Consider the following 241,764-nt stretch of genomic DNA (forward strand, 5'->3'; position numbering starts at 1 on the left):
ATTAAACCCAGTTGAAATAATTTGAAATAATAGTGACTTTTCAGGTCACTGTGGTGCTGCAGGTGGCCTGATGGCACACATTTCTGCAGGGACTTCTTCTGGTTGATGATCTCTGGCAGTCACACAGCTCTGGCAGCATTCAGGCTCTGAATGTGAACACAGCTAGGGAGCAAAACTTGGTCGGCTGCTGTCAGCTCATCAATGTCCCACCTTGGTTGAAGCTGCTTGTCGGATGCCACATTCCTAACACAGCAGCTGTCTTGTAGTGCTGTGTGGAGTGACTCCATACCTAGGAAGTTTGAGAAGCTTATCAGTGTGAAAGGCTGTATCCTCTTCCCAGTTTTATTTTCTGGCTGCTGCTTTTGATTTAGCAGGTGGTGTGTGCTTCTGGGCAGGAGTTCTCAAAGCAATCAGCTCTCCTCTAGACCCAATATCAGCTGGTCCTGTGTGTAAAACACCCAAGGGAGGGCTCTTCACCAGACAAGAGCTGCACCAATCTAAGGGTCTGGTGTCAGTAGAGGCTCCTCTGCCACTCCAGGAGCTGCAAAAGCCTGCAGCTAGTGCTGTGCTCAGAAGCCCAGGGAGCAGGCAGTGCACTGTGCTGACAGAATTGCAGCCAAGCACTTCTGCCAACCATTCCTGCACAGGCAATTCTAACTTTGACATTAGTTACTCTAGTAACTTCCATAACCCCTGCTTTCCAATCAGGGAAGGGGGGACCTAGTGCAATGAGAGAGCTTTGAGAGGCACCAACCTGTTGCTCACTGCTATAGCAACCCAGAAGGCATGGAGCTTTCTGGCTAGAAGTAGACTCTTGCCCATTCAGGTAGCTGTATCTAGTAAGCTGGTCCCCAGGCTCTCTGTGAGCAGCCAAAGAGAGAGCAATAAAAACTGAAAATGTAATAGATGATAAGTTGAATATCATGGCCATCCTGCCAGCAAGATGTATTTTGGTGTATGAAGTTGCTTATGCTTTTTCCAAGATGCAGGAGCAGGTGGAAAGGCAACAAACATGCTTTGTGAAATGGCTTTTAATTCTTTATTAAGTGACCCACATCTCTTGACTAATTTGCTTTAACCTCTCTTCTTGACCTGCTTTCTGTAACTCAGGTAGCTAGAAAGGGCCTGATGCCAGGAAGGGCTGACTGAGAGCAGAAGACCACACACCCACTTCCATGCAGTGATTGCACATAACACCCCAAAATCCATGGAGGACAACAGAAAAATTACCCCATGTGAAGCTGGCAGATAAACAGAATATGGCAGAGATTTAATCCCTTTTGACATGGATTTACAGATATACTGCAAAAGGTATCTTTTGTCAGCTATGAGGTTTGCTGTGGATATATTTCTTAACAAAGAAGTATTTAAGAGAAGTTGTTCCCTCATAAAAACTCCAAAGTTGTGCACCAGAGTTTGTTTTGGCTTGTTTCAGACTATTGAACTGACCATGCTGATTTCTGAAGGGTTACCAGGCATGGAAGTGAGCATAGAAGGGGTATACAGTTCACCTTGTTTCATTAAGTTTTCTGAGCATGTTCTATCACTGCTATCTAGGAAAGACAACTCCTAAGATCAACCACTTTAAAACAGGTAAGAAGATTTATTTCCATTTAAAGACCTGCAGTTTTACTTTTGTCATCTCAATCTGCCCTTAACAGTTCTTAAGATAATGGGAAGACTTCACAGCTCTGTGTAAGGGATGTAATGGAACCTGTGATAAAAGCAAAAAATAGTGGGTAGTGGCCAAGCTTTTCTCTTTTTGCACATGCTAGGGAGGGGGAGGGGGAACAGTGTTGCTTAGCACTGAGATGTGAAAAACTCCAAGCACCTTTGCTGTTGGGTTTTTTGTATATGTGGAGTGGGCCATTGATTCTTAGTTTGCTAGTAACATCCTCTGGGAGGGTAGAAAGTCTCCAGTTTCCATCTTGGCACTGCTGCTTCCAGGATAGATGACTGTCTTACAAGCATGAAAGTCCACACAAACAAACCTAGAGCTGTACCTAAATATCTCTCAGCTCTGCCTATTTTTACTTCAGTGAACATTGCAGCAGATGATCAGTCAGAGAATGAATATATAGTGGTCCTGTTAAGAACATGGATCTCTTAGTGTAGCTGAAAAATGCAGCATGAGAAGTCTCCTGTAAATTATTAAATCAGGTTTAGTGAAAAGCAAAACATTTATTAATTGTTTAAAAAAAAGTGACATGTAGAAGTTATTAAAAACAGATTTTTTTAATAGAAATGTTCCCTGGTAGCTAGGCATTCAAGTCAAATTGATACTTTAAAAAAAATAGTGTGTTTACGTGACACAAAAGTTAAAATAGATGGAAAGTTGTGCATTAATTGTTTCACTTCTCACCTCAGCAGAGCCTCCAAATCCTCTTTCCTTGTACAATTCAAGTTTATGTGCACTAAGTAGTTCACTCTACACCTTATCTCCTTCACTTGATCACTGAACCCTAGCCATCATGTGCCTAATTCCATTACTGAAGTAACATTTTCTCATCACTATGTTTATCCAATGGGTCCCAGTTCTAACTACCTGCACACAAGCCTTTTATACCCAATAGCAGCTTCTGTTGGTTCAGAAGTGTTTACCAGCTCAACCTCCTCTCCCCTTCTCTGAGCAATGGGAGACAGCAGTCTGTGATTCCTCAAGCAGCATCAGCTACAGATGGTTTGCTGCAGCAGCATACCCTGAGCTCTTCCTGTTGACCTGGCTGGTTTTTTTCCTACACTTTCTTTCTAGTGAGATTTTCCCTCCTACTCATACATCATTAATAGTTGTTATTTTATCATACCATTCTGATTATTCCAGCCTTTCCCTTCCCCATCTAAAGCATGTTAAAAGTACCTGTATCTCATGCAGCATCTCTTCTTGCAGTCACATCACCTATCTGATCTGATAAAAATTCTGAAACCAGCACTAGATGTAAAGTTACCTCCCCCAGCACAGCTCCATCAACAAGGTTCTCCTGAGCCTGATGTGCTGCTGCTCACAGGGCTGGCAAAAGCCTTGTTGTTCACCAACCATGAGCCCACTGAACAAGGGCAGCTCTCAGGCATGGCCACACAAATAAGGTGTAATTATAGACTGGTTTGGGTTGGAAGAGACCTTTGAAGGCCATCTATTTCAGTCTCCCTTCAATGAGCAGGGATTGCACAGAGCCCTGTCCAACCTGTCTTTGAATGTTTCCAGGGATGGGGTATCTACCAACCTGGGGAATCTGTTCCAGTGATTCACCACCCTCAGCATAAACATTTTTGTCCCTATGTCTGAATCTACCCTCTAAAACCATTACCATAGAATCATAGAATTAGCCAGGTTGGAAGGGACCTCAGAGATCATCTAGTCCAACCCTTGACCCACCGGAGCAGTTGCTAGACCATGGCACTGAGTGCCACATCCAGTCTTTTTTTAAATGTCTCCAGGGACGGAGAATCTACCACCTCACCGGGCAGTCCATTCCAATGCCTGATCACCCTCTCCGTGAAGAAATTCTTTCTAATATCTAACCTAAACCTCCCCTGGCACAACTTAAGACTGTGTCCTCTTGTCTTGTTGAAGGTCGTCTGTGAAAAGAGTCCAGTTCCCACCTCGCTACAGCCTCCTTTCAGGTAGTTGTAAACAGCAATGAGGTCTCCCCTGAGCCTCCTCTTCTTCAGGCTGAACAGCCCCAGCTCTCTCAGCCTCTCCTCATAGGGCCTGTGCTCGAGTCCCTTCACCAGCCTGGTTGCCCTCCTTTGGACCTGTTCCAGGACCTCTACATCCTTCTTAAACTGAGGGGAAACCCTTTGTCCTGTCACTACATGCCCTATTAAAAAGCCTGTTTTCATCTTTCTTATAATCCCCCTTGAAACATTGAAAGGTGGTCTTGCTTAGGATCAGCAGGAGGATGAAGGGCCTGTTACTCCACCTGTTGCCCAGACAGTCATTACCTGTGTTACTGGAGGCTTCACAAAGCCCCTCTAAGGTAAGTCTCAGTTTCTTCCAGGTGGGAAAGTAGCAACCACAGTTGTTTCATTTAAGAGTCTTTGACTGTCTTTATGTCACATGCATGAGCTATAGTAACAGCACAGTAACATAGTACAGATGAGCCTTTCTATAGTATGGGTATGAGTATGTGATGGGGAGAAAAATTTCATTTAGGAAAACTTCATGCCTCAGTGTTGTACAGCTCATTCCCATAAATTGCTTCTTGTCTGTGCTCCCATATAAATCTCAGCTGGCTCCTTCCCATCAGTTCTAAGGTCATTTTCTCTGAGAGCCACATGTCCCCCTGTGGTCTTTCTCCTCCATGGAACAAGACCGAGTCTGTTGTCATCAATACAGACATATAAACAGAAATGCACAGAATCACAGAATAGGCAAAGGACCTCTGGAGGTCATCTAGTCCAACCACCTGTTCAAGCAGGGAGTCCCACCTACAGCTGTTTGACCAGGACCATGTCCAACCATGTTTTGGATGTCTCCAATAATGGAGATTACACAGCATATGCTCCATCACGATCACAGTAAAAAGATATTTTTGTTTGTTTTGGAGTGGAGTGGATGTGCAAAGGAAAAATGAATGAGCCCAAGGAGCATGATTGCTGTTGCATATGTCATGCCAGCTCCTGAACCACTCCATGCTGGCTAAGATAGAGAAGGCATAAGGCAGGTGTGGTCCTCGTTCTTGGGTTTCTTCAACAGATTAAGCTTTTGGATGAGTGACTGCCAGAAATCTGTGATCTTCCAAGATCAGTACTAGGCACTATACTGGAGAATTCCCTACCAGGTGTGAAGGAGAGAGTGAATTTTAATATTTATGTAATGAGATTTGGGTGGAGCAACTTGAGACTTTCATATGGGAACAAGGTTTAAAAAGGATGCCAAATACTTCAAATGCAAGTTTGCTAAAACTGTGGAGAAACAGAGATGGGCTAAAAGCCAAGGCCCTGTTTTACACAACTTCTGTTTCTGGTACAGGCACTTATCCCTTTTTCATTTCTTGTTCTTCATCAATTTCTCATTTTGCTGGAGGAGCAGAGATGACCTGTGGTCTGATCCCAGGTGTACCCAAACCCCAGAGAACTACATCATTTACTTGGCAAGGTGGGGGCTGATTTAGACACAAATTCCTCGCAATATGTACTGAGCAGAAGACAAATTTGATGTGTTCACATTACTCTACGTTGATGACATGCACTGGCACCTTTTAAATACCTCGGAGTTCTCCCATCTCTGCAGATCTCATGCCTAGAGACCCTGTGCTGCCACATTAATGAAGCCAAGCTGCCTACCTGAATCATAGAATCATCAAGGTTGGAAAGGACCTTCAAGATCATCAGCGACAACGATCAGTACTACACCACCTTAACCACAAAAGCATCTCCCAGAGTCCCATGTCTGCTTTTTAACTCCCCCAGGGATGGTGACTCCACCACCTCCCTGGGCAGCCTGTTCCAACACTTCACCACTCTTGGTGAAGAAATTTTTTCAGATATCCAATCTGAATCTCCCATGGCACAACTTGAGCCCATTTCCTCTTGTCCTATCGCTAGTCACTAAGGGAGAAGGGGCCAACACCCACCTCACTGCAGTCTCCTTTCAGGTAGTTGTAAAGAGCAATAAGGTCTCCCCTCAACCTCCTCTTCTCCAGGCTGAACAGCCCTAGCTCCTTCAGGCTGAACAGCCCCAGTTCCCTCAGCCTCTCCACAGAAGACCTCTTCTCCAGACCCCTAATCAGCCTTCCTATACTGTGGTGCCCAGAACTGCACACAGTACTCAAGGTACTTCATCAACACATTGTACAAGGGTAAAATCACCTCCCTGGTCCTGCAGGTCACACTGTTCCTGATACAGGCCAGGATGCCATTTGCATTTCAAGATGACATTGCAAGAAATTGGCCACCTGGGCACCAGGGTTTTTTTACCCGTTGAGATTTGTGCACATTCAGGACATGAGCAGCCAGATTCTCCAGGAGAATGCTGTGGGAAACTGTGTCAAAGGCCTTGCTGAAATCAAGGTAGACATCATCCACAGCCCTTCCCTTTTCCAATGACATGCTACCCTGTCATAGAAGGAGATCAGGTTTGTCAGACAGGACCTGCCCTTCATGGACCCGTGCTGACTGTGCCTGGTCACCTGTTTTTCTGCTATACCCCATAATGGTACTCAGGATGATCTGCTCCATCAGCTTCCCTGGTACTGAAGTAAAACTAGCAAGCTTGTAATTTCCCAGATCATCCTTCTGTTCCTTCTTATATCTGGGAGTTACGTTGGCTGATTTCCAGCCTTCCAGTCCCTCTCCAGTCAGCCAGGACTGCTGATTAGACAGAGCTCCCGTGGTAGAGGATGTTTCCCCTGTAATGAATTTTTTATTCTTTCCACCTTCTGTCCTAACCCTTTGAAATATCTGCATACTAAGAAGCAGCTAGACTGATTTAGCTATTTAGCTATTGGGTAGTTTTAGGGGTGCATTAAAAGTCATGCAGGTGTCAACCTGTAACATCAGAGGTAAGAAAAGTGCATTTTGCTGCCATACCTGTGGGATGGAAAGCTGTGTCTGCAGCTTGCTACGTGCTTCCCTTTTCCACTGAGCTGTCCTCTGTGAGTTAGTGTGTCTTGCCAGGAGACTGGGAAGGGGAAATGAGCCAAGCATTCCTCCTGAGTCACCCTTCTTCAGCCTGCCCACTGCTTGTTTCATGAGCAAAACTCTTTCCAGAATTGGTGGACAGCAACTGTATTGCAAAACCACATAGTTTTAACAGGACAAAATATCCATCCTTCTCTGAGTTTGATGTGGAACATGAGTGATGCAAATGTTTCTCCCCTGCCCCATCCAGATCTGCAACAGAAGTCTTGAAAAAGCAAATGGTAGTGACAGGTCTGTGCCCATGGGGACCATAAAGGAGAAACTCTGGTCAAGGACCCTCAGAAGGGCTGCATCCTCCTCTCCTTCCCTTCTCTGCAGGACACCAATTGTGTTTTCCTGCCTTTTCTGTCAGATTTTGGATTGTTGCTCTTTCACAACAGCCACACTGTTCTCACTGAAGAACAACCTAACATTGCTATTGATCAGCTGTCAGCAACAAACCCCTTTGGCAACAACCACCTCCTTATCATTCTGCCTTCAGACCAAGTGCCAGTGCTTTTTGGCAGGGAGTGCAGCAAGAAGTCAGAAAAGCTTTTTGTTTTCAGATCTACTCCTATGGACATGTACAGTCCTTTCAGGACACAAATATTAAATGTGTCACTTAGTGCCAATATAAATGGTCCTAGAGAACTTCTCTGTTTTAATTAAGTGGGTGTATTTGGCCCTCAGAGAGCTCAACATTTACTTGAGTGAATAAATGTTTTAATAAATCAACTTTCTTTGTCTCTCCTATTCTTGTAGATGCAATCCACAGAAAAGCTTTCTTTACCTTGACACTGGATACCAAATGAAGAATGCTCCATTTTATTTCTCTATTTGATTTCTGACCTTGGGTACAAGTTTTCAGCCATTCTCTGAGACCACAGGGAACCTGACTGCAGGACCTGCATGAGCAGCAGCCCTGTGCCACTCTGTAGGCATCCTCCTTGGGTCTCCCTCTCAGGGCTGCCCAAGGAAGTGCTGCCACCTCTGAGCAAATCTCAGGGCAATGGCTATGTGGCTTCCAACATCTGTCTGCTTCACTGAATGGTGCCTTTCCCTCAGTAGTGCAAAAACCCTGTCAGCTTTCTTCTGTGAAGCACTCACAACTCCCCTCATAGATAACTTCTGTCAGTAATGCAAATGATTTTCCAGCACTTTGTTTTTGCATTGAGCTTAAAAATCTTAATTTTTTAATTAAATTTGGAAACTTAAAATTCAGCTAAGTAGGTGAAAGCAGGCTCCAGGTGGGCTGTGGGAGAGAAAACAAACTCAGCAGTCTAGTAAGAGTGGTGCATTGCCAGAACTCATCTCTCATGACACCTCTTGGCATGCATTTAACCTCAACATACCTATCAAGCAAGGAAAGACATGCATCAGGCATTTTTCCATCTCATGGTACAATCTACAGCTATTCCTGGTGGCCCTGAGATGTGCATTGGATTCAGGACTACAATTTTGTTATGCTGGTGTCATTCTGTAAGACTGTAATCTGAAACAACATGTCCGCACAAACTGGTTTTATGGGGAAGTAAAGATCACCCACCCCACTCCTTAACACCATACCCAACATCTATGACACCACAAAATGGATGTCTGCATGTTACAAACCTGGGATGCTTTTAAGGACAGGAAGAGGAGAAATCTAGCATGGTGACTGAAGGCTGGGCACTGTTTGCTTACATGAAAGTGTCACCGGTTTATGAGGGAAAGCAGGGTGTCACAAATTGTCCTTCACAGATAAGAAATTGTCCTTTACAGCATGTGGGCAGCATAGTGAGACTCCTTCAACCCAGCACCTATTATTGTTCTTGTAATCTTAACCAAATTGATGGCACAGGCCACCAAGCAGAGGCTCCTCCTTTGCCCCATTACAGGAAGGTGGCTCTGCTCATCCATATGCCCCCAGCAGCCAGGGGGTGCAAAGTGCTGCATGGCAGGGTTTAATTTCAGCTGTGGCCTTCATAACTTTTATTTTAATTGCCTGCATTTAACTTCTATGAGGCTGAGGCACTAACAGCCACAATGGAAATGCTGAGGAGTAAACCCATGAGTAATTCATGTTTTCTCCTCAGTTTGCCTCATTTATGTCATTATGGTACTGCCTGCAGTCTTCAGCTGCTCCTTGCTTACTCAGAGTTAGATTTTTAGAAATTTAAAATGGTGTCTTTTGGAAGGGACCTCCAGTGATCATCTAGTCTTACTCCCCTGACAGGGCAGGTTCACACAGAGCAGGTTGCATAGGATGGCCTCCCAGCAGGTTTTCAATGTCTCCAGAGACACACTCCACCACATCTCTGGGCAGCCTATTCTAGTGCTCTGCTACCCTCAAGTTGAAAGATTTCACATGCCTCTCTGCCCATCCCTCTCGTAGTCAAATTATTGTCTGCATAGGCTCCCTGAATAACTTTCCTGCCATGTTCTGGTGGCTCAGTGTGAAGACAACCCAAGCACTCCATAATGACAGCTGCATGCTGAAAATTTAAGATGCTCAAAGAGAAACTTCTGGCCACAGTGCTTTGCCCATGATACAGCACACACCATGCTTCTTTATCCTGAAGAGGTGATGAAAGTCTGGTGACTGTAACAGCAGAGAACAAGCAATAGTGAGAAAAAGAAGATGGTAATACCTTGGAGGTGATGCCAGTAAAAATAGTTAAGAAAGTCTGAACGTCTTAAGTGCATTCTGTGTAAATTTATCAAATTGCTTTTTAAAAATCAGTGAGTTAAACACATCTCTGAAGAGATTACATAATCCTCACTTAAGAGGAAACACTGATACAGGGAGATGATGGAATTATTATCACCAGCATGGCTTCACCAAGGGCAAACCTTGCCTGCCCAACGTAGTGTCCTTCTATGATTGATTGACTGTATCAGTGAATGAGGGAAGAGCTATTGATGCCATCTAGCTGGCTCTTGACAGAACCCTACAACATCCTTCTTTCTATATGGATTTGATGGATGGCCTTCCCAGTGGATAAGGAATTGGCTGGATGGTCACATCCAGAGAGTAGTGGTCAGAAGGGGACTGGTGATGAGTGGTGCTACAAAACAAGAAAGCTAGACCAAGATTCAGAGGTATTTGGGATGAGGCATACCAACCCCAACCAACCCCAGGTACTGATGGCTTCCATGTAATGGCACGAGTATGAGTGCCTCAGAAAGTTCATCAGCACCCTTCATTGTTTCAGTGAGATTTGCCTCTATAAAGCCTACCTGACATGTAGGCTCTGAGCAAAATTTGTTGAGGGCAATTAGGTGAATTTCCACTCAGCATTTTGGGTCAAGTGTTTTAAAATATTTTTAATATTCCATCTTAAAATTTTAAATCAGCAAGTCTTCATCAGTTTTTTGAAGAAGTCTGGTTTGAGCTGGATAGCTGTTGTGTATGCAAAGTAATTAAAGGAATCTTATGTTCTTGTTTGCACCTACTGTGCCTTGGTCTTTTCAGGTGTTCCACTGCAAGTTTAATGTGGCCTACTGTGTTAAAAACATTAAAAAGTCCTGAAGCTGAGCCTCTGTAGCAAGTTGATTTGAAGCCTAAATTATAAAAATAGGCTTTTAGCAGTCTGCCTGACAAAAGCAGAGAGATTCTGTGGGAAAGCTGTTCCAGAAGAGGTCTGTGGAATGGTTATTAAAAGCTGTTTATTGCATAATAGCAGTGCTGGGCATTTTCCTTAGTAAAGAATGATAAGCAAGTTACAACTTCTTCCTCACTAAGACCTGGAGGCAGCACTCTGTTTAGTAAGCTCTGGTGCCTTAGCCTTTTAAAGCTAAGAAATATGCTTCACTTGAAGAATGAATAATACCTTTCTCTCCCCATTCCTACCCCATGCACAACTCTTCCATTGTTGATTAGTTTCATTATTAATAGATTTCCCCAGCCACTGCTTTAACAATTATTTCCCAGCTTCTGGGCCTTAAGCAAAGATTGCAGCAGGATATTTGGATTAATTTAGGACTGGGTAATTGATTTGAGTTTTATTCCATTTTCTTTAGCCACTTCTTTGACTAAAAATCACAATGACAAGGTCTTCGAGCCCAGGAATGGGCTCAAGTCTTCTGCAGGCAAAGATCTCATAAGTGGGAGCCCCCCCTTGCTAAGTGGGCACCTCTGCCCACTCACCATGCACTACACATCCAGGAAGGGTCCCCACTGGGCTTCACACCCCTTTATTCTGACACTATTTGCAGAGAATATCAGGTGCCAGAGAAATCAGAAACCAACTCACTTCTCAAACATCACCGTGGGGGTAGGGTTTATTGTTGCTTTTAGAGGAGAAAACAAACTGCAGAGGAAGGGGGAGCCCCCTGGCTCGGAGAAAATGAGGCAGGGACATCTCAGGCATTGAGTGCCTGTCTGAGTGCTGTCCTTCACAGCAGTGTCACAGCTTTCTGCAGAGCTCATCAGTTCTCACCCTGAGAGAGGGCTACAAAGCCCAAGGGGTGGGTGGCATCAGTAATGCAAATGGTAGTGTTCTGTATGGCAGGAAGGAACAAAGAGTTGAAAAGAAATGTTATTTTTTTGTCTGCTAATCTGGCTCAATGGAGCCCATATGGAAATCACCCCCATGAAAGGTAAAATCCTGGTTTTTGCAGCATAAATCAAGGTCTTGTTTTATGAAACATAATTCAGTTGCTCCAGTAACTTCTTGGGAAATCATTTATTCCCTCTGTATCTTTTCCTGTTTCAAAACAAGAATGAAAAAATCATTGCAATGCACTATGAGGATGCTGTCAAGAGGAACAAATTATCCCTTTCCCAATTTACCTTTGTATTTTCCTACCTGGTGGGTAAGCAGTTACTCTTTCTTCTCTCTAATTTCTCTAGTGTTTTAGTGGCATTCCCTGCCTATGACATCCCAGCCTTCATATTCCAAAGCAGTGCTCTCCAAGGCTTTCAAGACCTGCGTGCTTGCATGGAGAGTGGGAGTTCTTCTCTTGGTGTTCATACCATAACATGGCTAAGGCAGGAAATTTGACCTCTTCTGGAAATTCTGTACATCTTTTACTGATCTGTAACCTTCTAGAAAGCCTTTGGCTGTGCCAAATTTGTAATATTTACATCAGCAATATATAGAGTTCATTTATATACAACTAGAGCCCAGTTGGGTTTCATTGACTCTCCCTGTTTAGTGGGAGGACTCTATCAGACCTCCAAGACAATCCTTCCATCCTGATACTGAAGGACTTGTGCAAAATCTCTTGCTGTTTGCAGGTCAATCCCTTATTAATATTTTAGTTACTAATATTTTTCTCCCTGCTCACTTAGAAACAGCCTGAAATAGCCCACATATATCACATTAACATAGTTTGTTTATTTAGAGATCACACCTGCATTTTGTGCAAGAAGCATACGTATACCACACCTTCCTTTTGTCCAGTTTTCTTCATTATGGAGGATTTTTCTATCTAGCTACCCGGCACCTCAGCCAATTTCCATTCATCACTAACTTCAGATTCTTCATAGATTGTAAATGGCACTGCAGAATTGCTCACACAAATGCTATAAAAAGATGGTTTAAAGTACATAAAGGTCTCAACTGAACAATTCCTGCCAGTACATATAGCTGTTATTAACTGAACTTCCAGTTAATTAAATGGACTTCTGCTGGGCTAATTTTGTGCTCTTTAAAGATCTACTCAGAGGAGTCCCATGGGCTTAAGACTGGGAGGAAAGGGAGCCTGAGACAGTTGGCCAGTTTTTAAATACCACTTCCTTCAAGCCCAAGATAGGTGCATTCCTTTGAGTGGAAAATCAGGTAGAGATGGTAGGAGACCCACATGGATCAGTGAGGAGCTTCTGAAGAAAACTCTGTGGAAGAAAGAAATTTAGAGCTCAGGGATGAAGGGACTTGTCACTTGAGAGAATCATAGGGACATTGTCAGAGTATGTAGGGAAGGCAACAAGAAAGGCCACAGCCCTCCTAGAACTAAAACTGGCAAAGGAAGTAGGAGGAAACAAGAAGAGCTTCTTCAGATATATAAGTAGTAAAAGGAAGAATAGGGAAAATATGGGCCCACTGCTGAATGAGGCAGCCGCCCTGATACCAGAGGATGCAGAGAAGGCAGAGTTGCTGAATTCCTTCTTTGCTTCAGTCCTTACTCCTCAGACCAACCCTTGTGAACTCCAGACCCTGGGCATAAGAGAGAAAGCCTGGAGGAGGAAAGACTCAGCACTGGTCAGTTAGGAATTGGTTAGAGATCAGTTCTGCAAATTGAATATATACAGGTCCATGGGCCCTGATGGGATGCACCCAGGAGTGTTGAGAGAGCTGGCTGACGTTATCACTATACCACTCTCCATCATTTTTGAAAGATCATGGATAACAGGAGAGGTGCCTGAGGACTGGAGGAAACACAATATCACTCCAGTCTTCAAAAAGGGCAAGAAGGAAGAGCCAGGCAATTACAGAACAGTCAGCTTCACCTCCATCCCTGGAAAAATGATGGAGCAGCTTGTTCTGGAGGTCAAACTTATAGTAAAAAACAGTGTGGGAAGTGCCTTGAATTAATCTAAAATGAACAATGACAATGAAAAAATATTATAGTGACACATAACTGGCAGTATAGAACAAAAGTGGTCCACAGGCAGTGAGTGACTGTCCATGTATACACTTTTTTTTAGTGTGCAATTATATATTATATGAACTAAATGGGCAAAACCCCAAAACCCTATTCTCACTCAGTTCAGTCAGTATTTTCTGCTGAAGGGAGATTACTAAGTGATAGTTTGTAATGCTGCTCGTGGAACTTGGACTTTTTGCTCATTTCCCCCTGGTAACAAGCAAAGCCAGTTAATCCTAAACGTGTGTCAAAGAGTAACTGTTTCTTTCAGGAACAACGATATCATGTGCCAGTACATATGCTGGCACTTTGTATTATACAGAGACCAATGAGAGTTCACTGAATTGGGTTGTCCAGAAAGCTCCATATCCAGTAATTTCAGATGGTTTAAAGTAGACCTTACATAAGAAGATAAGACTAAAAAACAAAACCTGAAGACTACTCCACCAATGAAATCTACAGTTAAATATAATGTTTCTAGAGCACTAGTGCAAAACTGTAAAAGAAAGCTTCATCTGAGCCTGGAAAATGAGCTTTAAATTATCTAAATTAGATTTCTAACACAGAGCTCGTTTCCAAACTATAGGTGGAAAAAAAGTATGTGTTAAAAAATCAAAAGCACCTATGCCTATAATATGTTTTCCTAAGAAGAAATTCTGAGGTTTATTGAAACTTTCTTCTATTTTCCTTACCATAAAACAGAAGCAAAATTTTCATTCTACTAAAGAAGGAGCATCAAGGGATGACATTCCTACTAGGCTGAAAAAACAACTTCAAAAAAACCAAACAGGCCCACACCTTCCCTAGTCTTCTTTTTACCATTAATATACCTATAGAAATTTTTGCTATTCCCCTTGATCTCCCCAGCTAGATTTAATTCTAACTGAGCCTTGGCTTTTCTGAACAGGTCTCGATGCTCTGGCAGCTTCCTTATATGCCCCCCCATTCTAAATGTCCTTTCTTCAACTCCTTGTATTTTTATGTGACAGTGTGTCCAGGAGCTCCTTGCTCATCCAGGCAGGTCTCCTAGCATCCTTTCCTGCCTTCCTGCCAAAATGCTTTTCTACTCCAATCAGTGGGAATGCTGCTCTGAATCCTGGCCAAGCTCTCCCTGAGCTGACAGATGAGTCTTGACCTCAACTCCCAGCTCCCATATGCATTCCTGTAAACCCACTGTGGCTGCTCAAATCCTAATCCCATTGCTCTCTCCACTCCCTGTTTTTGGTGTCAGGATGCTCTTCAGCATCAAAGAGCAGGAGGTGTAGGGCAGCCCTGCATGCCAAGGCCTCCATCTCTGCTGGGTCCTGCTCAGTGAACACACAGCCCAGCACATCATACCCCTGTTTAGATAAAATGTTGCTCAGGGAACAAAATGACACTGTCAGTAGAAGTGCTAGATGGAATACCAGCCCCACTGCACACAGACCTGCCAAAACCTGTGTTGAGCTTTGCTCCCAGCTCCATACAGCTTCATGACTGATTTCATCAGACATCTGTACCCACCTGCCTCTGGGGTGCCATCTCACTCATCTGGAGTCTGCCTTGAGAATGCAACTGCTCTCCTTACACAATTATTTTTTTTTTTTTACTGCTCCCATGCTCTCCTTTTTGGCAGTACAATATTTAAACTAAAAGAAAGAAAAGAAATGGAAACACATTTGTAAACACACTAAACACAATGGAAACACACTAAAACTCCAAACATGCTGTCTGATACTTGGGCAGATAACATTTCTCTGCTTACCTCTGTAGTAACTCTCTGGTAGCATACATACAATGGACTCATTTTTTGTCTTTCAAATATGCAATCCTCTTCTGGATGCAGGGTGCACCTACTGGGTAATATTCACTTGGACGGCAATTTCTGACATATCTGGCTGCCAGGGTCTAGAAACACCAAGTCAGAAACACACACAGGTCCTCAGCTTGCACTTTAAAATACAGTGAATGTGCAATTGCTCTGCTACCCTGGAGACAGGGAAGGCAGAGTAATGATCACAGAAAATAGGGCTTTAATGCAGCCTGTAACTTTGCAATTTCTACACACAGAAATTGCTGGCAGGTCTATCACTCCCCCTAACAATGTTGTGAGCTACTCAGAGGTACGGGCTGCCAGCAGATGCTCTGTCCCAGAGCTCCTCTGCTAACCCTTCAAGACCAGCAGAAAGCAGCTTTGGAAGTTAACAATTTGCAGTATCAGTGGCCCTGGCAGTCCAGTGTGTACAATGGTGAAAATGGAACCAGAGGAGTGTTTCTGAAGAAGGCAGGAAAACTGGCTTTCAGCAGGTTTCTGCCTCCTGTTGTGGAATGCCTTCATCATCCATAAAAGAGCTCTGCAACTGAACAGTGGCCTAATTATTAAATGTTGCTCTCCAAGGCCCTGTCTCTTGTTCTCTGTTTAATGTCTTTTTGGTGAGTTCTTTCCATTTTCTTGAATCACTGCCCTGGCTTTGTGCTGATGGTTTTGTCTATACTGAGCCTGGAAATTTTTCTTTCCCTTCTTCCTGAGCTATCCATGTTCAAGCAGAAAGCTTGTGGAGAGGTGCTAATGTTTTTCCCCAGTCCTCTTCAGGCAGGATTTAAGAGCTGATAGTTAAAACCACAATGTAGGAAAATTCATTTGCAAAAGGATATATTTTTCTGCAACCCTTTTTCTTTTTTAAGCAGAACTATCTCATTTTCTCTTAGAAAATAATCCAGAGATTATTTTATATTGTGCATACTTGGCTATAGCTGAGTTAAAATTTAATTGCAGCTGTAGCTTTTTTGTTTTGTTTTGTTTCCTTTTTTTCAGTTCACCACTGTCTAAGGGTCTGTGGTGGCTCTTCAGACATAACCTGTGTCACCTAATTTCCTCTCTACAGATCAGTAATGTGAGTAATGTGTGATGCACATGAAACTGCAAGTGGTGTATGTTCCATTTGAAAGAGTGGCTTCCAGTGTAGAAATAAAATACTGTCCTGATTTTTCACTGACAGACTAAGTTTTTCTGTAATATCCAGGCCTTTGGATATTTTGTTTGGTTTTTTAACTCTTTCAGACCATACATTCTTCTGTATGTTTATGTCCTTTTTTTTCCCTGTGCTTTATTGTCATAGCTTTTTCTCATAGTAAAAGTTAAGTACTCTGTTTTCTCAGTATTTCTGCTTCAGATTTAGTGGGCACAGAGAAGTTAAAATGCACTTGTTTGCTGTTAAAAATGTGCCCGTAAAAAAAGATAATGGAAGAAAAGAAGATAGATCTCCTTCAGCTACAGCTTGCTTTGATTCCGGATTAAAAGCCCCATGGAAAATAAGATAAGGGTGTCTGACTAGTACCACCCTGAGAAAACATCAGAATTATTGCTTAGTTTATTTGAAATATTACTGTTATCCAGGAAGTGTTAGACTAATGTTTTTTTCCAAAAATGCTAACAAAGAATGCACCCAAGGAGTGATCACAGAAATTACAAGTATTTGGGGAATGGATGAAGGAGGAAAAACAGTCTTTGCTTCACTGTAATGACTTCCCTATTAATGCAGGAATAGTTTCGAGTACTTCAGATGGCTTTGTGTTCTGCACTGGGACAAGACTAATACTTCCTTGAAGTCACCAGGGGCAGGACTGCCATCTCAGTGGAGCCTACAGCCTGCCAGCTGGGCACTGAGCACTCTAGGGCTCTGATCTGACTGATGTGACCATGCAGTTTCATGTATAATGTGGGAGGGAAGCCTGTTTAGGCTTCTGAGGCAGCATCTTTGTAAACAAGAACATCTTTCTCTAGACTCTCCTAGAAGTCTAGAGGGGTAGAGAACATGTCATTAGGAGAAAAAATTTTAGAATAATGCTTCTAGCTTCTGAAGCTACTTGTGCTCAGTCTTCATGAAGGTTTTGGCAATGTACTGGGTGTCTAATCAATTTTAATTTCTATTTGGGCCTTGAAAGGGTGTTTTGCAATATGTGTTGTAAGGAAGCAATAGCACCATTGAACTAAAATGGTAAAATATGATTTAGTGTCAAATTACTCATAATACAGATGAGTCTTACATGTCTGCTGATTCACTCAAAGACCCATTAAACAAAAATAAAAGTGAAAAGGTTGTTGGTGATATTTAATCTGTAATCTTGGTTTTACAGAAGACACATAGCTAGGAGAAGAGAGATGTCCTGCTATAGGATGACCTTCTTCAGCCAAGCAAAATCCCATTTCACAGTGTATCTGGAACTGTCTCAGCTGGAACCCATTTGAATGTTTAAGGCATGCTCTTGGATTCTAAATGAGCTGGCACTTCACCGTTTAAATAAATAAATAAAATTGCTTGGCAAGATCTTTGTGAACAGTTCAGCAAAGATGCCTTCTCAATAAGCACCATCAAACAAAAAACATTTATGGTATTCACATTTCTAAAAAAAAATTTAAAAAAAATGTATTGTTGAGTTCTGTTCATAGAACTGCATCTCCAAAGTAGCTCAAAGCATCTGAAAGAGGTGGAAAAATGACTGAAATCTTTTGCCTACAGTGATTCAGTTCAAGAATGCCCCAGCAAAAAGCAGTTTGATTGGGCTGCTGTGAATTTTGCATTCCCCAGAAGTTTCATCTCCATCATGACCATTATGACAGTAAGCATATCACAAAGAACCAGCCTCATCTTCTCAAGGTAATTACTGGTTGAGAAACTGATTATATTTGAGAAAATGATGTAAAGGCACCCAAGATAGCTGCTGCTCCTTGACAAACTGCCTTCCCCCCTCTTCTTGTCTGTTCTGCTCTGTGACAATTCCCTCACTGTGGAAGCAGAGAAAGTTCTTTCATGACAATGATCAGGGAGAAGGAGCCAAAGGCAAATGTGCTCTTCTGTGACATCTCCCACTGATGCAGCCCCAACCTGTACTTCTGAGCAACACCTCAGTTCTGCAAATTCTGAGTATCAGGAGGCTTGTTAAGTCAGAAATACCACTGGCAAGTCTGGGCATTCATTACATGGTAATAAAATCACACAACTTTCCTGACAATCTGTTTTCTGTTTTCAGCAGCTTCGTTGCTATGAAGTAAATGAGCAGTGTAGATAGGACATCAGTCTTGTTCTCATCAGGACTAAACACTGGGAGAAAAGCCTGTTATCACAGAGATCCATTTAAATAAAATTCTGCAGGTACCATCACTGAAATTACTTATGTTGTTCACTGTGGTGGCTTTGTTCTGCTTCATGTTACCTCAGCCCCTGGCATTTGCAAAAAATAAGTAATTTAAACTCCATTCAACCTAACAACTGCTGTGACATACATCAGACCTTTCTTTACAAGTTTTAGCAGCATCCTATTTTGTCTTTAAAGACACCACTAGCAAGAGCCATTATGAAAACTAATGGGGTAACCACATTCCCTCCACCTCCTCCAAGCCACCTTCTTCTGGATGTCAGCATCTGCACCAATATCCACAGATTCTTACTCTCCCTTTTTAAAAAAATCCACAACTGACATAGCTCATAATTAACATGCTGTGCATCTTGCTGCCCTAACCTTCCCTTTCTTGCAGCCATCCCTACCTCTCTCACATGTTCTTTCCTTGTGCAGGAATAAGCTAATATCCACATTAAAAACCTACAAGCAGCCCACTGGTTGTTCAAAACCTACATGAGTTCCAAAAGGTGACAATGCCTTAAGTGGATATTTGAGGTTTACGTACAGCTACCTGTGGCCTACCTGAGGTCATCTGTTTTCCTCTTAACCTTAATTGCTCTGTAAGGAGCAAAAGCACACTTACCAAAACTCAGTTTTCTCTAACTTATGCTGCAAGCTGCTGAGAACTGTAGGTCTGACCATTTTCTTATGAAAGAGATGCCATAAATACCAGAAACATGACTTTAATTCCAACATGAGCAAATAATTTACCCGATTCTTTTCTGTTTGGTGGAAACTGGATTCATGGCCAGATGACACTTACAACAATCTACATAGCTAAAAAATGCAACACCGAAGTAAAGAAAAATATATTCCTTCCCAAAGCCTGAAATTTGTTTTAAGAGCTCTGCAGTAACTTTAGTTCACACAAAGAAGCTGGAAAAGTATTAATAATGTAAAGTTTTTTAAAAGACTCAGTCCATTTCATTAAGTCCACCTACCTCTTGCTTTAGTAAATTCTGTGGACTGCATGATCTTTACATACGGAAGTCTGGCATTTCCAACGCTATTTATTTATTGTTTTTCGTGGCAGACAGGCTGGGGGAAGAAAAGCTTCAGGGCCAGTTCTAAATGCAGTCTTTATAATGTGGTTTTCATAAAGGAGCTCTCTGCATGTTCTGAATAAAGTCTCTCTTCTGCATCAGGTGCTGTGACAGCCTAAATGGTGCCATAGGCAGGAAAATGAGTGCTTTTCTGCATCCTTTTTCCCATAAACCAGAAAATACCAACCTCTCTGCTAACCCGGGGAGTCCCCCAGCCATTCTCTGGTATAGAATCATAGAATTGGCTGGGTTGGAAGGGACCTCAGAGATCATCGAGTCCAACCCTTGATCCACTACTGCTGCAGTTACCAGCCCATGGCACTGAGTGCCACATCCAGTCTCTTTTTAAATATCTCCAGGGATGGAGAATCCACTACTTCCCTGGGCAGCCCATTCCAATGCCTGATCACCCTCTCCGTAAAGAAATTCTTTCTAATATCTAACCTAAGATAGACGGTAGGTCTCCAGGAAACTTGGTCACCCCAGATTTAAAGTGTAACCAAGACAGCATCAGGCTGTGGGAGCTGTGTTCTGCTTGGCTATGCCTATGCCAGCATTGCAGTTCAGACCAGGACCGTGCTTCTGAAAAAAAATCTGATTGTCCCAATTTACTGCTCTTGGTTTCACATTGACTGACCTGAGTTCCTTCTGAAGGAGCAAAACTGAAAGATGTATTTCAGCTATGAATGGGCATGGGGTCCCTAGGAGCACAGTGCAGCTCCCCTGAAGGGAAAACTGAAACACAGAGTGTAAAATTTGGGCCATCAGCACCATTTTTCTCCTAATGTAGACAGAGCCCCCATTTGCTGTTTTTCCTCTGAGAGGCTTTGTACCCAAAATGCTGCAATGTGTGCAGAGCAAGCTGAATAATACAGAAATTCTACCTGTCTGGATGAAGGTCAATAGAGGAATTTACTGTGAAGTCAGTGACTGGGACTGTAAATTTACGGTACACTAACTTGCTGTAGACCACTCCTAGGGGTAGTTTACTCTTCCCTGAAAATGGCTTATTCAGTAAAAATTTAAAAGCTACTTTACATAACATTAAGTTTCCCATACTCATAAGCCTCCAGATGACAGGAATGCTGGACTATTAAATATTAATCTGAAACAACTTTCAGTATGGTTTTGTTAAAGTTTTTAAAATTTCTATGTATTGACAATCAGAATTAAGGGGACCTCATTTTTTTCCAAAGAGAATTTTAATATACAGAGAATATTTTAATATACAAAGAATATTTTAATACAATGTATAGAAATTTTAATATTTTAATATATAAATCCTCAGTTCTGAATAAGAAAATCAACACAGTAGCCTAGCTTGGTTTAATGATCCATTTTAAAAATCTGAAGCTTGTCAATTCTGGATTAACCTTTTTCTGAGGACCACAGGGTAGATAAACCCCACAGAGATCATCTTCATGTTATTCTTCTGACATTGTCCTTGATCTTCAGCCAAATGGCTTAGACCGTCAGACCACAAACCTCATCATGCAGCAAGTATAATACTTCTACATGTGAATTTACACAATTAATTAAAACTAATTATTTAAGAAGCATTAACCCTTGAGGTTGAAATTTTGCCCAAAGCAGGGCAGGATCAAGCTTAACACTGTTGGAATATTTGCATTTTTCTGGCTGCCTGACTTTATTCAGTAAGTATGATTTCATTTTTGATCCTTGGGTTTGACAGACGAAATTTAATTTCCAAACTGCTTGAAGTTTATGCTCTGTATTTCTTCTCATTTACAGAATGTTTTCTGCCTGGGTATTTTGAGTGGGCAAGTCCTGACACTAGTAAAATATCTTTTCAGCATGAGTATGGCTATCAGAATTTGTTATATCAACACAGAGGTGGACATATGCTGATTTTTTACATATAAACCATTTGTAGATGAGCAATTTCTGAACACATGATGTGGTCTATAATCAGGACAGCATTGCTGCCTGGGTGGGAAGTACCATGCCAGCCACCTCAGTTGGGCACTTTGGCCAGATACCTGCATGGGGACAGTTTACAGCTTAAGTTTGCATCTGCTCTGGAAAAAGTAGTTGAAACCTTACTATACGTGTTTTAATCATAAAGTTCCTGTTTTGATAAATGTTAATATGTGTATTTGGGTCTCATTTTTCAAACTGAAGAGCCAAACAGCCAATCATTTAGCTAAACATTTCTTCCTTGGCAAAGTGACTGTCCCCTCCACCACCCCTGTGACTCTGGAAGTGAACCAATGAGAAGAACATAAACACCTTTAACAAGATTAAAGAAGTTTCTGTTTCAGGGTAGATTTGCATATACTATCTTAAAATCGAGTCTACCTTTAAATGTAAGGTGGCTTGTATGCTGTCTGTTATGACTGTGCTCTTGCAACAGGATACAAGAGATTATAAAGACCCAATATCATTGCTGTGACTTGTAGCAAAACTGATGTAACATAACCCAGTGTCTACTAAAATAGGAAATATCACAGCTGTAACTCACAACAATATTATTTCCACACAAAAAGAGCGTGGAATGTTTACAAGCCATCATCACAGTCACAGTATTATGTCTTCTGTGACTTTCTACTATCCTTTGCTTATCAATTCTTGTGTTTTTCCAACACGGGTAATTTTCCCTGAAACAATTTGAAAAATTTGCTCTAATATAAAAAGTAAATCCTGCTTGCAGCAAGTTACATAATTTCTATTTATTTTGTAGAGAGCTCTAAACTTTCCTTCCTCTTACACAAAACAATATAAATACACAAAAAATGTTATATTTATTTAACATACACACATGGCCACTTTAACGGATCATTAATATTTTGCAGATGACCACTTCAGTCACAAATAACTTGAGGGCAAAACTACAGTATTGTCTCTACCACTGTCATTGATACAATCATATCAGCCTTCCCCACTGCACTTCTATCTGCAGTATAATTTCTTAACACTGAGAAATTTGTTTCCATCAGCTGTCCTGCATGGAAGTGGTTGCAGTCACAAAATAGAAGTTCAATTTAATTATTTTCTCACTTGAAAAATCACTCTTAACTGCAGCAAGTGATGCTTCATTTCCCTTTCTTGTTTTTCTCCCATCCTTTTCCCTCCCTCATTATCTCCATGACAGGTACCAGCATTTTGTTATCTGCCTCTCTCTGCCTGCAAAAAGCATACTCAGCAATACTTTGTGACAATCAATCAAAAATATTATGATAATAGTTTCCAACAGTCTTCACAAGCACATTCACTTCCCCATCTCTGGGAACTCTGTCTGCTATGAGAGCTGAGGAGTGGGATTCAGGCTTCCTTTTGTGCCTGCCACCAATTCTGAGGAGCAAGTTTCTACATCTGTCTCCACAGTCTACACACACACTGGGTGCCCAAAATTCATGGTCACTATCACCTTCCTTTTTTTGTGATTTCTCTTTTTTACAAGGGATTAATACATAAACCTCAACTTCCATTAGACGCCACTGTTCCTAGGCACATCCTCTGCAAAGACGTCCAAGTCATTACTTTGTTCCTTCCAAACAGATGGAGACAACATTTTATACCAGTTTGCAGCTAAAACAACTTGGCTGACTGAGACACCAGGGGAAAACTACAAAATTACAGCTTTAGTACATGTGTTTACTACCTATACCCATCTCATTTTTTCAGTCACCTGTGAAGTAATTTAACCATGGGGGCCCAGATCCTTCATCTGTAAAACACATGTACTGATACATACATAATCCCTAACCCCTAATAATACTTATTCCTAAAGACTCCCAAGAAGCTGAATATATTTCAAGAGAGCTTTTTGACACTCAGCAGAAACACTTAATTGACCTTCAAAATTCTTTCTGGATTAGATGATACAAATCGTAGAAACTTAGAATGGTTTATGTTGGAAGGGACCATAAAGATCACCTAAATACAAACCCCCTGCCATGGGCAGAGACACTTCCCACTAGACCAGATTGCTCCAACCCTTTATAAAGTGACCCTCCCCAGCTTTCCTGTAGGACCTCTTCAGGTACTGTAAGGCTGCTATAAGGTCTCCCTGGAGCCTTCTCCTATCCACGCCGAACAACCCCAACTCTTTCAGACTGTCTTCATAAAAGAGGTGCTCCAGCACTCTGATCATCCTCATGGCCCTCTTCTGGACTCACTCCAACAGCTTCATGTCCTTGTGCTGGGAATTCCAGAACTGGACATAGCACTCCAAGTGTGGTCTCACAAGAACAGAGTAGAGAGGGAGAATCACCTCCCTTGACCTGCTGGCCATGCTTCTTTTGATGCAGTCCAGCATAGGGTTGGCTTTCTGGGCTGCAAGTGCACATTGCCAGCTCATGTTGAGCTTCTCACCAAACAACACCCCCAAGTCCTTCTCCTCAAGGCTCCTCTCAGGCCATCCTCCATACAACCTGTATCTGTGGCTCCGGACTGACCCAAACCTTGACCACAACCTTGCACTTGGCCTTGTCAAACTTTATGAGGTTGGCATGGGCCACCTCCCCAACATGTTAAAGTCACTTTGGATGGTGTTCCTTCCCTCCAGTGTGTTAGCCACACCACACAGCTTGGTGTTGGCAGCAAACAAGCTGAGAACCTAAACCAAGTTCATCATGGCAGTAATAAAAACTGAGAAGATAATCTGAACAAATCAACAAAAAAGCAATGCTAAGAGTCATCCTATTTTGAGTCTAAAGGAAGAGGAATTCTTTTCCTCTTCACAGCCCTGGGTTAACATTCCAGCTTCTTTCAACTTTCAGATAAAAACCTTTAAGTGTTGCACTTCAAGCTGTTTGGGTTTTTTTCTTTATGAAAGTTGCTTGTAGTGAGCAGTGGAAACACATAAAAAGTGTAAGCACTTTTAAGTTTATTACTTTTTAAAAAAATATACACATATTTAAGAAAATTTAAACTAAATGAAAAGTTAAACTAAGCTGTGCTTCTGTGTTTCTTTTGTCACCGCCACTGTAGTTTCTGGATATGGAACAGAAGCAATGGCAACACTAGTGAGAATAAATGGGTAAACATACCTGAAAATTGTTTAATCACACTCCCTTTGACATAATTGGGACTTCAGGCAGTGATTTCATTTGGAGAAAGAACAGGTCAAATTAGAAAATGGAATTTTTGAACTCTAAAACTACAACCACACTCCTGTGCAAAGGGAGATGCTTGAAGAAAATCATATAAATGTTTTCTTAATAACAGTAGGAAGACTTGATTGTAAAACAAACTTGCCTACATTTACTCCAGACAAACCTGGAAACAAGAAAGAAAGAACAGTAGCTATCAGATCCTTCTACAAGCAGAAGCATGAAAAAAGCTGCCATTTTACATTTTGTGGCCCACTGTTTCTGCTGTGGCATTCAGAAGGATTGGATAGGAGCCTAGTGCCTTGCTGCTGCAGCTGGGTATCCTGCATGAGGTGGGGAATGGCACACAGGAGATGGCCTACAAGGAACATCAGCAAAAAGCAGCACAAAAGAAATGTCACTGTCTGAAGAAGGCTGCAGACCGAGACCCCGTTTTCATCACCAGTTTTGCCAAGGCTGTAATAACATGATCCTGTTCCGACTAGTTAACTGCTCCTTGCAAACTTTTCTCCATCTATTAAAAAAAGTGGAACTGGTTTTGACCCTATGAGTGGCATTCTGCTATTGATCTTACCTATGCCTTTTCAGTATCTTTAGAATGTTTGCATCTATTAAGATTTGCAGTTCAGTGCAACTGGGGTAAGGGGAGAATATTGTTTTAAACTTTAAATACACACAAGCAACCACTCTCTGCAGGGTTTGATCCAGTGCAAGCCGAAAGGTAACTTCTGAAGATAATAGTACCCCATCAGTTTGTGAACAGAATTGGGCTCATAGTGTGAATAGCTTTGTCAAATTACAGTTTAGGAATTAGAAATAATAAAGGTAGACCTCAGTGTATTTTAACACAGAACATTTTGAGGAAAGCTGTGCTATACAGAGGTGAAAGTAAATGGATAAATAAAGGGAACAGGCACAAAAAAGTAAGTGCAAGAAAACCTCATGCCAGTGGAATTATGTTCCAGGCTATGTGTGCTGTCAAGCAGCAAACAAGTAAAAATAAAAAGATCTTTCTGTATGAGGAAGGCAAGTGGTTTCGAATAGTTCTTTAGTAGTGGTAAAAACAAGGTCAGATATTGTAGTGCCTGTATACTTCCATAGACTTCAGCAGGAGAGCTGAGGGAATGATTCATGGAGAGCACTTAAGCAGCTGTGCCAAGATGGAGCTGAGAATATAAGCAAGGTTGAATGCATGGTTCTGTTTGTTTGTGTGTGCATAATGCAAGAACCAAGTATGAAATGAAAGTAGAAGGCAATATATTTAAATTGACAATTATTTATTCCGGATTACCTTGAAAATCAAATCATTCAAGGGCAATGAAGTGTTCCCTTGAAATGCAATGGATTTTGTAATGAATGTAAGCAATAACAAAATTAAAAATAATAAATACTAAAGAATGAAGTACATTTGTACTTAAAAAGATAACCTCCCTAATAGCTACAGATGGTATCAACAAAGTGACGTGGGGACAGAGAACATCTTGCAGCAGATGTGCAACCCATAGGCTTCTTTTGCCAGGCTTTTGACCAAAATCTGGAGCCAAAGAGTAGCCACGGAGACATTTTAAAGAAAATTACAAGAGATAAAGGAGGTACCTGAGAAAATCTATTTCAATCCTTGCAAATACGTTGCAACTCGTTGTAGGAGGATGGGGGGAGGGGGGAAGGGGGGATGGAGAGGGGAAAAAACAAAAACAGCAAGACATCCTCGTTAGTAAAAGCATAGAAGTTACGAGTGTGTTTTCTTTCTGCATGGTTGAGCTGCACCCTGGGGAACAGTGTCCGCGCAAAACCCCGATCTCGCAAAGGCAGCGGCTGGGTTGCTGGGCACTGCTGCCGAACGCGCTTCCCAGCCGGGCTCCCAGGATGCGGTCGGGTAACAGCTACACCATAGTTAGTCAGAAACTCGGGAAAACATCTCTCCCCGGCCACGGGAAGCATTGCGTGGGCTCGATGACAGCAGTTTTCTGCAGGAGCCGCGCTGTGTCTGTTGCTCTTAAGTCTGCGAGGGGATTTTGAAGGGGTAAACCGGGCTGGGACCGACTGCGCGGCCGGGACGAGCGCATCGGCGGGGGGAGCGCATCCACTACTCCAAGCGCGTTAAAGTCAGTCTCGGGCTTAGTTTTTGGGTAACTCCCGGCAGCTGCTGGCGGGCGGAAGCTGCAAGCCGCGGAACGCCAGGTGGGTTCAAGGTATCGATAGTAACACCGTTATCACCTTGCCGCCTGGCAGCAGGACGAGGAACACTGCCTCCCCCTGACTCTCCTCGCCCCGCGGGGAAGAGCTGCGGTCAGCGCTGCCGCCACGGACCCCCACGGCTCTCCCAGCCCGGCTGCAGGGCGGGAGCTTACCCCGGGGGAGGGACCGCCTCCCGCGGCACGGCCAGCGCCGCCGACAGGGCCGCCCCCAGCCCTGTGCCCCCGGCGGCAGACGGCGCTCAGCGGCCGGCACCGGCGGTGTCGGAAGCGGCGGGTCCGCACGCAGCCGGGTCGAACTGGAGAGCCGGGAGCGGGAGCAGCCGGCCCCGATCCCGGTCCCGGTGGAGAGGGGGCAGAGCCTGAGGTGAGAGGGGGCGGGCGGGAGGAGCGGGGTCACCCGGTGGGCGAGGGGCTGGGGGCGGGGCTTGTGTCGCCCGCCTTGTGTCGCCCTGCCGGCGCTGGCCGGTGGCAACTTTGCCGCTGGCAGGCGACACCGACCGCTGTCTTGCGGGGTCCCCTCCGCGGCCGGAGCCGTGTGCGGAGCGAGGGTCGCAACGAGACCCGGGGAGCGAAGCGCGGCCTCACCGCCCCGTCCTTCCTGCCGGGGTCCCGCTGGCCACCTCCCTTCGGCCCCGGCGGCGCTGCCCCTGGGGCGGGTGTCAGCTCCGAGCTGCGCCGGGGCCGCCGCCGAGCCGCCCCTCCCCGCGGCCTTCCCGGCCGTCAGCCCCACCATTCCGCAGCCCTCGAACTGCGGCCGAAGGTAACGGGGCTGGCGCTGGGGGCAGGGGTCAGTGGCGCTCGGGTCTGCGGAGTGGGGCGGCCTCTGCTTGTTCCTGAACTGCCCGAGAACACTTTCTGATTTGCTTGCCTGTTGTGTTGTTGTGGGGTGGCCTTTCGTTTTGGTCGCAGAAGCAGCGTGCACCGCTCCGTCACTGAAGTGGCGATGGTGTGCCCTGGGATGTAACTGCACAGGAGCCCCAAATCCTGTAGGTTTTGCTTAGGCTGAGCTCCCGCTGGGTTTATGGGCCTTTTTGAAGGTCTACACAAAATTAGGTCTTTAGTCAGGTGGCTACATCTGCTGAATAACGCATATAGCTAACGTGGTTATGAATTTCAGTTTGGATCATAAGGAGTGTTTGCTCTGAATATGTATGTCAGTCATAGTTAATGTTTGTTAAACATGCTAATAAGAATTTGCGTGCATAGCCTCGGCGAGATCAGACCATAAACTTTGAAGGCAAATCAAGGGTCTGTCTTGATTCAGAACCACCCTAGGGTTTTAATATACTGCCTCAGCCCTGGCCCTCAAAATGGGTTAAGATTAGTCCCAAGGAAGAAGGCGTTTGTCCCGAAGACCCCTGACAACCCTCCTCGCTTTTGGTGAAGTATTTTTGAAGAAGTGAGCTCTCTATCTCTGCAGTGCTTGTCCTGGAGTTACTTTTGAAAAAAAAAAAAAAAAAACAACTTGCCACATCTTTCTCCCTGGAAGAAGATTGAGTTTGTAAAATGTGACAAACTGGAGGACAAATTTTTAGTTCAGCCTGCACTACCCAAACTTATTTCAGATGAAAAGGTGTCTTACGACTCTGCTTATTCCCCCTGGCAATTTGCATGGTTCTGTAATAACCTAAAGATGACATTCAGAGAAAGAAGTCAGCTTCGCTCAGAGGATTTCAAACCTCTTTATTTGCTCTTCTTAAGGCTTCCTTAAAACAAAGTAGAAAGTTTGGAAAGAAACCTATGATTTGAATATTCAGCACTTCCGTTCTCTTGGGTAAAAGCTGACTGATGTTCACACTTGTTTCAGACAGGTTTCTAGGCAAGCAGAAAGATCAGACTTGACACTGCTAAGGTAAACCTGAGGTAAGGCAAGAGGATAGCCTTTTTTTCTTTTTTTTTTTCCTCTCTACATCATTCCTCATGTGGGAAAATGGGTTTTAAACTAGGCAAATTCTCTCCTGTTTTTTTTTGTTTTACATGACACTTTTATTTTGATGGGTTAATCAGTGTAACGATTTCTGTGGAAACTCAAGACTTCTACCTTTTAAAAATATTGGCCATATCATCAGATATTTTCAGGCATTATGTATGTGAGACAGGATTGCACTTGCTAGGAGATTAACAGCACTTGGTCTTGTGCCTAATAATACATCATGGGAGCACTGCAGTAACTGTCAATAAATGTCTGTCATCTCTTTGGGCTTAATTATGGAATGGTTTTAAAACAGCACACAGTTTCAGCTCAGCTTTTAAATGTAATTCACTCTTGTTTATGAATGACTCTTGTGGTGCCTGGATCTATCAGCAGTGTTTCTTTAATAAAGCTGTGCTTTTTTATGTGGCTTTGGTTTTGAAGCTCTAAAATGTATGAGTTGTTTTTTTTTTTAATTTCCCTGTAGTTTTTGTTGAAAAAACAAAAGAAAAGAACAGAAAAAAACCCCAAACAACTGCATTTGTTTGATGAACAGAATGGATAGGCAGAATTGTGATGGCCTTCAGATGATTCATCTTTTTCCCTTTTCTTTGTCATTGTTGTGTTTGATTCTGGGAGAAATCCTTTAAAATGCCTACTATGATTTCAGGACAGTCTAAGAAATCGCTGTTTGTGCCTTACAGTGAGCTCTCTAAGAGCAGACTGCATCAGTGATCGAGCTGATGTTGGATGGATTTTTATACACTGGAAACTCTCATGTTTCTGTAGCATAAGAGCTGCCTGATTTGAGTAACAAGAGCCAGAATACCTGTTGGGAACTGACAATGCTGTAGCAAACCTGTGCCAGCTTTGTCCATGGGTGCTGTTGGTACAGGGTAAGAGTGCTGAGGTGTTGAATTATTCCAGACTTCTGAATTCTCAGCATAGCTTCTAGCTTGTGAAGTTGTGTGGACAGCTATTTGGTAGCTTGTTTTGTGCCACTGGGGGAAAGACTGAACTGGATGGAATCACTGTGTCCTTAGATTCTTTGAATGGCAGATTGAGAGGAAGTGTTTTAAGACTGAACAGGTGATTTTAAAAATGCACAGTTTGAATGGTATTAAGGGAAGAAACAGGAAACTGAAGGTAGTGAAAACTCTTTAAACATTTTCTAAAAGTCTAAGGGATTAAGAAGCCTTTTTCTTCTTTAAAAAATTACACAGGAGTCAAGGCCCAAGGTGTTAAATTTGTGATACAGATTGGTCTCCATAGGGGGGCATAAAATTTTGTCAGATATACGTAAGCAATAAAAGTTAAGATTGTTTCTTTTCAAATTTTTTTGTAGCTCTACTAAAAAAGTGAGGCAGCTGTGTCAGCTCTGGTCTGGTACTTAAGATATTCAGTGTGTCTTGCATTGTACCAAGTAACTTATTTGCTTAATCAGTTTTCAGTTATGTGACCTGCATGTTTCCCTACTCAGATTAGTGTCTTCGTTGGATTGATTATTACACCTTTTTATACTCAATGGATCTTGATGTTTTGTTTGCATCAGTCATTTAAAAGTACCTATTAATTAAACCTGACAGCTTCAAGTTAACTTTGTACTGGTTTCCTACTGTATTCATATTCTGCATCACAGCTGAACCTATATCCCATTTCAAGAGGTAGTTCAGCCATATGGAAAGTCAGACTTTGGTGCTTCTGTTCCATTTGTGTAGTGTCTTGCCTGTGGAGACCCCTTCCTTGTTCCTCACTTTTTTCTTTTTCAATGGGACTGATACCAATTCGAATCTAGATTCTGTGCAGTGTGGTTAAATGATGAGAAGAATAAAAAAATAACACTTTTGAAGACTCTATTGCTGGTCATATGGGCTGATGCAAGATGTGTGGCTTTCAGCTGACTTTCCAGCAGAATGGGCAGGGCCTCCAAGGAAGAGGCCAGAGTCCCTGCTTTGTTAATATGTCCTTCTGCCCTTATGTCTTACTAAAACCTGGTGTGCTTTAGGATGAGTGCTTTGCATTTTAAAGCAGCAAATACGTCCACTTATTCTAGGTGTATGTATTCCACTGAAGATTAATTTCTGGAGCATTCTTTTTCTTCTTAAATACTGAAAATATCTTTATGGTTTTTTCACCCTGGAAAAAAATCTCGTAGCTTCTTAACATGAACTGGCATGTCTGATAATTATTCAGCTTACACCAAGAAATTTGCCATTTCACAACCATTTATTGATAAAATCTAAAACTTTAAAGCAGATCAGAGGTTTGTGGTCTTTTTTTTCCAAATGACAGAAAACCAGAGAAAGTATTTAAATTCTGTAATTGAATCAAGTTACTTTTAATCAGATCCTACTTCTGAATAGAAAAGGTCCCAGATGATCTCTTTGTCACTGTCTTTCAGGATTCTAAATAACTACATTAAAATAAGTATAATAAAGACGATTCATTGTCATGCCAGCTCTTGGTAAAAATAAAATTAAAGCCACTATATTTACTGGATATCTACATAAATAAGGTTCTACATGCTCTGAGCTACTTGGTTAACTAGTGTCTTTTGTTTTCTGAGCTCTCTTAGTAAAATTCATTAAGTTTGTTGAAAACAAGGTATCCAAATAAAATGTTAAATTTGAGTTCTGTACAACTGGCAGGAGGTGAATCAATATTGGACAAATGGGAAAAACATGAGCATTTAGAGGGAAAAGCATTGTACACAAGATTCTAGGAATATTAAAGCAGCTGAGATGAAGCAAAAATAAAGCATTAAACCCATATCCTTTCCCTATTGTTTCAAAAGGTGAAGAAGCCAGAGATCTGTAGTCAAGGGGGTGGAGTCTGGTTGGAAGTCTGTTTCTAGTGGAGTCCCTCAAGGGTTAGTACTAGGACCAGTACTATTCAGTATATTTATTGATGACCTGGGTGAGGGAACAGAGTGCACTATCAGCAAGTTTGCTGATGACACAAAACTGGGTGCAGTGGCTGACACCCCAGAAGGCTGTGCTGCCATTCAGAGGGACCCAGACAGACTGGAGAGTTGGGCAGGGAGAAGTTTAATGAATTACAAAAAGGACAAGTGTTGCATCCGGGAAAAGAACAACCCCAGGTACCAATACAGGCTGGGGGCTGAGCTGCTGGAGAGCAGCACAGGGGACAGGGACCTGGGGGTGCTGGTGGGTGGCAGGATGACCATGAGCCAGCGATGTGTCCTTGTGGCCAAGAAGGCCAATGGCATCCTGGGGTGCATTAGAAGGGGGGTGGTTAGTAGGTCCAGAGAGGTTCTCCTGTCCCTCTGCTCTGCCCTGGTGAGGCCACATCTGGAATATTGTGTCCAGTTCTGGGCCCCTGAATTCCAGAAGGACAGGGAACTGCTTGAGAGAGTCCAGGGCAGAGCGACCAAGATGCTGAAGGGAGTGGAACATCTCCCTTATGAGGAAAGGCTGAGGGAGCTGGGGCTCTGCAGCTTGGAGAAGAGGAGAATGAGGGGTGACCTTGTCAGTGTTTATAAATATGTAAGGGGTGAGTGCCAGGAGGACGGAGTCAAGGTTTCCTTTGGGGTGACTAGTAATAGGGCAAGGGGCAATGGTTATAAACTGGAGCATAGGTGGTTCTGTATAAATATTAGGAAGAACTTTTTTCAATGTGACGTCCCCTGTTCTGGGCACTGGCACAGGCTGCCCAGGGAGGTTGTGGAGTCTCCTTCCCTGGAGACATTCAAAGCCCACCTGGATGTGTTCCTGTGTGACCTCCTGTAGGTGACCCTGCTTTGGCAGGGGCGGTTGGACTAGATGATGTTTACAGGTCCCTTCCAACCCCTAAATTCCTATGATTCTGTGAATTACACATGGTTGTGTTGATGGAGAGTATTCTCATCTTCTTTTTCAGAGGTCTATGTTCCTTGAAGAGACAAGTAGTGTTTAGACTGAAATGGTACTCACAGGAAGCACAGTGTAAGTATTACTGGTATGGTTTTCTGTGATAATTGAGTTAGTCCATAAGGATCCTGACAGTTAGTGGTGACTGCAGCCAACGCTGCCTTTAAGCTTCACGTTGTCCACCAGCCATCCTTGGTAAGAATAAGGTTCAGTATAGCAACTTTCTCATTTGTTCCTTTGTCACTCAGAGCAGGAACTTGTCATCAGTGCAGTCCAGGCCTGATGGTGCTTTTCTGTGTTGTCCCTCCAGCAGATATTGTGGGTGGTTGAAATCCCCCATCAGGACCAGGACCCTTGAGCACAAAGCTGCTCCTGTCCATCTATAGAGGGCATCATCTGCTCAGCCTTCCTGGTGAGGTGGCCTGTATCAGACCCCCACTTTATCACCTGCCCCAATCTTCCCTTTAACCCTGACCCATAAGCTCTCAGTCAGCTCCTCACCCATACCCAGACCAAGCTCCATGGGCACTACCTGGTCAACGATGTAGAGGGCAACACCCCCTCCTCATCTTCCCTGCCTCTTCTTCCTAGAGCTTTTACCCATTTATTTTCACTCTCCAGTCCTAGAAGTCATCTCACCATGTCTCAGTGCTGCCAATAACCTCATAGCCCTGCAGGCACACATACATCTGTAACAGTTCTTGTTTCCCATGTTATGTGCTTTTACATAAGGACATTTAAATTAGGCCCCTGCTGAAGCTCTCTTACTGGCTGGGATTACTTTCTCCTGCATTTCAGGTGTTCTCCTGAAAATACTGGTCTGTTACTTGTTTGACTGAAAACAGGTATCTCTTAGGGCAGATCTGCATACTGTGGTGACTTTGAAGGTGTGAAATTTTGCATCCTATCACTCTCTCTCCCTTTCATCTCCTCTCTCTTGTTCTCTCCCTTACCATGATGCTCAGCAGCACATGGAACATGAGTTCTGATTTCTGTGCCATTTACCAGTACTTTTTCAGGTGGATATGGGGTTACTAGGCTGTTACTGACCTGAGCTGGAATGATTTCATTCACAGCTAAACTGTTTGGTTACAGTTGAAGCAACACTGAACTGGCAGTGTAACAAAGATAAGAACCCTGTAGCATCAACAATGGGAATGTGATGATTTAACCACACAAGTTATGCAGATTAATGAAAGAAACAATACGTGATTACCATTAATGAACTGAGGTAATGTTGCTTGCTGGGTGCTGTGAAGCAATGTCAGCCAGGAGCCTGACCTGCTGTCTGAAGTTGGTTGTCACACTTGTTGATGGATTTTTCAGAGTGTAGAAAAATATTCTGTGGGGTTTTTTTATATTTTTTAAAAAGAGCAGCATCTTGCTTTGGAAATGAAATGGAAACAGTTCCTAGAGAAAGTGTGTTGTCAACACTGTAAGTTGTTGAACTGTGAGACTAATAGGATAAACTGAGTATGGGGATAGGCTGAGCCTGAGGAAGATGAGAGGTTATCAGACTTCTCAGAGTGAAGCCCAAGCATCCTAGGTACTCTGCACTGAATAGGTTGTGGTGGACAACAGAAAAAACAGTTGTTTTCTTTCATATTATCAGTGCAGTTTTTTCAGCTGGTAAAGCCAGGAAGCCAAAGCCTCCGTGGAGGCTGTTCAATCACAATATAAATCAATTCAACAAAACTGAGTGAAACCCAAGTCTCTTTAGTTTAGGGCTTTTCAAATATTATTCTAAGGCTGAAGTCTGTATGGGTTAGGATTCTACTTTATTCTGACCTGTCAGGTTGAAATTTTCATTTGATTCTTAAGAATAAATTCTCTTTCTTCACAAACTGCCTTTGATAACATTATTGAATTAAGGAGGAAATACTTCAAAAAGCAGGTATTTCCCAGGATGTGGAGCACATCCTCAGAGATTTTAATTTACAATTCTGACATCAGAGATGATTGCTTTTGGCGATCACTGTAACAGTCTTCTAATTAATGAAGATTATGATAGACGATCAAGATTTATACCATTTTTCCTTGTTTCATGCTTCCTTTCCTGTTTTTTTTTTTCCTGTAATAGTGAATTTGCAGTTACATTCTGATGGCTATATGTCTCCTCTGACAGGTTAGTGCCACTTTGTGACCATTACTGGACTTTTTGCCATCTTTTGGGACTGCAAGACTTTGTTTTTCAGCTGAACTGTTAAATTTGTTTACAATAACAGATGTTGACCCAGTGTTGAGCTTACCTCTGTGCTCAGAGTAACAACATATGGACCTTACCTGCCAGACTTAAGCAGTCAGTGAAGCCACCAGAGTCTTGTTTTGGTTTCCTCTTGATGTGTATGAGTAGTCTTACTTTGAATTATATCATTTGTATTATGCCTTTCAATATCCAGATGCACACAGTAAAACCTTGACCCTGTTATGCTGGATTGAGACTGTTTCAGTGGCAGTACTCATGGGAACAATTCCATCTTAGTTCCCAGCTACATTTTATTTATCTTCCATTGAATCAAACTTGTGTTTATTGATTAAGGAAAAATCATGGTACCATGTCAGTGCCTTTGGGATGTCTCCACCCTTCAGCCTACAAGAAGGCAGGAACAAGTCATATTGGTTCTAGTTTAGATACAGTTGATTTGCTCTAAGTTCTGTATACAGAATAATTTTCTTGCTGTGCTCATGTCTCATGTTTTTCAAGGTCATTTATTCAAGTTTGCTTTTGAGCTGTAGTATTTCATGTTATTAGATGTTAGTAAAGTCATAAAGATGTTTCAGGAAGGACTTTATGACTTTAAAACCTGTGGAATCTGTGAAAAGATAAATGGATTAGGGGAGCTGATCAGGGTTACATAGGAAAGACATAAAAAAAAGAAATTTAGAAGTCTTGTAATTACAAGTCCAAGTAGTCTTGAAGCAGATATAAGGCTCCATTTTATACCTGCTCATTTAGAAACAAAAGATTGGGTCCTTTGGGGTTTGGAAATGCACAGTGTTCACAACCTTTTCTCTATCCTCCTTTGACAGTTTTGAGAGTCTCAGTCTTTGATAACTAGATTTTGAATCCCCTTTTTTGTGTGTATGTTCTTCAGTGTAAATGTCACTACAATATTTCTTTGTTTAGTGTTAAATTTAGTGGATCCCTAAACCCCTTATTTTTAGTTCAGCCTCTCCTGGTGGTTTTATGAGACTTCATGCTGTAAAGGCTTCTTCTGGCTGCAGAAGTGTTTGAATTTGTTCTGCACACTGTTAGGGGCTCTGCAATGAGAGCAATTCCTGTCTAGATGATAGAGAAATGTTCTTCTTGACTATGCACAGATAAATCAAAGAAGCCTGTCCAGATCTATCTTGGTATAAATGAGAGCACATCTCAGTCCTAGAAGTTTGTTCTTATATTTCTTTGTGTTTGTACTGTGGTCTGGAACTAAGACACTCACAAAAGATTAATAATACATTGTCCTTGTGCTAAGCAAGAGTAAAGCTTCTGATTTTATTTCTTTTATAATTTTAAAATTTAAAAAAGTGAGAAGAGCTTAAATTCAGTGCCTATTCGTGCCAAACTTTACACTTCATGAGTAATTCCTATTCACATAAACAATCCTGATGAATACATTGGTGTCCTGAATTTGATGGACTCATGTAAGTAAGGAGTTTTAAGGGTGAGTCCTTACAGAACACTTAAAAACATTTTTTATCAAATGTCCTAAAGTCTAATTACTAGTTTGTAGTTTGTGTGCTTTACCATATTAGTAAGTGTGATGAATCATTTTTAATAGCTGTTGTGCTTCTCTGCAAGCTCTGATTTAATCTGGTGGACTGTGACATATAAGAGCAATTCAAACACTGTACATGTGTATGTGTATGCGTATGCTTCTCAGAAATACACTTTTGTTGTATACATCAAGCATGGCCTTTCATGTAATGACTGACTACAATTCTAAATGCTGATTTATTTTTTTAATATTGTCATGAAATAATTTCTTCCCCAAATGGTGGGAACCACCTTTAGCTTAAGTGAGAGAAGATCAGGGAATGATCCAAGACTCATGCTTCAATCTGAACTAGGTTAATTGAGCTGCTCACAAAAAAGTGTTATAAGAGGAGCAGATTGCTATATGCATGTATCACTGTAAAAAACAAAGTTAGATGAGGATTTGTCGTGTATAATGACAGCAGCTTGATTTTTTTCTGAAGCCTCTGGAGTCAGCATTTCCCTGGGCTTTTCTTGCCTCCTACTTGGTTGAGAAGATTTTTCAAGGATGATCTAAAGATCAAAGAGAGTGGGTGACATGATTTCTTCCCCTGCTTCTTGCTTCCATGGCATGCTTTGTTCTGATTATTCATGCTTGAATATCCTTGCAAAGTTTGTTCTTCTTTTACCCTTGGAAGTATGAACCAGTAAGCTAAGGGTACTGTTTGTTGCAGGAGGCTTACAAGCTCAAGGAGTGAGATAAACAGTTTGCTCAGTAGTGATGGTTGCAGTTGGTAAGCTGTGAAGATTAATACTTATTTAATTCTGATTGCATCACACTGGAAGAAAGAAAGAAGCCAATTATGACCATCCTGGCCTTCATGATATTAACAGTAGCTTGGACAGGATAGGTTTCATCATTCTTTCCAATGCTTTTCAACACTATCATTTCATAGATCTCTGCAGGGCCCTGGCATGATAAGCTTGCAGACATTGCCTTGAACTTTGTCACAAGATCTAGATGAGGCTCATAATGACCTACTTAACAGGATTTTTATAGTGTTTTCCTTCTCAATAAGTTCTTTTCTGTGTACTATCCTTTGTTCAACCAGCCTCAATTGCAGGCAGAACTGTTGAGGAGACAGAATACAGATCTCAGAGGAATTAACAGAAATAATTTACAATCCTGACAGCACTATTTTCTAATCATCTTTTTTTCATGAATCTCAAGAATCCACTGGAGTATGTCGGTTTATCCCACTCCTGGTATTCTCAAAAGTGGACCATTGTTCAAAAGGAAAAAAAAAATATACCACAGTAAGATCTTACTCCAGAACTTTTAAATTATTCTGTGCATCACTGGAGATTTCAGTAAAAATAATGAAGCAAGAAATGCAGCTGCAGTTATATTAAATAGCATGGAAAGGTATAAAAATACCAGACCCTTTGTATTCAGAATGTAAATGAAAACTCAGTGTTTGGGTTTAGCAGCAAACTACTTCCAAGAGCAGGATCATAGAATCATGGGAACTTAGGGGTTGGAAGGGACCTGGAAAGATGATCTAGTCCAACCCCCCCTGCCAAAGCAGGGTCACCTACAGGAGGTCACACAGGAACATCCAGGTGGGTTTTGAATGTCTCCAGGGAAGGAGACTCCACAACCTCCCTGGGCAGCCTGTGCCAGTGCCCTGTCACCCTCACAGTAAAAAAATTCTTCCTAATATTTATACAGAACCACCTATGCTACAGTTTATAACCATTGCCCCTTGCCCTATTACTAGTCACCCCTGAGAAAACCTTGACTCCGTCCTCCTGGCACTCACCCCTTACATATTTATAAACACTAACGAGGTCAACCCCTCATTCTCCTCATCTCCAAGCTGCAGAGCCTCAGCTCCCTCAGCCTTTCCTCATAAGGGAGATGTTCCATTCCCTTCATCATCTTGGTCGCTCTGCTCTGGACTCTTTCAAGAAGTTCCCTGTCCTTCTGGAACTGAGGAGCCCAGAACTGGACACTATTCCAGATGTGGCCTCACCAGGGCAGAGCAGAGGGACAGGAGAACCTCTCTGGACCTACTAACCACCCCTCTTCTAATGCACCCCAGGATGCCATTGGCCTTCTTGGCCACAAGGGCACATTGCTGGCTCTTGGTCATCCTGCCACCCACCAGCACCCCCAGGTCCCTGTCCCCTATCCTACTCTCCCTCAGCTCAGTCCCCAACCTGTACTGGTACCTGGGGTTGTTCTTTCCCAGATGTAAGACTCTACACTTGCCCTTGTTGTAATTCATTAAATTTCTCCCTGCCCAACTCTCCAGTCTGTCTGGGTCCCTCTGAATGGCAGCACAGCCTTCTGGGGTGTCGCCACTGCACCCAGTTTTGTGTCATCAGCAAACTTGCTGATAGTGCACTCTGTTCCCTCACCCAGGTCATCAATAAATATACTGAATAGTACTGGTCCCAGTACTGACCCTTGAGGTTCTCCACTAGAAACAGACTTCCCACTAGACTCCATCCCATTGACTCCAACTCTCTGGCTTCTGTAAGGATATGTAATAATTGTGCAGGTTCCTTGAACCTTCCAGTGAATTGTATTGTATTAGCTGCGTATTTTTTCCATCCTATTTCCGTTTATGAAAGCCAGTAGAAGGGGTCGGGCTTTGAGCCATTCATTGCTGGAAATTCAACTGGTCATTAAATATATTCTAGCAGTCATAATGTAATTGTAATGATCCGCTTTCACTTGAAATAAATTTGTGTAAAATTGCACAGATTGCTATTTTGACTTAACACGGTACCAGGTAAAATTAGAACAAGTCTTTATGCTGTTCATCTGTACATTTGACATTTTTTCCTGTCCTGTTGTCATGAGCATGAATCGCATCTCCATTCCTTTTGTGCATTCACTTACATGTTCTCAGAGATAGCAGATATTTCAAAGAGTCACAGTGGCATCACAGTCATCAGCTTCATATTGATAGGGCTGAAAATCAGTGTAGGTCCTTACAGGCTGAGCTCACCAGTGTGAGTTTTATTGAGAATTATTATTACTTCAGTTTTCTGAGTGCAGTCCTAAGCCCCAGGTTTGGTTCTTGTGCTGCCTGCACGGCGCGTGTGTGCCACGGCTGCTTCCCACAACAGACCTGTTCTGTAATGTCCTCCTGTCTTGCTCAACACTTACTCAAGATTTATGTAGCATAAACACTGATGAGTTTCCCTTCTCTGGAAATCAGAGTACTAGAAGGTGTGGGAACAGGGAGGAAAATAGATATTTAGATATCTTTAGCATAGACACAGGATACAGCCAGATTTTGTAGCAGCTTGCAGAAGGCAGAAAGAGTTCCACACTAGACACTGTTGTTATAATTCAGGTTTTTTTGTCTCCAGGAGAGTTTCTGAGCCCCTGCCCTGCCAAGGCAGAGTAAAAGCTGTGACCAGTTACCTCCCCAAGTTATATTAAAATGGGATGATCTTCAGGGATAGTTGCCTTAAGTCGTATCAAAAGACAGAGCTGAGCCTGGTGATTCACTTTGGAAGGGTAGTGAGGTGGGAAAAGAGTGCCCTTGAGCTGGAGCCGTGAGTCAGGCAGCTAAGTTGCTGTCTGGAGTAAAAATCTCTGATTCTGAACATCTGAAGCAGTGCTCTGGCTTTTTGGCCAGTGCCCTTCAACCCCCATGCTGCATCTGTGCAACCTGTGTCAAAAACTCAGGTCTGGATTGAGAAGGCAAAGATGAGAGGGAGCATGATACTGTACCCTGTGTTGATGGGGATCTGTAGCTTGCTTTTCATACAGTGAGGATGAGAGATAATAAATGCAATAGTGAAACTGGTATCCCTCTGCCACTTCCATAATTGTATCCAAGCCAACCGGTAAGTGTTGCAGCGCCAGGAGACAACATGTAGGGTTTCTAGGAATCTGAGGATGGATTTAAAAACATTTTTATGTTGCTTACCCACCCACATTACATTTCTGCTTCATCAATGAGTTCTCAACAGCACAGCAGTTAAGTAGGATATTTGTATAGTTATGGTTAGGCTTTTGTAATTATGCAAAGCTGTTCCAGTTATCAGTTTTTATTTCCCACCCACATTTTCTGCTGTGCATCTGAAACAAACAACATGGTAGCAGTATAGGTGGGTAAGTCAGTAGCCCCAAAGGAAACTAGACATTTTTAGCAGAAAATGAGACAAAGCTCACTAATGAAATGTGTGTTTGTGTGTCAGACTGGGTACTTTCTTCCCTGCAGTTGCATTCACTGATTCTGATACATTCTGGCTGCTGCTAGTGCTTGCCTTTTCCTGGACATGCAGCCTCTTGATTTCTTGGGAGAAGAGAGGGAAGGAGTCTGAAACCTGACCCCTGAGTTCATCTTCTTTATTTTTCCTTATTTTTTTCTTGAGTGGAGTGCTAGGCATGGGTGTGAGAAGAAGAGGCAAGTCCCTTGGAGCTTTGTGGAGGTGATATGTGTGGGAAGGGATGCCAGAGTACCTTTGGAGGCAAGGACAAGGCGGGCAGCCAAGGATGTGGTAGTAGGAGTGCCTTCTGTGACCTGTTGTGTAGGACATGGCAGGAGAGAAGGCTTATGTGAGGTTGCAAGAAGGAGGTCATGCCTGGAGCTTCCATTTCGTAGCTCTTTGAGGGGAATAGGTTTATTGCACCATAATGGCTGGGTAGCTGGTGGCTGGGTGGATGCATGGCCAGAGAAGATAGGGACCAAATTGTAAGAGCTTTGAGAATTATTGCACTAAACAGTCCTGATTCCTTATGTTGATGTTGTAGAACACTTTGAGGAGTCAGTCTTTACACAGAAGGAACTGCTCAGGCTTAATGACATGTAGTGAAGTTGTTCTGTTATAACGTGCGCTGCAGGGACAGATTCAGGGTGGGCCTAGCAGAGCTCCATCTGTTTTCCCATTGACTTTCCCCTGCCCCCTTGGTGCAGTGCAAGGGCATTGGAACAACACTGTGACTCCTCTCCAACTTCTCAACCCCGTGTACTACTCACCAGGAATGAGAGGCAAAAAGACAGTGTCACACATGGAGTGAGAACCTGTTACTTCTCCTCAGCAAATGCTTTGTGTCTGTAACTCAGCTTGCCCTGGCCCCTTGGAGGAGCTGGTGTCCTGCTGCATCACCTCATACAACATGTATGGAAAAGATGCATCTGCCCCTTTCAAGCATGCCTGAAGTGCTGAAATATGCACCTTGGGGTTGGGTGAGAAGACATGAGCTTGCAGATAGATAGCAGTTGTAAAGTACACACAATTTGGGGGAAGACTGAACTAGTGGACAAGTGACAGAGGGATAGGCAACAGCATATGGCAGTTCAGATGTGCAAAATGGCATCTCCTTATTTAGCAGATCACCTTCCTCTGTGGGTACCCTAACTTGACTGTGTAGAAGACCTTATTCTGTCCTAGGTAACTGAATGGATTTGGTCTGGAAATAGGAGTTCTTGTTGTTCCTCTGACTGAAGTGTTTTTCAAAGTCAAAAGGCACTACCAACTTTAAGGCAAATTGTATTTATTGGAGGAGAATTTTAGGAGGCAGCATACCCTGACAAAATATTTGAAAGCATTTCAGGAGTCATAACCATAGAAAAAGGAATCATTGAGGAGAGGAGAAAAGAAAAGAAAGAAAAAAAAAAAGGTCCATTTACTTTTATCAGTTCCTGAGCTGGACAAAAGGAAGATTTTTACTTAATCTTCTACACATCTTGGAAACTTTAGCAGGCTGATGCTTCAAATCAGCCTCCTTCCTCCTGTTCTCAAAGATCTGCAGGCTGGAAGAGGAAGCAGAGTTAGGGGGAGACTGAAGCTTAGTAGGAAGAGAGGCTATGCTCGAAAGTTACACATTTTATTGTCACTTGAAGCTTCCTTAAGCTCAGTCTTCTGCTCTGTGAATCATCTTGAATGAAGTCATGGGGCACTGCCATGAGTTAGTGAGTAAGACACTGACATAACTGGAGTGATGTGGTTGGAATAAAGCCAGAAGGCCAGATATGACAAACACAGCTCAGTGTAGCTGGCAGATTTTGTTCAGCCTATGTATGTGGCCCTCTTATGGCTGCACATGATTAATTATGTTTCAAATCAACAAAAGAAATACTAATTCTCATAGCAAAAATTAGAATACGAGGCATACAGGGTATTTGTTTAAATATTGATTGTTCAGTATGTTGGTAATTGATATAAAATTTGCTGACCTCACACCCTGAAAAAAAAAAAAAGAGCAATGTTAGAATAATCTGTATCCATATATACCTTAGGGAAAGCAGTCATATGGTGTGATTTCACTCAGAGTAGTTGGAGCATTGTAGCAGTGATGATTAGAAGGAAAACTTAAGGTATTATATTCACTGACTAGGGAAGAGAAAGAAATACCTATTTTCCTAGGAAAATAAATCACTTCTGGTTTGATGGTTTACATAGTATGCCCCAGTTATACTTCTAGGCATTGAGTGGCAGATGAAATAAGACCAGTGAAGTGTAGCTAGAGATGGGTGCTCAAAAATTGTCATTATCTCGTCGAGGTTATAGCCTGTCCTTGTGTCATCTTGTACTGGTACTGAATTTCAGCAGACCACATTTTGAAAGGTTTTAGAACTTAGATCAATTGATCAAAATCCATGGAGGGAAAAGAAATTGAGGGGAGATTAAAAGTAATGTCAGTTAGTTAGCTTGTTAAACTGTGAGTCTTAGTGTTACACATGTCAGTGAGCAGTAAGAAAGAAGCTTAATAGAAGGGAAATTTTATACCTTTGTCCTAGGAAGTAAACAATTATATGAGAAAGGGGGGCATATGGAAGGCTAAATGTAACTGTTGCAGATATTTACTGGAAGTTTCAAACAATAAAATTTGCAGAATAAAACAAGGAGAAATAGGAGAATTGAAAGCAGCATTTATTAAGAAATGAAATAACTCACAGGAAAAGGTTTTGAGAAGAATAGGAATATAAATCCGAATAATTCTGAAATTGTGAATGCACCAATTATATAGGTTTGATTACTCTGAGGAAGCTTTTGTGCATTCTGAATTTTATAGTAGTCTCTGATGAGATTTATTTTCTATGAATCAGGTAGGATTCTTTTCATACAGAAACTGCAAGTGTATAGAGGGATACCATAACAATAGTTACAGTATTAAAATTTAGAATGTGTTATTTAATACACAACGTCCTCTAGATTAAATAGCCTCTGTTCTTCTGGTTTGTGTGTTTACAGTCATTCAGATATGAAAAATCTACATGTGAACATACACAGCCACACTTGAAATGGCATTTGAATAGCTGCATTGCTAATTAGCTGATAGAATTATGTGGGCATATTTTGTGCCTAAAAATAAGTAGGTGAAAATGTAAGCTTACATACAATTTATTATATAATTATAATTATAGGTAAATATATATATAATAAAATAAACTTTAGAATAAGTAAATATATATAATAAATATCTAATGTAATTTATTTTGTCACTGGTTAGATAATTAAAAAAGCTATCAGTCATTGCTTGTTGGAAGTGCAAGGACAATTTTATTTGTTGCCCACGTGTTCCCTGTGTGATAATAGTAAGTCAGCAACCCTGCTTTGTTAGATTTGCTGTGTACAGCAGTAAGGATGGAGAGCAGATGCCATCAGTGCACAGAGCAGTATGGAAAAAGTTGGGTTGAACCTCAGCTTTGGAACCATGAACCAGAGAAGTGTTTGCCAGATGAAAAAGTGATTTAAGCAAAGTTCAATTTCAAGGCCTGTGGGTATAAGATCACAATAGCTTTGAAAGCAGGATTTTGTAAATAACTGAGAAATTTCTATATCCAAAACCCAGCTTCAGTAATCCATACTCAGTGAACTTCTTACATTATGGGTTAGATTTGATGGGTCGTAGTAATTGGGATGAAGTTCTGCAGTGGACAGCAATCTCACATCAATTTTTTTAAATATATGACCCAATGTTGGGAGATTTATATGTGCTGTGCTGCATAAATGTAATTATCCGTAGCTCTTTGTAAGGGAAAATGGACCTGTTAATGGAGAGCTGGAACTGATGCCTCATGAATTGATACTGTGTATCAGGGGTGAAATACTCCATAAAAGTAGGAAAAGTATTTAAATAGAGAATAACCTGGGGAGAGAGTAAAGTAACTACTTAAAAGGAGATTTGTCAGGTATGAGAAGTAAGAAAAGGTACTACAAGTGGCTCCTTTGCCTTTTCACTATAAGGAAAGTAGCAGTAAAGGGGCTAGGAGATGACTTTTAATCATGCTTTAGTAAAATTGAAGCTCAAGGTTTAGTTGAGCAAAACAAACATGGGACACTGGCAGGGGTGTAAGAGTGCATGCTCATAAGGAGGTGCCCAGCCATGGCTATGACACACCTGGAAGAATTTGGAATTAAAATGACCAACATCCATAAAATTCTTCCTGCTATCTGTCTGGGACTGCTTGACTAGGGGTAGTGGAGCTTCTGTCTTTCTTGGGTGGAAGTAAAAGCACATAGGAGTGTGAAATGGGGTGGAAATGGTGACATAAGTGGTTTTTCTCTCACCTTTTCCCTATCTCAGCCACACAATTTTGTACTCAGTGTTTAGAAACGTGCCTCTGAGTGGTTTCTGATTCTTTTGCTTTCTCTTTTTCCTCTCATTCCATGGAACCACACAGGATCCAGTAGGTCTGCTGGAAGTGCTGGTTCTCTGTGTACAAAATTAGTCTGAAAATCTTAACACCTTTCCATGCAAAAAGAGCGAGGATGTTCTATGCCATTCTGTATCCAGAATTAAACTGAGCCTTCTTAATTTAGCTTGAAGTAGTCTATCCATATTGGAGGACTGCATCTACAGTTTAGGCATCTCTATTAGCTGTGTATTTATAACATTTTATGACAGTGTGACAAACAGAGAATCCAGGCATTCTGAAATAGCTAGCATTTAATGCCAATATGATGACTATACATTATGAAAAGTAGTTTGCTTTACTGTCATGGACTGATGAATTAAATGATCCTCATTTTCTTTTCACTGTAACAAATTCCCATTTGTCTTAAAACACCAGGAATGCAGGGTATGTGTAACACAGGGGCAAGAGGTGAAAAGCATAAAATCTTAGCATATGTATTACATAAGGGGATACCTGGGTGATTAGCTTTACTTAGTTTTTGCAGATGTGCTTTGGTTTTGTAAAAAATAATTAACAGTAGGATTTCATGGGTTTGGAGGAAACTGATCTGTCTGTGCTGAAATTCCTGGAGAATTAAGATTTGTTTTAAATCCTTCAGTCTCACTTTACTAGTCCAGGATCAGGAAGGCTGTTTGCTGTTTTCAGACATCAATATTTATCCACCATTGGGTCATTCATACTCTGACTGATATTGTTTGACTCTCATTGTCTTCTCTTTAGCTATTTGGCTCTCCTCTGTGTGTGTGCGCACCTTGGAAGTAACGTGCAAGTACTCTGAAAGGAAAACCACAGCCCTTTTTTTAGCTGAAGTGTTTCTGTAATGTAATCCCATTGCGTGACCAAGGTATCTCCCCTCCAAAAAAAAAAAAAAAAAAAGGAATTGTGTTCTCTGTTTTCAACTTAGATACACATTCATAGTTATAAAACAGGCACATAGGTATTTCCATCTGATTCCCATCACAAGTACCTTTATATGAGCAGATCAAGCTCATATAGTCAGATCAAGACTTTGGAAATTTGCATGCACAGGCTGGTTACATGCAAGGCAGTATCTGTAGTAATCATGTTATCTTGTAAAGAATTACGCTGTATATTACAAATTGTTGAACATGTTCAGCTTGGAAACCTTTAGTAAATATGGCTGCCTGATGTGAATCTTTTGGAAAGGTTCTTCCAGAATAATGTTTAACTACAGAACATTTCAGGTTTACATGCACCACAACACAGTAAAAATCCATTGATTTTTTTTGCAACAGCACTTCTGATATTTCAGTGACAGAGGTTTTCAAAGGACCTAAAAGACTCTCTCTACCCAGGACAGTTTTGATTGCCCCAAATGGGTGTTCAGAGCTCTTTAAGGTATTCTAGGAGCCTTTGCTTGGCATCCAGCTGTTGGCATTGTGTCACATCTGCCATCCCCGAACAGAGGGTGTCTCAGATTGCACTCCATGCCTCTGTGTGGGCATCAGATTTGAACTCCTTGGTTTCAATGAAATCAGTGGTAGCAGGTGGTTGATTTGACCCTTGATGCTTCTTGGCCCTATGCTCCTGAGGGCTGTGCCTGTTGACCCGCAAGTATTTAATATCTCAGAGCTCACATTTGTCATTCCCCTGCCTGTGCATGGAAATACATGATATATCTGTATTTATATATATGTGTCTATACATATGTATGTTGGTATGGGGTATTTATATGTGGAAAATACAAAATTTTGTAGGGGAGTGTTTGCATGTATTTGCATGTATATCTTTAAGGGGTGGCTTTAGTACCAGTAATGTATTTGCTTGGTGATGTTTTTTCTTAGGTGATATGACAGATTAGGTCCTGATTCTGAGAGAAGGAGAGAGCTTCTTCCAGGCTGCTTGGTACTTGTTAACTTACATAAAAAGTGTACGGATTCAGCATATGCCAAAATAATGATGTATCTGCTTTATATTTGTTTATATTCAAAGCCTTTTATCCTGCTCTCCTCTTCTTCCTTCACAGTGTTTCAGGAAGTTACATATTCTCTTTTGATTTGTTATTAGTTGTAAGCACGAAACCACCTAGAAATCTTAATTAATTTTCATATTTTATCTAAAAACAGAGCAATTTGCATTTCTTAGCTAAACCTCTCATGGTCAACTAAGTGCTTTCTCTCTCCTGTCTCTTTCTGTAAACTCATCTGTGTTTGCTCATGTCCTGCACTAATTTCACACTTTGTTTCCCTTCTAGATCATGAAGCTATCCTTTAGACCAACAAAAACATCCTTATGACTACAGAGACCCAGAAATCTATGTTATGAACTGGACTCACTGTGTGACATTGGTAGGATCTTTCCTGGTCCTCTCTGCTCCAGCCCCTCAAAAGCCTGTGGAAGCCACTTTCCACAGCCCCTTCCATTTCTGACAATGACACAATTTTATTAGGGCTTGTGAAGGATGATTATATGCTTCAGCACAGAGTTTCTGCAGGTTCCTGTCTGGGTATTCAGCAGCCAAATGCTTATTTCATGAAGTTTTATTGGATTGTGTTTGGAGAACAAATTTTCATGAAATTTTATTGGATTGTGTTTGGAGAACAAATTTTCTTGATGAATTAATTGCAGAGTAGTAGCTTGATCAGAGCTTAAGCTGAATCATTCTGTGTCAGAGTAAGTTACTGAGACTGCTGAATGCATTAAATAAAATTAAGTCACTGAAAGTGTAAAATAAATAATACAAAAATAATTATGCAGTACAAATCAGCTTGCATGCTTTCAAGCACCCCCATTAAGTAGCTACTAGCTACTTATCTACTGATCTTTGTGTGGATTTTTAGATGCTGATATTCATGTTTACTCTTCAGTTGATGACCAAGCAAATGGGATATGAATTCATATTTTATGAGATGTTATTGAACATTTTTGGGAGGAGAGAGAATGAAAGTTTTTTTTTTCCTGTTATTTCTTCAATGCCTTTTTTCTGTTAGTGGTAGAGATTGGTTGTTAGCAAGATAACAATAATGAAGTAATAAAGTTTTGGTTGGAAGTTGTGCCTTAGGGTAAGTAAAACTGAGGTAGCTAAATCTGGAGTATTCTGTTGTATTGCATGATAGAAATGCAACAGAGCTGTTGATCACATAAGCTTTATGTCTTCAAAACACTTTTACTCAGTGCTGTCACTATGGTGGGAGGGGAAAGGGTCCTTGTAGAGATCAGGCCCTAGATTGTTTAGTAGATAAGACATACCAAATATTTACCAAAGTAAATACTGAAACTGAGCTGGAGCCTAGTTTGTTGTTAGTACCTATGAAAGTCCCCTATTTCCTTTAGGCCAACACCAAGCTTTTTCTCCCTGACAGTGCTAATAATGCATTACTCCAGCAGCTGTGGCCTGATGAGTTAGACCAGCTTATTCAGCTGCAAAGCACCTTCTAGTGAGCCTCCTTTGGCAGCTGAGGATTGCAGTCTGAAAGAAAAAGAGGTGCAATATCACTCCTACCCTTGGCAGTCTCCAGCTTCTTTGAGAGGCTGTTGGAGTTTCTGGCAACACAAAATTAGAGCTTTTCCTTTCACACTCTCAGCTTTCTGTTGCTGAAAGTGAAATAGTCATGCATATCCTCTTAGCTGGAAAAGGAACTGGCTGGCTACACTGCTGGCCTGTAAGGTGAAGGTGGAATGAAGGAGCAGCAAGCATCCTGAGTTGCAGAGTGGGAAAAGAGAAGTTACAGAAGTTTCTGTAACTTCCTCAACTTTACTGGCCCAAATCACCATCCTGATCACCTTCCTCTTGTCCTTTGGTAATGGAGTTGGCATTGGCCTGTTGCCCTTTGCAGATCTACTTGTGAGCAAAGTCATCAGAGCAGGAACTTGGAGTGATGGTACTGTATGCATGTCTAGTGTAAAACAGATGCAGGGTAGATTGCCTTGTTTAGTTATACTAGTTTTGCTGATGTAAAGCCTGTTTGTGTTTCTATACAGCGTCACATAATGAGCCTGTCTCTACAGAGCTGTGCAAAATAAGTGGGAAGTTGGAACCAAGTGAAAAAGCCACTCCACTGGCAACCCTGAATGAGCCCTGGATGCTGTAGTGAAGTCTTACACACCTCCTGAACAAAACGTCCACATCAATCAGTTACCTCTTAATTTTCCATTTTTCACTCATGAGCACCACAGGCAGTGCAGCTCATGGCAAAGGAAGACTGTGTGGCAGTGATCTGAAGTAGCTTGAAATTCCTGGCCTTCTTTCTGATGGTAGAAAGATTTCAAGCATGACAACACTGGAGAAACACCCAGCAGGCTCAAAGTGTGCCAGAGATACTGGGATCTGGCAGCATGATTATTGTTTGTAGCACTGACAGGATAATGTATGCTTTATGAGGAACAACATCTCCTTTTGCAGCATGAAAATATCTGCTCAGAAACAAAACCCTGTCAATAGGACTGGTGCTATAAAACGAGCTCCGTAACTGTATTTTATCCTGATGTTTATTTGTATCTGCTGGTATTGCAAGTAAAGCAATGGTGAGCAATCTGACAGAAGCTGAACAAGCTCTGAGCAGGAGAATTTTCTCATGGAAGAGTATGACCTGTTCATTTGCTAGCCCAGTTGCAATAACAGTCAGTAAACAATTACCCTGAGTATCACTCCAAAACAATCCAAGTGGATTGTTTTTTCTAATGCTGATATTATTTTCTTACATGCTTCCACTGCCCCAAGAACTCACCTCAGTTCTGTTGTTTGTATAAACCTACTGGGTCAAAAAAAACCTCTGGGCAGGAGGGATGTTCTTAGAACTGAGCTTCTCACCTCTTTGTCAGTGAAGCAGTCTCTGGAAATGTTATGTCAGAGTGTATGATCACGACCTCTAGTCTGCCAGTGTTCTTCAGCAAGACATCAGTGAAATGTTTTCATCTATTGCATACATTATTAATTAGCCTGCCAGCCTGCATTATGCACCTGTTCCACTGTTTTTAGAAGGGAAGGTGATTTTTTTAAGGATTCAGCATGATTGTTGAAGATACTGCACATAACTGGATCAGTCATATTTTCTTTATTTTAAAGCCATCATCTTCACATTGGAATCCATTTATCCCCACAGTATTGCAGAGATAAGTCCACTGAAAGTATAAATTTATAGAGAACAAAGTCTTAAAATGCTAACACCCTTGCTCTGTGAGGTGGCTGAAGTAATTACATTAGAGAAAGAGAAAAATTATCTAATCCTTCTGATTCATTATTAAACATTAAAACTGAATTCTGGTAACATTATCAGATGATCCTTTAAGTGAGCAAATGTGTTTTGAGAATTTAAATGTTTCTTCACTGAAGAAAGCAATGGCAATTCATTGTAGGAAGGAAAGTGGTTTGCTAGTGAGAGAAATTACAGAGATACCTTAGACTATTCTAAGTCATTTTCATCTTCAATAGCAGGGCAAGAATGGAGAAATGCATCTGTAACCCCAAAGTGGGAAAGGCTGTACCATCACTTATTTACGGGGAAAAAAATCCAAACTTTTTTTCTTCCTTTCTAGGAGCATTAATGTTCTCACTCAGAAGCTCTGGCTTTCTCCTTCAGCTTTTGTTGGGAAGGCAAATGTTGTCACCAGAAGCATCTGTCTAGGAGGACTTCAGATTACAAGATGTCATGAAATTAACGTTTCAAAAGGGAATTTTGTGTTAGTATAAATACATGAGGGGTACTCTGCTAGTTTTATTCCTGTTTTCCATATTTAATATAGAAAAAAACAATTTCATTTTTTAAATTTACTTAAAGCTGCCACAGTATTTCCAGATAAGCACACCTGAAAACTGCAAAATATGAGTGTTCCTAGGTCAAGACTGCATGTAGCAGAAATTAAGGGCTCTGGCAGCTCCCCACTCCAGGCAGGGCAGCCTATCTGAGGAAATGCAACTTGTGTAGAGGGTGAGATCTGAAGAGTCTCCTTATTTGAAAACATGAGTGGAGGGCAGGATTCAAGCATCTTGCGCACAGAGAGAAGGTAGGACAATGTGCACTGCATCAAGAAGCTGTTATTAGCCACTTGCAATATTCCCAGTGCTCAGTGTGTGGTATCCTGCCATGGAATTAAGAACCATTCTCTGTTTAAAGGTCACCTTATTCAAGGGCTCTGAAACTGCCGCCTTAATTACTGCATTCCATGGGTGTCGGGTTTGACTTTGCCAGATATTGAGTGATTGGATGGCATTTAACTGCAGTCCTTTATTTTGTTGCTGTTTTTTCTTGAAGGGAGAGGAGGCAGAATCTCCACACAGCAGAAAATGTAGAAAATACTCATTCTCAAATGAGAATGGTTGATGGGAAAGAAGTGTGAGAGGGAGAGGAGGGGGACTGGTACAGTGAAGAAGATAAACAGAGATGGTACGAAGGGGAAGACAGTAGAAAAGCTGAGAAGGTTTCATTCAAGATAAGGACATAAGACAGCATTCACACATGTGGCTGAGTTAGGGCAAGTGGCAGAGCTTACTTGTCAGCTCCAGCTTCTCCTTGTGGACAGGGATCTGGCAGGTCCTGTCCACCTGACACTGTTTGAATTCCCTTGCAGCTGCCCAAACAGCATAGGATTACAGGCATACTTTCTGAAGAGTCTGTCTGCTCCTTTCTCCCCTTTTTTAAAGATGTGTTCTAAGATTCCCTGCTCTTTAAGCCAGGATTTGGAGGAGGGAATGACTTGGCGTGTCATTGTTCTACATAGGCACATTTGGGTCTGGAAACCTTCCAGTCCTGACTTCTTCCCAGCCCTGATCTGAGCCAGTGAAAACCTAGTGCTTCTGGATAGGGAATCAAAACCCAGCATTTTGGAAGCATGCATCCAAATCAAAATGCAGAGACTGAGTGAGTGCCCAGCAAGCTTGCATGATGTCTGTGTCAGACATGTTGGAGTGCTGGCACAGAAGAGTGGATGGAAAGCCTCTAGGGTATGTGTCTGTCAGACAGATGCAGTCATATCAATATCTATTCATCAAAACAGAGCAGTGGGATGAACGCACTGCCTCAGTTGGACCCCAGTGGCAGTTATGTTAAATGTCAGGTGTCTTACAAAGGCTCCTTTTTTCCCTCCTATTTCTGCTTTCTCTTCATAGAATCCTAGAATCAGCTGGGTTGGAAGGGACCTCTGAGATCATCAAGTCCAACCCTTAATCCACTGCAGCTGTGGTTACCAGACCATGGCACTGAGTGCCACATCCAGTCTCTTCTTAAATATCTCCAGAGATGGAGAATCCACTACTTCCCTGGACTCATGACCTTCAGATTATGAGACTTCCCCTCTGACAGAGCCTACCTGTTCAGTTGAACCTATCTACTGTAGCTGGAAGAAGGGAAACTATCTTGGTGCTAGCTTTTGGTCCTCTGAGCCTGAATGATTCCTGCTGCAGAACTAGTTACCTTGTTTTAGCATGATCCTTTTTGTGATGTACATATTATAAGTTGTCTGTGTTTGGGCTTGGATGAAAAGCTGAGGCAATGGGACAAGGTCTCAGTGATATCCTTATGCTGTATAGCTGTAGGCATTTCATTTGGAAGTCAGAATGGAGGCCAAGACACAGAGGCAGTGGTTGGACAGTGACTTCCCAAAATCAAGTTTCTGAGCATGTAAGCTGAGTTTTCTTCTTACTATGTACAAACTGATCACTGATATTATGCTACTGAAATAACATGCCTGAAAACAGAAGGTGTGTACGTGCATGTGACAGTATTTGTGTGCAGTAATGTTTTGACATCAAAATGAAGATTTACATTAATCACCTTTGGTTCTGTTTAACTTTCTTTTCCATCTTGCCTATCATTGAACCATATGTAGTATTCTCTTCCATCCCATTTGTTTTGTTGTCTTTTCTCTAGCCTGTGTTCTGGTTTGTGTCTGCTTTTGTCCTCTGCATTTGTAGTGGTCAGAGAAATGAGAGCAGTGGAACTGCAGACATTTTACCTGATGAATCTCCACTTCCCATCTCTTTGTTGTAGGGTGTGTTGATACAATAGAAAGAATAGACTCTGGTATGGATTAGTATGGGATGGGTTCAGTTTGAAACAGCTGTGTCTCATCCCTATCTTGCCTCTTTTTCCTCTGTGCTGATTTGACACCCTGATCAACTGGCTGAATTTCAGGAGCTCACAATAACTAAAAATTTGGAGTGCTTGTATAGTATATTTCAGTGAAGAGAACTTACTGTATGCTAAACAATAAAAAGCTAGCATAGCCTGCAAAATAAAACAAAAAAGTTTTTCCCCACAAAATTACTATTACTTACAATAATATCCATCACCCTATTCAAATCATGGTTTTTTTTAATGACAGAATCACGGAATGTTAGGGGTTGGAAGGGATCTCAAAAGATCATCAACTGCAGTCATAAAATCATAGAATTTTCAGGGTTGGAAGGGACCTTTAAGATCATGTAGTGCCAAACCCCCTGCCATAGGCAGGGACACCTCCCACCAGATCAGGTTGCTCAGAGCCCTGTCCAGCCTGGCCTTAAAAACTTCCAGGGATGGGGCTTCCACCACCTCTCTGGGCAACCTGTTCCAGTGTCTCAGCACCCTCACGATGAAGATCTTCTTCCTAACTTCCAATCTGAATCTACCCTCCTCTAGTTTGAATTCATTCCCCCCTGTTCCTATCACCACCTGACATCCTAAAAAGTCCCTCACCAGCTTTCCTGTAGCCCCCTTCAGATACTGGAAGGCTACAATAAGGTCTCCTCAGAGCCTTTTCCTCTCCACACTGAATAACCCCAGCTCTCTCAGTCTCTCTTCATAGAAGAGGTGCTCCAGCTCTCTGATCATCCTCCTGGCCCTTCTCTGGACACACTCCAGCACATCCATGTCCCTCCTGTAACAGGGTCTCCAGACCTGGATGCAGTACTCCAGGTGGGGTCTCACAAGAGCAGAGCAGAGGGGGAGAATCACTTCCCTCGAGCTGCTGGCCACGCTTCTCTTGATGCAGCCAAGGATCTGGTTGGCTTTCTGGGCTGCAAGTGGACACTGATGGCTCATGTTGAACTTCTCACCCACCAGCACTCCCAAGTCCTTTTCCTCAGGGCTGCTCTCAAGCCGGTCACTGCCCAGCCTGTATCAGTGCTTGGGATTGACCCGACCCAGATGCAGGACCTTGCACTTGGTCTTTTTGAACTTCATGAGGCTGACATGGTCCCACTTCTCCAGCCTGTGAAGGTCCCTCTGGATGGCATCTCCAGAGAAGGAGACTCCACAGCCTCACTGGGCAGCCTGTTCCAGTGCTCTGTCACCTTCACAGTGACAAAGCTTTTCCTTATGTTTATGCAGAACCTCCTTTACTCCAGCTTGCACCCATTGCCCCTTGTCCTGTCATTGGACATCACTGAGAAGAGCCTGGTTCCAATCTCCTGACACTCACCCTTTACATATTTATAAACACTAACATGGTCACCCCTCTGTCTCCTCCAAGCTGCAGAGACCTAGCTGCCTCAGTCTTTCCTCATCAGGGAGACGTTCCAATCCCTTCATCATCTTCATGGCTCTGATTCAGATATGTTCACTCTGATATATCTGTAGAATGTGCCTTCATTATCAGTTCGTATTTCCTGAATATCTAACCAGAGACAGCAGATGTGCCCAAAGCAAGTGATAAGCTAAAGTGAACAGAATTTAGACCATGAGCTATATATACTTCATCCAGAGTCTGAGGAGAATAGATTGAATGCAGTTTTTTTGGATCCATTTCCTGTTAACTGCAACCATATATTAAGTATATGGTCTTAAGAGTCTAAAATTAAAAGGTATTCTATGTGGTGATGTTAATAATTAACTAAATTAAGGTTCTTTTTAAAGATAGGCTTGTGTTTAAAAAGACATGGGAGTATTTTTGAGGACAAGGCACAATTGACTTATAAAACACAAGAGCAAGAACATCACCTGTAAAAAAACCAATGAAGATGCATAAAATCCACAGTCAACCAATTAGAGCTAACAAAAGGTGCAAGAGGCACCTGTGTACAGTTCATCTTCTCTGCAAAGGATTTCATGTGGAAGTTAAAAAGTCTAGATCTACATATAAAACATATGAGCAGTTGATAGAAGTGTGTAGAATCATGGAATCATTAAGGTTGGAAAAGACCTCTGAGACCAACCAATAACCTAACACTGCCAAGTCTACCACTAAATCACATCCCTGAGCACCACATCTACATGGCTTTTAAACACCTCCAGGAATGATAATTCAGCCCCCTCCTTGGGCAGCCTTTTCCAGTGCCTGACAACATTTTCAGTAAATAAATTTTTCCTAATATCAAATCTAAACCTCTCCTGGCACAACTTGAGGCCGTTTCCTCTCATCTTACCATATTCAAGCATAAATATCCAACAACCATTTGTACAAACCTGTGGATGGCCCCTGAAGGGACATAAGGACAGGTACACCCATCCATTTGTTACGAAAAGTGCCCAGTTCAGTTGTGAACATCTGAATGTGAAACTGGGTCGCAAGTGGCATCACCCAGTCAACCTTTTGATTTCCAGTCAGAAATCTAGTAGCCACATTTTGTGCTTAATCAAGTGTATTAATCATCTGGGTGGGAAGCTTCTAAGTATAGAATTGCAAAAATCAGCATAGATCAGAAATAGAAGATATCAGTGTTAGTGTTGTGCTAAAAACTGTTTTTCCCCCCTGCAGTGATGTACAGATCGCTGGAACACCTGAATGATAATTCTGTGATTTGCAAAGACACCATAACTCATTTGGTTTTTCACACTTCTAGAATTTTGGCAACAGAAATGAGACAATCTGCTTTATTTCCTGAGGGAGAAAAATAAACAATGCTGTTTCAATATACCACACAGTCTGTTGCTTTTACATTTGATAATACCATTCACACTGTACCAGCTTTGGGCATGCAATCATGACTAGAGCAAATGTTTTAAAAGAACAGATTTTGATGATTGGTTGTTCTAAAATACAGCCATCTAAGGACAGGGAAAGAAATGTTTCAGAATGGCAGCTAACAACATCATGAGTAGCAAAGTTTAGTACTGTATCTGAGTCTCAGACTGGCTGATTAAACAGGATACTGAAAGGATTAATCGTTAAGGCTCCTGAAATAAACTTCTGTATGATTCATGGAAGGATAGAAACTTCACTATTGAGTTGCATCCCATCAGGCTGAAAGGTACCCTGTTAGTACTGACCAACACTGACAGAACCATGTTTTAATTTTAGGCTCTTTAGACCATATACTTAATCTGTGATTGCATTTAACAGGATCTGGATCAAACATAACCCCATATGCAATAATGTAATCTTTCCAGACTCTGGGAAGTATAGCTCATGATCTAAAGCCTATTCATTTTAGCCCATTTCTGACTTTGTGCATATCTGAGATCTCTGTTCAGATATTCAGGACATAAGAAAAAGTTTTAGAAAAATACTTTTTTTGAAAGCAAGTTTTAGAAACGTGTTTTTCTTGTAATCAAGTGAAGGTTAATACATCTAAGTAAAGCATGGCTTAAACATGATGCTCTGGTTTTCTAGTAAGTAATAATAATTCTGTGGGGAAAAACTTTTCTGCCTACTCCTTGTGGGATTATGATCTGCCTAGACCTTTCAGGATTTGCTGGGTTTTTTATTGCTTAGGGTATAGATAGTTCTGTTTAGTCAAATACACTGTGGAAACAGTCTGTATTTTAGGACATTTGTGAAATCTTAACGTTTGTTAGCCTAACAGAATTTTGTAATTCTGGAGAGAATGCAAAAGGAAGATAGATTTCCTCTGCCCATCTAGCACAACTACCTTCATCTTCTGTGCCACTGAAGCAAACAAATAGCTGTATAGGAACAGTACTTAGATTCTGCTTAGGGTAAAAGATAAAATGACACTGAAAGCTTGTGAAAATGCAAAAAAAAAAGAGAGGTTTTATTGTGCTATGAAGAAACACATAAGGATCCCATACTATCAAGTAGTTAGTTGGACCAAATCTCCAATTTCTTAAAGATGTCACAGTGTTAATACTTTCACTATACAATTCTAGCAAGTGCAGCAACTCGAGGTAACTGATAATCTCACTAATGGAGACAAGTGGTTATGGATACATGTCAGAATAATTAGTGTTGAGTCAAGTTAATTTGATTTGTTCACTTAACAAATCTAATTGTTTCAGCTATTCACAGCGTGTGGCATAAATGCGATGAGGGATGCTCAGTGAAGAAAACTGTAGTGAAATGAGGCAACCAGGTGCCACTAATTACCAGGCAGTGGGCATGAGCTTGTGTCAAGCCCACCTGTGCCTAACTAGGGTGGGCCCCACTGTGCATGAGCAGGACCAGGGGGCCAATAAAAGGCGCAGTGGGGGCCCACCCTAATCAGGCACAGGTGGGCCTGACACAAGCTCATGCTCACTCCCTGGCAATTAGTGGCACCTGGTTGCCTCATTTCACTACAGAAAACTGTTCCTTTTTTCCACCACTAAAGTAGTGAAACTATTGAGGAAAACGTTCACTTAGAGTATGCATGCAATGTCCAGCTTCACAGGCTGAATTTTGCAACCTTCATTACCGTGTTACTCTTCCTGGGCTTCTTGTTGGACCAAGCTTTGTGATAACCTTCTCACAGCCCCAGACTACTACTCTCTGATGTCTGTCACCTATTCTGCTCCACAACTACACAGGGCAGCTGCTTTTCTCTCTTAGATGGGACATCTCAGCTTGGTGTGTAAGATTGCATCCCTGCCTCCTTTAACTCTGATGCTGTGACAAAACAAAGGACTGTTCAAAATTCTTGTACCTTATCAACTTCTTGATCCTGCCTTCTCTAAGCAGGGATAAGAGTTGTTGAAGATATCAGGGATATTAAAAATTACTGAAATATAAAATAATAAATACAGAATACAGAAATATGTAAAATTTAACTATTTTGTTACATAGAAAATATTCTCTGAAATCAACCCTGACTCCCCTTTGTCCTTTGCAGTGTCTTCATAACATTTTATAGATTATACTATTTTACTTGGTTCTAATTTTCATTTGGTTTTTTTTCTTTAATATTTTGAGAGTGAAACTAGCAACATACATAGCAAACAAGTTGTCTTTACATGTCCTCATGATTTCTAAAATCTAGAATCTTTAAAAAATTGCTTTCAGCAGTCATTTCTTCAGAAAGCTTGCCGAAGGATGTCTTAATGCTTTTGGTTTAACCAGTATTTCTTAGTCTCAACTTAATTCCTTATCAAACGCTTTATTGACATAGAAATAGCAAAGCAACAGGCAGTGTTTAGACAGCTGTTGTGCTTGATGGAGTACAAATATGAAAACTTGAAACAAAATTTTTAAATTTCATAGAATCATAGAATCATAGAATTGGCTGGGTTGGAAGGGACCTCAGAGATCACTGAGTCCAACCCTTGAACCACCATTGCGGTTGCTAGACCATGGCACTGAGTGCCACATCCAGTCTCTTTTTAAATATCTCCAGGGAAAGAGAATCCACTACTTCCCTGGGCAGCCCATTCCAATACTTGATCACCCTTTCCGTAAAGAAATTCTTTCTAATACTCAACCTAAACTTCCCCTGGCACAACTTAAGACCATGCCCTCTTGTCTTGCTGAGAGTTGCCTGGGAAAAGAGACCAACCCCCACCTGGCTACAACCTCCTTTCAGGGAGTTGGAGAGAGCGATGAGGTCTCCCCTGAGCCTCCTCTTCTCCAGGCTGAACAGCCCCAGCTCCCTCAGCCTCACCTCACAGGATCTGTGCTCGAGTCCCTTCACCAGCCTAGTTGCCCTCCTTTGGACCCGCTCCAGGACCTCGATCTCTTTCCTAAACTGAGGGGCCCAGAACTGGACACAGTACTTGAGGTGTGGCCTCACCAGAGCTGAGTACAGGGGCAGAATCACTTCCCTGGACCTGCTGGCCACACTGTTCCTGATACAGGCCAGGATGCCATTGGCCTTCTTGGCCACCTGGGCACACTGCTGGCTCATGTTCAGCTTCCTGGCAATCCAGACTCCCAGGTCCCTTTCTGCCTGGCTGCTCTCAGCCACTCTGTGCCCAGCCTGGAGCTCCCCATGGGGTTGTTGTGGCCAAAGTGCAGGAGCCGGCACTTGGCCTTGTTGAACCTCATCCTGTTGGAATCAGCCCAACTCTCCAGTCTGTCCAGGTCCCTCTGCAGAGCCCTCCTGCCTTCCAGCTGATCCACACTCCCCCCCAGCTTAATGTTGTCTGCGAATTTGCTGATGGTGGACTCAATCCCTTCATCTAGATCATCAATGAAGATATTAAGATAAGATAAATTTTGAACCAAATTGTGAAAGAAAGACTTTTTGTATTTTTCATATAACAAAGCTCTAACTGAAGTAGAGTCTTCAGTGTTCTTAGCTATGGTCAACCTCATCCCAGTTTTGCGTTCAAGCTGTAGACATCTGTTAATGTCACACATTTAATGGTTCCTTTAGCAAGAGAATTTTAATACAGATATGACACAGATGGCAGCAGTAATATAATGCACTCTTTAAAGTTATGAGTACTCTGTCTGCATGGAAAAGCATCAGGCCATCCAATTATGACCATGTCAGATCTAAATTGTGTTTATGAGAGGGAAAGATTTGGATGCATTAGTGTACAGACATTTCAGAGGAACCTTGTAATGATAATTTCCCAGGAAAGGTATGAATGCTCTGCCCATTACACTTTCCTGTAGGCACACCCTCATTTATGTGCATACATTTGATGTGGCCTCTGATCAGGCCTCTGCTGATCACAGGTTCTCTCTTTGTCGTGTCACCCTGCCCTCTGCTCCGTCACTTCCTCTCCATCATCACTGTTATAAAACTCTTCTCACCAGGTTGGAGAGTTTGTTGGCAGGGATGCTTTTCACCAATTTTTCATGCCTATTCAAGGTAACGTGAGACCAGTGGACTGACATGCAAAACTCTACTGCTGCCTGTTGCCACGTGCAACAGTACTGATAAAACAGGATGATGAACAGGGACAAGGTGAAAAGGCAGTAAGCAGGGAAACAGCTTCATCTCCATTGAGAAAATAATTCAATAAGAAGGAGAATATGAAGCAGTTTTATGCTTCTAACTTTTCTCTAATCTTTACAATCTTTGATGAGAAATACCAGTATTTTTAGTATCTGAACTGTCTGGTCTTGACAGAATTTGACTGAACTTGTGTGTATGTGTGTAAAGACATATGCATACATACAGAGATGTTTAAAGAAAGTACATCTTAGTGAATAAACATTGTTTGAGTCTACTTAAAAAAGAAAAATGACCCACCCTGTGTATGATTGTCGAACAGAAACATTTATACAGCATTTCTTCCACAGCATTTTAAAATTATGAGTAAGAAATACCGAGTCAAATTCTGTCCTGAGTCCCTGCAATAGGCACCTTATTATAGGTTGTTTTAATTGGCTTTCTTGCATCCATGTATCAGATTAAGTGGTAGAAGTGCCAACTGGATAATAATGCAATATCATTTCTGGAAGTATTGGCTTTTTAAGTTAATCTTCAATAGGTTATTGTAATTGTATTGATGCTTTATTGTAGGCATGTTCATACATTAGGTAACCTTAGCATACAGAGACTATTTTAAGACCCATATAATTTTGAGACACCTTTAATATTCAGTAAGGGTCATGATGCATGCCATGTGTTTAAGATCAGAAACAGACCTTCCAGGCCTATTTTACTTGTCAGGATAGATGCCAGACTGGGGGCCCACAAGGTGTTTGTGTTTCTGTAGGACAGTTAAAGTTGCACAAGCTTTTCTATGCTGTTCCACTGACTTCTGAGCTCTGGGCTAGGCAACCATCTCACAGAGATGCAAGGATGATAATGCATACAACTTTCTTCATAAATTTTTATTTTTAGCTAAGATTTCCAAAACAAATGCTGCCAAGTAAGAATGCATATTATGGATTCTAGAATCTTGAAGTGTGAGGTCAGAAAATTCACTTTAGTAACTAAATTTCAGCATGTGATGCTACCAGCACTGACCAGAAACAACCTGTTGAACCACAGGCAATACTATCTGTAACTATTCTGTTACCATTTTCTATTTACCTGCTGATGATAGCAAAGAAATTATTAGCTGCTTCCTTAAGCATTATTTTAATTGTCATTTTATATCCACAAAATAAAATCTAACTCTCTGTAATGCAGAGCTGCTTACAGATTTTCACATTGAGTTAGCTGCTTCTTGAAAGAAGTAAAAAGTGCATGTGCTATTAGATTCAAAATAATTCCATGAAATGTATCTGGCTCCTTTATATAACAACCTTCTACATGGGAAAGAGGAGAAAAACAGAACCTGGCCTCAATGTCAAAACAATGTAAACTACTTCTTGTATGCTGACTTTTGTAACAAGTGAGGCATGAAAATAAAAGCTCAGTGCCCTGAGTGGTGGTAGTGAATATTTTATCTTACCAACAAAAAAACACAAGAGACAAAATCTTTAAAGCATATGCTGTGCTGACCAGTGTGCTCTCATTGTGACAGTAATGGTATTTGCAGTCCCAGTTGAACTCAAGCCTGTGCTGTGAAAGCACCTGTTTCTCAGAATGCCTCTTACCCTTTCCTGGCCCTTATGAAGGAGCTTTTCACTCTTGTTCATTTTGCCTTGTCTAAACAGATGCTTAAACAATTTTTTTCCTAAAATTGAAGTGGATTTTTGCATTGTTAGTACTGAAATTTTCACATTGCTGAAATGTATCTTGAGGTGACCTTAGGGATTTTGTATCTTAAAACACCCTTTCTCTGGCTTCTTACAAATATCCAATGTAAAATTCTAAAATCAAGTGTCAGGATCCTCTCAGATATGTTGAAGTAGGAATGCCACTGCTAATACTGTGATTCAATTGAGTGTGGTTGGTAAGAATAACCTGAGGATGACTCAGGGCTGTGAGAAGAAAGTGTTTGCCACTTTCTGGAAGTTATTTTGACTAAGTTTGATGAGTTAGTGAGTTGACTATGGATAAATGAAGCTGCTGCTCTGTGAATGTGTTTACATGTGTATGCTCTCCAGTTTTTCCTAGCTCCAGCTTGCTCTGTGTTCTTTCCTGGCTGAGGAATGAGATGCAAAGGGAACCGGAGAATGTTGCTTATAAATTACAGAGTTACTGCCTCATGGTTACCATCCTGTCATCAGTTATGTCAGACTGTCCTTCACTACTCAGTTTTTGCCCCCATCTTTCATCAGCTGATAAGGTTTCTACATTCCCTGCTTAAGATCATGCCCTGCATCCATTCTCAGTCAAGGTCTTTCATGTGGGGTCTCAACAGTCCTACCCTGTTTCCCACTTCATCTTAGAGCAATTCAGAAAGTTTTGGGTGATTCAGCAATGCAATTACATAGTAGCATGTCAAGATATCCTAGTACTGCTTTGGAGAGACATCTTTGGAGAACCTGGGTGGAGAGCTCTAGAGAAAGTGAGGAACAAATGTGGCAGGTGAAAACATGTGGCCAGGACATCCTTGGGTTGTGGTGTGGTAAAGGAGGGGTGAGCAGAAGGCACAAATTAAATTCTGCAGTTATGCATAATGTGCATAATTCCTGTTAAATATGATCAGATGGGTTCTGCATTATCCAGAAGAACAGCAAGCATTTCAGCTCTGCTTCATCCTTAGGTTCAATCTCTAGTTTCATAGATTCTGCCAGGAATCCTGGGCACCCTGTCCACCTCCCACAGTAAAAATTGCAGCAGAGCATCCAGCAGCCTCAGTCCTGGGCAAACTCTGATCTTTGCTCAGATCCAGGATGTGATGTGCACCTTCCTGCAGGAGATGCCACTAACCTGGACAGCAGGAACCCCAGCAATGGGAACAAAAGTTTTTCTGCCTTTTAAAAATGTGGCTGTTCAAACATATATGCCCAATATATCTCCAGTCCAGTCAGCTGGGATACCAGTGGCATGTGAATCTCAGCAGCACACACTTGGTGCTCAAGCACCCAGGCCTGGGGTTGGGTGGTGGCTGCTGGCTGGATTCTCAGCTCCTATGTACTCTGATACACATATTGGTACCTAAGCTTGCTGAATTTCAACTGGGAATTGCCAGCATTTCTGCAATCAGATTTCTGACTGTACTGTAGGTATTACTTTTATTTTCACACTATAAGCATTTTGTAATAGGATTGTGTAGACCAAACAAAATAATAATTAAAAAAAAAAAGCAACTAAGTTTCTGTATTAAGTTCCTTAAATGTAAATTGTCATTTTCCTAAAAGATCCGTATCTCTTTCCAATACATATTGATGTCCAGGATATAGCCTAAACCTCCAGAAAATAAATTTTTGAAAATGGTAATACACTGCTTTTGTTTCCATTTGTTCACTGACTAAACCCCTCTAGAAGTATCAATGTGGTTTCTGACCTTAATGCAGTTTCAATTTTTTCCTCAAGTTATTATCAAGGAAAGATAGTTCTAAAGTAATGAGAGTAAAAATAGTGCCATGGTTAAATGTTTCTTGGGATTGAGAGGATAGGATTGTTTTTCACCTAGAAATGCCCTAATTTTATTTTAATTTAAAAATTCTGTTGCAGAGTGACTCTCCAGTCAAGTTCCAGATATGTTCATTTGAGTAGGCTCAACCTCCCTATGGACTCAACAAATGTTATCACAAAATGGCATTGCTCACTGGAAATACAGATCCTGAGTTCAGCTCCTACTCCTTCAATAACTTGGAAAACCTGTGTGGAGTGCAAACCAAGAAAGGATTCTTCTACAAAAAGGCCAAACTTCTGCACCCTGGGGAAGACTTGTGCTGCTTAGCCCACGTGGATGACCAGACCAGATTTGTGATCATCAATGTAGGTGGTATTAAATACAAAGTTCCATGGACCACCTTGGAGAACTGCCCCTTGACCAGGCTTGGGAAGCTAAAGTCTTGCAACAATTATGATGAGATCATGAACATCTGTGATGATTATGATGTTAGCTGCAATGAATTTTTTTTTGACCGCAATCCTAGTGCCTTCAGGACGATCATGACTTTCCTGACAGCTGGGAAGCTGAGGCTTCTCAGGGAAATGTGTGCACTTTCTTTTCAGGAGGAACTGGTGTACTGGGGAATAGAAGAAGACCACCTGGAGCAGTGCTGTAAAAAGAGATTGCGACAGAAAGAGGAGGAGGCAGCTGAGACCAGGCTCTATGAAGGGGAGATGGTGTTTAGTGAAACTACACAATGTGCCTTCCAGGACAATAGCCAATGGAGTCTGTGCATGCAAAAGCTCAGGGATATGGTGGAGAACCCCCACTCGGGGATCCCAGGAAAGATTTTTGCTTGTATTTCAGTCTTTTTTGTTGCCATCACTGCAATAAGTCTCTGCATCAGCACCATGCCAGATGTCAGAGAAGAAGAAGATCGGGTGAGTGCAGCTTTTCTCAGAGTAAAGCATGCTTTGCATTGTTGTCCCCTTAGAGAATGTGATGGACAAAGTCACTCCAGCAATCGTGCAGGTATGGCATTCCATATTTATGATATGATGGCTCGCTGGGTTAGAGTACAAAGCATTGTGTCACTTGTGTTAATATTGAGTAAAGTGCTTTGCCAGCACAGCTTTCCCAGTTCATACCAGCAGACAGCTTTACCCAACAGACTTGTTTTCTGTCTTGTCTACCTGATGAAAAACTAGCTAGAGTATAAAAATCAGCCTTGCTTGACACTTAATGTTAGGTGAAGAAGTTAGGTTAAGAGATAACAGATCAGTTTTCCTTAAAAATACTTTAACATACCACTTGAACTCTCAGTGCCCCACTGTAAAAAACCCGTCTAAAATATTTTGATGCTATAGGTGAGGTGGAGGGTGGGGTGAAGCTGAGGCAGAAATTTAACAGCAGAAACAAAGCAAGTGTCCCACTTTTCAGACATGCTTAATATTCTCAAGTATAAGCTGTGGATGCTTCATGCCCTGGGAAGTCAAGTCTCACTTATTTTTTTTTTTCTTTCTTTCTTAATTCTGTAGTTCAACAAATTTCCTAAGGTTTTAGTCCCTTATTTTTGCAAGCAGTTGATTTTCCTAGGATTAGCTGTATATAGGCCAATGAGAATTAATCTGAAGATGGGTGGAGGTGGACATTCCCATTTTCATTAACTATACGCTAAGATGCAACCTTAGGGGTTTGGGTGGTGGGGACTTTACAAAGAGTTCATGGCCTCTTCACTTTTACTCAGATCCAAGCCTTTGGTTGTTCTATTTTATTTATTTTAATGTCTTTGCTTTTAAAGGCTGTTTATGATCTAAAATTTGGGGTTAGTAGTACTGGGAACCGGTTAAAACTATGTTGTCTTAATAGGTTTTTTTAAAGATCATTTCCAAGACATGTCCTTTACTGTAATTAAGCAGCAGTGCCCCACTATGCTGGAATTTTAACCACAGGGGGTTTATTTTGCTACTGAAAAATGAAATGTATTTAGTATTTCTGTGTTACTGGGTTTAAGTGAAAGCTTTCAGCATTATCAGACTTTGGGCAACTTGCATTTTCACTAATGATTTGAACATAAATAAAGATTCTATTGTAATAGTAGGCTATATTATTTTTGTTAGTTGAAGCAATGTAATAATGAGAACAAGTATATGAGAGAAGCTTGTATTTCTTAGTAAGCTGGGGCCATTAAAAGGAACACATCTTCATAATCAAGTGTAAAATTGTACCATAAAAATGAATGCAGGCTTGCTCTTGCAAAAGCAGAAAGTCTGATTCCCAAAACAAGACTCTAAATAGGATTTAGGTTGCAAGCAACTGAATGTAAGGTTGCAGCATAAAGTCAGAAGGGTTAATGTGATCCTTGACTACTTAAACAGGGTAGCAGTACTTAGGAGCTGGGAGATGATTTTGTGCTTGTATGTGCCATTGGTGAGACTGATGTTAGAATCCTGCAGTCAGCTTTCATGTTTGTATATTCAAATAATATTTTGAAAAATTGGAGAGGGTGAAAAAACCTATGAATGTTAGACACAGGGAGAAAATGCTATACAATTAGAAACCTGAACATTGCAATTTATTTAGATTATCAAAAGGAAGGTGAGTGGATTAAGAACATAAGTAGTTTTTTGGGGGAGGAGAACTCTTACCATCTAAAAAGACCTTTAAATTAAGCAGGGAGAGGGTGCATGGTTAAAAGCAAAATCCTGATGAATTCATATGGTAAACTAGGTGCCAATATTTAATGCCATGGTGATTAATTACTGGGGCAGGTTAGGAAGAGAATTAGTGGCTTTTTGTGGTTTTTGATGTTTTCAGTTCAAAGCTCAGTGCCATTCTGGAAGGTAGCTTTCTTCTAAACACTCTGTACTTCAGTCAACAGTAAATTACTGATTTCAGATCAAGCTAGAAAGGTGAAATCCTTGCAATACAGAAGAGATGAAAATGAACAATCTGATGCTTTTTTGTATCCTTAAATTCTAAAAAGCACAGAGCTCCTACAAACAGGCTTTGCTCTGCCCTTTGCAGAGGTGGTCAGAGTGAAAATGGTTATTTTGTTTGAGACAAGGGGACAGGTGAAGGATCACTTCTTACTTATCTTAGTTCATCCCCAATATTCCTCACCTGCTAGTGAATCAGTGCAGGTCAGCACTCTATTTGAGCTGTAATCAGTCATGCCAGTAATCATATATAGCGACTGATTTTGGTGCTGCAATCGGATGTAAGTACCCATGTAGATCTTTCAAGCCTCAGTAAGGCTGGGCAAGGAGTCAGGCACCAGCCCACATAAAATTGCTTGTAGGATCAGAGACCTAGGCTGCAAACTCCTTGTGTGTCATTTGCACATATCTGAGCAAGCCAGTGCAGCTCATCAAATAACAGGTGTGAAGAGAATTGAGCTTATGTTAATTCAAAGTCATGTTAATCATCCTGAGCTGTGTCCCTAGTACCTAGTTTAAATTTCATGTGTACATTTCCCAGGCTCTCTGGTGGGCATTACTGTTTTTAGGGTTCTGTGCCAGAGCTGCTGTAAATACTCTGGCTACCAAGTCTTTTCCTTGAGCTGGCATTTTGCAGACTACAAAAGCTTTTTGTGCCACCTGTGTCCTGTTATTGCTTCAGAGAAAGAGAGAGGAACCAGCCATGAGAAAAAACATGGTAGGGAGCCATTTTTCATACCCAGGTCCTTTAATGTCATCACAGTGGGGCAGGTGTCACACTCTGTGATGTCCTGCAGGTGCAAGGTGTTCTCACACAAATGCAAGCATGGGACCTTAAAAGTTAGAAGTAATTACCAAGTGGATGAGGAAATTACTTTAGGTGCCTGCCTATCTCCTAAAATACAGAAGAATCAACCACACATTTTGTTAACTTCATTAACTGCTCCAGCTATTCTAGATGACAGTGGCAATCCCTAGTGGTTTATCAAGACTGGGAAGGATACCACATTCCATTGCTTTCTTGTTCTAACTAGTGGTTTCCCTGATTCATCTCAAGTGTAACTCGTTTTTCAAAGTAGTGTCCTGTATTTCAGATGCTGCAGAATTGTCAATAAAGTGAACAGAATCAGATTCTAGACTTACTTCTTACTTACCAATCTAGGACATATGTTTTATCTCATCAATTTTCTTTACAATTGAGCTTTTATTTACTCAATTTTTTTTTTATTTATTTATTTTTAAATAAAAACCACCAATCATGTAATAGCTGCTTCTGGAAATTTCAGGAAAGGGACACTGGAAATGTATGAAGAGAACAAACCTGTGAAGAGTCAATTCATAGAATCGTTGAATGCTACATTGAAAGGGATCTCAATGATCATCTGTCTCAGTCTTTCTAGGAAGGAACACAGTTCTCCCATGTAAAGTAACAAAGCAATAATTAATTTTTAATTTCAACGTTCTCAGAATTTGAGGTTTCTGTGCAAGAAATAGATTTAATGGTGAAAAGTCCCCTCTTAAAGCAAAACACTGGTGAGACAAAATCGTAGCAGGAGCCCTCAGGCACCAAGTTCTTTCAATACCACCACAAAAATGTTCTCTAAGACATAAAAATAGCCAGAGGTATAAAATATCCTTAAGGCATTTTAGTCATATGATACCTTTAAGTGGGCTTCTCAACTCTATAAACAAATGACAGGCATCAAGTGTCCCAAGGAAAGCAGCTAATACAGGAGTCTTTTTACCAGTTGGGGATACATTACAGCAATAGCTTTAAGAACACAGTAAGAGCTGAACAACCAGAAGACACTGATAGAGCCTGATGGTCATCATACTAGATTCTTCCTTTTTCTTGATGAAAAGAGAAATGTTGATCATTTCTAGCTGAAGAAGAAATCTGCTTCTTGCAGTGAAGGCTGCGTGCCAACACTGCGAGCATCCCAGCTCCAGCAAGAAAATAATGGTCACAGCAAGCAGAGGCTGAGGTCTCAGGTGCAAGATGACTGACGAGACAGACAGGACCCTATCAGGAGGGCAGCCATGGTAGAAATAAAAACCAGCCCCCAAACATCACAGTACACAGTGAGGGTGGCATTTATGCTTCTGTTGGGCAGCTTGTGTCAGCTGTTCTGGTGGGCTTCACCCCTGCCAGCCCACTGCACCTGCATGGTTCAAAACCTCCACCTTGGTCACTGCAGCAAACCCACATAGCAGAGCATTAATTCTCTTTTGTTCTCACAGAATTGAACTCTGTAGTTTCTCAAAGCTGCAGTTTCTCTGAACAGAAAAATGATCTTACAGTTCTGTCCCAGCAAAACTAGGACATAGGGCTGAGTCACACAGAACTCAGTCATTTGTAGTAAAATAGGAAAAGAAGATCAAGAAGTACTTCTTCCTTCACTGTGCTTATATAGGGGAAAGCTAGTCAAAATAAAGATGCTGTGATAGGAACTTATGTTTCAGTATCCTTCAGCTGAAGAATGTTGTTTCAGAGACAGAGACTCATAAACAATAAAGTTAATAGCAGCTCATAAAGCCTGAAACTACTAAACCTTCTAAGTTTAATTTATACACTGTGCTTCAGCTTTTATATTAGTGAGGAGGGGAATAGATAAATTGTCAGTGGGAAACAGATAAATTGTCCATGTGCATTTTAAACAATCTTGTGACTAAGGATTTAATTTCACAAGGATACCAACAAAAGTAATCCCAGACAAGGTTAAGAGAGTCTTGTGTAATAATTCTCAACAGCATTTCATAGAAAAGCTGTTGCTATACAGGCTGGGTGAGGGGTGAGGTCATTTAAAATCTGGCTGAATGACTGGGCCCAGAGGGTGGTGTTCAGTAACATGAGGTCTAGCTGGAGGTCTGTAACTGGTGATGTGACCCAGGGATCCACACTGGACACAGTCCTGATCAAAGTCTTCCTTAGTGATCTGGAGGATGGAGCAGGGTGTACGTACCCTCATCATAGATTCTGGAGGAGTGAGTAATAGGCCACAAAGTCACACTGCCATCCTGAAGGACCTCAGCAGGTGGGAGGGATGGGATGATAGGAACCTCAGGAATTTCAGCAAGGAGAAATGCAGAGTGCCTGTGCCTGGCAGGGAATAACCCCATTCATCAGCTGTGTGCTGGGGGCTACCCAGCTGGAAAGTAGCTTGCCAGAAAAGGACCTGGGGGTCCTGGTAGACACCAAGTTGACCAGCAACATGTCCTTGAAGTAAAGAAGGCCACTGGTGTCCTTAGCTGTGTCAGGCAAAGTATTGCCAGCAGGTTGAGGGAGCTGAGCTTTCCTCTCAGCTCAGTATTGCTGAGGCCACACCTGGAATCCTGTGTCCAGTTCTGGGCTACAAAAGTGATACTGGAGTACTGGAGAACCTCCAATAAATGGCCAGACAGATGGTCAACTGGACTGTCTTGCCTATGAGGGAAGTCTGAGAGCTGGGACTATTTAATCTGGAGAAGAGAAGGCTTTGGGGGGGGCTCTCATCAGTGTGCATAAGTATCTGAAGGGAAGAACCCACACCACATGCCAGCTCCTTTCAGGGGTAGTTCTTCCCCTTTGCAAGGCTACCTTAAGCTGCTAATTAATGGAAAATGTTTGAAGGAATGATTGATTATTCTTGATATTGGTTGTATGGACAGAGTGCTGAATAACAACTAGTTGTATCTAGTCATGACTTTTGGAGAGCTCTTGCCATGTCATCTTCTTGATTTGGTTGCCTCTCTTGGGGAAAAAAATTAAAAATATTTTCTGCTATCCTCTCTCCCCTGAAAGAAAAAAAAAGCCTTTCTGCTTGATTGAAGCTATTTAAATTTTAACAGACACATCTGGTTGTTCTGTCATGGCAGCTTCTTCAAGAGAAGATAAAGAAAACAGCCCCAGTAGGAAAATCTTTCTCTGTTGTATCGACATGGTTAGGAAGAATGTTGTATTTTCTTTTACTAAGAGTTGCCTTTAGATTGGGAACTGGGGGCACAAGATTGTGGAACAGATCTGCTCCAAGTCCTGTAGTAAGCCTGCAGACCCTTTGCTTAGAATTCCCCATCTCAGCAAAGTTACTGCCTGAGCTGTTCACACTTAGCTCCTACCAACTTCGGGTCTCACTGCAGCATCTTTTCCAGAGGGCCTTTTCCCAAGTAAAGAGAGAAATCCCTATGGAGCAAGGAGCTGCCCTGGAAGATTTTGAGGACAGTCAGTTATTCTATAGGCATTGGGAACCACTTCAGACTCTGCACTGGTTTAGGCTTAGAAGCCAAAAACTGGAGAGTAGTTCTCTGCACTGTTAGCTTGGGGATGAGGCAAGAGCTGAATAAGATGAAATTCCTGTGGACTTGTTAATAATGTTATGCCGTGCTAATGAACTCTTCAGTCCACAGGATATCTTCTCATAAATAAATGGCAGGCTCAAGCCTCTTTTAAATATTGTATAAATATGGTGCAATATGACATTAATGATAAATAATTAAACAGCTAAGACTCTTCCATAAAAGCACCGGTAACTTTGTCACATTGTTAACTAGTTTATGTTTGGTGTAATGTAGCTCACCCAGTAAAACATGCTCCATATTTAATTTCTTTTAATATTTCTTTTGTTCTACCACCATGACTCTCTATACCCACCAGTGGGTTTATTCTAGTAACTTCCAGGTAAATATTCCAGGGATTCTCTGAAGATACCTGATTATAATAACTTCCTGGCGTCCACTCGTGTTTGTAAAATTACTGCAGCTATTCACTATAGCTTGTTCTGCAATATCCCGAGGGTACAACATAGCTACTTTAATGCATAGATTGCTCTACTGCCTTTTGCAAGAGAACTTGTGTTTTCTACTGAGTACTATCCCAGGAAGAGAGAAATCTTTGATTTATTCATAATAAAAATATCATGGGTTTATTTGTTTTTTTATTATTATTTATTTAAATTTAATCTCAAACCTCTGGCAAATGTTGCTATCAGTTCTAGAGGTTTAGAATGGAAGAAGGCAACAGATTTATGTTTGGCTAGGTTCCTTATATAGCTAAGCTGATGTAATGAGCTGATTCATGTGTACTGCCCTTGGAAAAAATGCACTAAGTCATTTAACATTATAAATGCTTGCATTTTCATTGCTTAAAATGTGGCAGTTGTGATGAAATTGGGGACTTTCTTCTGTGTCCATGGAGATGTTTAGATTCACAACAAATTAAATTAGAAGAGTGGTATACACATGGGAAAAAAAAAGGGGTTTTTGCAATAGGTTTTTAACAGAGGTTAAAGGTTTAACAGAAGATTTAAAGGTTAACAACTCCAAGGTTGTTGAATTTGCTAAAGGTGAGCATATTATTTCCAAGTAAAACCATGAAAAAGATGGTGATACGTAAAATAGGCAACACTTGTGAGGACAACAGCATAATTAATTCTAGGCTATGTAAAACACTACTCATTAGTCAAAATTAGTATAAATTTTATAAGGTCATAAAGATTTCTGAAAAAAAACAACTTGTGATGTAGATACTTCTGTAAGATACTTGAATTACTGCCACACAACATCCTACTTTAATAAAATATTTTAATAAATAATAATAGTTTTAATAATAATAATTTTAATAATAATTTTTAATAAAATACACTTTTAGAAAATTTACCTCTCTTATTAAATGTTAAAAAAAAATTCTTTTAGAATTTGGAGTGTAAATCTAATATGAGAAATCATCATCCAGTGATGATGCAGAAAGGTATGCAGGGGCCTCTAGTGTTGGCCCAGAACTACTTTGGTGTTTTGCTGATTTGGGATAAAATATTAAACAGTGCAAATGAAATTTACAGGTAGCACAGAAATGACACACTGTTAGGGGACTAGGAATACCTGGCATAGATAGTTAAACTGATTCGACCATAGGGAGGTAACTGTGTTTTTATCATCAGAGAATGAAACCTGTAAGTGTAGAAAAGAGTCCAGAACATAAGACTGGTTTGGAAAGTGGGGACACAGAAAGGATTCAGAGACCCTGGTGAACTTCTGGCTGTTTGTGATTTCTCACCTGACATGCTAATTAAGAGGCGAAGTATGAGGCTTGAGATACTGTGTGCAGATTGGTATCCATTAAGCAGGTAAGTTAAAAAAAAAAATCTGAAAATTCTGCTTTATAGTGAGACACTAGAAGAGTTTTTAATTAAGTAAACAACATAATAAGAGAATGTCTGTCAGCAACAGTGAACAATACCTGGAACCTGCAGCTAGACAAACACACTCTAACTAAAGTGCATTAGGGTGTGGATAAGTAACAATGGAAACCTTTTATCTACAGGTGCTTGGGTACATCTTATAGTTTTATAGTATAATTTTAAAATTCATTATGTCAGTCCTTCTAAACATGTCTCAGCTCATTTGAAGCCAGGTGTGAGATTAGTGAGCCAGTTGGTGAAATGATCTGCTACACAAGGTGATTGCCATGCTGTCCCCACTCACTCGTGCAGGAGCCCTGTTCCCCTGTGCAGGAGGTGCCACTGAGGATGCTGTACATCTGGGGCTCCCTTGGCCCTTATGTATATTGAGACCTGAAGTCATTGGTGATATGGAATGAGCAGCTGCAATTCGTAATCATGATTAAAGATGAGGGCAGCCAGAAAACCTCAGAAGCTTGGAAGCTTTCTGAAGAGGAGTGACATAGTATGAGATTGGCCTTATGAAGGGAAGATATTCTGCCCAGCACTGACTGTGCTTGCAGGAGGGGTGCTGCAGGATCTGGGACATGCTACTGGTGCGTCTTAGTCCCAGTATTGTCTGCTCATGGGTCACTCATGAGCATGATGCTTCAGCTGGAATGGGCTTTTCACCAGAGTATATGGCAGCCCAGCCTCTATCCCTTCACTGGCAGGGCCAATGTTCCCTCCTCATGCAGGCACACACCTAGACTCCGTTACCCTCTGCTGCAGCTTGCTTTCTGAGCCTGGATGACAAATAGGAAATACAGAGAATAGTGTGAAGGTCCCAGCTATTCAATACCTCCTGAGCCATGTTGAAAACCTGGCACACACTGCACAACAACAGAACAGAAATCACAGCACCATCCTGAAAGGTCCATGTACTTAGTGTGGACAGAAGCTGTGCATATTTTCTCCCAGTCCACAGCCAGTTCTCTTTGTACACAGTAGAAATATTGGCTAATTTAAGAAAAGTCATTGCAGTTTTTATATTTCTACACTGCTGTCACAGAAAAAAACTTACTGTTGCCTTGAACAGAAAGAGAGAATATAAGAGAATGCAGGGTTTCACAGTGGTCAGATCCACCTTGCAGAAATTCATCCACTTTGCCAGTGCAGGAGTACAGGTTCCAGCATCTCAGTGCAAGGGCAGTGTGGTAGCAGACTGCCAGCTGTGACAGGAGAGCACAGGCAGCATAAGCAAAGGCTTCACTTGCTTTCAGATAACAGGATAAAGGGAAAGAGGTGAGGGGAAAAAAACAGGTTTGGAAAAAAATGTCAGAGGAAAATAGTAAGCTTGATTCTGTCCTCCTTCCTTCAGAATAAAAGCAGACACCCCCAACTTTTATAGGAAGTTATAGGGTTGCAGGAACCAGAAAAACTGTGGGTAAGTAAAACAGAGCCAGCAATGAGTATGAGACAAGAGAAGAGCTCCTGAAAAAGGGATTGAAAGAAGGGGGAAACTGGGGGCAAGAAAAGGGTAAATAAGCTTTTAAATGTTGTTTAGAATCAGTTGTTCTTTTTAATACAATTAGGGAGTGAGGGAACAATACGGATTCTTTTTAATGTGAGGCAAGCTTGTGGAGAAGATAGGATGCTATATTTAGGAAAACCACAGTTCTTGACACTGTATATCTTTATGTATCTAAGCACAGCCAGGTGCCACTCCAGCATTATCTTTTCCCAGGTGCTGCATAGGTGTGAAAGCATTGGCAATGCCCCTGCTTTGTAACACAGCCCCGACTTTCTTGAACTGATCCTTTCAGAGGAAAGTGTTGGGTCCTGGTCTTGTCATTCCCTGGGAAAACTGTTCTCTTTGCATGTAAGTGCCCTTGACAAGGACTCTGCATCACTCTAGTTCTGCAGTGTTTTGATTTATGCTGCCACTTACGGGAGATAGCCCCCATCTAGATTTTTGCAATCCTGCCATGCTTTTGAGAAGCTTGTGTGCAGTAAGTGCCAAGTGCCATTGCTTCATTTTTTTCAAGCAAAAACTGAGTCTGTGTTGCTTTCAGATCACTAGAAAATACAAGCTAAGATTATTCTTTAGAAATCAGGAGATAACGGTAACTTGCAAGGTAACTGGGCTTCTTCACATAAAAGCTCAAGATCAATCATTTGTTTTGGTTTACAAAGAGTGAATATTTAAAAAAAAAACATTGTAGTTTCTAAGCCTCAGGGTATATGATGCCTCTGTCAGAGCCTGAGAAGAGAGTGGGCTGAGGAGATTTCTAGTCAATATGAAGTCAGGTAGAGAGGGACATTTGGCATCAAGGAGGCTTCTGGTGCTCAATTATTCTCTTGGGTATTTTTTTACTTTCAATTTCAGAGAAAAAGTGGGACAAAACCAAGAAAAAAAATGTGGAAATCTGCAAAATTCCAAGGTGATCTTTACTCAGAAACACTAAGAACATCAGTGTCTCTAAAGTGAAGCTGTTCTTTGAAAGACACTACTTGTTGGTGAAACCATCATTCTTTTTTCTGCGTTTCTGCCTCTGCTGGTGTCAGTCACTGACAAACAAATCCTCTGTGCTTAGCAGCCCTCTGAGTTTAGCCTGTGCAGGTCGTGCCTGGTCCAAGCCCAGCAGGCTGCCTGAGAGCTGTGGGCACACCTTGATGGCTGTGTCACCCATGGGTGTTTTCTGCAGAGAGGGTCTGCTGAAGGGCAAAGCTGCCAGAAAGCAAGCCATAAGGACAATTACCTGTGAAATCCTGCCTCAGATGCCACGGGAGTTGGTGAGTTTCAAACACTCATTGTAGGGAAGCAGATTACAAACAGGAGAAAACTGAAGAAATAAAAAGTGAAGTGAATAAATAGTGAATACTAGCCCATGAGGAGGTCACTAGGCAGTGAGAATCGATCAGTCTTAAGAAGTGACCTCTAAGAAAATGTTACCCAGTGTGCATAACTCCTCCCTAAATTACAGGATAGACCCTCTTTCCAGCTGTGTAGTACAGTCTGGGAGATAGTGGCTGGCTACTGAAGCATGTAGTCTTCCCTCAAGCTGCTCCCAGCTGCAGTCTCAGAGTCTGAGAAGTTTTAATGTCTTTATATCCCCCTCCACCCTCTCTGGGTCAGGTACTGTACTGTTCCTGATAGGCATCTGAAAATGTTGATGGTAAAATGTTGATGGCAAGTTGATAGTGATCCATTTCAAAGGTATGGTCTGGTTTATTCTCTATGTATTCCTTGCTTCTTGCAAATTATAGGTTTTGGTTGCTTACCATGAAGTAGAGCTAGAAAACATTTTCTTCCCTCTAACAAATCATAGAATGGTTTCAGGTGAAGGGCACCATAAAAATCACCTAGTTCCAAAACAACTGCATAAGCAGGGACACCTCACACTCGACCAGATTACTCTAAGCCTCATCCAGCCTGGCCTTGACCAGGGAGGGGGCATCCACAGCATCCCTAGGCAACCTCTTCCAGTGTCTCACCACCACCCTCACAGAAAAGAATTTCTTCCTAATGGCTGACCTAAATCTACCCTCTTCCAGTTTCAAGTCCTTACTCCTTGTCCTGTCACTACATGCTCTTATAAATAATCCCTCCTCAGCTTTTCTGGAAGGCTGCCATAAGGTCTCCTTGCCGCCTTCTCTTATCCAGACTTAACAACCCCAACTCTTTCAGCCTGTCTTCATAGAAAAAGGTGCTCCAGACCTCTGATCATCTTCATGGCCCTTCTTTGGACTCACTCCAACATCTTCATGTCCAGCTTGTGTTGAAGGCTCCAGAACTGGACACAGGTGGGGTCCAGAACAGAATAGAGTGGGAGAGTCACCTCCCTTAACCTGCTGGCCATGATTATTTTGGTGCAGCCCAGGATATGATTGGCTTCCTGGGTTGAAAGTGCATGTTGCCGGTTCATGCTGAGTTTCTCATCAACAAACACTCCCCCAAGTCCTTTATTCCTCAGGGATGTTCTCAATTCATTCTCTGCCCAACCTATATTTGTGCTTGGGATTGCCCCAGCTCAAGTGCAGGACCTTACACTTGTTGAACTTCATGAGGTTGGCATGGGCCCACCTGTCAAGCCTGTCTCTGAGTGGCATCCCTTCTCTCCAGTGTGTTGATGACACAGCTTGGTGTCATCAGCAATCTTGCTGAGGATGCACTCAATTCCACTGTCCATGTGTCTAACAAAGATGTTAAACTGCATCAGCCCCAGTACTGATCCTTGAGGAACTCCACTCATCACTGGTCTCCATTAGGACATCAAGCCATTGACCGCACCTCTTTTGAGTGTGGCCATCCAGCCAATTCCTTATCCCACCGAGTGGTACATCCATTGATTACATGTATTTCCAGTTTAGAGACCAAGATGTAGGACACTGTCAAAGACTTTGCCTAAGTCCAGGTAGATGACATAATTTGCTCTCCCTTTGTCCACTGATGCTGTCACTCCACCATAAAAAATCACCATATTTGTCAGGCATGATTGGTGAAGCCATGTTGGTTTCCACCAACCACCTCCATGTTTGCCATGTGCCTTAGCAGAGCCTTCAGGAGCCTCTGCTCAATGATCATGCTGGGCACAGAAGTGAGACTGACTGGCCTGTAGTTCCCCAGCTCTTCCTTTTTTCCCTTTTTTGAAAATGGGGGTTGTTTCCTCTTTTCCAGTCAATGGGAACTTGACTTGATTGCCATGACCTTTCAAATATGGTGCACAGTGGTTTTGCAGCTTCATCTGCCAGATCCCTCTGGAGCTTCTAAATCTGGATGGATCTCTTGAGGTTCCATGGAACCTCAAGTTTTGTGTTCTTTAAATGGTCTCAGACCTGCTCTTCTCCAGTGGGTGGATTTTCCTTCTCCTAATCCATGCATTTGCCTTCTGCAACTTGGGTGGTGTGGCCAGAGCTCTTGCTGGTGAAGAGTGAGGCAAAAAAGTCACTGAGTAACTCAGCCTTCTCCATATGCCACAAGACCAGGATTCTTGTTTCCCTTAGGAGAGGGCCCACATTTCCCTGATCTTCCTTTTATCACTGCTATAGCTGCAAAAGGCTTTGGAGAAGTGTGTTGCTTTGAGACAAGTGTGTGCAAAAAGTGGAAGCAGGTGAGAGAAAACCTGGTTGAGAAGAAGATATTAATGAGAGGGCATTTTGTGCATCTGCATTACACCTGCTTTCCATTCTTCCCAACAACTCTTCTGGGACAAAAAGAAGCAGGAGGGTGGACTGAAGCATTTATCTGCCTGTGGCAAGGGAAGTAAGTGAAAAAGGTAGGGAAATGGAGGACAGCCTTGGGATTGCAACAGTCCTACCTGGTAGGTAGGTAGGTGACCAAATCCTGTATTTGTGTACTTCTCCATGACTCAGGTGTATATACCAAATCCTTGCAGTTACAGTTGTTAAGACATCTATGGCATTTGCAGGGGACAGGGTGGCATTTGTTTCTACCCTCTCTTTAGTCTACACATCTCCCATCTATTTAGGCTACCACAGTGCACAGGTAAATTCCTCATGCACGTGGTCTGCTCTTCCCTCCCAGAGCCTTTTCTGAGATTTCTGTAAATATAGCCCTTTGGCTTTATAGTTAGATGTCAGAGGAGCAATTGGAGATAGAAATGAAAGTCATGCAGGTAGTTATATCTCAGTAACCCCTTGCTATGTGACTGCAACTGAACAGCCTTGCATGTAATTGTACAAGCCCAATAGACTCTGGTTGTGGATTTTAGCACACCCTGAAGCTACGTTCCAGCACTTGCCATGGTCTTTTGGCATCTCCCTTCTTTCAGTTGGTGCTCCGTGTTTATTGCAGCTTCACAGGAAGAACAAAAATGAGGTTTTGAAAAGGTGTGGTTTAGGCCTCTGCTGCTTCAGAATCAAAGGAAATCCAGAGAGATAAGTCTCAAATAAATATAGCTCCTTCCCACTTCCTTGCCCCTTTTCTTCAACAAAACAAGTTGTACAGGAATAATCATTGAAGAGCTATCTTGTGTCCATAATGTGACTGCAAACTGCTAGTGACAACCCCCTTCAGTGGGGAGTGAAGGCAAGACTCTGGTTACCTTTTATAGCAGCAGGGCTGGAGATGAAGCAGAAACGAAGCTCTAGTTACAGATCAAACTGTCTACAGCAAGAAGCAGAGGGCTCTTTCATGGCCCCTTGGTGACTTTAAAGACAGAAACCCTTACTTTGAATTCACAGCCAGACAGCTTTGAGGACAGACTGTGCAGTAGCTGAATCATCTTGCTCAGGACTGTAAGAAATACTCAGAGGAGATCAGCCTGACCCTAGATTTAATGGCAAATGTGCTGAATTATGATCACCAAGTCTGTAGGTGGTCAGTGGTGAGAGGAGAGTGCACATGCCTGAGGGCAGGATGTGATGCTGCTATTCCAGCAGTGGGTCACATCACAAGAGTCATGCACTCCTCCTTGCTGTGAAAATTCGCTGGATGCTTTCAGCAGAAAATGACTTTTCTTCAGAAAATTGCTTTTCATCCAAAAGTGCCACTGGGAGCAAAATCTTTGGGTTTTGTTAGGTAGGCATGCTTCTGGGAACATTGCTTTGCTGTAATGTTTTTTAGGGAAGGCTTCTTCACTTCACTGCGATAATTGGGATGAGAGAGGGAAATGACCCAGCACCCAGTGCTTCAGGAAGTCCCTGAAGGGACAGAGCCAGGTGCAGGCATCCATCCCACCAGCATAGGAGCAGAAGCTGGGTCTCACCCAAGACAGTGGGCAAGCACTCCAAGTGTTGAGCAGCTGAATAATTAGAAGTGGGGATCTATCTTCTGAATTTCCCATTAGATGTTCATTGAAACAGGTGGCTCAGCCTCATGCCCAAATCCAAGAGGAACACTGGGCTGGGGACTGTCATTCTCTGCAGCACTGTGCCCAGGCTGTGGGTAGAGCTTCTGTAGCAGCCTCAGAGACTTTGGTGGTCTCTTCATGCTGATCTGTGGAGCCAAGGCCTGAATGGCATCTGAATTTCAAGTTCCACATTGTTAAAAAAGAGTTTGATAGGATGTGCACAGAGAAATGTTTGAAATAATGACCCAAGTAATGGCTCAAGTAACAAGACATAAGTGGAAGAGAACAAAAATACTATTTTAGAAATGTCTTTTTTTTTTTTAAAGCTTACATAAGTGGTTTTGTATGCAGTGCCTCTCATATTTAGGCTAGGTTTTTTCTTTGATATACAGTCTTGGCAGGAAGGGAAATCTTTACTATAGGAGTCAAGTGAACAGCATTAAAATCTTGAAAGAACTGTGGAGTTGCTGACCATACAAAATTCTATGTACAAAGCAACTTAAGAACTGGGGCAGAGTGATCTTTTGACTTTCAACATCTTCTAATGCCAGACAGGGAGATGGCATCAAAGCCTACAGAAATCTAGAGGAGAGTATTTTCTCAGGAGACCAGAGGACAAAGTCAGGGTCAGATAGTCACAAAACACACAGTGGAGGTTTTTTCTGAGACAAGGTACAGAGAAGTACCAGTGAAAGGGACCGTGCAAGCCAAACCAAACTATTTCTGAAAGATATCTGCAATTTTTAGAACAGCCATACAGAGCATTGAGTACAGCTCGATTTGAACCCCAGTCACACCATTTTATTGTTTGGTTTTTTTGTTTGTTTGTTTTTTTAAATTTTCCTTTTCCCAAAAGAACGTCCTACAAAGAATGTTTCTCCAGAAGAAAGATACTGCAGTTGTCTTTCTATAAATACTAGTGAAGGACACTCACTTTAAAGTGACTGCATAGAATTATTCACAGAGACTTTCCTTCTTTCTTTTTCTTGTGCTGAGCTGACATCAATATATGACCCCAAAATTCTGTGCAACTGCAGATATTTCCCCATACTTATTTCTGCACAGGAAAAAATCTACTTGCTTTTTGAAAGAGAATATGTACACATATAAATAAAGATATATATCTTATCTTGTAAGGAACAACTGTTTCCATATATTTTTATGGAAAATAAAAAACACCACTGCCTTTTGTAATCAAAAGCCTAAGATACTGTTTATTTTACTGACATGGCTATATGCAATTAAAAAAAATTAATATTAGGTTTATAATACTAGAAAAGTGCAATGGGAGTGCCCTTTGTGTTTGCCATTCATGCTGTTTTTTGTTCAGACCCCTAAAAGATGAAAACAAGTCAAATTGTTATGAAAACTAATTTTCCAGTTTCATAAAACTAGATCAAAAATGGAATAATAAAAATACATCTATTAGATTAAAAGGTGAAGATCATGATTACTTAGTACGAGAAGTAGCTACTTTGCTTACAGAAAGTAAAGAGCAGTTTGTAATTGCTGAGGGAAGGGGCCAGCTGCCTGCCACAGACTCACAGCCACCGGGCATGTCTGCAGCACCAACTCTCTGCCGGGACAACTGCACACCAGTTAGCATCGTGTTAAAAAACTGGAACTAAAAAAACATCGAAACACAGTTTTTAAAAGTGGTGCTCACACCCGTGATCCGGAACGAGCCGTTCCTAATACATCCGATGAAATAAATTTGATTGAGTTGCCTTTATCTCATTGTTAATTTTTTTCATTTCTCACGTTTGTGTTGCCTGTATCTCATAATTAATTTTTCACGTTTCACTGAGTCGCCACCGCTTTGTCCCCGTGAGTGTCCCGTGTCCCCACCCGTGTCCCCTCCCCCCCGGCCGCTGTCCCTTCCCCTCCCCACACCCGGTGCCCATCAGCAGAGCCGCCCGCTGCTCCCCGGGGCTCTGTCCCTGGTGCTGAAACAGCCCCACTGCCCGACGGCGGCCGCGGAGCCCGGCGCGGAGGCGGCGCGGAACGGGGTGGCGGGCACTTGGCAGCAGCCGGTTACCTGAGACCCCCTGATGATCATAGAATCATAGAATTGGCTGGGTTGGAAGGGACCTCAGAGATCATCAAGTCCAACCCTTGATCCACTACCGCTGCAGTTACCAGACCATGGCACTGAGTGCCACATCCAGTCTCTTTTTAAATATCTCCAGGGATGGAGAATCCACTACTTCCCTGGGCAGCCCATTCCAGTGTCTGATCACCCTCTCCGTAAAGAAATTCTTTCTAATTTCTAACCTAAACTTCCCCTGGCACAACTTAAGACCATGCCCTCTTGTCTTGTTGAAAGTCATCTGGCAAAAGAGACCAACCCCCACCCTGCTCCAACCTCCTTTCAGGGAGTTGTAGAGAGCGATGAGGTCTCCCCTGAGCCTTCTCTTCTCCAGGCTGAACACCCCCAGCTCCCTCAGCCTCTCCTCATAGGGTCTGTGCTCAAGTCCCTTCACCAGCCTGGTTGCCCTCCTTTGGATCTGCTCCAGAACCTCAATATTCTTCCTAAACTGAGGGGCCCAGAACTGGACACAGCACTCGAGGGGTGGCCTCACCAGGGCTGAGTACGGGGGCAGAATTCCTTCCCTGGACCTGCTGGCCACGCTGTTCCTGATACAGGCCAGGATGCCATTGGCCTTCTTGGCCACCTGGGCACACTGCTGGCTCATGTTCAGCTTCCTGGCAATCCAGACTCCCAGGTCCCTTTCTGCCTGGCTGCTCTCAGCCACTCTGTGCCCAGCCTGGAGCTCCCCATGGGGTTGTTGTGGCCAAAGTGCAGGACCCGGCACTTGGCCGTGTTGAACCTCATCCCGTTGGAATCAGCCCAACTCTCCAGTCTGTCCAGGTCCTTCTGCAGAGCCCTCCTGCCTTCCAGCTGACCCACACTCCCCCCCCAGCTTAGTGTCATCTGCAAATTTGCTGATAATGGACTCATTGGTATAGTCAGACCTTATTAGAGAACGTACAAATTAGACACAGGCCTATTGTGCTATCTTAATTCTGTTAGGATTTGTTTTTCTCATGTTCAAACAGCTGGTTAATTCTTGATTGTTGTTCTCCGTCTCTGTGTGTGTTTTATGAACACTTTTGGTTTGTTCTCTTAAATGGAAAAAAACCTAGAACCCTAAGCAGACTTACAGCATCTGGTTGGATTTAATTACATAGTTAAAAGCTTTAAAAAAAGAAACATCGGTTTGGTTCAGTTTGGGGTTTTTACAGTGCTGTAATCAAGGGGTGAAAAATTGGGAGGAAAGTCAGCTGCAGCTGAAGGAAAACACAAAGAGCAAGGAACACATTATTATTGCACCTGTTTTGATTTCATGTGAGGATAATAACAGGTCATACCTAGAGGATATTGAAACATGGTCCAGGGGACAGAAAGACATTTAATTAGTGAAAAAAAAGGCTGCTGGCAGGTTAATTGACACACAGGTCTTTTCTAAAAGCTTGTTCAGAGTCTCTTATTCTGAGATACAGAATCTGAGGCTTCAGGTACAGCCTGGCTTGTTCAGATTGCAACAGGTTAATAGCAATACTGAGAAAAATGAGCACTTTGGTGAAGATAATTATGCATTAGCTAAGAGGGGTTTGTTTCATCCCACTAAAGTGACCTCTGTGTAGCAGAGCACATCACTCCACTGAAAGGAAACATTTCTGCATTCATAACGTTTGCCGTCAGCTGCGGATAATGAGAAGAGCAGAGAAAAGCCAAATATCCCCTGTCAGCTCTGGATGGAGTACATTTCAGCTCTTCACTACAGTGATGGGATAGATGCCAGTTTTGTTCTGCTTTATTGAATGACTCAAGCTTCAGATGCTACCAAGCCCCTTGTGCTCAGCTGAGCAGAAGTTGTCAGGCTGCTCCTGAGATTGTGGTTTTGATCTAGTTCTGCAGGAAGGTTGGAGACATGAATAAGGAAGCTGTAGGTTTGCAAACTGTTCTGGGTTGATACAGTGCCATTTCTGGTAGTGGGGAAGCCCAGAAGTGGCTCCTATGAGAGGCTTAATGATCTGGATGAGGGGATGGAATGCACCTTCAGCAAATTTGCAGATGACACCAAGGGTGGGAAAGATCTAGACAGGTTAAGTCAATGGGCCAAGATTAATTGTATGAAATTCAATAAGGCCAAATGTCAGGTCCTCCACATGCATCATAACAATCCCATGATTAAGCTACAGACTTGAGGAAGTGTGGTTAGAAAGCAGAACTTTGGAAAGGGACCTGGGAGCATTGGTTGACAGTCAACTTAATATGAGCCAGCAGTGTGTGCAGGGGGCCAAGAAGGCAAATGGCATCCTGGCTTGTGTTAGGAACACTGTGGCCAGCAGGAACAGGGAGGTGATCATCCCTCTGTACTCAGCTCTGGTGAGGCTGCATCTTGAGTACTGTGTTCAGTTCTGGGCACCTCACTATAAGAGGGGCAGAGAAGTGCTGGAGAGTGTCCAGAGAAGGGTAATGAAGCTGATGAAGGTCCTGGAGCACAAGTCCTGTGAGGAGCAGCTGAGGGAGCTGGGGGTGTTCAGTCTGGAGAAGAGGAGGCTGAGAGGAGACCTTAGAGCTCTCTTCAGCTGCCTCAAGGGAGGTTGGAGTGAGGAGAGAAACAGCCTCTGCTCCTTGGTGGTGTGTGACAAGAGGAAATGGGTGCAAGCTAAGCCAGGGGAAGTTTAGCCTGGATATTAGGAAAAAATTTTTGTCTGAAAGTGTTGTCAGCCATTTGAATAGTATACCCAGGGAAGTGGTGGAGTCACCAACCCTGGAGATATTTAAACAGCATGTGGCCCTGGTCATTAGAGACATTGTTCAGTGGTGAACTTTCAGTGTTGGTCGAAGGTTGTACAGGATGATCTTGAAAGTCTTCTCCAACCGAAGACATTCTGTGATTCTAAGTAGCTTTTGAAAGCTCTTGGCTCAAAAATATCCAGCCCTGCCACAGGCCATCAGGGACAAAAGGTGTGTGACTCTGTAATTAACGTATCGGAGAAGGGTAAACTCCCAGTGATTAAGAGCAGGACAGGGGAGAGGGAGAGGAGAGAGAGAACACCACCAGAAGAGAGAGCAACACCAGAGAGCAATACCAGAGCAGAGGCACCAAGGCACAAAGAGGGAGAAGGTGCCTTGAACAGAGATTTTTTCCTATATCCCATGGTGAGACTACAGGCTGTCCCCCTGTAAATCATGGGGGAGAACAGTGGAGCAGACCCCAAAGGAGCATGGCGGAGCAGATGTTGTGAACCTGCAGGACATGGAGGATCCTGTTGGAGCATCTGTGGCCCTGAAGCCTGCGGAAGATCATGGAGTAGATGTTGTGGACCTGCAGCAGTGGAGGTGACTGTTCCCAAAGTTGGCTGTGGCTCTGTGGGCTGCCTGCACTGAAGCAGTTTGCTCCTGAGGAGCTGTGCCTTGTGGGAGGGACTCATGTTTGAGAGGTTTGTGAAAGACTTTCTGCCATGGGAGGGACCCCATATTGAAGACTGGGAAGACTGTGAGTCATCCTTCCCCCTGAGGAGGAAAAAGCAGCAGAAAACAACCTGTGATGTCCAGACTGTAAAACCCAATCCCTGCCTCCCCCCATGCTGCTGGGTGGGAGGAGGTAGAGACATCAAGAACAAAATAATTTGGGCTTGGGAAGAAGGGAGGGGTGGAGTAAAGTAACTAAGATCGTTTGTTTTTTTTTCTCTTTGCTCTGTTTTAATTTGATTAATGATAAATTAAATTTTTTTTTTCCCAAAGTTTAATCTGTTTTTCCTGTGACTGTAATTGGTGAGTGGAACTCTCATAGTCCTGTCTTGACCCACGAGGATTTAGGTAGATTTCTCTTTCCATCTCGAAATGGGAGAGAGAGAGTGAGTGGCTGCATGGTCCTTTGTTATTGGCCAGGCTCAAACCATGACATGAACCCATAGAGGATAAACATGTTAAGAGTGTGGGAGGGCAGAAAGAATCTTCTGAACATCCTCTCCCCTGGTAGTCCATTAATGAGGGACAATTTTCCTTCCTATTTGCTCCCACACCAAAACTCATAAATAGAAAGACCTTAGACTTTGGAGAATTTCTTTTCCTTATGAACCAAATCAAAAGCACTAGGGCAGTTAGGTGTGAAATTAGCTATTAAACACCTTAATGTCTTTGTAGCTCTATTACAAGGCTAAATTCTCTACAGGCTGCACTGACATTCCTTAAACATTTAGTGGCACAAAAATGATACACATGCACATCAGACTCCAGAACACTTCCTGCCAGATAGGTCTCTTAAGGCAGCCTGCATCTTAATTGCCATACATGGTGGTCTAAGAAGTCATGCACCTTTCAGAGAAAGTAAATTTGTATATTGGGTTTTTTTCCTTCTTGCCATTGCTGCTGCTTTGCTCAAGCCATAGCTATTATTCTACATGTTGGCTTCATAACGTTGCCTGATCCTTTTGTGGACGTGCAAGGAAAGTATCAGGAACTGCAAATCATCTGCCCTTGGGTGTGAGCTCAAGCATATCCTGATGAGAGGTTCCCAGACAGCAAGGCTCTGGAACAGTACAGTCTGATGGCTGGTTTCTTGGAAAAAACGATAAGTTACAGTGGCACAGGCAGAGTCCTTTCACTGACTTTTTGACCTTTGGCTCTGGCTCACAGAGCCAGATTTCTGTGGTGGTGTGAAAAGCATCTTGGTTCTGTAGCTGATGGTAGAGCCTGACAGCTGTCCTGGTTTCACCGGGATAGAATCATAGGGTCAATTCTCTATTCAGAAAAACCCTATTTCTGAGAAGACTGCAGCACCCAATTGGTTGGGACAAAGCTGGCAAAACATGTTTCAGTCCATGGCCAGTCATAGTATGCAGGTTTCCATAGCAATCAAGGTCTTTAGCAGTTCAGAGTTAGCCAAGTGCTAAAATTAGGAGGAGCAAAGGCCAGAGCATCCAACAGAAGTATTCCATACCATAAACATCAAATGCTCACCATAAATCAGAAATTAGCTGGGGACAGGTCTCTTTCCTCAATGGACACTGTCCCTGGAGGGTCCTGGCCATCCTTCTCCTCCAGAGGCCTGTTCTCCCATTTGCTGTGACTGCCGAGCTTTTGCTGGAGCTGTGGTGCTCACAGTGTTTGACATCCAGCATTTACTGCTGGGAGTGCACATCTGTATGGGCTTAATATAACTTAGTGTGTTTTATGTGTACTAGTGTTAATATTACCTTTTAATTACAATTTTATTAAATCTATTTCCACTTCAACCCACGGGGCTCCTTTCTTTTTCCATATTCTTCTCAGGTGGGGAGAAGTGATTGAACAGCTGACTAAATGACAATACAACTTAATTATGCTGTGATGGGAGCAAAGCCCCTAAAACCAAAATGTTTTGTCCTGTGTGTTATATGTATGACAAAAATACTTATTTATAAGCAAATTAGTTTGGTGAGGCAAAAGTAAATTAAGCTTCTCTAGTCTTCTCACCTATCAGAATTAGGAAATTATAGACAGGCTATCTGAGCTACTACACTAGTAAAACAAGATAATCCTTCTTCTTTGCAATATGCTTAAAATCTTGACAGTGATTGAATGAGACAGGGAATTTTTCTGTCCATATCAGCATAACCCTGCCTATGAGACAGTAGGAAGTACATCATATGCCAGTGAAAAGTGGAATACAGAAATGTTTTTCATCATGTTTAATACAAGGACTGTGAATGCTGTCTCTGAGTATTTCTTTTCACATTTTTTTCCTACTGACAAACCTTTTAGTCATTGCCTCACCGTCTTCTTAAGTGTGAAATGGGAGGATGCCTTGGCATTTTGTTTATTATGGTGAGGTACCACAGGGCTTTGTACTCAATGTGATGACACTGCTCTTTTTGCTGGCAATGCAGCAGCCCTTAAAATGGGTATGCAGTCACTCCCCAACATTCTGTGGAATGCTGTTGTTGTAGAAGAGGGCAAAGGTCTCATCACTCCTTTGCTGGTTTCTTTCACAACGGGGAAAAAAATGTGCATAAACACTTAAAGAGGCATAAAGTTAGGATGTGGAGTTGTGCAGCAAAAATTTCCTCAGCTCTGCCTAGCAAGAGACACTTCTGGTGGGCACGTAGACAAAGCTGTTTATAGATGTGCCAGATTCTCAGCTTCTCCAGTGGTGAGATGGGGGCCTGGTTGACACAGCCTGACTACTCTTGAGTGATATTTTTTGCTATAATTTAGCACAGGCAAGCAAAACAAGGTTTAATATTGGTACCTAACATCTCTTGCATCCAGTTGGAGTCACATACCCCACTAGAATGCTTGGATTCCTACCTGCTTACAAAAGTTTTAATTAACTGCTCAGTCATACTGGCTCACCGATTCAATATACACTTCCCTTAAATAAATACACACTTGCCTTTAGCTCAAAGCCCAAAAAGCATTAAAACTTTAATTTGAGCATTTACAGAGGAAACAGTATTAACCCTATAATTGTCCACATAAAAATCTCTTTATTTAAAGAAGTTGACTATTATTCAACTGGAGTTACTAACAGTGGTGTATTAGAAAATTGCCCTAGTGTTTGTGCTGTTGAATTAAAGAGCATCCATTACTGCTTATTGATGCTCCAATGCATCAAGACTGGCTTGTTTACAGGTATCAAAACTAAAGAAACAGTGTTCTCTTTATTTTTTTTTTTATTTTCATTTGAAGTGAGTCCACAGGTAAAAGCACCTCTTCCACTGCTAATGAGCAGTGGGGCCAATGAGCTTGGGGCCAATGGTGTGGTCATTAGTTACAGGTGAGGTAATTAAAAATGCTTACCTATCCAGACCCACACTCTATTTTTATGGTAGAAAAATAGAAATGCCTACATTTTCTTTTAGAAATGCCTACATTTATCAGTACTTTATAAAAGCTTCTAACTAGTGGGTTAGTGTATTGGTAAATATTCACTGTAATATTAAAAATACTCCATATTCTGTGAATAATACATTATAGATGACTCTGAGCACATAACATGAAATGCCATAGGTGTTTATCAGCCATTTATAAGTAATTTGTTATTGATCTGGAAGGGAAGAATTACCCATTTATTAAACTCTGTGAATCCTATACTAATCCTTTCTGAAGGGCACTAAAGGCTTGGTTAGAAACGAGGTGTGAGCCACTGGCCTTTCAGCAGTGAGGTGTCTGGCTGACAGCTGATACCATCACACAAAATTCTTGACAGCCTCGGGATAATCCTTACCATCATCGACCTGTCCAGGTGTCAAACATACAGCTAGCAGCTCTGGTTTTAGTTGTCCATTGCAGCTGTTTTTAGCAGCAGTGACTTTACTTTGGTACATCACAATTTGTATTGATTTCACACGGTTCTTGTCTTCAAGAACTGCCACTCTCCATTTCCTTGCTTAGCTCCCTGGCTAAATCTTTTCCTTCCCTTTTTTCTGTCTTTCCTGCTCCCCTTCTCCCCAGGGTGAATGCTCACAGAAGTGCTATGACATCTTTGTGCTGGAGACGGTGTGCGTGGCATGGTTTTCATTTGAGTTCCTGCTGCGATCCATCCAGGCAGAGGACAAGTGTGCTTTCCTGAAAACCCCGCTCAACATCATAGACATCCTGGCCATCTTGCCTTTCTACATCTCTCTCGTTGTGGATCTGGTATCCACTAAAACCAGCGGCAAGCCCGGAGGAGGAGCCGGTAACAAATACTTGGAACGAGTGGGCCTGGTGCTGCGCTTCCTGCGGGCTCTGCGCATACTCTATGTGATGCGGTTGGCGCGGCACTCGCTGGGGCTGCAGACGCTGGGGCTCACTGTGCGCCGCTGCACCAGGGAGTTTGGGCTCCTCCTGCTCTTCCTTTGCGTTGCCATGGCCCTATTCTCACCACTGGTGTACCTGGCTGAGAGAGAACTGGGAGCCAAACAAGAATTCACAAGCATCCCCGCCAGTTACTGGTGGGCCGTGATCTCCATGACAACGGTTGGCTACGGGGACATGGTGCCTCGTAGCATCCCTGGACAGGTGGTAGCTCTGAGCAGTATCTTGAGTGGGATTTTGCTGATGGCTTTCCCCGTCACGTCCATTTTTCATACCTTTTCCCGTTCCTACAGTGAGCTGAAGGAGCAGCAGCAACGGGCAGCAAGCAGGCAGATGCGCCAGATGAAAGAGAGCACCAAAATCCCAGGTGGTGACGGTACACAGCAGCCTGGTGTAACATTCCCCCTGGATGCTGCTGGGCAGGAGGGTCAGCCCACTGTGGACCAGGAAGCCAAAATAAGCTGTTGACAGTGAAGTGCAGAAGACATATGTTGGCAGCACAAGAAGCTTGTGCCAGTGGACAAGGGGAGACAATTCTGCAAGAACTTCCTGAGCTGCATAAAAGAAGGACAGAAATACACAAGGTTGTCTCTAAAGACCCATGTTTGATCTTAAGGGCCCTCTAAAATGTGCCCCTAGAAACTTTACCAAGTACAGCTCTGCTCCATCACTTTTCATAGGTTTTTTTTTCTTTTTCTAGTGAACAAGTATTTTTTGCAGTTCCTCAAGAGCAGCCATTGAACATAACCAGCCAGGAGAATGTAATGTGGAGCACAGACTGTGCTGAGTTGCCATTTGGGGGTGCAGCCAGCATGCTGCCTCCTTGGTGACACTGCTCATGGGAGGGCCTGAACAAGGGGGCTCCCCATGTTGTGACGCCCCACGTACAGAGGATTTGTTCTTGCAGCCCCACCAAGGAACAAAATCTCAGACAAGCCACGGTGTGAAGGTGAGAGGACAGCAACATCCTTTCAGCTTTCCCGGGGTCTGGGTTTTCCTGTTTTACAGATCAGGCCATGCAGCCTGGGATGGCAGCTGCCAGCTCTGACTTGTGTGCTAGTGCAATATGCATTATTTACTAAATATGCATAGTTACCACCTTAAGCTTTGTATCTTAGCCCCAGAACATCAGGCAATCCTCCTATGGTACTGAATGTTATCTTTTCTTTTTTTTTTTCCTTTGCTAACAATTGAATATAACAAACAACTTCATAAATTATGCCATTTCTCCACTTTCTGTTAAATCTTTCCGTCTCTTGTGTATCAGAAAATGCGTTTAACAGACAATTAAACCTGAACTACTTGCAACCCAAGAAGGGGAGGATGTCAGACCAGCAACAACTCCCAGCTCTTTGTAATCTTCTCAGTGGTGGTGGCTGCACTGACTGCAGTCATGTACAAACCCAAACAAGGTGAAGTCAGTGACACACATTCAGTGAGCTCTGGCCCACTGCAGTGTTGTTGGGTTTTTTCCCTAAGAAAAATACAACCCTGTAATTTAAAGATTAGAATTATTGTTCTGGCTCATCTTCCGAATTCTCAAAAGACTTTAGTCAAAGTGAAAAGTAATCATCTGGTGCATCTGCATGTTTGCTTACTGATGCTATCATTGTGAGTTCTCCAACCCCCTCCTTGGAGGAGCTGTGTAGGTGGTCTAAGTCAGCACATTGTGTGGGTCTTTCAGTGCTCTTACAGGTGGGATATAATCAGGGGACAGAGGGAGATGGAGCACAACTGCCTCTTGTACCTACATTCCCATTTGTATCACAGCCATGCACTGTTGCCCTCCGTATCCTTGTCCCAGGAAGGGAACAAAAACTGATGTATTGAAGATGGAAATTGTCTGGTTTGGGGTTTTTTTGCCTCAGCGCATGTTGCAATACATTAGCAAACTCCTGTATTAAGCCATTCCTTGTAGGAATGGAGGGAGGGAAAATAAAACGTTACACTTTATTTTAATAAAAACTAGCAGCTTTGTTGCTGAATGACTGCCTCTGATGATTCGGGTGCAGGGGAAGGCAGTGTTTTGCCATGCTGATGTGAAGACATGCATGTCAGTGCCCCAAGCCAGGGTTCCATGCCAGGGTCCCTGGGACTGCTCCTTTGCAGCCATAACTGGGCCAGACAGCCCTGAACAGCACAGTGAGGTCCCTGGGCCAGGCTGCACAACTCACTGCTGAGACCTGCAAGAGATGGAGAGAGCAAAACTGAGCCCCCTATCCTGCAGGCTGCATCTGGCTCTCCCAACCTGCATCTGTATTGAATTACAAGCAAACTGAATGTACTCTAATGCACCAGGGCTCTGCTCACCCGTGGGAGCACATCTGCTCCTTGTGCAGGGTGAAGAGGGTGCTGGTGGGATGACTCAGACTCCTGAGAAAGCAATACCAGCACTGGATTTCTGTGACTCAAGAGAGTTCAATTTTATTGGTTTTTTTTAATCCTGATTTCTTGCAATAAGGATTATGAAGGTTTTGTATCAGGGAAACAGCTTTGCAGCTGTCTGAATGCAAACCAGCAAAGTGAGAGATGGGGGGGAGAGAAAAGTGTGGCATGGTGCTGAGCATTGCATTTTATGGTGGCATTCAGGTCCTCAGTCTTCAGGTGGGACTGAATAGATTCATCAGATGAAGCCACAAGTTCACCTTTTATGGTACTTTAGTTCCTGCACACCAGGTGCAGGTTAGTGCTACAGCTCTGGTGCGAATGCAGTGATCATGGCCAGTGCCATAGAGGGTGTACAGTACATATCCTGAAGGTGATGAGGCCCATGCATGAGCCACAGCATTAGCTTACTCTTAGAAGAGCCATATTGGAGTAGACATCCTTGCAGAACTGAGTTTCATGCTTGCAGTGCCAGCAAGTAGCCCTGAATGAATGCTGCTTGTGGCCCCACAGCATGAAAAAGCCACCAGCAAGACAGCTAGCTGCAGCTCTGCAGCTGTGTAGAAAAAGAATTGCTGTGCTCCATCAAGATGCTACTGGCCTACAATAGTGAGGTCTTTGTATTTCTCAAAAGGCACATGTTAATGCCAGGACACAGATCTTTATAAAGTGACAAAACTCACTCATTATGCCTGTTAGTCAAGGCCTGTCTTTTAATAAAGTTCATGTAATCTACTGAGATGACAGATGAGAAAACAAATATAAACCAGGGACCTTTTAAAAAGATTATTTTTGGAAGCTGGATGAAGTTGTATTGCACACATTGCCAGACATAAAAGATACCCAGAGGAGAGCAAGTTTCAAACAGCATAGTGTTGTTGTGTATAAGTGATATAAGTGATGCTTACTACTTTTGATCAGCCACTGGTGAACTGTTTGTTTTGTTGTGTATGGTTATTGGGGTCTTTATTTGACACAGCACACACGATTTGAGGCCATTTAGCTATAGTAAGTGCTACTCTGCTGTCTGCATGCAGCAGGTAGGTGTCTGTTTCTCTGAAACACAATCATGACTGTAGCACATCGGTTTTACCCCACAGAAAAAAAAAATTACTCTCATTTATTGGACAGAGACTCACAACTCACGTGAGCAAAGCTGACTGTTCTACAAGGCTCAGTGGCAGCACACATGGGCCTGGACATATGAATTCTGGCAGCTGACAACAACAATCTGAAAAGCTTTGAGAGCTAAGGATGTGGAAACTGGCAAAGGGACAAAGTCAAAAGGAATGGCACAAAGTCAAACACAACTCTTCCTGCTCATACAGCACATATGCACAGCCATCTCTTACCATTGCAGCCTCCATTAAGAAAAAGCACTATGGGTAAGAAAAAAGTGTCATTGGCATCATCCTTTCAGCATCAGGCTGGACAGAGGCTGGTGTCACGCAAGGCCAGAGCAGGCATGGTCTGTAGCAGCCTCAGAGCAGATGCTTCATGGGGGACAAAGTACCCTTGGCTCTCACAGAGCCTGGCACCTACAAGCTGCAGCCTTAGAGAGTATGAAAGGGGCTAATGAGGAAAGAGGCTGATAGAGGGTCTAATGGGTAGAGAAATCCAGCATGCTTCTGCTGGCCTGAGGCTGAGCAAAGCCCCTCAGTCTCCCAGCACAGCTAAGCCAGCACCTACAAGAGCTAAATACACATAAACTGGGACACAAATGGGACAAAATGAGGGTATCGAGTCTTAAGGCTGTGATTGCTCTTGGGGCATTTCCAGCCCCTGACATCCACTTGGGACCTGGCTGCTTTGAAAGGCTGTTTAAAGGGAGATTTGCCCCTGCTCCATGGTGTTCCTCACATTTTGTTCTAGCCCATGTCCCTAATTTACTGCTTTTGGCACAGGTATCTAGGCAGTATGTTTATTTAGTGGCATATTGTTGACTTACACATCAATGTCTTTTTTCTGTCAGTTTTCTGTCAGCCAACAAAGCTACATATGTCAGTCAGGTCCTTGAAGCCTTCTTGGCACTCAAGCCTAAGCTGAGGATCACAACCAAATTTCTGAATTTGACAAATAGCACCTGTGGGCCAACTTTCACTGTACTGCTCAGTGCTGAATTTGAGCTTTGCCTTTTGTCTTAAATGAAATGTTTTGAATTTAATATAATTATGTAGATAAATGCACCCAAACATCTAACCATTAAATCTGTCTCTATGTAGCTGTGGCACAGAGCATTGCTTGCCCTGAAGAAATGAAAGTTTTGCCCTGAGACTGGGGCCAACGCTGCACCAACCAGCAGGTCACGGCTGCTGCAGCATCCAGAGGTGATTGGGAAAGCTCCCATTTACTAAAGGGGCTCCTTGTTGTTCATTTAGGGCCAGTCTCTCAATTAGTTTGCCCTCAGTGAGTATCGGAGCAGCAGCAGTAACTCAAGTAGTGCTGGGGATGGATGGTGCAGCCATTACAAGTAATGATCAGGCTCAGCTCTTGTGGGCCATTGCCCTGCTGCGGTCTTCACTGCCTGCAGACAGTAACAGAGCAGGCAGGTTTTGGTCTCCACCCTTGTCTTCCTCCTTCTTTACCCAGACTTCACTGATTTACCTACCTTTGCCCTTCCAGATACTGGTTTTCATTCACTCCCACCCCTCCAGGAATCTCTCCTTTCAGTCCTGGTATCTGAACAACTGAGTCTCTCCCACGTCTCTCCTCCTGCCTTTCCCAACCTTCTCTCCTGTGTCCCCAGCCCTCTCTCTTCACCAGGTCCCCTTTTCAAGCTTCCACAGCCACTGCATGCAGCAACAGCCAAGTTTCCCCATGCTGAACAAGCTGAACAGCCTGCAACAGCAGCCCAGCAGGGCCCAGCAGCCATACATTGGCCACAAGGCTGATCCTGACTATCCTGACTTGCTGTTTTCCCATCCTGAAGGAACAGGGAAGGAAGACTCCTCTTAGCAGAGTGGTTAGCTGTGATAATGCAATCTGCAGAATACAGTGTGGTTTTTTTAAAGCTACATAATAGTGTGTTAGTAATTTGATTTTATTGTGAGCATCACAAGCACGAAAGTGATCATAAGGGTAAGTTTACCCCAGGATGTATGAAAGTGCAGAGGACACAAATTCAGAATCCTTCTAGTGTTTCATGACCTCAGGCAAATTTATGCCTTGTGCTTACCCACCACCAGGAGAAAACTGCATGCTAATTATTCCTACAAACAGTGCTCTAGAGCAGAAGAGCTACAATAAGACTTCAAAAGCACATCTTATATCTGAACGAAACAAAGCAACACCGCAGTTTATATATATTAGGTAAATTTTATTTTAAAAAAAACATTGCAACTGACAGAAAATAAACTCCATGAAATGTGCCATACAATCAAAGAGATGTATATCAAGTAATAGATTTCTTATTCTCTGAGGTGATAAGTGATACAGATACTTCCTGAAAACTAAAGAACAAAATGTTGTTCTGTAACAATTTGTTCCTAAAGTATCTAGCAACATTAAATTAAAGAGTATCCTGGCCAAGAGTCCTACCTTGCTAAATGCCACATACAGAAGATTACTTTAAATACAGTTTCACTGGTTTCTCTTCCAACATTTGCAGCTCTAGTGTGAATGAGATTGATCCACAGAGCTCACTGGTTTGGGTATTGTTGACAGACTCAATAATCTGCCAGGGAAGAGTCCCAAAAGAAAAAAAAAAACTATTGTTTTATCTTCAGTAATCAACTTAGTTCAAAGCCAAAGACATGGCCAAAAGTGTGCACTCCCAGGTGAAGCTATAACATACAGAAGTATATTTCTTAAGAGACATTTCTTAGAATATTTGAAAAAGACCACCATATACAAAAATTTGATCATTACAAATTATTAAAAAAAACAAACAACTTCAGGCCGTTTAAAACACAGAAGAAAACGTTTGGTTGCATACAGTAGAAAATACAATCCTCATTGAAGCAGCATATCAGAGAAGCCAGTTGTTAAGCAGGTTTTCAATTAAAAAAGACAAAAGCCCAGATGTTCCTGTAACACAACCAGAACACTGGAGAAAAGAGGAACAAAATGTTCATAGTGTGCCATGCAGGGTACATCATCTTTGTAAGGTCACTTCCGGCCTAAAAGAACATGGATTCAAACAAAGAGTGTGGAGTTGTGCCCAGGCAGAGCATTCTGTGTCCAGCCCCCAGAAACAGTGGCTGTCCTTGGCTCTGCAGTACTCACACCTGACTGGATCTGCTGGGGAAGGAGTGACTCCTGAGGATGCCCCTTCACCTCCAGCAGTGCCCCCACCAAAAGGCAGGACAACTTGGCCCCAGAGCATGACTTCTGCCTGCAGGTTTGGGCCTCCACCACCAATATGCATGCTCCAAAACCAAATGGAACGTGCAGTGGGAGCTCCCATGTCAGCCTGGGGCTACCTGGAGAGTGAGAGGGGCGTGAGTCTGTAAAGCAGCACAGAACAGCCCACTCTTATGATGGATGTTCCCAACCCAGTGTCACTAAAACACTGCTGCAGCCTCCAGAGATTGCTACTTAGGAAAACAGTCAAGAAGAACCGTGAGGTTCCCAAATAGAACAGGTAGGGGAAGTATCTGATTTATACACTGAAGCTACTAAACCTCAGACTTCCTGCCATTGGTAAGAAAACACAAGCTCTTGGGTTAATCTTGGAGGAAAAAAAGATTGTCAAAAATCTGTCCCAGTTCTGAACACCTTGCCTATGGTCAGATGGGATTCACCCAGCAGGAGGGAAGGAGCGTTCATAAGAGGAGAGCAGCACAAGCATAGCAATTCCTGTGACTAAATGTCCTGCTATGGCTGCCTCATACCAAGCAGAGCAGTCTCATGAACTGGCAGAAGCCCAGAGGTTTGCTCACAGCCCCATATGGGTCCACACCACCTGCAGCTGCTAGACACGTGCAGTTCTCAGACAGGGCACAGTGACCGTCACTGGCAAACAGCCATTATAGACAACATCTGCACTTATAAATAAACTCTCTTTCAGCTTTCTCACTTCCTCTGAGTGGGAATGCTGATTCTTCTAGGAGCCTAGAAGATCTTAAGCAACATAAAAAAGTGGATGCTTTCCTTGTTGGGTCAATGCAAGAAACATCCCAGAACAGAAAAAGGCTCTTGTGTGGCATTAAGCAAAATGAACATGAATCTCAGCCTCAACTAATCAAGCTGACAGATTCTAACTCCACTCCATAAGACAGGGCTTTTCTCTGTCTCACACTTTTTCACTTTCTCTTCTGAGGCAATGGAAGTGGAGTTGCTTCTACTGTGCCTAAATCAGCATCTAAAAATACTTGCCTGGCAATACTGGCAACATGCATCTGCTGGGTCCTTGGTTTCTGCTACAGCCCAGCTCTGGCTTGTGCACAGTGGCAGGAGCAATGCTGCCACCTAAGTGCAAGGTAGGCTGTTCCCAAACCCCATCATTTCAAAGCACCATTGCCTAGGTTACCTGTAGTCTCCTGTCAGCTCCTCCTTTTGGCTGACCACATGACAGGCTGTGCCTGCTCTGATCATGGCTCCAGCATCATTCATACTCACACCTCCATCATCTACTTGATGTCTCTGCCTGCCACACTCACAGCAGGGCTGAACATCTGCCATTTACACTGGTTAGTTTCTGGCTGCTCACCTCTCCTGCCCTGACCTCTCCTCACCAGACACCCTTCTTAAAGAAAAGAGAAAGCTCCTGCATTTGCTCTTCAATACTTCTTCCTACATCGTGAAGACAGTGAATGCTAGGATTCATCACAAACTTCCTGCCAATGTACAGATTTCATATTATATAAATAGGTAGAAGTTTCAGACAAACTATCCTACCATTTCTGTGGTGTAACATTCTTAAATAGCATTAAAACCACAAGCCATCCAGCCCTTGTGATTAAATATACAAACTTTGTGAATTGATAAGGCTCATAGGTACATATGCAAAAAAATAGTGCCCCTCCCACCACCAAGAAACCGTTCTGTACAGTTATGTCTGAAAACAGAGCAAGTTATTTAAAATAAAACCTCCTGAGCTGAAAGTGCTGCCAGATTTTCAATCCTTATTCTCATATCTGCTTTCAACTCGGCAACATGGGACTATTTACAAGGGTAAGAGGCAGGAACTGCCACAGCCAACTCTGCAGCACCATTGACCTACAACCTGTCCAGCTAAGTGCCTCACAGAGCCTTGGTGCTGGCTGGATGTCCAGTGTGAGACACGGGCTTCTGAGGGTAGTACCTGTAAAAGTAAACCTGCAATAGGATAGCAATGTCCACAAAAACCTGCAGGAGTCCACAGATGGAGAACTGGAAAGGGGCCTTATTCAAGATGAAGTAACCAGTCTTGAACGTGTCTCCACTGGTCCACATCAGCACCATGTTGACACTAAAGGACAGAAAAGAAGGAAAAGAATTTGGCTTGAGATTAAACCTGCCCTGACAGAGGATCCCACCTACTTCAGCAACAGTTTATACTCAACAACAGGTTGGGACTCCCTTCAATGAGGGCAGAAAGCATTCCTAATGAAGATGTGCAGCACTGTACTTGGAAAGGAGTATCAAATTCTCTCCCCCACAAACTGCAGCACTCTTCTCTCAGCAATTGCAGTTCCAAAGGTCTGTGGCTATGAAAGTACTCAACATTTTAAAATATCCATCTAAGATATTTGACTCGGCAGTGCTTTGTAAACATGACTGCCACATGCTGATAGCACTGAACAAAAATCAAATTAATACAGTACATGTAAAACTAAGGCATTTCATCTCCACAGTTACTTCTTGTGCATGCAATATTTTCTTCACACAAGGCGAAGTCACACATAGCCTGTTTTCTCATGCATGCACTTTTTTAGCATATGCTGAAAAACTTCTGATAGTAGAAAAAACCCATTACTTATTGCAACAACAAACAAACAAACAAAAAACCAAACAAAACCAAACAAAACACAAAAGCCAGAAGAACATTGTCCAGTAATACAGAAGGAGGGGAAACTACATGCCTGCAGCTCTAACTGGAAGGATGATCACTAGGGATTTTTATCAAGGACACAAATCAATAGCAGTGCTCAGACTTTTAACAGACATCACTTTCATGCTGTACTGCTAAGCCATCCCCTGGCCTGTAGTCCATCTCCTGCTTCCTCCACATCAGGAGAAAATTTGGTGAATAGAAGCAAGTTCTTCAAAAAGACCAAATTTTTTTCAGTGCCCTAAATAAAATGTGAACAACCAGACTGAAGGCTGTTTCCAAGCTTCATGAACATTAAAAGGAGAGGGTTTTAAGCAGCTGAATAAGCAGTAATGGACAAAAGCTTTGTAGTTCACAGTATAAGCATTGTGTATGATTTGACATAATTATGGGAAATTATGTTTTGCCAGCACTGATGCCATCAAAAGCAACCAGACCCATGCAGCTGGGTAGGACTCCATCTTCATTTCTCCAACATTCAGACAGGGAGCTCACACATTTTGTGTTTGGGACACCAGTACACCATGCTATTGCAAGCCAAATGTTGTAGCCCGCTCTCTCCCCATACAGGAAGAGTGGCCAAGAGCATCAACTTCTACTTCCCCATCAGACTATGGAAACACAAGCCTTGCTGTAACACACGTCACGTAACTGAAAGCTTAAAAAGGGTCTACAGTCCTACAGACTTTCCAAAGAAAGTCTCTGTGTGGAAGTGCAAGCAAGGGCATGGGGCTGAGTGAGCAGATTTTCCCCACCTAGGGACATTTTCAAAAAGTAAATACACAAATAATCAGAGAAGGAAAACAAGTGCTGAACCTACACAGTCATTTGTTCTTAGTACCTGCACCATCTGCTCTTCACACTTATGGGACATTTGCAGATGCAGGCAGTGGCAGGGATTGTTTGAGATTTTAAAATCAGGAAGAGTCATCAACTCTGAAGATAATAAAACTGGCAGTAGGGTTGCAGGCAGCCATTTGTTCTCTGATTTTAAGTGTAGCAGTGTTTTCTGGGCAACTGTTCACAATTTAATTGTGAATCTGTCGTGGTGTGGTTGGCGACCCTCACTAGAAGCACATCCTAAATTTGTCAGATCAAACTACCCGCTTGCTGTTGACAAAAAGGTAATTCAGGTATGCCACAAAATATCTGATTAGAAATGTGCAAAGGATATTGGTCACATATTCCCCAGAGAGAAAGTTAGATGGATTTTAGAAGTGACCTGTTGATACAGTGTAGATGCTAAGGAAAAAGCACCTACTGTCTGAGATGTACAGTTTACAAAGACTTTAATCCCACAAAGTAAGAATAATCACCGGGGGAAACCTTATGGACACATGCAGTTCAGCAGTATCCTGGGAGCTGAGCACTAGAAGCACATCTCTAGCTGTGTCACAACCTGTGCTGAGTTTCCCAGAGCAATTCTGGGGTTTGGCAGGAAGCCACCTGTGAACAGAACAGCCTGCAATACCAACTAGGTAACTTGGTGAAAGTTCCAAAAGCTCCTGAGGAACTGCACCCTGTGGAAAGGACCTATGCCGGAGAGGTTAATGGACTGTCTCTTGTGGGAGGGATCCCATGCTGGAGCTGTGAAAGAGCATGAGGAAGCACACAAATTGGGAGTAAAGTTGAGTCTGGGAAGAAAGGAGGAGTGGAGGGAAGATGGTTTAATATTTGGTTTTATTTCTCATTACTACACTCTGATTTTGATAGGAAATAATTAAATTAACTTCCCCAATTTGAGTCTGTTTTGCCCATGACTGTAACTCGTGAGTGATCTCCCTCTCCTTTTCTCAGCCCACAAGCCTTTTCTCCCACTGTCCAGCTAAGAAGGGGAGAGAGAGCAGCTTAGTGGGCACCTGGCATCCAGCCTAAGTCAACCCATCACAAATGCCTATGTGTGCTACATGATATCTTGGTCTCCAAACTGACAAGACATGGATTTAACAGATGGACCAGTCAACGGGTAAGTAATTGGTTGGATGGCTGCACCCAGAGAGCTATGGTCAGTGGTTCAGTGTCCAAGTGGAAGCAAGTGATGAGTGGTGTTCCTAAGGGGTCAGTAATGAAACCAGTGCTGTTTAACATCTTTGTTGGAGACGTGGACAGGGGGATAGAATGTATCCTCAGCAAGTTTGCTGACAGTACTAAACTGTGTGGTGTGGCTGAGGGAACACAGGCCATCCAGAAGGACACTGACAGGCTGGAGAGGTGGGCCCATGCCAACCTAATGAAGTTCAACATGGTCAAGTGCAAGGTCCTGCAGCTGGGTCAGTACAAATCCAGGCATAAATAAAAGCTTGGGAGAGAAAGGAGAGAGAGCAGTCCTGAGGAAAAGGACTTGGAGTTGGTAGTAGATGAGAAGCTCAACATGAGCCACCAGTGTGCCCTTGCAGCCCAGGAGGTCAACTTCATGAAAAGAAGTATGGCCAAGAGGGCAAGGGAAGTGATTCTGCCCTCTACTTTGCTCTTGTGAGACCACACCTGTAATACTTTGGAGTCCCCAGCACAGGAAAGGGACAGATCTGCTGGTGAGGGTCCAGAGAAGGGCCACAAAGATGATCAAAGGGCTGAAGCATGCATGCTTTGAAGACAGGCTGAGAGAGTTGGGGCTATTCAGCCTGAAGAGGACTGGGGAGACCTTATAGTGGCCTTCCAGTATATGAAGGGGGCCTACAAGAAAGCTAGGGTGAGGCTTTTCACCAGAGAGGATAGTTACAGGACAATAAAGAGGATAGATTTAGGTTAGATATTAGGAAAAAATTGTTCACCATGAGGGTAGTAAGGGACTGGAATAGGTTGCTTAGGGAGGTTGTTGCTGCCCCATCCCTGGAAGTGTTTAAGGCCAGGCTGGATAAAGACTTGTGCAACCTTGTCCAGTGAGAGGTGTCCCTGCCCATGGAGGGGAGTTGGACCTTGATGATCTTTAAGGTCCCTTCCAAGCCTAATCATTCTGTTCTGTTCTACTCTGTTCCACTCTACTCTACTCTACTCTGTTGTGTCTTAAGGGTGAAGCTCTGTTATGAGCAGAAGAGCTGTGTGCTGGCCCAGGACCCCCATCTTGTCAGTGTCATGTCTGAAAGCATTCCTGAAGGCCCTCAGTGCCCACTCCAATTAAGTACATCTCACCTCAGTGCCCACCCTAGGAAGAGGAAAAGCTAGAACTGCTGTGAGCTCTCCCCTGTCTCAGCCAGCACCCCTTTGCACACACAGCCTGAAAGTTTCAGTGTGCTGAGAAAACCACCGAGTGTCTGCAAGGCATCTCAGGGGTTTATACAGCTGTCCCAGCCCTCACTACCACACCACAGGCCCGTGCATCAGAAGGCAGGGAGAGAGGCTGAATGAAATTTATAGTATTAACATGGCTTCTGCCACACCCTCGTTTCCTTACACTCAGGTACAAGAGCAATGGTCCTCCCTACCTTTTTTGGGCTGCACAATTGCCTTGTCCTCGCTGCATATGAAGATGCCACTCTCAATGTATGAGAAGATGCCACTCTCAATGGTGCATGTATGGCTATGAGTGCACCATCGCTGCTCCCAGACTTCAAGTTATCATCTCACTTCAGAGTGCCACACAGGGTAGAGGAGCCAGGTTTTGTCCACAGTTTCTCCACTTCACCCACTCTCTTGGGGAAGAAAGGTAACTCATTTATTTATTCTAATTTCTGGGGTAGAAAAGAAAGAAACCAACCTACCTTGGGCAGATAGCTGCCTCTTACCAGCCCCAGAGGAGAAAACAGCAGTGTCTATGCAGAAAGGGAGAGGTTTATTGCCTAAAAGAAATTGAGTATACAGTTGGCTGTGGGAAAGGAAGAGTAAAAAAGGAAGAGCCCACCTGGGCCTGAATGAAAGTTGAGTCTCTTCCTCTAAGATACGTGAAGCTTATTTTTAACAAGCTACTAATAGACCAAGGGAGGCAACCCTCTCTTCTCAGTATTTTTTCCCTGCAAGACTCAGCATGCCTGTGGGATCACTGTGAGTCTCCCAGAGTGCCACATGGTACAGCAGTAACCCCAGTGCAGTCTGACAATGATGGTGAACAAGCCCTCTCCATGGCTCTCCTCCTTTGTAGTGCCAACTGGCAGAGCAAAGCCTGTTGGTGTACACCTGGCCCTTAGCTTCACAGTGCAAAAGAAAATGGTGCACTGTTAACATAGATAAGGCTTTGCTGCAAGAGGTAGTCAGGGCCCATCATCAGCACTGCCTGAGACTGGACAGAACAGCACAAGGAGGCTGCATACAGTGAAAATCTCCCAACCTATCTCACAAAGACCAACTTCACACTGTACCTTCCTGACTTCTGCAAAGCCACACAAGCAAAGCTCTTCTCCATAGCAAACGGCTTCTCCGCTCTACATGGCAAAGCAGAATTTAGGAATAAATAAATGGATAAATTTCCTAAAATAGCCCAAAGCTAAGCCAGGGAGCTGCAGAAGACAAGAAATGTTAACCTTGTTGATATGGAGAATACAGTCTAGTAGGACAGCACAATTTCTCTTAAAAAAATGAGTGAGCATGTTAGAACAATGCCACAGAGAAATTTGGGGAGGCAGAAATAAACAAATGGCATTTGGTTGTGCGACAACTTGAGATGCCAAGTGGCTTCAGGAGGCAGGAGCTGCTCTAAAATAGCTCCTATTGCCAGAGCCTGAGGCAGACTTGAAAAAATAGCACTTCCCAGTAATATAAATTAGTGCTGCAGTATCCAGTGACAATAAAGCTCCTAAAAGCAAGTGCCTTCCTTACAGATGAGCTCGTCACAAGGAGCTGCTAATGTAGTAATAGTCAATGTGAAGTCTGTGTAAATCACAATTCACCACAAAGAGGAAAAGATGGTATTTTCAACTTCTCTTGAAACTTGAAAGAGCACTTACTTATTCTGCTGCTGGAATTAATTCTAAAAAAGACACCATCACTTCTCATCAGACACTACATAGGGGCAGATTTCTAAATGCTGTTTTTTAATATGGTAATCTAAAAATGCCCTACAGCACTGCTGTTCTCTACAACTGATAGCAGATTTCATAAATACATTGTAAAAATCTTCATTTGCTAAATAAATAAATGGCATGCAGGAAAACAGCATTCATGTTTCTCAAGGAACAATTTGCTTCATTCAGGTTCCTTGTATATTGTGTATTAATTCTGAAGGGACAGCAACTAGAGGTAAAAAATATCTATTGGCACACCATATCTGCAGTCAGCCAAGAAGCCACACTTTTTATAGAATACTTCTGAAATTTTTCAGATGTAGAAAAGAGCTTGTAAAGTGAATTCAAAAGAAAAAAAAATAAATAAAATCTTTCTATAGTTTCTCTTTGAGGAACTGTATCAGAGGCTTAGTAATTTCCATAACAGTAAGACTGTCCAGGTACTTAGGCTTAACCATCCTTATCCAGGACTAATGCTACTCAAATCAAAAGTTTTCAGCATCTTCATTACTTTTGCTCAAAACCTGTCTCTGGCAGTCTCAAGTTTCCCAATTTTCCATTGGACTCTGCATGTTCTGTTCAATATTAGTCACTTCTTGGTCATTACACATTTTTCCCTTCATCTGAAAGAGCAAAAACTACCAAAAGAGGGATCTTGTAAAAAAAAATATGAGATGTGGAGCCCCCTCTCCCTATTCAGCCATGAATGCAGTCTGTCTTAAATGAGTTGCAACTATCCACAAAATAAATAACTAACAGTAGCACATTAACGGAGGTGCAGAGCAGCACTGTGCAAAACATGGGCTGGTACTTAGCACAAAACCTACACAAAAAGACAGACATGGCAGTAGTTGCTTCCCTTTTGCAGTATAGATTTTCTCACATCAATGTTATGACTCTGCATGTTTTGTAGCTTAACTCACAAACCCAAAAATACCCTGCAAGCTGAAAGACACTAAGAGAGTCAGACATCAGACAGTGACTTCCACTGAGAAATTCTGTAGTGGTTTGACAGCACAAATAACAACAGCAGGTATTGTGCTAATTGTGCTCAGTCAACTCAAAAATCATAAGTAATTTTCAATAACAGAAAAAATTGTATAATTTACTGACCTTTATCTACTTTAAAAGTTGCCTCTTTTTAAGGTTCTTTCTATACCAGGCAACTGGAACTAAAAAGAGGAGAATTAGTCTGGACTGTTCAAGAATCAGTGGTGGTTGACCACAATTTCTCCACATTATGGCCAAGTGCTAGACCAAGACACAGGTAATGCCAAATTCAAAAATCTGATCTTTTTAGATTGCCACATTTTCAGGCATTTCTTCATGTCACTACTATACACGGTATACACTATATATGTTAAAAAATTGTGACAGTTCATTAAATGACTGAGGAAATAAAAGCAGAATAAAATCATTTAAGAGCTGACAAGCTAGTATTCTCTTCAGGAATAAGGTCCACATTGAAAGAGCCTGTAAGTATTTTGAACACTGCATTTGGTTTTGAGACACATGGAAGAGAGTACAGAAGGTTCTCTCTCCTGCAACCTTTTAAGTCCATTACATCCCACAAGCAATTTGCATGGGAATGGCTGGAAGAGAAAGCAGATTCAGTCACAACATCCTGACTTCAGAAAACTTTTAGCTCCAATTTGCAGCTCCAAGATAAGTCTACTTGCAGAAAACAGCAAGCATCCATAACACAAATGAGAGGCTGGCCCGTCTTCAGCTTTGAAACAGGCCAGAAAACATGAAACCTGAATGCCATATTTTTAACACTGCACAAAACAAACAAAAATTAATGATCACATTTGTTCCCACTAAAAAGCCATATAGCTTAACAAAAAAAAGGAGTTGTCCTATTGCTAATCCAATTGTTTAGCCTATTAAAAATTATCAAAAGGAAGAAAGAGAAGAAGGGTTTCCTTCTAGAAAACTGGGATTGGCACTGGATATCCAAAGTCTGAAGATGGGAAATGTTGAAAGTAAATGTAAATACCCCAAGTCATATCCTTCGGTGTAAGCTTGTTTTTAAATACTGCAAAGGCAGCTGGGAATCCAAACAGGACTTAAACTGTTGTCACCATTTGAACAGGAGGAACTAAAGGAGGGCTTTTCAGAACATAAATGGGGGGATTTATTCCCTCCCATTTCCCATACTCTATAATAAAGATCAGAAAGCCAGCCGCTCCTCCCTCTTTTCCTCTCACCTCCTGCTGCCCGTTTCTTCCCACCAGCTCACCACATGCTGTTGGGTTGAATATATATATTTGTATATATTTGTACTCTTTGTTACCTTACCCTTTATGTTATTACCTTTCCCTTGTGTTAGTAAAATCTGTATCCAATTGTTTTCAGTTTGCAACTTAAGGTCTCCAGTCTTTATTCCCCTGTTATCTTCATTTTGGGGGTGGAGGGTGGGGGTGGGAAATAGAGTAATTCTGTCATTAGGTTTGTGGCCCACCCAAACTGCTAAACTGTGACAACTGTTCAAGAGTTCTACATGCTCTGCCTCGGCAGGCACCTTACCTCACTTCTCAACAATTTCTCTGAGGCTTGGAGCAGCACTGACCAACTCCAGAGGGAGCCATTTGTCCAGCCCCACACTGCTAACAGGAATTAAGAGCATGCAGCAAGAAAGATCAAGCATTTATTTTGGATCTCTGAAAGGCAGCTAAAGCAGTTGTGCTAGGTGCCACAAAGGCTGCAATACAAATGCAAACTATCTGAAAGCTCCTGCAGACTTCAAGGATGTCACTGAGTAAAGATGAAATGGAGGATTTTACTCTAGAATAGCTTCAGGCATATTAACCTAGAAAGACTCAGTCTGAAGTGATTATTTTTGGGAACTTCTTTTTTAATAGATGCATTCTATGCAGACTCACAAATAAAAGCCAAGTTTTATGGAACATTAGAGTAAACAGGTATCTGTCGATTATTTTTCCTCATGAACATTCATTTTCTAAACTCCCAAGAATGGCAGGGTGTAGGGCATTTTCACCCATCTTAGCACACCCACCCAAAAGCCAGCGTTTCTTAGAACGTGTTTGTCAAAGGAGAGTCAAGAAGAAACAACAAGGCATGAAACACGGAGCTGGGGCTGGTGGATAGTCCAGGATTACTGATACAGCCTCTGGCTGTTTCAAGCAGTTGTGCCTGAACTTTAGTCTGTACAGGTCCAGAAGCTGGTTAGCCTTAACACCTACAAAATATTTCTACAGCCTGTGCTACAGAAAGAAGGGCAGCAGATCCTAACAGCATCAGACCCCCTAAATATATGCAGGTGTGAAAACAAAACTCCTCTGTGGATCAGAGGGAAGAGCAGAACCACAGTTCATACCAGTGCCCTTTCTGCCACGAGACACAAATGAATACTGTCCACAGTTAAAAGCTCAGGTCTGCTCAAACACATGGTACAAATATATATGAGACAGGCTCTGCCTCTGCTGCTGGTGGATTTGGAAGCTTCAAGACCTTCTGCCATGACAGGGAGTGGCTTTCTTCAGGTGCCAGGGCAGCAAATCACTCTCTGCACTGCTGTCTGCTTCAGCATCCAACTAATGAAGTTATTCTGGAGTATGTGTATCCATTTCTCTATCTCTCACCTCCTGCTCTGTGCATTACAATCAATGGAGCTGTAGGCACAACTGTTGGCTAATGCTGCTCTAGATGCTTTCATGCTGCCCATCTAGTCTACAGCTGCTTGGCACAGGTAGCTGAACCAGTCACCTTGCCCACTCCTAGGGCCCCATACCATCGAATGGAAGGTGGGTGGTGGAAGGCCTTTTCCCCACAGTCCTGATTCCATGCAGCCAGCTGGCAGCAAATCTCAGGAGGCAGCACTCCTTCCCATGGCTTGCCTTCCTGCAGAACAAACTGGGCCCGAGCATCCCAGCTGCTGCAGTCTGCCAGCAGGGACAGCACTGCTACACCTCACAGGGCCTACACTAAAAGATGGCAAAACCAGGTCCCTATGTAATACCATTCAGTATATTTCCTTCTCTAGTTCTAAATAACTTAGGACTTACTAAATTTTAAAGTTAATAAAAGGATGGGAGGGAAAAGAGCTTTGCTTCAGCACAGCTGTGTATCCCAAAACTCAAATCATAATGCTCTTCAGTTTTCCTTTTTTCCTTACATTGGAAACATCACTCTTTATTGAATTTAATTTTAAGTCATTTAAGCACATCTTCATATGGTAACCAGTACGTGGCCTGATCACGCTTCTAATATTCCAATTCAATAACTGCAATTATCACTTTGGTCAACATACACGAGGTAACAGTCCTAGCTCTAGTGCTTACCTTGATCTAGACGGCCAGCTTTCAGTGGCTGTCTCCAAAGTCAATGCCCCCAAGTGCAAAATGTAATGACATTACAGTCATTACTTTTCATTAATTTATCATCCTTCAGCTAATAAAGTGCTTCTCAAATTCTAAGAAAACACTGAAGAAATTAAAACCTCAAATACATTAGTGTGCAAATTAAGAAAGTGTTATCACCCAGGGAAAATATCTTACCTTCCTGTCAGTTTACAGCCTGAAAATAAGGTAAGATTGCAAAAAGCAAAGCTCACATTCTTCTCAAAAACACTTTCCTGTTATAAGGAAATCACCCTTTGCAAGTTCTGTATGAAGGTATGTCAGCACCCAAGTCTTCATATGAAATGCCAGATTTTTACCTTTCCTTATACATGCATACAACAGCATGACACAAACCTTAACATTTCAGCCTGAATAGGGCCCTTGCAGTTCAAAAAGGATAAACACCACCTAGACTATCTTCATTCCAAAATTCTTGCCATATTCCCCTTTTCACACTACAAATACTGTTTTAGGAAATACCTTAATACAGAATTTAGTATCTGAAGGGACAGGGCTTCCACCAATACCCCAAAAACTTACCTGATGATGTCAGGACATGTTGCTTGGCATACAATTCCATTCCCTCGTGGACATACATCATTCCCACCATCATCCATAGAACAAATTAAAAACCTACCTTTGAGATTTGTAAAACCCTGCTCCATGACACTTTCTTTCTGACATCAAGTTTTGGCTTTTTTGACATCCCACTGTAGAATGCTATAAGGACTTCCTCCCCCATCAGTTTTCGGGCATGTCATCCAACATACCAGTCACTGCACTTTTCTTCTATTTGCTTATTCACTGTGGCTCAGAAGAGGGAACCAAATGCACAGTTGCAGGTCAACTTGTAATAAAAAATCTCTCATCTTTCTGGACTGCCATGCAAAGTCACTTCCAGGCCAAAGTTTCATCAGCCTCTTTTTTTCTGCTGTTCTAGCTCATTTATTAACCACTTAAAATGGCTTACAGATCTCACTTTACAGATCTTCATATCAGTCATTATTACCTTATGGGTATTTGTATCTTTGCATTTCAATCTACTTTTCTCCAAACCCAAATATTTTATTTCCATTCCCTATTTCTAATCCTACTCAGTCCTACTTCAGAGGAAGACAATTCTGCAACCACATAAGTAGTTAACTTATCCCACTAACACAACTGGCAAAACAATGTAGGTGCTGGAATTTCAAGAACCAAGGCACTTCTGTTTCCAAATTTGTTAAGTAATAGAGGAAAAAGATATTTTAAGAAAACTTTCATCTCTCAGATACCTTCATGATAATATCAACTGTTACATTTTGTGATGTGGCAAGGCTTGGCCTTAACTATGCAAAGTACCTTGCAAGACAGTTCCTTACCAGCAGAAAACTGAGTGCCCAAACTTCACAGAATGTTTTTGTAAAAGAAGTACAATAAATTTTCTCTTGTATTTCAGAATTTTGGGGCACAGGTTAGACATGCTAGCAATGCTTTATTTCTATTATTGTAAAGAAGCCTTAACCTGTATGTAAAAGATGAATGCTTTTGGTCTGAAGTAATTTGCGTTGAATTTACTTCTTGAAATGATGAGATGAGGGAAAGAGACATAAGAAAGAGGTTCAATTTGTGCAAGAGCTTTAGCAGTTCACATTGTGCTAGAATCCTGACTATTCTGAAGGGAAGTGAATATTGCTGCTCACACTGTCAGAAGTGCTGGAAGGGCAAGGAAAGGAAGGCCTCCCACTACCTCCTGGGTTTTTCCACCTGCCTCTTCCTTCAGTTGCTTAAAACTTCAGATGTGTTGAGTGCACAGGGCACTAATAATGGTCTTGGAAGCTGCACACTCCCTGACACTGTGCTGCTGCAGGCCTTTGAGAGAATAGCTCTGGAGAGACACAGCAAGCAAGCATGGAGGTGAACACAGTGCTGACCCCAGCAGAGCAACCCGCAGGCCACATGTCTGCAGAGTCAAGCAGAAAGGGGATGTCCTTTGGTGTGCAGCATGAAACAGGGCAGAGAAACCTGCAGGAGCTCCACAATAGCTGCTGTCCCCACAAGGATGTGATCCTCCCAATGAACTAACCAGCAGGTCCTTACCTGCGTGCAGCAATGCTGCTGCTGAAACGGGAGCCAATCCTCCATCTCCACTCTCTCGAATTGAACACCCCACCTTTCTCATGACTGCAGCTTATTAGAAGGGTAAAGCAACTGGGGGGAAGTAGAAGGAGTGGGGACACAAAGATACATGACAGAGGAAGTTCTTGTCTGTATGTTTTTGTAACAAAGCAGTCTCTTTTGCCAAACGACTTTCAACAAGACAAGAGGGCACGGTCTCAAGTTGTGCAGGGGGAGGTTTAGGTTGGACATTAGAATTTCTTTACCGAGAGGGTGATCAAGCATTGGAATGGGCTGCCCAGGGAAGCAGTGGATTCTCCGTCCCTGGATATATTTAAAAAGAGACTGGATGTGGCACTCAGTGCCATGGTCTGGTAACTGCAGCGGTAGTGGATCAAGGGTTGGACTTGGTGATCTCTGAGGTCCCTTCCAACCCAGCCAATTCTATGATTCTATGATTCTATGAAAACCAAGCTAGTAATATGAGAAGTATCAGATCCCAGCTGAGTAGCAGAGTCAGCAACTTGGCCTCCTGGAGGATGGGGGAAGGATGTTTTTTACATCATGTTCTTGAAATATTTAACCACATAATATTAAAAAAAAAAAAAAAAATAGAAGTGACGAGTACTTCCCCATTGTTTTTTTCTATATAACAGGATGTCTCCTATGTTCCAAAGCCCTTAAATTTTGAGGTTGCTTTCCTCCTTTTTCTAGCCAATGTAAACATAATCACTCATGATTCTAATCCTTCTCAGTAATAATGCCATTAAATTATTCTTTTACTAGGTGAAAGGATAGAGCTAGTTTAATTCTTGAATTTCCTTGCTAGGTATTAACTTGTATCACAGTTCGTTTAGGAAGCATTTCTGTCAAGATAAGTGTGCACTTAATAGAGCCATGACCGTACTAGTTAGATTTGCAACTATTCAAAAGTAACTAAAAGCTTGAACAGTGCTCTACGTTTGTATAAAGTACTAATTCCAAAAGTAATCAGGTTAATTGTCAAAGAGAACACAATGAAAAGTTCTCCTACTTCGACTGACTGTAGAACCCAAAAAAAGAATATTTGTCTCAAAACAGCCACCCTGACAAAATGAACATTGCACTCGGGTGGAGGCCTCATTCAAAAGCCACCTGGACTCTCTTCTCTCAAGGAGAGACCCTCATTTGGGGAACCACCCTGATAAACAGGGCCCTGTTCTCACAAGAGCAGCCCCTCCTTTGGTGTCTATCCCGATCAGCTGAACACTGTCCTTGCAAGAGGAGCTCTGTTTGATGGGCACCCTGACAGGCAGGACACTGTCCTTATTCCATAAGGGACAGGGGCAGGCAAGCTGTGCCCTGCAGAGGCAGAGTGACATCTCGTGTGTGCCCCGGGTAAAGCCACTGAAGAGGGTGCAAGCACAGAAATCAGGGTTATTGCTGTGTCATCCCATCTGGAGGGGCCGAAGTGAACACCTGGCTGTGCAAGATGTGCCAAAGCCCCCCACCCCCCTGAAAAAGAGGCATAAAAGAGGCACACTCCAAATGCTGGATGCGAGCCCACCATCCAAGGACCACAACTTCCTACTAAGATCAGCATTGGATCCAAGGGTGGTGATGTCTTTCCTATCTCTTCTTTATCTCTCTGTGTGTCTGTTTCTAACCTTTTCTGGGCACATGAGGGTAACACAGTTTCTAATTTTGTTAAGTTTTACTACCCTTTGCTTTGTTTTGTAAGTTGTCACCTGTTGTTTTGACAGCTTCCTTAAATTTTGCTAAATTGTAATCCATTGCTTTGAAAGTACCATCATTACTAATTCTGCTAGTTGTAATCTGACATGCTTCATAATCTTACTCACTTTTAAGTAAAGTTGTGTTTTTATACAAACCTCCTGGGTAATAACTTAATCCTAGAGTACCACACAGAGAATTTCTTAACTTAATCTCACCAAATGGGTTGTTAAAAGAGATTAATTAGAGGAGAAGAAGGAGGAGTGGGCCCAGCCACACCTGGGCTCTTCTCTGAAGGAGTTTAGAAAGCAAGGGGGTCCAGTCCAAATCTCCCAGGGTTGACCCCCACTCTGGGGAACTCTACCCGTGCCCACTCTGTGGGAGGTGATATCTGGTTTGGCCCCTACATCTGGGGAGCCCTGCTCACTTTGTGAGATGTGACAGTGCTGCACCCACCTTGTGGGGCGTGACACAGGCTTAGTTGTGTTAACCTAATCATGGAAAAATTCCCACCCTTCAATCATCAGCCCACCCGGACATACTACACTGTCTTCCCTCCACAGAAGCTGTTACTCAGCATGCATCTCCTTTCTGCTTTCAGTGTTTCTCTTTCCAACTTCTCCTACGTCTCTGCTCTCTCAGAGAACACTGAAGGAAACTACAGGACCTGGTACTGATGTTGCTACAAAAGGAGGAAAACAAGCCATGCAGAGAGAAATTAAGACATAAATAAAAGTAAGAAGTGAGGAGCTCTATCCAGTAGAATAGAAATATCAGATTCTTTCACTCCAGCTATGCCCTGTTACAATACATCTAACTGACTCAGCTGCAGATGTCCTTCAGATGTTTATCTCAGACACTGAGAACATTTCCAGTAAGGGACTTTTCAAGCAGTCTTTTCAAGCATAATGAAATGGAGAGGTAAGATGATGGGACCCTTTCCACAACAGACTCCCTGAGGTATCTGGCCTGCCACCACTGCCACCTGTCCCATTTACCTCTCTCATGGTCCCTAGTCTCAGGTTTATCGGGAAATTACTGCTACCTTAGCTTGAGATATCCTCAACTTTAAACAAAAAGGTATGATTAGTAGTGGAATGGATGGGGGCTGTAGGATTATTTGCTACCTCTTTTCAGAAACAACAAAATGTTTGAGCAGTCTGGCAGGATGTCCTGATCTCATGAGGCCACCTGATTCTCCATTTATATTTTGTCAGCATACATTTAGGTAAAGTAGAAACAGACTTAACATATCAGCTGCTGTGTCCCATTCTGTCACAATTCAGAGACAGATGAATGTTGCTCCTTTTCTCAGCTAAGCCATAAAGACCTCCAAATAACCCCTTCTGTGGCAAAAGTAAAGCCTGCCATAGGCTCCACCTGTGAACCACACGTGACAAAACTACTGTGATTTAAGTTACTGTCTCCAACCAGGTTGTGGTAATTGTCCAAAAAGTCATTAAATAAAACAGCATAATTATAATTGTTCTTCCCATTAAGCTTAAAGCCACAAAGACACTCATCTATTCTAGACACTTATCTGAAAAACTCACCTATCTTACTTTCCACTGAGGCTTTCTAAGAGCATGTCTTTCAGCCAGCTATTATGGCCCAGCTCATGGGCACAGGATCACCAGTTAAATTGCTTCTGCCAGTGTAAAAATCCACCTGGATGTTATTTCTGCACTGAGCAGTAAACAACTGCATGGAGCCAGTGGGCATCAGCTAGCCTCCCTCTGGTAAACACCTCTGCAAGTTCATTAACTTAGGCCTATGAGTAGCCTAGCCAGACTGTTACATGGTCCCTTCAGTGCTTTCAGGACTGAATTTGCTTCTTTGAGGTGCTTTTCAATGGAGAAGGAGGCACAGGATGAGAAGTTCAGAGGAATTCTTTGCAAAAGCTTCCTCAGCAGAAACTAATATACTAGAGAAGGTCATTCTCACAGGAGGAACAGCCTGGCAATGCTTAGAGACCACTGAGTCCACTCAGAACTGCATAGTGTTAGGCCAGTATACGTGGTACCTGCTACATAACTGCCATATAACCTGTAAAAAGAAAGAGAACTAACACGTGTTTGCATACATGTATTCCAAATGCAGCAGCATAAGCTGTATGTTGCCTCATTAGTCCCCAGACCCATCAATGTCCCATGTCATGCAAAGTACCACTTCAGGATAGAACCAGAGGGGGGAATGCATTTTAGAAAATCTCTTGGCACAGCCAATAAGGAGGGTGGCTATTGATGGACATGGTTCTGTTTGATGGCAAGGGAGCAAAAACTTTTAGACTATATTCTCTTGAGTAAATAGCATTCTCAAGTAGTTCTGCAATTCTGTGCTTATGCTTTACAAAGAAAGTGTTGTGAAGAACAAAAGAGGTTTTTTTGTTCTTTTGCTTTTGTACATCCCTAGAGCATACACATGAAACAGGAAAACTGAAACTCGGGTCCCCATAGAGCAGCTAAGGAAACACAAAACATCTGGCAGCAGCTTTCATAGTGTGGCATTATGACTCAGATAAAAAACATAAAGGGAAAAGTCAGAACATGAAAAAGGTCTAGTAGGTAAATTGCCTTTTTGATATCACAGGGACAGAATTTTCCAAGGCAGCATGTGCATAAAAAATATCCCAGTACTTTGGAAGTAAATTCTGACTCACTCTGTACCAAGGGGACATCCAATCAAAAAATGTCTTTACCATTAAAGCAAATTTCTGAATATCCCCTCAACAACATTTCAAGCTAGAAAAGAACTTGAAGTAGCTAGTAATAGCATTTCCAAGCCAAATTAGTAAAGGGAACAATGCCAACAGAAAGGGCAGAATTGCTTTACTTTGGTTGTGGTGGAGAGTGGTTATTTGTTTTGATAAAAGTAAAAATTACCAGAGCAAGTTTAAAAGCATTGAAACAGAAGTAATTTCAAAACAACAAGACAGCTGAGTCACAAATGATCACAGCGCTCTGTGAACTGAATTTGCTGCTGTAGACATTTCCACAGAACAGCACACTGATGCATGACAGTGAAACCTTGTCTCTCCTAAAAAGCATTACAAGTTGCCTTTCCAATTTAGAAATCTTAAGTGTTTTGATTGACATATCCAGTAAACAGTATGAAAAACCCTAGTTTATTTTATGCCTCAAGAGTAGGCATAAGATTAAAGCTATCTGTCCCACAGTTGTTTATAGGTGGTTTCCCAGCCATGACTGTAAACATCTTGGTTTTGAGATTTTTTTTTAAAATGTCAGGTACAAGCTTTTACACATTAAAAAAAAAAAAAGTCATTTGCTGTATATATAATAATTTGTTATGATAAAGTGGTGAGTAGATATGTAAGAAAAAGTCATGAGCTAATATGTGAGTTAGATTGACAGATATTCACTGCAGGCTCAAAGCATTTTCTTCCTCTTTACTACTTCCAGTCGATTTCTAATTATCAGCATGGCACAGCTTGAGTTGAACTACAGTATGTTGCTAATGGCAACAACAGTAGCTTTCCATGTTGAAATTACATACACATGTTTCACCTGGAACCATCCAGCTGGACTTGGACAATGGGTCAGAGGCGTAACGGAGCTCCTTCCGACAGAGAATCTACTCCATCAGCTGTTGTACTTTCAAGTAAAATTTAGAAAGATGACACTGCCCTGCCTAGAAAAGTACTCCCATGCTACACAGCGAGTTCCCTAGATGCACGCACACTCTTACTTGTTCTACATAAGGCAAACACCATACCTCATTCCTTCTGTGGACTTATTGCGGTAGTTCCGGTAGAGCTGGGGAACACCTAACATAGCCTCAGTGAACACTGCCAGGAAGCCCAGTGTCTCCACAAAGAGAAAGGAGTCAAGCCACAGGTAAGTAATGTAACCAGTCACACCAGTGAAGAGCAGGACACACTGCACGTAGTCTGTAAACTTGCTCCAGTGCCAAAAATAGTTCAAGTCAAAATCTGCAAGAGAATAGGAACAGAAGAAGAATAAAATATATTATACCAACAAAACTCTTGGCTAATCGGAGTGGAATTGAGAGCTGGGACGTGTAAGGGCATCACTGACAGATTTTTGGGGTTGGGGAAGGTGAGAAATGAGGAAAAAAACAAGCAACAAAACCAACAACAACAAAACCAAGAAAAATAAAATATAAGAGTCCTGATTTGGAAAACATTTTTGATGGGGGTGTTTGATGGAGAAAAAAAAAAAAACTAAGACTTGCAAACTACCAAAACATTTACAAAGATTACTTTTAAAGAGAAAGCATTTATCTACAGCTAACACATATTAAGCACTGTGGATATGACTCTAGCAGACTTAGTAGGAAGCACTTCACAAAAAACATCACAATAGTAAGGAAAAGTCCCAAAGTACATCAATGCAAGTGCTGTCTCTCTCAGGTCATTATCTTTACCTTCCAACTGCCTCAACCCAAGCTGCTTAGAAGGTCACCTAAGTCCACAGCTCTGTTCCCTGGTGCAATGCAGCCGCCTGTGGTGAAGGCCAAAGCTTCCATATGCAACAAGTACAGCTTTACTGAGATAAGTGCAAGACTGTCACAAACCCCCCCTGGAACACCACCTCCCACAGACATCACCATTTTTTCATTCCGAGAGTAAAATGCACTTTGCTTTTGCCTTTGCCAGTCCACAGGGTGAATAATAACAACTCTGAAACAACTTTTCAATAGTAGGTGCTATTCCTGTCTTCCTTTCTTAAAAACATTTGAAGTTAGAAATACCCATCTCAGACCAACTGGATTCTGTTAATTATCATGATGCTGAATTGTACTTTTAAAAGCCCAAACACTGGCACCTCACTAGAAGATGTCTGTAGCTGCCTCCTGAGCAGCAGTAAAGAATGCTAGAGAAAGAAGTTCTGCTGCTAACTCAGGCAAGGAAGACAGCAACCTCCACTGACACAAACCCAGTGAAATGGGAACCTGTACAGGTTCTTACCTGCCTAACATGGCAAATAATAGCTTCATTTTCTGCATCTCTTAACACTTTTATATCATTATCACTCTTCATTAACCGGTCTCCCCTTCTTAATATTTGGCAAACCCGTGCCTCGAGACAACTTCTGATTCATTTACTTTGCCACTCGAAGAGGAAGGTAGAGCTGTCCAGGAGCCATACCCAATCTTTTTGTCATCCACTGTCATCCATCACCCAGAAATTCATTAAATAACCTGTGGCAAAGCCACTGTCAATGTAACATTGACTTTCAGTATTTTATGGCAGTGACCCCTCACCCTCAGAATTCAGGATTCACTAGACTAAATAAAAGGTAGACGTATTGCTGGCACAGCACATGCAGCATGTGAGCATCATGCATTTCTGGAGCTTTCTGAAGGCTTTCCTTTTTGGAGATAAAGGAAGAACAAAACATAATTAAACAAAAAAAAAAAAAAAAAAAAAACAAGGCACGTGACAACCATAGTGGCACAAAAAATCATTATCTATTATAATGTTTCTTTACTGCATTTCCTTTACTGCATTTCCTAGAGGGGGGCACCCACCAAAAATCTCTGACAACATCAAAGTAATAAGAGACACCCAAAACTCCCATTTGTTTTACTTTGCCTTTACTTTTACTTTACTTTACTTTTGCCTTTACTATATCTGCTAACAGAAAATAGCAAGAGGCATAACAAAGTAAATTTGTACTAAATTTGCCACCTTTATGAGCAATATCAAGCAAATAGCCTGATCCAATACAACAAGTATGACACTACACAACAGTTATTTTAGCAAGAGATGCTCTCTGGGACAGAGGCATTTGGGCTTACAATAGAGAAAGAATAATGAACATCAGAAGATGGAGAGAAAGATAAAAGCTATTAAGGCTATTTAAAAGAGAAACCTCCATTCTGGAAAAGGACAGCTACTGATGGCTTTTAAGTTAAGATGTAACTGCTACTTTTATCAGATTAAGTGTTGATTCTGAGATATTTTTATGCAGCCTGGATGCTAAACTTGCAAGGGTGATTCAACTTTGATACAGTGTTCAACAGCTTCTGCCTTAGACCAGTATCTGAAAACTAGCAACTGCTGTCAGCCACAAGAAAGAACACACTCTTCCAGACAGTTCCAGCCCCCTAAGAGAACCTCTTGCTTCTCAAGAGAGCTATATAGTCATTACATCTCAAATTCTGCACCCGACAGCATTAGTCTGGATATGGTTGCTGTGCTGCCTTGGGCATGCAGAAGGACCCTTGGCCCTTCACTCATTTAACTCTCCTACCAGCTGCCAGGACTGCCTTCTATATAATGCATTTCTTCTTCTGCATTCTCCACATGTTCAAAGGTCCTTTTTTAAACACCTATCCCTGTACACTAAATCCTTATTTCCCCAAGATCTTTTTCATAATAGAAATGAAAGAACTACATCTACACATGGGTGTAGAAATTTCAGAAGTTCATAAACAAAAAAAGTCAATGTTCACACAGCTACCATGAGGCCACCCATGCAAACACTCCAAACATGCAGTTACCTCCTGCCTATGCCAGCTGCTCATGTGTGTATTCCATGCTGCTCCACTGAAGTCCAGTTCCATTCACATAAGTACTAATGTCCCTAAACCTAGTTTTAGGTAGCTGAGAGATCTGGTAATGACTATAATTTACTCACTGTCTTTTGTATGAAAATCTTAAGTATAGTTTCATTATAACAACATACACAGATAAGAAAACTATTACACAATCAGGATTTCAACTGAAGAAGGAGAGCTAACTACTTGCATAGGAAAAAGACTGAGAGTCTCTTTTGCTCAAAACTGTCATGGTGCCAGACAGTCCTCATCTCACAGCACTAGGTTACAAATCATTTCTAGTTTCTGCTACAAATTTTACTTGGTAATGTTTTCCTGAAAAGAAGAAAGAAAGGCAAAATGAGATAACAACAATTATAAGAAACTTGTAAGAAGGCTTGTAAGAAGAGCCTAACTGAAAACATCTGAATTATCTTAAAATCAACCCAATACACAATCACTAGTTGCTGTGCTTAACAGATGTATTTTTGAAATACAGAAGTCTATTTTAGGACACTACACATCACCAAACTTCATTACCAGCTACTTTCAGGAAGAAGGAAAAGAATGATTATCATAGTTTGAGTGGACCAGGGTAATTTTTGGTATCAGTAAAAGGAACTAAAGAAGTTAGTAGAAGTTAGAACCCTGAAGGATCCAAGAGGGCCAGAACACAGAGGGTCAATATTCCCTTCCCAGTTCTTGCCCACACTCTATAACCGGCAGCTCCACTCTCTTTCTTCTGCTCCTTGCTTTGCTGCTGTTCCCCTGAGCTCCTTTACCATGATCCTCACTCTTCAGAATCCACATCTGTTGGGTGCTGGGAAGAGCTGTGGACCCCTCCTGAGTTGTCCCTGGTGCAAGGGGACGCAGGCACAGCTGCCTGTGCTATCAGGCACAAAAAAAAGAGCACAATGACTAAAGTATATATATATTAAAAAAAATAAATTTAGAGAACAGCATGCAGACCCTTCATATGGGTCCTCGTTTCTCTGCCTTTAATTGAACTGCTAAACTGGTTTCCCATATTGGCTTCTTTTTAACCAATGATGAAGGTTATTTTCTCTACCAAATACTTTCAAAAATTCAGAGGGAAAAATAAGTACATACTCATCACTTCAAGGTTTGGAAATAAACTGAAACTCATTATTCTAATTTACTCCTTTCTCAAGAGGGTCCAAACACAGTTTTGTAATAGGAGCTATTTACTTTCAAAGAAACAAAATGTTGTTTGTACTGAGTATTGTGAAAGGTATTTGCAAAATAAACACATCCACAAACTAGTCCCATACCCCTCCGTTACAGAGCAGTCTGTAGCCACAACTGCCCCAAGACAGATAGAAAACACCAATCAGTGCCCTGGGACGTGTCATCTGAAGCACAGACCTGAAGAAAATTATAAATATTACTGCAAACATTATTGATGCTCAAGGAAAATTACAACTTACAAGAAATAATACTGGCATTTTTGTCACCTCTCTCTCGGCAGGCATCACCCCTTTTCTTTATAAGGACAAAACAAGAAATCTCACTGCACACCACTTCATTTCCATCAAACATCTTAAAATCTGTCAAAGTTAAACCCAGATGTCTATCTTTCTAGCCCCTGAAATGGAAAGGCACTGCTTGCACAACTCAATCCATTTCCTAGCTCCCCATCCTGCACAGAGAAGAGTTCATGAAACAAGTTTGTAACCATACTCAGTTGAGGCCGTTCAAATGGCCTTCCAATCATTAACATCCTGGATAGATATGAACTGATATTACAGAAGTGAAGGGTACTGTACCTTATTACCCATGCCTGAGCTCTTAATTCATTCAGAGAGTTTCATTTTTTAACACATTAATCCATTGCTAGATGAGAGATTACACTGAGAGATCCTACTGATGCTGGGGGAAGGAGCAGCTCTTTTTTGCACTGACTGGAGAAAAGTCTACACAGCTTGAGGATGAAGAAAGATGATACTAAATTACATCCTCTGGAAGGCACATTCATGTCAGATGCAAAAAATATAAAGTGGGCAGAGACAGCATTGCAAAAAACTATGGTTAGCAGTAGTCAGGCTGAAATATGAGTAGAAAATTCAAAATTCTAGTGTGGGACAGATGCCAAGTGACACATGGAAGAGTCCATAGTATGAGCTTTCACTTAAGGATGACACAGAAGTCCAGCTAGTAACATTATTTTTAGTCAAGAAGCATTTCATACCAAGTCAGCTACCAAGTAAGTTCCTTTTGGGAAAGCAGAAGCAAAGACATCCTAAAAATTTACTGTACCTTTCAATTTTTCTTGCTAGTTCCACCTCATTTTGCCTCTTGACTTTTCTAATTCTGTACCTACATCTTTGTGCTACATTCACTTTATAGTTGTCTTTAGTCATATGATCCAGTTCCCACTTCTTGTTTGGTTTCTTCTTGCATTTGAAGTCAATTAAGAGCTTGCAATTTACATTTCCTGCGTGCAATGCAGGAGCCCTTTGAACCCTTTAACCATGAAAATAATCTCTTTCCTTCTTAAAATGGCTACTGGTTTCATTTTACTGTGCTTCCCCTGTTCCTTATAAACATCATCAATTTATAGCCATTCTTCCAAACCACTTCTGTATGAAGTGGTTTGAACCTCGTGTATGAAAAAAAAGTTCACCAACACATTTTAAGAACACGCAACACAGTCTCTACTCCTAAGTGCTTTTATAAACAGATGCCTGGGTAGTTAAACCTCCTTTCCCCCAGTTAACAGCTAAGTCTTGTTCTTTTTGACTGCTGTTCAAAGAACCTCCAGTTTTCATCATCTATCTCTGTACCTGCCCACTTGACACAAGTGGCCCTCTCACAGCCTGCTTTTGCACAAGATCAAAGGAGTTCAGCCTAAGCAGTCAAATTTCCAACACCACCCTTTGCAACACTGGAATTCAAAATCTGAGGGCTTAGATGCTGTGAAAGAGCCTGATAATGGTAATTTGGCCAACCTGGAACTGTTACAAAATGCAGTCATGGCTGGAAAGTATTTCAGGTTATTATCTATGGTCTGTTTACTGTAAAACGTCCACACTGTTGGAAAATACAGGAGCTGGAACCTACAAATGCCTTCCCTGCTTCTGGGTATTACTCATTTGGCTATGGTGCAGCAGGCTTCCCTCACTTGCTCTTTTGCAAGAAGCTGGTGATCTCTGCTTTACAGCAGAGCTCTGAGCAGCAGCCTCTCCTCATTCCAGCCTAGCAACAAGGACAACTCTTTTCACAGCTGGAAGACACAGACTTGTATCTCCAGCCTGACAACAGAAATGAACTTCAACCTCTCATCCCCCTAGTGAATGCTTTAAGCTACGCACAAGGGACTGCACTCAACTATAGCATCTTAAAGAGAGAAATTCTGCCACGTCCTCTGAAGAGGAAGTGTGAGGCATCTGCAGCAGATGGTGGAGGCCAGGCAGTGGGTTCCAAAAAGGAGACTTTTTCACTTGCCATCTGCCAGCTGCAGCACATCATCAGGCATTTTGCCCAGGCATTACTCTGTCTCCCTGGCAATCCTGTTTTCAGATGTCTCAGGCAGCACCAGGATTACAAAGAATCACTGAATGGTTCTGGTTGGAAGGGACCTTAAAGATCATTTAATTCCAATCTCCCTGCATAAGCAGTGACACCTCCCACTAGATCAGGTTGCTCCAAGCCTCATCCAACCTGGCCTTTAACAGTTCCAGGGATGGAGTATCCACAGCTGATCTGGACAACCTGTTCCCATGTCTTGCCACCCCCACACTAAGAATTTCTTCCTAATATCTAACTTAAGTTTACCTTCTTCCAGCTTAAAACCATTACACCTTGTCCTACACACCCTTGTAAAAAAGGTTTTGTTTACAGACCATTGCAAAAAGTCCCTCCCCAGCTTTCCTGTAGGCTTCCTTCAGTTACTGGAAGGCTGCTATATGGTCTCCTCGGAGCCTTCTCTTCTCCAGGCTGAACAACTCCAACTCTTTCAGACTGTTTTCATAGCAGAGGTGCTCCTGCCCTCTGATCATATTTGTGGCATTCCTCTGGACTCACTCCAAGAGCTCCATCTCCTTCCTGTGCTGGGGGTTCCAGAACTGAAAAGAGTCCTCCAGGTAGGGTCTCATGAGAGTGGAGCAGAGGGGGAGAATCACCTCCCTGGCCACACTTCTTTTGATGCAGCCCAGGATACAATTGGCTTTCTGGGCTGCAAGTTGCACCAGCTCATGTTGATCTTCTCATCAACCAAAATCCCCAAGTCCTTCTCCTCAAAGCTGTTCTCAATCCATTCTCTGCCCATCCATCTCTCTGTGCCCAGAAGCACACTGGAGACTCCAACTTCTGAGCAGCTCCCAGCCAGCCAAGTGGGTTTCTCCAGTCCTCTCTTCCAAAATTCCTGCATACCCCACAGGGCACCCAGGAAATAACTGGGGTGACAAGGGCAGAAAGGCTCAGCTTGACTCTTACTGGCTGATCCATAACTGCTCTCTTTTGTCAACTAAATTTCCAGCTAAGCACTTTGCTCTTTCCTCCCAGAAAGAAGGAACAAAGCAGCAATAGAGACAGTGAGAACTGATACAGTTAGATTTTATTTCTTAAGAATGGATAGAAATTTACAAAATGTTGTGTGAAGCCAGCATTTTTTAGACTCACAGGGTCTGAAAAAGGACTTATGTTTCACCCTTGGTACGAAAGAAATGAGACCTTAGCACCAAAAGCTTATAACTCTGATCCACAATGCTCTTCTTTCAGAAAAAATTAAGAAATCAACCATCTTGCACTGTCTCCATAAAGATGCTAATATTGCTGTTCCCCATCTCTATACCTTCTGGCCTGTGACCTGCATCTCTGTATTTTTAAGTATCTGCACAGCCATGTCACCAAAATACATGAGCATTTCTCCATGTGCCTTTACCTTACAATATTCCTGTCAATGGGCTACCATCATTTGGCCTTCACATTGGATAATATCAACACATGGTCATTTCTTCCTCTATAGCATGTCTAAGATGGGAGAAAAATATTCCAGAGGGACCTGAACTTTCTGGAAGTATCACCCCAGACTGCACTAAACTGTTATTTAATGAAATATTTTTTACATCCTGTGGCCCACACAGTGCCTTTCCTTGGCCACATCTAGACTGATATCAGAGTTTCAATAGAGCCAGTCCTCTTAGTATTTGACTCTCACTTACGCCCTAGAGCAAAATTCTTTAGTTAATGAAAAGTAGCCAACAGATTTTGATGTGAGAGGAAAAAAAAAAAAATCAAACCTTAACTGCAGAGAAGAAGGCTAGAGGCCTATCCCAAATAAACCTTAAATACAAAGAACCTTTGATTTTAGAAGCTCACAGGAGTTCTTGGCACTTCATGGAAGGCTGTTGAATTTTGGGTTCTTTCATCATGAGGAAGTTTATATGGCACTGGGTCTGCAGGCGACAGATGGAGTGCATCTGTCTCAAAGGGGGAAAAGGATCCTTGTACAAGAGTTGGCAGGGCTCACTGAAAGGGCTTTAAACTAGGCTCGAAGGGGGAAAGGGATAAAACCAGGCTTACTAGAGATGAGCCTAAGGATGGCCTTCAGTGCCATCCCACTCAAGGTGGGAAATGGTGATAAATCTGACAACAAAAGCACAGGGCTCACTAATAGGTTTGCAACCATGGAGATGGCTGAGAATGGACAGACACCAAAGGTAAAAACTAATTACTTGACTCCCTCTCTGAAATGCTTATACACCAATGCACAGAGTATGGGGAATAAGCAGGAGTAGTTGGAGATCTGTGTTAGGTTGCATGGCTGGGATATATTTGCAATCACTGAAATGTGGTAGGACAGCTCCTGTGACAGGAATGTTGTAATGGATGGCTATGGAATATTTAGGAAAGACAGACTAACAAGGTGGTGTTGGGCTTTGTGAGCACAACAGGAATGTACTCGGTTCTATCCAGGGGGTGAGGTAGAACAGGTTGAAAGCCTGTGGGTAAGAATTAAGGGACACGTAAATGGAAGTGAAACTTGTGTCTATTATAGACCACCAACCCATGAAGATGTGGATGAGGCCTTCTGCAGTCAGCTGGAAGTAGCCTCTAGATCACACTCCTTAATACTTACAAGTGATTACAATGACCCTGATATTTATTGGAAAGCCCACAGAGCTAAGTATATTCAGTCCAAAAACTTCTTGTAGTGCATTGATGACTTCTTGATGCAGGCAGAGGAGGAAACAACGAGGAGAGGTGCACTGCTGGACCTTGTATTATGAATAAAGGAGCTCTGGTTTGGGACACTAACACTGGGAACAGCTTTGGTGACAGTGATGACGACATGGTGGAGTTTAGTATTTTACAAGGATGAAGAAAGGCAATAAGTAGAATTACAACCCTGGGCTGCTGAGAGCTGCTTTTTCATATGGTTTAAATACATAAAGGTCTCAACTGAACAGCTCCTGCCAGTACATATAGCTGTTATTAACTGAACTTCCAGTTAATTAAATGGACTTCTGCTGGGCTAATTTTGTGCTCTTTAAAGATCTACTCACAGGAGTCCCATGGGCTTAAGACTCTGGGAGGAAAGGGAGCCTGAGACAGTTGGCCACTTTTTAAATACCACTTCTTTCAAGCCCAAGATAGGTGCATTCCTTTGAGTGGAAAATCAGGTAGAGATGGTAGAAGACCCACATGGATCAGCGAGGAGCTTCTGAATAAAGCCTTGTGGAAGAAAGAAATTTAGAGCTCAGGGACGAAGGGACTTGTCACTTGAGAGAACCATAGGGACATTGTCAGAGTATGTAGGGAAGGCAACAAGAAAGGCCACATCCCTCCTAGAACTAAAACTGGCAAAGGAAGTAAAAGGAAACAAGAAGAGCTCTCAAAGGAAAAACATACAACTTATGACCAGTTACACTGTGGGACAAAGTGATCGGTACTGGGACCAACGCTTCAACATATTTTATTACTATCATCGATGATGACAAGTTCATGCATGATACCAAATTCGGGTGAGTGTGTGTGAAACTCAGGGTCAGCATGGCTGCTGAAAGTGATCTTAGTCTGGAGATACAACCTGACAGGAATAGCCTGAAGTTCAGGGTTATCACACAGCTCGGAAGAAGTAACCTCACACTATAGTATGAGTGCAGGTGGCTGACTCTCTAGAAAGCAGCTTTGTAGACTACTGGAGAGTAGCCTGACAGACAATCTGAACACAAGTCAGCAGTGTGTCCTCATGGCAAAGGCAGCCAATAAATTACTGGGCTGTAACTGAATTGTAAATTGAGCAAATATGTGGCCACCAGATAGAGGAGAGTGTTTATTTCTCCCTACTCAATACCTGTAAGACTGTAACTGAAGTAATGTGTCCAGTTTTAGGCTCCCAAGTACATCACAGAATTGAAATACATACTGTAATGAGCCCAGTGGTTATCCACCAAGATGATTAAAGAGCAGAGGTACATGCTATACACGAAGAGTCCATGAAAACCAAGTTTGTTCAGCTTTAAGAAGCAAAGGCTTCTTGCTGCCTAGATTTATTTAAGGGGAGGGTTCCAAGAAGATGGAGGCAGGGTTTTCTTGAATGCACACAGTGAAGGACAGGAGGAAACGGACACGAGTTACAACACAGGGAAGTCCAATCAGATGGAAGAAAATCTTCATCACTATGAGGATGGTCACTCACCTGCACAAGGCCCAAGCAACCACACCTAATTGGATCAGCTTCAGGAAGAAAAATGTACTAAACAACCTCAGAGGTCCCCTCCAAGCCAAATTATTCTGTGACTTTGAAAAAAATCTCACCATTTGAATCTAGATGTGGCCAAGTGCATGACATCATGTGGCATGCTCAAGAATTGGGCAACTGCAAGAACTTCACACATCTACCCAAATGAAGCAACATCTTTGCTGCATGTGTTCTCTGATTTGCAGGATGAGTAAACAGTTGATTGTATTTGAACCTTTAGATGTTTCACTGCTGATGTTACTAAAGCAACTAATTATTCTGGCTCACACTACAAAGGGAAATGATTTTCCATAATATGCTTGTTCTCTATTTCTACAGTTACAACCATGGCCCTAGCAGCAAGATCAGTCTCTTCTCTCAGGTTCCACCTGAGTGGCTCAGCAGGCAAGATTTGGAAACCAAGAGCACCTTTGTGTGACTAGATGTTGCTATGAGCTGTCCTTCCTACAGTTAAAATACACACAGCATAAGCAAAATTGACATTTTACTCACAGGTTTCTTTCCCCACCTCACCACCAACTAGCAGCAATACTTGTGCCAGAAGTAATGTTTCTGCCACTGTACAGTTCTTCCAACATAACCTCTTTAAGTCATATTCTTTGCACAAGATCACAGCTGGGTGACAGGCCTCACTGGGAGTGCCAAAGGGCTGGGAAGAGGCAGTAGCAGTCAGTGCTCAGAACCCTGAGCAGCACATTTCAGAAATGAGCCTTTCCAACTGCGATACCTCTTGGCATTACTGCTCATGCCAAGCTGCAGAGCCACCATTATCTCCTCTCTTATCCCAGCGTTAAAGAACAGTTTCCCCTCAAATTAAGATAAAACTAGAATTTCCTGGTAGCAGGTATTTTTTATGTTCCCAGACAACTTTTTTTAATTTTATTTTTAATAGTGAGAGGCTGAGAGAACAACAGCTGCCCTCCTCCTTCCCAGCTCCCCCAACCACTGCAGTGCACTTAGTGCTGCATGGCAAAGCAAAGGCCTTCCCACTGCACAAGCCTCACTCACTGCACCCAACCTGCATCCATACCCTGCCTGTCCAGCCCCACCCAACCACATCTCCACCAGCTCCTTGTAGTAGGTAGGCCTTCTAGAAAGTCAGTTTTCAGAGTCACATGCCAAATGAAGCCTTCTTCAGACAACCTGTGGAAACAGTGGCATTAAGTGATTTGTTGGATTATCATCAAGAAAACGTACCTAAAAGCAACCCCAGGGAGCACAGCAGACGCTCAGTTCCTATTCTAAGAGAGGCATCAAGAAATGCCTTGATATTTTCCTAAAAAGTTGACCTGAAATGCATTAGACCAGTACATTTTTAAATTAGTAGTCAAACAGTTCTGCAACAAAATAGTTTTCATGGATGGCCAACCTTCAATTACAAATGCAATATACAAAGCATCTACTATGTAACCAGAAGAAGAAAGTAAAATAATGGTTTCTGAAGCCTGAACACGTATTGAAGACCATTTTTTACAACTTTGAATTAAACAGGGAAAATGAAAAAGCCAATCTGTTCTTCCAGAACAAAAGTTTAATCAAAACTCATTGAAAGACATTGTGAGAACACACTGCCACACAAAACTATGACAAACACTTCCCTTAGCTAACAGGTAAGTGAGCTTCCCCAGAGCTGTAGCAAGACACAGCACCAGCCCTCTGTAAACTGAAGTATGATTTATGCTGTGTCATAAAGCACCACACACCCCACTCTTTAAAACAGAATATTCTTCCACATACACACAAAAACCTCTAAACACCTCTCATTCATTTACACCAGTAAGAATTATCACATTTCAATAGACCTGCCCACTCCAGTCTATAAACTTCTGAGCAGTTACATAAGACTGTTCCTTGGTAATAATGTGATACATCCCATTTTGATGGGGAACTCCAAAATGAACTTCAAGTAACATTTACTAATCAAATGTTTCAGACTTAAATCAGTTTGCATTAAGACATATGGTGTTTCTTTTTATATAAACCTCAACTTTTTAACCAAATTACCAACCAAATTACTTTCTAAAAAAAAAAAAAAAAAAAATTGATATGAGTAAAAGGTGATACTAAGTTACTTATTTCTGTTTAATTTTCACCACTTCTAAGCACTACTAAGTAATCCACTCAACCAAAACTAGGAGCCCAGAGAGCTGTTTCTAGCACTGACACTGGAAAAAAAGCATTGCTGAATACTAGTAAAAAACAACAGGAAAGTTTACACTCCATTGGTTAGCGTGGCAAACCAGTGAGAATGACTACAAATGCAAACCAAAGATAAACAGAAAAACAAAATAGTTTGTTAGCAAGTCTAGAAAAAAAAATGTTTTGAAAACAAAAGGAAAAGATGCTTGTGAAGTACTGGTATTAGAGAAAAAAGGGCAAATTTTGCACCTAAATCTGAAAGGGGAGATCCAGAAGATAACTCATTAAAATAATGAGTAACCTTGACAGGAATGGTCTTCTGGCTTCAAGAAAGCACTCAGATTAATATTACTCTTTGGAAGTATTTTTCAGAGCTACTTCCAGTTTAAGTAACTTTGTGTGTTGACAAAAAACATAAGTAGAGCCTCTCCTTTTACACCAATATTATTATTTATTCTGTACTTTCTCAGCTGACCCCTTACTAACATGAGAATTGCAAAACAGCATTAAGTAGCATCAATGTAAGATTCTTAATCATTGCAATTGCAATCAGTCTAAAAGTTGACTTGGAGGAACTTCTGTCTCACTTGTTGAAATAACTTACTTAATGCAATATCCTGACTAATTTAAAATAAAATCACCATGGTGTGACTAAAACTGCCTTTCCAAAATATTTTGAGTTGACAATACTACAAAGCTGCTTTGCACCTAATATTTCCTCTTCCTTAGACAAATTAAAACACATAGATTCAAACTCTGAAACTGAAGATGGGAAGCTCTTACCTTAAGTGTTACTAGAACCCAAATTACAATTCTGAGGCTGCTCTAACGAAAAAGAACAAACCAGATGATTTCACAAAGATGCAGACAAATATTTTGCTTGGATACCAAGTGCTGTGGGAAACTTCTTATCTAGCACCCTGAACAATGCTGAAAGATACTCCTGTATTTTTTATAGTTTCCTCCAGAGTCAGAGCTGTAAGAGGGGGATAATGAGTCTGAAGACATGGATTCATTATCATGCAATATTTTACTTGTCTAGCTTGAGAAAGGAAAAAGAAAGGTGTCATTATGAGACATAAGGCTGTGAATTCAGCTTTCTTCAAAGAACTGAAATAGAGCAGAAAGCATCTTTTCCTCTATGAAAGTTAAAAGTGAGGAGAAAATTTAAAAAAAAGAAAAATTATGCATCAGGTTTTAGTATGTCAAGAAAAGTTAATACAAACATTCTCTGTAGAAATGAACATATGATAATTTCTAAAAATGGTTACAAATGTAGCAAAGCACATAATATGTAGCTGGGAAGACAACTTCATGCAGAATGGGTTTGTACAGTACATACCCAGAAAGGATCTCTTGGGAAATGCTTTGATTTCTTCATCCTTACCTTCTGCAGCTACATAAAAAAAACAGTTGAGGGAGAAGGGAAAAAAAAAAAAAAAAAAAAAGGAAGGAAAGACAAACAGACTTGTATGATTAAATGCAATAGTGGGTATTTTAGTTACACTTTAGTCAGTTAGTATATTTTGCTTATAAAAAAATAATAGCCAAAACATGCCAGAAATATTAGTCCCCATGCTTTTTATAAGGTTCCCACCCCATTATCTTAAAATAGGGTCAAGCAGTAGTAAGTCCCAGAACAGTCTTCATGCACAATCCATCAGCAATGTACCTAGGGAGACAAAGTGAAGGCTTAAAAATAGTGAAGCAGACAGCTTAATTCTTAGCTTTTTAGACTTTTCACAATATCAGAAGGCAAATTGTGCGTAGATATGGATATAAAAACAACTAAGACAATACAGTTGCCTTGCCTCCTGTGGAAAATGCTGTTCTAACAGTTTCAAAAAGTCTGAGCTTAAGCTAGTGGTATCAAGAACAGAGTAGATCCCATCTGCAACAATTCTTGCTGCATTTTTTTCACTATAGCATTCCTCTACCATTTGAACATGTATTATGCAAGAGTGCTTTCCACTGTCAAAAAAAAAAACCTCTTCAAGGGATTAGACTGCTATAATAAAAATTATAAAGCAGATTAAGACAACCAGCAGTTGGAAGGAATTAAAAACTGCATAACTGATCATATAAAATAATCTTTATATAAAAACACAAGAGCCCACTTAAGGAGCCTCGACTGTACTATAATACGAGACACCTAAGAGCCCATTTTTATCAAATGCTGTCCACTGACTTTCAGTATAATTAATATATTCAGGGCACCCAAAATCTGTTACAATGTCTTGGGCATATCTGAAATTGAGTGTTTGTTGGAGAAACTCATTCTGGCTTATCTGAGGAAAGAAAAAGAGGGTCTCTCATATGGTATCTGCCTCTCCAAGAATGTGAGAGGCTGCTCTGGCCTGCCAACATTTTCAAGAGTGACCAAATATTTCTATATGTCTGCATCTGTGACCACCTTGCTTCAGCCTCCTCTTGTCTTAAGTCAAGACAAGGCACACGCATGTTTTGCTTTTAAATACTGAGCTCTCTAAAATCCTAGCACCACTGTGCCCCAGCAGTACAACAGCACTTTGAAACAAAATAATGATAACAAAAGGAAATATCACTGAACCTTGACCAAGTAACACAACATTCATACATAGATACATACAGCTGCAGAGATACCAATTTAAAAGAGAGTAACGAATAAGGAGAGATATTCTTACAAAGAAAAAAAAAATGGTACCAGGAGATCTGCACTAAAGCAGTCAAGATGCAATTATGGTCATGTTAAATAAAGGATGAAAGATGAGGAGGTATTGTTCATGCCTGATTTTATCTGAGGATTCTTTCACATAGCTTTTGAAGTATTCATATGCTTGAGAGAACTGTTTTGTCACTGGAGGTTTTACAATCAAGTCAGGGTTTTTTCGTGGTTTTCTTGTTTTGATTTGGTTTGGGTTTTTGCCTAATACAGAACAGTTTAAAACAGACCATACAGTTCAAGTTTTTAAAATAATAAAGAGTTTGATATATAGAGAGGACTTCCTCTACCTTCAATCATTACACATAATCAAAGGATAATGTCTACCTATCCAGAAAAGGCAGCAGTAGCACAAGATGGGCTCCACCACTTGCCACTTACTTTCGCTTTGCGCGACTAAAAAGGGAGAGAGGTAAATTCCATAACTGAGAATTGCAACTGACAGGAAAAATAAAAGATTATTCAGGTCTTCCTAGTAAGTTGTCTATATACAGCCTACAAGAAATAATCAAGCATCATTGGAAAGAGTCTAGATAGACTGTATTTTTTATGCTATGACAGTTACCTGTAAGTGAAAGTGCAAGCCATTTTGTCTGAAAGGCTTTATGTCTATGTTCTGAATTGCTATTCACATGCATTTTAACTCAGTACCACCACAAAACAAGCTAGAGAATATAGAACAAGCTTGTCAGGATTCTGAGAGACTGCTCCTTAATGCTTGGAAAATGTTAATTAGTTATTACTATAAGTTTAACCAGTTATTAATTAAGGGACCTTCTCTGTGAGACTAATAAAAACAAAAGGAAAAAGGTTACACTCACATAGTTTGAAACATACTGGTAAACACACACTAATGTTTAGGGGAGGAATACTCCATTTAATAGTAATACAAGAAAACAGCAAACTCCCTGCCACTGAAACATTCTATTTTATCCACTTTCTAAATATTTTTAATTATTTGGTAGAAAAAAATCAGGGGGGGGATGGAAATTAAAGAAGAAAAATGTTTAAATTGAATACCAGCAACGTGAGAAATAATAAATTATATTACAATTTTTAAACTCTGTGCCTTACCCTCAGGTTTCTGCAAAGTTAATCAAAAACACTGACTTCAAACCTAGCTTCTCACTGCCCCAGTAAGCTATGAAGAAAGAAGATAAGTACACAGATTTATCTAGATCACCATAAAACTGAAAAGATTAGAACTAGGATTAGAAATACAGATCTCACTCACAATCATACCCAAAACACAAACCTGTCCTTCTGCCTCACTTGAATAGAGCTCTGTATAGATTTATATTTTTATCCTTTGACATCACATTATAGTTGGCCTTACTAAAAATCAACCACAGTTAAGAAAGACTACCTATTCTTAAAGTTTGTGGAAGGATGCAAGGCTTTTGATGAAAGCAAATAATTAAGGTCCACAAGTAGGTAAAATCAGCCTCTCCAGGTAATTAAACAGATGACAAGCTGAGTTTCAGGAAAAAGCATCAAATGACACAATGCAACATTGAGGAGTTTCCATTACCTGTTAACAGAAAGACTGATTATCCAGGAGACTATGTATTTCAGGGAGAGTTATTTAAAGACAGTGATATCCTAAAATGAATTGCCTCCCTTTTTGTCCAAAGGTTACTGAAGGAGATTCCAAGATCCTGTGTGTAAACATGCAAGAGGATAATTTCTCCTTAAAAGGGGCAGAGAAACTTTTCTGATACTTCACAAAGAGCAAAGGAAGGATAAAGCATACATGCCCCTCCCAAGTGCTTCCTGAATTTTACTGCTGCTAAATCTGACTGAAATTAGAAATTTATCCTGCCAGACTAACCAACCCTTGTGAACACAGCAGCTTGTGTTTGGGAACTGGAGTGCAGCTCCCCTTCCACATGAATTCTCTTACCTAACAGTTTCACACTACACCCAACAATAAGCACTAATGGAAGTAGTTTCATAAACTGTTAGAGAAATTAGCCTACTGCACAGTCCATAGCTGCTGTCTACTAATGATGGCTGTGGATATACAGAACTGGATCAGATCCTGAGTTATTAGTGAATGAGAGAGGAGAACAGATGGAGAGAATAAATTACCCATCCATATTGGCAAAACAACTGACAAACAGCTGACAGCATTAATTCTCTTCTTGTTGGTAACAACCTGTACCATCAAATGTTTTAAGTCACCATCACCACATACAAACAGAAAAACTACCTCTCTCATATTTCTTGTCTGGAAAAAAAAGCAGGTTCTTTCCACTAACCTTGAATTAAATTCAAGCTTAAAGCTTGAATTCGTCATTAAATAAGGAATAATATGCTGACACCAAATTAAATTATCAATGCCTAAAAATTAATAAATAATCTGTCACAGCTTAGCAGCTTGGGCAGACCAAAAACCAAAGGACAGAATCACTCTCTATTCCCTCCCACACACACTAAAGGGAACATAAAAGGAGGATAAAGACTGCAGAATTGAAGTTGTAAATTAAAAACAACTGGAGACAGATTTACTAGCACAGGGGAAAGGCAATAACAGAAGGGATAAGGAACAAAAATACAAGTATATACAAATATATATATACAACCCGATCTTGATGGCAGCAGGGATTAGGTTCCTGAGGGCCCTTGAGGCAGGGCCTGTTCAGGAGGGGGCTCCAGGGCTCTTCCCAGCACCCGCTGGATGTGGATTCTGGAGAGCAGGTGGGGAGCTGGGGGTAAAGGAGCGCAGGGGAACAGCAGCGAAGCAAGGAGCGGGGGAAAGAGAGGAGGGGGCTGGGGTCTGCCTGAGCTTAGAGAGTATGGGCAGGGAATGGGAGGGAAGAGACCCCTCTGTGTGATGCCCCTCCCAGAGTCTGAAAGCCCTCCTGAGTCAGTTCCTCGTGTTCAAACGATGATAATCACAATTTTAAAATGTTGTAATTCCCATAAATTGTACGGTATACAAAAATACAGTTTTACAACTATGATACAAGAGCATATCTGTTTTGAGAGCAAATAACTCATGTAAAAAAGGAACTGTTTCCAATTGCAAACTAAAATCTCAGATGGAAGTGTATGATCACACCTAAGACCTTGGTAAAAGTACAGCTAAAGAAAGTAATTTCTTCTGGCCGAGATCTTTTAAAAATCCAGAGTAGCACAGCGGTGCAAGAGCCAGCTCTATATTTAGGGTGTGGTTTGAAATATTAAGGAGAACTCTTATTCCTAGAGTAAACCAGGACCCACCTGAAATAAAATTACAGCTTTAGGTATTCATGCCAGAAAAAAGCACTTTCAAAAAATTCAGAAAGTTCTATACTGAATTATCGAGAAAGGAGACCGGAGTGCAATTCAGACAGAACTTTTGTTATAATACAGCTCACCATGCTTTCAAAAATAGTTATTCTGCAAAAGGCAGTTCCTGTAACTAACCTGCAAAAGAGCGTCGTTTTAGGTTTAGCTCGTTGGACACACGTACTTCAGTACACAGTTTCAGCATCAATAACATAGTAATGATCATGACAATGCTTTGCCACAAAAGAGGGGATTCAAAACGCTTTCCAAACCTAAAAAAAAAAAAAAAAGAAAAAAAAAAAGAAGGGAAAAGAAAACATATAAAATATCTCAAAGATGACAAGCATTGTACTTAGTAACTTTCATTCTTTGACCCTAAGCCCCTGAAAAAGGAAATCCTAACAGTAAACCGAGGAAGATAAATTCACCAGCCACCTTTTAAAATGAAAAATTGAGAAGTGATAAAAACACTAGCATTTCCTCTATAAAGAAATAAATACCCGCAGTCATTACCTTGTTACATTTAATATAACATTTCCTTACAGGATTGGGAATGGGCAAAAAGGTATTATGCCTTGTCTGCATGGGAAGACCAAATCTGCAGAACAACACACCAACCCATTCATCAATTTGTGTCAAATTTGGACCAAGGTTGGGACAAGTAAGGAAATCCAAAAGATGTGGCAACTGAACACACATTATTTGTCTACTCTTGCCCTCCTCTTTTCCCCTAGTTTCTTTTTTGTTCACTCACGGGTGACATTTGTGTGGTGCTGCAGACCCCTCCTGTTCACTGAGCCACCTGGCAGTACCAACATCAGCTAAAACTGTTCTTTTTTCATTGCTGAATCTGATCTTCACATACAGTGGGAGGGACTCTGCCAGCCTGATTCCCACCTCGTGACTTTTTAGTTTGGGAGGCAGGTGGTGGGAGAGAGGTTGTCAGTGAAGACTGAGGAAGAAACACTGTTGAGAATCTCAGTGCTCCTGTTTCAATAGCAAGTGCAGCAAGCTGATACCATCCATCACTTACTGATCTTGCCTGCTGAAGCAGTGAGCCTGGATGACAGGGTACTCCTTCATCCTAACACAAACACAGCAATTTGGGGGTTTGGGACAACTAGGCACTCCCTAACTGTATGCAACACTCTGCACAACATACCCAAGACCCCTCCCACTCAGAACACAGGCCCACTCTGAAAGCTGCCAAGGACTGCCTATCCCAAATCATGGAATAGTACTGACCAAAGTCAATCATCTTGGACCCTGTGAACACTGGTCTTGAGAGGGAGGCTCTTTGGAGGTCCCCAGAATTGCACAAAGCTGCAGCCCACATCACATATGTCTCACAAGGGAAGCTGGTTCATCCACCTGGAAGAGTAAGTTGCCAGCCACGTCTCTTTAGTACAGGGGAAAATCAAATTATATTGGGCTGGTGTAATTTGACTTCATCAGGCAATTGAGGGGAGAACACAACTTCTTTTGTTATATAAGGTACCACAATTTAACATCATAACAGGTTAACTGCTATATCTCTCTGTCACAGAATCTTTCACGTTGGAAAAGACCCTTGGGATTATCATCATCCCTACTCTACAGAATTCTCCCCTAAACCATATTCCCCAACACCACTTCTAAATCACCCTTAAACATATCCAGGTGATGGTGATTCAACCACTTCCCTGGGCAGTCTATTCCAGTGTCTGACTACTCTTTCTGTGAATATTTTATTCCTAATGTTCAGTCTAAACCTACCCTGCGGCAGCTTGAAGCCATTCCCTCTTGCTCGGTTGCAAACTACCTGTGAAAGGAGACCAGCACCAACCTCTCTACACTGCTTTCAGGTAGTTAGAGAGCAACGAAGTTTCCCCTCAGCCTCCTCTTCCTTAAACTAAACAGTCCCAGCTCCCTCCACTGTTCTTCATAAGATTTATTCTCCAGGCCCTTCACCAGCTTCAAAACACCAGCTGTGTGTGTGTATCTGTGCACAGTTTGGTTTAGAAACTGTTAGATTTTTACTTGAACCTCTGTATTACTTAGAATTTATTCTTGTTTATTAAGTTATTTGAAAATCATATAATATAGTTTTGTGTTAAACAATCTTAATTTACCGCAATTTTAAATCATACCAGACCCATAATTATTTGTTAATTACACTGAAACCTCTACACTTAAACCCCTTAATTGTAAACCACTGACCAAGTCTAGGAATAGAGTGGATCCAGCTGCATCCAGATTAATCTCTGAGGAGTTTCAACAAGGGGATCCATTCTGAGCCTCGTAATTCAACCAAAGGTTCTTCTTCATTCTTTCCCTAATTCCACTGCAAATCATTCCAGCCTGTCCCTGACTCACCTACCCCTGTATTATCATTTCCCTTGGTCCCCAGATAAAGCACTCGCATCTGTTTCTAACTGCTATGTGACACCCGTCTGCTCTACTTCCCTACTCTAGCAATATAAGGAACCATGCCACAAATTCTGTTGACACACTTCCATAAACCACGTTAAAAATCTCATTTTCCTGATAACCTTTGTCAGTGATTCTTTAGGCAACCTTGAGACTCTTGTCTGCAACAGTCTGGTGGGGACTACTGAGCCATTCCTACCCATCATACAGAGAGCTGAACTTGGATTTTGGCCAATCTTGACTGAAGAACTTTCTCTCCTGTGATTGCACAAGGTTTTGCCACAGGAAAATGAGACTCTTCAGTGATTCTCTTCCTGCATTGTTTGATAAAAGCTCATCAACACCCAACACAGCCAGTAAGTGCTCTGGGGGTAATGGGCAGAAGCTTATCATAAGCAACCCTCAAGATGCATTACATGTACAGTTGGAAGGCTGCACACACATTAAGGCAAGCTGCTTCTTTCCGCTCAGTTCTGCCAGGTTTTATACCTTGAAGACAGAGATACTGAGGCAGGGATTTGGTGAAAACACATTGCTATGTTCCCCAATTCCTTCAGCTTGCACTGTGAGGAACACAGGCTTTCTAAATTCCCTCACAGCACAGTTACTAAGGCCACTCTCTCAGCACATCCTGCTGATGGAGGAGACCTTGGCCTTGTAGGCATGGCACCCACTGCCCTCTTCTTGACAGTTCCTATTTGCACCTTGGCAAAATCTAATTTCTTATGATTGGGCTACTTTAATAGTAGAGCTCTGTGTTAGGAAAAAAAATAGGTTTACCATCACTCTCTCCCACTACAGCCATTTCACCAGACATATATTTTTGTTAAGAGTCAACTAACAAGGAACAGGAGAGAAACTGGAAAGTCCTTGACTAGCTTCTTTGGAAATCTTCCTGCACACAGCAGCTAAGCAGGCCACACTGATTAAAATGGTTAAGTATTTCCTGCCTAATGGCATACAGCTAGAAAAAACTAGAAAAACACCTTGAGCCTCCACACCACTGCCAAAGACACTACCAATAGCTACTGGAAGAACAGCAGTTGCATGCATGCAGATTTGTGCTGGGCTGTACAAGAGCCATTATCGTAACAAGTTTGGAGAATGCTGTAAGGAAATAACACAACTGATGCTTGTGATCACAGAATAAGGCTGAGTAAGGCTTTCATTGCACTAGGGAAATATGCAGGGGAGTGCAAAAGTTTGGGCCAGCCTATGCCCCACACCCATGATCCCCAAGCTCATTCAGCCTGTGCTGCTGACTGCAGCCAAGTTCCCCTGAACTACTGTCATTAACTACTGTAGTGAAATGAGGCAACCAGGTGCCACTAATTACCAGGTAGTGGGCATGAGCTTGTGTTAAGCCCACCTGTGCCTGATCAGGGCGGGCCCTAACTGCGCATGAGCAGGACCCGGGAGCCAATAAAAGGTAAGGCTCAAACCCCCCAGGCTCAGCTCACGTCCACTACCTGGCAATTAGTGGCACCTGGTTGCCTCATTTCACTATACACTACTGTTATATTTGTGGCTTATTCAGGAAATGGGGAAAAAAAACCAGAAAAGACTTGCTTAGAACTACAGGGCAATCAAAATTGTTTCCATCAGACTTATTAAAAACAACTTCAATTACAAATGCATTTGCATGTAAAAATACAGTAATGCATTTAAGAGGAGGTGAGCTAGCAACACTAGCGCTAGCTAGTGGGTATTATGATGGTAAATTCAGCACAGGTCACTGCCATGTTAGTTTCTGCTGATGAGATTATTGGCCATTCAGTAATGAGTGCCTCACAAAAGTACTGCTTACAGTGTAAACATCCACCTGCTACAAAAACACATAAGCATGGCCACCTGCAGTTTGATTATAAGAATTTACCATCACTACAGCCTTACTGGAAATGAGACTGAAGTATTGCTGCAGACCCTCTACCCCTTAAAAATTGGGAAAAAAAAATTAAAAACTCACAACACACAAGAAAGGTAAGCTAGAAATTTAAAAACTCTTATAGAGACTTCAAACAATGAACAGCAATTGTGGATTTTTTTTACAATCCTCCAGGCAGGCAAAGTTTACACAACAAAACATACTCATGTAAAATGCATCTCCTCAAACACCAATCCCTAAACCAAGTCTGTAAGGCAAGAAACTCCTCTAAGCTAGGTACATCTACAGGAAATCAAACAAAAATCTACAACAGAGGCTAACAGGACATGGCCTACACCACACCACCATAACAAGACTGAAGAGAGTATCAGTGTCAAGGGTCACTGTTAGATACTTGAAACCTTAGAAGTAAAGGCAGAACATTGATTTTGCTCAGGATCCTGGAAACAACCACCACTCCAAGCTGCTTCCTCTACTTCACGCTGATATTAGGGCTTACCAAAGCTACACTAATCCAGTTTAAAACTCACATTATCTTGAGCCAGGAGCACTGCAAGATAAAAGCCCTGCAAGGAGACCATGCTGTTCTATACTCTGCTTACTTTCTGCCTCACAGAGGTGATCACTGTCTTTTCCACTGCAGGAGCCAGGAGGGAAGATTAAAGCAGATTATAAGAGAAAGATGAAGAGCCTTAGGACACTGGAATGAGGTCCCAGGGATGAGGGAGTCACCATCATTATTCTGCATTTTCACCTCACAACTACAACAGTACTTGACATAAAGTGAACAACTGTGACAATGGCAGAATTCAGGGAAATTCAGACTACAAGGAGAAAAAGCTTTTCACAGTTTACATAATACTATGAAACAAAAATCTCTTTTTCTCTAATAGCCAAATGTGCAAATTTGGTGGGGAGGGGCCTTATATTTTAGCAGTATCTCAACAGCTTTAAAACAATTAATGCTTGTAGAGGGTGATGAAGACAAGAGAACTGAGCATTCAAGCCAGAGCAGAGACAAACTAGACATGAAGAAAACTAGGTAATTCCACCAGTACAGCTCCATCCTGTTGCATTAATCCTGCTCTATCTAGTCCTGGGCCAACTCAGAATAGCAAATGCCAATTGTGCAAAAGAAACCCAGACTCCATCTAATAGAATCACACAGTAATTCAGGTTAGAAGAGTCCTCTAAAGGTCATTTTGTTCAACCCCCCTGCAGGAAGCAGGGACAACATCAAGATCAGGTTGTTCAGAGCCTTGTCAAGCCTCATCTTGACTATGTCCAAGGATGAGACCACAACTACCTCCCTGGGCAACCTGTTCCATTTCTCCCTTACTCTCATGGTACGGATTTTTTTCCTAACATCCAATCTAAATCTACTCTTCTTGAATTTAAAACCATTCCGCCCTACCCTATCACTACAAGCCCTTGCTACTGGAAAGTCTCGATTAGGTCTCCCCAAAGCCTTCTCTTCTCCAGGCTGAACAACCCCAGCTCCCTCAGCCTGTCTTTGTAAGAGAGGTGTTCCAGCCCCTGATCACTTTCATGGCCCTCTCTCAGTCTGTGCCCACCCTTGTTTTGATGCAGCCCAGAGTTCTATTGGCCTTCTGGTCTGCAAGCACACACTGTTGGCTCATGTCCAGCTTTTCATCCATCAGCACTCTCAAGCCCTTTTCTGCAGGGCTGCTTTCTACAACCTCATCCCCCAGCCTGTACAGATAGTACGGATTGTTCCAATCCAAGTGCAGGACCCTGCACTTCATCTTGTTGAACCTCACAAGATTCATCTGGGCCCACCTCTCCCCTTTGTCCAGGTCCTTCTGGATGACATCCCATCCCTCTGACTTATTGATATGACCACTCATGTTGGCGTCATCTTCAAATCTGCTGATAGTGCACTTGATCCCACTGTCTACATCACTGATAATAACATTAAACAGTACAGATCCCAGTACAGACTCCTGAGGGACACCACTTGTCACTGCCCTGCATTTGGACTTTGAGCCATTGACCACTACCTTCTGCATGTGACCAGCCAGCCAATTCCTTAACCACTGAACAGTCCACCCATCAAACCTCCAAATCAAGTCTCCCATCAAATCTCTCCAACTTTGCGAGCAAGATTTTGTGGGGGACCCTGCATAAGTCCAGATAGATCATATTCATAGATTATCCCTTGTCCACTGATGTAATTGTCACAGAAAGCCACCAGGTTTGTCAGGCAGGATTTGACCTTAGTGAAGCCACGCTGATTGTCTTCGATCACCTTCCTGTCCTCCAGGTGCCTTATCAGAGCTCCTACAAGAATCTGCAGTATAACCTTCCCAGGCACAGAGGTGAGGCTGACAGGTCAGTAGTTCCCAGGGTCAACCTCACTACCCTTTTTAAAAATGGGTGTAATGTGTCCCTTCTCCCAGTCACCAGGGACTTCATATATATCATGACTTTTCATATATCAGGGAGAGTGGCTTAGCAACTACATCCTCCAATTTTCTCAGGACTCTGGAGTGCAGCTCATCAGGTCCCATAGACTTATGTATGCTCAGGTTTCTCAGGTGGTCATGAACCTGATCTTCACATACAGTGGGAGGGACTCTGCCAGCCTGATTCCCACCTTGTGGTTTTTTAGCTTGGGAGGAAGGTGGTGGGAGAGAGGTTGCCAGTGAAGACTGAGGAAGGAACATTGTTGAGAATCTCAGCCTTCCCCTCTTCTGCCTACCAGACTTCCTCTTCAGGGGGTGTTTTTTTTAACCTCCATTTTTTTCACTGAGGTACCTGCAGAATTCCTTCTTGCTATTCTTCACATATCTTGCTCAGTTCAGCTCCAACTGGTGCCCTGGCCTTGCTGACCTCATCCCTACACGATCGGGCAGCACCCCTATACTCTTCCCAAAATACCAAAATACCCATTTTGTTTTAAGGCAACTACTGTGTGATAACAATTCCAAAACCGGACAGTTTCATTTTCTTTTGTTTGGATTTCTACAGTGTTGCTGTACGAGGTTTAGGCCAGAAGCTCAAAGAACTGCATCTCAAAACCTTTTGAATTACTACTGTCTTCCTGGAAAATGCACAAACCATGACAGACTACTACATAAAAACATTTTATGGACTGCAAACTGAAAAAAGAAAAAAAAAAAAGTCCAAAAACCTCTGGGGAGAATAGGGAACGTAAGTATTTTTCACTGAAGTTACTCAAGATACAAATAAAAATTCTTCTAAGATATCTGCAGTTTGCTTTCTCTAGCTATTTAGCCTGAATTTAATATTAACAGAAATCATAATTTATATCATCAGAAGCTCTGTTTTACAAAAAGAAGTAAGGAATTTTTTTCTGTGTCCTCTACCCCCAAACGACTACACAACTCCCCCTGGCCTTAGTGATCCTGGTTTTGATCATGACAATGTAAAGCTACTCAGTGGGCAGGCTGCAGGCCACATGAACCAAGAAGATATGTCCATCTTGGCCACAACTGAGTTCAAGTGCCATGATGTGTTCTGAAGCTGGCTCACAACTTCAGATGATTAACCACCTCGAAGCTCATGCATCAGTAAGACTCAGGCTGTTTTGAAAACCAGTCTTGAACAAGAAATCAGAGCTTACTTTAGCAAGTACAATAAGAGACTAGCTAACAAAAATGGTAATGAAGCATTTTATTAAAAATGCAAAAGGAAAAAAATACCAGGCTTTTCTGAGCATGCTCTACATCTTCAGATATACCAGAATTACAAAGACATTCAGTTTTGCACTTCCACTTCTGCTTTACTTACAGCAGAGACCTTCTCAAAACTCATCAGTCCCAATGTTAAACTGAGTGGAGAACAAGAAGCAATGACCTACGGGGTCTAGAGAAAACAGATAAGAGAAGCAGTACTGGCAATGTCAGAAGGCCTGGAACAAATGAGGGGGTATTTCCACGCACAAGTCAGCACCAGCAGCTACACTGGCACCTCAAAATAAACGATGCTTTAAAGCGTAACATAAAATTGTAACAACAGATTATTACTAAGAGATTATTGCTAAAAGTAAAGCTAATGTGATACTAAGTCTAGTCACAGGACAAAGTCTAAGCTTCACACTGCTAAGCTAAAAAATCCCCATTGTGTGATTCTGTAAGCACAGAATGCCTACTGCCCAATTTATTTATTTTTTTTAATCTTCTTTATAAGGGCCAGAAACTTCACACACAGTCAACATAACTAAGCCACAAGTTTGCACTGTAAAACTTCTACTTTCTTTTTCCTACACAAAAGGCATGTGTGCATAAACAAAGAAAAGTGGAATGAACCAAAATGGTATATATATGCAGTTTTTATGTTTACAGACCTATCTTTTCCCACTGCTTTTCCACAAAGTCCTGGAATACTACTTATTAGTGGAACACAGCAAGGCCAAACACACAAAAGTGAAAGCAGGAATGTCTTTTTGAAGATGACATATTTAGATACTGTGAAACAGAGAAGCTTGAGAAACTAATACATGGATAATTTATTTGTCATCACTAGCAAACAGCACACCTTGAAACTATGGTATTAGGTGGGAGGAAGACAAGAAGAAATATTGCACTTAGACTTCTTACTTCAAAAGATGGCTTCCCATTGGAGGAAGAAAAATTGTGAAAGCAGTTAACTGGAAACTGGACTGATATCCTTGATCTGAGTGGTATTTTGTCACCATACAATACACCAGCTGCAACTCTACTGATGCATAAAACATGCCAAGAAGATTACAAAGTAAATACTATATTTGGAGGGGAGAGAAAGGTTAAGCTTCACCCACTGCAAAACTAGAGGTCAAAAAAAAAAAAAAAAAAAAGAAAAGAGATATATATATACAGAAATCACCTCATCACCTCTGAGATAACCAAGATACAGGTCTAGGAACACATGGAATCTGCCAGTTCACAAATAGGAAATGAAGGAATTGCCCTCACAGATGAGGTGAACAATGTATAGTAAAGCCATGGTGTAAAAGTGGGACTGGGTCTGTTATGAGTAACAGCAAGACAGGTACTACTCAATAGTGAATATAGAGGGGAAACATGGCATAACATGCAGGAACTGTTTCTGTTTTCTTACATTACTTCCTACAACTTGAAAGACTTTACAGTCTTCTACTTATTTTTGGATCAGGGTGGAGAAGAAGTCAAGAGGGATGAATCTCGCACAAATCATATGTGTAATAGCCAGGCATAAGGAAGAGAAACTTGAAATAATTAAAAACAGAAGTCAGATGCCAGTGCAGTTTTCAGAAGAGAGATCTGGATTAAAGTCTGGACTGGTTTGTTAAAGAGAAGTTGCAAGAAGTTATGAGGAATATAATTTAATAAAATTCACTCGTGGAAGTCATGCCCTGATAACATTTCCTTTGTCCAGCAGCACAAGACCTAAGTACCGAAACAAACTTGCTTTTAAATACTAAAAGTGGTGTCAAAACCAAAAATTATTTCCTTTGAATGATAGCCCACCTTTTGCATAATTAATAAAGAATTATTATTTTCATCTGTATTTCTTCATAGAGCTCTACAAGTGAGCCCCATATGAAGCCAGCTGGCATCCCAGGAAAATGCAAGAACACATGGCTAGCATCACCATTATGTTAATACCAACTAGATGCTAGTGAAAGAATGCAAGACCAGGGCCTTAACTCTGAGAACAGTTAGAGGGAAAGTGAAAAATTAAATACAGTCAGCAAGAAGAAAAAAAAAATCTGTCTTAGAATATATCTTTTTCTTTTCTGACAAAAAGTTTCATCTTGCAAAATCAGAGCACTGATAATAAGATAGCAAAAGGGTGGCAGCAGAGCAACTGAGCCCTGTTCATTTCACTCAACACAGGTTCACCCATTTAGGGATCATCAAGAGAGGAGGAGGAAGTATGTAAAACACATTTTTTTCTTCAAATACTCCAAATCAAAGCTTTAGAACTAGCAAACAAGCAAGAACCTTTAGAACTGGGCAGACATAGACACAACCAACTTACCAGAAAAGTATCCGCAAGATGTTCGCGACCAACAGCACCAGACAGACGTAGGTGGAAAAGCCTTCTGCGTTCTGGGTCCGCCGGATGTCTCTGTACTGGGGAATGTAGGGCACCACTCCGCCGAACACCATGGACCCCGCGGCACCCCACGACACCAGCTGGTGAATCGGGACCAGCAGCCACTCCAAGCCACCCCCCTCCATGGCTGGGGGCAGCGGGGAGGCTGGCCCAGGGGCAGTCACGCTGAGGGATCGCCTCCCGCTGCTCCCCTCCGACGCTGGCAGGTTTTAACCACGCAGGGGCTCTCGGATGGCATGGGGCACCGCGGCCGCGCCTTCCCCCGCAGGGCTAGGACCTGCTGAAAGCGACGGGACGTCAGCCTACCTCTAACGCGGGCTGCCCGCTCCGCTGCCAGCCGGTCGCCCAGCGCTACCGGACCCAGACCACCGCCCTGACACAGCGGGGTGGGGTGGGCGGGGGGCCGCCCAAACCCGGCGCGACGCTAACGCCCTCGCACGGGCTCCCGCGTTGAGAAACCCGCCGCCGGCACAGCCCGGGGGCGGCAGCCACTAAGGCTCCGCCGCTGAGGGGACCCGCCGCCAGCAGCGGGATGCGGCACAAGGCCGAGCTGCGGGAGGCAGGGAGGGCACGGGCAGGCGCGCCATCCAGCAGCGGGCAACCGCGCCCGGCCCCGGCTGCCAGGTCCAGGTCGTTTCTCGGGGCGGGCTTGGAGGAAGGGGAGGAGGGAGGGGGTGGGATGGCACCCGTCGTCACCCACCCGCTGACCATCGCACCCCGCTTATCCAGAACCACGGGAAAACGCGGGTCTGTCTGCCTGCCTGCCCACCTGTTCCCCGAACTCCGGCCGCCGCCGCCGCCACCATCGCCCTGCGCCGGCCGCCTCACCGCTGCTGGAGGTTGGGGCCGCTGGCAACGGCGAGGCCCCGGCGGCTCGTGACGCCACGAGAAGCAGCCGCGGCTCCGCCAATCAGCGCTGAGGCCGCCTCGACCGTTCCTCTCGCGCGGCGCTCGCGGATTCCAGCGCGCGAGCCCCCGCGCGGTGCTTCCCCCTCCCACGGGTACCGGGCGCTCCCGGTACCGCCTCACCGGGGAAGATGCCCACGGGCGGTACCGGTACCGCTGCTTAACCGCCCCGGTGGCGCGGACTTCCCGGGCACGCACGAGGAACACCCGCCGCCTTCTCCAGGGGGAGCGGAGGTTGTTGGGCTGCCCCGGAAAAGAGGCGGTGCCAGGCGCACACCTGCGTGGTCTTCCCTCGCTGGATGCGGGGTGGTGGCGAGGTCCTGAATCTTGGTCCCCGGTCTCCGAATTCGAGACTTTTTAAGAATAAACTCCGTCACCCTTAATGAAAATCGTTATTTCCTGGGTCTCAAAATTGCGGTCGCTCCTTAACTAAATGCAACGCAGCGGCAGCCGCCACATCGCCGTTACGAGAGAGTTGGTTGTCTGGGGTTTTTTCTCCTCAGTGGCTTTCATAAAAGGTGTCAGGGGGAGGGGGAAATGTGCATCTTCTGCCCAGAGTGATCCGCAGGTCGTCACTTCAGTTTGTGCTGAGCCAGCACAGGCGTCCCAGGGCTGCACAGAGATGAGGAATTTAATAGCATGGACATAATATTTAATAATAATAATAATAAAAATAATAATAATAGCATGGACACTGCATCATCTAACAGCTGCTTGATTTGGTGGCAAACAACCCCAAGCAGCGCTACAGGCTGGGCACAGAGTGGCTGAGAGCAGCCAGACAGAAAGGGACCTGGGAGTCTGGATTGACAGGAAGCTGAACATGAGCCAGCAGTGTGCCCAGGTAGCCAAGAAGGCCAATGGCATCCTGGCCTGGATCAGGAACAGCGTGGCCAGCAGGTCCAGGGAAGGGATTCTGCCCCTGTACTCAGCCCTGGTGAGGCCACAGCTCGAGTACTGTGTCCAGTTCTGGGCCCATCAGTTCAGGAAGGAGATTGAGGTCCTGGAGCAGGTCCAAAGGAGGGCAACTAACCTGGTGAAGGGACTTAAGTAAATATCATATGAAGAGAGGCTGAGGGAGCTGGGAGTGTTCAGGCTGGAAAAGAGGAGGAGACCTCATCGCTCTCTACAACTCCCTGAAAGGAGGGTGTAGCCAGGGGGGGGTTGGTCTCTTTTCCCAGGCAACTCTCAGCAAGACAAGAGGGCACGGTCTCAAGTTGTGCCAGGGGAGGTTTAGGTTGGATATTGGAAAGAATTTCTTTACAGAGAGAGTGATCTAGCACTGGAATGGGCTGCCCAGGGAAGTAGTAGATTCTCCGTCCCTGGAGATATTTAAAAAGAGACTGGATGTGGCACTCAGTGCCATGGTCTAGTAACCACAGCGGTGGTTCAAGGGTTGGACTTGATGATCTCTGAGGTCCCTTCCAACCCAGCCAATTCTATGATTCTATGATTCAGTAACACCAGCAAGGCTCTGGTTCACCCGTTTAATCTTAGTTATTCCTTTAGTTCACTGTTCTATCACCCTGTGTTCTATCACCCCACCTAAGAAAGGGAATCGGGAAAAGAAGGTTTATCGTGTTGAAATGGAAACAGATGTAATAATAATAAGCCAATATCAAAACTGATATAAAAGATGCAAAGTTACCTTCATCAAACACTGTGAGCACCACAGCTCCAGCAAAAGCATGACAGTCAAAGCAAATGGGAGAACAGGCCTCTGGAACAGACCGTCCAGGGATGGTATCCACTGAGGTGGGTATTGTATGGAATTGGTTATCACATAGACTTAAAAGTATCATGGAATTATTCTGGAAGCTAACCTGGAAAACTGGGGTCAGCCCAGGCAGTTTCTTCTATGTAGGTAATCATTACTTCAAAAATCTGTTTTCTCAATTTATCAATGTCCCCAGCTAACCTGATTTATAGTGAACAAGTTTATGGTATGGAATACTTCTGTTGGCCAGCTTGGCTCAGCTGCCCTAGCCTTTCTTCCTCCTAGCTTTAGCTCCTGGCTAACTCAAAACTGCTAAAGACCTTGATTGCTATGGAAACCTGCCTACTATGGCTGGCCATGGGCCGAAAAAAAAATGTCTGACCAACTTTATTTCTAATGAATTAGGTACCGTGTCTTCTCACAAATGCAGCTTTCCTGAATAGATAAAAGGAAAAGGAAAAGGAAAAGAAAAAAGACAAGGAAAAGGAAAGGAAAAGACCTAACTATTGCAGTGTGATTTGCATCCTGCCTCCTTCCAGACAAGGCTGCTATGGTGGTCCAGGAATACTTGCTTCCTTGTCTGCTTCCAGGACTTAATTTCCTGTTCTCTTTCTTACCACACACATAATGCTAGGCTTTTTTACAAGATGTGCCTTTTCTGTCTTCACCTCCATTCCAAAGCTGCCCTGAGCCAGACATGCTTGAAGTGCATGACCAGGGGATTCCTGACCCCTGGTATATAAAATCTGATTTATCAGCAAAGAGGAGAGGGAAGGGACTTCATGTAACTTCCAAACAAGAGTAATGCATTTCTACAAAATAATTCCTTTATCACTGCACATCACAGGCTTTCACAGCATGGCATCATACAGTAGTTGCATTGAAATTGGAGCTTAGAACTATATGAGTTTAAAGTTTAAACATACTTTTGTTTTCTATCCTGCTACCCTGGCTTTGGCTTTCAGTATTGAAGGGACTGGAATTTCTCAAGGAAAGAGGAGGAGAAATATGCTTTGCATGGCATTTCAGCATAAAAGTACAATGTGAAGAGCCCATAGGACAGGCCTGCAATTCTGAAACAAGATGGAAGCAAACAGTTACCCCAGACTCTGTCACTCTATTTTTTATTTTTACTTCATGTGCCAGTCTTCCAATAGGACGTGTTTAAATTGAAAAGGTCTAAAGTCTGACTTTTTATTGAAAGTAACATAGAACCTATTTTGACATGGAAAATAAATTTACATTTTCAAATCTTCTTTGTTCCTCTCTCAGGCCCATTTTTGTATTCATTGCCAACATGATCTTCTTAGTACCCTTTTAGTAAATTAAGTAAACTTTACCTATTGCAGTGAATGCGTTTATGAGCACTGGTCGTTTACTGGTTCTCAGCTAAACTTCTGCTTTTGAAAATACCAACACCAAAAAAAGAGAAAAACTCAGAAAATAGTTTTTGGTTCACGGATGCAAGTCTAACATCAATGACTGCTTTTGAAATGCAGCTTATCTTATGCTCCAAAACTTCAGACCCTGGACACGCATGTAACAGCTCAGCACTGAAAAACAGAGCTCTCTGAAGAGGGAAAGAATAAGGGACAGCAGGGCAAAGCTGAAAGTTTTGCTTTAAAATAGAAAGACTTGAAGAATAGAACTTTAAAATAGAATGAGCTAGGACTCATTCTATTTTAAATAAATTAACTGTAAAGTGAAGTATTTTTGGTCTTGGTGTTTGTCTTTGTTATTCTTATGTTTTCTGAACTTTTGAACTTTTCCATTTTTGGCTTTACAGACACTTCCAATTTTATTCCATAAACCCAGCTGTGGACTATTGGCCTATTTCAGCTCAAGATTTGAACTGAGCCATTCAGATTAGCTGTGGAGACCACAAAGTAAAAGAACCAGACCTTTGGAGGGGGAAAGGCATGGTGAAATATTTTCTTCAGTCTCCACACTTCTAGTTGTCCTTCCTCCATTGCTGTGCTGGGTGCTGGCTGGGTATCTGACCCCAGTGATCTGCCTTGAGAACAAGGGGAGATATTTACAAAAAGCCTTTACCATGTGATGCTTGTTTTCAGTTGAACTGTAGCCTAGATGTTATTAAATGCAGAACTCCAAAGACTGAGTGCCATTCTTGCAACTTGATGGCTGTGTAATGCTTGCTTCTCCACATTTCCAGTTATTTGTTTACCCCTGCAATCTTTTCACTAAAAGCAGGACTCCTACTTAGTTCAAGGTACCCAGACACAAGCTGAGAGCACCACTTCAACTCCCTCAGGGGAAAATAATGATGCCTTAAGAGGGACTTAAGAGGGAAGCTTATAGAGATATTCAGTAAGGAGGGAAAACCAGGAAGATTATGGCTGTTATCAGGAGTAAAAAGCACAAATATTACAGCTCTACTATAAAGCCCTACGGGAAAGGAGGTTTATTAGCAAAAAAGAAAAGGAAAAAAAAAAAAACCTGCTCATTATTTATGAAACAGAACAAAAAAGTGATCTGATTGCAGCTAATGGCTATGTACAAATGCAAAGCATTAGCTATATGCTATATTGTTTTATCTAGAAGCTTTATCTAGAGCAATTACACTGCTAGACCACTATAGTTCTGCAAAACTTGCTTGATTTTTCTTTCTACAATGAAAAAGGCAAAGGGAAAAATCTACAAGAGTGGGAAGATAAGAATGTACAGAGAAGGCAAGATGATGGAAAGCAGCCAGCAATGCAGAGGTTTGCTTTGATGCCAGAATCTCACCACAGAGATGCCTTCCCAAACAAGGTGGGGAAGGTTGAAAACGAAAATAATGGAGTTTCTTAAGATCCTAAGTGGCAGCCTTGCAGGGGATAATCCTTCAGTGTTTGAGGTCAGTACTTGCTGAGGAGAGAAACCTTAGGTGGATGAAGGCATCTGTATCTGTGTTTGGCATCTCTGTAAAGCAACAGACTAAGGAAAGCTATTATTGCTCAACAGTGATACTCCCCTAACCATATAGGCACAGTAAACTTAAAATCTCTTCATTTACATTTGGCAAATCATATTAGGCAATTTACATTAGGCAACTTACATTAGGCAAGTTACATTAAGCAAGTTACAGCACCCGGAACACCTGCATGCAGAACAAGACACCTCTGCAACACTTACCCTAAGAGCTTTTTATACCGTGAAGCCACAGAGATGACCTACACGCATGACCATAAGAGGCTCTGTCCATTTCTTGCTTATGTCTTCAATTCTACTTCTTCACACATTCTGGTGCAAAAAACTTCTGCAAGCATGGTATTTTTGCCACTGTGTATTTCAAAACTATATTTATCTTATGAAAACAAAGACACAAAAAACCCCCCACCAAACCCCAACCAACCAAATTAAAACAATCAGAAACAAATACCAAAATAAAAAAAAAAATCAGGCCTTGTTATTAGACAAGCTATTTTCTTTATGTAACTTGTCATTTACATCCTACGAAATCGTAAGATGTCTCAAGACCAAACTACAACATCCTAAAGAAGCCTAAAGAAGAGGCGGTTCAGGGGAGACCTCCTCATTCTCTACAACTCCCTGAAAGGAGGGTGTAGCCGGGGGGGGGGGGGGTTGGTCTCTTTTGCCAGACGACTTTCAACAAGACAAGAGGGCATGGTCTTAAGTTGTGCCAGGGGAAGTTTAGGTTGGATATTAGAAAGAATTTCTTTATGGAGAGGGTGATCAGACATTGGAATGGGCTGCCCAGGGAAGTAGTGGATTCTCCGTCCCTGGAGATATAAGAGACTGGATGTGGCACTCAGTGCCATGGACTGGGAACTGCAGAGGTAGTGGATCAAGGGTTGGACTTGATGATCTCTGAGGTCCCTTCCAACCCAGCCGATTCTATGATTCTATCCTTTAGTTGTTGTCCTGCACAGCCACCATTTCTTTGGGAAAGGCGGCCCACCAGCGCTTGGCAGTACTGAAGGATTCTCGCACTGGAATGGCGGAGCTCCCCCGAATGCCTGCCCTGCCCTGCCAGCCCGCCGGGCGCCCACCTGCCCGTCCCGTCCTGTCCGATCCCGTCCCGTCCCACCGCGGCCGCAGAGGTGGCGGTGGGTGTCTGCGGGGAGCCGGAGCCGGTGTCGGTCGTCGACCCGCCGGGAGGCCGGGACTTCACGGTGCTGCTCCGCGGAGCCCGCCGAGGGCCGGGCTTGCGGGCAGCTTTGCTGCGGGGCTCCGCCTGACGGGTGCCTGCCCGGCATCGGGGAGGCCGCAGCGATCCCGTCTGAACGCCGGGTCCCCTCGTAGGGCCGAGGGGAGAAGGGCTGGAAGCCGTCGGAGAGGTGCCCTGGTCCAGCCACCGGCTCCCCACGGAGCCCCGGGCCGTCCCTGCTCTCCGTGCGCCTCCGCCCTTTGCCCTTCCCTTTTTTTCCCTTGGTGGAAAATCTGCTGCATCAGCTGCAGGAGAATTTCGAAGCTCCGACTGAAGAAGTACCTCTGAGAAATACCCTCTTTTGTGATCCTAAGGCTGAGGTTCCCCTGCAGAACCGGGATTGGTGTCCCCTGCACATTACAAAGCAGATGTAAAAAAAGGAGGCTTTGCCTTTGAAAATCGTGATGTGCTTTTTTCTAAACATCAAAGTAAGCTATAATGGTTTACGTTTCTAGACACTTCTGATGTCAAGCCAGCTGAGTTCAGCTGGCCATTCAGCTGACCCCCCTAGGCCATTTATTTTTCCCTTTACTAAGAAGGAAATCCTAAAAAAGGTTTTACTATAAGAAGTAACAATGCTCAGTGAGCTAGTCTCTGTACAGCAATTCTTTTCTCAAGTAAAGGAAGCAGAAAATATGTGATTCTAGAAGTAACACTGAAAAAAAAAAAAGCAAGCTTCAAAAATGCTGCTTCAACGATTGTATTGATGCTGTTGGTTCAAAAACCTGCTGATTAGAATGATGATTATAGAATTAAACTATTTCTGTTGTAATTGTGAATCTACTACTATAAAACGTATACTGAAATAAGATTCTATTTTGGGAAACAATGTGCTGTATGAAATCCACGTTCTTGGGTAAATGACTAACCACAAAATTATCAGCCAGCACCCTGTAGGTTGAGATAACAGTAGCCCAGCACTGCATATGTAACTCCTGAAGACTCTTTTTCTGACACTAAGCAATAGGATGTGGATTTTGGCTCACCTGAGCTGTGTTCAGGCCTTTTGCATGTACCTAGACAGAAAACTCAAGGAGCTCAGGGCCTTATAAAGGGAAATTGGGTAAGAGCAGCTAGACTTGCCACCCAACATTATGCATGTGTCAGAGAAGGGATTAACCATGGGACATCACAGGACAACTACCCACTCATACTCTGATTGCATAGGTTGACTTTATGGAATCACCTGAAGTAGTTCACTGGACCTATGCCAGTTCACTCATTGGCATGCAGGAAAACATTTGAAAATGTTTAGAACCTGAAGACTTACGTGTTGCAAAATAAAATGTGATTGTCTTCTAATAATACAACCCTGTGTATGCTTCATCTTGCATTAGAACTGAGTATGAGTAAGACGCTGGGACATCTGCAAGAAAACTTCTTGTTTTTCCTCACAGAATAAAAAGAACTATAAAATTAACTTCATTTATGAATAAGAAATTGTTAACTTTTTACTAGAATAAATGTGCAAGCACATTGATGATCTTGAGAAGCATGTTGCTGACCTGATGACAGAGGCTGGGATGGAACATAACAATGAAGGATTAAGTTTTACTGTATTTTAATGTAGTTTTAAACTATGTAGAACCTAGGCCAAAGATGTTGTTTACATATTTATTATACCTGCATTTGCTTGGATTTTAAAGCATGCTGGTGTATTTTAAAATACCTTAAATTATCTTGGATTTGTTTTTGTCAGGAACCAAAGAATGCTACCACTTTTTTGGAAGAAGACAAACTGCAGCGTGCTGCATCTATTCCATCCATGCACCAAATACACAGGGTAGTGCAAACTAATCCCAAATATGTGAACTGAGGCTTTATATTTGTAATGAAGTGCATGTGGCTTAAAGCACTCCTGCCCTACCACTCCTGTCCCTGAAGCCTTGCTAACCTAGCTGAATACCTGCCTTCTAAAACTTAAGGACAAGTGTTAGAGGGTTCTTTCAGTGACTAAATTTTATAGTGTCATATATACATACTTGTGGGTGACTTTTTTTCTTTAAGAATTCACTCCAAAATAACCTTTAACTGTTAAGAGCCATATAATTGCTATTTTGTTTGTAGAGAAACAGACCTTGAGTGTCATTTTACCTTAATCTGAACAAGGGGTACTGGGACAGTCCCAGGGGGCTGTCATCACTTGGTTACCCTCAAAGTGTAACTTTTCCCTCAAAATATAACCCTGGCCTAGGAGATGGAATCTCCTTTGGCTGTCATCTGGGTTGGTGCACAGGACAGGGATAGCAAAGAATTCTAGTTACCAGCATGTCCTAAACAAGACATGTTAGAGTAAAAGAAAACAGGAGATCTGAACCAACTTTAAGGTCCTTGTACACTAAGACATTGGCACTTTTTGTGGGAAAGGTTTTGTTTGAAAATTAATAGGAACCTCTTAAAAAAAAAGATAGAAATTTAAACATTACCGGGTAAAAGTAGAAAAACTCAGCTAATGAAGGACAAAACAGACTTTTTAAAACTTAACAGGTGTTAATACTTAGCATCTATTCCAGTCTTCACTAATATCAATAAATCATTTTAATCAGTACTTTAATCAGCATGGATTGCAAGCAATGTCAGACTGGAGGGAGAGGTTGATATGCTAGAGGAGGACAAGCTAGAGAAATGGGCCAACAGGCTCCTCATGAAGTTCAAAGGCAAGTGCCAAGCCTGGCCTCTAAAACACAGGGCAAACTTACTCAGCAGTGCAGATGTGATGGCCAGGCTGGCATGCAGCTTTGCAGACAAGGAGTCTAGTGGGCAAGCTGGAAATGAGCCAGCAAGATGCCCTGGGTGTTCACAAAGGCTGTAGCCACTTACTGTGGTCAGTATTCACACAAGTAGAGCCTGAGTATTTCCATCCTTGGAAATACTCAACACTGGGCACAGCCCCAGGCAACCTGATCAACTGGAACCTATTTTGAATGGGAGGTTGGTGGTCTCTTCCAACACAAATGATTCTATAATTAATGCTGTAAAACAGACTAACTTAAGCAGAAATCAAGACCCTCTGTTTTCTTTGACTCATCCTAAATCCTCTAAAGCATGCTTAATTGTAAAAAAATTCATTTACTTTGTCTTGGGCCAAAAGTATGGTTATCTCCTTTCAGCACAGTCTGGCTTGCTGTTTCTTAATCCTGTAAATATGCTGGTAGAAGTTACAAGAATGCCAACCAACCCAAAAAAACAAAAAAAACCCCCAAAAAACAAACCCACCCCCCCTGCCAAAAACCACAAAAAACCACCCCCGCAAAAAAACCAAACCAAACCAACAATTACATTAATTTTCATTGTCAAATTCAATTAGCTAAAGAAAACAAAGGTGAATAAGTGGAACTAACTTCATTTTCTTAAAAAGGCTAAACCATGTTTTCTCAGATAAGTTTGTGTATGTCTCACGTTTGTGTAACATAGCAAACAAAATCAAAGTATTTTTTTCTGCAAGCAGGATGCTTGTATACAAATTCTGAAGGACAACAGACTAAAAAAAAAAAAAAAGAACCAACAAAAAAACACCAACTCAAAATTCAGCTACAGTATTACTGCAGTCAGATAGTTTCAGGCTTTGTGTCTCCTGCTTTTCCAAACAGACTTTAAACTTTTTAAATAATTCAAAATATGCTCAGAGACAAAGGATTTATAGTTTGTTTGGTTTAATATATATATGTACACACCCCATACACAAGAATAAATTTAAGTCAATGTAGGATTCTAAAAAATAAAAGCCAGCCCCGAAGAAATGTCAGTATCTGTATTTAGTGGAATAATCTTTTGGTGATACCACCAAACCTCGACCTTTGCGGGCTCCTCTATAAACAGTTTCAATAATGTCAATCATCTCTTGTTTATCTTCCATTGCCCAGTTGATCTTGTTGTTATTACCTGTACCTAAATCAATCATGATGTGCTTGTTCCTTTAAAGAAAGAAAAACAAAAAAGTTAAGACAGTATTATAATTCAGAAAGAAACTTTATATCCCCCACAAAACTGATTCAAAATAAACTGGCTTCAAAGAAAGAGCCTCTACTGCTGCCACTCAAGCTGACATTTTACTCCCTATGTCTAAAACTAGACAAAAGGCCACAAACAAACCCCCAGAATGCAGCTCAGTGCCTTTCTTTCTGTTTCTTCCCCAGACCTCCTAACACCAGAGGGTTCCATGCTTGCTAGTGGCACATTTTATCTCACCAATGTAGATGCCTTAGCTCAAAAAAGCTTCAATACTTTGGATATATCTTTAAAGTGAGTTTGACAAGCCTGTCACATTACTGCAGTATTCTATTCAGGAAGTTTCAGATTTAAAACAGAAAACAGTGAATAATAAAACCAGTTTTCACTATCACTAATACTCAATTTATCAATACACTGTTACTAGGCTAATTGGAAAACAAGCTATTTTCCTATTTAATCAATTTACTCTTTTGTAGAGTAATGAAAACATAAGCATTGGTTTGCAGATGTGTATTTAGAAATGACCTACTGAAACACTGGTTTTGACATACAAATTTGAGTTACATTCAAGAATCATCATGTACCTGAAGAAAAACATGACAGTACAGGGATCATACAGCTCATACATCTTGTTGAAGTCTGGTACTTCAGTGATATCCACGAGATAAATAACAGCAAAGTTTTTTACCTGAACAGAAGAAAACAGGAAACAAAAGCAATACATATTAACCAGCCTTTGATTATTTTTTTAATTACTGATTAAAAGACATAAATTTTAATTTTCACATTTATTTTCCAGAATATTAGGTCATAAAAATTACAGTAAAGTCGTGCTACTATTTTTAGCCACAATAACAAGTAAACATTTAAAAAATATTTTTAAATATAGCAGAGATGCTCATTTTACAGCCAGTATCAACAAGAAAGATACTATGCTAAATCAACAGGGAGAGAAAGAAGTGCCCTGCATATACAACTGAAAGCTTAGAGAGAGATGCACAACTCTAAACAAAGTCAGAGTAATTGCTGTGTGCAAGCCAAAGTGACATATTTTGCCTCTGTCATCAGCTGCTTACAGCCTTTTGTAAATTCATGATCTAAAATGCCCTGGTGCATGCCTCCAATAATTTTTTTTCCCCTCTAAGCCACCTATTTAGGCTCATCAAATCAAAATAGAACTGATCATTTACTAATAAACACTGAGGTTTTTTGAAAGGTATAAAGCCAAAACAAAAGCTTAAGAATGTAATTTATAATTTAAAAAAGACCTTGATGAGAAGCAATTATTCTCTGGGCAATTCTGTTAAATCAGGCTTTCGTTTTGCTTTTACCAAGTTAGATGCACAGGAATCCCTCCCTTTTAATGTCATTGTTAATGTCTTCATTCCTGAAAGAAAGCTGCCACATTTTGATTCCTAGATGACCCATGTTTGACCTTAGGTGGAATTAAGGGATGTTTTAGTTTCAAAAGCTCATACATGCATAGCAGAAAATAACAGACTGACACACACATTAAAATACAAGTCAGTAGGCATCTAACTTACACAAATCTTTAACTGTAACTGTACTCATGCATTACACCATAAACACACAACCTTGCTCCCCCATCCTTACTTGCATACAAATACAATTTCCATTCTTCCCAGTGACCACAAAATTACCAGACTGAGGTAACGTGTGTGGTCCAAGATTTACAACAAACCTACTGCCACAGTGCTTACCACTTGATAATTTTGCTACTGAACATCTGGAAATGCTAGAATTAATACAATTTCTGCTTGATACACTTGTGGGAAAACAGTCTGTGGAGGCTTAAAGATTCCATGTGCACATCAGTATGATTGTATGAAATAATTTATTAACAACTTGCACTCACTTTATATAGAAAAGTCTTGTTTACACCATCTTATCATGCAGGTGGCTTTGTATTCCAATTACACATTCCATTCTCACGGAAAGATTCTTCTCACATAATTATTTTCCTCTTCTGTTGCCAATTAAGTTATCTCTTTCCCATTAGCTCATTCTCAGAAAGCCTCTAACTAGGCCTCAATAACCATTAACCCAATGTGGCCTAAATTGAAGTAAGTCAGGATTGCTCACAACCTGTATATTTCTGAACTGTTTCCCCAACAATACACTGATGCTTCATTTTAGTCCACACGACAGAATTAGACTGAACCAGAAAAATACTGTGTAAGGTGTACCCTGTACTTAAACATCCTAGCAGGCTCTATAGGTGAGAAAGCATGGGTGGTTGCTTACAAAAAACACAGCCCATGGTAAAAGAATGCTGACAGACTTCTGCTTCAAAATAGTTTCTAAATTATAAAAAAAAAAAAAAAAAATCAAATCACATTTCAGTGATGCAAATAAGTACAAGTAGCAAATAAAATATTTCCTGGGGCAAGACAGCATTTAAGTGCAGGTTATAACACCCTCTGAAGTGTGTTCAGCCCATTCAAGCCCATTCTAATTTTACATAAAAGATTTCTAAGAAACTTAGTGGAATGTTCAGAGTCAACAACTTAGCTGATGAGCGACAGAAGTTACTTCCCTGGTTACCCTTAGAAAGCACAAGACACTTGTGTGGGTCTTTCCTAACAAAGAAAACCACAAGTAAACAAACCAACAAATAAAAAAAACACAACCCAACCCTCAACAACAAAACTTGAAAAGCCCTTTTTATTTTCCCCTATCATTTCTTCTTCCATCCTGCTAACATTTTAGAAGCTGCAGCACCGCTTTGCAATTTGGGAAAACTTCTACAACACATTTGGCAGTTTCAATAAGCTAAACCACCTCTGAACAACTATTTATTTTGGAGAATAGAAAATTATTTTAAGTTAAACAGAGCATGAATACAACATTCTTAGGACCTGCTTTGTTCACTGTAAATTTAGTCCAAGGAGATTATACACAGATTGAGAGGTCACATTGCAAACTGTTCCCATTCACAACAGGTCTCCCTCCAGCCCTGATGGAGTAGCAGGATTAAACACAGGCCAGGCAGGCTGGCAGCAAAGTCTTGTGGATTTATTTTTTTTTTTTAATTGGTTGGAAACAGAAGTTCTGAGGTACCAACAGGCTAACTCCTGTTCTTACCTCTGCTGTCAGAGTGGTTTCAAGGAATGTTTATCAATATGGTGATAGGCACTTCATATAAATAAATATAGATGTATATATATATATCTATCTGTGTGTGTATATATATATATACTACACACACACCAGCAGACCACTACAAAAGTACTGCTAAACCAAAAATTTACTTCCAACTGCATACTCCACAGAAAAATAAAACTTTTACAGTTAATCGTACATCACACACACTTAATGTAGTTCAGCTGAAGCACAAGAAATGCTTGTCACTAGCAACAAACATCAACAGCCTAAGACTTTAAAAAAAAAACAAAACAGAACTACTCAAATAATAGTGAAATTATTACATAAATCTTCCTCAAAAGGCCTGGATCATTCAAAACATCTCTGCACAGCATAAATCCAAGTTACCACCGTAATCCAAGTAACTCAGACATAAATTGAAACTTCCTTCTCTCCTACATGGCAATTAAAGCACAACTACCTATTTCTGTGGAAATTAACCACTGCAGAACTACTCAAATGTCCCTGCAAATTACTGACCAGTTTTACAGCCTGAAGCAGCACTTACTGTCTCAGACTGAATACTGGAGCCAATTTCACAGCAGTACAGAGCAGCATCTGAGATGGCTTTACACACAGCCAGCTCCAATTCACAAAGCTTTAGCTTAGGCTTCATTTTAAGCAAAAGCAATTGAAATATTCCTAGATTCAGGCTAGTATGGATGCAGGGGATGTACACCTGAGCTAGCAGATCTACAGTGACAAACTGAAGCTTAAGCTCTCTCCATCCTTTGGGAAGTGAATCCTATGCCAGTTCAAAAACTACCTTCCTGTAAAGAAAAAGTTTCACTATCATTTCAAGTGTTTGCTATGTTTTCTTTCTAACCTTTGAGTTATAACTGGGAACAGTGTAGAGATCTCGGAACAAGGATTACAAGCAAACCACACAAAATAAAAGCAGTTGCAGTTACAACAATTGAGATTCAGTGAGATTGTCAATGTTAATCAAAATTCTACTGCCCAGACAATATGCAGACTTGTGGTGTTTTAAAAGTTGAACAAACAGTAAGACAAATTTATTCTGATACTACTTAACCTCATAACATAGACTAAGATGTAGTAAATTTGTTCTAATAAGCCAGTTGCATTGTGGAAAAAACCCCACAACCCACTATTGACAGACCTCTTTTGGACAGCTTCACACTTTCTCAACACTTGAGGAGAAAAGCATTTTCAGCAGAAAAACAAGGCATACAGTTCCCTTTTGAACATGTTTATTTATGACCCTCTGACTATTGAACTGGAAGATGGAAAACTAAATTTTCTCTGCCTTACCAGGCTTTCACAGCTGCTGTCCATGGGGACAGGACAGAGTTGGGAGGCTAAAAGACAAAAATCAGCACAGATTCAAGATTTTATCAGGCTTACTTTCATTGATTTGTCCTCAACTTTCGTTGTTTGGGTTTTGTTCTTAATTACTGTAGCTTCACATTTAAGACCACTTTAATAGTCTTATTAAATATATAATATATAGTAAATATTATATAATAGTCTATTAAGACTATTCAAATACTTTAGAGAACTGAATCTGCCAGGGTGGACTACTATTAAATCTTTAAACTGAACAGCTCAAGACCGTAAAGCAGAGGAATCTATAGGACTCTCAACACCAGAAAAAGAGTCACTATCCTATTGTGATTGAGACAATGCACTTGCTGGTAAACAGAAAACACAGACATAGAAAAAATTACATGAAAGAAATCTCATTTGTCCTCTGAACTTCCTCCTGACTTTCTTAACAATGCCATATGCCCCCCCAAAAAAATGCATTCCTACAACATGAGACTGCCACAGCACAAACTTGAAAGTCTGCACTGCCAATATTTATTTTAATTTTCTCTCTAATTATGCTGTAAGTTTAGGTGATCTTACAGGGGAAAAGAGAAAGACATTACAGTGTTGACAGCAATACCTGCAGCTAACAATTTTGAAAGTAACATACATGAGTAGAAGAATTAGATTTGCTCATCTTTAACTAAAAATATTGGTAACTATAATACCAATATGTTCTTTTATAGTTCTCTTTCCCCACCCTCCTTTTCTTTTCCTCTCTTTTCTTGTAACCTCAACAGAAAGGCAGAAGCACAGCTAATATCTTAGCAAAAGCCACATCTATTCAGAATTCTGATTACAGTTAAATAAATGCAAAACATTAGAACACTCCTCCCTGAACCCACACTGACCTAATATTGCCTATTAGTTAAAGTGACCTGGTTTCACAAGAGTTTATCTGATTTACGGTATTCAGCCCTAGATAAACCATGGGTTTAATTTACTTTTTTTTTTTTCAATTTAAAAAAACCCTTTTAAAATAAAATATATATATTTCTTTTTAAAAAGGAGCATTAAAGAATTAGGCAGCCAAAGTCCAGTATTCAGTGAATGGGTTTTATAATTTTAAGCTTCGTTTTAAAAAGAGAGTATTTTTAAAAAAGCTTGTATGAAGGAATTGTGTTTACCTTTGACTTGTGGAAAAATGACTCTATAACTTGTAAAGTTATGTAACTTGTAAAGTTATAGAGAGGTATGTTTTATTCCAGCACTGGGTGCAAGGGGGATCTCTTTTCCTAACTTGCACACCAAGACCATGCATATGCTCTTATTATACATACTTAAGTTTTACATATTCACTTGCCTACACATATTTGCCTACAGATACACATCACCTACTCCCGCTTTGTATTAAAATTAGTTCCAAAAGGTAATTTTTATCCTCTCCTCCCCTCTGCGCCTGCTCAGTGCCTCCTGGTGGTGGTCGCGGGGATGAAGTAAAAACGCAGCAAAGTTCCTTCTTTTTCTCTGGGTAAAGTTTTCACTTCTTCTTCTCCGGGCATGCGCACTTCTTCAGCCTTCAGCCAAGCCGACAAGACGTTCTGTTTCTTATCTCAAGGTTGCTACAGCTATCAGTTTCGCACATATATTTCCCTTATAAGGGAAATACCTAAACAATTTCTTAGCTGCTGTCAAACACGCACTCTGTGTTAGCTTCTATCAGGCCAGCGTGACCCCCTAGGCAATCATTAGCAGGCGTTTTACATTAACCCTCCCATTACCTTCTCAGCAATGCTGTATACGACTTCATCCATCTTCATGCAGGTCGGGTCCCAGTCGTGCCCGAAGCGGATGACCACGACGCGGTCCTCTTCCGAGAGGATGGCCTGGTCTACCTGCCAGCCGTTGTGCAGGTGCGGCAGCATGTACGACATCTTGGCGGGCGTGGGACGGGCCTGCGGGACGACAGCAAACACCCTGCACCTCACAGCTCGGCCTACAGCGAGTGCCCTCAGCGAGCCCAGCCCACGCCACCCCACCCTGCCCCTCCTGAGCTGCTCCGAGCCCCCCGGCGCCGACCCCTTACGCACCCCGAGGGCTCCTTTCTCCCGTCGGAACGGAGCGACAGAGCCGCAAAGCGAGAGGAAGCGGAAATGAGGGAACGGGATGGCGCAGCAGGAAAGGCGATTCCGCCCTTCGGAGAGGGGAGGGGTTCCCTCGGTGGGCGGGACGGAGCCGGCGGGGCCGTACCGAGTGTGAGGGTGGGAGGGGCGGAGGAACCGTTTGGGCTGCACCAAGCGGAGGGGGCAGCTCGGCGGCGGCGTCGCCGCTCGTCGTCGCGGGAGTGACATGGCCGGGCTGCACAGACCGCTCTGTGCCAAGGCTGCGGCTCTTTGCCCCCGGCTCTTTGGGTCTCTTTCCCTCCCTTCTGCCCACTGCGAAGCCACCCCCGAGCAAGGGGACCTGGGCCGATGGCCAAGAGGGCAACCCAAACGTCATGGGCTGCCCAGGGAAGTAGTGGATTCTCCGTCCCTGGAGATATTTAAAAAGAGACTGGATGTGGCACTCAGTGCCATGGTCTGGTAACTGCAGCGGTGGTTCAAGGGTTGGACTTGATGATCTCTGAGGTCCCTTCCAACCCAGCTGATTCTATGATTCTATGATTCTGTGATTCTGTCAGAGGGCACCTTGAAGGTGTCCCCCCTGCCCGAGAAGCACCCAGATGGGTGGACGGGTTGTGCTTTCTGTCTGTCTGCTGGCCAGGGCCATGGACTTGCACTGTCCTTGCAAGCGGGATGTGGAACCATCGCCACAGTGGTCAGCAGAGCTGGCCCCAGCCGTGCTGCTGGGTGGCAACAGGAGAGGGAAACCGAGGTCACCGTGTTACTGAAAACTGCAACCCTGAAAACTCTCAACCAAATGATAGTTTAGAAAGCCGACATTGGTTTGTTACAGCAGTGGGTGCAGAGGGGGTTTCTGCTCAAAATGTGCATGCTGAAGGACAAAAGTGTGTCCTTCATATACATCAGGTGAATGGATATTCATACAGCTTCTGAAGAATACTGGGTTATGGATTTACCCTGTTTGGCCCAGAGGTGGTTATAATTAATGGTTTAACAATTCTACTTTTTACAGCTCAGTCAGCAACATCAAGATATGGTGAGATGGTATTGAAAAATACCCTATTTTATTGGCATATATTGTTTTTTGGTGGCCTTGCTTATCTTTGACCCATTTGTTTTTACACCGTCTACTCAAGCTTGGATTGTTTAAGCTTCTCATATCAATCACTGGATTGTGTAAATTTATGCTATCCAAATCTTCCAATGTCTGCTACTGCCCACTCTACAGACGTTAAAAAACCTCTCGGTGCCTCCACTGGATTTGATAGATACTTCGGCAGAGAGAGCAGCTTCGTGCATCTCCTGCTTACAGAGGATTTTCTCAATATGTTAACCCATAACAATGAACATCTAGCTTGAGTGCTGTGTGGAAGCATGTTCCAACAAGCTGGGTGACAAATGCACATCCATCTTCCCCCTAAGCTCAGAGCTAACCCTGTCCATGGGAGCAGCAGTCATGCTTTGGTAGCTTTGTGCTCTCACTGTTCGCAATCAAAATGCCAGTGTTTAAGCACCCTGTGTGAGTGTTTCAGCTGAAGTGATCAGCAGTGAAACCCGGGCAGTTCAGCATTAGGCTTCAGAACCGAGCTGACCATTTACACAATCTATCACCTGACAATGTTCCTGCTTCCTGAGAAGCGCTTTATTCTGTACTTTACACTCATTTAAAAGGACAGTTCGCAGCACTCAGTGAGAAAAGCCTATTTTCCACTCTAAAGAAATCCAATCAAGCTTAAACTAGGGCGGTGAGAAAGTCCTAAAACTGTATCATGGATCTGTACCCAATTACTTTGCCCCAGAATTGCAGAACTCTCCAAAACCAAGCTAAATCCTGGCTTTGTGATACCTCCTTTCTGGTAGCTTGAGAATAGAGGAAGGAAGCCGAGCCTCCTTCCCGACGGAAGCACTCTGCCCTCAGCTGTCCCTCCAGGAGAAGGCAGGGATCCCACAGACAGGGAGGCACCTTCAGCACCTTCCCCGCGGCCAAGCGCTGGCGGGGCTGGGATTCAGGCTGTCGGCCCCGGGTCTGGCTAGGGCAGCGGCGGGATCATCGGAATGGGCAACATTTGGTTCAAAGTAGCTGAGGGAGATGGAGACTTTGACATGAGGATCCTATCCCATAACCAGGCGCAGAGGTAAAAACACCTGTTTTCTGCATGTTCATTAACTGGGGGCAGTGATGGAAACCACAGCTCTGCTCTGTGTCCCCAGAACACTTGTGACAGCTGTAAGCAGCATGAGGAGCACCAGTGTGCTGCCACTTCCACACTTGGCTTCCTACTGCTTCCCTAGGGAAGCAACTGCCCCTGGTCTCCTGCCCTCACTCTGCCCTGGTTAGCTACTGGCAGGTTGGAACAAGGGTTCTGTAACCTTTCTGAAGATGTCCAAACAAGCCGGGCCTTGTGTCCTCATTGTGCCCCTTGTTCTGCCAGACTCTTCAGGGTACTGGCAGCACCCCTGGCTCACCCAGCCAGTCACACCTCTCCTCTGCCCTATCAGATCACTCATCACACTAGCACCAATGACAGGGGCCATCATTTCTCTTAGCTTTGTAGTTCCCTTTCTTTCAGATTTCACTTCCCCTTCATTTCTTCTCCACCCCAAGTTCTAACTGACATCAGATTAGGAGAAATTGTACAGGGATTTGCATACATGCAGAAGAGTGAGGTCTGACCCCAGTCTCCTATACCTAATATCATCCAATGCTTTGCCTTCACACATACATTCCTCCAGTGTCCCACCACTCCTCTAGCTTCTGTCTTCCTCCTGCCCACACTATTCCTGCCTCCTTTCCTTCTGCCGTCTGTGTATCAGGGTTTTTTCTTTCCCTTGGCCTCAAACCTTTCAATTTCTATGCTGTTCCATATGTTATATGCTCCCTTCTCTGCACAATACTGCAAATTAAAGCAAGTGTCTTGATTCTGTGTGGATCAGCTTATTCACACCAGGTGATGGACCCCACTTTTTGGACAATACTTTCATGACTAATGCTCTGAAATACAGCGTGATCCTTTTTTTACTCATCAGGAAAGAGCAATAGGAGCAAGCTGTCAGTGCCACTTACTGTGGAAAGGTAGACTAATTGCTCCAGCAGGCAGATTTTGTAGTTGTGGTGGTGAGCCTGACACCTGAGACACACAAGCTTATTGGGAGAGATGGAGCTGATGAAATCCACAGCTACTCTCAGTAACATCCAGAACCACTGACTGCTATGACTGGGAAGTGACCCACTCCTGTTGTGTTACATCCATCACACAGCTGGTACATACAGTCTCCCCTTTTACTCTTTTTCACTCCCAGATCATTACCTGCAAATGGCACTCAGAGACACTCCTAATCCAAACCAGGTGCAGTAGCTGACAAGAGACACCGGTGACAGCTTTGCAGACTGGTGTTACCAGCTTTGGATGTCAACTACCCAGAACCACTGCCCAGATTGGTCATCTCTGCTCATTTCTCTGGAATGATGGGTGAGCCCTGCGGAGGCAGGAGGCATCCTTGCAGCACTCCAGAGTCTGGAAGAGGCAGCCCCAGCCTCTCCTGGTGTGGAGGTTTGTGTAGAAGTGCCATGAATATGAATGGCATGCAGCCCAGATGTTGCACCTGATAACAGGCCAAAGGGAAGTCTGGGTGCTGGGAAACAGCAGGAGAAGGCTTGTGTGCGAAGGGGAGTTTGAGAGCCCCTCTACAGAATCACCATATGAAGCTGCAGCAGTGATTCACTTACAGATTTCTTGATCTGAAGGAGCAACTTGTCCCTAAGGGTAGAAGCTGCTTGACCAGTCCCTTCTTAGATTTGCTGCATTTCCCTGGGGCTTTCTCTCCCCACAGACTTTTTTTCTCAATTGACAAGGCTGAAGTGCTTCACATCTCTTGGACCTAAAGGCTTCTTAGCTTCTGTAAAAAGACACCTTTACCAGAATGGTGTCTCTTGGAGTTAACTGTGCTGGCTGCATTTTGTGCTGGGAAGAGTTTGGTCTTGTTATATCTATGTTCAAGGACATCACTGTCCATTATCTGAGTTGACCACTGTCTGAACTGTCCAAAATATCCAAATTTAGTGACCAAAATTATTTGAACACAGGTGATGAGGTTCTTTGGATGTAAGTGTGACTTGTAACGTTATATTACATTAACATTAGATTTAAATAGAGTGCAAAAGCCAAAGTAGGACTTCCCTTTATTTGGATGAACTATCCAAATTATTAATTATCTCTTTTTTTCCCCCCTTTCTTTTCTCCCAGAGATCATACAATGCTAAAGTCAAAGAACATCATTATAATGCCTCACCTACAAAATAATGGAGGAAACAACTGAAAACATACTAGCTACTCTTAAAGGTTTCCCTCTAACCAGTGAAATGCTCCCTATCTGATCTGCAAAAGAGCATCACAGCTCTCTTTTTCTTCTTACCTTTCCCTCCATCAGCTCTAAAGGTTTTTATTCTTTTGTTTCTCAGTTAAGGAAAAATTATTCCAAGTGGGCATGGAGAGGTCTGGCTTGGTCTCACATGTCATTAAAAATGAGTTTTTATGTTTTAATTTCCCTGCAAATTGGAGGAATACATTACTTTTCACTTCCAACTTTAGACAGACGCATGCATACTTTCTTGCCAAGCTTCCTAATCCTAAAGAAAAAATAATTTTAAACTACATTACTCACTTTGTTCCCATTCTATTAGTTATCAAAAACAACAAAGTAATCTTACTGGCTAGAAATATTATTGACTTTCTATATGAAAGTCTCTATTTAAACTGGCTCCTGAAACACAAAATGCTGAGGCAAAAGTCAGTTTTCAGGAACAGTTTCAGGATACTTGGAATCACTTATTTAAAACAAGACAATTTAGAGTACTAGCACTAAGGAAAATTAGTCTTAAAAATGAACATGCTACTCTGTAACACCAAATTTATGTGCAGTCTACCTCCAGATTTTCAACTTTGTGACAACATTTGAAAGAACACTTGGAGCCCTCTGAGCCTGCAGCACTATTCTGTAAATTACTAGGAGCACAAAAGTCTATAAATATACATGCATCATTGAAGTCCAAGCATAATTATCTTTGAAGCAATATAAAAAAAGCTTCACTACTGCTAAGAGAAAAAAAATACTTTGACAAATTGTTTTTGTTACTGCAGTTATTATTATAGAAAAAAAAAATCAAAATTCCATGGCTTTCCACCACTTGGAACATCACCTATCTTAAAATTAATCATTCCAATTCCACAGAAAAATGTTCTCTTTAAATAGAAGAATGCTCACTAAAGCTTTGTAGGAAACAGGTTGCTGTCCTCCCAGTTGTCTTTATGTACTATCTTGTTTTCTTAATACAAGCCCTTAATAAAAGATTAAATAAACCAATAAACAACTCAAAGTAGTAATGCTATGCTTTTTATTATGTGATATGACTTCATGAATAGTATGATTATTTAATCTATCTGTTAAATTTATAGCAAAGTTTCCAGTAAGTGCTGCTAGGATTTTTCCTGTAGTCTCACACATCTGTACAGAGCCATTTCCTCTTCCTTTTTCTTGCAGAAGGTTCACTGGTGCTTGCCAAAAACCACTTCCTTACACCAGTTTAAAATATAATGATGTCACCAACTTTTGCAACTCAAGGAAACAAGACATAATAGTTTTTCAGGAGCAGCAAGCAGGCTGGCAAGAATTTAAAGAATTACTCAAGTACTGTTCTCTGTGGTACAGGCACCCAGTATGTCTATCATTGTGACCTGGATGACCTTGGGAAAAAAAATTACATTTACTCCTTCAAAACAAAAGGCTAGGCAATAAATTACACAGCTGGAGACAAAGCTGCAAGAAGCTAAAATAGCAGACAGAGAAAAAAAATCCCACAATCTTTACTAAATCAATATCCTAAAACTAGAAGAAACATTCAAGGCTTTGCATATGCAAACTTTTCTCCTGGCATAAAGCAGCTTGGCATTTGCTTGGAGATGGCAAATATTTCAAGAATCTGGGCTGAATAATTACAGAATTGCTCCCTGCCAATGGGTTGCTTTAAACAAAAAGACACTGGACAACAGGATCCCCATCAGTCATTGGAGTGATGGGTTGACACATACAATGCCTAACAACTTGACCTTCCACAGACTGGAAATCATCCCTTGAAGAACAGTTTCCCAAAATGTCTTCGAAGCAACTACTTCTGTTTTCAAATTAGATTGCAAAAAATGGCCCTTTGTTTCCTGTCTTTCCTTAATCTAAAATATATATATATTGAACAATATCAAATAAACTAACATACAGCAAGGAAACCTTACCGTGCCTACTAGTAGCTGTTTCCCATCTCTGTTACTCTACTTAGACTGTGCTTGGAAAAAACAGTGCATCCAATCTTATCATTAATAAAAATGGATCAAAAAATACAGTGGCCATGTGAGCAAAGAGATGATCCATTACAGCCTACTACATTAGTTCAGTTTTTTAAGAAACATTTTGATAGGCAAGCAGTACATGACCTGGAATAAAACATTGATACAGTAATCTACAGGGTAAGCTGGCCTTACTTATGACAAGGTTAGAGATAACACTTTATGATAGTTTAGAGTCACTGAAGAAAAGTCAATTACTTTGATTGACTTTGCCTGAAACGATAAACTTGTAAATATAAATTGCCTGCCTCTATTTTTTTCCCCCTCTATTATATGGTCACATATAATATGGCTTTATAATATAGACATGGGAAATAGAATCATAGAGTCATCATGGTTGAAAAGAACATTCAAGATCAAGTCCAACCATCAGTTCTACACCACCTTAACTTCTAAATCATCTCTCAAAGTGCTACATCTACCCATTTTTAAAACACCCCCAGTAGAGGCAACACCACCACCTCCCTGGGCAACCTGTTCCAATGTTTCACCACTCTTTCAGTGAAGAAATTTCTCCTGACATCTAATCTGAACTTCCCCTGGCACAACTTGAACTTACTACCTCTTGTCCTATCCCTGGTCACTGGGGAGAAGAGGCCAACACCCACCTCACTCCAGACTCCTTTCAGGTAGCTGTAGAGGGCAGCAAGGTCTCCCCTTAGCCTCTTCTTCTCCAGGCTGAACAGCCCCAGTTCCCTCAGCCTCTCCTCACAAGACCCCTTCTCCACTCCCCTGGGCAACCTGTTCCAGTGCCTGTCAATTTTTTCAGTAAAGAAATTTTCCCTGATACCCAATATAAATCTCCTCTGGCACAAACTGAGACAATTTCTTCATGTTCTGTTGCTTGTTACTTGGGAGAAGAGACCAACACCCACCTCTTTACAGACAGGGATTGATAAAGTCTCCCTTCAGCCTCCTTTTCTCCAGACTAAACAACCCCAGTTCCCTCAGCTGCTCCTCATAAGAATTGCTCTCCAGACCCTTCACCAGCTTGGTTGCCCTTTTCTTGACTTGTTTCAGCACCTAGATGTTTTTCTTGTAGTGTGGAGCCTCACTACAATACAGTGTTTGAGGTGCAGCCTCACCAGTGCCAAGTACATGGGGACAATCACTTCCCTGCTCCTGCTGGCCATACTATTCCTGATACACTGCCCTTTGATCTCAGGTATTGGAACATGAGCAGTAAGTTAAAACATCATCCATTATGTCTTAGCAGCAATCATGGAAGCATTTGATTTGAAACATGAAATATGTAAGCATTTTTGCGTTTGTTACTTGTTTTTCAAAGAAGAAAATTCAACTAGACTTAATGAAGATTCCATTTCATATGCTGTAACTCCATCTTGCTAGTTAATTAATATTTGCTTTAAAGTTTGACTGTCTGAATTTGAAATTCATGCAAGAACATGATACTAAATAAACATCAGCAGGATAACAAGAACAATTTATAGGTTTGAATAATTATTATATTTTATTATATTTTTCTGTTTTCAGTATTCATTTCATAGAGGATTTTTTGTTAACCCTGACCACCCTAATGTTCACCTTATCTAAATATGTTTGGTAGAATTCAAGAGGATAAGATTTTTTAATCCATTATTTTGCAAACACTAAAGTAGTCAAAAGGGACTCAGCAGTGCTCAGCTGATAGTCCTTTCATACTGTGGAAGGACAGAGCTTCCTGGAACCCACAGCAATAGTGTTCCCCAGCTCCTGATCTTTTCTGACCACAGAAGCCAGACACACTCTCAAACATCTGCTGACCACACCAAGGAAGGTCAACCCAGCACAGGACTACGGAACAGAATCTGCAACCTGAGATTTACAGTCCAAGTTGCCTTGTCAGGGAAATTTTCACGTTTCTCAGCTGGGATAGGCACAGGCCTGGGTAGCCTGGGTAACAGCTGCAGTCAGGGAGCTCCTGAGCCTGCCCCAGCTGCTGAGCCCTTGAAGAGAGGTTTTGAGGGTATCCTTAGACTCATTTAGGTAGGAAAATAGAATCATAGAATCATAGAATCGACTGGGTTGGAAGGGACCTCAGAGATCATCAAGTCCAACCCTTGATCCACTACCGCTGCAGTTACCAGACCATGGCACTGAGTGCCACATCCAGTCTCTTTTTAAATATCTCCAGGGACGGAGAATCCACTACTTCCCTGGGCAGCCCATTCCAATGTCTGATCACCCTCTCCATAAAGAAATTCTTTCTAATATCCAACCTAAACTTCCCCTGGCACAACTTGAGACCGTGCTCTCTTGTCTTGCTGAGAGTTGCCTGCGAAAAGAGACCAACCCCCCCCCGGCTACACCCTCCTTTCAGGGAGTTGTAGAGAGTGATGAGGTCTCCCCTGAGCCTCCTCTTCTTCAGGCTGAACAGCCCCAGCTCCCTCAGCCTCTCCTCATAGGGTCTGTGCTGGAGTCCCTTCACCAGCCTGGTTGCCCTCCTTTGGACCCGCTCCAGGACCTCGATATCCTTCCTAAACTGAGGGGCCCAGAACTGGACACAGTAAATACCTTCGTATGTGTGTGCAGTGAGATCTGTCAATGGTATCTGCTGGTCAGAGCAACACTTCATGCCATGTTAAGTAGCGTAATGACCAACAGCAAGACCAAGCCACAGCTGGCATTCAAAGACAGTGTGAAAAAGAGTGTCCTCCCACTACGGCTTGGGGTACCCCTCCCACCTCCCTGACACCTCCTCTCCTACCCGTTCGCCCAACCCGCCGGCGGAAGTCGCCTTGCGGGCGGTCGCAGGCTCCGGGCCGGCCCCTCTCCAGGGGCGGGGAGACGGGCAGCCCGGGACGGGGCTGTGCCCCTCAAACCTTGACCCTCCCTCGGCCCGGCTGCGGGGCAGAGGCGCGGCGGAGGTCGGCACGGGTGAGTGCTGCGTTGCGGGAGCCCCTGGCCCACCGGCTTTGGACCGTCGCTGCCCGCCGCCGTCTCCCCGGGGGTCATCCGCACCTCGGCCCCCGCCGCACCTGGCCGCCGGCGGAGCGGGAGGTGGGCGGTACCGCCGGTAGGACCCTCCGTGCCATGCATGGGGGGCTCGGAGCCGCGGCTGCCCGCCCGCCGTGGCTGGGAGGGAGACCGCGGGGGGATCTTGCCCTCTCCTCGCCGTAGAGATAGGGAAGAGCTGCGAGCGCCGGTCCAGCTCTTACTTACCTCTAGTTCCACCTGGAGGTTCGCCAGCCCCCATCGGAACCCGGGACTGGAGAACGAGCCGTAGCACCGCGCTCCGCGAGTGTGGGGAAGGGGAAGCGGGTCCTGGGAGGCAGTTCTGGGGCTGGGGATCCTGTCAGTGCTCAGCCGGGAAAAAAGCACTGTCAGCTGCAGCCAGCCCCAGCACGTCGTTTCTGTACCTCCAGCGCTAAGGCTGTGTTCCCTGAAAGGCTGAGAGGCGTTTTTGGTCTTTATCCAGAGTAAGAGACTTGGTTCTTTCTAGAGTCGTCAGCGTGAAGAGTTGACACTGAAGCCGACCGAGGGAAAAGAGGGTGAACATCTTCAGGAAGCAAACTGGTGACTCCAAAGTCCGTAGTTCACAAATTATAGCTCTGTAACCTTAAGCAAGAATTTTCCCGAGATAATTGCATTCGTGCTAATTGCATTCCATTGCTTCGCATAGGTGGCAGTCAAAGGCAGAACTTAATTAACAAACACCCTGTCACTCATATTATGGCCACATTCTTGAATTAGCAACACTTTGGCCTTTAAATATGGAATATAGAACAGGAGAAACATCTGGTAGCTTTTCTGTGTAAGTGTTAGCATAGCTGGTATGCCACAAATTATGTTTACTTATTACCAAAATTATATAAAAATTGAACAATCTTCTGAGTAACACAGTAAGAACACATGAAATTACTTGCATGTGGGGATATGAAACTTCAGCCAAGTTTGTCATCATCTGGAGAAACATTGTGCAATAACGTTTATTATTATGGCGATTATGGAGATAAATTCTAATGGTGGTGTGGGGATAAGGCTGAGGTCCATCTTATTGTAGGGGCCCAGATGACAAAGGTGTGGATGGAGCAATATTGTTGCAGTGATGTAGTCTTCTTGGCATGCAATTTCCATCCCAGTGTCCATGGAGCCCTAGAGTTTAAGGTTCTTTTAACATTTACACTAAACCCTAATTCTGTTGGTGGCCTGCAGCTGTGGCTGAGGTCCATGGGTAGCTCAGATAAGGAAGGTGTTGGTGGAGCAATGTTGTTGCAATGTTGTAGCCCCCTTGCCATGCCACTTCCATCCCAAGTGTCCCTGGAGCTCTAGGCTTTGTGATTCTCTGAACTGTTATCCTAATGCTAACCATAATTCTCATGGTGGTGTGGGACTGAGGCTGATGTCCACAGCACCACAGGTGTCCCAGATTAGAACTCAATTACTGATTTAATAACAAAATGTATTAGAGGTCGCTTAAGGGCATGTCCATTTGGTTTCTTGTTGCTTTTTTAGGGCATGGAAGAGCAGGAACTGCCTTATGTGCTAATTGACTCTGTAGGAGGGAATCATGGAGTATATGAAGACCATACTGAATTTCTGGACAAACATTTTCATCTCATCACCATGAAAGAATATCTTGAAAACAAGAATTTTCTCAGCAAGAAGATCAGAGCTATTTATATATGGTATCACAAACCAGTTATTAACAAGGAGCTGCTCCAGAGCTTGCCTAACTTGAAGATAGTTGCAAGCTCTGGAGCAGGCATAGATCACTTGGACCTGAACCTCCTCTCCAGCTATGGTATAAAAGTGTCCAACACTCCATCTGCTGTTTCCACTGACACTGCAGACATGGGGATGGCTTTGATGCTGGCATCTTCCAGGAGACTTGTTGAAGGTAATAGCTGAAGTGGTTTTAGTTATTTTTATAGAAAAGGTGCCTATTTAAAGCATGCAGTTACAAAGTATTCTTAAAAGTAGATATACAGAAATGCATGGGTGAGGAAAAAATCAGACAAATGTGTCACGTTGACAGTAACTTGTACACAGTACATACCGTACTTCCAAACACACATATCAGCAAGGTAGATGTGTTCCTTCTTCAGTCAGCCCTAAATTTGGGCTTCTTCCCTCTCAGGCCATAGCCATTTAGTCATTCTACTTGTTCACTGCATTCTTGCTTTTCAAGATTTAATAAAAGGGGGATAGAAAGGAGATATTTTCAAGGAGGCTTAAAACCTGCCTTTTCCAAGCAGTATCTGAGTATTATGAGCAAGCTGTCCAGAAATCTGTTCACCATCTTCTGTGTTTATTTTCCCTGTGAACCTTGCTGTATCTGCAGGAAAGCTAGGAGTCATATTTCACCCTACTGGAAGTCTTGATGAAACTACAACTGATTCACCAGTTGTACCACTCAGTGTTTACACTATAGGTGACATCTATGGCAATGCAATTTCATCAGCCTTACTGATGAACCACCATGAGTAAGAAGCTGTGTTGCTGAGCTGGATTTCTGTGGCACAGAAATCTGTACTGCATGCAGAGACAAGATGGGCAGATGTGAGGTGTACATGGAAGGGAGGTTGCTGCTTTAGCCCTACCATCCTTGTCTGTCAAAGATGGGCTGGACATATTTCTACCCTAAGCAAGAAATCCATGTCAGATGTCATGTTGACAGTGCAGCATTATTCACTTCTTGTAGAAAAAGAACATTGGTACTGCTCCATTGCTTCTGCCTTGACTTATGATAACAAAGTAAGTGGGGGAAAAAAAAAAAAGTAAACAGATGTCAAGATAGCCTTTACATGATACTTTTTCCTTCTTTTACCTCTTCCAAGGCTATCAGATGGCTGTCTCCCCTGAGACGGAGTTTTTCCCTGCTAACTGGCTGGGGGATGAGGTTTCTAAGAGGATCCTGGGGATCGTGGGAATGGGCACCATTGGCTACAAGATAGCTCAGAGAGCCAGAGCCTTTGAAATGAAGATTCTGTACCACAACAGGAATCGGAGGTAAGGCTGTTCACAGCTTTACATGGAAAGTTTATTTTGTCACTGCTTGACTTGTACCTTTCACTGTCAAGCTGATCTCCTGTTCACTACAGGTGTTCTCTGCACTATTGTTATTAGATACTCTGTCAGGAAGGGAGCAAGAGCCACAGAGTGCCCAGGATCACCCAGAAGTCCAAATGATCAGAGGAGCTCATTGTGATAAGGCAGAGTGGAGGCCAGATCAGGGCTGAGGGGTGGGAGCTGGAGACCAGCCCTGCTGTGGCATTTAGGTTGGATATTAGAAAGAATTTCTTTACGGACAGGGTGATCAGACATCAGAATGGGCTGCCCAGGGAAGTAGTGGATTCTCTGTCCCTGGAGATATTTAAAAAGAGACTGGATGTGGCACTCAGTGCCATGGTCTGGTAACTGCAGCAGTAGTGGATCAAGGGTTGGAATTGATGATCTCTGAGGTCCCTTCCAACCCAGCCAATTCTATGATTCTATGATGATGCTATGATTGCTGAGCAGAATGATAGTCCTGGCAAGAGCTGCCACGGAGTCCTCAGATGTGAGGAAGCTGGAGGTGGAGTTTTCCCCCAATAGAAAGTGGGGGCCACAGAGGCAAACAGGGCTCGTGGTGCCCTCAGGGCTTCAAGCTGATGATTGCTTCAAGACAGTCATTAATTTCCCAATCTATAGAGAAACAAAGTCAGGAAGGAACGGGAGAAATGCATCTTGTTGGTCTTCTGAGACTCAGGGCTCCCTGGGCCTTCCTGTCCCTGCTTGGTGACATTGCAATAGACTGGGGAAAGGAGAAATAGTGTGGGAGGACACAACCCATGTGAACTGGGTGAGGCAGGGACAGAGGCAGAAACATCTTTCCCTTTTAGAGTATCTGACAATGAGGAGCTGGATTTGCCAGCCTGTTTGCTGTCCTCTAGCTGAAGTGTGTGTGCCCTTTCCAGCAGGCCCATCCCATCCTTTTCTTCTGTGAGAATCTGATGGGAGCTGGGGCAGCCTTGTCCTGATAGGGATCAAATACACCAGCAGGTCTTGCATTATGTGGTTTCAGTGGACTAGCACTGAGGCACAGAGCAAGCAGACTGCTGCTGAAGCAAATTTCTGAATATTTGCCCCCTGCCCTGTTTTGTGGGTTTCCTCTGTCATTTTCAGACAAGTTACTTTTTACCAGGAAGGGAGTTCATGTCAAACATCAGTCTTGCTTTTGGGTTTGGAAAAGAAACCCCATTACAACCAGAAGCTGTGACATAATTAGAATTATTTTATTGCTTATTCCGAGCATAGACATGATATTTATTTCTTACTTTCCATCCCCACGTGCATAGTACTGCACATATGTATATTGTGCACTTGGTATTGTAGGAAGCAGCTTAGCATTTATTTTTTTTTTACTGTGTTTCAGTTAGGTAACTGGCTAGTTGCTTTGCTTAACAGAGCAAAGAAAACTATTAATAATCCTTTTCTGTAATGGTGACTGGAACTTGTTGCTTACTACTGCAGTTTAATTTTTAGTTTTTCCCCTCAGAAACAAGGAAGAAGAAAACGCTGTTGAAGCTGTTTACTGTAAGAAGATAGATGATTTGCTCCAGCAGTCAGATTTTGTGTTGCTTTCTCTGAACCTGACTCCACAGACACACAAACTGATTGGGAAGAGGGAGCTGGGACTGATGAAACCCACAGCTACTCTCATCAATATCAGCAGAGGTATGGTGCAGTGTGGTTTGCTGCCATAAAAAGTCCTGTGAAAACCCAACCCTAATAGAGTCTGTTGCTCTGAAATTTTCAGTAAATTCTCTGCTTACTAGATTGTTTAGATGTCCATGGTCATACCTCAGCAAAACTTCTAAGCATTCCCATAATTGTGAGCAAGTAGGTCTCTAAAATAGCAAGGTTGGAGTGTTAGTAACCCCTGTATATTTTTTTAATTTCCTACTTAAGCTTTTTATTTATTTGGTGCAGTGTTGTTTTCGGGGTGCCACACTTTGAAGCCTGGCACTTTACTATGTTTTGTGGCCTTTTAAAATTGACTGTTCAGCTCTGATGCACATACTCAAGCTTCCTCCTCCTCCTTCACCATCCTCTCGCTGCTGCTGCTTCTGCTTTGTGAACATTGCTAGCCCTGTTGTTTGCCAGACCACCATACCAAAAGGATGGTGAGGGAACACTACAGAACATGAAAATAAGAATATCTTCTGACTGTAACCCAGGTCTGGTTGTGGATCAGGATGCTTTGGTGGAAGCCCTTCAAAACAAAGTTATTAAGGCAGCTGCTCTGGATGTGACATATCCTGAACCTTTGCCAAGGTAGGACAGGTATTTAAGCAAAATATAGATGTGTGTATGTGTGTGGCACAAACTAAGTACAAGTTGTGAGCATGTGAGAAGTTCAGTAATATTGCTGGTGGGTGTATGTGAGGTATGTGCACTATGGAAATGGTATGTTTCCTATGGAAACTAGCAAATAAAATTCACACCAACTCATCTGGAGGATTTGTATAAAAAAACCATCAGAAGCTAGGCAGCAATTTTAACTTCTCTTGAGTATGCTTGGGTCATGCAATTAATTTTTTTATTTTAAATACTTCCCTTGCTCCCGTCAGGTTATGAAATAACAGAAGAATGCTGTGACTGACTAGCTTGGTCTTTCTTTTTCTTCCAGAGATCACCCTTTGTTAAAGATGAAGAACGTTATAATAACTCCTCACATTGGAAGTGCTACCAAAAAGGCACGCCGCCTCATGATGGAGAACATGATAGAAAGCATACAAGCAGGCCTTGCGGGTCTTCCTATCCCTAATGAAGTATTACTGTAAAGTGGCCTGTATTTAATGATGATGTCATTAGTGGGGTTTTTATTAGTTAGTGCTGAAACAGTAATTTGGTCACCATTCATGTAATTAACCCATGTGTGTTATACAAATAAAATGTATAATGCATGAGTTTAGTTTAGTTGAATTAGCCAAAGCGATTCTGTATGCAAACCCGCAGTGTTTTGTCACAAACTTCAGTGAAAAACTCAGCCATCCATAGTCCTGCATTGGTGTCATTTATTTTGGTCACATCCTCTTTAAAATTGCCCATATCTGTAATGCCACATTGAAGGTCGCTTAAAATGTATCCTCGTGGCACTGGTGACCTGTGTGGCACAGCAAACAGCAGTCGGTATGTAAGGATGGCTGCCCCTGATGCACCAGCAGCAACATTTGGGGAATAGTTTGCAAGGCTTCTGACGGGGAAAGGCAAAACGGAAAGGCAAAACCCAGGTATATTTTCACCTCTAAGGTAACTCATGCGATAGAGCCTGTGTGTAGCCACAGAATTGTAGAGTCATAGAATGGTTTGGGTTGGAAGGGACCTTAAAGATCATCTGGTTCCAACCCCCTGCATGGGCAGGGACACCTCCCACTAGACCAGGTTGCTCAAGACCCCATCCAACATGGCCTTGAATACTTCTAGGGAGGGGGCAGCCACAACTTCCTGGGCAACCTGTTCCTGTGTCTCACAACCCTCAAATTAAAATTCTTCCTAATGTCTAACCTAAATCTCCCCTCTTCAAGTTTTAAACCATTTCCCCTTGTCCTCTCACTACCCACCCATGTAAAAAGCCCTACCCCAGCTTTCTTCTAGGCGCCCTTCAGACATTGGAAGGTGCTATAAGGTCACCTCAGAGCCTCTTTTTCTCCAGGCTGAACAACTCCAAATTCTTTAGAGTGTTTTCATAGGGGAGGTGCTCCAGCCCTCTGATCATTTTAGTGGCTCTCCTCTGGATATGTTCAAGGACCTCCATGTCCTTCTTATGTTGGGGACTCCTAAACAGGACACAGCACTTCACGTGGGGTCTCGCAAGAGCAGAGGAGAAGGGGAGAATCACCTAGCTCAACTGTCTGTCTGTACTTCTTTTGATGTAGCTCAGGACGTGGTTGGCTTTCTGGGCTGCAAGCACACCCTGACAGCTCATGTTAAGTTTCTGGTCTGCCACCACACCCACGTCCTCCTCAGGACTGTCCAAAATCCTTTCTCCTCCCAACCTGTATTGGTACATGGCATTGCCTCAACCCAGGTGCAGAACCTTGCACTTGGCCTTGTTGAACTTCATGCAGTTTGTACAAGTCCACTTCTCCAGCCTGTCAAGGTCCCTCTGGATGGCATCCCTTCCCTCTAAAGTGACTTCTCCACCCAGTTTGGTGTCATCAGCAAACTTGCTGAGGGTGCACTCAATTCCACTGTCCATGTCACCAACAGAGATGTTAAACAGCACAGGTCTGAGTACTGACCCTTGAGGAACACCACTCATCACACATCTCCCTTTGAACACTGAGACATTGATCACAAATCTTTGGGTGCAACCACCCAGACAGTTTCTTCTTCAAAGAGTGGTGCATCCATCAAATCCATACTGTTACAAGTTTAGAGATCAGAATGTCATGCGGGTCAGTGTCAAAGGCTTTGTTTGCACAGGTCCAGGTAGATGGCATCTGTTGCTCTGCCTTGGTCCACCGACGCTGTGACCCCATCATAAAAGCTCACCAAATTACTCGGGCAGGACCTGCCCTTACTGAAGCAAGCTGTCACCAAGCTCTGGGCTTATGTGTGTCTTCCTTCCCCCGCCCCGGGCTCACAGCCTCGCCTGTCCCTGACGGCAGCCGTCTCCCCCCTTCCCTCCCGGGGCCGGCAGTACCACCCACAGCCGGCGCGGCCACCTCCGCCGGGGCGCTGCAGGCTGGGGCCGCGGCTGGGCGGAGGCGGCACTACGGCATCCGCTGCCGCGGGGAGCTCCGCGCCGCCGGGCCGAGGGGGGCCGTACCCACCCGCTGCACCGGCATGTGGGTTGCCCGTGGGGCGGCGGCGGCGGTGGGCGCGGCGCGGCGGGCGCGGGAGGCCGTGGTGCCGCCATGGTGCCGGGCCCTGCACAGCTCTGCCGCCCTGGGCGGCTCCAGGAACCTGCTGAAGAAAATGCTCCGCAAAAAGAAGTAGGTGCGGGGACGCCGGCCGGGCCGGGGCGGGAGCTGGCGGGCAACGGGTCCTCCTGCCGGGCTGGGCCTCGCTGTAGCGTGACGGAGCCGGGGCCGGGGGAGCGGCCGGGCCTGCGCTGCCGTGGCTGGGGCTGCCTGCGGCCTGGCGCGTACGCTCCAAGGCTCCCGGCCGGGCTGGACCGGGCTGGGCTGGACTGGGCTGGGCTTGGCTGGGCTGTACCCCGCCTGCTCCCGCACCGCCGGTCTGGGCTGCTCTCTGGTGGTGTGGGTTGTGGGCACCGGGTGAAGGTGTGTGAGAGGGGCTGCGGGGCTGCTGCCGCCTTTCCGGTAGCGCGGGGGAGAGCCGCTGACCCTGAGTCGCCCTTGGAGCAGCAGCTCCGGTTCCTTGGAGCAGCGCTCAGGTGGCGGTGCCTCGGCCTTGTGCTGAGTTACACCGGGATGAGGAATCCTCAGGGGTTTTGCTTTCTCCCCCTACTGCCTGCGGCCTCAGCCCTCTGGGGGAATCGCTGCTCCCCGCGCCGAACCGGAGCCTGAAACTGATGCGGGGAAACTGCTGGCCAGTATGGAAAGCTGGAGTTGAGCTGTGTGTGCTTTCGGGCGGGTGACAGGGAAAAATTGAAATACAAATTAGAAATTGGAGAACCCATCGTTTCTCTAAGCTGCTGAAAGATAAAGCTGATTTTTTTTTTTTTCCCCCCAAAGAAAGAAGTTTTGGTATGACAGCCCTACCCTGGGATCAAAAATGGTAAGTGAAAGTTTTTGGGATGCTGTGTTTATCTGTGCCTGGAGGAACAAGCTTATCCCTCTGCCACTGTGTCTAACTTTGGGAAAAGCATTTTCAGGTGGATCAATAGCAGAGTTTAGTGAATGAGCATTAGGGCTCCAGTTTCACTATGATGTGCCAGGGATGCTGTTGAGAGAAGCTGTTCAGCTCCCCGTGGCTGTTTCCTCTTCTGTGCTGATCTTTCATCTCTGCCAACACTGATGCTGTCTTGCTTACTCTTAAGCCCACAGCAGAGGACTGATCCAGAGTGCAGTACCTGTATACCAGATTAGTTTTAGTTTTACAGAAAACATGTTTTCATGTTTGTGTTCAAACAAACAGTGCATTTCAGTGAACTTATGTACATTCAAACTGATTTCTGAAGCTGTGTATCTTGCTACAAAATAATAAAGAAACCTTAACTGTAATACATGAAGATCAAAGATACTGTGAACAGAAATACTCCTTACTGAAATACCTGATACATACAACAGCTTCAGTAATGGCATTCTGTGAGCATGGTTAGTAGAGTGCACAGAACTACTTAATTTAAAAGTTTTAAACTTCTGATTAATGTGTTTGGGTTTTTTTTGTTTGTTTTCTTTTCTTTCATTTGTTTGTTTTATTTCTTTAAAAAGATGTATAAACCATCTGAGTTGGCCTCTGTGAAGAGAGATGACCAGACAAAATTTAGGAAAGAAGATAACATGCGCTGCAGAGTCTTGAATGGTCTTATTCATAAAGCTGTGGCAGAGATGTTGATGACCTGTGAAGTTAATCAAGAACTTTATGATCTCAAACTAGAAATCTGCAAGGCAAGTGCCAAATCTACAGCTTGGGTTGATCTGCTGCAACTACACCTTTCAAGGTCTGCATGGTGTGCTGAAGGAGGGTCCCTGGGAGTTTTGTGCAGGAGGAGGTTTACTGCATTGTGTCTGATGTGGCAGGGCACAGCACAGCAATGTGAGGCTCTGGATTCACCTTGAACAAAAGGAGAATTTTGTCACTGCTGTACCTTGCTTAGTAGACCTTTGCCATGATAGTGCAAATGCAACTTAGGCCAACTAAATGGTCATTCTCCTAGAGAGATTTGGTTTTCTGTTTCTCAGACACGTGCCTTGCCCTTTCAGAGGAGGTGCCTGGTTTTACCAACATCAGTATCTTTCCAGGAGGTTTTTTTTGTGCAGCTGTGTGAGAGTTGATACCTCCTTATGTCTCCCACCAGCATCATTACACAGGCAGAACCTAAGACCTAAGTGGGGCATGAGCATAGTTAAAAAAAAAAAAAAAGGCAAGAAAGAATTGGAACTTGAACCTGATTATAGCTATGTGTTGTCATATTTCATGGGATACAAAGGGATGTCAAAGCTCTCATTCAGGAGCTAAGTCACTCTCCACATTCGTATTTGTTGTCTGTAGTTTTTCTTCTATATTTGCTGTTTTTTTTTAAGATTAAATGATGCCTGTGTTTGGCTTGAGGGGTTGATGGGCTTAGCTTTGTTAGTTAGAAGCGTGGGAAAAACCCTGCATCCTGTAGCTGCATCTATGACAAGGGCTTAGTCACTTATGATTGAAAATAGATGTTTTTGCCAGCTGGATTAATTTTGTCCTCAGGCAAGTGATTAAAATTGCATGGGCAAGGTGAATCTTTTGGCTTTTTTTGTGCAGTATCCTTCATATAGTATTTCTCTCAAGCTTTGAGGATTGCTTGTCTAATTAAAGTGGCATGTCTGCATATAAAAATACTGGCTAGTATAGGCAAGCCACAGTACTTTCAGGGGGCATTGCTGTAAATGAAACAACTTACAACATGCGAGAGGGCAGGAAACAACTTTCTTTCAAATACTGCACAGATTTTATTATAACAACTGCACAGTGCTTAGTGTTTGTGCTGCACTGGGACGTGGCTGAGTCAGTCCTGTTTTACTCTTGAGCTAATACAGGTCCAATACCATTACATCCATTATCAAAAGGCATCTGGGTGCCTGCAATCCATCAGAATTTGATTTTTTTGTGTGTCAAAAGGTAAAATTATGTAATAGTAACACAGATAAGAATTATGCTTCAGGCTTGTTATATCAAAGTTTTATCCACTCCATAGCATTACTTATGATGATGAAGAAGGGGCTTGTCACGGTCTGTAACTATTATTATTTTATATTTCGTTTGTGAGGAAATATTAACCATTGCCCATATACATTCCACAGATTACAAAAGTAACCAGCTTTATGGTTTAAACAAACCGGTTTATTTAGGGGAAAGTAACACACTGAAAGGAGTCTTAGGAAGGAGTTAATAGTGGGGGGAAATGCAAGGAAAACAGGTTTTAAGCTAATGAATCACCCCGGGAAAGAACTTTTAAGAAAAGGAAGAGAGAGAAAGGAAAAGATTATCGTTCTTTTCACCTTCTGGAGAATCGCTGATCGCTGTCTCTTTGAAGCCACTGACGGTGCTGCTGCTGCTGTCCTTTGCTCCTCCCTGCTCTCGCTGTTGGTCGATGCTGCTCGCTGCTCTTCGCTACTTTTGGCTGCTGATTTTCTCCCTTTTCCTCTGAATTTTTATAGTAAAAAATTCCTTCTTCTCATAAATTTTTGTCAGAGGTTGCAAATTGGTAACTGTGGGCCTTCCGTTTGGTATTCAGGTTTTCCCGGAATTCTTTAGTTCTTGTATTTGATACCAATTTGCATTATCTGTCTGACAACTCTTATCAGGAGCCATTCTGATTAGCATTTTATCTTTTTAGTCCTGTCAGAGGAGGGGGGTTTGTTGATGAGATTAGCCTTGATACATTTTAAAGAGTGTAAACAGGGAAAGGCCATGTCGAGTGTGGAGGGGGATCTGTTGGTGGAAAAAACTTTGATACATTTTAAGGAGTATAAACAGAGAAACAGCCCTGCCGGGGTTTTGATGATTCAAGAGGCAGTTTCTTACTTTCAGCATTGCAGGGCTTCTATTAGGGTTGCTTACCTGCTTACATTAGACTCAGGGTGGGACGTGGAGAAAGTTTATCCTGCAGTAGAAGCAGCTGGTTAATCATCCTGTGGGGTTTTGTTTTTGTTTTTTATTTTTAACGACTACTGGATTTTTCGAGGCAGGAGTTACCTTGTGGTAGAAAAAAATCATAGTGTCTACCTTGTGGACAGTCCATTCTGCCCTAGTGAAGAGTAGCTCTGCCAGCAGCAGACTGTGGTGCAGTTTTCACTTCTAGCAATACTCTGATGAAGCTGTCTTTTCCTCCTAATGTCTGTAGACACTCACTTGCTCAGGGTTGGTTTCTAGACTAGATGGCCTCTGAACTGTGTTTTTGATGGGTATTTTATGTCTTCTGCTGCCTTGGCTCCTTCCTTGAGTTGAGCCAGACAGGTTATTAGAGGTTTGGTGGGTGTGCTTTCCATAGTGAGGAAGACACTGCCAGATGCAATGATTGATAGTTATAGAAGTCTTTGGGAATCCAGTTTGTGTTTCAGAAGTTTATTCTTCAGGAAGTCTGCCAGTGTGTGCTGTGGCACCTGCTAACCACATGCATCCCATTGCATGTGTGATAGCTGTGAGTATTACCTGAGAGTGAGTTCGTTCCCAGCTGGCTTTAGAGCTGCAGAGACTGAATGTTACTGTGGCATGGAGGGCATACCCTTTTTGTCAATAACAAAACCAAACTCTGGATGACAACAACCCAGGCAGTGTCACAGGTCATTTTTTAGTGGAAACTTAACGCTTTCAAATGTGTTCCAAAACAGCATGCCATAAATTGTCATTCTGGACTGTTTGTGATGGTAGCACCATAGCATTGACTAAGTGTAGCACTGTCAGTAATACACATGTGTTGACAGACTTCTCCATTTAATTTTAGTTAAATGGGAGCTTAGGCAGTGACTTGCTTAAGTAAAAGAAAAAAAGCCTTTACAAGTACTGAATGTAAATCTTACTTGGTGTTAAATTCTCCCTCTACAAAAGCATCATGTCATTTTGTTTCTTGAATGCAGAGATTGAAGAATAAATTCTCCTCAGAATTTACATACCCAGTTTACACCACTGTGTGATTATTCATGAATTAGAGACTTTTTTGTATATGGAGTGTGTGTCTATATATAATTTTAAAGAAAGATATTTCTTTTTGAAGGTGTCCCTGGCATCAAACTTCTCAGCATGTCGTCTGTACTGGAATCCTGCTGCTACTATGAAGAGTGAAAGTTATGTTGAAAGTGTACTGCAAAAGAGTGCTCCACGTATACGGTACTGCTATGGGATGAACAGTGAATTTACTTCACAGATTCATAGCCATGTACTAGTACCATTTCTTAAGTTTATTTCTAACAACCTGTATCTGACCTGTTAGGATCTTTTAGCTTTCTAGGAGTTGCAGCATCTCCTGTGATGAGTCTCACAGGGAAGGATGACAATGTCAGACCAGCTGTATATTTTCATGTTGTACTCCAGCTGGTTTATTTGGCTTCTGTACTTTCCTAGGACAGGACTGGGTTGAACAGAAAGGATGAGGGGTTTGAAGAAAGCTTCTCTCCATTGAAGTAGTGAGGTCAGAATATGGTGCTGCAGAAGTGGACTATCAAGTTGTCACGGTTTAACACTGGCCCGGCAATTAAACCAAGTGACAGACGCTCTCTATTAATCTCTCTCTCCTCCCTGATAAAGAAAGGAGAGAGAATAAGGGAGAGAGACTTATGAGTTGGAAACTAAACTACACAGCTTTAATGAAACAGTAATGATAAATAGATAGGAAAAATTACTAAATATATACAAATATACAGGAAAATGGAAACCACATTCCTCCCTCCTTTTCCCCCAATAACTCTCACATCACCACCGAGGCTGCAGGGCAGCCCTGGGAAAGTCCAGGCTGGACTCCTGGAGTCAGCAGCAGTCGGGAGCTGGAGGCAGGAACACACAGATATGGGCTGGCACGGATCAGGAGCACAGGCAGATGAATGGATGGAATCCTTCCAGGATGCCGGGGGAAGGAAGGGAAGAGGAAAAGCAGGAAGGGCAGGCAGCCAGAAACTGGAAGCAGGAAATTAGGAAATCTGGCTTGGCCCTCGTGATCCCTCAAACTTATACTGAGTATGATGTATATGGGATGGAATACTCTGTTTGGTCAATTCTGGCATCTATCTTGTCCGTTCCTCCCCAAAGAAGGGCTGCAGGTGGGACCTCTTTCTTCCTTCTGGAAGGTAAAATGTTCCTCAGAGCTGAGCAGTGTCCTTGGTTCTGTACACCAGTCTCTAGCCATAACTATAAACATCGAGTGTTATCAGTCCTAGAAGCACACACTGTCTGAGAAACTTGGTACCAATTTCAGCAAGTGCAACTACTCACAAGAGACCTAGCCAAAAGCAAAAGTACAAGACAGAAAATCACCTTTATCCTGGCCCAAACCAGGACACAAGTATCTTCTTATGGATTCAGTGGGCAATTCTAATTGCTAAGGACAATTTGGACTTCCAGAAGGGATGACTGATACTACAGAATCTTCACAATACTGATAACAAAAAATAAATGTCAAGATGCTACTGCATATTGTGATGCTTTTACTGATTTTTGGATGAGGGTACAGTGAGTTTTTCAGGCTATAGAAATTTTTGTGTTTGCCTCTTTTCTTGGCTTACTCTATGCTATCCAGCCAGTCCTCCAGCCAGAGGATCAGGACTTCCCCCATGGGGAAGGAGGCATGGAAGCATAGCTGTAGACCTCTTTCCTTTCTTCCTGGGTCCCTAGGCTGTGTAATTCTTGCTCCAGCACAATGCTCTCTTCTACTCTCAACAGCTTTCAATCTTTGAGAAGGAATGTTGGTGGCTGGGAAGATGAAGAGAGCACCATCAGTCATTCCTGAAGTTAGAGTGTAGGGATAATTGCTTTGCCCTTCTGCGAGGGTTCTATCCCCCACTGCTGTCACCTCTACAGTGGTGATAAGAAAGCCAAATGAAGTGGGGAAAGACCTGCACTGGTCTATGCATACAGGAGACAAATGTAATGTTATCTATCTATCTATCTATCTATATATATATCAAAATAGTGCAATCTGCAGGTAGTAGTTTTATGTATGTTATATTTTTGGAATTGGGATTCTGCAGTGATGTATTGCTTAGCACTAACCAGAATGGATACCCGTTGGACTGTAAGTTTTGCAAACCATAGCCTTAAATTTGCAGTCCTGCTGGAATTAATTCAAGTATTTTATCTGTCCTGGGGGTGCTGTACTGTTCCTCATACTGGTGAATGCTGTGTTTTTGCCAGGTATCTTCTGTCGAGTCAGCAGATTCTAGGAAATGTACCCCCAATAGTATTTGTGAAAGACAAAGAAGCTGCAGCTGTAAAAGAGGTAATTGTGATCTTTGACTCAATGTATAAATACACAAACAAGATGACTTAGCATACCATAATACTCAGGAGTACAGAGGGAGCTGATCATTCAGTTGCTTTTCTAATCTGCATTATAAATCATGTCTATACTGTTTCCTCTTCATGTTCCAAAGCATTTTATCAAAGAATCTTGAGTAATACTGATGCTTATATGCCATGTAAAAAATCCCTATAGCTATTAGCTCATGAACTGTTTTTTTGATGCTATTATTTATTATTTCTGAAGAGAACTTTTCAGGGAAGCTTGTAGGTCAGATCACTAGCCTAATAAAGAAATCCTAAAGAAATGAAGTTACAGTTTTAAGGAATAATACAGGGTAGGCATTTGTCTTTTGCCTGGTATACATCATTACAGAAGTGAGGCCTGAGGACCTGTCTCCCCCATTTTAAATGTTTCATGTTTTTAAAATGCTATTTAATCTAATCAGGGATTTTTAATTTTTTTCTTTACCCCAAACTTTTTCCATCTGTGACTTGTTAAAATGTTTCCAGGTGTGTGCAGATCTTGGCATAGATGATGTAAGCTAATTCATACTACTTTTTAATTTTCCACTTTAAAAAGTACCTTTGCTATTTCATATTTTCTGTCAAGGTGCTGATAATTTTAACTAGTTGAAATACTGGTAGAGTAATAATGTTTCCTAGGAATGTCCTGTCATAAGGACTGTGAAGTGAGATATTTTTTTTTTTAATAGTGAGAAAGATGACACTGTGTCTCAGTTTAGTGGTCTGGATGAATCAAAACCCAGATAACAGAATTGCTCTGTTACTCCCCTCCATCCTCCTAGGGAAGATAAAAGGGGAATAAGGAAGAGAGACTTAAAGGTTCAAAGTTAAAACTAGATCAGGTCTACTGGAACAAGGAAGGGATAGTAATATGGGATGGAGGACAAACACACAAATATATACAAAACCCAATCTCCATGATCTCTGATATGTGTCTAAAGATCCCTTGTGGCAGAGCTGACTTGGGACAGGGGTCCACAGCTCTTCCCAGCACCACATGGGATTCAGATCCTGCAAAGCATGTGGTGAGGTGATGAGAAAGCAGGAGCCTCTCTGCAAGACCTCAGAGTACAGCAAAGCAGAGCTTCCCAGAAGGAAGTGGGGATGGGCTTCCAGTCCTCTAGGGTTTTATAGAGCATAAAATGGAAATGTGAGGGAATACTGACCCTGGTCAGTTGTGCTCCCTGGATCCTTCAGAGTCCTGAACACCCTCTCTCTAGGTCCTTGTATTGGTACCATAACATTAGCCTGAGTCCCCCTCAGACCATAACACACCAGTGAGTGGAATTTCATTAAAACAATCTTAAGCTGTTGATGTGAGAGGAAAGGGCATTGGTTGAAAAAGAGCATGTTCACATTTCTGTGCCTTGAAGTGCCTTATTCTCAGATGTATTGCTGTCCTGGTGTAGGCCCAGCAAACAAAGAATCAGGTGGCTGCTCACTCCTCTCCTCCCCCTTTGGGATGAAGGAGAAAATCCAACTAAAACCTCATTGGTCAAGACAAGGGCTAGGAGGGTTGCACTCACTAATTATAGTCATGGGCAAAACAGACTCAACTTGGGGAAAAATATCAATTTAATTTATCATTAATCAAATCAAAATAGGGCAAAGAGAAAGCAAAAACCAGAGCTTAAATACCTGACCCCACCTCTCCCTTCTTCCTTGGCACAAATGACTTGTTCCTGGTATCTCTAGATCCTCCTGCCCAGGAGCACAAAGGGAGAAATACAGTCTTTCCCTGCTCCAACGTGGGGTTTCTCAGAAATACAAAATTCCAGAAAGGGGGAAGAAATTAAGAAAATACCAGTGCTAAGGATGTTACGAAAAAAAGACTTGCAAGACTAAATAAAATATAAACTATGTATGTCACATAATCCCTAGCCAACTGTTCAGAAGGTACATAAGGCAAAAAACTGAATGAATCCTCAAATCAGTTGTGCTATTTGGCAAGCTTCCTAGGAAAGAAATATAAGCAGTTCCATGTAAATGGAGGAAAAGACTATTTTGAAGTGGATTTGCTAAATATTCCAAACTTTCAGAAAATAAAATATTTGCTGTTTTGATACTTTGTTTCTTGTATAGGTTTGAACAGAATAAATTTAATACAGGGCCTTTAATAGATATTGTCTTCATGTGTTTACAGATTGAGGAATTATTGTCAATTGCTGATTTCGGACCTCCAGAAGAAGTAGAATCATCTCAAAATGAATCTAGGTGGGTATTTGGAATGAGAATTCTGCAAGAGTCCATTTTTGTTTCTGCTGGCCAAGTTAAATGGGGTATTATTTGACATGGTGGAAAGTGCATTTTTATTAGATGTGTACATTGCTGTTATAGCTAAGCAATTATGTTATCAGGAAATAGTAAGTAGGAGAGAAAAACTTTTTGGAAGACTTTGGTGAAAAAGCATATCAGCTTTTAAAGAGATCAATTGGGCCATGCTACTGATAGAAGAGTCTACAGAATAGCCTAGGACAAAACTAATATGCAGTCATCCCAGAAGTTAAATGTAGAGGATAGCATTTTATTTTGTTGCTTAAGCTTTCTTCACCAATGTTACACCCATTTAATAAAATTAAGAGAAAATATTTTTTATTGTACATGCTCTGGTTTACTTTCATATTTTGGCACAGACAGATTTTCACAGACTGTTTTGTCCCTGATTCTTGTGCACAGGCACCTTGCTGCAGTCCAGAGGTTTGCATTTACAGAAGGGGGAGGTATTTTTTTATGTATAAGTCGACCTCTGCTAAGCTGTGGAGAATGATTGAATTGTCACTTGTAGCAACATAGTGTATATGCTTTCAGAGGCAACTAGCCAATAAGGCAATACCAGAACAGTCTTGAAAATCAGCTGTTTGATGTCTGTACACATCATGATCATCAGGCTTGTTAGTTGAAGGCCTCAAAACTTTTTTTCTGTTATTAGCATTTTTGTGTTTATGAAGGACTTATTTTAAAAAATTGTAAATGTAGCGGGAGGAGCCATTCTTGCTCCTGAAGCTCGATGAGCTGCTGGTCTCTTCCAGGACTCCAGCCACCACACAGCGCTTCCAGGGTAGAAGTGTAGCGGGAAGAGCCTTTCTTGCTCCAGAGGCTCGATGAGCTGCTGGCCTCTCCATGCCTCACACCAGAGTGAGCTGAGGTTCCCTCTGTGGGTGTGTGTCCCACCTTTATTGGCCCCCTGGTCTTGCTCATGCCCAATAGGGGCCTGTCCTAATCAGGCACAGATGGACTCACACCCACTCTTTGGCAACTCAAGGCACCTGGTTTGTCTTCTCTACAGTAAACATTCAAGACTCAATGTGTTTGTGATAATTGAATTTCTAAAAATTCTTTGCATCAGTTATACTTTCTTCTTGCTGGTAATTTTTTCTTGAGGATAAAAACTACATTTACCAGTACTACTTGGCCACTTTTCTGTTACAAGTTTGAATTCTTATACATGAACAAGTACAAGTTTATTGGTAAATCTCCATAAATTAACAAAAAGTAAGCTAGCATAGCATTCTTCTGTAGGGGACTGAGGGACAGGGTTGAGCAGTCTATTGGAATAATGATTCTGTGGATTGGATGTGCTCAAAAGCCAACAGCCTTTTATTTGTGTGCTGCAGTCTGTTGGTGGAAATGCCCTTTGTGCCTTAGTGTTTCTCAGGACATTTCATCAGGTGCAAATCAGAAATAACTTGTCGGGAGAAATCACTATTGTGACAGACTTTCACACAGGGTATCATAACATCTTAAACTGTGGTTTGTGGAAAAACTTAAGTCCATTTTAGGGTGCATTATGCTGCATTCATGCACCTGTCTGATGTGTGCTGGGCACAAGCTGTTGCTTCTCACTTCTTGGAAGAAAAGGGAAAAATCTAACTTCCAGCTCCCAGGTCCAGCACTCACTCTATTATCTCTGCACATCTTTTCCCAGAAGCAAGCAGTTTCATCTGGAATGTAGTTGCTTTATTGGCTTCCTCCCATTAAATCTGTTGACATGGTGACAGGACACAGCCTATCCTTGGACACGTTATCTCTTTAACATAGGGAGCACAGTGCTGAACACAGTGCATTAATGAAGTCAAACCGAAAACTCCAGTTTATTTCTGTGTTACTCAAGTTCACAATTAGCATTGCCCCTTAAAATATACACAGGAAAAACAAAAACAACCACCTGTAACATGTGTTTTTCTTTCCACAGCAAACTGATCTCTTCAGCAACACAGTCTTCAGATTCACCCATGCGGTCTAATCTTTTTGGTATTGATCATGAACTACTGAATAAGCAGATAATGGAATGCAAAAGACTGAAAATGTCAAGAGATACAGAAAGCATTGTCTGGACAGAAGAGCAGCAGCAGCAGCTTTCTAAGATTCAGAAGAAAATTAAAAAGAAAAATAAAAGGGATCCTGATAATGCCATTACACCACAGGAATACTTACTGGACAGATACGAAGCTGATTACTGGGATGCTAACTCTGATTCAGTTTCAGACTGTGAGCTGGAGGATGAATTACAGGAAGAGGTAAACGAATTGGAGATGGATGATGACGAAAGTCAGCATACTAATAAACTGAAATGAAGAGAAAAAACCCACTCCTTTTAAAATGGAGGCTGCCAACAGCAAAAAAAGAGACTGCCATAGATACTGAAAGATTAGTTTTGTGCAGCCTGTTTATCACTTCCTCCTTCAAACTACTAGGTTTGCCACACTTGGAGAGGTTTGCTAGGACGAGGTAAAGAAAGAAGCTGTTTGTGAGATTCTGTTAAACAGCTTTCAAGCTGCTGCAGTTGTAGGACTTTAAATCAGAAAAGAAAAAAAGGTACACAGAGCAGTTCTGAGGTAAAACTTCTTGCAGTACCATTGGCTATTTCCAATAAAATGATGGTTTCTGTTTTGAAATATACTAATTTTTTCTTTCTAAACTGGTTAAAAATAATTAAAAATCCGTGGTGTCTGTTATTCTAAGGTCAGGATGGTGGAGGGAAGCAAAATGATGCCAGTGGCATTCGAAGAACAGCCTTTGGTGTATTGAGTCGAGGGCTGGATAATCTCTAGAGGAGCTATTCTATTGGGGGACCCTTTTCACAAGGAGGTGTGTTCTGGGATGATGCAGTGATGGTGTTTTGTAGCAGGGAATGGGTCCACCCAAGGGGGTGGCTCATGTAAGTAGCTTCTGAATAGCTCTTCCCCACTCCAAAATGCCCATCCCCCCCTCAGTCCATCAGTGATCAGAAGATGTTTGCCTCTGTGATTAACATGTTCAGGAAGAGGGAAGACCCTGTGGCTAACAGCAGTGCAAAGTGGAGGGGGAGGAGAGAAACAGGATGTGGAGAGAGAGAACACCCCTAGGAAAAAAGCAACAGAGGAGAGCAATGCCAGAGAAGAGACCAAGCCTGGTGAGGAAGGAGAGGGAGAAGGTGCCTGACCAGAGATTTTTCTCTACATCCTGTGGTGAGATGGCAGCCTGTCTGTCCCCTGGATCCTATAGAGAATCAGGCCCTGAAGGACCACAGCAGAGCGGGTGTTGTGGATCTGCCACCTGTGAGGAATCCCATTGGAGCAGCTGTGGAGCTGCAGCATGTGGAAGATCACAGAGCAGATTTTGTGGACCTGCAGCTGTAGAGGGGACTGATCCCCAAGCAGTCTGTGGCTCTGTGGGCTGCCCCTGCTGGAGCAGTTTGCTCCTGAGGAGCTGTGCCTTGTGGGAGGGACTCAAGTTGGAAGGATTGTGAAGAGGATTCTCTCATGGGAGGGACCCAACATTGGAGTAAGGAAGAACTCTGAGGAATCCTTCTCCCTGAAGAGGAAGGAGTGGCAGAAAACAACCTGTGGTATTTGGACTTTACACCCCACTCCCTGTTCCCCGGGTGCCGCTGTGGGGGAGGAGGTAGAGATATTGAGAACAAGGTAATTTGGGCTTGGGAAGAAGGGGAGGGTGGGATAAAGTATTTAAGCTCTGGTTCATGTTATCTCTTTGCCCTGCTTTGCTTTGATTAATGAAAAAATAAATCTATTTTTTACACAAGCTGAGTTTGTTTTGCCCGTGGCCATAATTGGTGAGTGAAAACCTCATAGTCCTTGTCTTGACCTATACAGTTCTAGGTAGATTTCCTCCAAGCCACCCCATAATGGGAGAGTGGGAGTGAGTGGTCGTGTGGACCTTTGTTATCAGCCAGGCTCAAACCATGACAAGGTGCAACTCATTGAAATTATAATCAATAGAAGTTACAACTGGAAGAAAATAAATTTATTTCTTTTAATATTTAGAAATCTACAGTTGTGTAAGGAGAACTTCAACCAGGAAAGAATAACTGCTTATCTGCTGGGTAAAATTGGGCAAAGTATTGACCATGACTGAAAAACTGTATCATATCAAAAAACTCAAAAGACGGAGAAAAAGAAGCAGGGAAGAATGCTCTAGACTTTTTGAGATTTGGAAATGGATGGGGATTATATGAACAGAGAGCACAAACTTTCTGGGTATAGCAACTGAAATAATAACATGACTATATCAAATCAGAAGAGCTTATGCTTCAAAATAAGATATAACTTTACAAGGTAGTGAAGAGGGAATTGTACCGTATATAAGGAACATTTATTTCCATTAGTTAATGGGGAAGTAAAAAAGACAATTCAGAGGAGGTTGCACTACAGTATGTTGCTCTAGTTTTTTAAGAACATTTAAAAGACAGCAAGTATAAGCTCAAGAATATGAAGAAAATAATATAAAGGATTTTTAGGTTTAAGGGACAAGTTCACATCAACAAAGAACACTGAAATTCACTGTAGGTTATTTTAACAAGCCCCTGGAAACATATTCTGAAGAGTGGCTGCCTGTAAGAACATGGAGGGCATATGAGCAATAAATGTTCATAGAATGTTCTTATAAACTGTTGAGAGTTTGTATTGAATATATAGATGCATGCATCAATTTTATTAGGATACATGTTGAAGCTGTAGGTTGTATTTGTACTTACCTAACTTGAAGAAGGTGAATGATCCCACAAATTTTAGCATACTGTGTTCAGGCTTCTGGGGCTTCTTCCTAAATCCCATAAGATGGACACACTTTTAAGTAGATGCTTTAGTTTGTTTTCCAGTGAGTGAAGGTATTAATTGTATCAGAAACTGTTTATGTGCAGTATCACCATCAATCAAAGCTAGCCACGAATTTGTTGCAGCTTGGCAGCAAAGCTCTTGACTTGCTGAATGAACAAGAGGAACCTGTTGGTTGGTACTTGCTAAATGAACCCACAGAGTACTGTTGTCTCCATCTTGAGTTTCTGCTGTAAAAAATGTGGGGCTCTATCTGAAGATTTAAAATAATAAAAAGATTAAAACAACAATACCCAAACAACCTACATATTAGACTTTAGAAAGAACAAAAAGTAAAAATGTTATTACCCCTACTTCTTGTTTAGTTTGGATATCTATAAATTAGGTTTGCAATTCATAGATCAGTTTTCATCTAAAACCAACCAAAAGCCATTCTCACCCTCAGTCCTAGTAACTTTACTCACTTGTTAAGCAAGCGAGGGCTGCTGACCTTCTCTGGTTGCCACAGCTCATGTCACAGAAACTGGGCTTTGTCCAAGAAGGGAGATGGCCTAGCAGTTACTCAGGACTTTCTGAACCCACTGACGAGGAAAACCAAGCAAAACCAACCAGATTTAGAAGAGATGGAAATCTTGAAAATGACCATGTGGGATTGACTAGGAGGAGGGAATGTCCCAGGGCATGTCTGGAGAATGGCAGCAGAGGAGGTGGATGGGAGCATCTGCAGTCTCCCACCTTCCCCCTCACGGGTGCTCTACCTCAGGGCCTGCTGCTTTCCCAGGGAAGCAGTGTGGGAAGTTTCCTCTGCTATGCCAGCACCGTAATGGTAACCTCAAGAGTTTTGTATTTGTAAAAGACAATAAATGAATTTTACACTCTCCACAATACAAACCATAATTGCTTGCACAATCCCTTTAGTTTTTATATAATTTCAGATGGGAAAGGAACTTCTGGGCCCTTCAGACCTTGTGTCCTAACTCTAGTGGCAGCTGTTTGCTGCAGTCCTGTATTTACCTGTTAATCCTGATTTGGAATACCCAACAGAGTAATTATTATTTGCCACAGGAAGAATCAGATGTGGAGCTGAATTTAAGCAATTGGTGCCCTGTGAGCATGTGCTATACCACTCATGTTTTGGTTAATGTGATTAGTTAACGAGTTGCCTGCTTGCTTCTTACATTAAATCCCTGCTGATAGCACACTCCTGCGCTGTTAATTTGAACTTACTATCTGCTATGCTGAAAGACCAGTCATTCTCACAAACACCTAACCAGCAAAAGCATCACACTTCAAACAGTAAGAATTAAAATGCAGAAACGCTTGTCTATTGTGGTAATTACTTCTGAATTTTTGGCATTTTGTTTTTCAAGGAGTCCATTCTTATCTCGTGGGCTTTGCTCAAATTTGCTGGAAACCAAATTCAAATGGAGAAGGCTTGTAGTTAATTTCAGTAAAATACCCTCTCTGTAGCTCTCAAGAATAGATAAGAAAACCAAGAGAGAGAAAAAGCTGTGGTAATGGATGTAGTAAAATGGCAGTGCTACAGCAGGTGTGTTGACATCTGTGGTGTCTTGTGAAGGATACAAGTTCTGGAGCTGGGATCCATGGGCTGTCACCATTTTCAGCAAGTTACCTGGGACAATCTGGCATAGTTTCAAGTGATGATTATTCTGCAGATTCAAGCAATATTTGTAGCCTTTCATTGAACCATCTGCAGTTGTAAGATGAATAAATGTTTTATATGTGGTGTGTTAGTGGCTTTCCAAATAAAATAATGCCTATATGTCTTCCTGACTCCCACACTAAAGCCAGAAGTCAGTATTTACTCTCTGTGACTTGACAGTTCCAAGGGTGCTAGATACTTCTGTACTAAACTGACAATTTTGTGTCTTGGGAGCAGGAGGCTTGTCTTATTGCTGTTTACTTCTTCACTGGAAAGCTGGTTCAGGATTTTGCAGCACTCCACAGCTGTAGTTTACAAGAGCTTCCTAACTTTACTGACATTGCTAACTGCAATTGAAAATCATCCCCTGATTCTGAGGAGAGGCTTCAAACAGTGTGGAATAATTGCAACAGTTGCTAGATATGACACAGACTATATCTATATTTTTTAAGTAAAGGTACAGCATTTGGAGATGGTGGAATGTGGTGAGTGTGCCATGACTACGCTAGATCATAGAATCATGGAATCATAGAATTGGCTGGGTTGGAAGGGACCTCGGAGATCATCGAGTCCAACCCTTGAACCACTATCACTGCAGTTACCAGACCATGGCACTGAGTGCCACATCCAGTCTCTTTTTAAATATCTCCAGGGACGGAGAATCCACTACTTCCCTGGGCAGCCCATTCCAATGCTTGATCACCCTCTCGGTAAAGAAATGTTGGCATTATCAGGGCTACTCAGTGTGCTAATTCCCAGAGGAACCACACGGAGAGTGTGAAGTAGAGTGAAGACAATGTGGCCATGCTCTGGGGCAACAACACCAACTAATTGCACTTTTGATACCCTGGGCCTACAACCTGCCACCCTTTGACAAATGCTGTTCTTGAAGTGTACTTTTGCTCATTATAATCTCATTTTCATAAAAAAAACATACCTCCATCCCTACAGTTACCCACCTCCAAGGGGTGACCACCCCTCACTGAGACTGTGCACTGAATGGTCTGTACCTTTAAACATGAAGCAAGAGAACTTTGCACAAGTCACAATAAAGATCTGCTTGACTAGAGCCACTCAAGCTCCACCTGTCAGGTTAAATAGTATGAAAAAATGCAGGGAAGGATGTCAGGGAAAATACCATCATAGGGAAGATACCCCATTGCAGGGACACCCTTGACCCCTGTGACCAGTCAAAGGTCTTCCCTCCCATTGGGACACCTTTGGGTAAGATTCTAACACTTGAGTGCCTCCTTTCCTTTCTCTTCCTCTTAATTCTGTCAAGTATCTTTAATTGTACAAATCTTTACACCTGCAGTTTTGGCCCAGGCTGCCCCTCCCCTTGTCCCCCAGAAATCTCTGTAGAGTACCCACAGCCTGGGTATTTTGCATGTGCTCCTTTTGCAGAGAGTAAATTTATCACCGACAACCAAAAAGAACTTGTGTACAGTTGCTTTAATAAATCATGCTATTAATCTCATGGTAAGAAACCTCGTATGGTGTGACTGAATTCCAGTGCATGTCCATGATAATTTCTTTACTAGTGTGGTGTTTGTAGTGTGCCTGGACCCTTGATTTCTGGCTTTCTAGAAGTGAATTGGCTATCACTCAGAACCTAAGCCCAGAAGCTCCCAGCACCTCTAACATCTGAGGGTCAGCTGGGTTGCAAGGGGGTTTATTTTCTGCCAAATTTCTTTACTCACTTTAACACCACAAACAGTGAGGGAGGAGAAGCTGCTGCTGCTGGACTCTAAGGAGCTTAATAGACCTTCAGCTGCAATCAGTCCAAAGAGATTAACACTCCTATGAACACTGACAAAATAAAACCAGGTACAATGGATCTTGAATCTTTTCCTGTTGGCCTGATGACAAGCTGTAGTGACAACCATAAAATCAGAACAGTTGAAGTGGGAAGGGTTCTCCATGGATGTCAGGTCCAACCCTATTACTCAAAGCATGTTCACCTACAGCAGGTTGCCTAGGGCCATGTCCAGTCAGTCTTCAAGTATCTTCAAAGATGAAGACTCCAAAACCTCCAAAACTTGCTCCAGTGTTGAATCATGCCCTCGCTAGAAAACATGTTGAAATAAAACTCCCTGTCTTTCCAATTTCTGCCTGTTGCCTCTTCTGTCAATTGACAGTACTGAGAAGATCCAGGCTGTCTTCTCTGCACCTCCTATCATATATTTATAAATATTGCTAAGATCCACCTCAGACCTCTCTTCTTGAAGCTGAATAATCCCAGCTCTCTCAGTTATCCCTTAAATGAAAGATGCTCTGTATACTGTATACTGACAGCAATTAATAACACTGAAACAAACTATCATATTAATAGTGAGCCTATGTTTAAGTGCTTGTTAAATGAGACTTGCTAAAGGCATGCAGGTTTTGTACAGTGTGGTGTTCCCAAAGAGGAAGCAGATAATTCAAAACAAAAATGGTACAAATACAGAAGCACCTAACCCTATCCTTGACCAACTCTTTAACTCCAAGAAACACTTGCACAGGTAACAAAATCCCCATCCACCACAAAGTTATGGCTAGACAGTATCTTCATTAAAACAATAAAATACCTATTCAGTATAAATCAGATGATATGGAAAGACAACTGTCACTCTTATCTGACAGAACAATGGAAAGGTAGGATTAGCTGTGCTAAAGAAATTCTGTAACTTCTTAAATGCTGAACTGAGCACAAAGGGAGTGCCTGACATTTTTGTCCAAGCCTGAGCTTTTTTAAACTGCCAAAACTCAATAAGATGTGTAGTGTATCTGTAGCAGGAAGAGCCTTTCTTGCTCCTGAGGCTTGACGAGCTGCTGGCCTCTTCATTGCCTCACATCAGAGTGAGCTCCTCTCTGTGGGTGTGTGTCCCACCTTTATTGGCCCCCTGGTAATAGGGGGCCTGTCCTAACCAGGCACAGGTGGACTCACACCCACTCTTTGGCAACTCGAGGCACCTGGTTTATCTTGTTTCTCTACATGTATCAATCAAAAGTGTGTTGAAGATGAGGCAGCTTCGTTCACAGAGCGAGTGCTACTCATGCAGTAAATCTAACTTGCCCGAGTGCTTGGCTGGAGACCAGGTTGTTTTTCCTGAATAATGATCAAGCCTCAATGATTACCCTCAAAACACAAAGATGGATGTTGTCAGTTAATGGACCCTCAGTATCTACATTGACGGCCAGTTTTTCTGGAGATGAAGGTGATTTCCCTCAAAATAAACACTATGTTTCTTCATCTAGCTTTTCATAGTTCAAATATAATGAAAGAGTCACCAAAATGCTTAGTTCACATATTTGCTTTCCATGGACAGTACAACAGGTCTGAGGAGTTGACATGCAGACTGGTGTGTCTCTTGCTAGCAGTGCTAGTTGTGCTTGGCAGATTCCATATGTTTATTACAGCTTACAGAGTGTGTGCCTTCTTAAACTAATATTGAACAACTTAAATTGATACCCAAAAGCAAAGCAATAAGTGGTGATATACTTGGGTATGATCTCTGCATTAAAAAGCATAAGAATTAAATTGTTCATCACTTGCTGCAAAATCATGTTGCTTGGTCCCTGTCACCAGGCAAGGCCTCAAAACCCAGTGAAAGAAATATGATAAGAACCTGGGGAGTGAAAATGGATGGTGGAGCTCAGAGCAGACACACAGAGTTACCCTGGGCTGCAAGGTGCTGGTCCAAACACCTATATGCCAGCATGCACATGGGTAAGCCCTGAACAAAAGATCCATAAGGGCTTTCATACCACTGCAGCCCTGGACCCCTCCTGGCAGCTTTTGAGCAAGCTTCAACAGCTTCCCAGCAAGTAGGCATTGGGAATAAAACATCTGAAACTAGGAATAACACCACTCGACTGTGTTATGAAGACTTACAATGTAAATTGAAGCCCTTTTCATTTACCATCCAAAAGAAATGAAGTTTGATAATAACAACTGGGAAAAACTGTCCAGGAGACATTTTAATTACAATAGATTTTTGGGTAGAAGCAAGGAAGTAGAATGTTCTGCAGAAAATGCACAAGAAGTGGATGCTCAAGGGTGGATGCAATTATTCGCCTTATCTGTATTCAGATTTTCCCCCTGCCTGAGAACAATGACTACATTGAAGCTCCCCTTCCCCTGGTGGGAAAGGGCTCCAGCTCTTGGGTAGGGGGAGACCCCCACCTCTGCTGGGGGAAGGGAGTGAGGCAGGCTGCAGAACTGCTGCAGAGCTACCTCATCCTGCTAACATTCTGCAAAACTAAAGTCTAAATTTGGCATTTTAGTTAGTTCAAAGAATCTGTGTTGAGGAACACAATTCCAACAGCTGCTAAGCAGCAAAATTGTGCATATTTAGTCAATGGAAAGTATTTTCCTTCTTGTCATGGTTGAAATGTATTGCAAGAAAAAGGGAAATATTTTTTCATTATTTCCACTACCAAAGTCTTCTCTGTTTGCAGTTTCCACTAGAAATAAGGCTTCCTTCCCCAACTTTTTTTTTTTTTTTTTTTTAATATGTAAATTTGTCATTTTGTAGCAAAGAATGGCAGAAAAACCTGTGAGGGAGGAGGCTAGGACAAGCTCTATGAACTCATCAGCATTCAAAAGCAAAGAGAAAGACAGGTGCTCTCTGTGTGTTACTGATTTGGATGCCTGAACTTAACATCCTCATTGGTACCTCTGACTGACTTAAGAGCTTGACATTTTGTGCATTTCTGTTTCTGTCACAGCATCAGCAGTAAGTGGGAATCAACACCTCTGTTAGAACAGAAATTAATACCTATCACTTGGTCAGTCCCAGACATTTGGGCTACCATTTATCCTTTGGTGATTGTTTCTCTTTTGTGTTAGATTTTTGGGATAGAAATCTTTAAAAATCATTATTTTGAGTGCCTCCCTTATTGAAGTTTTACTTTTTATTGATGTTGATACACTGCTGGCATATTCATAAGACATTTACCAAGGTAAATAAACACCACAATTTGCCAGAAGTGGTCAGACTTGCTTCTACTTTTCCTCATAGGTTTTCCTTTTCAGTTTTACCAACTGTGCCATCCCATTCTAGGGTTGGACTTGATGATCTCAGAGGTCCCTTCCAACCCAGCCAATTCTATGATTCTATGATTCTATGATTCTATGATTCACTTCTTTGGTCTTTCTGTGGAAATTTCTGAACTAATTCCTAAATCAAGAGTGGGATGGGATGCTGCAATCCCAGTGAAGTGAAACTACATCAGTAGAGGCAGAACAGATCTGGTCTGTAAAAAAACAGTCTGACATCCAGGTCCTAACATTTTTTATATATATATGAACATTTGCCATGTCCTGGCTGATTCTTAGCTGTAATTAAATTTTGTTTGATAGTGCCTGAACAACGTTGTTTCATAATTATTTTACATAACTCTGTTTTTCTACTGTTATTCTTTTTGAGGCTTCACTGCCACCTTACCTTATCTTTACAGATAATTGGCTTTGATGAAATTTATATTTCTTTTCTCCTAATAGATAGCTCAGCAATTTGAAGGGAAGCCAGACATTATGCAATAGTTGATGATACAGGGCTGTCTACCAGAAGAGATAAAAAATGCCTTTCAGACCACTCCTTCCATTCACCTGCCATGCAGACCCTTTCACAAATTGAAAAAACCCTCTGGGCAGCCGCAGCTCGAAGAGAGTGAACGTCTGGTCAGTATAGTTCATCTCGTCCATGCTTACTGCTGTGATATCGGATAGCAACTCCAAGATCTGTTCAATTTACAGAGTCTCTTTTTCAGATCCTCGCAAGAGGGAGAGGGGAAAGGGACAAGCGGTCGCAGCCAGGTGCCCGCCACCCCGTTCCGCGCCGCCTCCGCGCCGGGCTCCGCGGCCGCCGTCGGGCAGTGGGGCTGTTTCAGCACCAGGGACAGAGCCCCGGGGAGCAGCGGGCGGCTCTGCTGATGGGCACCGGGTGTGGGGAGGGGAAGGGACAGCGGCCGGGGGGGAGGGGACACGGGTGGGGACACGGGACACTCACGGGGACAAAACGGTGGCGACTCAGTCAAGTGTGAGACGTTTTCTCAAAGCAATGTTAAACAAATGCACTTTAATGTTGGGGAAACAGTTTAGAAATATACAGGTTGTGAGCAATCCTGACTTACTTCAGCTTAGGCTAAAGTGGGTTAATGGTTATTGAGGCCTAGTTACAGGTTTCTAAAAATGAGCTAATGGGAAAGAGATAACTAATTGGCAACAGAAGAGGAAAATATTTAAGTGAGAAGAGTGGTTCCATGAGAATGGAATGTGTAATTGGAATACAAAGCCACCTGCATGATATGATGGTGTAAACAAGGCTTCTCTATATAAGTGAGTGCAGATTGTTAATAAACGATTTCATACAATCATATTGATGTGTACATGGAATCCTTAAGCCTCTGCAGACTTTTTCCCCACACTTTAAAATCGTTGAAACACAGCTCCAGAGTTTAGAAACAATAAAAAGTAGGCTGGGTTGTGTTTACTGATGGAATTACCAACATAGAAATATTTATACATACTGTGAAATTGATTGCCTACATTACTGTGCACAGTTTATGACTGGTTTTTTTTTTTTACTAGATATATTTAATCTTTCTAGACATACTTTTTTTCAAATTCAGTTAAAGTACTTCAAACGTAAATAAAACTAAAACTTTGTTGATGAAATGTGAAATTAAGAAATATCAGATAATTTATAAAGTTAATTTGATTAATTTTTAATATTAATTAGTGTGTGAGATAACAGAGGATGGACTTAGCAAGATTCCTCATTCTTTGCTTGTTATTTTCAATTCTGAGAATCATAGAATCATAGAAAGCTAGGGGTTGAAAGGCATAGATCATCTGGAAAGATCATCAAGTCCAACCCTCCCTGCCAGAGCAGGGTCACCTACAGCAGGTCACACAGGAACACATCCAGGGGGGCTTTGAATGTCTCCCAGGAAGGAGACTCCACAACCTCCCTGGGCAGCCTGTGCCAGTGCCCTGTCACCCTCACAGTGAAAAAATTCTTCCTGGTACTGATTTTTTTAACTCTGCCACCCTTTTAATTTCTCCAGCACTGACTTGGCAATGTGCTTCAAGCTAGAAATACATCCAGACTTTTTGAATGCTGTTACTTTTTGCGTAGTTTCTACTTGCCTGACATTGTACTTTGCCTTTTCTTTGTGCTGTTTCTTGGCTTCCTTTTTTTCTTCTAGAAGAGAAGCTTTTTTGTCCTTGATAAAAACTTGCTTGCAAATATGTTGCATTCAGTAAGAGGCTTTCTAGACTTCAGTGGAACTTGGGGCTGTTCCAAGGAAACAGTTTGTATCAAATCCTGAGCACAGTAGATATCCTTGCTATTTTAATTGAACTTAAGAGAAAAGTACTTTAGCTCTTTGTACATAATTTTGTTTGAACTAAAGATTTCAGGAGCTGAAACAGAAGGGTATTGTTACTTTGAAAGAATGGATTAGAGAGGGTCTCCTGAAGAGAGCAGAATGGGCTGGCAGTGGGAGACAGGCAGATGGTTGCTTTGGACACTCTTCCCAGGTCTTCCAATAAAACCTTTTTTTCTGACAAATTAAACATATGGACTATGCAAAGGGAGAACTTGTGACTTCTGTTTGTTGGGAAGAGATTTTGGGAAGTAACTACATCAATCTTTAAACCTCTGGAAGAGGCCAATGAAAATATTCAACAGGCAGTTTTGAGAATTACAGAATCATCTTGGTTGGAAAAGACCTACAAGATCATTGAGTACAACACTTACTCTTAACACTGATAAGCCCTCAGCTAAACCATATCCTTAAGTACTATGTCAATAGAGATGGATTCTTAAATCCCCACAGGGATGGTGACTGGTGACTCACCAACTGCCTTGGGCAGCCCATTCCAATGTCTGATAACCCTTCAGTGATGAAATTCTTCCTAACATCCACTCTAAACCTCCCCTGGTGCAACTTGAGGCCATTACCTCTTATCCTACCACTTGTAATTCCATTGAACAGACCTTTCCTCACCTCTTTACAACCTCCTTTAAGGCAGCTACAGAGAGTTATAAGGTCTCCACTCAGCCCTCTCATCTCAAGGCTGAAAAACCCCTATCTCCCTCTGTTGCTCCTCATACGACTTGTCCTCCAAACACCTTAGCTTTTTTTGCCCTTCTTTGGTAGCTTGATGCCCTTTCTGTAGTGAGTGTCCCCAAACTGGGCACAGTACTCGAGGTGTGGCTTTACCAGGGATGAGTACAAGGTTAAGATTGCCTCCCTGGTCCTGCTAGCCACACTATTCCTGATACAGGCCAGGATGCCATTGGCCCTCTTGGCCACCTGGACACACTGCTGGCTCATGTTTATCTGACTGTCAATCAACACATTCAGGTCCCTCTCTGCTGGGCAGTTCTCCAGCCATTTCTCCCCAGACCTGTACCACTGCCAGGGGTTTTTGTGGCCAAAGTACAGGACCTGACATTTGACCTTACTGAAACTCATGCATTTGGCCTTGACCCATCAATCAAGCCTGTCTAGATCCCTCTGTTGACCCTCTGAACCTTCAGGCAGATCAACACTTCCACTCAGTGTTGTCTGCAAATTTACTAAGGGTGACCTCTATCCCCTTGTCTAGATAATTTGATAAAGATATTAAACAGAAGCAGCCCTGGTACCGAGCCATGGGGAGCACAGCTCCTGACCAGCCAGCCAACTGGATTTAACTCCATTGACCACAAGACCACAAGTAGCTTGGTAAACATCTCTGCCAGCTCTCTCAGCACTCTTGGGTGCTCCACCCATCCAGCCTTGTAGACTTGTCTGTATGTTCTTGGTGCTGCAGATCACTGACCATCTCATCCTAGATTGGGGGTGTGTGTGATTCCACTCCCTGACTCATAGCTTGTGGGGCTGAACTCCCTCAGTACAACTGCCTGTATTACAAAAGACTGAGGCAAAGAAGGCATCGCTTGATGCCTCAGCCTTTTTACTGTTGTTACTGTTTCCTCCTGCATCTAATAGGGGATCTATTCATTAGAGAGGCTTTACCTCCTGGTCTTTCTTTTGCTGTTAATATCTTGTAGAAATGTTTCTTGTTGTCTTTTATCTCAGAAGCCAGATTAACTTCTAGCTGGGCTTCAGACCTTCTAATTGTCTCCCTGCATAGCTTCACAACATCTTTGCTGTTGTTGTGAGTGGCCAGGCCTTTATTCCAAAGGTCATAAACTGTACTTTTTTTCCTCAGATGCAGCCAAAGGTTCCTATTCAGCCAAGCTCACTTTCTATGTTGCTGGCTCAACTTATGTTACATGGCGACATCCTGATCCCGAGCCTTTAAAACTTCCTTCTTAAAAAGTATCTAGTCTTCCTGGACTCCTATACCCTTCAGAACAAGTTCCCAAGGGATTCTATCAAGTAGCCTCCTGAACACGTCAGTCTGTCCTCTGGGAATCCAAGGTGGCAGTTCTTCTGTCCCCCATCCTAACATCTCTAGGAATAGAGAACTCTGTCATTTCATGATCGCTGTGTCCTAGATGGCCTCCAACTCTTATGTCACTTACCAGTCCCTCTCTCTTTGAAAAGAGCAAGTTTAGCCAGGCACCTTTCCTACTTGGTTCACTCAACAACTGCATCAGGAAGTTACTTTCCACACATTCAAGAAATCTCCAGGACTGTCCCTTCTCTGTTGTGTTGTACTTCCAACAGACATCTGTGAAGTTGAAGTCCCTCATGAGAACAAGTGCTAGTGATCACAAGACCTCTCCTAGATGCTTAGGGAATTATTCAATTAACTCGATATCCTGTTTGGGTGGTATATAACATATACCCACCATGATGTCTGCCTTATTGTCCTTTTTCTTGATACTCACCCATAAACACTCAAGACTGTCAGAGAATCACTAAATCATAGAATTATCAGTTGGACCTCTAGAGATCATCTAGTCCAACTCTCCCAATAAAGCAGGGTCACCTACAGCACATTACACAGGACTGGATCCAGGTGGATTTTAAGTATCTCCAGTGAAAGGGACTCCACAGCCTCCCTGGGCAGCCTGTTCCACTGCTTTGTCACCCTCAGGTAAAGAAGTTTATTCTTACGTTTAAATGGAATTTCCTATGTTGTAGCTTGTGCCTCTTGCCTTTCGTCCTGTCACTGGGAACTACTGCAAAGAGTCTGGCTCCATCTTCCCTGCACCCCCCTTCAGATACTTGTAGACATTACAAAGGTCTTTCCTCAGTCTTCCCCAGGCTAAAGAGTCCCAACTCTCTCAGCCTTTCCTCAAGAAAGATGATCCAATCCACCAATCATCCTTGTTGCCCTCTTCTGGACTGTCTCCAGTAGTTCCCTGTCTCTCTGGAACTGGGGAGCCCAGAACTGGATGCAGTATTCCAGCTGTGGCCTCACCAGGGCAGAGTAGAAGGGCAGAATGACGTCCCTCGACCTACTGGCCACATTCCTCTTTACCCTGGATTCCATTGGCCTTCCTGGCAGCAAGGACACACTGCTGGCTCATGGATAGTTTGCTGTCTATCAGGACCCGCAGATAGTTGTCCTCTGAACTGCTTTCCAGCAGGTCTATCCCAAACCTATACTGGTGCTTGGGTTTCTTCCTCCCCAGGTGCAGAATCTGAAACTTGCTTTTGTTGAACCCCATCAGGTTCTTCTCTGCCCAGTTCTCCAGCATGTCCAGGTCATGCTGGATGGCAGCACAGCCCTTTGGAGTGTCAGCCACTCCTCCCAGCTTTGTATCCTCAGCAAACCTGCTGACTCTGTTCTCTCATCCAGGTCACTGATGAACATGTTGAACAAGATCAGACTGAGTCCTGACCCCTGTGGGACACCACTGGTTTCAGGCCTCCAACTCAACCCTGCTGCATTTATCACCACTCTGAGTTCTGTCACACAGCCAGCTCTCAATCCACCTCACTGCCCACTCCTCTAGCCCACACTTCCTGAGTTTCCTAATGAGGATGTCATTAGATATGAACTGATATAAATGCACTTCAGCTGAGTTAATGGTCCTGCCATCTGATGATCAACGTCATTAAGTTCCAGTCATTTATATCTATCCCCATCACAGAGGGCCATCCCACCACCTCTTCTTCTTTACCTATCCCTTCTGAAAAGTTGATAGCCATCAGTTGCAGCACTTCAGCTGTGCAGAATGATTACTGAGACTAACATGTGCTGCACCACCTGCTTAAAAAGCAAGGAGAAATTTGCTATAATTACATTAACATAAGATGTTGTAGAAAACATAACGAAGAGATGAAGAAAAAAAATGTACTAGCTGGAAATCCTTGTAAAAAGATAGAACTACCCTCTGTCCTCTTGTGCTTTTGCAGAAGAACCACCTAGGACTGTGCTGGTTTGGGATCTTACTCAAGTACCTGGAAGGCAGCTATAGAAGTTATCTCTCCCGACCTTTTCTGTAAAGTCCTGCCAACCCGACTGTTGGCTGTACACCTACAGGTAGGTGCTCTCTGCTCCTGCTGTTCTGCTTGGAGAGAGCTAATGGGAAAAAGCTGAAGTTGTGAGCCTTGCCCACAAGAAGGATAAGACAGGTCTAAGCTGCTCACAAAACACTGTGAAATGCCAAAGCACTCTCTTGCTCTTGTCACTTCCTCCAGACCTGAACTGTCTAACAGTATAAACAGAAATATGACATTACTTTAGTGTTAAATGTTATTTTAAAAGTTACTTAAAGGGCACAACTAACTAAACAAATATTTAACTCCCACATGATAGCAAAGCTACATATAATTAAAACACAATCTCCAAATTTTCTGGTGTCTCCTAGATGGAGAAGTACTTGTCTTGAAAGACATTTCCAATGCAAACTTCTGATCCCATTGCATTTGGGTTATCAGAGCAATTACTTTTATCTAAAAAACACCTAACTGTACTTTTACTCCTGTCTGGACCTGATCCTTGTCAACTTGCTTTAGGTGGCCCTGCTTGAGTAGGGGGAGTTGGACTGTATGGCCTCCAGAGATCCCTTTCCACCTCCACCATTCTCAAGTTCTGTGAAAATCAGGGATGTTCTATAGCTTTGTTGTAACATTTAGCCATAAAAGAACTTTTCACAACTGATTTCTCTTAAATATTTTGCTTAATAATTTTGGCGTAACCGTTGTTTGAAACATGCCACCATAATTTGGTGATGGTTCATTGCAACAGAAGTTTCATGTTGATGCCATTGGGCATTTCCACCTAGGCAGAGACATATTTAATTATTTTAATTTCTGAACTATTAGCCAGCAGCTAAATTCTTTTAAATGCTATATTTAACTAACTGGGACTTATCCTTCCTTGCATTGTGTAATAACAGTTTTTTATATTGCGGTCTACCACGAATGCTTTATCCTTCAGAGATGGTTGCCCTTTTTTCAAGTAATATTTTAATATTTTAATATTTTTAATATTTTAATATTTTAAAATAATTTTTAATTTTTAAATTTTTAAAATTTCTTAATAATTTTAATATTTTAATATTTTTTAATATTTTTGAGTCTTGACTTATTGACACTCCCACTTACACAATGGTGCAGAAAGTACACAGCTGATAGATTTATAACTTATAAATTTTTAATAACAGAACGTCATCACCCCCCAAAACGTGCTACTAATAATCTTCCAATTTCCTTATTAGAGTGTTGACTACAATGGTAAATATTTTTTATGGCTGCTACCATAAAAAAGCAGCGTAATTTTCAGCCAATGTGATTATATTTTTTAGTGTCACTCTCTGACAAGATACCAGCCAGTCTACAGCTGTGGCCTTCAGAGGGCTTTAAGAGGTCAAACAGATGTGCATATGAGCCATTCACAGGCACACAGGGAAACTGTATGGCTACCAAGGCCAATGCCAAAATTCCCCTTGGCTTCCATGAGACGATATTTGCATTTACCTTGTGAACACTTATGGAAACTGTTGTTGAACTAATTAGTTTGTAAACCCTTTGGAGATGGCTTGAGCAATTACAGACAACCTCGTGGCAAAGGTGAAGACTAAAAGCTGTTACAGGAAGATGGCAGAGTTGGCAGAAACAGCTCCCAGTGGGCCAAGGATGCAACCCAGCATGGCGCCATGCACTGCCACTACAGTACACCTCCTGCCACAACCTTCCTCCTGCCTACTCTGGCCACAGAGCAGCACCGGGCACCTCAGCGGTGAAGATTCACCCGCAACACTGCTGTCACCAGTTGTCTTGGTCCTTGTGGGAAGGATGTTACCCACCAGCACAGGTCAATACCGTTCACACCTTGTGCTTACTAGAAACCATCTGCCATCAGATGGCAGAGAGTGATCAAGCATTGGAATGGGCTGCCCAGGGAAGTAGTGGATTCTCCATCCCTGGAGATATTTAAAAAGAGACTGGATGTGGCACTCAGTGCCATGGTCTGGTAACTACAACGGTGGATCAAGGGTTGGACTTGATGATCTCTGAGGTCCCTTCCAGCCCAGCCAATTCTATGATTCTATGATCATGGTAGGAGTGTCTGCTGCTTGACATGGCGACATCTGGTAGACCCAGCTCAAAGGTGTGACCTACAGAATTGCACGTTTCACCAGTCTGTCATGTCTTCCAGTGCCATGGGCGTAATACCACCATGCCCCCTGACCATGTCACTGGATGGGGGGTCTAGTGGGGCTCCTCTGCCCAGGACCCATGAATCCTTGCCAGGGAGCTTCAGTCTTCTGGAGCGCCATGCCGCGCTGCGCCATGCCGCGCCATGCCATGCCGTGCCATGCCATGGCCACCAGACCTGGCAGGTGAATTTAAACCCTGGGCTGAGGTGGCAGGTAAGGCCTCCTCAAATGGGCAACATGGCTGCTGGGCATCCCTCGCCCTATTGGCTGGTGGGGGTAGGAGGTGCTTAGAGCTGCCAGATGGGTGCCAGTGGAGCTTCACCCAACATTCCATGGAAATGAGGCCATGCCTGCTGGGTGGTCACGTGGGCAGCTGGTGTGATGAAGGCGATTGGCAGGCTCCTCCTCCTCCACTATGACGTCATGACCCCAGCTCTCGCGAGAGCCCCCCATGGAAGGCACAGGTGGAGGGCAGGTGAGCCCCAGGGCCGCAGGGCCCCACCACCACGTGAAGCCCCGCCCCCAGCCCCGCCCATCTCCCGCGGGGAGCCAATGGGAGCACAGGCCTGTGTATATTCCCATTGGCTGTCTGCCTGGCATGCAAATGAGCCTCGACGTCACTTCCTGGGATAAATCGAGCGCCATTTTCTCTTTCTGGCTCTGGATGAGGAGCGGGCGGCGGCGGCGGGCGCTGCGCGCAGGGTCTGAGCCGAGGTCGGTCCCGGGCTCCGGCGATGTCGTTGCCGCTGTTGCCGCCGCCGCCCTCGTGGGGCGCGGAGTGAGCGCGGCGGCAGGCGGAGGAGGAGCCACGGGGCAGGGTAGGCGGGCACGGCGCTGCTCGAGAGGGCGCGGTGGCCGAGGCGGCGCGGCGGGGCCGGCGCTGTGAGGAAAGGGAGGCGGAGGCTGAGGCCTGAGCCCGCCGCCAGGTCGGCGGCTGCGGCTACAGCAGGGGCGGCGAGGCGAGGCGGCGGAGCGCCGGCGGGCTCCCCCTGCAGCCCGGCCGGGGTAGGTGCAGTAGGATGCAACCGCTGGCGCCCGCAGGCGGCCCGCCCCGACGGGCGCGGGGAGGCGGAGGTGCGCGGGGCGGGAAGGGCGGGCTCCGCAAGCTGAGGCGCTGTAGCCCCGTGCCTCGCCGACTTCGCTCGCATCCTCGAGGGGCAGCGCCGGGAAGCCCGGACCCCGCGTCGTCACCGGCTAATCGGCTTCGCCGGGGGACGGGCGGGTAGGGTCCTGACACCGAGCCGTGCCACGGCCCGTATGGGGCCGAATCGCTGCCGAGGAGGTATTGCCCCTACGCAGCGGTGGAGCTGGGCGAGTCTCCCAGCCCGGGAAGTACCCGGAGCTGTTTATGGTGATGCCCCGCGGTAGACGGACCGCTTCAGGCGGCCCGGGCGGGGGCGGCTCCTGTCAGCCCCGACGGTGTCGTCCCTGGGGCTGTCAGCTCCTCTGCCATCACCTGCCGGCCCGTCAGGGTTTCCGGGCAGTGCCGGTGCTCGTTGGAGGTTTCCGGAGAGCCAGCTGGCTAACGGGGGGCGGGATGCGGGGTCCCTGCTTGACGCCAGGGTTGTGGCTGCCAGCGTCTTGCGGTGCGCTCCCGCCGTGGCTAACTTAGCTCCACCGCACCGGTGTCCGTCGTAATCCCCTCAAAGTTGCCCGCGTTGGCTTCGGCGGAGGCGCTTCCTGGCCTGCCCGTGATCGGAAGAAGAAATTAGCCTAATGAGGCACTTGAACTCGGGGAGGACTGGCTGCTTTATGACTACTGCTAATGAAGTAGCTGTTTTGTACGGCCTTTTTCCCTAATGTCTGTCAGTACTTAAACGGTAGAGTATCTAAGGAACCAATTTAACAGATAATCTTGGAGTCTGTGGATGACAGATTTGGGTTACCTCAGAACTAGAATGTTAATGAAATGTGAAGTTACATTAAATTTTCTTGTGGCACTAAAGTATGTAAATTTTTGAAGAAATGAAAAAGTTGATGAATAATGTAAGGAAACAGCCCATACAATGCAAGTTGTTAAAACTATTTGAATATGATTGCATTGTAGATGTGAACAGGTAGTGGGAAGTTCTTTTCCTGTTAATTTGTAAGTAGAATAAAAGGTATGTATTTAGCTTTTGCTGCAACAGTTCTGTCAAAATTATGAACAGCTCCATTTCACCTGATAAGTCCTGACAAGTAAACTATTGGGTGTGAATTGGTTGTGTTCCTTCTTAGTTTTTTTTATCATTGAAATACATGTTTGAACCCCTAAACATTTAAAAGACTTGTAGAGCAATACTTTAAGACTCACTCTTGAGTTCTGCAGTCCATGCTATATTCTAGAAAATGCAGTGCTCTTTTTAAGAAACTTAATTCAGAACAAAAAAAAGTTTCATATAGCAATATTTAGACAATCTGTGTGTGTAATAAAGATGCTATATTATTAGTTGCAATAAGACCTGTAATTCCAATAGTTCATTAATAATACAGTGGTTTTGTTAAAAGCAAACAGAACTACCTCTACCATCTTCAGTTTATAGCAAATCCTCAGGCATAATGAAGAGCATACACATATAATGCCTTATGTTTTAATATTGGGAACTCTATGATTTGGGTTAGGTCCTGTAGAGCCCTTGGTAGAGCTGGCTTGTTTTTAAACACTTCAGTCCTTCCACTGAAACTTGTAGCATGGCCTTGTTTTTTTAAAGTCTGTTTCCTTGATGAATTGTTTGGACTGTGGCTCATCTGTGCTGTTGACTGTTCTGTGCATCCGTGTAAAATGTCCAAGTCATACCTGATTGACTAGGGCTATAGAAATGCAGTTATACCCCTTCTAGAGTAGCAGGGCTTGATGTGTGACTCCACTCACAAATGCATTGCACTGATGAGTTCTGTAGAATTTGAATAGGCTCCATATAGATGCTGAAATCATCTAGAGTGAGCTTGGGTCCTTCTGAGTTCAGTTTTTGGCTGATGCTTGTCCCCAAGGGAGTAAAGCTCTGTGTGAGTGCTCTAGGAGGGCTCCGTGAGTTAGAATGACTGTAGTCTCCTCCTCTAACTAGTTTTGGATAACTAACTTGAGTTTATTTTAATGAAGCATTATAGCAGTTACTTAAACCACAGTAGGTGAAGTTAATGATCTAAATTTGTTTTGATTTGACTTTAGGTAGGATAGAGGTTGATGTGCTCTTTCTTTCTGTAGGTAATTGTATACCTTAATGCTTTTTATAATGTTAGGAACTATTGAATGATGGCCATCTTTGCCTTGTATTAGATGACAATTAGATGACTGGCATGTGATTTGTAGTCAAGAAAGAAGCAAAATTATTGTGACTACTGGAGATTTATAACTTGAGACCCGTAAAGGTTTCTGGTTTAGTTGGACACAAAGTTTAATTTCAAACATAAGATTTCCATCAAGTTGCACTTGGATATAAACTGGAATTTAAATAAGGTAGCATTTTGCTGACCAGAGCAACTCAGTAAATTGTTAAATCTATTTATTCTGTAGTCAGTTTAATTTTTAGATTACAACAAATAAAATAACAAAAATAGTATCCATTCAGATAATTTGACTGTTTTTCGTTCCAAGAATCTAATCTTTCAAAGCTGTTGGAACACCTAGAGTTATTGATAGGAAGCTACATGCATTTCTTCCCTTCCAAAGGCCTTTGGTGATTACACTGTACTCTGAAATCCAAGTTAAATCTCTCAGAAGGCAGAATCCCTCTCAGATAAGGGAATGGAGCTGTTTGTTTAATACCCAGTTGAATGGATATTTAGATATGACATCTTGGAGGTCATATAGGATTATCGTAAGCCAAGATTGCTCAGGTAAACTTTGGCATAGCCAAGCTGAACTTAACATTCTTTGGGCAGTTTGACAGCATGCTTCTCTTCCTAACCCTTGTCGTTGCCATCCATTGTTCTTGCTTTTTAGATTTGGAGAATTATTATATCACATGCTTTCGTTTTCAGGAATGAAGCAGTTAGTGTTGTTTTCTCAATAAATTAAAAAAAAAACAAATTGAATTATCAACTTCTTATGAGTTTACTGAAACTAAGATTAAGAATTCTTTGCTGGTGCTTGTCAAGTCTGATAAGAGCTGAAATTTAAATTGGTAAACAAACATTTAAAAATACTTGCCACCTAAATATCTCAAGACCTGAAAGTCTTTATAAAAATCTCTCTCACAGTTACTAATAACAGTTCCCTAGATTAACAGGTACAAAATCTAAAAGTGAATGAATTTTCAAAGCAGATAATATGAAAGGACAAAATTCCATAACCCTTTTATAGCTTCCCAGTTTTATAAGCAGGTGACTTAGTGAAGGCCAGCTTCTGAGGAGCACATCTAGAGATCTGGTTTCTGTGTAGATGTCTGGTGTCATTGCAGCCTTTTTTCTCTGGATCTTCTGACAGGGTTCTCTTTAACTGGCTGTTTTCATGAAATCTCTGATTATGTAGCTTACTGCTGGATTTTGCTGGGGGTATTTGCATGCATCTTCCTTGCTCTAGCTCTGTATCAGCTTTGTATTTGATTTGATTGCATATATGTATCTTAGGAACAGAAACTAAAATGGTGCTGAGTTGGTGTAAGGAAAAGAACCTTTCAGTGTGACCACAGTTCATCACTGGAAGAATTTTGTCCAGAGAGGCTGTCAGACCTCTGTCTGTGGAGGTTTTCAAGACTTGACTGGCCAAGCCACAAAGTGCTCTGGTTGCAGTTTGTTGTTGAATCTGCTTTGAATGGGAGGCAGGAATAGATGGATGGACAGAATGCCTGAGCAAGGGCTGAATGACCTGAGAACTGAGTTTGGGACATCAGCTGCTACAGTGGTTCTTTTATTTTGCTATTAACTTGCCTTGGTTTTTGTTAATGAAAAGGTACTGTCTGTAAAAATGCAATGGATTATCAGTTTTGTGGAAACTAAATCAGAAATAGTTTAATATAAATTTGTCTCTTAGGTAGCCGGTGCTGTAAAAGGATCAGGGCTCATGGGGTAGAGTAACTTGGTTTTAATTTTACTGTTGTGATTTCATATTGAATTTGATGCTTTAGAATGGAATGAGTATCAACAAAGAAGTTGTAGATTGTAGCTGTGCATGGGAGCAAAGTGCAAGCTAAGGTTTAAAGAATGTCCAAAATGAAGAAAAATGAGTGAGTAGTAAAAGAGTGTGGTGTCATGGTTTAAACTCAGCCAGCAGCTAAGCAACATGTAGCTACACACTTGGTCCTTTCCCCTGGTGAGTTGGGGAGGAGAAAAGATAATGAGGACTGGGAGGGTTGATTCACCAATGCAAACTCAATTTGGGACTGGGTGTCAATTAATTTGTTACCAGTCAAATCAGAGTAGGATAAGGAGACCTTCCCACCACCCATCCTTCTTCCTGGGCTCAAATTCACTCCTGAAGTGTGGGCTTTCTTCAGAGTCAAGGCTTTCTTTAGGCACAGCCACCTGCTCCAGTGAAGTGTCTCCCACAGGCTGCAGATCCATATCTGCTCCACTGTGGTTCTTCACAGCCTACTTTGGGCTGCAAGGAGTCTCTGTGCCAGTCTGCATAAGTGTTTCACATCCCACTCCTCTCTCTGCTGCAGGTCTTCTGGCAATCTCTTTTGCCCTTCTAAAAGATGTTACTGCAGAGACTCATTGACTGTCTCTGATGGGCTTGGCCAGAGGTAGGTCAGGCTTGGAGATGGGTGAGCTTCTAGCAGCTTCTCATAGGAGTGACCCCTGGAGTCCTTACCCCACTACCAAAGCCCCAACATACATGGATAATAAGCTGTATTGTATTTAGGAAGTTAAACTAAAGGCATGTGGGAATAAGCTTAAAAGTTTGAAATTTTGTGACCTGCATGATAGGGCATTTCTGGTCTCTGGATGCAGAGATTGTTAGGTGTGTAACTTAAAGTTTTGCTTCCGAACAGTTTAAAGACTAGCTGAGTAACCTTGCATGTGATACAGAAAAAAAACATTTTTGGATTAAAGACTAACTACTTGAAAATCAGCAATCTGTAGTTAGAAAGGTTACTTGAGATACGTGGATGTGAAATGCTATGCCACCTTTCTAGAGTAATATTTTTTCTTTTTTTGAGACAGACATACATCAAGAAATGTCCACTTGGTCTTCTTTAGTAGCATCCATTTATCAGTTAAGGGACTCAGGTGGAGGAACTGCTTCCAGTGGAAACGTATCTCCTGGCTAATAAGATCATGGAGACAGCCTGTTAACTCAGTTATCACCAGTGGGCCATGGGATTGTTGCACATAATGTTATGTCATCAAGGGACTGATTATAAAGTTTCGATCAGAGAATATACAAATTGCTGGTTGACTTTAGTGTCAAAAGAGGATTTTGTCTTAATTTTGCGTCTTAATTTTACTGCATGGATTTTTATAGGGTGCCAGACTAATTACTCTGATTTATTCCACTCTGTATAGGTGCCTGTTCCATATCCACTCCAGTGGTATCAGAATGCCTTCTACACGTCTTATTGATAAAAAACATTAGAAAACAAGACTAGCAGCTGTCAAATGGGGCTTCCTCTCCATTTCTCTCTCCACACCTTTCCTTTGGGGAAAAAAGAAGAGGAGAATAGCATGTGAGTTGTTTGAATTTTAATTAAAAACAGTCAGTTTCATGTTTTGTACATAAATTAAAGTCTGGGCTTGTTTTTTGGGTTATGACATACATAGTAGAAGGTTTTTTTTTGGGGATGAGGTTTGCTTTTGGTGATTCTTAGCTTTTGACTTCTGGCTGATATGGGAGGAGGTTTGTTTTGTTTTGTTTTTGAGAAGCATTAACTTCTCAAGACATTGGGTACCAACAAGGCTGAAGTATTGCTAGGGGATTGTAATTTTTTTCATGTTCTTCTTGATAGAACTTGTACTGCCTGGAGGAATTGTTTAGCAGTAAGGACTGAGATCTTTTGAATTCCATTGAGTCCTCCGCCAGCTATCAAAGAAATAACCTGTGAACCTCCCAGTGACCTTTTTCAGTGCAGGGTAGTTCTGTTGCATTCTGTATGCATTTAAATTTGTCTGAATTACATTTTCTGTAATCTAGGGTGGAGGTGATAAATGTACATACTTATTAAGCTGAGTCCATGGGGATACTCACTGGGAGCCTCAGGTAAACTACTGAGGCATCTATAGCCTGGCTGCATGTGAAGTGGTAAAAGCCTCCCTGTTGGGGAAGTGCTACACCCTCCCTGGTGGTATGTTCTAGACAGATGGACAGCCATGCTGCACAGCAACACTTTGAATAGCTGACATGCAGCAGATAATCTGCTTTTTTGTAATCTTGATTTACTTGTTACCGTCCTCCATTTGGTGGGCTACAACTATTGTAGCTTGCTGGAGGGAGCAGGGTAGAATAGAAATCCAAATTCTGGAGTAGGGGAAAGTGATAGAGCTGTGTATACTTCAGGTGAGGAGACCTATAAATGTGTGTGTGTGTGTGTGTGTGTTCAGAAATCATTGTCCACTTCAGCATATTTAGCTATCAATTCCATACATTAATTACATTTCTGCTGCATTAATATTGTAGTATCTTGTCTTATGTCTATGTTCATGTCAGTTTATAGCAAAAGAAACTTCTGCAGGCAATTTAGATTTTACTAGCAATCATATTTAAGTGTGTACACACATGACGACAAACCAGATTATCAAAGAAGCTTCTCATCTTGATGCTAACATTCAAGGTGAAAGGTGTTGAATTCCTCTTTCCTAAATGAGATTACACTAATTTTCTGAATAGGGGTTAGTAAAATTCTGCTTTTTACAATTTTGCTTTTACAAAGAAGCCACAAAACGTAGTATAGTTGCCTTATAGACAGAGATCTGAAAGAAAAACTTGGAATTTTGTTTAGATAGGGGAGAAAAAATGCAAGGATTTCTGTCCAACCCTTCCCCTCCTTGCCAAGTCAGTTCCTTTTTCCATTAAGAGGAAGCAAATGATGTACTGCAAAATAGTAATGAGCCCAGTTCTTTGGCTTAAGGCTTTTGGTGTTTCATATGTAAGAATGCAGTTTTCAGTCTGTGTTTTAGTAGTGCTAAATCCAAGTGTCTGTCTTCAAGTATTCCATCTTTTTTCTGTTTTTTTTTTTTTACTTTTTCAGGAAAAGTGCAAAATGTTTCAAATTCCTGTTCAAAATCTTGATAATATCAGGAAGGCTCGAAAAAAGGTGAAGGGCATTCTTGTGGATCTTGGACTTGACAGCTGCAGGGAATTGTTGAAGGTAAAGCATTTGAAGTAACATTAATCTGAAATGTAAACCCTGGAAAAATATTGCACTTTTTGTATGATATTCTGCTGCTGTAGATCTTGATGGTGGTGTCTTTGCTTAAAGAATTACTCTTGACTGACTACTCATATGCCAGGGCTGGAATTTAGTTTTTTTAGTGCATGGAAAAATATGGACATTGAAATAGGTGTCTGAGAGGAGTTGAGGATGCCCTCTCCCTTCAGGTGTTCAAGGCCAGGTTGGATGGGGCTTTGGACAACTTGGTGTAGTGAAAGGTCTCCATGCCCATGGCAGGTGGTTTGGAATTAAAAGGTTCCTTCCAACCCCAACCATTTGATGAATACCAGAAAAATTGCAAACACAGTAATGCAACTCAGTGGGTAAAGTGGTAAGTGTATTATAGCCAGCTGGATGTGTGTTTGGTTGTTCAGTATATTTGTGACTTCATATTGACTGTAATCAGGCATTTGGAATGTACTAAGGTGAGTTCACTATCTCTAGGGTCCTATTGTGTGTTTTGTGGTGGTGTTGTTTTGTTTTGTTTTGTTTTTTTTCTGAAGTGTTTATCCTCTGAAGTTTATCCACTGTAAGTGGATAATTGTGAAAAGAAATGCTTAGATCTACATGCATAAGTGATTCTGGAATATTCTGGGTTATTGCAGTTGAAGAATGATGTATCTAAATGTTGTAAGAACTTGGGGAAAAGTGTATTTGTCTAGAAATACCCATTTTCTTAGTGTTTTATTTTTGGGGATGGTGTGTGTTTGGTTTTATTTCATTTTTAATAAATGGTGGTCAGGGGGGACCCAGTGGACATTTCTGTTCCAGAAACAGCTCTGAAGTGTGGGCTGAAAATAGACCATTTTAGTTTTTTTGCAACTAACTTTCCTTAAACCAAGTTGGTAACTTCAATTTGTTTTTTCCAGGTAATGTGGAAAAATTTCCTTTCCCTTCTATGGTTTTCCTTCCCTCTTTGATGTAAGAAATGGGGGAAGGGAATAACAAATTAGCCCATCATAGCTTGCTTCTGGCACATGAACTGTTTAAACCAAAAGTTCAGAATAGCTGTTTGCAGCACTAATTGTGATAGGAACAGTTACTGGTAAATATTTCTCTGTAGGAAGTAGTCTCCAGCAAAATTATCTAGACTTATTGTCACAAACAATTGGCTTATGGGAATTTGGTCCTCAAGTCTTGGAACCTCTCTTGGTGGAGAGTACTCAAACCAAAAGGAGAACATGTTTAGGGTAGGCCATAAACTTTAAGAAAATGTTTTTAACAGTGTCTTAATTTACTCCAGTGTATTTGTGTGAAGAATTATTAGTAAACCTCGAGTCTGTTTTATCTGTCATACACCTGTAAGAAAAGAATGGTGTTCTCTAAGGTTGTGGGGTTACTCTTGTTACTAGTAAGGGTTCTTTCTAAGTTTTTTGGGTTTTTTTGCTTTTTTTTTTTTTTTTAAGGAGGTTAGGCTGGAGGGCAAACAGATGACTCATACAGTTTCTATATGTTGATCTTGGAAAGGAAGATTTTTCTTTTCTTATTGTTGCCTTGAGCTCCTCAGGATTCTCCTTAGGGAAACTTGAAGGTTGCAATAAGCTTTCTAGCTTTTTCAGACTTAGCTATATTTTTCTAAATCTTGAATAATGTAATTTAAATCAAATTGTCACTGGGTTTACCTGACTCATTATAATTGTATACACGAAGGGGTGCTCACATTTGCACAGTGTGGACAAGAGCCTAATGCAGACAGAGCCTGTATTAAGTGGGATTGTGTATTTGTTTGACTGCTAGAGGCTTTGTTTCTTTTTGTTGCTCAGAATAATCTGTGTTGCCTGTAAATTTCACATAAATACTGCATTAGTTTTTTGTTTTGGTTTTTTTTTTTACTTCTGTTCCAGTGATGTTTGGTTCAGAAGTGGAAACATCTTGCCCTCTCTAAGTATCTTGCAGAATTTTGAATAAATGGAGGTTTGTGAAAGGAAAGGAGGATGTGGGGAACATCCATGGTAGTTGCTGTGGGTTAAACCTGTATTTGTAGTCTGTATTTCATAAAATCATAAAATGCTTTTGGTTGGAAGGGACCTTAAAGATCATCTAGTGACAACTCTGCTGCATGAGCAGGGACACCTCTTGCTAGACCAGGTTGCTCAAACCCACAGTCAGCCTGGCCTTTAATGCTCCCAGGGACAGGGCACCCACAGCCTCTTTGGGCAACTTGTTCCTATGTCTCACCACCCTCACACTAAACAGTTTCTTCCTAGTGTCAAGCTTAAATCTACATTTTTCCATTTTAATGCCATTGCTCCATATCCTGTGGCTATAAGTCCTTATAAAATGCCCCTCCCTCCTCTGCTGTCTTGTGGGTCCCCTTCAGGTACTGGAAGGCTGCTATTAACTCTCCCTGGATATTTCTCTTCTCCAGACAAAATAATCTTAGCTCTCTCAGCCTGTATTCATAGGAAAGGTGTTCCAGCCCTCTGATCATTTGTGCAACCTTCCTCTTGACCTGCTTCAACAGCTTCCTGCCCCTTTGTTGGTGGCTCCAGGAGTGGCCACAGTACTCTGGGTGGGGTCTCAGGCCAGCAGAGTAGAGGGGGAGAATCACTTCCCTTGACCTGCTGGCCATGCTTTTGATGCAGGCCAGAATGCTGGCTCGTGTTGAGCTTCTCATCAACCAGCACTCACAAGTCCTTTTCCTCAGGGCTGTTCTCAGTCCGTTTTCTTCTCAACCTGTAATTGTGCTTGATTGCCCCAGCCCAGGCACAGGACCTTGCACTTGGCTTTGTGGAACTTCATGCAGTTTTCACCTCAAGTCTGTTAAGGCAGGTCCAACTCCAAGGATGGCCAGTGCACTCTGTTCCCCTATCCATGTCACTGGCAAAGATGTTTTAACAGCACTGGTCCCAGTACTGACTTTTGAGGAACTCCTCTTTTCACTGGTCTCCATTTGGACAACAAACTGTTGACCGCACACTTCTGAGTGTGACTGTCAGACAATTCCTTATCTCACAAGTGGTCTATCCATTAAACTTCATTTTTTACAATTTAGAGACCAGGATGTTGTGTGGAACAGTTTCATATGTTTTGCACTACTCCACTTAAATGATTGTCCCTTTAGCCACCAGTGCTGTGAACCCATCATAAAAGGCCACCAAATTTTTCAAGCATGATTTGTCCTTGGTGAAGCCATGTTGGTTGCCACCTACCACCTCCAGATGTTCCATGTTTGTTAGCAGAGCCTTCAGGAAGATCTGCTCCATGATCTTGCTGGGCACAGAAGTGAGAGTGGTGTGTGGTTCTTCAGTTCTTTCCTGTTTTCCCTTTTTGAAAATGGGGCTTGTGTTTTCCCTTTCCAGTTAGTGGGAACTTTACCAGACTGACATGACTTTTCAAATATGCTGCGCAGCATCTTTTCAACTTCATCCGTCAGTCCCTCAGGAGCCATGGATGGAGCTTGTTAGGTCCCACGGACCTGTGCACATACAGGTTCTTTAAATGGCCTCAGACCTGGTTGTCAACAGTTGGTGGGTTTTCCTTCCCCAGTCCTTGCCTTTGCCTTCTGCAGCTTGGGTGGTGTGCCCTCGCTGTTGAAGACTGATGCAAAAAAAAAAAGGCATTGAGTACTTCAACCTTCTCCATATGCCATGTGACCAACTCTCCTGTTTCCTTCTGGAGAGGGCCCAAATTTTCCCAATCTTTCTTTTACCATCAATGTACCTGTAAAAACTTTTCTTGTTACCCTTCATGTCCCTGGCCAGATTTAATTTTATCTGTTCTTTAGCTTTCCTAACCTGATCCCTGGCTTCTTGGACAACTTCTTCATATTCCTCCCAGGCTACCTGTCCTTGCTTCTGACCTCTGAAGGCTTTGTTTTTACATCTGAGAGCATCTGGGAAGTGTCTTCATCTAATGCACTCTCGTGTGGTGTTGAAGATAGCCTAGGGTCTTCAAAAATGTCTGTCATGAGAGAGTCCTTCATGAACTTCTGTGACATGAGTTTCTTTTTCACTTTCTTGAGTGTTTTAACTGCAGAGGTGCATCCACCATCACTGATGGGCTTGGCCTTGGACAGAGGTGGGTCTAGATCTTTGGTGCTGGGGGAGCTTCCAGCAGCTTCTCATGGGAGCTACCTTTGTCTCCCCTCCACTACTACCAAAGCCCTGTCACACAGTAGCAAAAAGGAATCTAGTTGTTTGGGTTTTTTTTTTCCATTAAGTTTGTGTTTGGATGTTACAGGCCTCAAAAAATAGGAGAGTGAATTAAGATTTTTAGAGTAGTAGCTAGCTGGCTTTGGCTTAAGCAATGTAAACTTGCTCTGATGGGATTGACTAGAAGAATGCTATGAGGAAATTTGTTTACACTGACACAGTTGTTCCAGATGGGATAATACTGTTGCTTTTACAGCTTGAGGGAAATACTGCAGCTCTTTGGAATAAGCTTCTAAGTGTCTTAAGTTTTCCAAGTTGTAGAACACAGTAATGCTATGAAGGTTTAATACTAAAACCCATTGCAAAGAAAATGGTAGTGGTATGTTAATAAATGGAAGTAAATACTGAAATATTACGGATTTAGGAGAAGCAAGATAAAGAGAGAAAATGTCTTTTTCTTCCTTGTGAACTTGGATAGAAGCAATGGAATTGGTATAAATATTTTCACTCCTGTGTTATTTTCAATAACTGAAGTGTTCAGAATTCCTACTGTGTTTCCAGGCAGTCCCATATGAACAAACGTTTGATGTAAAATAAGAGTTCAAAAATAATTTCTTTGAACTGAACTTTGAGATGTGTATCCAAATACTGTATGGACTTCCAGTTCATCCTCTGTGTGCTTTTTCCTTTTTTCGTTTTCCATGCTTTGTACTGAGGTTATCTTTGTATTGAGAACTGACTGTAAAAGCAGAATTTTTTTTTTTCTTCTAGAATCTTAAAACTTTTGACCCAGGTGAAAAACACTTTTGTAACACTTCATGGAGTGATGTCTCTCCTTGGGAGCCTGTGGGCAAAAGGAAGGTATGTATATTTGTGTTAGAAATTCTGGGTAGATGTGCATGTGAAGCCATCAAATTTTATCACTTTTGGAAGTCCTGGAAAAATAAAACCACAAATTTTTATGGTAAAAAAATTAGCTTTTACATCTGTTTTCTAAGTATCAAGTTTTTTCTAAGTTTTAAAGTACTGTTTGTCAGGGGAATCTGTTGCCTGTGTTATTCCCTGTAATGCAAGTGGTTATGAGGACTATATTTGCTGCTTGTTGGCCTTAAGCATATAACCTTGAACATCAATAATTAAGATGCCACACTTGTGTTCTGCCTTTTTAGCCTAATCTGATGTGTAGTCTTAACATGCTCCTGTATACAAAATGCTTTTGTTTCACCGGAAGGATAAAACTGATTGGATAGATGTGAGTGGATTAAGATGAAATTAGCATTAGTGTCTCAAGATAGGGTTGTGGTGGAAAACATACTCCAGTTACATTTGTATATATGAAGCAGCTTTTAGTTCTGTATAGCTGGAATCTTTTGTGAAACTAGAATTTACAAGAAAGGTAGGGTTGAGGTGAACAAACCAAACTATATCTCTATCTTCTAGCAAGTTTCCAAGGTAACCTGTGTAGACCATAAGAGATGTGGTAGTCTTAGTCTTGTTGAAGAGTTTTAGGGCTTCTGATGGCTTCCATGAGTGTCATGATTTAGCAGTGTGGGCAGACTACAAACCTAACAGAATTCCTCTCATTTCCCACCTCCCAGCACCCCCTCCCTCCAAAAAAACCAAAAGGGGGGGGTATGAAGATAAAAGGGGAATAAAGACTGAAGACCTTAGGTTGGAAACTGAAAACAATTGTATACAGATTTTTTTAACACGGGAAAGGCAATAACATAAAGTGTAAGATAAAAAATAGAAATACATACAAATACATATATTCCATATATATATATATATACACACAGATACACACATCCATTAACATGTGATTAACATATGGCAAGCTGGCTGGAACAAACAGTAGCATGACCAGTGGGAGCTGAGAGGAAAAAGAGGAAGGAGCTGCTGGCTTTCTGATCTTCTATAGAATATGGGAAGAAATGGGAGGGAATAGATCCCTCCTTTTGCATCCTGCCCCTCTCAGAGTCTGAAAGCCCTCCTTCTTTAGTTCCTCCTGTTCAAATGGTGACACGTGAGGAAGTCTTGTCAGCAGCATGTAAACAGTGGAGTGTCTTCTGTTTTCATCCTGACCCCAAAGAGGCTTTTATCTGCTGTTAGTATCTCTGAGGCTGGGTGCAATGGTTCCATTTTTTAACAACAGCTGACTAAACAAAGCTGCTCAAGTCTCTGCCAAGCTTCCATTCAGTAGTCTGTGAACCCTCCCAGCCTTCAGGACCTTTGTCTGCTTTGTCTCCTAGTTTTCTTTTCCTGAACTTGGGTTCACACATTTAAGGCTGGAGGTTCATCTGTTCATCTGAATTTGTGGATGGAAGAGTCAAGTGTGACTTGCTTGACTAGATTCATAGAGGCAAATTGCATCTAGCATTTAAGTGTGACTTCAGTGACTTCAGAAGACTGTGGTTACTTTCCATCATGACTGCCTTTAGTTTAGGTTAAGGGAATAAATCCTGTTAATTGTAAGATCCTTGGTTTCTTTCCCTGTACCCTTTTTTATTCCTTATGCATCTCTTTTGGGTACTAAACTTTTTCCTATCCATTTTCTTTAAACAACCATGGTTCTTTAATGTGTATCACTTACATACTGTGGCACCATGCTGCCTGGATTTGGGAGAAAAGAAGTTGGTCCTGTAGGATGTTCTGTTCCAAAGTTGTTGCCATAAGGGGAGACTATGGTATTTGAGCTGCATTGGAAAGTTGGCAGGCTGGAGTTGATGTTTATTTGGATGAGCAGATGGTTTCTACCAGTAGTCTTTAGGGAGGCATTAATTCTTGAAGAGCTTTGGTTTTTGGAGGCTATTGTGTCTTTCTGCTTGTCTCTAGGTTGTGGGGAATGTGAGACTACACAACAAAGTGTTACTGCATTCTGTGGTATGTTCTTTGGAGTGGGACTATGAAAGTTTTCCTAAGTGCCTCCAATAAGCATGTCACGCCCCACAAGGCAGGTGTGGCACTCTCAGGGCTCACAAAGTGAGCACAGCTCACACGGTGGGTGTGATTAGAGTACTCTGGAACAGGGGTTGACACAGGGAGTTTTGGACTGGACCTCCTTGCTTTCTAAGATCCTATAGAGAGGAGCCTAGGAGCAGCTGGGCCAAATTCTCCTCCATCTCTAATCTCTTTTAACAACCCATTCAGTGAGATTAAGTTTGGGAATTCTCTGTGCGGTACTCTAGGAGTAAGACTGTTATCCAGGAGGTTTGTATAAAAACACAGCTTTACTTAAAAGTAAGATAGTAAAGTGTCAGCTAGCAGAATTAGAAATTATACTTTTGAACCAATGGATTAAAAGTAGCAGAATTTAGCAAGATGATACTTTCAAAGGAATGGATTACAAGTTAGCAAAACTTAAGGGAAGTGTTAAAACAACAGGTGACAACCGAGGAAGTTGAACAAAGCAACAGGTAGTAAAACATAAAGTTGCCAACTATGTTACCCTGATGTACCTGCTTTCTGAGACAAGGTTAGAAACAGATGGAGAGATAAAGAAAAGATAGATATCACCACCCTTGCATCCAGTGCTGATCTTAGTAGGAAGTTGTGGTTCTTGGATGGTGGGCACGCATCCAGCATTTGGAGTGTGCCTCTTTTATGCCACCTGACCCCACCATTTCCCAGAAGGGCTTTGGCGTATCTTGCACAGCCAGGTGTTCACTTCGGCCCCTCCAGATGGGATGACACAGCAATAACCCTGATTTCTGTGCTTGCAGCCTCTTCAGTGGCTTTACCTGGGGCACACACAAGATGTCACTCTGCCTCTGCAGGGCACAGCTTGCCTGCCCCTGTCCCTTATGGAATAAGGACAGTGTCCTGCCTGTCAGGGTGCCCATCAAACAGAGCTCCTCTTGCAAGGACAGTGTTCAGCTGATCGGGATAGACACCAAAGGAGGGGCTGCTCTTGTGAGAACAGGGCCCTGTTTATCAGGGTGGTTCCCCAAATGAGGGTCTCTCCTTGAGAGAAGGGAGTCCAGGTGGCTTTTGAATGAGGCCTCCACCCGAGTGCAATGTCCATTTTGTCAGAGCAGCTGTTTTGTGGCAAATACTCTTTTTTTGGGTTCCACAAAGCATTTCTGGATTGTTTGTACAGTCTAGGGTTCTGTTGGTCAATCTTTAAGATGCTTTATTTTTTTGTGGCTTTGCATTCTTTGTCAAATTAACTATAAAACTGAGGTGCCATTAGTAGACTATGGTAGCACATGTCAACATAAAAAGCAGCTTAGGTGTGTATGCAAGGAGAACATGCTGACAAAATTATTTTCTAAGGTATCTGGGAGATTTCTGCTTTGTACAGAAAACATCGAAGTAGCAAACTATCACATGTGTCATTATGAAAAAGATTTTTTTTGGTTGGGGTTTTTTTTTTGTTTTTGTTTTTTTAGCTAAGTAGTGGTACTCCAGGATTCATCCTAATTTGATAGAGCTAGTTGTTCAGAACTTTTTTCTTTTGCTTATATGTGATACTTTTTACCTCCACCAGAAATAAATGATTTAAGAAGGCATGAAACATTATTTCTGCATGACTTTAACAGTATGCAAGTGTCGGGATGGTTTCTTAGTGGTATACTGCAATGCTTGTTTGTATAAGAAGTAAAAAACATCATTATTGTGGAATAGAAAATGTATCCAGCACTTGGAGCCACTTAGTTGTGGAGTGTTCTCACTGCACCTGATATAACAGTTGTTCAGACTTGACATCAAAGAAATACTGACTGTGTTACACTATAGTGTAAGTTTATGGGGACAGAAAGACCCAAGACAGAAATAGGGTGGGGGGTGTTGGGGAGTAAGGAGTGGGCCCAGTATATAAAAGCATAAAAGCTTTCCTGAACCTTGGACAGCCAATCAAAATAAGTGCTTGCCTTTCTTTGTCACCAGACTTCTGAACGAGTAAGGCTAGTGAGGTGCTGGTTTTAATAATGCTCTGTCCTTATTAGTTCGGTAGTGTCAGTGGTCTTTCTCAGTGTACTTTGAATGTAAGATTGATTTGCTGTGGTGCTGATTACTGGCAGCTGAGACCAGACAGCTAAAGAATGTAAGTAGAGGATAATTCACTGATACCTTCACAGTGTATTCTTCAGTAGCCTTAGCTAGGCAGTGGCCTTATCTGACCCAGTCTTTTGAATTTGGAGGTTAGATTTTAGTTATCATCTGGATACTTTTCTAGTACTGCTGACAGATGAAACTTTCAATGCTATATGAAATGACTGAAAAATAGTGGCACAGATTTTTGTTTGTCTGCAACACATGTGAGTGATATAGCCAGGCTGGATGTTGCAGTGGTAGAGCTGCTTGTTCTCTGGATGGTGTTGCATAAGGAACCAAAGTCAGGTGAAAAACCACATCGGAGGAAACAGGCAAGTTTCACTGGGTGTTCGAGAGTGCAGATCTGTTACCTGGATGTTCCTTGACTGATTCTGTGTTTTTTGGCAAGAGCCAGGGTTAAATTCCTAGGAATTTGATAGGAAAAATGGCTAACATGACTACCTTTTTTCAGAAAGAACAAATAATATTTGTATGGATATGAAAAGTGATTGTGTTGAGTGACATGTAAATGAGGGAGCAAACTATTGCTTAGTGGAAGGTGGGTTTGTTTTTATACAGTTAAGATATTTTTCTGTGAGATATGTTAATGCTCTATAATGAGTGTGTGAGAGGAAATTTCTTGAATAAATTATTGTGATGGGTCATCCAGTATGTTGAGATAATACAGAGATCATTGCTGCTTTATCATAAAAGGATTTTTTAATTTCTTTCTGTTACTAATCTGGCTCCAAAGAGGTTAAAAAAAGTCTTTTGTGGCTGTGCTGGGACACAGCTCTCTTTTGGAGAGCTTTCAGTGGAGGATAGGGTATATAAATACACAATCCTCCCAACCCTTTCTCTATCCCCGTTTTCTCCAGTTGATAGGAGGTGACTCTGAACTAAATAAAGCCTTAACAGTGGCATACTAAAAAGGTTGCTGTTCCTAATTCCTTAGACTTCACTTCCTATGTATGGTGGCACACTATTTCTTCTTAGCTTGTTCTGGGATCCTTATGAAAACAGGCTTCAGAATTACTTGTGAGCTGGAGCAGAAAAACCTCAAGGCTTCTTAAAAATTATAAAGAAGCAGAACAGGCACAAATGTTTCTCACTTTAAGTATGTCATCTTAAAATTTGCTTTTCAAAAACAGATCTCTGAAACTCAGAAGATACATGCTATGCATCCTATGAAGGCATACTTGTCAGGTGAAAATGCAGAGCTACTTTCAAACAGATAATAGGGATTTAGGAACTGGCAGTTTCTAAGTGGATGTTTTTGTTTTGTTTACAGAGATACAGAACAAAGCCGTACTGCTGTAGCTTATGCAAGTTCTCGTCAAAATTACTTACTTCATTCAAGAATCACTTGCATCGTTACCATGAGGATGAAATGGACCAAGAGCTGGTGGTTTCTTGCCCAAAATGTGCATTTGCTTCTGATCCCAAAATAGTGGGAAAACATATCCGGATGTTTCATTCATCTAATAAAAGAATACAGAACTATACAGTCAGCATTTTGGATGGCATGAAACAGTTCAGGAGTGACATTATAAACTTTACATGCCTAAAATGTCACTTTACAGACACTTTGTATTACAATATGAAGAAACATGTGTTGATGAACCATTTTCAAAACCTAATAAGTACATATTTTGGCCAGAAACCTGATGAAAGTAAAGAGAATTCTGTTGAGCACTACTGTAAAAAATGTAATGCTTCTGCAAACAGCCAAGATTCTTTAATGTACCATGTCTTGACAGCTGAAATACACAGAGACCTGGAGAACAAACTTCGGTCTGTGATTTCAGAACATATTAAGAAACCAGGACTTGTGAAACAAATGCATATTGCTCCAAAGCCTCCACAGGGCATTGCGGTGGCTGCTCCATCTGTAGGGCCTGCCACTGGCCCAGCAGGTTCTGTTGCAGCTCCAGCTTGCATTCAGCTTGCATTTCCGCCAAATAATCAAAATCAGAGCGTGGTGCAGCCAAAAGCAGTTCAGAACACAGTCACATCACTGACTGTCCCAAGTGCCTCTTGTAGCATTCCACCTACAACTTCTGCTCCGGTTGTTGCCCCGTCACATGTCACTCTTGTATCTAGTAAGCTTCCTGTAGGTCAGAATAATGTTAATATTCAGACATCACCTTCCCAGCCTGTCATTGTTTCCCATAGGCTCCCCCTTAATCAGTCTGTGAATGCTGGAGCTATTCCTTCTGTTGGGACTGTAAATCAAACTGTGGCCCCCGCAGTTCTTCCCCTTAACCAGCCTGGGCTCTTTCCTATTAATCAACCCATTGGTGCTGTGAATGGTCAGGTTGCAGCTGGAGTGCTGCCTGTTGCTCAGCCTGTCAGCTCTGTGAATCAACCAGTTGCACCAGGAGTTCTTTCTGTCAACCAGTCGCTTGGGAATGTGAACAGACCCATTGGTCCTGGGGTCCTTCCCGTGGCCCAGACAGTTCCATCAGGGGTTCTCCAGCTTAACCAGCCTGTTGCCTCAGGGGTTTTTCGTGTCAGACACCCTGTTAGGCCTGGCTTTCTTCAGCTCAATCAGCCTGTTGGCCCAGCAGTTATCCCAGTAAATCAGCCAGTTCAGCCTGCAGTTCCTCAAAATGCAACTTTTCTGACTGCAGGTTCTATACTTAGGCAGCTGATCCCAACTGGGAAGCAGGTCAATGGCATACCTACCTACACTCTTGCCCCCGTTTCGGTTACTTTGCCCGTGCCTCCTGGGGGTGGTGTAGCAACTGTTGCCCCCCCACAGGTGCCCATCCAACTCATGCAGTCTGGGACAGTAACCCAGTTGTCCCAGTCACCAGCTGGTGCACCCTCTCCTCCTATGGTTTTAACGTCTCAGAATGTATCTATACAAACCTCCCCACCAGGTCCTGAAACAAGACAGGCGAAGCAGTGGAAGACTTGCCCTGTTTGCAATGAACTTTTCCCATCGAATGTCTACCAGGTGCACATGGAGGTGGCCCACAAACACGGTGAAGTGAAAATGGAGGAAACCTTGGAACCTGACAAACTTGCAGCTTGCGCACCCTTTTTAAGGTGGATGACGGAAAAGACTGTCCGGTGTTTCTCTTGTAAATGTTTTCTCTGTGAGGAAGAGCTTATGAAACATCTCTTGATGCATGGCTTAGCTTGCTTGTTTTGCACAGTTACTTTCCATGACTTAAAAAGCCTTGTGGAGCACAACAAAACTACACACAACGGGAAAAAGCAGTTGCATGCAGATTATAGCAACAGAGGATTTCAACTAGGGAACGATGCTCAGGGTGACCTTGTATTTCCACACTTCGATTTCAGTACAGTGTTACCAAAAGAAGACATGGGTGAAAGAGAAGTACATTTGGCAGTGCTTGCTGGATTGAATTCCAGGACACTTGTCCCTGTTTACATCAAAGTGAAACCTCAGACAGCAGAAGTGAGCAACAGAAGCAACAAAAAGGTGTTAACCTGTCCCTTTTGCTTTGGTACGTTTGTTAGTAAAGATAAGTATGAAATGCATTTGAAAGAGCGGCATCATATCATGCCAACTGTACATACAATTTTGAAGTCTCCTGCTTTCAAGTGCATCCACTGTTGTGGTGTGTACACTGGAAATATGACTCTGACAGCTATTGCTGTGCATTTGCTCCGTTGTAGAAGTGCTCCCAAAGATAGCAACTCAAGCATGAAGATGCAGCTTGAGCGTTCTGAGAAGAAAGAGCTGCTATTTGTGAATGGAGAAAAGCATGATTCTCTGATACTGAAAAGAAAGCAATCTGATTCCTGCTATGTTGCAGAAGACCAAAGGAATAAGGAACAGCAGCCTCTGAGCTTAAGTATAGCTCTAACTCCAGAAAATTCAGGGGTAGTGCCTTTCAAACGACAGAAGGTTCATGGTAGGACTGAGATGAAGAAGCTTCTTTCTAGTGAGGATCTTTGCATTCTAGCAGTAGATCCTAAACAGTACGATGAAAACTCATACGAGGCTCAAAAACAGTTTTTGACAGACTACTTTCATGAGAGGCCATATCCTTCTAAAAAAGAGATAGAGTTACTTTCCTCACTCCTGTATATGTGGAAAATTGATGTTGCATCGTTCTTTGGAAGAAGGAGGAATACATGCTTAAAGGCAATTAATAATCACAAACCAGCTGTGCTGTTGGGTTTCAGTATGTCTGAGCTAAAAAATGTTAAGCACAGTATGAATATAAAAGATGAACCCTTACATGTGTAAACAAGCTTTTTATAACAGCTAAAAGCAATCCGTAATTGCATACTTACACATTTAACACTTTATTGTATTATTTGTTTTAGCTTGCAGACTGGCCTGTTGAAGGATACAGTAGTACAAAAAGTCTTATTCATCTGTGACTCTTACTATGAAAGGCACACATAGTTGGGTATTTGAAAAAGCTGAAGTCTTCAGACTTCCACATCTTTTTACTTTTTCTGTAATAGCGTTTTTGGGTTTTTTTGTTTTCATTTTGTTTTTGTTTTTGTTTTTTTTTTGTTCTGTTTCCCTTCCTACCTCTCCAGGCTTCCATTATGCTTTTTATACCACCATGTAAAACATTTGTCCTGTTAAAAAGAAATATAATTTCATTTTTCTACAATGTTGTCATCTTTTCTAAACAATAAAGTGTATAATGTTGGTTAAAGTACTGACGTAAACTAGGTGAAAAACATCTATATTCATTGCCCCTGCAAACTCCCTATGCACTGGTAGCAGTAAAAGACATGGCAATGTTTTGGGGTTTTTTTCTTAGTCAAAGTAGCCATGCCAGCCAGTTAAACATGTTGACTTGTAATATCTAACTAGTATTAACATGGTGGGGATTGAGGGGCTTGGGGGTGCTTGTTGAAGTGTTTTAATTAACTGACTTGAAATTGTTGTTATTATCTGTTAATAGATCTTGCTAAGCAGAAGTATTTACTATTTTTGTTGGTGTTGAAACTTGTTTTTTTAAATACTTACTATTCAGAGCTTGGTAGTGACATTCGGTTTCTTTTTCAAAACCCAAAGCTGCTTTGGAGAGTGTCAGATTGCTTTGATACGTGGAGTATATGACATCTGTTCACGTTACTTATCTGTAGAAGCCCTGTCCAAATAGCACTGAAGTTTGGTGAAAAACCTGATTTTTATTTGAAATTACTGTTGCATGAAGTAATAACTGAGCAGTGCCTCCTTCCCAGCTTATTACATATGTGGGTTGAAGTCCTTTGAGTCAGAAATTGTACAAATTGAAATCAGATTAGTTTCAAGAATTTAAACCATTGAGAACCTGAACCGGTGATACTCGTGTAGTTTTTGTTTTTTGTTGTCCTAGAGAGAGCATAAGAATCATAAAATAAACTCAGACTATCCTGTTTGATAGGAATTGGCATTCCAGTTACAGAAAGGCTGTTGGGAAGGTTCACTTGAGTTGAAGAACAAACTATAGTACCGGTGACTACATTGGGGCCTTGTTTAGTACAATCTTTCTCTCTGGGTATGCTTAGTTTTATCTGGCTTGTCAAGCACTGCCTCCAGTAATCATTAATGACCTGGTATATAATAAATAAGCTATAATATGCATTTAAAAAAAAAAAAATTCCTCCTCATACCCCTCTCCCCAGCCTTAAAAAGAGCAGGCTCTTCTGTCAGTGCACTTGCTCCAGTGTTACAAGGCATGGGTGATGATGCCCAAGCTTAGTTCTATTTTTTAAGTAGTAAGCATACTTTTGTTGTATGCAGTAGTTTTTGAAGCAGATACAGAGTTGCTTTTTTGTGCTGTTTCTAAAAGGCCGTGGCATTTTTAGCCGACTTTGATGACTTTCCATCCAAGGTTATATAAGCTATTTGAAATTCTATTTTGAATACAATCTTGATATTTTCCTATTGATAACTTCAAAGAGTGTTAATCTATATGTAACATACAGTTAACTTAAACCGGGAGAATCTGCTATTTGGAAAAACCTCATCATTTCAAAGCAGTGCTGAACAGTATAAACACCATTTATGAGACTGTGTGTGTGCAGTCCATCCCAAAGAAGGGCTATGTGTAAGAAGCTGGGAGGAGTCTGACAGCGGAAATCTGGGGAAAAGCTTTACACAAATGGCTAAAGATTGTCCTGGAAACAACAGTGTGGCTTGGAGTGGGGAGCTAGGAAGTAATTTCAGGCTTCATCCATGCTTCAGGCATCAAGGGAGCAGGTCAGTCTTACAACAGTTTTCCTACATAGTGTCCAGTGATGTTAAGCATTTTATTTATTGGACTTCTGATTTCACAGTTTCAAATAAACCAGCTAACTGTCTTAACTGTCTCTTGGGTGTGTGTGGACATGATTACCTACCACCCCACCTCCCCTTTTTAATATATCCAGGGAACTTGATGTGAAAGCTTTTTTGGGTGCCAAATAACTGCTCAAAGACACAAAAGGAAAGTAAAACCTAGAACTTGGATCCGTATGCTTTAGGTAGCCCATAGTACATTATGCTAATATTTTTTATTATTTCAAGCACTGAGAGCTGCATATCTTCGTGGAGGCTGATGTTCTTAAATCTTGGTAATAATTTACTCTCACTTTATGTTCCTGTTCTCATTAAATAAGGACTGTAGAAACAGACAAATTCTGAAATGTAGAAGTAATGACTGACACATGATATGGTCATATTTCTCAGAAAAGCCAAGGAGCTTGAAAACAACCAAATTAAATTAATGCCTTTAATTAAATTAGGCTTTGGCTGTAGGCTTCTCATGTGTGAAACTGTTTGGTTAGGAAGTCTTAGTCTGGAAATGTACTGCTGCCCCTGTGTAGGCCTACATGTTGGCAGTGTGATGAAAGCCCCTTTTTGGCAGATAGAACCTGCCAGCCCTGGTGTATGCTGCTGGGGAAAACAAGTCCACCAAAATAGCTGCCTTCTGCAGCAGAGTTTCTGAATGCAGAAATTCAGAGAATGCAGAAAGGCATAAGGCATGTGGTGTAGCTCTGGTCCACTGCAGAAGTCTAGTTGGGAAGAATAATGGTCAGTTTGCAGGATGATTGTATGAAGTACTTGATCTTTTTGGGAATAATAATTAAAAAAACCCTCACACCTGCATGTGTTGTCCTGAACTGTATTGGTCTGGAGAAGTCTCTAGAGAAATACTTTGTTGTGGTGTTTCAAGTTTTTGAGCAGAAGAATTGTGCTTGTCCAATAGTTTCATAAGTTCCTATTTGAATGTGTAGTAGGAATGGTTATTATAATGTGACTTGGTCATGTTTTTGTTGTGTATGTTCATGTGCTGGGAGTTAATACTGTTAGTAAAGTGGCTTTTTGGAAGGGGACCACATAAAATACCTCTGTGATTGGTTTTTACTACTGTATTATATAGAATACTGTTGTACATCATTGCATCAAGCTTCTATTTCCCCTCACTGTTTTAAGTTGTTCAGGATAGCTTAGGGGGTTATTTAAGTAGCTGTTAAATAGAGTTTTGGGCGTGCAATTCCCAGTAATTATCTCTGTAAAGCTACCATTCCAATGCAGCTGGCTGTTCCAGTTTCAGACATAACATTTGTCAAACTTAACCTACAGGCACATTTTTCTAGGAAAGATGCTTGATGCTAAGTAATGAAGTACAGATACACAAATGAAAATTGCAGTCTAGTAGTAACACAGTGTTTTACCCAGTAACATATTGAAGATCACCTTATAATAAAATCAGGGGAAGGCAGAGGCCTCTGGTATGAGACAGACTTGATAAAGGAGACATCTGTGGCTTTAGGTAACTCAGATGTACTCAGCATGGCACAGACACAGATGTATAGAGAATGAAAGGGCTGCAGTGAGATTTGGGGTGTGCCAGGCTTCCTGCTGTGATTGCTGTAGTCTTTGCTGCTCAGTGGTTCTCAACTGGCCTGTGTACAACTGGCATTAGAGCAGATGTATGAATGAGATAGAAATGGATGGAAAAATACACCAACTCAAGCACAGTCAAGTAGTATTAATAAATGAGTAGCATAAGAAATCACAGTTTCCAGTCTCCCCTGTGAGATGTGGAAGATTGTCTCTTGTGGACTGGGCTTGCTAGCTGTAGTGTAGTGCGTGGTGTGTAGTGAAATGAGGCAACCAGGTGCCACTAATTGCCAGGCAGTGAGCCTGGCATGCATGAGCCAAGCATGAGCTTGTGTCAAGCCCACCTGTGCCTGATTAGAGTGGGCCCCCACTGCACATGAGCAGGATTAGGGGGCCAATAAAAGGTGAGGCTCAAACTCACAGGCTCAGCTCAGTCCTGAGCAAGCCAGCAGAGAGGTCAGTTGCTCTTGGAGCAACAGCACCGATCCAGGCTAGTCAAGCCTGAGGGCTATAGGCTCACTATTCGTGAGTCTCTGCTGGAACACCTGGTTGGACCTTGAATCTCTGTGCCCTAAAAGAGGTTTGTCTTGCAACAGTGGTGTGCCAGTAGTGGCACCTGTTAGAGAAGGTGATGCAGAAAGGATGTTACTAGAGTGTGTGGCATACTGCTTGGCACATAAGACCTAGTTCTGGAACATTAATTGTGAAAACATTTCTAGTTCTGGAACATCAGTTGTGAAAACGTTTCTAGTTCATGAGGGATAAACTGCATGTAACGATTTCACTTATTAAGTCACATTGCTTAGCAAATACACATGCACTGGAGGCCAAGGACTGAATTACAAGCTTTTCAGAGCGCTCAGTCTTCTCTCTTGATCTGGACAAAGAATTCAGGTTGCAAGCACATTGCTTATTCGCAGTCTGCTGTATGTGTTGATCATGCATGTGATGAAGTCCTATCTGATGAATGCTACAGTGGCTGTATGTGATCCTCAGTGGAGCTAAAGGTGTTAAGGTGGGCTGGGCAGCAATGATTCTACGTGTAGCATTGTGCATTAGCAGAGATGGAAGGCAAAGTGTGAGCAGTACAGCTGAATTTACTCTGTCTTTGCTTGCTTATTTTGGAATAAGAGATAATTTTAAGGTAGCTAGTGAGACTGATCTTACTAATGTTATTAATGATGTGAAAAATGCAGGTGAAACCAAACTTGAAAGAGAAGCTGCCCCAGGCAGCATTGGTGGCACCAGTGCAGATTAGGGGTCATCCTGCTGGAAATGGAGAAAGACCCTGGAGTCCTAGTGGGCAGTAAATCCTCCATGGGACAGCAATGTGCCCTTGTGGCCAACAGGGCCAATGGTATCCTGCGAGGCATTAAGAAAAGTGTCTCCAGCAAGCCTAGGGATGTTCTTTTCTCCCTCTACTCAGCCCTGGTGAGACCACACCTGCAATACTGTATCCCAGTTTGGGCTCCCCAGATCTACTGGAGAGAGTCCAGTAGAGAGCTACAAGGATGATTAGGGGACTTGAATGTCTCTCTTATGAAGAAGACTGAGAGAACTGGGACTTTTTAACCTTGAGAAAAGAAGGCTGGGAGGGGGTCTTATAAATTTCTGTAAATATCTGAGGGGTGGGTATCGGGAGGACAGGATCAGCCTCTTTTCAGTGGTGCCCAGTAATAGGACACATTATTGCTTGGGACACGTTATGGGCTTAAGCAAGAACACAGGAAGTTCCACTTGAGCATGAGGAGAAACTTCTTTACTGTGAGGATGGGGGAGCACTGGCACAGGCTGCCCAGAGAGGTTGTGGAGTCTCCTTCTCTGGAGACTTTCAAAACCCCTCTGGATGCTTTCCTGTGTGGTCTGCCCTAGGTGATCCTTGGTTGTCAGGGGTGTTGGACTAGGTGATTTCTAGAGGTCCTTCCCAAACCCTAACATTCTATGAGCCAGTATTGTATTTGAAGAACCTGAGTGCTGAAACTCAGTGGAACATCCATTATACATAAACAGGAGTAAATGAAGGTTTGACAGCACTCATTTCACCCATCTGGCTGCCACTGCTCAAGGCACAAGTGGAGGCTGAAATGTGACCACCTGTGCATTCAGCAAGGGACCATACAGAATCAGTGCTTGGGTCAGGTCTGCGAGATTCAGAAGCAAGAAGGGTGGTTTGGGCAGAACGCTGGATTTGAGATGAACCCAGGCTGTGGGTAGGTGCATGGGATGGCCGCACTTAATGGAAAAGGGGTCACCTCCCACGCTTTGGATCGGGCTTCCCACCTTTTGGTGGGTGAGTCATCCTGGGAACAGCAGCAGCAGGGATGGGAGCTGTTCCTCCCGGTGGGCAGGCAACAACCTCTCCTGCTGACCAGGCTGCTCCATCTGTCATCTTTGGAATGTTGCCACTGGCCTGAGCAGCAATGCCACCTGCAAATAGCCCTCTGGCAACCTCATTCTCTGCATTTTGGGTGCTGATGTGTGCTTCTGGGAATCTACAGAGGATGCCTGAGCCCAAGTGCTAGAAAGCAAGAGGGAAATGTACTCAGCATTTGTAGACAGTGAAAGAAGGGCTGCTACAGTGGGACGGGTGCTTGGCAGTCTGACCCGGTATGAGCTGGTAACAAGAGTAGCACTCTGCTAAGGCAGCCTGTATGGGAAATGATTATTCACTGATTCCTACAAAAAGGTCCAGCCTGATGAGATGCTGAGAAGCTAGCTAATGAGGGCAGGGTTTTTGCTGTGCTCAGGACATGCATTTCACCTCAGCTGGAGTGTTTTGAAGGGCAGTGAGAGAGCTCCCCATTAAAAAATTGCCTGAGGGATGCCTACTGGATCACTGGCTGGAGGGCCGGGCCCAGAGAGTGGTGCTGAACGGGGCTGCATCCAGTTGGTGGCCGGTCACTAGTGGTGTCCCCCAGGGATCAGTGTTGGGCCCAGTTCTGTTTAATAGCTTTATTGATGATTTAGATGAGGGGATTGAGTCCATCATCAGCAAATTTGCAGATGACACTAAGCTGGGGGGAAGTGTGGATCAGCTGGAAGGCAGGAGGGCTCTGCAGAAGGACCTGGACAGGTTGGAGAGTTGGGTTGATCCCAACGGGATGAGGTTCAACACGGCCAAGTGCCGGGTCCTGCACTTTGGCCACAACAACCCCATGGGGAGCCCCAGGCTGGGCACAGAGTGGCTGAAAGCAGACAGAGAGGGACCTGGGAGTCTGGAATGACAGGAAGCTGAACATGAGCCAGCAGTGTGCCCAGGTAGCCAAGAAGGCCAATGGCATCCTGGCCTGTATCAGGAACAGCGTGGCCAGCAGGTCCAGGGAGGTGATTCTGCCCCTGTACTCAGCCCTGGTGAGGCCACACCTCGAGTACTGTGTCCAGTTCTGGGCCTCATCACTCTCTACAACTCCCTGAAAGGAGGGTGTAGCCAGGGGGGGTTGGTCTCTTTTCCCAGACGACTTTCAACAAGACAAGAGGGCATGGTCTCAAGTTGTGCCAGGGGAAGTTTAGGTTGGATATTAGAAAGAATTTCTTTACAGAGAGGGTGATCAGGCATTGGAATGGGCTGCCCAGGGAAGTAGTGGATTCTCCGTCCCTGGAGATATTTAAAAAGAGACTGGATGTGGCACTCAGTGCCACAACCGCAACGGTGGTTCAAGGGTTGGACTTGGTGATCTCAGGGGTCCCTTCCAACCCAGCCAATTCTATGATTCTATGATTCATGGAGGAGAGCCTCAAATACATAAAATAGGCACATTTTAAAAATACAAAACCATCTAGGAGAACAGCAAAATGGTTAGCATGTATAGTGCTACTTTTTAGCTGCTGAAAGCTTTATGACAGAATCATGGGGTGGCTGAGGTGGGAAGAGACACTCTTCAAATCACCTAATCTACCCCCACTGATCAAAGCAGAGCCACCTGGAGTCTAGGATTGTCTCCAGTTGTGTGCTGAAGCCTGTCCTGCTTCTCTATCCCCTTCCTTCAGGCATCCATACGCATTGACGTGATCCCTCTGAGCATTCTCTTCTCCAGGCTTAACAGTCCCCGTTCTCAGCCTTTCTTCAGATGTGAGATGCTCCAGTCCCTTCATCACACTTACATTGGGCAGCTCCCTCCATGCTTGTGCATCTCACTGCTCCAGGTTTAGGGTCTCATGCATGCCCACTGTGTTTAAATTCATCCTGAGTGGGCCCTCCTCCACCCAGGAGGAGTACCTCTGCCCTGCCACTCAGCTCCCTTCTGGTCTCCCTTCTGGCAGGCCCCTGGGCTTTCAGGAGCCTTCTCTTCCCAGTAAAGTCTGAGGTGAAAAAGTCCTTGAGCACCTCAGCCTTGTCTGTGTCCAGTGTCACCAGCCCACCAGCCACATTTGTCGTTCTTCCTTTTGCTCCTCAGGTATTTGTAGAAACCTTTTTGGCTGCCATAGACAGCCCTTGCCAGATCACGCCTGTGTCATTGAAAAGCAAGCATCTATCAATGATAATATAATTAAAATTCTGTTGCTGTATGCAGTCAATCAAATGTCATCAGCAGCTGCACATGCCTTTACCAAGAATAAATATTCTTGCTATGCCTGGCATGAAACAGCTACTCTGCTGTTAAAAATCAGAATATCCTAGGATGGCACAGTCACTACGTGCATGGTGCTGATGCTTCTCTCTTCATCTGGACTAATCCATGTCTGACGTACACCAGTGCTGTACAAAGGAAACTCAAGTCAATTATTCAGTTTTGGAAATCTTATTATGGCATTGAGAAGAAGTGATGACTAATTAATTCATTTCCAGAGTTTGCTCCAGTGATGTTAACTCGGGCTGCTTATTAACATGGGTATTAATCTATTTACTTGTTGAGTGCTAGTTTGAGTGGGCTTCTCCTAACTGAGAACAGAAAATGGATGTGAGGTGTAGTGGATCATGAGTTACATGATCAAAGCAAGAAGGGTCACAGTAATGGTAACATCTTGTGCTTCAAGCAGTGCTTCTGTACTACCCATATCCTTGATGCAGTAACCATGAAAAGTTCAAAAAGCCTTTCTGAGTCTCTGGTCTTGGCCCACACCTGTGTTGGTTGCCTCTGAAGTTTTTAAACACTCGCCGAGAGAAACCTCTGATGGATGTATATTACTAGGTTGTAGTAGTAACCTGACCCTTGCAGATTTCTGAGTATGCTGAAACCTGGCTAAAAATCATTCCAAGAGTAATAGCCATCCTGGGTAAGTGTGCCACTGCTGAACAGATACTCTGTGCACTGTTCCTTACGTCACTGAGAGCAGCTCCCTGATCATTCAGGATTTCCTAGAGTGTAGTGAAATGAGGCAACCAGGTGCCACTAGTTACCAGGCAGTGGGCATGAGCTTGTGTCAAGCCCACCTGTGCCTAATTAGGGTGGGCCCCCACTGCGCATGAGCAGGAATAGGGGGCCAGTAAAAGGTGAGGCTCAAACTCACAGGCTCAGCTCAGTCCTGAGCAAGTCAGCAGAGAGGTCAGTCGCTCTCAGAGCAATAGCACTCATCCAGGCTGGTCAACTCTGAGAGCTATAGGCTCAGAGCACTATTCGTGAGTCTCTGCTGGAACACCTGGTTGGACCTTGAAGTGCCGTGCCCTGAAAGAGGTTCGTCTTGCTACACTAGAGTGCAGTCTTTCTTACTCTACGACACATATTTAAAATACATCAGATGATATATTTTCTGAAAATGCTTTTTTCACTCTATAGGAGCCACAGATGGTGAGTTCAGCCTCAAACCTCTCTGGTTTGAGTGTCTAAACAGTGGAAGGGTTACTCAAGCTTCAGGTTCAGCTGTGCTACTAGAAAACACTTGATAAAAAGATCTCCTCAGGCTTACAAAATTGCAACTGTCATGAGAGAAAGGTGACAGTAAAATAATGGAGTAGCATAATTTGGCATTGTTACAATCAAGAGTGCCTTAGCTGTGTTAGTATCACTGACCTAACTAACCTGGGAGACTTGTGGCTTCTCTCCCTGCTGCATGCCACAACTTGACTGCCCTGCAGCTGACAGCTGCTCCTGACTAATGTCAGCCCTTGCACTGGTACTTGGAAGCTGCTCAGTGCCCTGACCAGGACAGACCAGAATGTTGCTAACAGAGGAAAACAGGTGTATTTTAGAATGCAACAGTCCAAAGACATTTTTTTTGATCCCTTTGCACGCTTACAGCAGACAGTAATGTGTATAAATCCTGTAACAAATGAAACAGTTTGATTCTGCATCTTTGCCAGTTGTACTAGAAATCCAAATTTAAAAGTAACTCCCCAAATTTAGATTCTTTGCTAAAAATAAATTGCCGAGTTCTTTGCAGTGACCAAATATGCTCTTCCTCAAGGGGCTGATACAGAGCACTATTATAGAAATACATTTATACAAACACACACATATGTATATACATACTTGAGGGTCTCTTTGGCTTATGCAGTGGGCTCTGTGAAAGCTTGTAGCCTAGAGAGGAGCTGGAGGAAGAGCACAGAGCAAGCAGTGCACAAGCATTTACCTGGAGGGCAGAATGCCTTGGAAATGGTAGGTCCAGCCTCTGCTAGGAGGTAAAGTTGTTACCTGCAGTTGTTATCTTCATTGGTACTCCACATGGGACAGCTGGAGCTACTGGTCTCATTGGATAAATGTAATTGTATAAAAGCACCAATTCAAAGAATCCGTGCAGTTAAGTCTAGTGGCAGATAGATCTTTTTTTCCCCCATATTACTTCTTCTGTTTGTTTTGGGATTCATTTGACTATAGGGTCATCTTGCAGGCCAGACTTCAAATAGGAAGTGTCAAAGCCACAGCTTTACAAAGCACTCGTGTTTATATTTGCTTGAGTAAATGCTTGCAGGGCTTCCTAGAAACAATGATGTTGAAAAGTTTGTAAATTTACTTTCTCATTTGTGAAAGAAAGACCTGGAAAAGTGTAATAATATTCAGTAAAGATGTATAAATAATACTTTTCCTTTCAATCAAATAAAAAGTTTAAAAATTTAAAAACAGTTGCGACACTGGGTAAAGGAGTATAAAGCTAGGCCATGAAAAAGAGTGGGGGCTGTGAAGTGACACTGCAGTTCTAAGTTTCAATTTCATGACCTCTCACTGTGGCCTCTCAGAGAATTGACTGTTGCCTTCTCTGAAATTCAGAGAACTCCAGCTCCTGGTGGACTCCAAACTCAGCAGTAAGTGTAGCCAGAAATTCCTTATTTGCTATGATATTTGTGCCTGTAGTTAATCTGTTCCTAGGGCTGTACCAACAGGCACTGCTGGCATCTCTGCCTTGCTGCCACCTGGTTGAGAAGGGCCAAACTAAACAAACTGAAACAGGACTGTAGCATCTTATGAGAGCCAATTACTGATAGTAACTCTGGTGTTTAGCAGACAAGAAAATAATGTTTGGTAAATGTTTGGTTTTGGAAAATCTTCTTTGGTAAGACCTTGGGAACAGGAGAGGTGCCGGAGGACTGGAGGAAAGCAAATGTCACTCCAGTCTTCAAGAAAGAGGACCTGGGGTAACTACAGACCTGTCAGCCTCACCTCCATCCCTGGAAAGGTGATGGAACACCTCGTTCTTGATGCTTCTCCAGGCACATCAAGGACAAGAGGCTTATCAGGAGCAGCCAACATGGCTTTCCTAAGGGGAAGTCATGCCTGACCAACCTGAGAGCCTTCTGTGAGGATGTAACCAGGTGGATGGATGATGGCAGAGCAGCAGACAGAGTTTATCTTGATTTCAGGAAGACATTTGACACCATCTCCCGCAGCATCCTTGGAGCTAAACTGAAGAAGTGTGGCCTGGATGACTGGGTAGTGAGGTGGATCAGAAGCTGGTTGAAGGATGGAAGCCAGAGAGTTGGAGTCAATGGGATGGAGTCTTGTTGGAAGTCTGTTTCTAGTGGAGTCTCTCAAGGGTCAGTACTGGGACCAGTCCTATTCAATATATTTATTGATGACCTGGGTGAGGGAACAGAGTGCACTACCAGCAAGTTTGCTGATGACACAAAACTGGGTGCAGTGGCTGACACCCCAGAAGGCTGTGCTGCCATTCAGAGGGACCCAGACAGACTGGAGAGTTGGGCAGGGAGAAATTTAATGAATTACAACAAGGGCAAGTGTAAGTCTTGTATCTGGGAAAGAACAACCCCAGGTACCAGTATGGGTTGGGGACTGAGCTGTGGGAGCACAGGGGAAAGGGACCTGGGGGTGCTGGTGGATGGAAGGATGACCATGAGCCAACAATGTGTCCTTGTGGCCAAGAAGGCCAATGGCATCCTGGGGTGCATTAGAAGGGGGGTGGTTAGTAGGTCCAGAGAGGTTCTCCTGTCCCTCTGTTCTGCCCTGGTGAGGCCACATCTGGAATATTGTGTCCAGTTCTGGGCCCCTCAGTTCCAGAAGGACAGGGAACGGCTTGAGAGAGTCCAGAGCAGAG

The 241,764-nt window shown here is 42.5% G+C and overlaps 7 protein-coding genes across 19 annotated transcripts; 5 read left to right on the forward strand and 2 right to left on the reverse strand.

Moving 5' to 3' along the window:
* Positions 1 to 27,339: 27,339 nt before the first annotated feature.
* Positions 27,340 to 89,621, forward strand: KCNG2 (potassium voltage-gated channel modifier subfamily G member 2). 2 transcript variants are annotated; one of them, XM_030445424.1, is made up of 6 exons: positions 27,360 to 27,427; positions 28,475 to 28,519; positions 32,459 to 32,523; positions 47,030 to 47,123; positions 63,311 to 64,135; positions 88,531 to 89,621. In XM_030445424.1, the coding sequence occupies exons 5-6, from the start codon at positions 63,392 to 63,394 to the stop codon at positions 89,341 to 89,343; spliced, it is 1,557 nt and encodes a 518-aa protein (XP_030301284.1). In that variant the 5' UTR covers positions 27,360 to 27,427; positions 28,475 to 28,519; positions 32,459 to 32,523; positions 47,030 to 47,123; positions 63,311 to 63,391; the 3' UTR covers positions 89,344 to 89,621. The 2 variants fall into 2 exon arrangements, 1 of the variants encoding a protein (XP_030301284.1); XR_003987209.1 differs by lacking the exons at positions 28,475 to 28,519; positions 63,311 to 64,135; positions 88,531 to 89,621 and having other exon boundaries at positions 27,340 to 27,427; positions 47,030 to 47,245.
* A 5,888-nt stretch (positions 89,622 to 95,509) lies between these two features.
* SLC66A2 (solute carrier family 66 member 2) lies at positions 95,510 to 145,166 on the reverse strand. 5 transcript variants are annotated; one of them, XM_030446028.1, is made up of 6 exons: positions 145,089 to 145,166; positions 143,982 to 144,339; positions 133,841 to 133,974; positions 129,071 to 129,124; positions 115,074 to 115,290; positions 95,510 to 97,651 (listed from the first exon to the last, which is right to left on the reverse strand). In XM_030446028.1, exons 2-6 carry the CDS (start codon positions 144,182 to 144,184, stop codon positions 97,444 to 97,446), a joined length of 816 nt encoding a protein of 271 aa, XP_030301888.1. In that variant the 5' UTR covers positions 144,185 to 144,339; positions 145,089 to 145,166; the 3' UTR covers positions 95,510 to 97,443. The 5 variants fall into 5 exon arrangements, with proteins under 5 accessions (XP_030301888.1, XP_030301887.1, XP_030301886.1 ...); XM_030446027.1 differs by lacking the exon at positions 145,089 to 145,166 and adding an exon at positions 144,829 to 144,934 and having other exon boundaries at positions 143,982 to 144,336; XM_030446026.1 differs by lacking the exon at positions 145,089 to 145,166 and adding an exon at positions 144,829 to 144,897.
* Positions 145,167 to 150,218: 5,052 nt separating this feature from the next.
* Positions 150,219 to 152,418, forward strand: HSBP1L1 (heat shock factor binding protein 1 like 1; the record flags this gene model as incomplete). The annotated part of the gene is given in 3 exon segments (XM_030444652.1): positions 150,219 to 150,239; positions 151,075 to 151,144; positions 152,309 to 152,418. Coding segments are annotated over 3 exon segments (201 nt in total), but the record flags the coding sequence as incomplete, so codon positions are not given.
* Positions 152,419 to 154,483: 2,065 nt separating this feature from the next.
* TXNL4A (thioredoxin like 4A) lies at positions 154,484 to 161,436 on the reverse strand. Its single transcript, XM_030444890.1, has 4 exons — positions 161,332 to 161,436; positions 161,023 to 161,196; positions 155,389 to 155,492; positions 154,484 to 154,767 (listed from the first exon to the last, which is right to left on the reverse strand). The coding sequence occupies exons 2-4, from the start codon at positions 161,173 to 161,175 to the stop codon at positions 154,596 to 154,598; spliced, it is 429 nt and encodes a 142-aa protein (XP_030300750.1). The 5' UTR covers positions 161,176 to 161,196; positions 161,332 to 161,436; the 3' UTR covers positions 154,484 to 154,595.
* A 9,072-nt stretch (positions 161,437 to 170,508) lies between these two features.
* Positions 170,509 to 176,743, forward strand: LOC103536336 (glyoxylate/hydroxypyruvate reductase B). 4 transcript variants are annotated; one of them, XM_030445183.1, is made up of 7 exons: positions 170,509 to 170,636; positions 171,202 to 171,286; positions 172,215 to 172,599; positions 173,540 to 173,711; positions 175,240 to 175,418; positions 175,922 to 176,018; positions 176,374 to 176,743. In XM_030445183.1, the coding sequence occupies exons 3-7, from the start codon at positions 172,218 to 172,220 to the stop codon at positions 176,525 to 176,527; spliced, it is 984 nt and encodes a 327-aa protein (XP_030301043.1). In that variant the 5' UTR covers positions 170,509 to 170,636; positions 171,202 to 171,286; positions 172,215 to 172,217; the 3' UTR covers positions 176,528 to 176,743. The 4 variants fall into 4 exon arrangements, with proteins under 4 accessions (XP_030301043.1, XP_030301046.1, XP_030301044.1 ...); XM_030445184.1 differs by lacking the exon at positions 170,509 to 170,636 and adding an exon at positions 170,645 to 170,775; XM_030445185.1 differs by lacking the exon at positions 170,509 to 170,636 and adding an exon at positions 170,645 to 170,759.
* A 1,785-nt stretch (positions 176,744 to 178,528) lies between these two features.
* On the forward strand, positions 178,529 to 190,764 carry RBFA (ribosome binding factor A). 2 transcript variants are annotated; one of them, XM_030445847.1, is made up of 7 exons: positions 178,529 to 178,684; positions 179,390 to 179,432; positions 180,089 to 180,265; positions 183,571 to 183,683; positions 185,700 to 185,784; positions 187,975 to 188,045; positions 190,024 to 190,764. In XM_030445847.1, exons 1-7 carry the CDS (start codon positions 178,536 to 178,538, stop codon positions 190,403 to 190,405), a joined length of 1,020 nt encoding a protein of 339 aa, XP_030301707.1. In that variant the 5' UTR covers positions 178,529 to 178,535; the 3' UTR covers positions 190,406 to 190,764. The 2 variants fall into 2 exon arrangements, with proteins under 2 accessions (XP_030301707.1, XP_030301708.1); XM_030445848.1 differs by lacking the exon at positions 178,529 to 178,684 and adding an exon at positions 178,957 to 178,975.
* A 17,976-nt stretch (positions 190,765 to 208,740) lies between these two features.
* On the forward strand, positions 208,741 to 231,821 carry ADNP2 (ADNP homeobox 2). 4 transcript variants are annotated; one of them, XM_030444830.1, is made up of 5 exons: positions 208,741 to 208,929; positions 214,538 to 214,698; positions 216,217 to 216,336; positions 221,265 to 221,354; positions 226,819 to 231,821. In XM_030444830.1, the coding sequence occupies exons 3-5, from the start codon at positions 216,229 to 216,231 to the stop codon at positions 229,753 to 229,755; spliced, it is 3,135 nt and encodes a 1,044-aa protein (XP_030300690.1). In that variant the 5' UTR covers positions 208,741 to 208,929; positions 214,538 to 214,698; positions 216,217 to 216,228; the 3' UTR covers positions 229,756 to 231,821. The 4 variants fall into 4 exon arrangements, with proteins under 4 accessions (XP_030300690.1, XP_030300691.1, XP_030300692.1 ...); XM_030444831.1 differs by having other exon boundaries at positions 208,741 to 208,825; positions 226,819 to 231,798; XM_030444832.1 differs by lacking the exon at positions 208,741 to 208,929 and adding an exon at positions 209,074 to 209,116 and having other exon boundaries at positions 226,819 to 231,798.
* The last annotated feature ends 9,943 nt before the right edge of the window (positions 231,822 to 241,764 follow it).

This window comes from Calypte anna, chromosome 2 (genome assembly GCF_003957555.1).
Source record: "Calypte anna isolate BGI_N300 chromosome 2, bCalAnn1_v1.p, whole genome shotgun sequence".
NCBI lineage: Eukaryota > Metazoa > Chordata > Aves > Apodiformes > Trochilidae > Calypte > Calypte anna.

What these genes read in the sequence shown, in the direction of transcription:
- KCNG2 (XM_030445424.1), top strand. Translation starts at nt 63,392, where the DNA reads ATGGCATTGCTCACTGGAAATACAGATCCTGAGTTCAGCTCCTACTCC. An exon ending in TCAGAGAAGAAGAAGATCGG is followed by an intron (nt 64,136 to 88,530) that starts GTGAGTGCAGCT and finishes CCTTCTCCCCAG; the next exon opens with GGTGAATGCTCACAGAAGTG.
- SLC66A2 (XM_030446028.1), bottom strand. Translation starts at nt 144,184, where the DNA reads ATGGAGGGGGGTGGCTTGGAGTGGCTGCTGGTCCCGATTCACCAGCTG. An exon ending in TCCCAAGAGATCCTTTCTGG is followed by an intron (nt 115,291 to 129,070) that starts GTATGTACTGTA and finishes ATTCTCTTGCAG; the next exon opens with ATTTTGACTTGAACTATTTT. An exon ending in AAGTCCACAGAAGGAATGAG is followed by an intron (nt 97,652 to 115,073) that starts GTATGGTGTTTG and finishes TCTGTCCTTTAG; the next exon opens with TGTCAACATGGTGCTGATGT.
- TXNL4A (XM_030444890.1), bottom strand. Translation starts at nt 161,175, where the DNA reads ATGTCGTACATGCTGCCGCACCTGCACAACGGCTGGCAGGTAGACCAG. An exon ending in TATACAGCATTGCTGAGAAG is followed by an intron (nt 155,493 to 161,022) that starts GTAATGGGAGGG and finishes TCTTCTGTTCAG; the next exon opens with GTAAAAAACTTTGCTGTTAT. An exon ending in ACTGTCATGTTTTTCTTCAG is followed by an intron (nt 154,768 to 155,388) that starts GTACATGATGAT and finishes CTTTCTTTAAAG; the next exon opens with GAACAAGCACATCATGATTG.
- LOC103536336 (XM_030445183.1), top strand. Translation starts at nt 172,218, where the DNA reads ATGGAAGAGCAGGAACTGCCTTATGTGCTAATTGACTCTGTAGGAGGG. An exon ending in TCTCATCAATATCAGCAGAG is followed by an intron (nt 175,419 to 175,921) that starts GTATGGTGCAGT and finishes ACTGTAACCCAG; the next exon opens with GTCTGGTTGTGGATCAGGAT. An exon ending in TATCCTGAACCTTTGCCAAG is followed by an intron (nt 176,019 to 176,373) that starts GTAGGACAGGTA and finishes TTTTTCTTCCAG; the next exon opens with AGATCACCCTTTGTTAAAGA.
- RBFA (XM_030445847.1), top strand. Translation starts at nt 178,536, where the DNA reads ATGTGGGTTGCCCGTGGGGCGGCGGCGGCGGTGGGCGCGGCGCGGCGG. An exon ending in AAAATGCTCCGCAAAAAGAA is followed by an intron (nt 178,685 to 179,389) that starts GTAGGTGCGGGG and finishes TTCCCCCCAAAG; the next exon opens with AAAGAAGTTTTGGTATGACA. An exon ending in AAGAGTGCTCCACGTATACG is followed by an intron (nt 183,684 to 185,699) that starts GTACTGCTATGG and finishes TGTTTTTGCCAG; the next exon opens with GTATCTTCTGTCGAGTCAGC.
- ADNP2 (XM_030444830.1), top strand. Translation starts at nt 216,229, where the DNA reads ATGTTTCAAATTCCTGTTCAAAATCTTGATAATATCAGGAAGGCTCGA. An exon ending in GCTGCAGGGAATTGTTGAAG is followed by an intron (nt 216,337 to 221,264) that starts GTAAAGCATTTG and finishes TTTTTCTTCTAG; the next exon opens with AATCTTAAAACTTTTGACCC. An exon ending in AGCCTGTGGGCAAAAGGAAG is followed by an intron (nt 221,355 to 226,818) that starts GTATGTATATTT and finishes TTTTGTTTACAG; the next exon opens with AGATACAGAACAAAGCCGTA.